The sequence below is a fragment of the Pungitius pungitius genome, chromosome 4, assembly GCF_949316345.1.
Source record: "Pungitius pungitius chromosome 4, fPunPun2.1, whole genome shotgun sequence".
NCBI lineage: Eukaryota > Metazoa > Chordata > Actinopteri > Perciformes > Gasterosteidae > Pungitius > Pungitius pungitius.
The window spans coordinates 11318153-11583626 of NC_084903.1; the positions used below are offsets into that span (position 1 = coordinate 11318153).

Consider the following 265474-nt stretch of genomic DNA (forward strand, 5'->3'; position numbering starts at 1 on the left):
AATTTTGCCGCGTTTCTTCTGCTTCTCACGCGGTTTTTCCTGGAATTCACGCCTGCCAAGACATGAGCCTCAATTTATTTGTGCCTTTGTATGCGCTCAGCGTATTGACTGGATGTTGGAGGCTTTCCCATGGCAGTCTCCAGGAATGTCATGAGGAAGAGGACCTCTGCTAGTTACCATTCTAAGCACCTCACAGTATAAAGGTTGCATGTTACAGTGCCTTTTTTTGGTGTTGAAGTACTGATGGTTTCAGTGGGTAAGAGATACTATAAAGGAGTAAATACAAGTTGGACCTATTTTTCTGCTGTATGTGGGTTTTACATAATGATGGCCAGTGCCTTGAGGAATGTGTTTTCCAGCACTTGGTTTCAAGGCATTATTTTAAAAAGGATCTTTCATAATATTCCATCCTGTTGCAAGTACTGCTTAATGTTTGATTGAGCGCTTCTACACTCCATCAATCCAGCAATGAAAGTTACATTTTTCCAGTTGACCCTGGCAGCCAACTGTACATGTGTGTTATTATTTTCTTAAAAGAGAAATGTGGCGGTAATATATTTAATTTACACAGCTAACAGTCCTCTGTCGCAATGAGTGAATAGAGCAGACACATTGTTCACCCACTCTGCTCCCCTCCCACTTGCCCACACCAGTCTATGATTTTCAGAGAGATGGAGCGAGGAACTAACAAAGGAGCAAAGAGGAGGAAAGAAATAAAGAGGAAAGAGGCCACACTTGGACGTACAAAGAAATATGAACAGGTGATCAAAAGAGAAATTGTGAGTAGGCAGGAAGAGCAAATCAGGAGCGAGGGGGCGAAGGGTCAGTCAGAGTGTCCCAGCGTGTTTCACTCAGCGTGTGCTTATGGACCTGCTACAACGTGAGTCTCATGCATCACAAAGCCTGCTCTGTGATTGGTTGGGGAGGCAGGCGGCAGCTTGAGACCTACCATTAGCTAATTATGTCATACACTGAGCTAGTTGACCAGGAGACGCAGTCAGCCATCTAGAGGACAGACCAGCTGGATGTGCCTCTTTACACAGTTGAACTGTTGGCATAGAACACAATTCACAATTCATTATCATTGCCCCTTATTTGAGCTTGTCAAACAGCTGACAATTATTTTATCATCACTTAATCTGTATATCTTTTTGTTGTCTTTTTATTCATTTTTTGGTATTTAAATGGTATCATATTGACATCACAACAACACAACATCTGAGTTTATGAACCAACAATCCCGAACAGAATTTTTTGTATTTTCTTCAGATTTGCAAAAGCAGCCAGTCGTTTTTGTTTTTGTTTAAAAAAATATGAATGTGAGTTAGAAAATATTTATATTGGTGGTAAATATATTATCATCAAAATGTTTTGCAATACATTTTCTGATTATATCTTTTTTGAGTAATTGATTAATAGACAAATAATCTGCCCATTTTCTCTCATCATAAAAAGCTGATGAAGCAAAGGAGTCGAGTGGAGATAACACAGCCTGGTTCCTGTGTTCCTCGCGTTGTTTGGTTAGGATTGCTAAAGCAATTTGTTGAGGCGATGAAATACGGCTTTGATATTGAAAAGGTCAATTTAAAGGACGTTTTTCAAATATTGAACCAAACAACAATCTTTCATGAAGCGAAACCAAGGGCTTTCAGTTGTCCAAACGTAAGCTAAAAACTTTAATGTTTTCTAGCCTCCATCAGGTCTTAAAGAAGTAAAGAGAAGTAACTAAATATGTTGATAGTGATCAAATTTCACTGTTGGTTCAGACCGTTTTGAGCTTAATTTGTAATAAATATGGCAGGATTAGTTCAGGCAGCGGGGACTTAGCTGGGAGATTGATGGTTCAAGGTCTCTCCCCAGACTAAGTACAGTGTGTGAACTGGGATGGTTCCACTTCACTAAAAAGGGACGGCTGAAATGTCTTTGAGCAAGGCACCGTCCCCCCAACAACCTACCGGGTAGAAATTGATTTTACATCTACAAGGTTTCCCCAAGCAAATTATATTCAACATATATAGATATACATATCTATATACGTAAATCTATGATGTATAAACACATAGATACTCTGTCAAAAAAGGTACGCTTATAAATACATTTCAGCATTTCAATTCATGTTGTGGTGTGTATATTTGCGTAAAAATATACACACTGAGGTTTCTCCCCTCATTTATCCCTCAAGACGCTGACCTTTAAAAGCGAATCGGACGAGAGAAGGAAGGAGAATCGATTGTACATTTCATTCACGCACACGCGTGCACACACATTAATCAAAAGGCAAGTGAGCCCCGTGTGTGCCAAAGTAGCCCTGTGGTGCATACCATCATTCATTTTGTGCACATGCATAATCAAACAGGAAAATTCACATATTTCAGCCTTTACACCTCGTCAGTAGACGCACATGTTGCACACCAACACACACGAGGAAAACACAGCATCGCAAAACGCTCCCTGACATGTGAGGACTTCAGAGAGGAGCTGATTATCCTTTTCTGTTACCAGACATTGATGCTCAGGGTGTCAGAGGTGTGTCCCTCAACAGGCCTTCGTAAACACACACATGATTGCCATCACATTCATAATTGACCCCTGCTGACACGACTCCCGCAAAGCAGGCGATTGTGGCTATTTAAAGCCGGTGTGAGTGCTTTGGCTAATTATGACGGTCTCTTAAGTTTCTAAAGTGGGCACCTGTAATCCTCCACACACAACCTGTGATCTCACATCAGGTTGTCTAATAAACGTGAGGATTGAAATACAAACTGTATTGTTTTAATGGAGATGCATGGAGAACTGATAAAGACGACAAAGGTAATTCCATCATGCGCATGAAGATAGAAGAAAAAGATCCCATGAGAGCCACTACTTTTCTAATTAATGTAGACTATGAGGATCAATTTTACATTAGTGTAGAGAGGATTTAAGTTTTTTGGTAAAAAAAAAAATATTCTCGGAGGTTGTGTGTGAGTGAGTGAGTGAGTGTGTTTTATAATTAATGACAAACATCTGAAGGAACAGGCAACACAAACCTGGGCATTTTGTTATTGGGTTTCCTTTTTTCTTCTTTCTTTCTTCTCTTTCTTTCACACAGACCTGCCTTTCTTGTTTGCGGCCCCTCTCTGTGCCCCACATCCGCGTCCTGCCCCCATTACAGAGAGCCGGGGCCTGGGCATTGGCCTTGAACTCTCACCCCGTCTGTAATCAGTCATATCCCTCGGCCCTTCCCTCCTCTCAGGCCACAGACAGCTCATTGCCCCCCCTTCCCCATCTCTTCCTCCTGTTTACTCTTTGCCCCCCTTTTCCCTCTTGCTGAATATAGAGAGGCCGCGGTGCCTTTCGATGGGGTGCTGCTCAGACACAACAGAGATTACTCTCTGTTGTGTCTCAGCAGCACACGAGTCAACAATAGAGCCAAAAGCCCTCTGTCAACCACTCCCCTGGCCCATGACCTTATCCATCCATCTGCGAAATGATCTCTGACCGATGAATGAATGATGTGTCAAGCCGTCATGACAAGACAGCTTGGCTTTGGAGCAGGCAGACAGACGAAACAAAGCCCAAAGTATTCCCTTTCTCTCACTCAGACTTTATTTCTTCCCCTAAACATTGTGTGGGTGTTTGATGTTCTTGTTTCCAAATCTGAATTTCTGTCTTTCCTTAATTCAACGTAAAACTAAAACCAATTATTTTAAACATTCGGCATCGGTCGGGTCTTGCAAAATATCCCGGTACAGGAAGAAATGTGGTTCACATTTCCTGCTTCCGCAGCAGAGTGGAAACAAGTAACACCTCCTTCAAACAGAAACACTCTGCTCCTTATTTGCCCTATTATTTTCTGAAAAAGGCCCCAAAAACACCAAAGTATCTGCCCACCAAAATGAAACCAAGACACGGAGTCTAATGGAATAGAGTTTTACATTAAAATAAAACACAAACAAATTTAAAAACGTTTCATATATTCCGATATAAAAGTGTAATATATATAAAACTAATAAAGCTTTAAATCCTGGAATACTGACAAGTAGGTTTTGACAGTAGGTGTGGAATTCCACATGATCAGCATGTGTACGTGTGTGTTCATGCATGTGTATGGCATGTATGCGGTTGGATGCCACCGTACCTTCCAACCCACACACCGGGGAGGCTGGTAGTAGTGCGTCCCTGGGGGCCCCTTCGCTGCGTCCGTGGAGTCTGGTCAGGGCTGCCTCTCTGCAAACACTCGATCCATCGCTGATACGAAAGGCTGTCACAAATGTGATGGTTGAGTGGCGAACTGCCGCCGCCTCCGGGGTCGCGGGTAAGATTGGCTCGGAGAGGGCGAAAAACAGAGGGCCTCATTGACCCGGTTATTATCCGGATTGAAGCCACCTGGCAGACCAGAGAGAATAAAACCTCTTCGGTCCATTCTGACCCAGATTACAGAAGTACAGTAATCGTATCCCCGTACATGAATTTTGAAAAGGTAATGGAATGATTCACTTCTCCACCAAGCCTGCTGACCCAGAAAAGCCCCCCTCCTCACCCCCTTAATCTTACACATCCATCCTCACAAACCACGCTGAGGCTGGTAGTTCAGTGCTGTCCATTCAGAGCCAAAAGGCAATTTCCTCATTTTCCATTTCACAGGTCCAGAAGGTTGCGAGTGAAAGGCCACGTGCATTGCAGTCAGCTGACACGTTGTTCTTTCTATGAATGAAATGCTTTTCCTTACGAGATGGTTCCGACATTTTACATTTCCTTTTGATTTAATACACAGATGATGCAGCCTGTCAATCAAATAAAGGTGATCATCCTTGCGACAGGTTCTTCCAAACTACGGCAGTGGCAGATTAGGCGGGATGCTGCAGGATATGTTGAAGTCCTGTGATATTCAATTCTTGTTTCAACTTACAGAAAAGCATGAGAACCAGACGCCAGAAGGGGTCTAAAGATGCCTGTGCTCTGTTAAAGTGGTGTGACCTCGGGCTAGAGGTAGAGAGAGACGACTAAGCCACAACCCCTTCCATATTCCCAAGATATACCTTATATGCGCGTTTTCACTTTTCACCAACAAATTTATCATCATATAAATACCACAACAACGGCCTTGGCATGCACTAGGCATCCAGTAATGTTTCGCACCACAGGGTGTAATTTTCATAACATGTTACATTTTCTTATTTTTCTTTTTGCCTGAGGAAAATAAGAGAAGATGAAGTATTCTCATCTAATAACACTCAACATGCACGCAAAAACACACATAATGCTTAAGTTTATTGTATAACAGAATGTCAAGTAGAAGGATATGAAAAGCACGGATACGGTGCATGATGAAAGTACAACAGTGATGAGCGATGCTTGAAAGAAACTATATAGAGTGGGAGCATTGAGTGGGAGAGATAGCAGGTGTCTGTGTCTGTGTGAGATGAGGTGAGTACAAATGCATAGATGGATAGCAAGGTACAAATGAAAGGTTTCACTGATGTAGGCAATCCATATTATTTTTTTAAATAGATGAGCCAGCGAGTTCCACTGGAAGACAATTTGGTTAGAGAGTGAGCACTCTGCATGAGTGAGACTCTTTTCACATACTGCTGCTGTGTGTTGTGTGGCTCTATCTTTGCTCACTCATGCACACCTCACTCATACCTTTCAAATGCGGCTTATATAACACAACGTGGACACATTAATGGTGAGTGATTCCAGATGGCATTTCCCTTCCATTCATCACGCTATTGTGGTAAATTCAATTCCCTTTCTTTGTTTATTTTGGACAGATATAGATCCAGATGCAGATTAAACACTGTTCTGCACTCTCACATGTTGTTGTTGTTGTTGATGCATGTACAAACCAAAAACAGAAACGACAGTTCCAAACAAAAGTAGCACATAAATTATTCAATTAATAATTTCTATCATGTGCATTTGATTTGTGGTAACTCTGTTGTGTTGTTCATTCTGTACACATCTATTACACTAGTGCCATCCTGTGAGATGGATCCCTCTTCTGTTCCTCTTTATTTTTTCTCCGTTTTTTTAGGTTTATTCCTCTACAGATGTGAAGGTCCTGTGAGAGAGGATGTCATATGTGAATAGATTATGAAGCCCTCTAAGGGAAGATTTGTGTTTTGGCTCATGAAAATGGAATTGAAATGATGTGTATCATACTATATCCAGAATGCAGCAGTACAACCCTATAAGACATGCACTTTGAAAATGAGATGCTGTACTTTGTTGCTGGTAAGTATTAAGCGCCACATTGACAATAGTACTTCATACTGCTACTTTGGTCTTTTCGCAATTGAAGGTAGAGGAGTATGTTTGATACGGAACGATTCTACACAATATTTGACCTTTTGGATTTGCACAACTTCTACTCGCATGGAGTCCTCGACAGTCAACTCTTATTACGCCAGAGAAAGTAAACTTTACAATTTCCATTTCCTTCCTTTCCTTCCTCCCTCCTCCTCCTCTCACAATAATAATTTTGTGTTAATAACATTAACATTACTAAGTTATCTGATCTGATGATCTGATAAAGTTGTTTCACAGAGAATTTAAATTATTGAAAATGAATTGCTTTTATTCATCAATAAAATAATTGGTAATAAGACAAATTAGTTGCACCTCTGAAGTTGTCTATGAGGAACATGCCTAATACAAAATATATCTAATGAATGCTTTGAGCAGCTTGGAACAATCCTTTGTTTACAGTAGAAATATAAATAAAAGAAAGGCAAAGCCTTTTTATTCCAGTTTATAAGCCCTAGCCTTGGGATTTCTTTTCGAAAAAATTGTTTTTCTCAATTTATGTAAATCCATAAAAGCTACTGCAAGCTCTGAAAATGTTTTTCATTATCTGATGGAACAGATATATGTTATCAGCACAGTCTTTGTCTGCACACACACTGTAGGTAGAGGCAGAGACAGAGACAAAGGACTTTAATTTCTCACCCCCCTGTCTTGTACCACTAAGTGCTTATGACAGGACCTGCACTTTTGCCTTTCGTTTTTTTTCTTCTTCATCTGCTCCTCTTGCTCTGTGTTTTTCTTTCCTTCTGAATTGTATGTAAACTAGGTTCTGTGCAGTGGGCAGGGCAGCAGAGCAGCATATGTGTCTACCAAACCAACTGAGGGTCACCGACTGCATATTAGCATGAATTCATCAGGATTATCCAGTTTAGAGAGGCAGGGGGGGGAAGAGCAATATCCCTGGTGGTCCCTACCACACTTAGCTGGCAGCCTGAATGGAGGGAAATACGGAGGGAATAGACACTGAAGGAGAATACCAGAATGGGGGGGGGCAGAGTCTGAGGTTCCAGCTGTCTCAACCTGACGATGTAGTGGTGACAGCGTCTTGACGTCACATCGCAGGCCGATGCCGATTCCCCATGACATCAACGGCTGCTTTGTCATTATTCTAAATGATCCGTGGCCTTAAAGGGCTGCTGTCACTTCAGCGATCCTGGGTCAGGTTTTATTGCACATCCTGTCTCTTTGCTCCATGTCATGCATTTAAGTTGGAGTCTTCAGCAGGCACAACATTTCTATCTCATGCGCATGAGCGTGCATCTGTAATGCTGCTTATCTAGTTTAGCTGGATTTATGTCCCAATAATTTAGCTGATCTTAACAGAATAGAGCACTTCCTGCCTTTATCCTTCATTTTAGCCCAGGCACGGCACAACCTCGCTCTCAACCATGGCAAGACTGTTTACCAAAGCAAACGATTTGGTAATGAAGCACTATTGTGTTTTATGGTGTTTCTCATTCCTTCGTCATCAGTCCACCCTGGTCTTTGTCACACTGCAAGCTCCTCCTTTCCCATGTTGTTTTCCAATTGCCCCCACGCACCTCTGTTTGCCACACACTCGATGGCACTGTGTTGCCCAAGAATGTGATTAATGGCTGCAATTCAGCCTGAAAATTCCCTTGAGTGGATGCCAGTTGGCTTACGCAGAGAAGAAACTCATTACTGCTGTCAGTTGAGCTGACGAAGCAGGGAGGGGTGTGAGTGATTGTGTGTGTGTCTGTGTGTGTGTAAGAGTGAGAGAGAGAAACGCATTTTTTTCATGTCTGTAAGTGCATGTCTTTCCACTTTTGTCATGTATAGGCTATCATGCATGAATAAGTGCATCGTGCACGTGTTTGAAGCTGAGCGTAAAAGTGACTTCTTAGAGATGAGTGAGCCTGGTATCGTCGGAGCCCTGCACGCGCAAACTCTCCAGCTAGAGGTTTTAGATTGATAACCTGTGTGAACCGTGCTGATTTATGACAGCAGCCATTCCGCTCTGAAGCATGACACACACCGTATGCTTTGAGGAAATGTTTTTTTGTGGAAAATATGGTAGAAAGTAAGGATATTAATCCTACCTGTATATCTTATGTTATGAGCTATTTGTTATGTAAATTATTGGAAATTAATAATTTATCAGGCTGAGGATTACTTTGGAACTGAACCTGGGAATCAACGACCGTATTTACATGCGTGATGCGTGACTACAAGGGAAGTTCCGTAGATTGCTTGTACCCACTCAATATGGAGACTTTATTTCAAGTAGACGTGCATTTAGCAGTGGTAAAACCCTGTTTATCAAATGGTAATTCACCATTTTCTTTTATTGTGGAAACGACGCAGGCTGGAGAACAGATAGACAACAAGGATTCTCCTTTTGAAACATATTGTTTTATGTTAAGTCAAGACTCCCGATTACCAGGCGGCGAGTTGTCTCGTGTGGACAGTACAGCGATCTGTCATGTAGCGTACTTGTAGAGTACTTGTCTTCAGTGACAGTTTAGGATCTCTGGTAGCTCTGACAGCTTGCTGGAGTAGCAGAGGGGGAAGAGCCCAGCGAGCAGACAATTGGCGCCACACGTGGTTCAAGCTTTTTCCATGCTGGTCAGTTTCAAATGCTCAGAGATCATATTATTTACACTAGTTAATTCAAATTAATTCTATAATTGACAATTATGAGGCCTCCACACATCGTAGGAATTGGGCCACCATAGAGGAAGGTCCCGTAGCCTGCTGACTTCTTTCTACCTGTGGGTGAAGACAGGAGCACTGGATGCAATATCAGGTTCAAAGAGGTCAGAGAGGTATGGATTGAATATTTACAAGAAAGCTTAAAAGACACCCTGACAACAAAATGTTACAATAGTTAAGTCTGGTTAAATCATAAGTGTGATTTAGAGTTTCTGCCTTGGACAGAAACTACTTCGCTTTGGTTGCTGTTATCAAGCAAATACAGCAGTAAGCTTCCATCAGTAGAGCAGTGAAAACTCTGGAAACAACACATTGATTTTCCTGTTGGTCTTGGAGTGTACAGTGATGTATGGTGTCGAAAGCCATATTGAGATCCAGGACAATAAGTACGTAGGTTGAATTTGAATCAATAAGAAGCAGAAAATAATTTAGCACTTTTTTTGCAGTTTCAGCGGAGTGAGGGACAAGGGCTGACAGATTAAATAGGATACAAATATTATAGTTAAATATGTAAGACAAATGTTGCTGAGACACAACTGAGACCGTGAATCAAGGTGTGGTTTCTTAAGTTGCGGTTTAACACTAGTCTTGAAGCTCAGACGGCGGCAGTCGTAAGTGATAAGTTCATAATATTTCGCCTCGTAGGTCAAGGAGGCAGATCGCTGGTTCAGAAACTACAGCATAGATGTTTTAAAGGAAATAGTCACCAGCCAACAATTTGTGGGAACCCAAACAGTAATCTGGATTCAACTGGAGATTTTGGACATAGAGTTGTTATCACGTTGGTGGGTTTGTTTGTGTACATTTTGACAGGATTACTTTGGATTTGAGCATTGTAAACAGGGACACTGAGACTCAGAGAAATGCCTGATGGGGACCATCAAGCTGAGGCACCGTGGATCTTACAACTCCCACAGGCTCCTCCTGAGCCCTGTGAGGTGGGGGGGAGGGGGGGGGGGGGGGGTTTACAAAGCCGCTCTCAGCCATTAGGGGAGCCCAGTTTTCAGGGTCCTGTGAGATGCACTGGAGCGCATGGGCCGGTCCCGCCCTGCGTCTTTCAGATGTCCCGTGGGAGTGCCAGATGTGGGGTCATCCATCTACCCCAAGTTCAGGCCAACCCCCCCTCAAAATCACTGTCACATGCGTAGTTCCTACACCCACGCTCTCAGATGGCAACACACCCACACATTGTGGGAAATGCATTTTAGAAATAGATTGATATGCTCACCATCAGCAACATATGAGCAAGGACCAGCACAAAGGAAGACTTTTTGGGAGAGATTACTCTTGGCCTCCTCAGAATGGCCTCACTACCCAACAGTTGTCCTCTAATGAGGGGGAAGTAATGAGTGTTAGACTGAGGAGAATTGTGATGCCAAATGTCTGTGCAGGTTGTTATTCAGAGCCTCTGCTGTCTGCGGGCCTCACTTATTTCTTGCTTCACAAAACAGGAGGCGTAGACGAGTTAAAGAAGAATTAAATGACATTTACATTTGAATATAAATGTTACCTTACCCCAGATGTCTATAAAAACCTTTAAAAATATGTCAAACTCTACCAACACTAAGAAGTGAAGACAGGGATAAAGCAGGAGCAGAGCTTTCCTTTTGTGCTGAAGGCATGAGCGTGAGAAAAGACAGCACATAATACATTTGGGTATGATACTGGATGGATGATGGGAGAGGCATCTAATTTGAATTCTAAAGCAGGCAGTGGCATGCTGAGGTATTGGTAATCTTAATTAGATACATTATGTGGTGTGAAAAAGAGGACTGACTATAGAATATTTTTTCAAGAACCATTATTCTTTGTAATAAACGCTTGGAGAGTGATGTTTTTAGTTAACGCATGATTTCACAATTGACAAAGAAAGTAGTTGCGGCACTTGACTTCTGTTGTCCTTTATCGACGTAATGAGGCTGCTGTCCAAAGAATACTATGAGTTTGAGTGAGGGTGTCTACGAGTGCATGTGTAAAGTAGGTGTTGCTTTTGCTTCTTCTACCAATTGATTTTAAGCACACACTCTTAAGGGGAGCTCATGCTCGAGAGAAAATGATTGCATTCACTTCAGAGAGTCATTCTACGCTAACTAGCAACTTGAAGAATGGAGAAAAGTTGGGAAATCAGTGGTCTTTATAGAGGCCAATTCCTGACCCACTTACAAATTGGCTTCTGGTATATTCTCAGTCCTTGTTGTACTAAAGAGAGCCTTTATTTTAGTGCTCTTTCTGAAATATGTTTCTGTCCAGATGAGTCCATGAGCCACAAAGCATACGATCAAAATTCAATTCAAGAGGTCAGAACAACTAAACTCTGGCATCACAAATGCAAGACAAAGTTAATGTCAGGCTGATGGGAGTTTGGAAGCCATCGCACATTAATTGTCCTCAATTAGGTGGTAATTTGACAGAGGGACAGGCTAAGGAGAGGACAAGATGAGAGGAGACTGAATTAATTCCAGGCCGCATTAATGGGAGAGGACAGTCATCCACTGAGCTGTTTGTCGTGAGATCGTCTTTCTCTCTCTGCTCTAACTAAAGCAAGAGCACGATTGTGTCTCCAGTGTGCAGCGCTAGATGGGGATGAGCCTGGATGACCCCGGCCCACCTGCATGAGAGAAAGATTGTGATAAATAATGTGGAGATTAACCATACGAGTTGTGAAGTCTTCTGAGAGTTGAAAAGAAGCCCTTTTGACCCACGTGTCTTATTATCGGGAGTTATACTTTGGAGGTGTTGCAGACAGCAGTTAACGGTTGCGTCGAACCGCTGACGCCTCGTCAGACCTTGGATATGAACAAAAAGACTTTTTTTTTGTTCTCATATCCTTCAAATCTCTTCTTTATTTGTTGTGAATATTGCCAAATTGACAAACACTTTCCGTTTTAAAAAGGAGACAATTCCCACAACGTTGAGAGCAACAAAGAGAAAACCTGGCAGTTTCAAATCAACCAATCAACCAATTTGTCAGTTATTTTAATCCCGCCCTTTTCCGATGTTCTGGCTCTCTCGGTCCATCACTCGCTTCTCATCTCACTCGGGCTGTGACTGGGAATCATTTAAATAATCCTTTAATTTTCAGCATCTGTTGTGCTTTAATGGGTCTCTTTAATTAGGGCCTGCATGTTGAAGTGACTGTAGGAGGCTTAGTGCAATGATTTGGGGCCACAGGGGCAGAGCCTGAGTGCAGGGGCGGGAGGTTTGAGGGGGGGCTGGAGTGGGAGCAGCCGAGGCCTGAGGGTGGACGGGGGGTGTGGAAGGTGGAGGGGGCTTAAGGTGGTGCAGGAGTATGAAGTGTGATGGACGCACAGGAACAGAGCAGGGCTTTGTCCCTGGGGTGCAGGGATTAGGAGGGACGGGACGGGACAACTACTCTCTGTGCCTTCCATCAGACTCTTTGTTTATCTGCAAATGCTGTTGACTTTATCATCAAATATATGAAAACTCTCACAATGTTGCACAATCCAGAACACAGCTGCATCTCTTGATCATTTTTATCATTGATTAATCTTGCACCCATCATAATATCTCAGAAGTCCAATGTAACAACATCATTTTTTGTCTAACCAATTGTCACAAGGGTAAGGGTCGGGCTGGAGCAGGTTGAAGTGAGGACTCAAACGCAGAGTTTTTCAATCAAAAGGTGCTCTTTATTCTCCTAGACCATACGTGCTCCCACGACGAACGACAGTAGACAATGACGCGACAGGGGACAACAGGCACACGGGGCTTAAATACACGAGGGAGGTGCAGGTGATTGGACACAGGTGGAAACACTCAGGCAATCACGGGACAAGGCAGGAAGTGAAGTTAACCCAGGACCACAAGAAACATGAAACTTCAAACTAAAACAGGAAGGGAGACCAAACCGTGACAGAACCCCCCCCTCAAGGACCGAATTCCAGACGGTCCTAAAGGGGAGCAGAACCGGAAAAAATCAGACAAGGGGAGGGAGGGTGGGGACCCGATGATCCTGGGCCGCGCGGGGAACTCCGGGTGATGGCGGCCATGTGTCGGGTCCATCGGGGGGCCTGCCGGGTCGGCGACCGGGCCTCAGGGTCTCGGGGGGCCTGCCGGGTCGGCGACCGGGCCTCAGGGTCTCGGGGGGCCTGCCGGGTCGGCGACCGGGCCTCAGGGTCTCGGGGGGCCTGCCGGGTCGGCGACCGGGCCTCAGGGTCTTGGGGGGCGCCGAGCAGTGCGGTTGCGGCGTCGTCGTGGCGGGGGGCGCCGAGCAGTGCGGCTGCGGCGTCGTCGTGGCAGGGGGCGCCGAGCAGTGCGGCTGCGGCGTCGTCGTGGCGGGGGGCGCCGAGCAGTGCGGCTGCGGCGTCGTCGTGGCGGGGGGCGCCGAGCAGTGCGGCTGGGGCGTCCCAACCCCTGACCCCACCCCCCCCTTAAGGGCCGGATCCCAGACGGCCCCCAGGGGTGGGGGGGAGAGGACCAAGGGATGGGAGGGAGGGGGCACGATCAGGGGCTGTGGGGACGGGGCTGGAGACGGGAGTCTGGGGGCCGGAACGGGCGGAGACTGGAGTCCGGGGGCCGGAACGGGCGGAGACTGGAGTCCGGGGGCAGGAACGGGCGGAGACTGGAGTCCGGGCGCAGGAACGGGCGCTGACGGGCGTCTCGGCGCAGGAACGGGCGCTGACGGGCGTCTCGGCGCCGGAACGGGCGCTGACGGGCGTCTCGGCGCCGGAACGGGCGCTGACGGGCGTCTCGGCGCCGGAACGGGCGCTGACGGGCGTCTCTGCGCCGGAACGGGCGCTGACGGGCGTCTCGGCGCCGGAACGGGCGCTGACGGGCGTCTCGGCGCCGGAACGGGCGCTGACGGGCGTCTCGGCGCCGGAACGGGCGCTGACGGGCGTCTGGGGGCCGGAAAATGCCCGCTGGTGACCTCCCCTGAGGTCAGCGTAGGGCGGCGAGGGCGGCGAGGGCGGTGACCGGAACGCTGCCCGGCGCCTGCTGGCGAGCCGGGGTTGGCGTTGCGCCGGGCAGCCTGCTGAACGCTGCGGGGCCCACCAAAGGCCAGACGGGTTCCCAAAAACAGGTTCACAAAATTGAATCCTGCTGAGTCCTTTTGTGGTCGCGTCATTCTGTCACAAGGGTAAGGGTCGGGCTGGAGCAGGTTGAAGTGAGGACTCAAACGCAGAGTTTTTCAATCAAAAGGTGCTCTTTATTCTCCTAGACCATACGTGCTCCCACGACGAACGACAGTAGACAATGACGCGACAGGGGACAACAGGCACACGGGGCTTAAATACACGAGGGAGGTGCAGGTGATTGGACACAGGTGGAAACACTCAGGCAATCACGGGACAAGGCAGGAAGTGAAGTTAACCCAGGACCACAAGAAACATGAAACTTCAAACTAAAACAGGAAGGGAGACCAAACCGTGACACCAATAGTTCAAACACCAAGAGAGATACAGTTTAACATCCAAGAAGACTATAATAAGAAAGCCTCATGTTATTAATTGATTAACAAAATAGTTGCTGTTTGATTAATTAACAAATTAATATTTGATTGAGTACTTAATTTCGCTCCTATTTTGTACAACCTAATGATTACAACCCCCAAAATTTGCCTGCGGGTTCAATTTTACAACCGAGTTAGCAAAACCGTTTTCAAACAAAAATTACATTGCAGCCTCATTATCAGCATATTGACTTTACTCTTCTAACATGGAATTGTATTTTTGATGTACCATTGCCTGTCATTAACATCCTTGTTTCAACTGAAAAAAAAAGTCAAGTATCATTGTGGGTGGTAACTGTTGAAGCAATGCTGCTCCCTTTTCCTTCTACAGGGAACCTTAATACGGGCCATCAATCTCACAATGTTTAGCTTAATGCACTCAAGCCTCGCAGTATTGATCACCACAATAAACTAAGGACAATATACACCACAGGAGCAGAAAAGGCAATTCAATTCCAGTCAAAATGATTTTGTAATGTGAGAGGTGAAAGTAAGGAAGTCTGTCACCTTCAGCTGTGAGTTTAGGAAATTAAATAGGAGGAATTCACCAAAGATAACTGAAGGAAAGGACACAAAATACTGAAAAGAAAAAGTAGGTTGGTATTTGAAGTGGACATGATAAATGTGTATTTGTTGGTTGACATGTAGCTGACCTGTTTGTTCTGATATGCATTTGATTGCATTGCATGACTTTGGATCACGTTGTGTTGTCAGATTCTATCAACGTCATCTCTCTTTATTTTGATCAAGGACACACCATGCGATATTGATATTTATTTTAATATATCTATGTGATTATGCAGGTATTAGTGCTGTTCCACCAGTCAGGTCCAGAAGGTTATATTTCAACATCTATGGATATAATCAAATTATATCTCAAACAGATATTTGTGTTTGTCCGCAGACATTTCCAAATGTCCTTGACATTCCCTGACCTTTGCTCTAAAACCACCATGACAGGGACCTTTATACTTTTTTAAGTGCTATTGTATGGTTGGCAAACACATTTGGTGTACAGATCCAAAACTGGCTCATCAGAATGTTGAACTAAATTTGATTATCAACTGACTTTCCATCTAGCTTTTAAAATCTTGCTTAAACCATCCGTGTCTACAACATTTAAAGGCAGAGTTTGCATTGAACCGCCACGCGTTGCCAGTTGACTGATTGAATGCCAGATGTTTCAGAAACCCCAAGGTATTTCCTTTAGAAAAAGAACCAATAGAGCTTGGTTGGAACCTGCTGCTTTATAAGATAAGATATAAAACGTTACATGTACACTATATTGGCTAGAGAGCTTTTAATGTAAATTATCAATAGGTCTTGTTCCTGAGTCTTAATGTCCCTCATGTTTATCCTTACAGCTCGGCGGATGCTTTGGCTCATGCATGTACTGACACAAGAAGTTATTGATGAACCAAAGCATTTCAAGAAGAGTAATTAATGTGTGTCAGAGGAATATAATGCACCTGCAGCCCTTCCTATCGTAGGTGAGAAGGGTCACGCACCACCAACCAGCAGATAGATCACACGAGGTGGAGGGGGGCCTAGTGGGGCAGGGAGCCAATAGAATATCACTGCATTAAAATGCCATCTTTAGGTTCCCGGTACAGTGATGCGCTATTTCGGGGATACCTATTTACAGGCTGTAGATGTGTGTCCTCTCCATGCTGGAATAGCACCGTACACCATCTGCATTATTTATGGGCCTCATCTCTATTTTTACTGGTTTACTGGGGGAGGGGAGGGGGAGGGGCGGGTACAGCAGTCATCACCACGGCTTGAACAACATGTGCTTAATGATGTCACCGGCCTGAGACGGCCCCTGGGTGGAAGAAGAGCAGAACAAACGGTTGATATGAACAGTATAAGGGGGAGGGGGGGGGGGGCCCGGAGGCAAGGGGAGATGTGAGGGATGGAAATTACATTATAACATTACTGAAGCTTTACATCATAGCTGCAGGTTTGAACAGTGCGGCAGGATGCAGGTCCCTGGCACCATTGCCTCCGTCGTATCAATGAATCATCCACAGCAACCTCTGGAATGGAAATGGTCATCAGATTTGGTCGCTGCCCCAGGAGTCGTGACAGAAAACAACATTTTGGGCTTTTAATCGCCTTGTTAACTATTATCTTTCTGAGTGTGCATGTCTGTGTGTGTGTGTGTGTGTTTGTGTGTGTGTTTAACTGAGCAATAAAGAAATCGATCATTACTTTACTTATTAGGGACGAAATAAATCACAATTTAGTTTGCATTCCCTTATTACATAGATGTGAGTTGATTTTGGAAAATGCAGAAAATCCCCAATCTTAAATATTTGCTGTATTGATTTTAGTTTATTGCATTCATTTTCAACATGAATACACAAGAAAAGTAATTATTTCATAAATAGTGTCAAACTAAAGCAAATGTGTACGGACTGACATATGGAGGTTGAAGCTCTAACGTTTTACACCTATTTCACTAAAAATATTTTGTACGATTCTCATTAAATGAATACATGAAATATATATGTTATTTATGTAAATTAACTCCTCTCATTGTTTTCTTCTTTTCTGCTTTGCATTTGCTCTGATCTTTGTTTTTGTAAACATGTAAATTCTTCTTAGTGCTCACCTACTCACAATAATAATTTGGGGTCTGGATACAGCCTGACAGCATCTTACGTTTTACATTATACATTTTACATGAGCAGTCGTGTGGAATTGAAAGATTGGAAATCAATATCGTCACCAGTCCCAATGACCAGTACCAGTGGATCAGCACTGGGAGGGCATCCTTTGTGTGTCTTATTGAGTTTACATTACGTAGAACTTTGACTTTTAAACCAAATGATCATTTATGATACCATGTGGAACTGTTTGGTCATAACGTGTGAAAGAAACAATCAGGCAGTGCCGCTCACTTGTTGGCTACTGTTAGTTTTGCCAAGGCCTTATTTACAGCTAAGCTACCCTTCTAAATCACCACGCTTCACATCTCCTGTCTGTGACCTTCTTAAAATTACCTCATCCATTCTGCTTCTACGGTTGTCACAGAGCAACCCTCAGACGTATGTTCAAGGACCTGTGCACTTGTGTGTGGATTTCTTTTTAGCATGCACTCCAAACGTTGCCTGCCATATTGCATTAATTAGACCTGCTCTGATTAAGCCAACGGAGTCAAGCTGGTATTGGGCAGTCTCATTCATGTGTGTGTGTCTGTCAACACTGAAAAGTGAAAAACAATACAGGAACATGTCTGTTAGAGGTGGATGTTGGGATGAGTGGGAGTGGCAGATGTGTCTCTTTTCCAGCGGCATCAAGGGGTAATTTTGAATGCTTGTTTCTGTTGAAGCAGCACTTTGTATATTGTTTGAATATATCTGTGCTGTAGCTGAGCTGCATCACTTTAGCCTTACTCTATAACCTGGCACACAATACAAAGCAAATGTACAATGCAGAATAAGATGGTCTGTTGTGCTTTACATGCAGCGGGCGGTGGAAGAGTTTCTCTGCTTCTGTATGTGTTTATCTACGTGCCCAAGCCTATTGAGATTTCTCTGATTATGTCTGATCCCGACGAGGGTGTCGATTGTCGTGGGGCCTCTCAGAGAAACCATGTTTTATGCATGAGGGCGGAGGGTAGGGCCGGTTATGGGGGTTGAGTAGGCGGACACGCAGAACCGCCAGATCGGCGGACACCATGGCTACTTGGCAAAGATGCACAATAAAGCTCTTATAGGCTTTGGTCCACCTATTAAACTCCTTTGTTCCTCTCCATTCAAGAGCAATGTCGTTTCCCTCTTAATGTCCCCAGTGTTCCCAGTACACATGGACAGTACAAACAGCAGTGTTCCCCAATGTGTGTTTCTTAAATTAATCCAAGCAAGAAATTGTATTTTGATCACACCAGTCACTGAGCCGCTAGTTTTTTCCTGTATTGAGGTCAAGACAGAGAGTATTGTTGATTGAAAGCCCATGAAAATGTTTTTATGAGCCATTAATCTCTCATAATAATATATATATATATAACAGTTGTTATTTAAAGAACATGCAAAGATCTGTAATTGTGGATTGACTGTCACAACTCGGGTGCGAGGGCAAGGAGGGAGGACTCAAACGCAGAGTTGATGAAAAATAAAAGGGCCCTAACAGTCAAAACTCAAAATCAAAATCGCTCCCACCAAAAAGGGGAGGAAGGAGGAGAAAACAAAACCAACAAACAAAACAGGGACCTGGACTTGAAAACACAAACTTGACTTACGTGACACGTGAACGGTCGACATGTAATGACGCCACACCAGACAAGGGACTCACAGGGCTTAAATACACAAGGGAGGTGCAGGTGATTGGACACAGGTGGAAACGATCAGGCACGGCAGACAATTACAGGGGAAGACAGGACAAGGCAGGAAGTGAAGTTACCCAGGATCACAAGAGACATAAAAACTACAAAATAAGACAAGAAGCAGACCCAAACCGTGACATTGACGGTAAAATAATTTTTTAACATTCAAGCCCTCTATGCTTCACCGTGAGGTTGAACTAAACATTTTGATGCTAGAATGTTGGCGAAAGAAATCTGGCGAGTAACAGCCAGATTTGTTTTGTGCTATTTATCCTGAGACAAAGCAATAAAACAACTAACTTGCAGTTCATTATAGAAGGGCATTCATAATCTAGGATGAGTGAGCTGCTACTAGAAGAATACTAAATTAGAAAGTTTAAATTTTCATCAGATCTCCATACATCCATTGAGAGATCAAAGGTCAAGTCGTGTTGGAGAATGCCACACTACTCATTAAGCTGTGAAATGAAATATTCTGAACCACTGACGCAGCCACACTGGTCTAAAGTACCTCCACACATGAAGTGTCCTCCACTCTTTCTCTCCGTCTCTTTTCTTTTAACAAGTGTTTGCTTTATTTTTTGAGATTTTTTAAACTGTCAACCCTTTACAATTAAGAATGGCACGTTGTAAAAGTGAATTAAATGCAGCAATAGTTGATAAGCCTGTAAACGGACGGAAGTCACTATTTGCATTGCAAAATTGAGAGGAGGGCACAGAAACAGGTGGAACAAAATAAAATAGTGGAACAAGCAGACAAGAACTAAGCACGTCATAAATAAGCCTCACAGAGTGGTTGCCGCCCACTTTCTGCTCTTCCTTTCTTAATGTAGGCTACAGGTTATGAAATAATAAGGGGTCCATCCCTCTTGTTATGCTAATGGTCTTCCGATAAGTCCTCCTGCGTCCAAGTTAATTAGGGCTGACATTTAAATGAGTACACTTGTGTTGAGGAAGATGGGAGGACTGTGGAGGAGGAGGGCCCCTCTCTCTCTCTCTCTCTCTCTAATTGAGTTTGCTGCTGGCTCCACCTTCGATGGCGCTTTTGTTTCCTGCCACAGGCGACGTGAATGCAGCTGAGTGAGTCTGCAGGTCATTTATAGTGGCTCTGCTACATGACGGTGTATGTGATGCTTTGTCTGTGTCCACACAATCATCCCTAACCTACATACCAGATATCCACATGTAGCAGAAAATCCATATTTACCTTCATGGTCTGTGCTTCATATGTGTGGAGATAACTCAATGGAGGCCTCAGAGACAGTTGTGTATCTAGTAGCATAAATTGCAGACATGCATAACTTGGTTTCTTTGTGGTGGAAGTTTAAAAAAGGTTTTTGAAGAAATGTAGGTCCTCAGACAACATTTGAATCACAGCAAAATTAATCAAATATTCCAAGTGATAGGAGCTTTGTTGTTTTGTTTTTAATAAACAAACACTACATCTCTTCCCATTGCTTTCTGTCACCAAGTAACCTTCTTAAATATAAAATACTTACGTAATCTTTCAGATCTCAGCCAATGTAGTTCCTGGCTAGATTACTGCACCAGGGACTAGTCATTGAACTCCATAGTCTTTAGATGTTTTCTCTTCATAGAAGTAGAGAGGTCACCTTTACAACTGACGTTTATCCGTCTAATACTGTGATGAGTCCAGAGAGAAGTGTGCACTTAATGTTACGCTATGCTTTAATATGATGCTTGTGTTCTAAATACAGTAATTCCACATTAGTCTTGGTCTTTTTCAGCCACTCAGTATTCACATAAAATGAATCATCGTGTATAATGTATAATAACGTATTCCTTATTAATCTTATTTAAACTGGTTAAGAACAACATGAATATGTCAGAGGGATTCTCAGATGTTGATCTGACAAATAAGTTATTTATTTTAATGAAATCAAAGAGAAGTGAAGATGTATTTCCTTGAAGCAGCTGGGCTGATAGGAGCTCATATCCCCCCTCTCACCTCCTCCCTCCACAGCGATGGCAGACTTCCACGTCCAGCCAGAGTCGGTGCATGCAGAGGAGTCCGGCGTTGCTAGATTCCAGTGCCAGATCCACGGCCTGCCAGAGCCTGTCATCAGCTGGGAAAAGGACAGACGTCCGGTGGACACCGAGGACGAGAGGTTGGTCCAAACCAAATCCGTGGCATGACACCTCTTAGAGTTGGCAGCTCTTCATCAGTCCTTTATCAGGTCCCACTGCATTTGCTTCCGTCTGTCTGATGTTGTTTTTCTTTTCCTATCGCAGGTACACTCTCCTGCCCACAGGCGTTCTGCAGATCACAGGAGTGCGTCCCGGGGACAGCGGCGAGTTCTGCTGTGTAGCCCATAACAGTGCAGGAGTGAAACACAGCACTGAAGCACTTCTCACTGTCTCAGGTTGTAATATTTAATCTCTTTCACGTCTACATACCCGACCACCTAAGATTTTCTAAACCTATTGTTCCTCTTCATGATTCAAGAGAAGCAGGATATTGAGCTGGAGAAATCAAATTAAAGGAAGCCATCCATCATGCTTGTCCCCATCTTATTCTCCCCTCTCCCTGCCCTCCCCAGGCTCTCAGTCATCTGTTTACAAAGAGCCTATGATAGTGGTCGGACCAGAAAACCTTACCCTCACGGTTCACCAAACCGCCATCTTGGAGTGTGTTGCTACTGGATACCCTCGGCCCATTGTGTCTTGGAGCAGACTAGGTGAGAACAAACCCTGTTCTTATCAAAGAAAGGGCCCCAGAAGGGGAAAATATGTATTTGGAATATTTCTTTCTGGGCCCGTATACTTGCATTTCAGCAATTATTTGTCAACTCCAGTGTTTTCCGTCATATGTGTGCTTTGTGTCGTTGTATGCTTGTGTGTTCTCTGCAGCACAGCTTTGATCCTTTCTGCATGGTGTAACGTATGTGTGTGCACAGAATGCATTTGATACAGTAAAGTATCTATTGTGTATACAGGACGCTGTGGGATTCATCACAAGGCCTTTAGGCTGAACATGATGTTTGACTTCATGCTTCTTCTCCCAATTGAAGTTGAATATCCAGGGAAGCATTGGCGAGCCTCTGAATAATTGCTTTGAGGTGCTGAAACAGATACGATTAGTTTCCCCCGTCCCGTCGTGCTTCTGTATTTTTTCTTGACTATCACTCAAAGTCAAAACATTTTTTCAATCTGGTATCTGTTCTCTTTACCTATTATCCAGTGCAATTCGCTGTGCCAAATGTAAATGGCTGCCCCTCCCAAGCACATGGGCATAATTAGATTGGGGGTATTTGCCTCACATAATGCCGGTCGAATGAAATGCTAACACAATGGGATTTGTGTGTATTCGATTACAGCAGGGAGGCTAAAATGCATAATTAATCTGATAGTTTCACATCAGTCACTCCTTAATGCCCTTCTGTATTTACTGCTATTCATTCAACAGTCCCAAAGCCTGCTAGCTGCAGTGCTCTTTCTTTTCTGCCACTAACTTAATTAGTGTCTGATGAAGAGAAACTGATTTGTGGGGGGGGCCAAGAGAGAGAGAACAATATATAGGAGAAAAAGGCACGAAAAGAACAAGACTGCTTTTGTTGAGACAAAAGTTCGCAGTACTCAGCGCATAGTTGACGATAATGGAAAAGTATAGAAAAGCAATAAAGTGCTTCACAATGACAGACACAGACAAAACTGATTGGTGGGAAAATTCATTTGAAAAATTTGTGATGATTAATTGAAAAATATTGACCTCTTCACAGTCCATGACCACAAGATCTGAATACTCGTAATGGATATATTGGGTGGTTTTGTGAATTGTTGACCTCACATTGGAAGCTGTGAAAGAGGTTAAGTATCCAGAAAAACGTTTTTTAAATCATCCGGTTGGAAAAATCTCTGGACTGTGAGTTTGCTGAGCTGATTACCTTTTATAGTGAAGGACAATGAACACACACTCTCTGAAAAGAGTCCACCTAAAAACACAGCAGTATCTCTTTTTTTCACTTGTTTGGTTTAGTTGCATGTTTCATGATTAATCCCTTTATGTTTTTGTGTTACATTTGTATTATTTATTTTATATTTACACATGCAGTGGTACGAGCTGTGTAGTTAACGTAATTAAAGAAATATGAAAGTGCAACTAAGAAAACATTGCTGGCTAGTGACCATGTGGTTTGTAAAACATGTGAGTACGGGGAGAGCAGAGACTAGGCAGCTATGGATTGTGTGAGGAGATAAAAGTTGCTTATAATTTCTGGTCGCTCGATAGCGGCTCGAACATCCCCCGTGTAAAGGTTTGAAAGGCACTCCAAGGCTTTGTCTTAGCATGAACAAAAGAGTTGTTATAGAATAAAGGCTTTAATTAACCGAACATCCATTAGAGAAGCTGCACTTAAAATAAAAAACATTAATAGATAAAAACAGAATGTCCCCTTTAGGATGAATGTCCCCTTTAGGAAGAACCTCTGACAAAAAGCTCCCAGTTAAGACAACTCACTTCAGCGTGAACACCACACCTGTTGTTCTGGCAGCGTGCTCATGAGACATCACACACTTCACTGTGAGAGCTGCATCCTTGACCTCTGGCAGGTCAAATTGTGTCTGTAAATGTGAGATTTCTGTAAATGTTAAATAACGACGTCTAATTAGTTGTTAAAGCCCAGTCTGACCATAAAACATTCACCACATTTACCTCCACTTAACATGAACATATTCTCCACATGGGCACACCTGGTCCTTTCTGGTTCTGCCCTGTGTGAATCCCCTCTCTCTCTCTCTCTCTCTCTCTCTCTCTCTCTCTCTGAGTAGACGGGCGTCCCATCGGTGTTGAGGGTATCCAGGTACTCGGCACAGGGAACCTGATGATCTCAGATGTGGGCGTGCAGCACTCAGGGGTCTACGTGTGTGCTGCTAACAAACCAGGGACCCGTGTTCGTAGGACTGCTCAGGGACGTCTGGTGGTCCAAGGTGAGTTCTGGCAAAATTATACATTTTCATATCTTTAGGAGTTGTGTGAATGGACATCTGTGTCTGTGCACCCTGACTCCCGTTTGATAACTTACCATTAGGAGAAAGATGAGCGGTCCCTCGGCCCTCAATCCTTATGTAAATGATCAAATGTTCCTATTGTTTATTAGTTTTAAATACCACAGAACTAAAACAATCTATAAAATCACATTGGGAAGGATAATATCTGATAAATGCTGTTTTTATCAATATTGTCCGATCCACATGGATAAAGAGCGGTGTACACTATAGTATATCTGTGATTACATCTTTTATGGCAAATTGCTTTTTAGAGATAGAGCCAGTTTGGAATCACTGAGCACAGCGTGCACAGTGACATTTCTTTTTCATTCACACAACTCCAAATAAAATCCAATTCAGCCACAGCGTAACACATCCTACGGCAGGAGAATAGTTGTATCGGCATCTTTAGAATATTTGTGTTTTTTTCCCATATTCATGGCCATGCACATCCAATATAAAAAAGATACATGAAGCGATTACACATACTGTTTTTTATACTTTATTTGGTTCTGTTATATTATTCTCTACAGGGTTGAACCATTAAAGTGTTTGATAGTAGGTCAGATAGATGCGGGCTTCTGACCAATGGGATGCAGCCAGGTCTGTGTGGCCCTCGGTGCATTAATTGTACCGCGGGAACATTGCAGCATTTATTTTCCTCCCTCACGTAACGATCAGATAAAACTTTAGCACATAGCAGTATTGATCCTAATCAATATTTAATTTGATCTGCCTGTCAAGTGCGAGTCCAGCCCCAACTTTTGCAAGAACAAAGAGAAAAAGCCATGAATGTTAATTATGTGTCAATGTCATTGATTTGTACAACTCGTGTACTCAAAATAAATGTTCTTTAGGTCGATTTTACTGTAACTGAACTTAAACTTCTGTATGTCCTAATGAGATGTCTGTGGCTATTAATTCAGAAAAGGAGTACAGAGGTCAGGAATTCATACTCTTAATAAATGCAGCATGCCGCAAATCATCTAGCTTCAGAAGGAGGAGGAGTCAAAGTGTGACAGCCCAAAAGGGAAAACAAGAGCAAGACGGATGGATGGTGCTGATGATCTAACTCACACCCAGGTGCAAATCCATATGTTTCTGAGGTCCCTCTGACCTTCACCTTTAAGAAATCCCTAAAAGAACATATTGAGTGAAAGGAAAGGAAGCAAAAGGGAAAATAGAAACGAAAGGACCTTCACACAATGTCAGCACACTCAGCTTTTCATTCGAGAATGGAAGTGATGACATCAAGAAAAGTGTCTCAATACATTTTGTCCAGGAGAGGAAAGACGAGCGGGAGGGGAAAAAATGTCTGTGCTAAATAAGAAAATAAAGATAAGTATTTGAAGTAATTGAAGAGGAAGGTGTGTGTTTTGATACGCACTAATGCACCAAATACGCAGACCAACAAATGCTCTATTTTGTTCTGATTGAAAAACATCTGCACAACAACTAGAATGCCCAACAAACTGAGGACATTATTGATCAGTTTTGATGCTTAAAGTGCATAGACTATATATTTGGGATGTTTTAAAGATTTTTGTCTTTTCTGGAACGAATGGGCATGAAAGTGAGAATAACTTAAATAATTGCTTTAGGTGCTGGTGAACAATAACCACTGATACAAGTTTATCTATTTCAAAAATCCTTTAAAAAATCCGTAAAGAATCCGCTCTGAACGAATGTAGGAAAGCTTTGGTGTTTTGTGTTTTATTCATTATTAAACGCCCCTTGTTCCAGCTTCTTACCCTCTACCGATGTGATATTTTAATCACCGCAACACTTTCTCTTAGTTAATACAGACATATTAATAATTCAGGTTATGAAATCACTGCTAACCGCTGGAACAATAATGAGTGCAGCAGAGGGGGGGGTCTGTCAGCTCCAAAAAAATTTAAAAATCCCACTTCAGCAGAGTAATTACTTTCTGATATAAAAACTCACTTCTCTGCTGAAAGAACAATTTCAGATGAATACATTATAACCTCTAATTGACCATAGCTGAAAGCATAGGATTAGACGAGTTTTTATAAAACTATAAACTGCAGCACCATTTATATGTAAATGTGTTGGTTATTTTAAAGCACATTTGTCCCACAGAAATGTTTTGCCAATTGAACATAATTCATATATTTTCAATAGTATGTTCACAATACACCTTTAATGCAGTACTACTACAACTACTTGTGACGGCTGACTGTGTACCACTCAGACTCTCCTTGAAACCCCTTTTGATTGTAAACCGAGGCCGTCGTTTCCTCTCTCAGCTCCAGCAAAGTTTGCTCAGGCTCCGCAGTCCATCGCTCGGCCCGTCGGCACCAACGCAGTCTTCACCTGCCAGGCCGAGGGCGAGCCCGAGCCCCAGCTCACCTGGCTGAAGAACGGGCAGATCCTGGAGCCCTGGGGACACGTCAAACTCAGGAACAACAACAGGTGAAAAATTACTTTCTCATGGGAACCTAAAGGAAATTGATTCATATATTCAAGTATAGCCACCGATTGGTCAGGGTGTGGAAATGATAATCCAGCATCACCATAGCACTGCACCAAATATACACACAATAAAGTGATTTTTCAAAATGAGTCAATACTGTCAGAAGTTTAAACTTAACTGCTTTTCTTCCCAAATCCTCTTTTTATTTTTACTCATGAGGTTTCTACATCTGATACCCCAATCTATCAGATATGCATATATTCACACACGCAACAGGATGATTAGTACGACTTTCCAATGAGCCGCACAATATAAAAGCTTTGAAGTCTTTATTAAGGAATAATAGATAGAAGAAAAAGAGAAAGTGAAAAATGCTTGTAACCACCAATAGGAGTAGGTGTTGGTACACTTAATGGGAAACCCACAGTGTTAATTAATGGATTAGCATTAAAAAAAATAGACAAAGCCTGGTAACACGTTTCTCTCATTATTCTTTTACAACTGATTGATATAGCACTTGGAAACCTGCCGTTAAAGCCTTAAGGGTGACCAATCACCACCAAAGATTTCATTATTATTATATCAGCAATATGAAGAGCCATTGTCCATGCCATCCCATAATGCAAACTGTGTTTAACAGCTCATCTCCTGAATGCCGGGCACTCTCTGTGTCCTCACACCACTGGACCCCACTCACAGAAATATGGATTTCAGTAAACACCCCATTCTAATCATTGGCATCATCAAATGTTCAATTTTGCCGCGTTTCTTCTGCTTCTCACGCGGTTTTTCCTGGAATTCACGCCTGCCAAGACATGAGCCTCAATTTATTTGTGCCTTTGTATGCGCTCAGCGTATTGACTGGATGTTGGAGGCTTTCCCATGGCAGTCTCCAGGAATGTCATGAGGAAGAGGACCTCTGCTAGTTACCATTCTAAGCACCTCACAGTATAAAGGTTGCATGTTACAGTGCCTTTTTTTGGTGTTGAAGTACTGATGGTTTCAGTGGGTAAGAGATACTATAAAGGAGTAAATACAAGTTGGACCTATTTTTCTGCTGTATGTGGGTTTTACATAATGATGGCCAGTGCCTTGAGGAATGTGTTTTCCAGCACTTGGTTTCAAGGCATTATTTTAAAAAGGATCTTTCATAATATTCCATCCTGTTGCAAGTACTGCTTAATGTTTGATTGAGCGCTTCTACACTCCATCAATCCAGCAATGAAAGTTACATTTTTCCAGTTGACCCTGGCAGCCAACTGTACATGTGTGTTATTATTTTCTTAAAAGAGAAATGTGGCGGTAATATATTTAATTTACACAGCTAACAGTCCTCTGTCGCAATGAGTGAATAGAGCAGACACATTGTTCACCCACTCTGCTCCCCTCCCACTTGCCCACACCAGTCTATGATTTTCAGAGAGATGGAGCGAGGAACTAACAAAGGAGCAAAGAGGAGGAAAGAAATAAAGAGGAAAGAGGCCACACTTGGACGTACAAAGAAATATGAACAGGTGATCAAAAGAGAAATTGTGAGTAGGCAGGAAGAGCAAATCAGGAGCGAGGGGGCGAAGGGTCAGTCAGAGTGTCCCAGCGTGTTTCACTCAGCGTGTGCTTATGGACCTGCTACAACGTGAGTCTCATGCATCACAAAGCCTGCTCTGTGATTGGTTGGGGAGGCAGGCGGCAGCTTGAGACCTACCATTAGCTAATTATGTCATACACTGAGCTAGTTGACCAGGAGACGCAGTCAGCCATCTAGAGGACAGACCAGCTGGATGTGCCTCTTTACACAGTTGAACTGTTGGCATAGAACACAATTCACAATTCATTATCATTGCCCCTTATTTGAGCTTGTCAAACAGCTGACAATTATTTTATCATCACTTAATCTGTATATCTTTTTGTTGTCTTTTTATTCATTTTTTGGTATTTAAATGGTATCATATTGACATCACAACAACACAACATCTGAGTTTATGAACCAACAATCCCGAACAGAATTTTTTGTATTTTCTTCAGATTTGCAAAAGCAGCCAGTCGTTTTTGTTTTTGTTTAAAAAAATATGAATGTGAGTTAGAAAATATTTATATTGGTGGTAAATATATTATCATCAAAATGTTTTGCAATACATTTTCTGATTATATCTTTTTTGAGTAATTGATTAATAGACAAATAATCTGCCCATTTTCTCTCATCATAAAAAGCTGATGAAGCAAAGGAGTCGAGTGGAGATAACACAGCCTGGTTCCTGTGTTCCTCGCGTTGTTTGGTTAGGATTGCTAAAGCAATTTGTTGAGGCGATGAAATACGGCTTTGATATTGAAAAGGTCAATTTAAAGGACGTTTTTCAAATATTGAACCAAACAACAATCTTTCATGAAGCGAAACCAAGGGCTTTCAGTTGTCCAAACGTAAGCTAAAAACTTTAATGTTTTCTAGCCTCCATCAGGTCTTAAAGAAGTAAAGAGAAGTAACTAAATATGTTGATAGTGATCAAATTTCACTGTTGGTTCAGACCGTTTTGAGCTTAATTTGTAATAAATATGGCAGGATTAGTTCAGGCAGCGGGGACTTAGCTGGGAGATTGATGGTTCAAGGTCTCTCCCCAGACTAAGTACAGTGTGTGAACTGGGATGGTTCCACTTCACTAAAAAGGGACGGCTGAAATGTCTTTGAGCAAGGCACCGTCCCCCCAACAACCTACCGGGTAGAAATTGATTTTACATCTACAAGGTTTCCCCAAGCAAATTATATTCAACATATATAGATATACATATCTATATACGTAAATCTATGATGTATAAACACATAGATACTCTGTCAAAAAAGGTACGCTTATAAATACATTTCAGCATTTCAATTCATGTTGTGGTGTGTATATTTGCGTAAAAATATACACACTGAGGTTTCTCCCCTCATTTATCCCTCAAGACGCTGACCTTTAAAAGCGAATCGGACGAGAGAAGGAAGGAGAATCGATTGTACATTTCATTCACGCACACGCGTGCACACACATTAATCAAAAGGCAAGTGAGCCCCGTGTGTGCCAAAGTAGCCCTGTGGTGCATACCATCATTCATTTTGTGCACATGCATAATCAAACAGGAAAATTCACATATTTCAGCCTTTACACCTCGTCAGTAGACGCACATGTTGCACACCAACACACACGAGGAAAACACAGCATCGCAAAACGCTCCCTGACATGTGAGGACTTCAGAGAGGAGCTGATTATCCTTTTCTGTTACCAGACATTGATGCTCAGGGTGTCAGAGGTGTGTCCCTCAACAGGCCTTCGTAAACACACACATGATTGCCATCACATTCATAATTGACCCCTGCTGACACGACTCCCGCAAAGCAGGCGATTGTGGCTATTTAAAGCCGGTGTGAGTGCTTTGGCTAATTATGACGGTCTCTTAAGTTTCTAAAGTGGGCACCTGTAATCCTCCACACACAACCTGTGATCTCACATCAGGTTGTCTAATAAACGTGAGGATTGAAATACAAACTGTATTGTTTTAATGGAGATGCATGGAGAACTGATAAAGACGACAAAGGTAATTCCATCATGCGCATGAAGATAGAAGAAAAAGATCCCATGAGAGCCACTACTTTTCTAATTAATGTAGACTATGAGGATCAATTTTACATTAGTGTAGAGAGGATTTAAGTTTTTTGGTAAAAAAAAAAATATTCTCGGAGGTTGTGTGTGAGTGAGTGAGTGAGTGTGTTTTATAATTAATGACAAACATCTGAAGGAACAGGCAACACAAACCTGGGCATTTTGTTATTGGGTTTCCTTTTTTCTTCTTTCTTTCTTCTCTTTCTTTCACACAGACCTGCCTTTCTTGTTTGCGGCCCCTCTCTGTGCCCCACATCCGCGTCCTGCCCCCATTACAGAGAGCCGGGGCCTGGGCATTGGCCTTGAACTCTCACCCCGTCTGTAATCAGTCATATCCCTCGGCCCTTCCCTCCTCTCAGGCCACAGACAGCTCATTGCCCCCCCTTCCCCATCTCTTCCTCCTGTTTACTCTTTGCCCCCCTTTTCCCTCTTGCTGAATATAGAGAGGCCGCGGTGCCTTTCGATGGGGTGCTGCTCAGACACAACAGAGATTACTCTCTGTTGTGTCTCAGCAGCACACGAGTCAACAATAGAGCCAAAAGCCCTCTGTCAACCACTCCCCTGGCCCATGACCTTATCCATCCATCTGCGAAATGATCTCTGACCGATGAATGAATGATGTGTCAAGCCGTCATGACAAGACAGCTTGGCTTTGGAGCAGGCAGACAGACGAAACAAAGCCCAAAGTATTCCCTTTCTCTCACTCAGACTTTATTTCTTCCCCTAAACATTGTGTGGGTGTTTGATGTTCTTGTTTCCAAATCTGAATTTCTGTCTTTCCTTAATTCAACGTAAAACTAAAACCAATTATTTTAAACATTCGGCATCGGTCGGGTCTTGCAAAATATCCCGGTACAGGAAGAAATGTGGTTCACATTTCCTGCTTCCGCAGCAGAGTGGAAACAAGTAACACCTCCTTCAAACAGAAACACTCTGCTCCTTATTTGCCCTATTATTTTCTGAAAAAGGCCCCAAAAACACCAAAGTATCTGCCCACCAAAATGAAACCAAGACACGGAGTCTAATGGAATAGAGTTTTACATTAAAATAAAACACAAACAAATTTAAAAACGTTTCATATATTCCGATATAAAAGTGTAATATATATAAAACTAATAAAGCTTTAAATCCTGGAATACTGACAAGTAGGTTTTGACAGTAGGTGTGGAATTCCACATGATCAGCATGTGTACGTGTGTGTTCATGCATGTGTATGGCATGTATGCGGTTGGATGCCACCGTACCTTCCAACCCACACACCGGGGAGGCTGGTAGTAGTGCGTCCCTGGGGGCCCCTTCGCTGCGTCCGTGGAGTCTGGTCAGGGCTGCCTCTCTGCAAACACTCGATCCATCGCTGATACGAAAGGCTGTCACAAATGTGATGGTTGAGTGGCGAACTGCCGCCGCCTCCGGGGTCGCGGGTAAGATTGGCTCGGAGAGGGCGAAAAACAGAGGGCCTCATTGACCCGGTTATTATCCGGATTGAAGCCACCTGGCAGACCAGAGAGAATAAAACCTCTTCGGTCCATTCTGACCCAGATTACAGAAGTACAGTAATCGTATCCCCGTACATGAATTTTGAAAAGGTAATGGAATGATTCACTTCTCCACCAAGCCTGCTGACCCAGAAAAGCCCCCCTCCTCACCCCCTTAATCTTACACATCCATCCTCACAAACCACGCTGAGGCTGGTAGTTCAGTGCTGTCCATTCAGAGCCAAAAGGCAATTTCCTCATTTTCCATTTCACAGGTCCAGAAGGTTGCGAGTGAAAGGCCACGTGCATTGCAGTCAGCTGACACGTTGTTCTTTCTATGAATGAAATGCTTTTCCTTACGAGATGGTTCCGACATTTTACATTTCCTTTTGATTTAATACACAGATGATGCAGCCTGTCAATCAAATAAAGGTGATCATCCTTGCGACAGGTTCTTCCAAACTACGGCAGTGGCAGATTAGGCGGGATGCTGCAGGATATGTTGAAGTCCTGTGATATTCAATTCTTGTTTCAACTTACAGAAAAGCATGAGAACCAGACGCCAGAAGGGGTCTAAAGATGCCTGTGCTCTGTTAAAGTGGTGTGACCTCGGGCTAGAGGTAGAGAGAGACGACTAAGCCACAACCCCTTCCATATTCCCAAGATATACCTTATATGCGCGTTTTCACTTTTCACCAACAAATTTATCATCATATAAATACCACAACAACGGCCTTGGCATGCACTAGGCATCCAGTAATGTTTCGCACCACAGGGTGTAATTTTCATAACATGTTACATTTTCTTATTTTTCTTTTTGCCTGAGGAAAATAAGAGAAGATGAAGTATTCTCATCTAATAACACTCAACATGCACGCAAAAACACACATAATGCTTAAGTTTATTGTATAACAGAATGTCAAGTAGAAGGATATGAAAAGCACGGATACGGTGCATGATGAAAGTACAACAGTGATGAGCGATGCTTGAAAGAAACTATATAGAGTGGGAGCATTGAGTGGGAGAGATAGCAGGTGTCTGTGTCTGTGTGAGATGAGGTGAGTACAAATGCATAGATGGATAGCAAGGTACAAATGAAAGGTTTCACTGATGTAGGCAATCCATATTATTTTTTTAAATAGATGAGCCAGCGAGTTCCACTGGAAGACAATTTGGTTAGAGAGTGAGCACTCTGCATGAGTGAGACTCTTTTCACATACTGCTGCTGTGTGTTGTGTGGCTCTATCTTTGCTCACTCATGCACACCTCACTCATACCTTTCAAATGCGGCTTATATAACACAACGTGGACACATTAATGGTGAGTGATTCCAGATGGCATTTCCCTTCCATTCATCACGCTATTGTGGTAAATTCAATTCCCTTTCTTTGTTTATTTTGGACAGATATAGATCCAGATGCAGATTAAACACTGTTCTGCACTCTCACATGTTGTTGTTGTTGTTGATGCATGTACAAACCAAAAACAGAAACGACAGTTCCAAACAAAAGTAGCACATAAATTATTCAATTAATAATTTCTATCATGTGCATTTGATTTGTGGTAACTCTGTTGTGTTGTTCATTCTGTACACATCTATTACACTAGTGCCATCCTGTGAGATGGATCCCTCTTCTGTTCCTCTTTATTTTTTCTCCGTTTTTTTAGGTTTATTCCTCTACAGATGTGAAGGTCCTGTGAGAGAGGATGTCATATGTGAATAGATTATGAAGCCCTCTAAGGGAAGATTTGTGTTTTGGCTCATGAAAATGGAATTGAAATGATGTGTATCATACTATATCCAGAATGCAGCAGTACAACCCTATAAGACATGCACTTTGAAAATGAGATGCTGTACTTTGTTGCTGGTAAGTATTAAGCGCCACATTGACAATAGTACTTCATACTGCTACTTTGGTCTTTTCGCAATTGAAGGTAGAGGAGTATGTTTGATACGGAACGATTCTACACAATATTTGACCTTTTGGATTTGCACAACTTCTACTCGCATGGAGTCCTCGACAGTCAACTCTTATTACGCCAGAGAAAGTAAACTTTACAATTTCCATTTCCTTCCTTTCCTTCCTCCCTCCTCCTCCTCTCACAGCACACTGACGATATACGGCATTAGCCAGGATGACGAGGCTATCTACCAGTGTATCGCAGAGAACAGCGCTGGTTCCACGCAGGCCAGCGCTCGCCTCACAGTGCTGTGGGCGGACGGACTGCCCGGCGAGCCCACCCACTTGCAGGCCGAGGCCCTCTCACCCACCAACATCCAGGTGTCCTGGAAGGAGCCCGATCAAAACACTAAGGACATCATCGGTTATGTGCTTCACATACGCAGGACGTCAGGTGGGTTGCACTGAATATATGCGTAGTTATAGCCGAGACATTACATAACAATATGTCACAGTGAAATGTCAAAAATCTGTTATTTTCAAGTGATGAAAATAGATGGAATGGACATTGACAGCGAGGGCCCTAATTCACAAACCATTTGCAAGGCCTGCTAACATGCCACGCTCCTCATTATGCTCAGGTGACTCTAATGTGTCAATATGACTCACAAGGAAATTATCTTATTTTGCAAGTAGCAGTTTGCACTTTGCAGATTTTGTACAAAAGGCGACAGACAACGTTACATATACACATATTAACCGTCTCTGTTGCAGATCATGTAAACTGTGACAAATTCTCTGTTATTATTGTTTCCCGTCAAATTTACCAGAATTTTATTTGGAAGATGCTTTTGTCCAAAACTATTACTTGCAGTATTAGGAAAAAGCAGAAGGGAAATGCATCCCTTGGTGAAAACAACTAAAAGTGTGTTCACTGCTACTGTGTAAGTCCTGCACTCCGCTAGATGGATTTAATAAGGACGGAAAAACTTCATTGTACCTTGCAATGTGTATAAAAACGGCACGATGCTCTGGTGTGTGTCCGTATTTTCACCTCTGCATGCTTGTTTACGTGCACACGGTGTGTTTGTTTGCGGCTTGGGGCAAGTGGGTGGGTGGGTTGTGATGTTTTGGTGTGAAGCGAGGGTCTCATACTGCTAGCTGCTGGTCTCCACAGTAGATTCATCAGATGGATAATTAAGGGCCCCGGGGGTCATCCAATACTGCTGTAATCACCCTTCCAAGATGGTCTGGCCCAATGTGTTGAGGGCTGAAGGTGGATATTGGTTATGGTTGGTTGTCTCCCGATTGAGAGCAATATAGATGCTTTAACACGCCCTTTGTAACTGCCCCTTTAACCACCTCTGTCTCCTCACTCCACCTCTGCAATTTAGCCAACCATCACCACTTAATTCAAACTAGATTAGCTCTTACCTTACAGGGCTGCTCTGATAGAGTCAAATGGGCAATAATCATAAAATAATGAGAGAAACCAATCAGATATATTCTTTCCTCTCTTGATCCCATATTCCGTCACCTCAATGCCTGTTCCTGCTTTTCTTTCCCTATTAATTCTGTTCTACATTCTCCTTTACCTCCTCCATGTTTCAGACCCAGCCGAGATGGAGTACGAGGAGGCCGTCAGTAAGGCGACCCTGCAACAAATCATCAGGGACCTGGAGCCCTCCACTAGTTACACCTTCTACGTCAAGGCCTACACATCCCACGGGGCCAGCAAGCCTTCGGAGAGTGTCACCGAGAGCACTCATGGGGAGGGTGAGCTGGAAGCTGAACACACACACACACACACACAAAGCCTATTTTTTACCAATACGTTTGCAGTGCTCGCTGAGGTTAAAAACATGAAACAAGCCTTACTGCACATAAATGCAAAATAAAAGGCTAAAGTGGTGCTTTTATCATATATTTATACAACTTTGGTTAACGCTGTGTATTTTCTGTTGTAGTGCCAGCCCCTCCTTCCCTCTACACCAAGGTGCTGAACAGCAGTGTTATACAAGCAAGGTGGGAACCTTCCTCCAAGGCGGGCCAACTTCAAGGCTTCCGACTGTATTACAGAAGAGCCCACACGCTGCTGTTCACTGGTCCCATCACACTCCTTCGCAACGTCACCCAGTACAACATCACTGAGCTGGGTGAGATGTGGAGCTTCTTAAGACAACAATTTATTGTGTCACAGCAAACACCATCAGCTTCTTTTTAACTGACTGAGCTGTCGTAATCTTCATTAAATGAGTCACATTCATAATGTGCTCGGTGGCTCGCAAACAATCTCTATGTGAATAAAGAACCACTCTGACTTCAGGAGGGTTTGTGCTTTACTTACTATCTTTTCATCTTATCGTCCCCTGTCCAGATCCTTCCATGGTCTATGAGATAAAGCTTCACGCGTTCAATGAACACGGAGATGGCAACGCCACCCTGCGGTTGGTTTCACTTCGGGAGGCGTTGGAGAAATCTGGTGATTGTCCCAAAAAAAACAAACAGAGCCACACACCGCTACGCACGGCCCCACAACACCACCAGTGCAAGTTTAACTGAGTCACATGTGGCATATTTCCAAGCTGACAATCACACACACACACACACACGTGCACAGAACTCGCACTAGCACTATCAAATATATTAAAAATGTTAAGCACACATCTATGAAATGAGCTGTTTGACTCAACGTATTACAACATATCATTTTTAAAATATACCACGTGCACTAAGGAAGAGATCAAGAAGAAAGGAGCTGTCCACCGGCTTACATCTGAGGTTGTCTGTATGTTCCCAGTGTTGGACGCCCCGTGCGACTGTGTGAAAGATGAACAAAACAAAACATCCACTACGGGCATCATAATCGGCATTCACATTGGAGTCACCTGCATCATCTTCTGTGTGCTCTTCCTCGTCTTCAGCTACCGCGGCAGGTCAGTATCACCGTGACGGGTAAAAGGCCCAACAGCAGCAACACGTCCCGACGGAACGACTCCGTTCTTGTTGGCGGTAAATGCCATGAGTTTCACGTGTGTGTGTGTGTGTGTGCGTGTTCATGTAATCCCCAGGTTAAGGATGTGTAAGACGGTCCAGGCCTCCCCCCAGGCGCCGCACAGCGCTGTGTTGGAATCCTCTTCGTCGTCCCAGGGGCCCTCAGGGATGAAGGGGGCTGCCAGGAGGAAGATGGAGGTCAATGGCAGCGCGGCAGGGAAGAAAGTGGCAGAGAGCAACGAGCTGGAGAGACTTTTCACTCAACCCACACAAGATACATGCATGGTGAGTCCTGATAGCACCAAACTGAGGGAGGGGAAACCAGTGTTTGTAGGTATTTTTAGACAAATTGTTATGGACAAAGAAGGTTTATCTTGGGTTATATTTATTGTTGTTATATTACCTTTCTGTATCTGCGGCTGTCTGTGGGGAAATTATAACCCAAACTTTTTGTTTTGAATTTCCAGCATAGCTAATTTCCTGATTTGTTAGTCAACCAAATTAATAAATGTAGTCATGCACAATGTTGCTCATTTCTGACGTCTCAGAGGTTACTTTTGTTATTGCAGTGTTATCATTATTTCTTATAGAATTGATGCCTGCAACTGCAGAATTTCCCAGATTGTAATTAAATTTAACTTTAATTCTCATATGAATATATATTTATAATTTCTGAATTCATTTCAGTCACTTTTTCAGCCAGTAATAACTTTTGTTTTTTTCCTGCCATGCTTCCTTCTAGATTTCTCTCCTCCTTTTATTCAGCATAAAACATAACAGTACAATAGAACATAATAAAACAGGATAAAATATTTTCTACATTATGCAAAGGTGTGAGCTGCAACTAGGCGACTCATCATAGTCTGATAAAAACAATATTGAGGCAAAGCAGGATCTCAGGGGAGGAACAAAAGCCCCAACTGCACTTTTACTGCTCTTCACACAGCAGAGCAGTAGAGCATCCTGATGGAAATTTAAACGCACTCTATGTAACCCTTTATTATGCATGTGCTTTCAGTCCGACTCCTACATGCTGAACGACACCCAGCTGTCTACGATACCGCTGGACAAGTTTTCGTTGGAGCGAGAGACAAAGTTCCTGGAGCCCCCTTCAGCGGCCGCGGGTCTGCAGGAGCAAGGCTAAGCGCGCACCAAGGCCCACACGCTCTCCACAGTGTCCACTCTTCTCTCACTCAGGTTGACAAGTTTTTCCTTTTAAAGCAGGTTTTCTTTTTTTTGTGCAAAGATTTTTTTAATTTTTTTTATTGGTAAGTTAAGAAGTTTGAGAAAATCTGGGACTGTTTATGGCAGGGTTTTTGGATTGAGGTTTGGGAGAGCTCTCTTTGACAGATTAGTTGCATATTTTTTGATTTTGAGCAGCGCTCAGACTGGATTCCCCAGAATGTCCTTCCTATACAATTATGATTTTATTTTTAAGTTTATAGATATATATAAATACATATTTATATATCTTTATCACTGAAAGGTCAAAGTGATTTTAAGTTATTGGTCGCATGTCTGCTGCCGCCTGCTCTCCCCTACTAACGATCCCACCTTCTCGCTCTCAGAGGACCTCGGCCTTCGTCCACGCATTTGATGTGTTCTGTCTCGGGACTTTTTTTCGTTGATATCAACATTTTTTTTTTATGAGTTCTCAGCCTTCATACGGGGACCAAACTCGTCTGTTTGAACCTCTACGATTCAACGAAAAACCTACCTCAACCAGAGTGAATGTCTTGCGGGAAGCTTTTAGAGACTTTTACCTTCCCTTGTGCTCAAAATGACTTTACATGCGGAGGAACTGGTTGGTTCTAAAATTACAAGATCAGGTTCCGCGCTACCTCAGATGTCAGGAACTGTCTCTCTTCTTCTTCTTCTTCTTGTCGAAAAGCAAAATGAACAAAAAAACAGAAAACGAGTATCCAACATAAAGCACTTCCAAATGCTGATGTTAATGTTCTACCTCAAAATAACAATCTTAATGTTGTTGCTGTTGCTGGTGTTTGTCTGTTTATGGCATAATGAAACCCCCTCTGTGAATCCTGCCTTCCCTCTGTTGATGAATATTGTGTTTGTATATACAATGTCAGTACCTCAAGTTGACAGACTACAGAAAACACCTTGTACAGAATGTTAGGACGATAAATTATGCTCTTCCATTGCAAGCCTTTTTTTAACAAACAAACATCATTTTTCTTTTTTTTTCTTTCTGTTGAATGAATAGAGCGTTAGAGATACACTGCATTTTAATTATATTAGCAGGATTATTTACGACTTAATGGCATGTGACACATCAATTGGAAAATTTCAATTGGAAAAGAGGAAATGTGTCTAAAATGAGCTATTAATGAATTTTGTTGGTACAGATGTATTTTTTCAAACTAAAATATTGTCATTCATATGAAAGAAGAAAATCAAGCAGAAATATTTTTCCAAGTTTTAGGACTACTTATTTTTTGGGACGTACTCTTTTGACTAATTAGCTGACTTTCAAATAATACCGCTTGTGTGCTAGCCACATTATTGCTAGTAAACACTGAGCATAGCTTAGCATATTTAGTACAGCACTTAACTACCCCAATAATCTTAAGTTGTCCTTTTCACATTACTGTGTGAGCACAAAGGAAGCAAATGATTTGTTACCTGCATAATTAGAGGGCTGTAGAGGTGAAACACGCTGTTTCTCCCCACAAGCGTTTGACGATTTGATTCGATGAGAGTATCACTCGCATGTCTTTAGAGTTTAATATGAAGCTGCGTTCAGCGGTAAAACAACTAGAAACACTGGTGTTCCTCCTCTCAAAAAAACAAGGCCGCCTGTTTCCCAAAATGTTCAAATATTCCTTTTGATTTGAATCTGCTGCAGTGTATTTCTAACCTCATTCAGGGAGGATGTCTTTTGCTTCAGTGCTCTTAGTGATTTTGATTTCACATCACATTATCTGCCTCCTTTTTAAAACAAAGTAATAGCCTTTGAGACTTACAGTGCCCAGGAGACATTACAGTTGCTGATCATGCTTCGACTATTGTTAGTCTCTCCCCCAAAACCACAACTGCTGCTCAGCCTTCGCCCCTCTGTCGACGCTGACTAGTAATAGTGCTTCAGGAACATGGCTGGATGTTAACGACCACAGACAGGGAGCTGGCTAAGGTCTCTCTCTCTCTCTCTCTCTCTCTCCCTCTCTCTCTCTCCGGCTCTGTGCTCTCACAGACTGTACAGGACTGGCTCGGCTGCATTACGGTTCACTACCTCAACCCAGTTTTTGGCCTTGATCTCAGGTCGTAATGAAGGAAACACGCAGAGTACCAACAATGTGATACTAGCATTCAACCACCTATAAAAATGTATATATTGCAACTGACGCTACATGCAGACAGGCAGAAAGGAACACCACACAGACAATGGACGGAGAACTTTTAGGATCATTATCTTGTGCACTGATTATTAAGAAGGTATGAGTTCATACAGTATATTGTTTCTAGTGAATGTGCAACTTTGCTTATCAGATACATTTTGTTTCATATCAAAAGCTTTTAAATTATTATTTTTTTCACTTTATATCCTCAATTGAAAGTTGAAAGATGCATTAATTAATAAACAGAGAAATGTACAGTGTGGGACAGTAACAACTCTAACAGACACACAATTTATCAATTTGCTTTTCTGGTAACCTCACCTGAGTGTGAGTTGTGTTTACCTGAACTGTGCTAAAACCCTAGTCTAGCCTAGTAACCCTAGGACTTTTAAGTTTAAATTTCTGTCAGGTTTTACATCTTCCACTTCGCAAAAGAAGATAACAAAGTGATCAACAAATCAAAACTTACTTTTTCAGTAAAAAAAGTATTTTACTTTGTTCCCTCTGTTTGCCGTTTTACTTTCCCTTTATATGCAAACAATCCTCCTCAAATCCCCTGTCAGATATTCTGACTCATGGAATGTCATCGGTAGGTATACATCTGCTTTTGGCCACTGGCATCTTCTCTGTCTCTCACTATCTGCGAGGCCAACGTTGCTATCTTAGATTTAAAAAATACAAACAGTATTTTTGCCCCTGTAGGAATATGACAATGTGTGGAGATAATGTGTGCGGGACAATAGGTCGGATAGTTTGCTATGTTTGTTGTGGCACACATCCCAGGTTTCTCCATCTTGTGTTAGCAAATATATAAATGATCTAGTTTACTTAGAGGCAGCACAGCATGTAATGAGTTAGATGGCCATTTTGATTGAAAATCTTTTTTTTTATTTATTAGCTGTACACTACTTGTATGATCTAATTATTTTGCCTCCACAACATTCCATGGGATTGTTGTTTCTGTCCCTGCTGCAATATTCATAGTTTCCATTGAAGTGATCATGTGTAATTTAATGCCCTCGCATTTGTTCTCCTGTCATCCTTTTATTTTATTTACTTGTACGCTTTGGGGTTGATATCATGTTTTAACAATGGTACTTGTTGAAATAGCAGAACAAAGGCTTGAGCCTAAATGTGTCCTGTTTGTATATTTATTAACTATCAGAGGGATGTTTTCACTCCAGGCTGCCGCAACCTTAATCCGTGTTTACTGTTTAGAGTCATTTCACAAGGGAATAATTGGATCACTGGTAACGTGGTGCAGTGGCGATCATGTTTACGTGAAAAGACTTGATGATATGTCAGGTTGTCGTTTTGCTGTACAATATAAGAATCTGTGTGATTTAACGGAGCCCTCAAAGCTCTTCTGATTCTGTAACTCCCATCAGCAGAAGGGACTAGATGATCGCCAAAACACAGGAGGGCATTGTTTGACATATTTTTTGCAGTTGGGGAAGTGTTATAACACCAAATTCCTCCCCTGACAGTGAGCCAGCCTCTTTTTTTTTGTCTTTGTTCAGGAATCTGACCTTTGGGCAGGGAGAGTGTGCGCTCAGGGACTCGCTGATCCTCTTAAATGTGCATCAGCGGGCCGCCCTCGTCCTCCCTTTGAATCCTGCTTTGTGCCCAGTTCACACACATTTGCTGTCAGGGATGACTTCTTTTTTTGCCATTTAAGAGAAAGTGTTGCAACCTTGTGTCCGTTACTCCGCTAGAAACATAATGGTGAAATCTCTCAGCTCAAATCAGACGTAGAGATTATCGTAAGGTTTAAACTTCTGTGGGAAAATATTCTGTGACAACTTCAGGGAAATGACATCACAGCAAACTTGTGGTCTCTCCTCAGGGGAAGATTACTGTTAAAGCCTCAAAGGTATGTCTGGATACATTCAAAGTGTCTTGGAAATGGAGATCTGAAAAACTAAAATTCCTCTGTAGCTCAGTTCCTGCTGATGCTGGAACAATTATTCAATTCATCGGTAGAAAGAGTTCTTTCAAAGTCATTTTTTAAGCACAAATACCAAAAAAAACCCATCCCAATCCTAAACATTCATAAATTCGGAGAATTTGCTGATGTTGTTTTCATATATATTTCTATATTAAATGAAATGGTAAACTGAATATTTGGGGGATTTTAGAGAAATTAAACATTTGAAGCAAGTTATTTAAAGCTTTAGAAAATCACTATGGTTCTTTTTTTCTCACATTTTATAGACCAACCATATATCAAATAACTGAAAATAAAGAAAAATGCTGATTAATGATTAGATTACATTTGTAATCAGTCAATCAAAAGAAGGCATCCTGGACTGGGCATGTTCAGGATTTATTCTACACTGTTTTGACTAAATGTGTCCGTGCAGTTCTCCACTCATTAAATGAACATTGGTGACAATACTGGACAATACAGGACAGGCTAGTTGGACATTGTCTCTCTAAAGAGGGTCTGTTACGGCCATAAGAACAATACTGAAACTCAACAGTAGATCTCAACGGTGAGGATGTTTTTGGAAAATATTCTCACTCTGGTTTCTCCCAAAGTCCTTGTACCCTCTGGCTTAAATATCCTCACATAGTGTGGTGTTGATTGTTGTGGCACGAATGCTCTTTGAATATGATTGTGAATTGATTACATTTCCAATGCATTTATCTCTAGGGTATTCTGCTCTGAGACCCCAGTGACGCCACATGTCAAATAACGCTGAGTTTAAGGATTTTCCAAGTGATTTATACTGTTGTCAAATGGTTATTTGTGATTTAATGTAAATGTACTTTAATGTTTGGGATCAGTATTATATTTTATATACCTGTGTCAAGAAAGCAGACTGAATCTCATGTGTTCAAAGGTAGTAGGCAGAGAGAAACCTACAGTAAAACTGCATGAGAAGCAAAAAGATAACCTGTTATTTAAGATGAAATGAAACGTGTCAGTTAACCCTTAATGGTCTTGTGATGGTACCACTGTGATATTTAGCCAAATTACGGAAAAATAATGTTGTGATCTCAATATGGTGCTACTGATGGTCCCGTCTCACATTGTCGGTCAATATGTTTTGATGGTGTGTATTGATGAAAATAGACTCAGTGACCTTCTTCTATTGACAAATCTGTTTTTACCTTCGCGGATGCCTGATGATCCCCTCCCCCTCCTCACCCTGTTCCCAACCGGTCACCGTCACCAGTGGTCACTTGTGGTGACGACGAAAGGGACAATAGTCTTCATTTTCCTTCAAAAACCATCTTTGCCCGAGGTGAATGTTTGTTGTGAATCGATGTTGCCCATGTGATCTAAAGCCGTTGAGTCGTACCTAGTTTGGCTCCTGCGTAGATTCTACTACGCCAGTGGTCGACTCTCCACACCTGTCATGTGACGTGAGCGTCAAGCAGAAAAACTCAATAACAACTCGTCAGTATAAGCATTGTCATTTAAGCAAACATGCATCGCAAATGTCTTCCTGTGTAGAGCACCACATTTCTGTTTGTGACACACAGTCTAAGCTTCACTTTTGCAGCACTGCAGCCGAGAGTATCGTCTTGAAGGGCAAATGATTCCAATCCAATGTTGCCGTATGAAAGCATGTAGGGATGTGAGTATGTTTGACCTGCTCCTGCCCAGCGTTGCCGGCTTCCATCGGGAATTTTACTAATAAAACAGGAACTGATGTGAGATTAGTTATAATTGTTAAAGTTTAAAGTTAAACCATGTTTAATTGGCCAAGTGAAGGATCTCCAGTTTATAAGAGGTGGTTAGAAATGTTGTACAAGGCTGTGAAAATGTTTGTTACAGCCACAGACTTCAAACCGATAAGGAGAGAAAAAACACAAATGCAAAAGTCTTCAATGTGAAATTGCCAAAACTTTAACTCTAACGGCGGCAGGTAATTGTGTCTTCCTGTAGGACCGTGCTACTTGCAAGTCTTTTCTGTTACCTTGATTGATATATTTAATTAATTTTGTACTAAAAAAAATGACTTCCTACTTTTCGCTTAATCAAATGTGAGCGCAACAAAGGGCAAGGGAAGGGAAAAGCTGCACTCTATTTTATGTTATTTTATCTCAGCAGAGTTGCTTGTACAGTTTATTCATAACACGTAAAGCTTATATTTTATCAATACAGTTTTATTTCATTTTCATATGCTAAAGGGTTCAAATGCGGTGCCAACCTGAAACCAAAAACCATGTGCATTATCAGCTGTGTGGACGAGTTCATGAGAAAACAAGCCTCGTTCATGGTGTTACCTGCGCTCAATTCACTCAGCGACCAGTTGGATTAAACAAAGGTAGCATAAATCTGTGCAGCGATCACACATCCACCCGTCAGTCACTGTGTGTCTGTCTGCTGTCACTGGGTCTCCTGCAGTTTAATTCAGGTCGTATATCTCAGAGTATTATCAGGGATCACTACTGTACGTTTCCACAAAGTTGTGTTTTTATGCTCTCTGGGCCACGGTGATGAAATGATAAGTCTGTATACATTTTTGCATATACAGTGTGTACTGTATGTGTGTATGTGTGTAAAAAGGCAAAATAGACCATTTTAGTGGTTTGTATTGTTTTAGGATTCATTGTGCAAAACTGAATTAAAAAACAATAACAGTGATAATAAACTAGCTCTAGAAACAATATCCGGTGACTGTCTTTATTGTGTGTGTGTGTGTGTGTGTGTGTGTGTGTGTGCGTGCGTATGTTCCCAGGACATTAGCTTGCTAGATAAAGAAAGCCTTATTTACAGTCCAGATGTGTTTTGCTGCTTCCATGCAGCCCGCTGAGATGTAGCAGATCAATCCGATGGCGGCTTCTCTCCCTCCCGACTTCGCTGCCCTGTTCTTCTGTTCAGCACATTAACTCTTGGCCTGCTGAACAGACAATGTGTATATAAAGAGCACAGAGCTCCCGGTCGATGAAAGTTGGTGCCAGACATCTAATCACTGTGAATCCCAATGCATGATTGAACATTGAGACAATGAGGGGGTCCAATGCGGTTCCGCCTCCTCTCTCTGGCTGGTTTTGAGTGAGGCATTTGAGGATAACTCCAGGTAATGTTTGTTGTTTCTTTACTTTGGGTCATGCATCACTGGGAAGAAGTCCAGTGAATCACGAGCATCCGTTTTAAACTCAGGGTTTAAAAGCTAATTTAGAAGAGAAAGGTTAACGATAGAACTATTTGACAAAACAAACTCAGTAGGGATAGGGTTAGGGTTAGGCCCCATTTAGTAGCTTCCCTGGAGCTTAGGATCATATAAAGAGGTCCTTCGGATGTTTCACAGATGTGAAATGGATTTTTTTGTGGCATCAAAATTGAGATTGGAAGATTGTCCAACAGACAAAAAAGTGGTTTACACGATCCGTATGTAGCTGCAGTAACGGATCGCAGATATCAGCTATTAACGTGCTCTGTTGTCATATTTTTAACAGAAAAGATAACAGAAGTTAGGAATCAACTTGAAAGATGCGCACATTTCAAACCTGATCTTTGATTCTCAGTTTAAAACAGTGTTTCTGTTTAGATGAAGCTTTACTGGGTTTTTCTCATCAGACTTTAATGAAAGTATTTTTTGGTTTCCAATGTGGCAACTCAAGCCGCTGTGCACCATTGACCATGTGTGTACATGCTGTGATGTGCATAATGTGAAATGTGCGTGGGATGAGAGGTGTGTGGAAGATTGCAGTGGCAAATGAAAGGTGTTTGTGATCCTTGCACCTCTCTTTATTTGTTCTTTTAATAAATAGACAACAGCAGCCTGACTTTCTTTCCCACTCACAGACACACAAAACAGTCCAGACTGGCCCTGTAAAGCAGTGAAACTCAATGCCTGGCTGGACCACCTCATCTGGGCCCCGGATCCTCCTGACCCCACAGCATTTAAAGTGAGTAGAGAAGGGGGACCTCGGTTTCCCAGAGAGAGCACACAGGAGTAGAAGGGGGGGGGGGGGGGGGGGGCTGCAGCTGTCTTCTGGCCTCTCACACCGCTCGCCTTTTAGCGGCTCTAAGGGAGTAGCTAAGAGGGAGGCCAGAGGTCACACCAGCCAACCTCCATACCGCCTGCCTCTGATGTGCTCTGCTTTTTTTCTCTTCTTTTTTACTGTTTCCAGATTTCTCAGCCGTAACACACTTCCCAGGTGACATCTCGGCTCTCACGTCGCAAATAATCAAAACCGTCTTGTCAGCTCCTGTTTCTTTTTCAAGTCATATCCCGTAGGCGTGTGTCTGTGTGTCTTTACCAAAGTTTCTCCAAATTACTTGATGAAATGTAGCTTTTTTCTGATATGGTTTATGTTTAAGTATTTGCATTCTATAATAAGTAGTTTTTGCTGGTATTCTGCCTACTCTGCTGTGTTTCCATACACAAGATGTTTGCCTCGGTCATCTTTATTCTTCTTTATTGAAACAGCATTGCAGGAGGAGCCCTAAATTCCTCAGAGTATCCACTCAGTGCATATTTACAGTATATGTATATACAAAGGCTCAAATCAAGCTGAGTTGTTCGGTTTTACGTGATTATAACCACGGTGTTGTTGAGTGACGGTGTTACAATAAAAATACAATATAATTCCTGGTACTTCTGTCTTCCCTGTGGTTCTGGTTTAAGATGTTGCATGTGGTGGAGGGTGACTGATGGAGAATATGGGCATTAACATGCTGAGGCCACATGAGATGTGGCACTGAAGGAATTAATGGAGTGACTGTTTCTGAAAAAAAGAGGGCTGATGTGATTGCGATGGTTGCCAGGGGAATCATTCTGGAGGAACCCTCCATGTGTGCTGTAGAGCTGCACTTATAACACATTGATATATATTTCAGGGATAAATCAGTTGGCCCATTCAATGGCAGAGTGCACGGCTTATAGTCACATGCAGGGATATGCAGTCATCATCCTTGACAAAGCCTCCCAACCCATCAGGTTTCTCATCATTTGTCACTCAAACACCATTGGATAACGCGCACAACACACCAACGCACCCGCAAGAAAGAAATGGGGGTGGTGTTGTAGATTATGGGGGAAGGAGGAGCGTCCCCTGCATGCATGGCGGCCGTGGTGTGTGGAGCAGGACAAAGAAAAGGATGGAGGGCGGGACAAAAAGAGAGTGAGGGATGAAGATGTTGAGGTGCTCTTAGGGAAAAAGAGGATTGATGGATACCGGTAAATCAAAAATATTAAAAAGTGGGGAAATGTGCTGCTGCTTTGAAGATACAAAAAACATAAATATACTGTATATATTCTCACCTCTCATGCTATCGAGCCATGTGATTTCTGCTGAGGGGAATTATGTTTGTGGTGCTTGCAATAAGATTATTTGAATATTGACCATTTTGGTGATTGGAGCTCCATTAAGTGCCGGATGCTCCCTCAAATTGCAGTTGGCAGAAATGGCTCAAAGAGGTCATACAAAGTCTTTGTAGAGAGTAGTGCACATGAAAAAGATTCTTTGTTAAATGTTGCATTAGATATGCTGCTATAAAAGGATTTGGTTCAGACCTTCCTGATCTTTGGAGAATCAACTGTAAAATCCATCATCAAGTCAAGATACACCACAACATATTTGGACCATCACCAAATACCTGGACAACCACATTTCTGTTAGCGGTTTGTGTTCAGAGCTGCAGCATTCAGCAAACGTTGCATTCTGGAGGGATGTAAAAATAAAGACCTAACTATGGATACTAAAAAGAGAAAAGATGTTGGAGTGTGACGCAGAGCTTCACACAGAGTACAACACGGGTCCCCTACCACACTCTAACTCATTCTGTAGTAGTTGTAGTAGTAACTTTTTATTCCTTGCCTGCATGGTCTACACTTTATCTTTCTGCTTGTTGCCCCGAGCATGTCCCTCTCCATTACCATCAGCCCCCACCTTTCTCTAATCAATAATCAGGAGGACAACCACTGGGGAATTGTGGTCTGAAAACTGGGCTTTGCTCCGACGTGACGGTCAGGGCTTTGTTACTACACCTGCATCTGGCCTTGACGAAGCATTGTTTCATGGCAAGCGACATAAATAAAAAAGATATTCATTCGCTTTTTGATGGACTCAAACATTGTACGTATTGATTTTTCAGCGTTTAATCAAGCTGGTTTGTGCCAAGGTCCCTTTTTCATTGCCCCCAACAGAGTGCAGTTGTTGCATGCACAGGGAAACAGCTAGTGCTGTAATATATATCCGTATCTATCGATGGGGGAAACATGGTAGAGTGGACCCCGCCTGTACCCCCTCCCCACCCTGTGCTGCTTTCCTCTCCCTCGTTCTCCCCTCCTCTGCTCCCCTCATCTGTTTAATCACACCAGCCATATGGATGCACAGTGTGCTGTATTAATTAGACCCCAGGGCGTGGCCACACACACACCGGGGGGACTGGAGTGAGTTACTGTGATGAGGGCGGAAATGTACCTGCCACCATAAACAGCATAAAGGGGGGGGGGGGGGGGGGGGGGAGTAAATACAGAAGGTGAACTGAAGATGTTTCTCTGGTACAAAGTGCTGCAACAATGGAGACATGTGTTTGTTTGAGAAACAGGTCTCAGATGCGCTGGTTGCCATGCTGGTTGTGGCTGATCACTGGCAGAGCATCGGTAGAGAAAATCTCACAAGGGAGCAATGAAACTTATGCTGAATGTGAGACAATTTGAGGTAGTCATGAGGAATATCATTTGAAGTTGAAGCAACTGAATAGTTAAATTGATTAATAAGGAAAGTGAACCGAATTTAGTTATAATCATTTTGTGTTAATCCTACAGGGTGTTTGCCCACTAAGAGGAATTTATGTCATTCACCTAAACAAATTAATCTCAGTGAAAATATTCTAATTTTATTGTGTTACTGGTCTCTTGGCTACAAGACTGGATCTTTTTAATAGTTGTGAGAACTGGAATAATAGGAGCAAATTGATAATAGCTTTTAATTTGTACTTTCTTGGTATAGCTTTTCTGTATTAGCTATTTAGTCACTGCAAAGAAGGTCGGATGAAAAGAGAAAAACACTTTCCATGCAATTGTCACAGGAAAAAAAGCAGGAGTCTAATGAGAGAGGCTGCACAGACCTGTATGCATCTCCCAGTGCATTGAGGACATTACTGTAAAGCGCAAGGTCATGAGTGTTTGCTAAATCCTATTTAAAGTTGACATGTTTGTGTAAACAAAGCCGGAGCCTGAGAGCTTTTCTTTCTTTCCACCAGCTTGCTCAAATGAACGGATACAACAGGTGTGTTCACCCACGTCCACAACTACATATAAACATATAAAGCACTTTACAATAACGCAGAAAAAGTGTCGAGATTTTTTCATGTACGCGAGAATTCAGTTTGTTCCTCAGAACAAACTTTCCTGATAATATAAACCTTGGAGAGGTTATGGAGTGCACATGAGTCACTGGTTGTGTGTGTGTATGTGTGTGTGTGTGTGTGTGTGTGTGTGTGTGTGTGTGTGTGTGTGTGTGTGTGTGTGTGTGTGTGTTTGTGAGAGGGAAAGAGAGAGAGTGAGAGAGAGACAAGGAGAGCGATAGAGAGAGTATTAAAATAGAAAACAAAAGAAAGAAAAGACGCCCAACTGCACAAAGAAGAAAACAAAGGAATAAAAGTTTACATATTCAGCTGTGTGCAGATGGTAAAGCAAGAAAGAAGGACGTTTTAAAGCACTGTTTAGCTGATCCTGATTCTGAATGGAAGCAACCTTCTGTATTTGCCCAAACTCTTAAGTGTTTTCAATTCCTGAGTCTTGCACGTCTCACCCGCTGAGGGAGGGCAGACCAGGGTGGGCATCAAGTCCAGTTGCTTGGCTAACGAGAGGGGGGGGGGGGATGGGGGGGCATGGCTAGGGAGCTTATATGGTGCTGTTGAGGCTGAGGTCAGCTTAAGGGATCACAGAGATACGGGACAGTGTTTGCCCAGCTGGGTGGAGGAGGGGTGTGACGTAGTTATTGATGAAACATTTTAATTATGTCCAAGGGATATCTGGACACAGCAGGGAAGTGATTTCAATGTGTGATTTCTAGCTCTATCCCCCTCCTGTCTTCACAGCCCCAAAAGCTTGTTTTTGGTCACAACCAACTAATCCACTGAACTTTAATGAATGTTTACCGTCTTTAAGCTTGTTTTAGTTTCAGTCCCTCTGCGACTTGCAGACAAACAAGGTTACAGTTTTCTCCCAAAAAAGATTTCATGAAATATTCCTGCTGACATACACATTTGTCACATAGCTGGTGGACATAGATAGGTGTCTCTTTCCCTCTCGAGTTGGTGTTAAACTTGACATACAGTATATTCATCATGTGGCCTAAAACACAACTTTAAAAGAATATGAATGCAGCTCTCTGGGTGCTGGATGCGCAGATTGGCAAATGATTGCTTGAAATATGCTACCAGGCCTATATCAAACTAGTTTTAGTGTAAACCTATTATTTTACCACTTTAGTTACTTAGCGTATTTGGAATACCAAACCTTTGGTATTGCATTTTTATAGTTTATTAGTTTGAAGGGAAAATTTGAGCAAAGGGGTTAAACTGTTTGTGTATATACATTTGAGTTGACATCCATGTATTGTAGTTGTCTGGATATGAGTGTATCAATATGTTGTGGATATTTTATGTTGTGGTATACAATATGAAGGAGAAAGCGTTGTGCATTTCTTGTCTCAGCAAACAGTATGTCCATTGCTATGATATTCTACTCCTCTGCAGTCGCAATAATCCTCACAAAGTTCCCTCCTTTATTCTCCTGCCCACTCAGGAGTCCCGAGAGAATGGATCTGCTTTATGAAATCCTATGAAAAAATAATCCAATATACAGATTTTGTGTCTGTCAAAGGTGGCCACATACCGTATGTTAGATTTGTTAGAACTATATTTATCAGATGTAGCCCCAGATTTCCAAGGTGAGTGAATTGAGAAAATGGTGAGAGTGTACTCTTAAATATACAATAAATTGTACATGTAAGGTATCTGCTATTGAAGCAAGGTAGTTTCAGAGCTCACATTTTTAACCTTTTTGGGTCGAAGCTCAGCCCGCAAACATACAAATATGAAGCGCTGAGGTTGTTTCATTGACAATAGAAACTTACACATGAGGAATGGGTCCTCTCTAATCCTGTTGTTGGACACTAAAATTGAATCATGTGGAATTATTGCATTAGTCTCAAACTGCATCATCACCTGCAGGATAAAAGATAGCGGGCCTAATGGATGGACCTACCTCTGTGCTGAAACACAGGGCCAATTAAAAATGTCATGTGATGAAGAGTCAAGAGGTCAGGCAGGGCGTGGGTGGTGGGGTCACAGGTGAAGGTCACCATGGTTGTGTTGTTTTTATCAAATCAGTGGATTTCTATGGAGGCAAAGTGAAGGTTAGGGTGGTCACCGCTCTCGCCACAGCTCACTCAATGACCATTACTCTAACCAGACATGAAGTGGGTGGACCCAACTGGGCTGCTAATTGCATGATCAATTGGTGACCATAAAATACCATGAGCTCGCCAGAGGCATCCATTAGTATACAGAGTGTAACACCTCAATCACAGCTCAAATTGATGTTAAAAAGGTATAGAGCACAAGGAGAAAAAAATTCAAGGCTTGGGCTGTATACTTAATGGCAATTCCTTTATGAAAATTGAACAACTTTGTAGTTGTATTTCTACTCATCACCTGACTGCCCTTCGTTGTCTTTGCAGACACTTTCAAAGGACTCTTCATGATGCCCATTTCCTTTGTTGTTTCTAAAGGCCCAGTTCTATTGGTTGGCATGCTTTGTAATGTATGGATGATGAAACACACACACACACACACACACGCACAATGTGAGAACACCAAGATTATTCAGTCCATTTGGAAGAAACGCATTGCCACCTCATGGTCAATTGTAGTCACTGCAGCAAGAAGTTACCTCAAATGTTCCACATGAAGTGACTTACATTTTTTGATATATTCATTAGTTCTACAAAATGTGCATACAAACAATGAATAACAGAGAACACTTGTCACTTTAGTGTGCATAGATTTTTCTTAATTTCAAGATATTTTTAGACATTTAAAGGATGTACTTTGTGAGGCAGATGAAGAAATTCCACCTGCCAAAGAATATGTTGGTGCACACTCCTCCTCCATTGTGTGGTACGCTGCAGCCACTGCCGAGGACGAGCGCAGACTGCAGCATCATTCGCACTGCTGAGAGCGATTGGCTGCAATCTGCCGTCCCTCCAAGACATGTTTGCTTGAGGAGGGGAAGACAACTAGCCGACTCCTCCTGCACTCACCCTGGACACGAACTCTTTGAGTTCTTTCCCTCTGGCAAGAGGCAGCAAAGTTTCTTCCCATCTGAAGTTTGTCAATACAGTCCATGACGCCCATGACTCAGATACTAACATCGCAAGAGCTATTTGTTCTAATAATTGACTTGTTTTAACATACAAAAATAAAATATTTGGTCAATATTAATGTCAATTTAATCTATAACGTTAAAATTATTTGAAAAATGTTTTTTGTTTATTCATAAATAACTATAAGTTGGTGACACTTGTTTTATGTAGAAATGGTCAGAAGAAAAGAAAAAACGTTTTTTTAACATGTTGAGAGCAGCATAAACATGTTGTGACAAACAAAATTGACACACACATCACATATTCTAGGTTTATCAAAAAAATGCTTATTTACAAATACAGCAGCTACAGAGCAACGTTATAAGTCATTTGAATTCAAAGCTAAGTCAAATTATCATTCTCTTTAATGGAAATATCCATCTCATTACTGATTCTGATATAAGTGTGTGTGCAGCCCCAGGAGGAAGTGAGCATGCAAGTTGTCTGAACGGTGATTGACTGTCTGAATGTCTGACGAGGAGACCGTTTCTTTACCTTGTCAATACAAACAGACCTGTATCTCACTTAGCAGAAGGACACACACACACAGACACACAACGCTTGGTTTGAAACCGTAGAATGTTTATGGTCGAAACAACCAAGTACTAAACAGGGCCGACACATTTCTCTTTGCTGTACATACAGTATGTCTTGGTCATAATGCCCCTCCGGCTTTCTTCTTCAGCAGTGTCTCACCGAGCTTTAGGGGATCAATTTGGACGTTTGAGTCCAGATGCTCCTGCACCCAATCAATATCTGGCAATTGGTCAACACTCCTCGGGGAAAAGCCTCGGCGTCCCCCCCAACCCCATTCTTAACCTGTAACCGGTAGACGGCTCTTGAGGGCTGCAACATAAACCGCTCCTGTGTTGATATTGATTTGGTGCTAATGTGGTTTAGAGCGATACGGTAACATGGGTTTGGTCTGCCACAGCAGTGGTTTTGTGAGGATAGTGTGGCTAGAATTTAAGCATCAGAGATTTGGATTTAGAGTTAATGCCCGTGTTGCATGCCCCTATTGCATTTTATGTGAATTGAGCAGTTGCTGATGTTTTACATTCCATCTAAATGTGAAGTGATGTAAACTGAGGAGAAAAAGAAAGGCCGCCCCTTTGTTCTTTTCCTAACAAACAGTTCCTCTGAGGAGAGCAGCAGAGTGCCAACGGGTGGTACTCCGAGCCAAGGTTTCACTTCCATTGCTGCCAGAGTAGTATTATAGTGGTACGGATGGCCTCGGAGCAAAGCTTCCGGTGTTTGCGCCGCTCAAATGATCTTAGTCTTGGAAAATGCGGAAGGTCGTTCAATTGGTTGCAATTTGCCACCACACGAGAAATACATTTATCTCCTTTTATGGTCGTGCCTTGGCCAACTGAAGACAGGTGGGAAATCAGTGTGTGTGGAGAGCCATAAAGATTTGCCTTCTCTCTCTCCATCTCAGTAATGGGGCAACACAAGCACACATGATACCCCCTCAGTGATATGAGTAATTAAATGATGCCGTACACAAATATGTTAGCACAAATGCAATCTATCATACAGACGGTAGCCGGCAGCGTCGGTCTGTGTGTTCAGCAGGGGTCAAGGCTGCACTCCAAAATGTGGATGGATTTTTAATATTATCTTTGTGCTACAAACAGCAATTTTACAATCATACTAAAGTCCTCCACCTTCATTAAAACCAAATAACCTTGAACCATTCATGATGCATTACACAACTGTTCATATGGAAATGGTAATTTAAAGCTTCCTCTTCCTCTACTTCTCGGCGTGCAAAACTGCGTGTGCCAGAGAGCAATGTGTCCCGCATCCACACTCAAACCGCCGAAGCAACTCGATCTTCCACCAAAATGTCAAATGATTAAAGCAATTTGTGTGAAAATAATGTGACAGCGAACTGCGAGGGTAATTCTCATTTAGCACCATGTTAAAGTGTGTTTGTGGATTTGTCTCTAGAGGCCCGCCTGCCCCTTAGATATCACACTCTGCCTTTGAACTCATCCTCTCGATGTTTGCTCACCCTTCCCCTCCGTCCTTCCTGCTTCTTGTTTCTCTGTCCCTCTCTCTCCTTGTCAGCCAATGCAAATGTGGACGTTAGCAGTCTTGTTGAAATTGAATTGGAGGTACTCGAGAGGTAATTTTTTTTATCTTCTGATTTAGATCACATCCCCATTCCTCAGGGCTACCTCACACTGTCCTCAGACACCCATCTTTAAAATGTGAAATATGCTGATCTTTGCCAACCCTGTAGTGTTTTCAAATGAGCTTTTTAATGGCTTAATGTGTCACATGTAGTTTCTGGGAAGATAATGCCTGTCAAGCCCATGGCAATAACGCTGAATGAGGGAGTATTTCCATTCCTGGGTTTTCCCAGAGGTTCGGAATGAGGACACTTAACTGCTAGAGTCAATTCATCCAGAGATTGTCTGCTGCTGCTCAGTATATATGAACAGTCATAATTACCTAGTCATCAATTAGTCTCTATTGCTTCACGTTGGAATTGAGCATTGATTTGAATATTCTTAAGAAATGAAAATAGCGTGCCTCTATCTGTCTATCACGGTGCTTATTTTTAAAGTGTCTTCTTTCAGGTTATTTCAAAAGATTTTGTTTCCACCCCCCAACACCTCCATGACTGTCTTAGAAATGAAGTATCACAACTTTGTTTTACCTTTGGGGAATGCCGCCAGGTTGATGTTCAGTGGCAATGTTTGTCTTGCTACCCCTTCTGCAGGTAGGAGGGTGATCAAAGGTTGTTTGTGGACATGGTGGGTCAAAAAAAACATGACGGTCATGAGTTTGATAAAGATAGTGGTTGTAGAATAACTGAAAATGCCCCAACTTCTACTACAAGTTGTTGGATTGTGAAGCTACTCGTGCAGTTCTCTTTCTGGGTGCAAATGTTCAGCATGCATACCAATGTTGTAATAGGCCAATTTCCTGGCAGCTTATATTACTGCTTGCAGCACTGATGTTGACCTCTTAGTATTGATCATGTAGCTGTTTGGAAAACAAAACCCCTTCGGAGCGGGTTGATTACTTGCCCTTGTTAATCTCGTTACATTTTGTTTCCCTATGTGGAATCTGTAGGCAAAGGGACTTCACGCTTGAATTATTGTCCAAAATGCAATCTTCCACAGGCGCCGGACTGACGATGATTTGGATTGTCATTGCTTTCCAATTTGTTTGTAAACTGACAACTTCAATAACAGCAAGAGTATACTCGTCGTCTCTTTACTCCAACTGCGGTCTCGCAACTGTTAAAGTGGAAGGTTTGAATGAGTTATTGTCATAGTGTTACTGTTTACATTGCAGCTCCAGATTTTACTTACTTAATATATAAGTATATTAATATTATTCATTTAACTTCCCATCATCAAAGAGTGAAAGCTCCAGCTTAAACAGAATGAATCCAATCTATGGAAAGAGAGGCATTATCAGTCTTTCAATCTGTTTGTAGTACTGTTAATAAAATCTGTTTATATATCACATCAAGTTTTAACATGTTTTTATAAGAAGAAGTAAATGTTTTGATCCTAATATGATCCCTTTGTTCCAACCCAGCCATTGATTGTGTCTACTTTGATTGAGGGAAGCGAGTAAGATGTTGGTCAGATTCAGATTCAACTTATTGTTATTGCACATTACATTGAGTACAAGTACTAGGACAAGGAAAAGGACAAATGTCTGCAGCCCTCGAGCACTTTAGAGATGATGTGCACCATCTTTGTCATGGTGCAGCAAGTAAGCAGCTCTGGTCATATGATCATGTAGTAAACATGTTGCTCTCTACTTATTTCCCTTACAGTCATTTATTATTTAAACATCCGCTGAAAATGCATCAATAAATCATCCAGTAAACTTTATAGAGCCGTATATATATTAAACTGAAATGCTGGGTGACAATTGTGGGATAGTCCATTTATTCTAAGAGTCAGATAAAATCACTGTGATGCATGAATCTATAGCAAGCAGCAGATTAATCTAGCTTAGCATAAAGATAGTGGACACAAGGCAACAGCAAGCGCAACTGGGATTTATGTGACCCAACAAATCCCTCAACTCCCATTTTTTTAAGGAACGGTTATAATGTTCATTGATGGGCTTCAGAGTTGCTGATGGTTTGTTTTGATATCACTTGACAGAACCACAGTAACTCTTTTCCCCTTTTTTACAATGTTAAGTTACAACTTAAGTACAAGTACAACTTCACTCATGTTCGCCATAATTAAAAATGTGGCACCAAAGAGCACAGCCTCAGAGGAGGAGAGGGAGGTGTGGCAGTCCCTTTATTGAAGTCTGTAGAAGGTCTCCTGAAAGTCAAAGTATGGCGGCTGGTCCAGAGAGGGCAATGGGGCGTCGCCCCACCATGAGCGACAGAAAACCCCCGAAAAAATATTCATTTTGTGTTGTTTATTATATTAAAAATACATTTTACAAATAGTCAATATTTGTGTTTTTGAAGCGTGAATTACAGTATATACCGCCGCACATACCACGCTTCTGTAGAGACTTCTACATCTGCGATGTTAGTTAGCTAGCTTGTTAGCTACAAGCTAACACCGTATATTTGGCACCGCGCATGAGGTTGCCGTGTTAAAGTTAACATCGGTACCGGGCTGCAACGCACACAGGACTATGGATAGGACACACAACCAGGACGTAGATGAAAACAGGAACTTTTTATCCAAAATAATTCATTGTGTGAAGTTTTGTGGGGCTTTTGAGTTGGTCTTTCCTCAACACTGATCGGGTGCATCTCACTATATACGTATAAATGTTCTAATACATTTTATATATATATATCTATAATGTAATGCATGTATCCTTTAATATAATATATTTATTATGTGATATTTATAATAGTATTTTATAACTATATATTATATTATACTGTATAGTAATATACGATGTTTGATACCCTTTTTTTATATTGAATCATACTGGGATGTATGTCTGAAACCCAGATCGGCTTCTCTTTTTGTCCCCTCTATCCTTCCCCTGCCCCACTTCAGAGTAATGTGGTTCAGTCTCTTGCATCTCTGCCGACGCACTGGCTGTCCCCTCCTGACTTCCATCCAATGTCTGAGGTTGCTGCCTTTCAATCAATTCACCTTCTGCCCTTTATCTGAGCCACTCAAGTGCCAATCAAAAAAGAGGAGGAGCCTGTTCATCAAGCACAGCACACAGTCCGTTGTAATTTCACGTGGCGTTAACATCCCCAAGTGCCATTTATCAAATAAAAACATTGGAAAATCCAATTGGACTTTTCAGAATATAAAACAAATGTATTTCTGTCTCTTTTAATGAGATGTCAGGGATGTCTTTCAATGTATGCTGCTTTAATGTTGCACCAGGGACCAATTACACTGTCACAGCCCATCACTCACTCATCTTTTCGAAAAGATCAAATTCCTTCTTACTCCCAGATGATCCTGATAGAAATGGCAATCAGTGTCAATTTACAGGCTCATTCTTTAAAATAAAAATCCGCCATAAAATAGATGGAACATTTATTCTCCAATATTCAATGAATATTTCTGTATTTAAACATGTGTGCGTGCGAGTGTGTGTGTATAGTTTACAAAATATTGAAAAAGGGTTCTTCAGCAAACTGTGGCCTCCAACAATTGGAAATCTGTCATAGTTAGTTGATTCATACAATCCAGGGAATGTAACCTTCAAGTTGAATTAATTGGACCCAACCACAAACCAACAAGAATTGACTAGACTAATGTTGGCCCCTTCGACTGCTGAGTTGTAAAGTGCTCTTAAAACCAATATGAAAAAATAAAAGTTAACAACTAAAATGCAGAGAATCCTCACTTTCTATACCTGTCTTTAATGGCAGTCAGGTAGTCGCGGAACTTGATTACCTGACACATGCACCTGTTGATGGGCGTGGCAATGGGACCATTTATCTAGTTAACAGATGTGAGGAACCTTCTCTAATGTTTTTCCTGAGGAGGATCCATCTGAGCTGCTCTGCTGATGGATAGACGGAGCCCAGAAAACTGGGCTCCGTCTATCCGTCTAGCCCAGAAAAGATGGGAGGGGAGAAATGAGGAGAAAAAAGATATAATGAAAGGAAAGGAAAGAACAGAGGGGATGGGGAAAAAAGAATAGAAGTAAATGTGAGATAAAAATTAAAATTAAGATTGGACGGGTCCTCGCTACTCCTTGCACGTTGGGGCACTGGCCAGATGGTTAGAAATGCGGTCGAGGACGCCCGTGGCGTTCGCAAGTGATAATTGTTCCACTTTACTTGAATTCAAAGAAAACAGTCGTGACACTGTTATAAAGTCATTTGGCAGTGTAGTTACACTTTACGACATCTTAAAGAAGGAAAAACATTTATGACACAATTGTAAAGGTTTTGTGACAGCGAGTGTCAAAACCATCCATATAGGACGGTTTAATGTCGCTCTAAGATATGAAGCCAAACGTTTTTCTTAAGTTTGACAGGTCTGCTATGACATGTTTATGACTGGTTTTGTTGTCTTGGTCATGTCAGGTTGTCAGCAAAAGTGACATAACTTACCGAATGACACTTAACGACAACTGTCATAAGTATTCATTGACAGCTGTCATGTCATGGTTATGACAATGTTATGTCAGTCTTATGAACACCCATTCAAGTAAAGTGTTACCAATTGTTTTAAGTTGTCATGGAAGAAAAGAAAGAACCTAAAAGATCCACATCATTAGACACACAACAAGGGGTGATTTTTCAGCAAACAGAGTCAAAACATTCCCTGCGGCTCGGCTTACAGTTTGAGGAAGAAAAAATGAACATGGATGGTTAACAATCCTTCAACCATCCTTGCCTCAAAAAATGTGAGGTTGAGGTAGGAAGTAACGACAGTGACTTGTTAATACAGGACAGAATGGAGGTCAGAGGTCAGAGTGAGTGAGAATAAGAGGCTGGTTAAGGTCGATGTCTACGCTGCCTCCCGGTCAGACTTGTGGCTGCATGGCTGCATGGCTGCAGGGCACTTAATCATTCCATACACAGCGCGGCTGATCCACAGGCACAATAACAAAATGAAAAGCTTCGAAAGTAATCTTCAAGATAATAGACTTGCTGTGGCCAGAGGTGGATCGACTGCAGCCTGGGCCGGGCAGGCGAGAAAAGGAGACATTTTCCTTATTCGTCTGCTGGAGATGTATCTTAACCTCGTCCATTATCAAGATGAAAGTAGGGCAGCACAGTCCAGTCCAAAGGCATTCATCTCTGTCTCCATGATATTACAGCCAGCCTTTACTTCTGCCTCCCTCCCCCTTCCTCTACCACACGCTGTGTCTCTCTGTTGCATGGCAAGGATGGATGGAAAGTGTCTAAAAGGGGTTCACTTGTTATGAGAGTTCATTATCTTACACACTGAGGGAGGAAGGCACACAGTGAGATGTTCACATGGGGGAATCCCATGAACTGTAGGGAGTTACTCCAAGCATTGAAAAGGGGGGCAGGAGGGATGCTGGTTCTAAAAAAAACAAAGGTCAAGAGTGTCAAACACAAAACACAACACAGTATTCATAGCAGGCAGACACCACTACAATGCCAGAATGGGAAAAGAAGTGTACTTTATTGTACCAGCAACTGTTCCACTGTTATGGAAATGCTCGTTTAAAAAGGTGAATTGTAGGTTTTGTGTCGCCACTGGTAGAGCTTTGTTGTCCTCCCTGACAGACACTTGAACTAAGCAGGAGCAAAGTTGATCTCTCCCAGTATGTGTGTGTGTGTGTGTGTGTGTGTGTGTGTGTGTGTGTGCAGCGTGTATCTGCTCTGAAATTGTGTGTCAGTGAATGTGCACACACTGCTGTTTGTCCCCTATCGGTATGCTGCCAATTGTCAGACGGGAAGCAGGCTCTTTCAAATCAACAACAAAAGGCTCTCCCCCAAATGTTCGCTCTCTGCAGATAGCCCGCTCTCCTCTTGAATGAAGCAAAGCCAGTGGTGCAAAGACAAAGCGTGAATAAATGGGGGGAGGGGGGGGGGGTGAGCACAAAAAAAGGATTTATCAACTTATGTTAGCATAGTTATCTCAAGAGGTGTGAAGAAAGAGGGAGATCCAGAAAGAGGGGGGGGGGCGTACGGAAAGAAAGAGCGCAACTGTAAGTAGAGAGGGGAAACGTTCCCATGGCCGCTGCCCCTGTTTCTTCCCACCCGGACGGTTGCTATGGTTTGGAGAGGAGTTCTGGCTGCGCCTCGTGTGGTCGCTGATACAGTGTGACCCAGTCCAGATGGCCTCGTCTCTTTCTCTCCAGTGTCTGCAGCTCACTGCGGGGACTGTGACAGACGCACAGCAGAGCTAACGGCCCACAGGGAGGACACACACACACACACACACACAAGCAGAAACCAACACGTTTACATACGAGGGACTCGTGGGATACGAGAAATAAATAAATGTAAATATAACAGGTGTTTTTTGTTCAGTTTGGGAGGTTGAGTTAGTTACATTATGGGCCTGGTTCACAAGGTTTAGTCGGTAGTTATGTTGTACTTGTATTATTGATGTGGAAAATCTAAAAGAAACAAAGGAAACAAAAAAGAATGTATCAACTACTAGGATATGTGAACACCTAAGTGGGCAAAATCCATAATAGATTACTGTCTGGAAATGAGGGGAAGCAAAGTGTGTGTTTGTCCATGGTTTCATGCATGAATAAATCACCTAATAATTACTTAAAACAGCGCTGATCACTTTTACCATTTGATTTTCTTCCACAGCTCCTCAGCTATCTGTCTTGACCCTTGTTTGAAAGAGTGCCCCCTACTTCTTGTCAAGCGTGAAATGTGACATGGAGAGCGTCATCATTAGCTCCTGAGCGTCTGGACATGATCTGTTGTCTGCCAGCTGCTCCTCTCCTCACACTTCTCTCAGCGCCACAGGTGCATCTCTCGATCCAACCCTCGAACACCTCGACCCTGCAGCAGTCCGGCCCTGCAATTCCCATGCTCATCTATTATCACTGACAGACAGGGACCACACTTTGCCTCCAAGCTGGTAACAAGCTGCCAAAACATGTGGGATCTTCCAAGTCCCTCACCTTTGCTCTGTTATTGCCTTTAGAAGCCACGCTTCACCACAATATATATATATATATATTTCTAGATACATTGTTTTCCCTTTCAGATCCTTCAGTTCATTTAGCTGAAGCTCATGCATGTCTTCTCTCAGCTGAAATCACTCCAGTATACGGGGAAATTTCATGGAGAGGATCTAGCTTTAATTGGATAATTAAGAAAAGCCAGAAGAGGCATTAATTGTCCTTGCTGGGAGGAGAATTGTCCATTAGCAGGTGATTTTCTCAAACATGACTATTACTTACAGTATGTGAAGACTTTATGCTTCAGTGACTAGTTAATTACATCCATTACCGGGAGTGGATGGCAAGTTCACACCTGGGAGAACATGCACACACACACACACGCACGGATGAGGATTTAATTTGTCCTCACAAGAACGCACACATTCACAGGTTAACATTCTTCTCATATAGCTCAACAGACAATGACTGTTCCCCATCATTTCGTCTTTCCCGGAGAGGCACAGGCAGATTATTGCAGCGTTTTTTTAGGCAATAATGATGGATTCTATAAACTGACGAGAGTAATTGAATGTTTAACCAATACATCTTCACTGAAAACATTTGCACTCGTGGGTTATGCCAGTTTTGACCTTTAAAGTTGGGCATATTAACCTTTAAAAGCCATCATGTTTTAATGTGGCTCTGTTCCCTTGACTGAACATCTGGCTGGCTGTGTGGATTCAGCGCTACTGGGAGAGATCTTTCTTGACCAATGTGTCTCATATTTGTCATTCAGGAAACCTACTGCCAAACAGGGACACCTACTGGCCAAATTCAAGAATTTTGAATATTTTTGACAGAATTCCCACCCGAAAAAAGTCCTGTCGCAGAAGGATTAGAGTTAAATCCTTCAGTTTTACCAATAAATAAGAAAGACATTAAAACTTTCCTTAGTGCACAAAATGTCAGTTGGTGAGATCAACAATGAAAAAGAGAGCACTACATACCAACCTCACTCTTTCTAGATATTAACAGGAAATAATAACAATGTTTTCATTCTAAACTTGTTATACTAAAATATAAGAACTGTTATTCGGTCCATTCCCTCATAGCCACAAGATACAAAATAATACATCCTGACTCTGGTATGATCTCCGGTGTGTGCAGATCATACCAGATTGCCACTAGAGAGCAGCAGCTGCTATCTGTGACCTCTATGGGACATGGAAGTATATTGATTACATGTAATCATGTGCTCGTCGGAGCGTTTGGGCCTACCGCTTTTCCCAGTCTCAGGGTTCCCCGTTTGCAGAGTATACACTCATGCAAAAGAAAGTGTCTTGGACTTTTTAATGAACCATGGACAGTTTTATTTACAAGCAAAGAGACATGTATAAATGTGTTTGTATTATAACCACAAAGCGGTCACAGATCGATCCTCATCACACGCCGACAATCGGCCAAACAATAGTGAGGCTGTTTTACTGATGTTTTAAAAATGATAAATATAGAATGAATTTGATGAATTGCAAATAATAGATAACTTATGGCTAAATGAACAATTGCAATGGCTCAACTATGTACTCGGATGTTGCCCATATGGGCAACATATGAGCCAGAGCCGGGTCAGACTGAGTTCTCATCAAAGAAATCCTAAATGTGTCTTACCTTTGTTGTTTTTCACAGAAGTTATGGATTAAATCCGCGGTTTCTGCAATGAGCTCTTGTTCGCATTTAGTTAGCATGCACAACTCGTTGCTAGTGAGCCAATCAGAAATCTTGAGTGGCATGTGACGCTCTTGCCATTTTTCAAAGTAAAAGCCTGTGGAAGCACAGGATCACTGGCGCGCCTCTTTAGGCGTATTCAGGCCTTCACAAAAGCCTTCTGTGGAGATGTTTGTCCTTGCTCTATCAACTTGAAAATGTACATGTGTACTGTCCACAAACTTGGCTATTAGGTAGATGTGTTTTCATCCTGCGTTTTATGGGATTTATAGGGCAGGTTTATGACATTTTCAACTTTTTGGGTGTCATATTGATATGTTGTTTTCAACAGTAACATATAGACTCCTTGTCACACATCATAACACTCACAGGGGTTGCCCTTTATCCATATAAAAAATAAATTGTGCAAATAGACCAAGTAATTCCAGAGTTATTAGACTTTTTATCATGAGTGTGCCATTTTCGGAGCAGAGGCCATAAAAGAGGAGAGAGCTTAAAGGGTTAAAGGACGCTTGCATGTTACCTGGCTCTGGATCTTTTTTGTTGGCTCAATCCACAGCTGAATGATAGACTGCGAGAAAAGGAAAGGAAAACAAAGTGAGAATGAGGCCACATCCTCTTGTCTTGTGTCAGAGTTCATTACTCTCTTGCATGGCAAACTACGGTACTGCAACTGATCCTTTTGTTTATCAAACACAAGCAGATGACCGTTAAAAATAGCTTTTACGTCTGCATTTTTCAAAAATGACCTTTCTTGCAAAAGAATTAGACATGAAATGCATAAAATAATAAAACTGTGTTCATTTCCCAGCAGATCGGCTTTCGTTAGAACGCCTTGTCTCCATCCAGTAGCTTACATCGTTTCTCAGATTGGAAGCAGATGTTGATTCAGAGGACAGACAGCAACATGAATCTCTGCAGCCAGCGTGTAACACTCACGCATATCAGCATGCCAATATTATAGCCTAGAATTTTCCAAGACACCCGTAATTCAAAACAGCCTTCACACACTAACATTTCACAGTTGAAGAAATATGTCCTCACTTCCACAGATGAATGCCAAGTACAAGACTTAAATGACCGGGTTTAACACATCTCAAACTACTTTTGGAAAACTCAAGCACTTGAATAACGTTATTGTGTGAGTGAATAATAGTCACTGTCCGATGTGGAGTTTGAGTTTTCCCCCTGTGAGTGTGGCTTGTTTGTAAATTAGTGAGTGATGAGGGAAGGAGCTGCTACAGTGATGTCATTCATCTCAGAAGAACATGCACCAGAAGTTATTGCACAATCTCTTTCCCTCTGAGGTCGCTGAGAGCTTTTTGTACTTTTTTCACCAATGAAGTTTGGTTGCAAAGTGTATTTTGCAATATATTAAGAAAGAAATGGCTTCTTAAGATTAACCATGTGTAATTAATATATCAAAAGATCATCTAGGTCAATCGTTGTATGCCATTTATCTAAATTTTTTGTCTCAACTCATGTTTGATTAAAAAGAAATGTTGCAACAGTGACAATGAACATTTGCATTCAGTTGTAAAACGTATGTACCTTCACACCATGGTAAACAGGCTAGCATGTTAATACTAGCCAATTATTACCAACACAAACCAAATATTTTTTAAAGTAAAATATGGAACCTGGTGGTGTCACTAGAGAAAAGGTCAGCTCAATAGTCACAGGACTTCTTCTCTGTCCATCAATACAAAGCCGGAGGATGATACATCTATTAGATGTGGCTTTTTTCACAAAAGAAGTTGTGTGTTACGACGCTAGATTCAAATTAATAGGATTCGCCGAAAGTCATTTGGATTCAAGACTGGTTCTGTCCACAAACACAAAGATCATATATCAACCCTCCTGAATCACATTTGGTTTTCTTGTTCGTCTTCAAGCACATCCAGTCAGAGCCAGTGGCGGTTTTTTGGCAGACAGAAAAGCATTTTTTTTCCCGAGCAGCACAGAAAGATAATGAAAGAAACAGTAGTACTTGTGTGTAAATAAAAAAGGAGATGACAATCAAGCCATACAGAAGGCCGCTCGGATCAACATACAGCCGCACAGATTGAAAATGCAGGATTTTTTAAAAGTCAAGTTCATATTTTCTCACAGCATTTCTTTTTGTTCAGATCTCACTAACACTTTTTGTCTATGAGTGAGTCATCTGAATGGGGAACAGTTCCTTGTGCAACACTCCCTCCTCTCTTCTCCCGCGATGTTACAGCTGAATCAGGCCAGGTTTTAAACGGCTCAGGAAATTGAGCATTTTTTCCAGCTGTCGAGTTTCCTGTATTTTATCGTGGGACCGAAAAGCGTCAAGAACTGATTACCTCCACATAGATGTTGTCCTCCAGGATCTGGATTAAAGTCTCTCAGTCTTCCTTTTGCTATTCCACATGAGTTTTGTCCTAGTTTTGATCAGCATTATGTAACAACTAAGAAAAACAGGAGCAGTTTTTCATGGTAAATCTGAACGATACTTTATATTATTGTCACTGGCAATAATTACAAAGAAAACACCAAAAACAATTCATACCTTATGACTCAATTTCTTTCCCTGGGTCTCTAGCAGCAGTCTTTAGTCACCTGACTTCTACCTGCCAGCACACCTGGTCCTCACTCCCCATAAGCAGCAAATATACACTCACCGGCCACTTTATTAGGTACCCCATGCTAGTAACGGGTTGGACCCCCTTTTGCCATCAGAACTGCCTCAATTCTTCGTGGCATAGATTCAACAAGGTGCTGGAAGCATTCCTCAGGGAGTTTGGTCCATATTGACATGATGGCATTACACAGTTGCCGCAGATTTGTCGGCTGCACATCCATGATGCGAATCTCCCGTTCCACCACATCCCAAAGATGCTCTATTGGATTGAGATCTGGTGATTGTGGAGGCCATTTGAGTACAGCGAACTCATTGTCATGTTCAAGAAACCAGTCTGAGATGATTCCAGCTTTATGACATGGCGCTTTATCCTGCTGAAAGTAGCCATCAGAAGTTGGGTACATTGTGGTCATAAAGGGATGGACATGGTCAGCAACAATACTCAGGTAGGCTGTGGCGTTGCAACGATGCTCAATTGGTACCAAGGGGCCCAAAGAGTGCCAAGAAAATATTCCCCACACCATGACACCACCACCACCAGCCTGAACCGTTGATACAAGGCAGGATGGATCCATGCTTTCATGTTGTAGACGCCAAATTCTGACCCTACCATCCGAATGTCGCAGCAGAAATCGAGACTCATCAGACCAGGCAACGTTTTTCCAATCTTCTATTGTCCAATTTCGATGAGCTTGTGCAAATTGTAGCCTCAGTTTCCTGTTCTTAGCTGAAAGGAGTGGCACCCGGTGTGGTCTTCTGCTGCTGTAGCCCATCTGCCTCAAAGTTCGACGTACTGTGCGTTCAGAGATGCTCTTATGCCCACCTTGGTTGTAACGGGTGGTTATTTGAGTCACTGTTGCCCTTCTATCAGCTCGAACCAGTCTGGCCATTCTCCTCTGACCTCTGGCATCAACAAGGCATTTCCGCCCACAGAACTGCCGCTCACTGGATGTTTTTTCTTTTTCGGACCATTCTCTGTAAACTCTAGAGATGGTTGTGCGTGAAAATCCCAGTAGATTAGCAGTTTCTGAAATACTCAGACCAGCCCTTCTGGCACCAACAATCATGCCACGTTCAAAGTCACTCAAATCACCTTTCTTCCCCATACTGATGCTCGGTTTGAACTGCAGGAGATTGTCTTGACAATGTCTACATGCCTAAATGCACTGAGTTGCCGCCATGTGATTGGCTGCTTAGAAATTAAGTGTTAACGAGCAGTTGGACAGGTGTACCTAATAAAGTGGCCGGTGAGTGTAAACCTGCCCATCAACTGCCTGTGTCATTCTGTTGTGGGGTCTTTCATGCCCGCATGCTCGGCCACTTGAAGGGTTTGTTTGCATCTGTTAACTGCCTGGAATTTACCTTTAGTCATGAAAACCTTGTTGAAACTTAACGATACAAAAACACTCAAGAGCATAAATACAACATGCTGTGGCAGTGGGATGAAAACAGATTGGTGAAACTTTACAGATTTACAACTGATTTTGCAACAGAGTTGTGATTAAAATATTATACTTTTCCTCCACTAAATCAGACGTCTTCCTCCTCTTCCAGACCTTTAGATCTGACATCTCAAGAGGTCTCCAAACAACTGTCCAAGAGGAGAATAGACGACCTTGTTGAGCACATACCACGTCTTCCAGGTTAGCCCCACATGTTTCTAATCTAGCCCTTAAGTCTTCAGTGAGCCAGGAACATGAAGGAGGTGCTGTAACCGTTACACATGCCATCTTTAGCAGAAGAACACGTTTCCTCTCCGTCTGCTCGTATGTTAACGTACAGCATCTTTAAGGCAGTGAAGTGGGAGTAAGTTGGCACTGCTCAGGTGTGGTATGAAAATAGTGGATTTGGTCTTTTTTTGACTGTAAATCTTCATGTTGATCATCAGAGAGAAGCAGTGTTTATGTTTTACATGTTTGCATGTGTGTGTACGGTAAACCTGATTTAGCCATAACACTAAGCATTGTTATATACATCACGGAGCTCCTTTTGGGCTATAAGAAGGAAAAATGTCTTGTAGTGTCTTGAATAAATAAATAATCATAACATGCTGTACATTGAAAGAGTTTTGGTTTCTGTAATTGTTCCTGCTCTCTGGCACTGAGTTGAATGGCGATACACTACCTTGCTGTACTGCGTGTTCAGCAGAAACGACTCTTGTAGCTGAGATGGGGAGACGGGACAGAGTGGAGACAGAGGTTGTAGGCTCAGAGCACGGGGGGGTTGGTGCTGGTCCCTTTAATGACTCTACCAGTGAAAGTATGCAGAGCAACTTCTGCTACAGTCATTAGGGGCCCGGCCTCACACGGAGGGAGAGAGAGTCCAGTCCACTTCCTCTAGGTCACTTCATTGGGGGAAAACATCCAACAGATTCTAGTATATTGCAAAAGACATTTTAAAGTCTACACGTTCGACTTTAGGGGAAGGACATTATTTTTCATTGTAAGAGAATTGCAATGATGATAAAAAAGGGATTTTATTATCAGGTGAGGTTGTCCCATTGAGGATGAAATTGGTTTTGACCACAGAGTCCCATGAGCCTGTGAAGAGCTGCAGCCCAACGCTTGCAGTTTGAACATTGGGCCGAGATAGCTGACAGAGCTTCATTTGTCATATATTGAACAAAGTCATTTAGATATATATTTTATAATTGTAGATTATTACTGTCATTACTGATTGTGTTATTGTGTGTTAATACTGACTAACACTACTACCTGCCGAACATATGTTGTGTGATGTAAACAAAGATAATGCAATCATTATGTAAATGATAACTAAATTGAGCATTTAGTTTCCCCATCAGTGATTTTTCACGAGCATTGCTTTGATCCTTTGTGGAGTTGCTCTCGATTTAACACACAGACACTTGTTTCCTCACATTTCACCAATAGTAATTTGGGGAAGGTTAGTATGAAGTATGGTTATGTGTGTTAAACAGAATTGTATTTTTTCCCTGGTGAGAATACCGTCCTCACGTGAAGTAGCCGTGTACTACAAGCACAATATACTGTATTCTATAATCAGTCACATGTGTGCGACTGTGGGTCAGTGAGCACGGTAGTCCTCCCATCAGAGGGTTGTGGGTTCAATCCCAGGCCCAGCTGACTCGTATGTTGATGTTTCCTTGAGCAAGACACTTAACCCCAGTATTGCTCTTGTAGCTGCGACTACAGTGTGTGAATGTTAGTGCCACTGTGTATGGCAGGTCCTGTCATGAGTGTATGAATGGGTGAACAATGTCATGTAGTGTTAAAGCACTTTGAGTGATTGGAAGACTAGAAAACCACTTCATTTACCTTTTGTCCCCTCACTGAAACAAGATTAGAAGGACTGAGGTGCAGGACCATGTCATAATGTCCCTTGTTAGCTCTTCTTTGCCTTGGAAATTGATACGATGAGATCATCTAATGAATGAAGTGTAGAAAACAGATACTGGCGACTTTGCCGGATCTCAAAATGACTGAGACATGATTTTTTTCAACAGAATACTATGATTATGGTGATTCATTAGAGTTCAACTATAAGCTTTTGACATGCTGTTATGGCTTTTATGTCATTTGACATTCTAAACCTTGACATTTCTGAGCTTGGCATATTTGGCAATTATAAAACTTTTATTTATATATCTTTTTTTTCCTTCTACAATACTCACAATATTATGACTTTTTTATATACATTTTAGTATGACTATTTTAGACATCTTTTCGATGTGCTATACCATTTAGAAATTGTTTAGCTATTTTAATTTAATTTGGAAAGAAATTGGACGTACTCAAGCATACATGCCTTTTTTTAATTAATTGACAAATAAATCGTTTTCATAAAACATCAGTTTTTCTTAGGGCTGTCAAAAATAGCGCGTTAACGGCGTTAATTAGCTGTTTGTTGTTAATTACGTCAATTTTTTTGACGCATTTCACGCATGCGCAGTGTGACAAATTATTCAGGTCAGTAAAGTGCCTCTTCCTCTAGGGAATGCACTTCATCCTATACAACACATTACTGCCACCTGCAGGCATATGTCAGGCCGTCAGGTTCAGCAAGTCGTTTGCGCCAGAGACCCGCACCCCCGCCCCCCCCCCCCTCGTTCTCGCGCAGCAGAACAGAGAAAAAAAGCTACGCCCAGCAGAGCTTGGCTAAGAGCAGCGCTGAGATAGAGGAAAGACCATCGGAGAGACCCGTAATACTGTTCTGAAACATGCGGAGGAAGAGAAGCCAATGCGATCTAAATCCTCCCAGGTATGGGGATATTTCACACTGAAATGGGGGTGCTAGCGGATTTCTTTGCAGCGCCAGTCGTTCTAATCGCCGCGCTCGACTTCAAGGTGTAACCTTTATTATTGTTCGGTCTGAAACGGCGCGCCCAGTGACGGGTGGTGCAGCAATATTGTTGTTCGGGTGGAAATCGGGAGAAAGGTCGGTCCGGGAGATTTTCGGGAGGGGCTTTGAAACATCGGGAGGGTTGACATGTCTGGTCATGTCTGGTCATCGCAGCCCTGAACCATCAGGAGCACAAACTCACAGCAGAGTGGGATAAACTGCAGAGGCTCGAGACCCTTCTAGAGCCATGCAGGGAAATCAGTCTGTAACTTATCAAATAACATTGATTTGATTATTTTCTGGAATGAATTAAAAAATCAAATATCAATAACATGTATTTATGTAAAAAATAATAATGATGATAATAATGATAATTATGTATCTGTGTCCTGTTATTTATCTTTAGTATGCATTTCAAAAAGAAAAAATGGTTAGGATTCAGGTGTGATTAATCATGATTAATCCACTGAAAATTCTGATTAATTTGATTAAAATTTTTAATCATTTGACAGCCCTAGTTTTTCTACATCTAATTGTTCTACATGGCATTTTTATGACTTATATCATGACCTTTTTTCAGGGGCAGATGAACGATGATGTATTACTCTTGGCATTGCTCAGACCTAATAGCATGTCATTCTTTAATACAAAGCATTATCTAATAGCCATTAGGCGTCAGGCGGTTCAATGACAGCGATTAGTTATAAGGATCACGGTGTAATCAAAACACACTGTGGAACACAATGAAAAGGGGAGGGAGGAGGGCTGCTGGCAGAGAGGTATAAATCAGACAGTGAAGGAGTGAGCTGAACAAGAGCGAAGAGCAGCGGAGCGAGAGAGAGAGAGAGAGAGAGAGAGAGAGAGAGAGAGAGAGAGTGTTAGAGAAATACATAGAGTTAAAAAATAGGGAAAGAGTGAAGGAGGGTGTTTCTATATAAGCCAGGAGTTCAGTGCACTCAGCAAGAAGGTAAGAAAGAAACAGAATACTAAGTAAGTTAATGTGTCCATACAAATTTACTAATTATGCACTTAAAATCATGAAGGCAGATGATATCTTGATCTAGAATGCAACTCATTTGTATGATTTAAAATGTAATCAGATGCAATGTAATTCGTTTGGGATAAAAGTGGTTCCAGTTAAGTGAAGACTAACATTTTAGTAGTTTTGCAATGTTAACAATCATGGGGAATACATTCGATCTTTATTTCAGATTGTTAATTTAAATGTCTAACAGCCTTTGTAGTACTTTACTTCCATTACTTCCATTGCAACTATCCTGGTAGTTCTAATTTCAGCAATGTCCTTTCTGTTTGTTCGATTAAAAGCATAAGGGACAAATAAGTTCTCCATGTTGAGTTCTGACAGGGAATTACTCTTAACATATTTTTCATTTAAAATGTACAAACCTTGTGTGTGTTATACAGCCAGTGTTGTTTCAGTGTTAAGTGACAAATGGTGATTGCTAACACAGATGTGTAGTCTGAGGGTCGGGCGGGGGGGGGGGGGGGGTTGTATTCTACCATGTTGTTTTCAAAATAGAAATAGACGAAGGTGATGGAATCTTTTAAGAGGCATTTCATTTTTGTTAAAGATGTGAACTATTGTTTCATTCACTTTTGTCAGGTTAAACAGTAAAACTAGATGAATGAAAGTCACTTTTTATTACATGCTGTCTTATTTACTCATATACGGTTGAGTACAGTAGGGTCAATTTGAATGCAACATTCAACTTCAATTCAATTCAAATGTTTTGTTGTTATGTTACATCAGTGACGCAATGCCACTGGACTCAATCTCTTTTCCGCTCCCAGTGAAACTCTCTTGAGAGAGGTGCGAGTTCAAGGTTCAGACGTATCAGCGGTGTGTAAGAATGTCAGTGAGGCCGTTTCTTCTTCTCACCGTGGGAATCACCACAGCCATGGTTGTTACCGCTCAAGGTGGGTAAATCACCAGTAATCACACAGCAGCCGTTCCTACAAACGCATACAGCAGATGGGAGCACTTACGAATGTAGACATCAAAACACAAACAAATAGCTGAATAGCAAAAACCAGGATGTGGAAAAATAAAGAGAAGCAGGATGATAAATATTTGACATTATTGTGGTAATGTGTGTGTCACTTTTTTAAAATAAATTATATCCCTACTATATTATTATAGTCAATCCAAGGACTGGTTGACCTTTATCTTCAAAATATAATGCAAGATATAGAAAAATAAATCTGTCACATGTTTGGATTTGCAGAGTCATGGAGAAGCGACACCAGAGATTCATCTCTACCTGTGTACCACTCTGATGGTAACCTTTATCCCCAATCTACTAAATATGTCAGCTCTGATAAGGCATTTCTTTCTGGTTGAGTCACATTCCTAACAAGTTTTCTGTCTAGACAACTTTGAGTGGACCACATGGTTCAATGTCGATCACCCCGGAGGCCGCGGAGACTATGAGCAGCTGGAGGCCATTCGCTTCTATTACCGGGCCCGAGTGTGTGAGACCCCCAGGGCGATCGAAGCCAGAACCACTGACTGGGTGCCAGCCCGTGAAACTGGGGAGACGGTCCATGCGGACCCAACCGTGGGCTTCTGGTGCCTCAACGAGGAGCAGGATCCCGAACGCAACTGTTCCAACTACGCAGTCCGTTTCCTCTGTCCCAAAGGTTCGATATCTAAAAGGGAACATTTTGCTGTTTTTCAAACGTATCATTTTTGTTTTCAGGAAACTTGTTATCTAAAAACTAGGCAACTCATACAAAACACTCTAAATCATATTTTCCTCCTAGATGAATGAGTTCACTCGTCCGCCAATCTAGAATCCACACAGTGTGATGAGTGCAGACAGGCTCAGGTTGACCTCCCCCTAAGAACCAATGCATTGGTCTCAAGCAGTCATTCTTTGTCACATAAATATCTGCAATCCGACAGAAAAAAAAGCAAACCACGTGTTTACACTGTAACATCATTAACAAATTTTGCAACATTGATATGTTGCAAAATATGAGATGAATTTATGGTAACACCAGCTTTCATGATCCATTCATTTTGAAATCACTACTCTGATTGTTTTATTTCATAACTTCTGACTTCTGGTAATACAGGTAGAAATCATCCTTCTTGTCAAGGTATTTTTGCATCTTGGTCATTTGCACTCTTCCAACAGAAAACAGTGTGAATCTTCAGGATAACTGGGGTCCGTGGTCAGACTGGAACGCATGCCCTGCCCTCTGTGGTCAGGTGGGGGTCCAAGTGCGCTCCAGAAACTGCCAGTCCCGCTCTGTGCCTTGCAGTGGACCTAAAGTGGAAGGGGTAGCGTGCAGGGGACCCAAGTGCCCCAAAACAGGTGAGCTGGCCATAGATTAGTCAGACAGACCTTTTTTTCTGCAAATGCAATTCATTCATATTCACATCCGGGAGGCGCAGCATTCATTCAATGGCTAGATTGTTATGTTTCACTCTTTAGATTGCTCCCTGCAGTGTGTGATGGGGAAGGTAAATGCTGAGTGTGACGCATGCATGTGTGAGGAACACATCCTTCTGGGTTCTGTTCGTGGTGCGGGGGGTCTCACTGCTCAAGGTGCTACTATCCTTCGCTCTGGCAAGCTCCTTACGCTTACCGACCACAATGGGCATTTCCGCATCCCTGGTATCTGCCCTGATGGCAACACTAGCCTGTCGGTCCACCTGCAGGGCCACTCCACCCAGAGTGTTGTTGTGCCCCACAGTGCTGAGCGCACCTCTGTCCTCAGTGTCCAGCTGAAAAGAACAGGTACAGCGGATTTCCACCAAAATATTTCAGTGCAGTTTATTCTGAGATTTGTTAAACATGTTAGGAATCCCCAACAATTAATGCTATTTTTACCTCTTAATGTGATTTTTTTAGAGAAGCTTCGCTTGTTGGGCAGCCCTGAGAGCAAAGTCAAGAGGGAAGGACACACCGTGGCCTTCTGCTGCAAAGTGTCGGGAAAACCACAACCAGACACGTACCAATGGTAGGACTTTAAACAGTGAATTTATAGACCAGAAAAGTTCAAGTTAAGACCAACTCCTGCTCAGGACTATATTAGGTGTTAGTGTTTGTTTCAATGCCAACATAGTGTTTAAGGACTTATGGACAGAAATCATTTATATGTCAACAATATTCATGTCTTCGAACATCAAACTAAATGATGCATAGAATGAAGTTTGAGAAACAGATTTCTACAGGTTTGTTATGGAAAAGGCAGGGTCTATTTATTTTTTTCAAACACGTCGGTGAGAAAATTCCAACAACATTCTTAGTCACTGAATGCAGACAATCAGAGAACAACTTCAGCAGATCTCAATAAATGAGCCCTAAACCATGATGAGTACTAGACCTTACTACTACAGCCCTGCATGGATGCATCAAATATCTCAATGTTTCCCCTTTCTTCTGAACCAACAGGTTTCATAACAACAGTCTCCTGGAGAAGCAGTCTGAGAGCACCATGGTCCTAAAAAATCTGCGCCTCGACCAGACTGGGGAGTACTATTGCAAAGCAAGTGGTCCATCTGGTGCGATTAAGACCAAACCAGCAACACTCAAAGTTTTAGGTGTGTTTTCAGTAAATCTATATGACACATACAGAAATATGAATTATAGACTTTGTAAGCATTGTGTTGGGTAACATATAGTACACAGGATTCCCATTTACATTACGGTCAAAAACTGTACGGTAATGTAAATGTAAATCCTATTTTATTGTACATTAGAACGATGGCATTAGGATCCAACTAAATACAACATTTCATCTGTCACACAGGTAAAGACGAGCACTCATGTAACCCCAGGCCTGAATCCCACCTCATCCGTCTTCCACATGACTGTCACCAAAACACCACAGACTCCTTTTACTATGATGTGGGCAAGTGCCCCTCAGGTATATGTGCTGGACAGCTGGACAATGGCATCAGGTGCAAAGACAAAATGGCATACTGCTGTGGTGTCAAAAAGATGGAGAAGAGGCAACTAACATGCCAGGGCTACCAACTGCCCACCATGGTGGTGACTGAGTGCGGCTGCCAGAAATGTGTGGACACCAGGGCCATTGTGCACGGTAGGGCAGTGGCTGCAGACAATGGTGAGCCAATGCGGTTTGGCCATGTCTTTATGAACGGGGTCCGAATCAGCCGAACAGGCTACAAGGGTACATTCTCCATCCAGGTTCCTCCGGACACAGAGAGGCTAGTCCTGACCTTTGTGGATAACATGCAGAAATTTGTCAACACCACAAAGGTACTTCCATTTAACACCAAAGGAGGGGCTATTTACCATGAGATCAAACTTTTGAGAAAGAAACTTCCTGTGACCCTCAGCCCAACAGAAATAAACACCCTGGAGCTCGGGGAGGTAGAGGGCCAGGAGGCAATGATTCAAATCCAGATTCCTCCATATGCCTTCTATACAGAAAAGGGAGAAGTCTTCACTGGTAATGTAAATGCCAGCGTAACGTTCCTGGACCCCAGAGACGTATCCACAGCTGCGGCAGCTCAAAGTGATCTCAACTATGTAGGAGACGAAGGAGATACCTTACCCCTGAGAACATACGGAATGTTCTCAGTTGACTTTAGGGGTGAAGAAAACAACGAGCTGCTGAACGCAGGTGAAGTGAAGGTGTTCCTAGATTCTGCCCAAGTAAAGATGTCGGAGCACCTTGATACTATGAAGCTGTGGTCGCTGAACCCCGATAGCGGCTTGTGGGAGGAGGAAGGAAGTCTGCAGGTGGAGAAGAAAAGAAGAGGAAAAAGGGAGGAGAGAACCTTTCTGATTGGTAACATGGAGATCAGAGAGAGGCGCCTTTTTAACCTGGACGTCCCGGAGAACCGAAGGTGTTATGTGAAAGTCAGGACCTTCCGCAGTGAACGCTTCATGCCCAGTGAGCAGGTGGAGGGAGTTGTGGTAAGTCTTATAAACATGGAGCCCACAGCCGGCTACTCTTCTAACCCACGTGCCTGGGGCCGTTTCGATAGCGTCATAACTGGCTCCAATGGTGCCTGTCTTCCTGCTTTTTGCGATGAACAAAAAGCTGATGCCTACTCGGCGTATGTCATGGCCAACCTTGGAGGAGAGGAGCTGGAGGCCGTTGCTTCTGCTCCCAAACTCAATCCCAGCCTCATTGGAGTGCCCCAGCCTCGCCTGGGAAAGCTGAACTACAGACGGAGTGATCACGAAGACCCTAGAGTGAAGGCGACTGCATTCAGCATCAATGTGGCAAAACCGAGTTCCAACACAGCGGAAGAAGGCAACGGACCAGTGTACACGTTTGAAAACTTGAAGGAGTGTGAAGAGGCGTCATTCAGCGCACCACACTTCCGCTTCTCAAGGGTAGAAGGAGACCGCTACGATTACAACACAGTGCCGTTTAATGAAGACGACCCCATGAGCTGGACAGAGGACTATCTGACCTGGTGGCCAAAGCCCATGGAATACCGGGCCTGTTACATCAAAGTCAAACTCAACAGCCCACATGAGATCAACGTGCGGTCCCGTAACATGGGCGGCACCCACCCAAAGACGGTAGGCCAGCTGTACGGCCTCCGAGATACACGCAGCATCCGCGACATGGACCAGGCAACCGTTTCAGCCGTGTGCCTGGAGTTCAAGTGCAGTGGTATGTTGTATGATCAGGAACGTGTGGATCGCACCCTGGTGAAGGTGATTCCGCAAGGAAGCTGCAAAAGAGAACAGGTCAACACGATCCTTCAGGAGTATCTGGTCAACCATCTGCCCCTCGCCGTCAACAATGACACCAACGAGTTCACCATGCTCGCACCTCTCGACCCCCTGGGCCACAACTACGGAATTTATACAGTGACGGACCAGGATCCCCGCACAGCCAAAGAGATCGCCCTGGGACGCTGTTTCGACGGCAGTTCCGATGGTACATCTCGCGTAATGAAAAGCAATGAGGGCGTGGCGTTGACGTTCACCTGTGGAGACCGTGAAGCGAAAAGCCAGAATCCCTTCCAGGCGGTGCAGAGTTATCAGCGTCAAACTGTAACAAGCGTGGCGAGAGGAGAAGGTAGGCAGAACCGGCGCAGACAGCGGGCCAACGCGCCGCGCAGCAGCAGCCGCCGTAGCACAAGAAACCCAACAGGACGTCGCACAAAGGACAGAAGCTAAATGACAAGAATCGTTGCTCGGTAACAAAGACCTGAAATGACGGGAATGTACGGGATTTTTGATAGAAACATTTTATTTAGTTCTTTCAAATGAAGGGTATATTTAATAAAACAAAGCTAGACCCATTCCTTGCAGTTTTGTTTTACCTTACACTTTCAACTGTGGCAAATATTTACTTGAAATTGTAAATAGAGTATTTATTACACATGCTTCAAAATCAATAATCAGGGTGCTGTGTTATTGCATTCAAGTTTCTTTCATTGATGTAAAGAGAAACATTTTTGACCAGTGATTTATTAAATCGGATGCGTATAAAACACTGCAGATGCGGTTTCTTCCACATTGTATCCATTTGTCGATGTAATAGTGACACTGGGAGCAATACATGTTTCACTTTACTGTAGCCCATATGAAGAAATGGTGGGTGAAGCCCATAAGCCCCTGCTCCTCATCACACTTGATACAAGCCTGCAGAAGCAATGATTGGGAGACCAGTTTAAGCAGACCTAACCTGATCCATACCTTTTCCGCATTAGTAGAAAGTAAATTTAATTTTTAAAGCACAAAAAAAAAAAAAAAAAAAAAAAAAGAAATAAACCTTTTACGTTGAGCTCCATTTTTTCAAGAGTATTCCAGAGATCTATCAAGAGATGCTATGAGGTTTTCGAGTCACATCTATTAGTCTACTTGTCTATCCCTTTAACCTTAGTGTATGGCATGTTCTCTGTAAAATTACAACTAGTACTTAGAAGATGTGTCGGTCTCAAATCACGCACAATGCAACCTTTCCAGAAATAAAGATGAATAGTTGTTCTGAATTTGGCAACCCAAGTTATAGATACTATACTTTGCTGTAAAATAACCATCCACAGGTAAGCAAGAGCTATAATATATTTATGAAATTCTGGATAAATTTGCATAGGCCCTTGTTTTTCTATGTAATTTTACTTAGAACTGCAATACTGTATCTGCTGTTTCAAAAGAAGCAACATTTAATAAAAAATGAGGCCCGCAAAACTTAGCCAACAGCAATTACAACATATTCTCCATTGAAGCTGGGTCACCCAACAGATAATGTATGTGTGTGAGAAGAGGCTGAATGAGACAGAAAAGGCAATTCCATTTGTATTAACATAAAGAGTTGGTGAGACTGGATGCTCCCTGGTGTAGTCCCTCTGGTTGTTAAAGCAAAATGAAGGAGGAAACACATAGTTCAGATTTTCCAGGATGCCACTGGACAGCATGAAAAGGTACAGCTGCATTTCTGAGGGTTAGAAGGAGTAAAGGGCAGTAGTGATGGAGCCAGTGTCACATGAAGTCCTCATAGTCTTGGGCGTAGCCACCATCAAACTCTGCATAGTCAAGGTCATCCCTCAACTGTGCTTTCAATCCGCCTCCAGGTACGACCCCTTTCTTCTTCTTCTTGCCTTTGTTTTGCTGTAAAGGAGGAAATAAGCATTCCATATTATAATTGAATTAACCAATGATAACTTTAAATTGCCATTAAACATTTCATTAATAAATTAACAAACTACATAGCATAGTTAAGTTTTACAGTGAACACAGGTCTACCTTTGTGGGTGAACAGCACCCCCTTCAGCACATCAACCACAGAGCAGAATAAATATGAGAATATAAGCACTCACTTTTTCTTGTTTCTGTTTTTCACTAAGTAGGGCTGCCAGGGAATTACTGACTTTCTTCAAGTCCTCTACTTCCACTGTCAGAGGGAGAAAAAGAAAAGTAGTTTGTTAAGCTGGCTTTGAAATGTAAGGTAAATTATATATACACACACGTTTAGCAAAAATAGCTGTAAAAGATGCTGCTTACATGAAATACAGAGTTCTCGAAACAATGAATCCAAGAAACTTGAATAATGCACCGATTTTTCAAACTGGGATATCTTTTCTTTCAGCAAATTTTCAAACTCTGTGAAGTCTTCTTTAGAAGATGGACACATGGCATCAATTCCTGTGACAGCGATTGAAGTGCTGCCAACACCTGAAAAATACATAGAATATACAGTTAAAAGTCTGCTGAAGCCATAATTAATTCACTATAATGCAGTTACTTATGTGACAAGTCAAAATGTATTCTGTGTAAAAAAACCTGCGCTACAGTTTGTCTACTAGATATGGAAAGTTGATTTTTCAAGTGGAATGTCATGATCAGTGTGTAACTTGGTCACAACGCTTATATTCTTATAAATGTTAGGGATATTTTTGTTAGTGTATAAATAACCGTGTCATATTGCCCAGTAACAAAGATTACCGCACTTTTTTTTTCAAAATAATTTCTTACCAAAAGCATCTTTAGCGAGCTCCAAGTCAGCCTCTTCCTGTAATTTCTTCACCCTCAACTTTTCTGCAAGTTGTTCTTCAGGATCAAGTTCTTCCTTTAATAAAAGATGTTAAAATTAAGGCTTTACAAAAAGTGACATGTTTGTAAATGATATACAACTATCAAGTCTGTATGAATGGGGGGGAAAAAAAACAAACGCTAACTCACTTCCAACTCTTTCTTCTTCTGCTCCTGTTGTATCTTCAACTGGTTCTCTTTCTCTTTGATCTTCTCACTCAGCTTTTTTTTTTCAGAAACCTTTTTTTCCAATGCTTTAAATAAGGAAATAGACATTGCATTTACATTTGCACAATTTGAAAAGGGCAGTCTAATAATAAAACAATAAAAATCAATTATTATGAAACTGGCAAAAAACATTGCAGTACCCTTTTTCTTCATCTCTGCCTTTTTTTCCTTTTCTTCATCATCATCATCCCAATTGTCCTGGGAAAAAAAATAGACATGAAAGTTAACGTTTTAAACATAAAACAAGAGGACAATTAGTAAACCCAAATCAATGGTAAAAAATGGAAAAAGAAATGCTCCTGCTGATTGCGGCATATAATGATGAGGTTAATGGCCTGAATCAATAAAACTATACTGAAGGTATAAAACCAGAAAAGTATGGAAACCAGGAGAGACAGTGTTTTCTTTTGGACCTCAAAGAACTTTCAAAATACCACCAACTCTAAATCCAACTACATTTGGAGATCTTTTAGAAAATTGAAGCGCTATTGTTGGGGTTTTTAAGCAAGTGTCTTGCGCTCCGCCACTATGCTTATCACAGTTTGGGTACCTCAAGCAGGTTCATACCTTTGTCAGACTTTGCGTACATCTTTATTGTGATTGTAAGGGAGTAACAATGTGTGTACTGGTATGGCAGTACAGGGAGTGCAGCTTGGTATGTACCATCCTCGCTGACCCGAACAGCGGATTATTTCACCGGGAGAGATATTCTGGAGCATGAGCTTTACCCAGGAAGAGAAACCACACCAGTTTGCGTCTGGCTGGTTCACACCAGTTCGAAGGGCGAGTCTGCAGGTTCAGACTGCGCCAAAGTAACTTATGCCCAAAGAGTGTCGCTGCGTACATGCGACCCCACAATATGCTCTGTATAAACTACAGCACAGGAATCGTCCACTGGAGATTATTATAATGACAGCAAAGCAGAATGAGAAAAACCTTTAATTTCTTTGAGACATTTGTTAGAAGTCACTTAATTATCTACAATTCTCAATATGCTAGCATTTGCCTTAACTGTTAAAGAAATAGTAAGATTTATAACCAATGGGCAACCGTTTAATGATAATAATTTTAACGGAAAAATATATTTTATTAATTTGATTCTTTTTATAAGAAAAAAAATACAAAAGAATTAAGCAACTTCTGTTCAAAAAGATACACCCATTATTCAATGGACTTTGAAACGCAAAATGTTGTATTACAGTATATTGTAGAAACACTACTCACAACCCACTCCCATTAATGTTTTTTTGAGCAGCTAATTTGCCCATATTTGCTGAATAAGACTAGATTGTACTACGGAGGACATGGAATAGTCAGGGTCTATAGTTGTGGGCACCATATGCGACAAAGCTGAACAATTGAGGCCTGTACCAGCACGTTCCCCAAGTCAACATCAGGAGGTTTCTGGACAGCAAGCATGTCAACATGTCGCTAATAACCACTTGAACCACTGTATCGGCTGAGCACCAGTTTGGTGCCTGTTGGGCCTCTCCATGACTTCAGTCGAGTCATCAACCGGTGTGACGATTTAATCTGAATGGGGCTAAAGTTGGTTAGCAAGCTAAAGCCGCCTCATGTCGCGCGTAACTCTGACACACCGTATCACAAAGCCATGTAACGCAACGAACTTTGATTATTGATGGTAAAAGTGTCTTTATTAAAATCACACAAGCGCTCGACACCACTCTTGGGTCTGTCGTTTGAAACATCCAGTCGCACACCCATGAGATAACGTTAGCGGGTTGGTAGCCAACTTGAGTGGCCCGAAAAAAGATTCAAGCTGCGTTGTCCAAATTTAGACCGGTTGTCTAATAGCTATAGAGGATCGTAAGTATATAGGGAAGGAAACTACACCAGCGTTCAGATGATTTCGTTAGAGTCAACAACCGATAACTGGCAAGCCATCATTCGCTCCGGTAACGGTACGTTACACCGGTTGAAAACGAGTGCTAGCCTAACGTTAGCTAGCTTTCCCGAGGTTACTTAAGGCTTCCAGACGGAGCCGCATGAGTTAGCTTCGTGCTAGCCGACGGCTAACACGGGGGTCGGGATTGACAGCTTGAAACCGTCGCTGAAGCGTGGGACACAGCCGCCGCTAGCTTAACATTACCGTTAACCCGTCACCCGACACGCGGAGGCTGGCTTATGAGGGTTTAAATGTACCTTAACATCGTCCTCGTCGTCTTCGCCTTCCCATTTGTCCATCGATGCCGCCTTTTTAATCGGCTCCTCCGGCTCGAAGGTTTCAGCGTCTGTAAAAACGACAACATGAACACCGTCAGTCTGATCCACATCTAAAGACCCGGTCGGACAGAGACGAAGCCGTTCGCCTCGTACAACAATGTCCGCGTCAGGCTGCCGATCTACAGACAGCCATCCTTCCTAACTAAGTTTCTCACCCCAGTCCGCCATGTTGGCTGTGTTGGTTGTGTTTGACAGGCTCGCAGTGGAGTCTGCATGCAGCCCGTTGGCTACGTTGAGAAACGGCTCCCACCCTCCGGACGTCACGCCGTGCGCTCATCTTGTGACATGGCTTCCCGGAGCTAATGTTACCACTGGCAACGTGACACCGGTGTTGCGACCCGGCTCCTTTTATATCATTAAAACGTCGCTTGAATGAGGATGGACGGGTGTGGGCTGGGTTAGTGAATTCATCCGTACCAAGGATACGGTCTGTACATTATTTCAGCTAATAGACCACCCTCGCCGGGTGCAGTCCACTGTATTTTTATTTTCTATGTCCAGATAGTTTATTATACACCATGCTTATTGTAAATTAAAGGAGTCAATCAGAGGCCGATTCAGTTTAATAACTTAAATCTATCACACCGGAAGGTGTGCACAACACTACAAAACTCACAGCAAAAGATGTCTTACTCAACAAAAATATTATAGATTATCACAAAAATATAGAACTTTGTATATTTGCACAACTTGTATTTATAACTTATAACTATATGCAAATCTCTTAAGTTCTCTTAAAAGATTTACATGTAGTTATTCATTTCTTTTTTGATAAATATATTTATATGTATAAAGCTTATTTATTCATTCATTCACACTCACATGTGACACCATACCTAGAAAAGTATTCCAAACAGCGTATGATTACATGAATGTTGCTTTGACTTGATGTTTTTTATAATTATATTACATACTGTCATTGTTTTTTGTTTTATATTTCGAATTTAACTAAACATTTAGTCACTTCAGTTCTGAATGTGATATGTGTATGTAAGATGAAGAGAATAAATTACTATCTCATTAAATACACTAAAGAAATCCTGATGATTCTTCAAAGAGGTATGGTATGGTATTGCAGGTATAAATAGCATCCTCTTGGGTGTTTCCCGATCCAGGGGAGGTGAGGGGGGTCATGTGCCAGGGCAGGGCAGCAGCAGCAGCATCAGCAGTCCCACTGTGAGACACAGAGGACTGTGGCTCAGTGCCAGCCCCAGTGACTTCCCTGCAGGGATAAAGTGAAACCAATTCAAATGTATTACGGCCACTTTTGTATGTCAGAAAAAACCATTTTGAGCTGATCAGTCGTGATACTCCACTGTTAGCGGTCAATTTCTGTTGTGGCCGTAAATCTGTTTATTGTTATCCTCTCCAACAAACATTAGTACAGCTTATTTCCACTGGCTCTGATGAACTCTCGTTCAGTCATTAAGTTTCAATGAAATAAATCTGATATATGTATGTATACACTTTTTATATATAAAAAAACAGGGGAAAATGTAGTCAAATTCCAGAGCATAGATGTCCAGCAAAGCCACTGTTGTTGTTGTTTTTGATGTTTTGCAATCTTTTCTATGAAACAGATACTTGTAATTACATAATTGAAAATAATTAAGAAATTTGAGCACATATAAACAGCCTGATTGTGGTGACTGTGAGCACAACAGTGGAGCCAGTGACAGCTGAAAAAAATGAGAACAAATTCCAAATAATGGATGAACAACCTCAGGATGATCACAAAAAAGGAATGAAATCTTTCACAAGTAGAGTTTATTTTGGCTATAGTGTTCCACATCTTACTTAAAGTGATCTATTAATATATCCATCATATTATTTTCATTAAGTAGAAATCTTAAGTGCTCTATTTCGTGTTTACAACTATTATATATGGAGTCTTAGTAAAGTATGAGTATGGAATTGGGAGTCAGCATTCATTTTCACAACATAAAAAATAGACAAATAAAAACAACTTCCTCACAATCATTGGTGTACAATCAAGAGTTTCACAGATTTAGGTGCTTTACCTCTGAAGTCAACAGGCCTGTCCTCCCATGGCGTCAGCACCATAGCCAGAGCGGTCCTCTGAATATCTGACAGAGCGGCGAGCTGCTCTTTAGTTACTGCAGCAGCCTGCTCATAGGAGAACATGCTGATCTGTCTCTGGTGAAACACCACCTGTCCCAAAACGGACAGACATAGAGGCCCCAATCGGCAGAGACGAGATGAGAAAACATAAGGAGCCGTTAGATAAAATGCACAAACATAAGAATATTTTGGACTACAAAGAAATAACTTTATATATATATTAAATAGCTCAGAAACCCTCTTCGATCAAAAGAGCTTATGCTGCAAATATTTCATTGCCGTTTCATCAAATGTTGACTTACAGCAAACTTATCAGGTGGTATCATAGAGACAGCCGCAGGTGTGAGTCCTTCTATTTGCTCACTAACCAGAGCGGACATTGCCATGTCTGGGAGACCAGCTGTAAAAAAGTGTTGAAAAGAGAAGGAAGTAGCATAAAGATCACCGGAGTCAAAAACACTGGGGTCCAACATTATGGGGGTGGCGTTAAGATAGTGTCAAGAAAGACTATTTTTATAATTTAAAAACGAAATAATCAAGTCTGGTGATGAGCATGTTACATTTAGCAAAATGAGATATTTGTGCCCTACGTACAATTAGCTTTTGAGAATTTAAACAGCGTATTTAAACACACCTGTATCCATTGCTACAGAAGGAAAATAACAAATTCAAAATTGTGTTTGATTTAAAAGTGAATTTTGAATTTACATTTTGTTTTCTTCTCTAAATGTGTAAAAGCCAAAAAGGAAAGACGGTGAGTGCATGATACCTGCCAGAACGCCAATCTCAATGAAGACAGCAGCTCCCCATGAACTCATGGGTCCAAAAGCAAGCCGGTGGGTCAGAAGTTCGACAAGAGCCAGCAGCTGGTCCTCTGAGCAGGACAGCCTCAGCTGACCCAGCCAGAGCACCGCCTTACTGCCGCCACCAGGGAGCGACACAGCGCAGCAAGTGGAGACGGGAGGGGAATGACTTTAGCCTGATTATTACCATTACTACTCATAGAGGGCCCGTTTAAAAAGCGCCTGCAAAACAGCCTGCTTGTGTCGGCTCACCTGAACTCTAGAGCATTGAAATAACTCATCTCGGTGGTTTTTGCCCCACAGACGATGTGTCCCATCGCCACCAGCGTGCTGGAGTCGAGCTGGCTGGGACTCTGCTGGGTGGAGTTTAACACGGCGGCAAACAGTGCAGACAGCTGGAATGAAAACGAGAGTTAACATCCAGACATCCTCTTTGAACGCTCAATCAAATTCAGCCCTGAAACCAGCAACAAGCCTTACTGTCATGAGGACATTGTTTGGTCAACGTTGAAGCCGTTTCTTGAGGTTCTTGTCATCCACGACCATTGCAGTATATCAGATGTTGGGCTATTTTTATTCTACATATATAACGACCTCTTGCCAGATGTGTTCAAGTATCAATCATTCATTTAATTAAATGACAGATTTTGTTCTGTAATTAAAGACTTCTCTGTAGTCATGAAAAAATGCAGACGTTAAACTTTGCTTAACATTCTAAAAGAAAAATATGTATTGTATGGTAAAACATGTCAAAAGTCAGAATCCGGTCCAAATGACTGTGCATAATTGTTCAGATATAGTTAATGCAGACCGTGTAGTGAATCTGTGTTACGTATCAACTGTTGCGGCCAAAGCAGCGACCTGTTGGTTGCTCCATGCTGTGACTGCACCAAGAGCAGCGACGCTGCTCCGCTCGGCCAATCGGAGGCTGCTCAGCTCCTCTGGGGACAGTCCTATCGCTAAACCCCCCAACTGAGAGATCACGGACTGGGAGAAGGACGAGACGGGGCCGTGGATCTTCACATTCAGCAAAGACAGAGAAGATGCAAAGTGGTGAGACCTGGACGCCGTACAGAGGAATCAAACACACTTGATCGCTGTGGGACTGAACTGCAGCAGCGTCTCACCTGCTTGATTTTCTGGAGCACCTGGCTGCGCTGGTAGAACACAAGAAACGGGTCGTGACCCATCAGCTCCAGACAGTTGGAGAAGGCGGCTGAAGGCATGCTGAGCAGACTGCTGGGGGTCCACGCAGACGGAGATGTTGTACGCAGAATCTCACAAGTAGGAACCATAGGAGTCGCTGGTGAAGGACACGAACGCAGATGTCTGATCAGGCCACGCATGTGACTCATTTCATAAATGTGCGTAGTTGGAATTGAATTGAAATGTATTCATGTATGAATGCCATACATTAAGGGAATAGTTTGACATTGGAGCATAATCGCATGTCAAGACTTCAGGAAGTAAATGTGTTGCAACCAAGACATGTGGATCAAACCGCCTGGTTTATAGACTTTAGATATGACGTGTTACTTGGTGAGCTTTAAAGGGGCTGCAGGCGGATGTTGTTAGCCTTAACAGAAAAATAAGACCTTGCATCAAATGGTCAAACTGATTCCAGTCCATTTGGTTAATATGCTCTTGGTTGGAGAAGCAGACATGGCTTTAATCCTCAAATGATGAACTATTCCATTAGAAAGTACCGCATGTCTTTTTTTTTTTTTAGAGATCGTAGGAACCAACTTGATGCTCACGTGACAATACATTTATTTTCAGGAAGCCCAGGAAAAACTGTAAAACAAACTGCCGCTTCTCGAAAGATCTCTGACGCTCGTTCTCATTGGAACAGTGGATCCCAGTTTCCCCACGTTCCCATCGATGCTGACTCACGAAGAGCTTCTCGATACGCCACAGAGTCATCAACGCCTGTGGAAACACAAACAGCCACGCCTATGGACAGGAACTTCTCCACCTGATCCTGACACCTACTGGAGATGTGATCCCCGAGGGATTCATTTACAGCCTTCGTTAGCTGATCGGCCGGGATCAAGTGACAATCCCAACGCTTCACTGTGGATTTCAGTACATCGAATAAATGCGGTCAATCTCTAGCGCATTTAAGATGTAATACCAAGTGACACACTCACCAGGGGGATCTCCTGCAGCTTGTTGTCAGGCAGGAAGAGGAGAAACCGGCCCACCTGACTGAGTGTTGTGTGGTTCCAGGTTTTGATTGGGCTGTGAGGAAACAGAAGAACACTCGATCACCTTGGTACAGAAAGCTTGTGATGTGTGAAAGCCCTTAGAGGAATGTCTTACTGTACATGTCAAACAATAGGCTCATTTTCTAAGCTTACAGTTTGAGAAACGTAGTATCATGTAATTCAAATTATTTTTGTAATTGAATGTTTAGGGCGTTCTACTGATCAGACATGCATTGAGGATATAGGATGTCACGGTTATGCTGGGGTCTTATTTGTTAAGACAATGTTAAAAAAAAAAAAGATCAAAAAGTAAAATGGTGCCCCAAATAGTTAAAACGTTCAATTCGAGGTGACAACGTTACCCAAATGCTGCAGGTTCCAGCAGGATACCAGCCACGATGTCCATCTTGCTTTTGCTGTAGCAGAGCTCCTGGAGGAAGTCCAGATTGTTCATGAAGAAGCTGCGGTCAAGCTGCATGAAAACTTCATCCACCACAAACGTTGCCATAATGCCCATTGATCGAAACTCCTCCTCAGTAAACACTCCGGTGTACATGCCCTGCAGAGGAAGAGCCCACAAAACATTGATCACACTCCAAATACAACAAACCCTCCACAGCCAATCCCCTGTAAATCTTCTTGATTTCAAACGCAAATTCGGTTTCTTCTTGTTTATTCGCCTTTTATACTTTTTTTTAAAAAGAGGAAAGGGATCGGAATAGCAACGCAGTGTCGCTCCACTCACCATCCTCTGCGCCACTTTGTCTACAAGCAGCTCCTGTTTTATTCTAGACAGCAGGAGAAACTGGTGAGGGTCCTGAACAATAGTCCTCCTCAGGGTGTCCATCAAATCCGTGGGAAACTTCTTAATGGTGCTCACTCTGCAGGCAAAGACACACACAAAATGATAAGCAGATGAATATATTCAATACATAATTGTATATTGAAAAGGAGGGAGTGGACGTTTTTTTAAAATAGTAGTATATTGTGCTATACTTTTTGTTTTTAGATGTTTCCTGCAGACATGGAGGCCTTTTACAGTGAAAGTGAGATCAAATTCCTATCTGCATATGATGAGAAGGCTATTTTCTTGCAGCTAACATCTGAAAAACCCTTGAACGCTTTTAAAACCTACGGCACGGACAGGGCAATCTCAGCTCCAAGGTCCTTGATCAGCTCAAAGAAGAACTCAAACTGATACAGATTCTCAATCAGACACTTTTTCTGTAAAAAAAAAGAAAAAAGATGGAAATATGTCACATGTAATATAGACCCCAAAAAACCATCCAATAGATAGAATGGCGTCAATCAAACGGGCACATGTACCAGTGAGGTGTGGAGAGGACCGGGCTGCTGTCTGAAGAAGGACAGGATTCTTCTCACTGATGAAAGCGAGGAATCAGCCTGAAAAAGTTCCTGTAAAACTTTACAGCTCACGCCCTGCCCCACTGTTCCCAGACTCCTGATTAGAGGAAGACAACCGAGAACCAACACAATTAAAAGAGACTGAATAAGCACCACATGATGCAGAGAAGAAGTGAGCACAGACAAAAATAGCATATTTATACTTTAACCCAGAAATGAATTGTACTTACAGTAAATTTGCTTCATTTAGCTTCGGTTTAGTATTAAGCACCTCTTTGAAAAATGCTTTAGCCTGGGGAAAAAAATGGAAAGAAGTGTTGCAACTTGTTACTGGGGTTGTGAGCTGCTTCCTTTCCATGTTTGCATGATCAGGGACAAAGGTAACTAAATAGTGATTGATAGTTTTTTTTTTGTCTTGTTTGTCTTCACAGGAAAGTCCATTCACAGTGTAGGGTTGATTATATCTTTGCTCTTGGCTCTCCATTTAATAATTTAGCAGTTAGGCAAGATGCTGTCATACACACCTCCTTGTGACAGACAGACAAGGCATATTTAATCGGAGGAAGCAGGAAGAGAACACAAAGTACAGGTCAAAGGCTCGGGATTAGATGCTTTCAAGCATCTAAAAGTGAATTGCCTAAAGACCTGAGCGCCCGTTGCACCATTGTGTGAGACATCTTATTTTGAACTCTGTTAATCCACACTTTTCTTTTTTTCTGGTTCATTATTTTTTAAATGTTGGCCATTAATATTGTATAACTTCATTTCCCTCTTTTCCCCCCATGTGAACAAGATGAATAGCTTTGATGCACAGCTATATTTTCTTTATTGTTAAAATTTCCACACTTTGTAGGTTGTGGTGCCACTGCGCATATGCACCCCGGGACAGGCAACACCTTGATGGAGAGCAGGGCGGGCTGAGTGATACCTGCTGTGTGTTCCAGCGTTTTGTGGACACAGTGGTGATGTTGTTCAGAAGCAGCGGTATCCTGGGCAGGACGCTGACGAGGGGCGTCCAGAAGAGGAAAGGCTCCACGTCGTTCTGCCAACCAATCACGTCTGCGAAGCCCTAGTTAGAAAAGCGTTGACATAACACGAGGAAATGTGTCTCTCGTTGTAACAGACCACATATTGTGTTGTTAGTAGTACTATATAATGACATGAAATATACAGGCCTTAAGTTGATAGAACACGTAAATGATGTCGTTATGTGTGTGTTGTACCCATAGTTTGGTAAATAACGCGTTGACTTGGGTCGGGCTGAGCCCCGGTTTGAGTTGGGCCATGGCGGGCAGGGACGCCAGCAGCCTGTCTGAGGGGAGGGTCAACAATGTCTCCGTCTTCAGTCCCACAAGGAGGGAGCCGAGCCTCTGCAGCTGGCCCGGAGCGCTCAGCTGGGCACCGGGGACAAAGGTGTGAGGCTTACAGCGCAAAAAGGAACTCTTACTCTTACATCTTTTTAAATTGTGTTTACAAAATAACTCACGGGGGTAATCGAAGATATCTTTTCTAAAATTATGGAAGCCTGAAAAACAAACAGAATGACTGAAAACAAATAAAAGAAGAACCACCTCTAACAAATAAATACTTGCTTCAGCTCTGTGTTATTGTTTGTTTTTTACCAAAGTAAAAACCAATGATGGTTTTAAGAGGTTCATTCTCTCAAACTCCTCGTTACAGATACGAGCGAGACAACAGCTGCGAGGCTCAAGTAAAAAGCGGCAGCTCGAATGATCGCAGAGGGGGAAGTACAGCTCAGGTCTTGCCTCAATAGCCTTCTCACGTCGAGGGTCAGTGGGCTGAAGATCGCCTGCATGTCAGCTGTTCCTCGAGTAAAAGCCCCACCAGCTGCCCGGGAACCCAACCATTCACAATAAATAAGCATCTGTGCAGTGAACTGCAGGGACTGATCTAAACCACTGACTTCTTCTTCTTCTTCTTCTCTACACCAGAAGTGTCATTTTAGATGGTCGCTACATTTTCCACTGTGCATCACGGGATTGAGTACGCTCCTCTACCTGCACGGGGCTGAATGAAACGGAGACCAGGGCGGGCAGGGCGGCGAGCAGCTGAGAGGGTGAGACGCCCTGCAGGAAAGTCACACCCAGCGAGGGCAGGAGGTGGCTGATCTCTGCCAGTCGACCGGGACTGAGCAAGGATGGGGTCGTAAATTCTGTGCTGTTCAGCAAAACACTGGAAATCTGCCCGGGCGGTTGAGAAAGGGCACAAAGACAGAGATGTATATTGGAAATTCTAAAAATGCGAGCACACGTAGAAATAGAGAAAGAAAGAATAATTAAATTGATTAGAGGCGTAGTAACTATGTTGTTTCCTACCAGGTAGCCGGACGGACGGAGTCCCTCTCGAGTGCAGTTCATAACGGTGTCCTGGATGACACTGAAGGCCTTAGTTCTTTTGTACACGAGGAGGCCCTGTGGGTCCGCCAGGCATGTGAGATTTCCCAGTCTAAAATTACAGAAACAGTTTTGACAACACACACACCTCAGAGCAGATGATGATTTTCTATTCAGAGATTTAGACATTTTGCAAAAAGGTTTATCATTCATTATCTTCCTTTTTTCTGTGAGAGTTTAAACAGGATTTAAGTTTTACACCTACTGATCTCATGTCTAAACAATGTACATGCATAGAAAGTGAGGTGAGGTGCCTCAAAATATCCTTTTCCAACCTGGTAAAATCCTGAGCTGTCAAGTTCCTGTAGGTGCCAATGAGGCTGTGAGCTATGAATTCCTGCTTTAGAGAAGTGAGGGTGTTTCTCTGCAACACATCCAGCCCGTCCAACAGCTGTGGAGATGCATGGTGACAGAAATGCAGTAATGGAATATGTCTGAATATGGGATGAAATGCTTTTTGCAAATGTGAGAAATAGATATTAGACAAGAACTGACTCCACTATTCACCCTAGACTGAATCACAAATTCAAAGTAATAGTTGTGGAAAGTCCCTTTTGCATGTTGTAAAGCCTGCTGAGTCAAATTTGTGATTGGTGATTTTAGTTTGTACAAAATAATGGAAATAGAATTCAATTCAATTTTGTCCAGGCGACTAGGCACCGATGATCTGATTGACCAAAGGTCCTACAAATTATGACTCGCTTTCTAAAGCTCAAACTAAAAAGTTACATGTTCCTTAACAAAAGTACATTTGTGGTACATTGTGGTCATTTTTTCGCTGAAGGAAGCCAACTGACTGACGACTGTAGCCTCTTATTTAAGATAGCGCGTAAAAATGTCAAACGGTTCCTTTAAAACCTTGCGTGGTCGAGGACTCAAAAGTCAGTTGCCCCTTTATCTTCAGGTCATTCTTAATTAATGTACTCCTGGTTTTGCACATTGGTGTCGACAGAAAGACGAGTCTCTGTTTCCTTCCTTTGACCATTTGCTACCTGTAGCTATTCTGCGCCCAGAGGCTAATCGAGCCGACCGAGTCCCGGCTTCTTTGGTTTCCTGGAAAGGTGTCACAACTCAAAGGGCTGTTACCTGAGCAGGTGAGAGGTGTTGGAAGTTGTTGAAGGGCAGGTGGGCGATCAGGTTTCCCGTGTCCCTGATGAGTGACTGATTACCACGGATGATGAGGGAGGGGGGCAATACTCGGCTGTACCACATGCCAAAGGCGCGCCTCTGGTCCAAAGTCATGGCCTCCAAGTGTCTGTTAATGCTCTCCCTCCTAGGAAGAAAAGTTGAACAAAAAAAGGGTATTGTAACATTGTGTGAAGTTGGGAGCAAAGCCAGTACAACAAAAAACCACAGTTTTACTTTTCCTTTATATATGCCCATCAATTCAGACTATGATCTCCCGTTGTAGTTAAGTAATTAAGTATTCAGTAAATCACGTCACTTAAATTGTTGCAGAAAAACAACTCCGACGCAACGGAGAAGCAACACTGGTATTGTCGCCACATCGCTTACACATTGGTGTTGTCCTGCAGTGAGGGCAACGCTTCGATGTCAGCCGGGCTCGCCGCAGCCATCAGCGGCGCCAGCTCAGGGAAGAGACTAGCCTCTTTAACCAGCTGGGTCTGGAACAGCACTGACAGCATGGTGGGCAGGTACTTATCGGGCAACTGGCAAACAGAGGCATATAGGGATCAGTTCACCGCGTACCCCACGAAGACCAAACAGATGCTACAGCCAACTAGGAACGCCACGGAAGGAACGGGGAAAGCGAGCTTGATGTGGGTCAGCGTGGGGTTCCACCTTCAGCGTATTCTTGTTCCCGCTGTAGTACTGAAGGATCAGTCTGACGGTGGTGATGTGAGCTGCACCGAGCACAGAGCTCAGGCTGCTCAGCGGCAGACGGAAGTACTCCTGCACCCATGAACACACAAGGGAGTTAGTTACCAAAGCGACATGAGAAACACATAATACATTTATACTATAAGGGGTCATTGGAAGAAAAGCACTAGGGCCATGAATGACAACCGATGCACTGACTTTGTCATCTCAAGAGCTATGTGGCAAGCATTGCTAAACACTCATACTACCATTAGGATGGCGTGGCATTAATCACCTTTATGAACCTATCCTCACTGGTCACGTCCCTCGATGTCTGCATCAGGCTAGTTAAGACTCTCTATGGAAGCAAAATACACACACACACACACACACACACAGAGTTTATGTCACAAAATAATCTGCAAATTGGTTTTAACACAATTTTATAATTGTCAAATGGAGTGAAAGTCGGCAGAGATTACAGCCAGAGGAAGGCTGGTTGTGCCCTGTAGGTCAGTGCAGGGCTACTGATATGGATGAATGATTAGATCAACTATAAAGTTTGTGAATCTGATTGAGCATACATACATTAAAGATGGGGGGGAAAATCTCTATTCACACACTGCTAAAATGTGTGTCATTATGTGTCATTAGACACTCGTGCAGTACAAGTACTAATGAATAATATAACAAGCAGCTGTGGAATGAAACAAAGGACGTTTACTCAACTGTTGAATTTAAACTGTTGAACTTTTAGGTACTTTAGTGGTATATTTCAATTTCATTATGCATTTTTCAAAATCATTTCTGATAGTAAAAGTACATTTAGAGAATTTCACAATTCAGATGCAGGGTTGTTAAACCACTTACCCCAAAGCACTGCAGCAACACCCTCTTCTCGTCCCAGTTGTTTTCGGTGTCAAAGTAGCGATCCACAGACGTTAAAACACTCTGTCGTATGTTCTCGGTGACGTGCAGGGAGGTGTTCTGGACCTCCTCCAGGGCCAACAGGATCACCACAGCAGTGCTGACTGCCTCCTCCAACACTTTGGCCACAGGTGGTGTCAGCAGATCCTCCACCCTGGACCTCAGACCCTCCACCCAGCAGCGCACCATCACCTGCAGCGCCATATTCTGGCCGGCCCCGGGCTGGCAGGCCGAGGTGAAGTCAGCCGAGCAGTTCCAGTTGAATTGACTCACCAGGCTTTTGGCCAGGCAAAAATTGGGATTTGCAGTGGTGCTGCTGCTGTTGTTACTGCTATTGTTGGTTGTAGTAGTGTTGTGGTTGGTGTAGGTGGTACACATGTTGCCGACCCACACGCTTGAGGGCTCCAAGGAGAGCAAATGGAGAAGACCAGTGTTCGGGCAGATGGAGGAGACGAAGCTGCTCTGGTCTCGCTCCCAGCAGAGAGTAAGGAGTGCTGCATCTGGAAGGGCGACGCTCCAGCTGGAGTACTGGCACTGATCTGCTGGGTTGAATCCAGGCAGGCCTGCTCCTGGGGTCCCATTTCCACCTGGAAACAGGTCGGGATTTGAATGGTTTTGGCAGTATTTTATTAACCAGGTGTTGTCCTGATTGGCCAACAGGTTCTGGAGGACCGTGTCTTTGGCGCAGACTTGTGCGGTGAAGTTAAGCGGGTCGATCTCAGTGCAGAGAGCCAGCTCAGTCATGTCCACGATGATGGGACGGGTCCACTCAGAGTACCTGCACAACTAAAGTACAGGAGATTGTGAAAATTACATCAGAATAACAATTCTGTACTACTCAGCTGTTTTTAAATCAGTTATAATCATTAAGCCTAATATCACAAATTAGCTTCGGGGGGGGGCAACTGTCCAGCACAGTCTGTCCTTTTCATTCTTCGTTAAAGAAAAAACTCTCCAAACAAACCCCTTTAAAATATATTTAAACGTGTTTTCTGTAACCTTGTCATGTCACACAGTGCTGACGGGTTCATAAATAGCAACCTCTGTTGCTTTTTTTCTCCATTCTTTTCCTCTCATTTTCATCAGATCTTTTCTTACAATTTCAGCTTTTTTTGCATATTAAAAGCCTCTAATTTAGCCGGTGAGTGGACAATTTTAATATGAAATGGCACTTAAAATGTCATTCCTTTCTTTCTCAGCATGCGGGTTGATAAAGGCTTCGGATACAGAAGACCCTTATCATCGGGGGAAAACACTCACCTGTGGTAACACTGATATTGCCTCTATTGCCTTCATGTCCGAGCAGACCGATTTCAGCCACATGTTCAGAGGGTTTCGTAACAGATTCTCGAACACAGACGGCTTGCAGCAAACATTCTCCCGAAAAGCCAGCTGATCGAGCTGCCAACAGAGGCCGACCACCGAGTCGTCCACCTGCCGCTCTCCCCACGTCTGGAAGTCGCACCATCCCATCATGCCCGTGGGCTCCGTCGGCTCGGGAAGCAGAAAGGCAAGAGAGGAGTTGCAGTGACTCTCGAGCCAAGCGTTTTGCGGATTACGGAGCAGACTGTTCAGAAAGGTTTTGTTTGCGCAAACCTCTTTGGTGAAACCACTCTGATCGAAGCCGATGCACTGTGACAAAACGTCAAAGGTGATTTGCGTCACATCGTGCCACTCAGAGTAACGGCAAGACTCCGATAATGACAAATCCACGTTGGGGAACGGCGGTGGCGGGGGCCTGTTTGTGCAGTTAGGCATGAACTGCCCATTGGCAGGGTTGGCGAATACAAGCATGAAGAACGGGATGTGCTCACACATGAGCGCGGTCAACCTGCCACCGTCCAGGCTCATGCAGAACTCCAGCAGAGGAGGCTCCACCGGCACGAAGGGCTGGTCCATCCACTGCTCGTAGACGCAGAACTGGCTCACCATGTAGCCCGGGTCTGCAGAGGAGTTGGCACAGTAGCCGTACAGCCAGCGGTTCAGCGGATCCGGGAGCAGCTTCCTCATGAGCGAAGCATCGCCACACACTCGCTTGGCAAACTCCTCGCGTTGGTTGTCGCTGCACAGCGAGATGAGAACGGCGTCCGCCGCCTCGCCCTGGGCCCAGCTGTTGTAGTCACAGGCCAGCTGCTTGAGGTTAGAGGCTTTTGTGACCCCCGCGTACGATGCAGGACCAGAGGGAGTCGCGTTGGGAGGGGTGGCGGCGGCGGCGGTGGAAGGCCGCGCGTCCCCGACGCCGCAGGCGGACGAGCGGCCGAGGAGCGGCGACACCAGCGTTTGAGCGAGAAAGCACGCGTTGCTCCACACCTGCTCTATCTGCTCGGTGCCGAGGGAGCCCAACGCCTGGCATAAGGTGAGCACGGACGGAGACGCCCCCGCCCTTGACCCCGCGAGGATGTCGGCACACAGCGTGTCGTTGAGCGCGGCCAGGTTCCGCCGGTCGCATCGGAGCAGGACGCCGCGGGCGGTTTCGCCGTCGTCCCTGGCCTCCGAGGCGCTGCGTTGGAAGGCGACACTGGGGGGGTTGAGGCAATCTGACCCCGGGTATGTGCACGCGGTCTGTGCTGCAGGCAGCAGGACGTCCAGGAGGATGTTGGTGATGGAGTTAGAGAAGGACCAGTTCACATTGTGGTTTATTCCCCTAATCCAAAAAGAAATTGAATAATTGTGACAGATTATTGGACAATAGCATAGACTCACTACAGAGTGACCACCAACCTTACATCATGATAAATTAGATTTTTCATACCATGCCCACTACTCCTACATCATCTTAATTCATTTAAAAATCATTAGCATTTCAGGTGGAAGGAAAACACAGTGTCATAGTTGGAGAGGAGATCAAATCATGAATCTTATTTGAATATATTCATGCCTGCTGAAATGTTCCTAATGATTATTCCAATGGCTTTTATGTCGATTCAAGCCATAAAAGGGCTCACATTGTCAAAAGCTCCCCAATGGTGGCTTTCACAAATGACTTACCACATAATGAGCTGCTTGAGATCTCCTGAACAAGTGGAACAACAATAACATTAGTATGAATAAGTAAAAAAACGTATACTATTGCGGCACACAAATATTTATTCTAATGAAGCCCAATGCTTTACCTTGCTCACAGGTCTGCTGCCCATCCAGAGATGGGCTTCCAATCCCAAACTGTAACGCTATTTTGACGTAGTCCATTGGCCCTCCGAGCACCGTTCCCAAGAGGTTCGAGACGTACATCACAGCTGCATCCACAGCGCCGCTCAGCAGGGCCCCGGAGAGAGGCAGACTCCACAGTACGTTGACGAAGCTCTGCAGGATCCCGGCGGGGCCCGACGGGGCGCACGGCCCCCCCCCGCCGGGCCCCAGGGCGGACACGAGCGTCAGCAGCGGCGCGCCCAGCTCCAGAGACACGGCCTTGGTCAGCTCTGCCTCCAGGCCGCAGTCCGGCCTCCCGGAGAGCAGACACACCAAGGTTTTGGGAAGGTCATCTAGGAAGCCTTCCCTCATCAGCGGTCGGAAGGCGGCGTACGAGTTGGCGAACGCGGCGTAGTCCGCGTTGACGTCGGACCCGCCGGAGATGCGCGTGTTCCGGCCCCCAAAGGACAGGGAGTGGATTTGATCAATAGCTTTCTGGATGTCTTCCTGTAATTTGATGGAATCGTCAGTAGCCGGGTCCGATTTCCTTTGTATTGAAATGGACTGTGAATGCACGTGTCTGACATCACACATGATGCCTGTCGGAAAGCAAAGGAAACGGGGCACTGTTTATCGTCGCTGTTAAATCTTTATTTGAAATGTGAAAACATTACTGCATAAATGACTTGCAATTTGTCACACACCTAGGTATTAAGCCCTCAAAGTTAGCACATCTTCATAAGCCCATATTGACAATTTAGCTTTGTATTATCAAATACATTAGATATTGCCATATCAGATGGGAAAATCTATCAAACCATATTCTTTTTGTACTTACCAAACATGATGCACACCGTGGATGCAGCTGGGGATGACCACATTGTGATAAAATCTAAGCAGTCCACCTCTCCAGATACCAACAACAAGAAATGACCTTCCTTCCGTTTTATTTTGCTGATGCAGCAGAGATATTCATCCCGATCCGAACAACAGGCGTCATATTAGTTCACGAGTTCAACAAGCTGTGGCTCCTCCATCCCACTTCCTCCGATGTGATGAACTCTCTCACGGACCCCTCCTGCACCTCCTGGGGGGGGGGGGGGGGGGGGGGGGGAGATTCCGGTCACGGTTGGGGTCATCGGTGGTGAATTATTAATACGGTGTATCGATTAACTCCTGCGGCTGAAAGCCGAGTCCTGTGCGAGGCGCCAGGAGACACCGGACGGCCCGCCGGGGTCATCAGACACTGATGGAGCGCTTTCTGAGGCAGGCCTTCATCACTTCAAATCTTGGCACTATGACAAAGTAATATATTTGAATTTACATGTAATTTACATAAAATTATAACTTAATTATTAGCATCCTTTTCAAGTTGCACATTAAATGCAGCAGCTTTGAGTTGTGCGTGTGTGTGTGTGTGTGTATATCCATCTAAATTAAATGTCTCCCGTAAGTTATTTTGTACAATACTATTCGTTCATTTTTCAAAATACAAAAAGGCGGTAAAAGAAAAAGTTGAGACTTGACAATAAAACGGGCCAACAGTTTGTAACCGTACCACTCAAGCCAAGAAGTATATTCAAGATTCAGTGCTTCAACCATCTCTTTACCATAAACTCCTTTCAACATTAAAACACTCTTTTCTCTCATGAAGCATCTTCAAACAGCCAGGAGAAATAAAAACAAAGGGCATGCAAGAGGTTTTTAACTTTAAAACTTTGTTTCAGAAAGTCAATGCAACTGTATATACACTTTACAATATCATATAGCCTGAACAAAGATGTCTTAACACATTTTTTAAATACATCTTAAGCACAAATAGCAATTCTCGCAACTAAAATGGCTTTATGGATATAGGGGAGAAAAAAATTAAATCATTAAACACATTGCTGTTTTCTGCAGAAGTGCCATGATTGAAATTTAATTCAGGACTTTCCCACAGAGCAAGCGGTACTCTCTACATGCTAAGTTTAACAGTTGGATGACACGGCGCTAAACTAAACATAGATATTTGTAAGAAGAAAAAAAAAAACACTCCATTGGATGTAAAGTTAAATTCGTCATTAATACATTTAAAAAAAGTAGATCTCAGATACCATTTAAAATCAAAAATACAAAAAGACTTCCTTACTTTAAGGATTTTTTTAAAACATGAAGCTGCATGTATTGTACAACACTAAAGTGTACAATTAACTGGTAATGCACATAAAAATGAGCTGGATTAAAAGTGTCAAATGGCTTCCACCGATCCTTAAATTATAGATCATCAGCGAGGGGATAAGTACACCTGGAAGATGCAGTCAGGATGGCAAGTGGTCATTTGAGGGAGGGGAGGGGGTGAAGAGAGGGTTCTTCTTCCTTTCACTTTGTTCTTGCCTCAACAACTGAAATGTTGTCAATTATTTTTGTTCATTTTATATCGAGAAAAAAAAAAGAAAAAAAGTATTTGGAAAGTCACTTAAGACTTCACCCAATGTACAATTTTACATTCATAGTCTGGACATTGTACTCATGAAAGAGAGCGTGAACAATCACCAGTGTGCCCTGTAACAATTTTGGGGGCTACTCACTCAGGTGACACAAAAAAGGCAAAGGCAGGTGGATGCTGGACAGACGGAAACCATCCGAGCAGAGCCTGTGCTCAGTGAGCAGCGGGGATTGTTTGGGACAACAGGATCCACCTGGCAAATTAATAGTGTGTGTGTGTGTGTGTGTGTGTGTGTGTGTGTGTGTGTGTGTGTGTGGGTCCTCATTGGAATCACCGTACACAACAGTTACAGCACACACTGAGGGGGGGGGGGGGCTGTGTGTCTCCAGGGTTCACCACCCGAAGAGCATCACGGTCTGATTGTCTCTTTCCATCAAAGCAATTTGGGGGTGAAATCGCAGGAAAATAAAGGGGGGGAGGCTTTAAAGGTGGGGAAGCATATGGCACTGTACAGGCAACAGACAACTGCAAACAAGCACATTGGCTATAAAAAAATAAAATAAAAACAACTTCCAACTGAACAAGAACAGGAAGAGGTTCAACAACGCATGCCAAATTGTTCCAAAAAAATTCAGCTCACGGGTTTGGCTGTGAACACAAGACAGTCGGGCATGGAGCCTTTTGTCCCAGGGTTAAGCTTCGAAGGATGTCAACAAAACATCTACCTGTCAGCCTACTGTTTGTCTCACTATCAAATAAATTAAGTTGAAACAACAGAGTAAAATGTCAATTTGTCCACTCTCCAGGCTGATGCTTGGGCAAAAACACATTCATGTAGTTACCATTCATAAAACACATTGCATTAAAACCGTAAAAGAAAAAGCTTGGAAATACAAAGTAAAAATGATGAAACAGGGAAGGGAGTGGTCAGAGAAGCTGAGCGCTCCCAACAGTATGTTGCTGGTGCCAGATTTGGCTGGTACAGGGTCTGGCCATAGATGTCTACCATGGGTAGACTCTATGATACACTGGCAGAGAAATGCGCTACATTAGTCATAACGCTACTAATATAGCCGTCAAATTACACATTAGAAAAAAAAAACAGCTCTGACTTTAGCCTGAATACTTGATTAGAAGTTAAAGACAATACTGATTATAGCCAAATACTATTAAAGACAGTTCAATGTTGACACATCACTTTGAAAATGAATGCCCTCAAACCTTTACATTATGTCAATTTACAGGTAAGGAGAGTATCAGGCCATTCACTTGTGTCCAGAGTGATGCCAACACAAGAAATTACATTTAAATGAAACCTTCATTTATTAGAGTGAGAAGAAACTAAGCTTTAAGTCCTGGTACAATTAAATTGTGTTTGACTATGCAGTGGACCGTCATTAATATGCACCCATCTTCTCCCAACAGAAAAAAAAGGCATACAATGATAGAAAAGAGACTAAAAATGAAAACTTAAACAACATATCTTAAAAACATGAGTAAAACATTTTGAAAAGCTCTTTCTCCAAAACAATGAAACACCAGTTTTACCAGAAACAGAAAAAACTGCAACCAACAGAAACATGACCCAGCTATGGAGGAATGCATATGCTTTTAAAAAAGGCTACAGATCGTAGGTTCAAACACCGAATGAGCGCATGTGTTTGCATTGGTAGGAGTCAACATATACGCACATGCACAGATCGATTCACAGGACAGTCGTTCCTGCTGAAAATGGTCTCTGGCCACAGAGTGTGGTTACTTGTCAGTGTCAGCAGTGTGAGCACCAGGGGGTTCGTCCGACGCAGGCGGGGGGGGGAAGAGGGGGTAAGAGGGGAAGTTCCTCTTTACCAGGTTGTATTTTCATACCCAATAAACCAGCACCAAGACGTCAGAATTTAGTGTGGATGAGATATCTGGCTCCACAAAAAAATTCACCCAGATTTAAAAAAAAGTTTACTTTTAAGTTTGTTTGTTTTTAAAGCAACTGTGGGTTTAAAAAAAACAGACAAACGCCTGAAATTTAACAGTAATGGTAATGTTGTGGTTTGTAATCCAAAGAGGGGCTTTTTACATGCATGTTGTTCTCAGTCTTTTCTTGTCGTCCTCTTCCAGGAGACTGGAAAAAGTTCAATCAGGGGGCAACAAGTCGTGAAGCCTGAAACTCTCCCGAACATGTGGCCGCACATCCTCATTCTGAGATCACAAGGAGGAATTAAAGAATGTTAGATTCACAGAAACAGTCAAATATCACACTGATGTAGGGTTGGAAAGTTAGAATTTGAGCAATACCATTTTTTTACCATGATACTCATTAATAGTATTCAGGTGTTTGCTCTGAGTGCAGAAGCCCGATTTTGTATGACAAAAAAAGAACAGCCAATGTTGAGCTATATCAATAATCCAGTCTTTAATCATTTTGCTCTGTAAACACCAAGTGGGTTCGGTGTCCAACCCTACTCTGATGTAGCCATTATAAATATGTCCAACAGCAGTTATGGAACATCTTACCATTTCGACCAGCTTCTCCAGGAAGGGCACCAGCTTCAGCAGCTCATTGTCATTCTTGTCCATGAACCAGCTCTCTATGGGGATCCCATTGGACAACTGTCGGATCCAAAACAGGACAATGAGTAATGTTTATAATTGGTTATACAGTGTCTTTGTTTGCTTGGCGGCACTCAGAGGAATAAATGTTGGGAACAAATACAACGCTTTATTGAAATGAGGAAAATTTGGAGGCAAATGGCTAAGTCAAACTTGGCCTGTGTGAGAAGAAGCTAGTGCGATCATTTATCACTAATTTTATCCAAACAAAATCGGCATCAATTTTTAGAGTTAGCCTTAACTTTGGTTGTGACAATAGAGATATATAATATATATATATATATATATAAATCTATATTGTTTTGCATCAAAGAATGCCTCCGTTTTCATCAAAGGGTTATTAGATCATTTGTCTGGTTGACTATGACTAGAACAAAAAAGACAAAACCCCCAGTGTGATAATGTGTTCACCTGATATGCAAAGGCTTGCGGTGAATTGTCAATAATGATCGTTTTTGACAGGTCTCTACCCAGGATGTTGAGGTCCTTGATGTAGTTTCCCTGGACACAGACACAATGCTCACGAAACAACCTGTGTCTACAGTTACAGTGGGGAATGAAAAGAAGGGAGAGGAAAAAAAAAACAAAAAAAAATCAGTGACTACAGCGATCAATAATTCAGAAAAACCACAACACTGACACCTCAGCGGCAGCACATGCCGACAGTGGTGTATACCACAGAGCTTTAGAGCTCCTCTCATTCAGACTGCCATCAGCTTTTGAGTTTGTTGGGCAATTATAAAACAGACCGATAGAAAACACGTCGTACCTTACTAGCTGCTTTTTAGGATCCAAGATGTTGAGCAGTTTGTCTGCGTAGACCTTTTTAGAAGCTGTAAAAAGGATGATCTAGGAAAGGGAGAAAATGTAAAAAGTTTTATCGTTTCAAAGCGGATGCATTGATAGGATTTATTAACCTGAGTAGGAAGGTTGTATTTACCTCATAGATTTGAGACATGCGTTCCAGAAACTCCCTAAAGAACGGCCTCAAGCGCACATACACCTGCAGGACAATAAACCTTCATGATCAACACAATGTTTACTAAAGGGGTTCATTTGAGTTTTTTCTACTGAATTGGACAGTCCCCTGTTGCATTGCATGCATGTGCATCATTGCCAACAGACCTTCCTTAAGACAAGGCTTTTCACTAACTCTTTTCCCCCCTCTAGTGGTTTTGTAAAATAAAGCAGAGGGAAACATTGCGGCGACAGAGAGCTTACCTGGTAAATAACATCCTGGAAGAGGACAGGAAAGGTAAGTGCTGCGTCCTCTAGCTCGTTTAAACTGCAGTGGACCAATGTTTCATCCTAGTGGACACAAAAGAGAAAATACTAGAAACTCTTTGACAAAAGCTTAAATGAACAAATAAATGATTCGTTATGTATACTTTACTGACCAGGTCAAGGACCAGAGAGAACTCGGGCGTGCTGCGCGTTTTCAGTGGCAAAGCCGGCTTACGCGTGAGCTGCTCTTCTGTCAGTGGAGGCACGTGTTTGATGAAGAAATATCTACAAATCAAAACATCACACACACACACACACACACACACACACACACTTTAGTCAATCAAGATATAAATTGAAACAATCTTTAAACCAAGATGACTTCATCAGGTCAAACTGTTAGTTCTGCTGCTGGTCTTATGCATCGTTGTGGGTTAGGTCATCAGTTTTTATAGAAGTTGCTTTAACTTAAATGTTCTGACTTGGTGGAATCCAGTTTCTCCCCATGCTACATACAACGCTTGCATGTGCAGAGCGTAACTTTAATCACAACCATTGCTTATCCATAATGCTTGGATAAACATTTTCTCATGGCCCTTTTAAAATATCCGTGGTCTGTGGAATAATTCCTGTTATAGGATTATGCGTTTAACGATTGAAGTGTTTTACTCACGGGTCAAAGACTTCCCAGTCTTCCTCATAGGTTGCCTCTGTTGGTGCGGCAGCAGGCAGAGAGTCCACATATGCCATTTCTGGACTGGAACCCGGAGCTTGGACAAAAAGGGGGAACAAAACATTAAAAACAAGATGAGAAAACAGAGCGATAAAAGTGCAAAATATTATAACCTCAACATGAATTAAAACTTTTACAGAACCACATGTTCTTTACGCCGATATGTACCTGTGAGGGGTGGAAGGTCGGCATCAGCATAGTGCTCTCCCTCCCTCACTGCGGGAGAAACCTCAGGGATCGGAGGCTGCATAGGGGGTAGCTGTGATACGCTCGAGTAGAAGTTGGTGGTCGCACACAGCTCCTGTGTGGATGCGTCTGTGCTGGTGGGCGTCTCCACAGCTGGCTCCATGTCCAGCTGCTTGACTATCTCCTCTGCCTCCACGGCTTCGTCTGGAGAGTCTGAGCCAGCAGAGGCTGAATAAAATAAAAAAAGTCAATTTAGCTGTGTACCATCTCGGCATAACTGACACAAAAGACTTGAGTATGTCCTCCATAACTTTAGAGCAATTCATTTTTTCTATTAGGGACTAAAGACACTGTACGTAGTTTAAACAATAAGAACACACATTACTGACTTAAGTGTGAGTATTGACCAAAATAAACTATACACAGCCGTAGCCGCTACATGAGATCAGCTAGCGATGGACCAGTACCCACGTTGGTATCATTGAGCAGGGTGTACTGGTACCAGGACGTGGTGCTGGCATTGTAATTTGTGAAACAATACCCAGCCTTACAAACGCCAACACTATGATAAAAACAGGTTTTGAGTAGATACTGTCGGTTTGAGCATAATGCTTGCTACCAGTCAAACAAGCTACCTCGGGGCTGCATACCATTTTTTGCTGGCGAGAAAAAGTTGAAAACGGGGGAAAAGATGGTCCCAAGAAGGGTGGTTCTTTGAGGGCTTGTGGGCACCTCAACGGCAGTCTCCTCCACACTGCCATTGGGCTTCTCCTTACTTCTGTCATGATTAGTTGCCTCTGAAGACGAGAAGTGACGAGACGTTTAAGAGAGTCAAAGTAAACAAGTGGGTAATAAAACCCGTTTTTGTTGGATTGCAACTCACGTCCATTCAGGGAGCCTCTGCGGCCGGCCCTGCTGATAGTCCTGCGGGGGGTGTTGGTGTTCGGGGTTGTTGAGGTGATGAGGTTATCGTCCACATCGCAGTGGAGGAGCGTCTTCTTTGCCGGGCTCTCTTGCGGCACCTTAACGGGAAAGAAAATCATGCAGGGAATAGTTTCAATTCATGGCCGTTGCCAATAAAAGTGACGGGTGTGATAACTTTGTTCAACGATCCCAAAATGAAGATGGGTTCACAAAATTCAGTGAAGAAAGCTATTTATATATAAATCATTGGTGCCTTCTTCTATGACCTGTGCCTACAACACGACAAATCAGCAGCATTGAATGATGCCGACCACATTGGAGGATTCCCGTGTACACATGAAATTTTCCATCAAATGCCCCCCCCCCCCAAAAAAGAATGATGAATGCTTTATCTTGTTTACTTATTTTACTAATGTTGCTTAGTGTGATGTACAATAAACCTTTCAAAAGCTGATTAATCTGAAAAGAGGTCATTAGATATAATCAAAGTAAAATAGGTCTGAATTCTGTTGGTTAAAGAAATGTACGTCATTTAATTCTGGCAAGAAAAGCAATTTAGGATATATATTTTTAAATAAGGACTTAACAAAATGTCAATAAAATAATGCAAGCGCCGGTCTCTTTCTGAAGGAAGTAAGACGTTTGAGCGGGGTTTACTTGTCCGCTTGTTTCTGCACACCCACTGTATGCCAGGAGCTAAAATTAGAACAGCATCCAAGTACTCAGACAAGCTGCGGCATTCCTCCAGACATTTCTTAGGAAACATGACACTACACCAAGAAACATGGTATTTGACTCAGTTACGAGTGTGCAGTGCTTTTAAATTGGAAAAAATATCAAAAAGCGGGAAAAGATTAAATACATTTATCCATGGTCCTAGGAGCACCACACCCACATTCACTTTAAATGAAAAGCATTACATACATATTATATACATAAATAAAATCAATGAGGTAGTCACCGTAACAGCATTTCCTCTGATGAACTTCTTGATGGTGGAGAACAAGCCCCTCCCTCCACTGGGTGGCGAGTCCTCTTCTACTTCTGAATGCCTGCGCTTGGTACGGGACGGGCGGCTCGCCAGACTGGGGTTCGGCTGCTGAGACGCCTTGCGCATTCTCAGCCTCATTGTTTTAGCAGTCACATGTAAAATTGTTGATTAAAAGAAAATCCTGCAAAAGGAAGGATGGCAGAAACGGGGGAAATCAATACAACTGAACAGTTGTGGAAACAAGTTTAAGCAAAAACTGAAGTGTAAAAGGTGGAGAAACGAATTTTCCTTGAACAGTCTCAACTGTTTAATAATGAGTCTGTTGGCTGTATAGAAGTGTAGTGGGGTAATGGTGCATTTTTTTGCAACATCTGGATGTGTTCAAGATCCCTTTTGGCTTGCATCACAGCAGCCACAGCTGGCTTTACTTCCATTTGTACAGTATAACACACACACACACAAAAAATGGCATTAGCAACATACATCGAGGAGGGAAAGTCAAGACAGAAGGGAGTTTACAAACTGTAAACATGGTAAGCGATGTCATTGCTCACAGTATGCACAAGCACAAACTTTTCAGTGAGGATGAATTGTCTATTAGGCTACATCCACACTTTCTTTAAAAATATATATATAATGTTTTGCTATATATGTTTACACAGGGCCCACACCCGCGTTTGCAACTTGATTGGTTTTTGGCCGTTGTGACGTGACGGTCCCCGATGTGTCACACTTCCATTACTTGACCGCTTCGAGAAAGAAAACAAACAGCCCGAGTTACCAGTGATTCATTTCAACATTGATGAGATTCCCATGTTTAAGAATCTTTGTTATTGGACAAATGTGTTTATACGTTTGCAAAGGTTGCCGTGTGGACGCAGATCATTTAGAAAACCTATATGGACGTAGATAGGATGGTTGGAAATGTGTCTCGACAAATCCATAACCTGCAAGAAACTAAGCCCACAATAGCACCATCTAGACATTCTGTATGTGTCCCACCCTGCATCGGTGCTACATTTACACAGGGGTGTACGCCATCCTTGAACGCACCAGATGTGCTTGATCGTGTGAATCAAACACCAACAGGCACTTTACCAGCTTCACAGTAAACGTTAAAGTAAAAGGCAGGTGTAGCCAGAAATTTAATTTCATTAAATGACGTAATAATTTAAGAAGAATACTTTAGCCCACAGAACGTTTTTCTGATTGGGAGCGCAATTATTTAAAAAAGAATAATAAAAAAAGGCTACACTAAAACCATAACTTACAAGACATTAATTTAATTTAGGGTGGGGGGGAAACATGCTCTTTAAATAATACTTTAACACAAATACTTGAGGTCATCTCTTAAGCCACTGACAGAGACAATCAGTCCAAATACTTTTTTTTGCAAGTTAACTCTTTAATGAATCAAAAGACACAGCTTGGATGTAGACATTAAAGCACTGAAACTGCCCGTAACATATTAATTGTGACTAGAGACGGCATTTCTGGAAAGATCTTATTACAGCGCAGTGCTGTATAACTCGCAGTATTATTCTACAGTACCACGTTACTTTGGACTTCCATGTCCAATTCATACAGAGTACAACAATGATTCACATGTTTTCTTGGGTCGATTACATATTTAAAATCAAAAAGGTGAAAAAAACATTGTGCATTACTATTGTACATCAAGTTAAATGATAAAATGTACAACCCGTGATGTCGGCATGTTTGGGGGGTTATCAAAATAAAATGTGCCCCTTGCGTTTGCAGTTTCAAATCTCGCCACGGTTTGCATGGCAACAGCGCTGTGGCTGCTAGTCATGCACGTCTCCAAGAGCTCAAGCACTAACCAGGGATCACGCATAGCTAGGTAGGAGCAAGTGAGCGGGAAATAAGAACATTCATGCCGATGAGACCGTATGCGCGAGCTAACCACGGAAGCTCGGCGGAGAAACAAGCAGGGCCTGTTCGACAGCCCGTACCCTCAGTAAATATTACTCCGAAACTGCGGTTGGCTAAATTGTTATGGAAGTGGCTAAAGCTTATATACGAAACAAACAAATAAATACGGATGACACACTTTGTCTACTTGTCTCAGCCATTCTCACGTCTACGGTTTTTTTAAAAAGGCACTTCACAATCACAACCAGCTTCACGGCTAATGGAGTGGCTAAGTTAGCTCGATTCAGCTAGCGTTAACGGAACGTATTTGACTTAAAGAGGGCGCCGGGTTTAACGTTTCGAGAGTAAGGCAGGCGTGCAACACATTCCTGTACAAGTCAATGTTTTTTTCAACGTTGTCAGACTCCAAGTGTGTTAACATTCGCGTTAAATATCTACATACAACTTTGCAACGTTAGCATTTCAACATGGCAAGCCCAAATAGGCGTTAGCAAGCGAGCTTGACCCTAAACTAACTGAACGTAACAATAAGTAACGTGAAACAATTAACTAAGATAGTGGATATTAGGCGGCTAATTCACGTAGGGTTGGTTGGGTTGATTGTCCGGAGGCTCTCCTCGAATTCGGTGCAAGGTTAACGTTATTTGGTGGTGAAACTCGTCGGACATCATTAATCAAAACAGCTCAGGCGAACGTTAGGCTAGCCACCGTGGAAGCGTTATCCAAGTTATCCGTTAATTACATCAACGTTACCTTTAGTAAGGAATTCAGTTGACTCAAAATCAAAACGTGACATTACGCGGGCGTGTAGCCCAAATTAACCAGAAGTACATTAAATAAGAACGTGTTAGCTATGATTTGTCCAAGTATAGCAACCGTTAGCAAAGTTCAGTTGTGGAATGTCAATTTGAACAACGTTAGCATCGATGGAAGCTAACTAGCCCCGACGGTCGTTAACATCAATTGATGGGTTCATAGCTTCAACGAGGTGTAAACTTGTACACTTAATAGGCAATATTCCTATGGTTATTTGATTAATGTAGTTATAATGGAGTCAAAAAGAACCGCGTTGCCAAATTGACGGAGAAGTAACCAGGTCCCTCGGAGGCCGCCGTTCAGCTTCCCATCGCTATGTTAGCTACGTTACTTTAGCGTAGCAGCGCTAGCATAGCGTTGACCGTACAGAGCCTTCCTGAAATACTGCTCCGGGCGAACAGATGCACACCGACAGAATAATGAAAACATGTATCCTGTCCTTAGCCAACACTACAGAAACCACGCTACAAATGAGACACAGGAACTAACAAGAGTGGTTAACGTTGACTTACTTGCAGCGTCTAGCGATAACGAGTCGGTGCTGATTAATCATCTCATCTGGCAGGCAGTGCTTGTTTTCGTGTTCTGGTCTGACCGTTTCCTCTGAAGCGACTCAAGGGCCGTCTCTGGAACGACTCATCGTTGTGTTGCCGGGCGCCATTTCCCGCCTCTGCTCAGTCTCTTCAAGCCAGATACCCGTATGGGACACAGACACACCCCCCTACCTCTGAAAAACACCAGTCAGTCTGCAGCGCAGAGGGCCACCTTCCACTTGCACTTTTCGTCCCCCGGCTCCGACTGAGACGGAGGGCTGTGCGTGTATATTGTAGTAAATGTTGAATAAGAAGTCAACAATCGATCGGGGATTCAATGTTCGCAACGTGTTTTATAATCATTGGAGGAGGGGCACACGATGTTGTATTTATTTTTTAAAAAAAAGAAAGAAAAGACTTTCAGATGCTGAACACCCTGTTAACTTCCCTAATAGAAACATGAGAAGCTTTATTCCTTGCGTGTCAACTATAATCTCTCGAGTACTATCACAAATTAACAAATCACATGAAGCATCAGCTTTAATAAAATAAAATTACATTCAATGTGGTTTTCCATGAGAAACCATTTTTCCTTGCTGCACAAACAGAACTGATTCCATGTTCACAGACACAGATTTCTCTAAAAATGTGGGAAATAGGTTTCCTTGGTACAAATGAGCTACATTATTTAAGGACAGACCTCATAACTGGAAGCATGTTTACAGTATGTCAGTTCTACATGTGCTTGGTTAATCATGGCACAATGGAGGATACTAACATTGCTCTAAGTATTGCTTAAGCATTGATATTTTACTCAGTTGATTACTAAAAAGTCTCAAATGCATGCAATGGCATCATTGAAAAAAGACGGAACAACGAGCACTTCCATGTGTTCGTCACAGAGAAACAAAATTGATTTAATAGGCCAGAAGCTAAGTCCATTGCAATCGAAATGCATTCCCTCTTATGTGAACAAAAAAAAAAATGGTATTCCATGTTAAAAAAAAAAAAGTATGTTAGAAATGTCAGAATGCTAGATTAGTCGGTTTGATAAACATCTCCGGTGAAGAGTTTGTTTGTATCAAGCAACAGTAACTGAAGAAAAAAAAAAAAAAAAAAAATCAAAATACAGTTCCACCTTGAAGTTCAGCTGCGAATGAACAGGGCTCTTCATATCCCTGTTGTTTCTGAGTCAATATCCCTCCGCAACCGTCAGTGTACATGATATCATAGCTGACCATTAGCAAATCAACTGCAGCTCACGACGATGCCATTATGTTTTGCCCCTTTGGATTATGGTACGTTATTCAGAATTAATTAATTAGTTTCAATGTCGGATCAAAGTACTCTGTGACACTGAGGATGAACCCTTTCACTTTTTAAACATATTGATGTTCAAACTATTTTCTTCAGAAAAGACCTTGTTTGTAGAGGAAGGTCTTAATATATTTAATTAGTAACGGCTGTACAAGTGTCCACTCAAAGAATGTCAATGGCTTGATGTCTTTTCCCATAATCCACAGCTCGGTCTCCCTGCATGTCTCGATCGTCATCATCTGAAAAAAAGAAGACATTTAATAATCTAGTTATTGTAGTTCTGTAACACTGTTCCAATATTCAAAAACACAATTTAAATAAAAACACATGTCCTCCCTATCCGTCGAGTCACAACTGGTGACAGTACATCCATGAATACTACCAGGCAGTCGAGAATACCTGGAGTCACGTTTGGGTTCTTCTTCAGACACGCTTGAGCTTACTGGATGAAATGAAACCTTGACCTCAGATTTCATTGCTGAGCAGTGTTTGAGGACGTCAGGTCCATCTTAAGCGAACAAGGACTCACAGCCCCAAGTTGAAACAATGTATTCATCTACAAGATATGTATCTGTAGGATACAGAGCATTTTTGGAAGTAATGCTTTTCTAAATGTATCCAGCCCCTAATTAGCTTTCGAATGGACCTGAAAATAAAAACAACATCCTGAATTTTTATTGAAATCAGACTATATACAAACCAAGTTTAACACAGATATAACGCAAATAAATCTCAGACATTACAAAAACCAAAATGGTATTCTCTAAATGTGGTACTGTAACATTAAAAAAAAGGAAATTCCTCAACAGGCAATTAGAAATCAAAAGTTTGATGAAACAATAGGAAATAATAGAAACGTGGTCATGCATTTCAATATTGCAATGAGTACACAGACACATTGGCAAACACAGTGAGCTATATTTATCTACTGGTCTAGATGTGGGTCAGATGTTTGGTGGGCACAGACAGGTGGCACAGCTAAAAGGAAGCACAGGCAGGACACAAAATACTAGATGGACACGTACTCTCACAGAACCGCAAGTTTTTCCCCCACACGTGGGAAAATAGGTTGCTAACGTTGTTACTGTTCAGACAGTAACTAGTTACTCAGGCTGTCCTGCTTTGACCCTGAAGATGCTTCGGTCGTAGTGCATTGTCATCTCTGGTTTATGATGGATTCAAGGACCAAACTCGGGGTGCTGTGAGCTTCTCTAACAGTCGAGACAAATGCGGGGTGGGGAGAAGGGGTGAGGAGGGGCGGGGCAGCAGGACAAGGGTGGAAGGAGGGAGGGAGCAATGGAGGAATGGTGGATAAACATCTGGACAGGCGGTCCAGTCCCCCGGCCTGGCTCACCTTGAACGTCTTCCTCCCCACCATCACCATCCTCTTCCTCATTGTAGGCCAGCTCGGCCTGCTTGTCGGCCTCATACTCACCCACGTTCCCATCGTCCCCATTGTAGTCCGCTAGCTTAGAGCCGTGTTGCGGATCTACTGGGGATTCATTCTCGTCAAAGAACCGGCCTGCAGGAGGCAGAGAAGGGCCTCATCAGGAAGGGAGGGAAGCGGAAGGCAGTTGTAGGAAGGAGTGGGTGAAATACCGCATAGTGAATGCATGAAGAAAGTGATCGCATGGAGGGAATGACGGAAGACGACGAGGTGAAGGAATACAAAGCCGCGGAGTGCAGTTAGAAGACAAGTCTTCTTGAAGAGTGAAGGACTGTCACTCGTGGACTTGAAAGCACAGAGCTGAGAGGGAAAAAATGGGGTTCCTTCTCTCATGAGGGACTGAAGAGTGTGGAGAGCACAGAGGGCTGATCCTCTTCCTGTTCAATCATTACAATCCAATTGATTAAAAATAATGCTATAATCTACCTTATTTAAGTTTTTGTTGGTGGTGTGTCTGTGAGAATTGTTTATTCAACTCAAGGGTCATTTTTAAGCCATTTATTTTAAAGTAGAAATTGTTCCACCTTCATTAATATTTCAAACACCTCGATTCAATGTTTGCCTCTGATGTATAATGATTACCAAATGTACATCCCCCAAGGCTGTTTATGTTACCGTCTGATTTCAGACTGTTGTCGATCAGGTAAGGACTGGAGAATCTATGAGTTGTCTAAGGAGCACCAAACGCCAGAAACCACACATCTGGTAGGTGCCGGGTGTGAAATTGCCATAATAGGTTGTTGGTATAATGAAATTGGAGGCGGAAGATAGAAAATAAAATGAAAATGTGTACTGAATGAAGGCAGTGTTTTCAGGAGCAGAGCTGCAGGCGGTGAAGTGAATGTGTAAGGGAGACAAAGAATAGAACATATGAAAGCAGAAAGAAAGGAGGGAGAAAAGGCAGCAGAAAAGGATCGCCTGGGTGCCAGGTTTGTGTCATTGGTCTCCTCTCCTCTGCAACTGAGCCCTCTCAGTCTCCTCATGACCGGGCTCCTAGCCATGTTCAGACTTGACTTACATTCATTCACCCTCATGAACATCTGTTGTGCAGGAGTGGGGGTGTAACCAGTTAGTTTGAACCAAAATTGCATTTCAGTCTCTGCATTGACACGTGTGACAGAGGCAGCCGCTAATTTGCTGCGATTGAACCGTTTCATATGCAATTATATTTTCCCCTACCTCTTCAAAAGCAATACAAACATTTAAAACACACCCCTCCAACCAACGCTCTCTGCAAATTAAAGTCTATCCTCTTTTCGAGGTTTTGAGGAGGAACTCACTTTGGCGGTGGTGAACTGGCTGTGCTGGAACGGGGTCTTCCGCGTGGTGAGGCTGGATGGGGTTGGCCACCTGGGCAGGGTTGGGGGGCAGAGGAATCATCTTCAAGTGTTGGTCATGGTCCTTCACATTATCAGGAGCTGACAATAAGAAAGAGGTTAGGACAAATGAATGCATCTTCATAAAAGTACAGAGTGCTGAGGGTTCCTAAAGACGATTATAATTAAAGGCACTTTGGGGCACTCTGTACCTTGAAGTTGTCTTTGCTGCTCTCCCAGTTCGTCTGCCTTGATACCGGCCTTGTTGTCTTCTTCGAACACAATGGGTTTGTCGGCCTGTTTGATGATGCCCGGAGCTTCAACCACTGCAGCTCGGTCCTCCACTCGGTCCTGCTGGAGCCCGGGCTGGTCCAGAGCCAGGCCTTGTCCCCCAGGGCCATCTGCTGCCCCGACGACAGGGCCAGCACCACCTCCGACAACCACATCAGGGGCTTCATCGTGCTTCTGAGTTATGGCGGGTTTCTTCAAGGCTGTGGTTAAGTGAAGTGGCACAGAGAGAACTCAGGCTGAGTTTATTATTTTCACTTTTGATTGTTTGTAGTCATTGCAAAGTTACAGATATCCAAATCATTAAAGGCAGACAATGTAAAGCCATTTGTTCATTCCCATTTTTTCTCCCTGTACAGTTTTCACCACTTATTACATCACTGGCTTGAAAGCCTTACTCTTGAAGGTTTGGACCACTGCTTACCAAACTGAACATCGTCAATTTTCCCCACCTCACTGTCTTCAATACCCGGCATGCCAGCATCACTGCCAGGCTTACCCATCTCGTCTGTAACAGAGCAGAATTTAAAATAGATTGACATGTTCACTTTTTCACAGTTACATAGGCAGGATGTGTTATTATGACATAAATTAAATGATTGTCTCGATCACATATTAGATTTAGCGTCTCCATAGCAATAAAGAATTTGGTCGATGCGTTCATTTCCACTGTACCTTTTAAATCTAGACTGTCGTGCTGGCCTGTGGCCACTGTATGGCGCTCTCCAACCAACTCCACCCTGGCGGCTCCCTCTGCATGTCTACCTGCCCCTGCATCCTTTTGGCCATCCACCACAGTCTGAAGAATAAAGAGACAAATCAGACCACAACCTTTGACCAATTACCAAAGAGTTAGGGTGACAACAATCAATACTAACTTGTCTCAGCTTTGAGGCTTCTTCTTCAAGGGTCTTTTTTGTTTCTTCATACTCTTCTTTCAGTTGTGCAATTTGACGGCCACATTGTAAACTGAAAAAAATAGTTTTTATCCATATACTATTTTCAACATATTACAAAACGGATTTGTGCTAAATTAACAGAAACCAGATAAGCCCTCACAAGCCCTAGCAAATTAATAACATATTAAGAAAACAAGCTAAAATCATAGAATTATTGTGAATATTACATTAAATCTCTTTGACAAACAAGAAGTGTGACGATTGAACCTACCTCTCATACTCCAATTTTCTTTCAAAAGTAGTGCTGTTTTTCTTCACTTCTCTTAGTTGCTCCTCCTGTTTAATGAACTCCTGCTTCAGCTCCGTTAGCTGCTCTGTTAACAACAACACAAACACATATATACAATATTTTAGAAGTTTACTTTTCCTAAAGAAATCTACAACTCTTCTGTTGAAGGGTTTTGTGTTGGAGTGCGCCCTCTGCTGGGCAGACGGGGCTCCAATCCTACCTTTAAGTCTCTGGATTTCTGTCATTTGGGATGTGACGTCACCTTGCACCTTCCTCTGTACAAATGAGAGAAACAGAAGAGAATCTCATCATCTGATGTACATCTAAATAAGGTTACTTCTTTCACACCCTTACCAACCGATATCTGGCGAGGCCATACATGACAACTGTGCAACATGTTCTCTAATTGCCCCTTCCACCCGGCAGGAGGCTGAGGTCCATCAGGACTAAGAGCTCCCGCCACACTAACAGTTTCTTCCCTTCGGCAGAAGTGCTCATCAACTGAGCCCGGGGCTCCCCCGGACTGACTCTCACTCCCATGTATATTCACTTTGTCACTTGTCACTTTCTGTTTAGCTGGTGCATTTTATCTTTTTTTTCTTCTGTTTTTTATTTCTCAACTTACTAACCCATAGCATATATTTTCTTATACTTTTATTTTATTTTTATCTTATTGCTGCACTATGTTGTCGTTATTGTACTGTCTTCAGTCATGCACCAACCGCCATGTATGCCTAACATATTATGGCAATAAACGTTTCCTGATTCCCTAATTACAGCTGCACAATCGCAGCGAGGGAAACAAAACAAACAGGTTTGTCTGTAACAAGGCCCCACCATTAAAACAGAAAGCACCCACTGTGAAATTAAACTGTGACTTCAAAATGGCATTACGTTGCTGACTATCCAAGTCAGTATGTGGTTCCTCAGACGTTTTCTAAATGAATGGTGGCTCATCTTATTATTATATGACAGAAGTTGGTAGCTCACAGATACAATGCCAATGAAAAAGGATATGCGCACGCGCGCACACACACACACACACACACACACACACACACACACACACACACACACACACACACACACACACACACACACACACACACACACACACACACACACACACACACACACACACACACACACACACACACACACACACACACACACACACAGAGAGAGAGAGAGAGGTTCCCTTTTTTAGCTATTATCTATTAAATCTAGATCTTTCTGATCATGATTCATTAAAAACAGATAGTAAAGAAGTATTTGCATAAATATTCCCCTGTTAAAGTGACCTTATTCAACAGATGTTGATAGAGTCAAGAAATGGCAAGAAATGGCAAAAAAAGTTTTCCAACTTAGTGGAATCCCACAGCATTGTTAAATCCATCATTAAGAAATTGAAGTAATATAGAATTTAAATCTGCCCCAAACAAGGAGAAGACTGGTAGCGAAGACTGGTAGCGATGGCCACCCAGACACTCTGAAGAACAACTGAAGGGGGTGAATATTTATGCAATAGTTTATTTTTTTACTTCATATATATTTAATGAACTTAGATTATTTTGTAAAATTCTTGTCCGAAAAGCCAAATTATATTGACGATGACTTCCTGTAAAAAAAAAAAAAAGCAATGAAAAAAGTAAACCATCCAAAGTGGGGGTAATTCTTTCTATACTTGTTGCAACCGTTTTTTGATCTTTTCTCTTCATGATCGTTCGCTAATGGCATTTAACTTACGTTGAACAAGCAGGAAAACAGAAGCCTTAGCGTAATCCAATAGAACAGCTCTGTAATAAATAGTACTGGTGAGACTGAAGAGAGGAAGCAAGCTAAGGAAGGAGGCTGAAGTGGGGCAACTTGGACTTTGGACTTTTAAGCAAAACACACAATCTAGTTGTGTGCGCCAGATGAAGACAGGCCCAATCATTGGCAGCGAGGGTGGAAATAGAAAGTGCATTTAAATCATATTATGTCAAAACAATGGCCGTGATGCAAAATAACGAATGAACAGTGGTACTGCAGGAGGGGTTTCAAACGCCACGCTTGTGCGGTGCGTTGGGATTGTAAGAGGGAACAGGAAACACAGCATAAAAAAACCTCATCCTGTCACTGCCTCACATTAAAGCAAACGGCTTTCCTATGCAGGCATTGTTCTGTATAGATAACACAACTAGACAGTTGACTCCATGAAGAACCAAACTGGTCTTGCATAAAAAACCTAATGTGTAAACAACTGTGTTTAAAGTCCTGGATGGAAGCCATTCAGGAAGCAACTGTCCCTCATTTCTCTCCCCTGTAGGTTTCTATGTACAGCATTGTGCGTCTGTTGGGTTGGGCTGTGGACAAAAGAAATGATTGGAACGTAAACCGTCCCTGGTAAACAGCGAGCAGGATGCCGAAGTTGCTATGAAGACATAGAGAAGATTAGCCTTCCCTTTTACCACAGGTCACTATTTCACCATAAAAAAAAACAGAACCTTACATTTATTTATTTTTAAATTGCTTTCACAAACGACGAAACGCTGTCATTAAAGCCGCTGGTCTGAGTGATCATTTGGAATGTAGACGGTTAAACAAGTCTGTTTGCATACGATTAAAAAGTTCCAACCTAAAGGGCGTATTCACAGAATGAAAGCTGCTACAGGTCTATTGTTTGGCCACAAAAAAAACTCTACATATTCGACTGATCGGTGACTCTTTGATTTGTTTCAAAGGCTCTTCATTTCTATTTTTGTTTCATGCTTTGTTTGCTGAGCATGTACAGAAAACACCCATATGAATGTGTATGTGGCCCATTATAAGCAGAACTATCTCCTTGGTCCCAAAGTAAGACTGTGACACCAAACATCCCATAATTTAAACAAATGTATTCATGTCCATGAGTAATAAGCACGTCAGACTGAATGCAAATGAAAGGAAGACCTCCCTCTCCATCTGGTGTCTAATTGTCTCACAGGGCAGCTGGACAGACACTGATGTTCAGACGTTGCTGGGACACAAAACACAGTGAATTGCTGGCTGGGGCTACTGCGCAGTACAAGAGGTGGGAAATGAGTTTACAAACCAGGGACCGGTTGATGTTTCATCAACTTCTACGTACATCTCAAGTAAATCTCCCTCCATTGTGGGTCACCCGAATGTTTATGTACATGTTGCATCTGACCGAGTGGCAACGCAACATAAATATTGTGATGAGAACAGATGTGATGGAAAAATGACCTCCTCCTAATTGCATTACAGTATGTAGTGGTCATCTAAAGTTGCCCAATAGCTTAAATGAAATGAACAATGCACCTGTTTTATTTACATATCACCATTACCGTTTGCTCCTAGAGAACACGCCACCCACCCCATGACCAAATATTGTAACAGGGAATTAGCAGCAATGTGTCAGAAGCTCGCTGTGATCCTTTGCTATTAACACCTGGATTTACCTGGGGGTGGTTAAGTCAAGAGGGCTTTCGCGGAAGGTTGGTCACCTGTTTCTGTGTGTGGCATAACGTGTACCCAAACGATGGCCCCTCCTCCCGTTAGATTCAATGAAAATAAGAAATAACAGTAGCAGTGAAATGAAACATGGCATACTACCTTTTCCTCGGCGCACTTCTTGATAATAGCTTCCCGGGCCTGCAGCTTGCCCTCCAGCACGCTGTAGTCTCCATCCTTCTGGTCGATCTGCTTCCTGTGCGTGTCCACCTGCACCATCAGCTCAGAGTTCCGCTTCTCCAGCCGGCTGCGCGCCGCGTCCGTGCGCTTCACCTGCGTCTGCACCTCCGCCAGCTCGTCCAGCAGGCGGCCGTGCTTGTTGTTCACTGTCCAGTAGTTAAAAGACAGTATGGCGACGATCAACATCAAAAAGATGAGGATAAAGGAGGGGAGGCGGCCGCCCCGTCGGTTTGCGCCGAACCCGACCATTTCAGCCACGACAAAAAAAAGAAAAGAAGAGAAAAGCGCGCCGTTGCTTCAGGTTGTTGCTTCAGCCTACAGAGCTCGTGGATAGAACCCTCGCGCCGTGGAACACATCCGTCTACGTGACATGCCGTTCATATGCGGCAAGGGGGGGGAAAAGGAAAGAAAAGCGAGTACACAGGCGGACGGTCGCGAACGGTCATGACTTTTCACATCGCTGTCGGTCATTCGTCTCCTTCCTCCTTCCGCACGCGAAGCATCTTCTCTGCGGGTTTGTCCAACGAACGGCGGGGTCGGCAAGTCGAGATGAAAGACGAGAGCCGCCCGCGGGGACGTGGCCTAACGTTAGCTCAGCTGGCGACGTTACACGTAGAGGACGAGACGTGGACAGCCTCGGGGCACCGAGGGGTAGAAACACGAAGACGACTCGGGCTTCCGGACCTGTCTTCCACGGGCCCTGGTGACACCCCCCCCTCCCTCCCTCCAGTAGGTCCGCGTAAACGGACGCTCGACACACGGAGGATGTTTCTACTCGGAGCTCACGTTGTTAGCTCGCATTGACGTTGACGCTTCACGCGCTAGCTAGCAACCACGGTTGATGCGGCGACACGATTAACGTGAACGACCGTCAGACGGAGAAGTATCGTCCGTTCTTATGTAGGGCGGATGTACATCCTTGTAGTATTGATAGCCGCATGCAAACACATCTCCACTGACACAAGATTTGTATGACAATGTCGTTCTTTGACTGCCTAATAAACACGGTTTATGCGCCCCTGTGAAGCTAGCTGTGTTCCGTCTGAGCGACTTCCGCTCTCTGCTAAAAGGCTTCACAACATTTCAAAATAAAGGTCGAGAGCGCGTCTTCGGCCTCACAAAGAAGTGCGTGTCACTCGTTTCTTGATTGCGTCACTTTTAACAGTGGTCGGTTTAGATGAGCAGGTTTGTATGCTGTAGTCTTGAGACGTATTTCTTAAAAGGTAAATGGAAATCTTTGCTCATATTGTGAAAATGATGATCCCGTTTGAAATAGTATATTAAAGCTGCGAGCAGCGTTGGACGGGTCCTCGCTACTTCTTGCACGTCGGGGCACTGGCCGACGGTTACAAATGCAGCCGTCGGACGAAGCGTTTGCAAGTCAGTGGTCGTTAACCGCGTGGAGCAACGCCAGGAATGCCGCTTTGCAAACTTTATCTTTGACATTATCATGGTCTTAGGCCTTTATGTCAACATATAACCAGGAGCTTCTGATGTACCATTAATAACTAAAGCCTCTCAGAATACCATACATGAGCCAATTTCCTTCAAATCTCAATCACCAGACTACATTTTGTCATTTTCAGATTAGATTTAAAAGGAAAAAATCAATACTTTCATGACCATTCCACTTCAGGCAGAGAGTACACATCACCAAGGCGTCACTTGGGGATAATCAGGACATTCTGATCCCAAAATAAAAGCCTCTCAAAATACCATACATGACCTAACTTCCATCGAAATCTTTCAAAAGATGTTTTTTTTAATTGCTAGTTACGCACATAGTTTAATGGGAAAGGACTGGCAAAATGCAATTTTTAGAGCCCAAGGTCTCAAGAGCACACTGCGTGGATTTGAAAATAATCGGGTTTAATCCCTGGGAGGAGTTCGGTCTTTTACAACTCTAAGAAATTATGAAAATATGCCAAAAATGCACATCTTTAAGATTAATTGCAGCGCCCCCTAATCTACAAAGATTATGAAAAAATCTATGTTTACACATGTTACAATTTTGGTGAGGGCAGGCCAAGCCATTTGGAAGTTATAAATCTTGCCAGATTAAGCCACACCCCTTTCCGAAGTTAATTAGCCCATATCTCATCAAGACAATGAGTTATCAGCACTAATCTGATATACCAAGGGCACATTAAACAAATAATGATCCACCGAAGGTTTCATGACAATCAAACTCAGTGTTTAGGAGAAGTTGCGAAAAATGTGTTTTTCATAAAATTCAAAATGGCAGAAAATCTAGTTAGGTGCATTTGCATACCATGATTGACTTTTTTGTAGAGCATGTCCAAGAGCACATGTGTGCCAACTTTCAAGTTGATCGGACATCGGGGGGACACTGGCCTAGTGTGTTCTTTTTTAAATTTCTAGAGGGCGCTATAGAGACATCTCTTTATACCCAAAGTGAGACCCAAAAATCAACATATTTTTTAACAGTCCAAATATCCATGCCAAATTTAAAAACTTTTTGAATATGATAAAGGCCCCAAAAAGGCCCTTAGTTTGTGAGAATTATAATAATAATTCCTTAAAATACAATAGGTTCCTCTACGACTAGTCATAGCGAGGACCCTAATAACAAGAAACCATTAGCACACATCGCGAGTCACAGACAAATGCTGGAAGCACATGTCTGTATGAAGAAAATTTCGATGACACGATCTACCCAATTTTACGTCAGTATTTTAAATATATGTATTGCACGCATTCAAACCCGGAGTCTTCTCATTAGCGGTCAACACAGTAGATAAAAAAACAACTCAAACATTTTTCTCTTGAAATCAAAACAAGATTAAATTTATTTTTGCAAGTAATGACTCTGTGATTGTTAATGGGAAAGACATTTTGGAGGCCTGTAATCTAAATCCAAACTATTTCCATGCATTGAATATCTTAAATATGCTAATTTATAAAACAAAAATTACTGATTTTTTAAATTAAATAAAAATAGTCACCTGGAGACCATCTTATGATGGGATCACATCAGGGGCCAATGACCCGTCTCCACTTCCACCCCCTATCTGCACCCTTGTTTAGACTACACCCATCTTCAAACTAATTTTGTTCACGCACCTGTAATGATTCAAAACTGCTTCTTACTATTCCATTAACAAAATATCTCCACAGACGAAAACACCCTCACACACAGTCACTAGTCCACACACGGCCTTGGCTTCCTTGAATAAAAAAATACAATATAGGTTCACCAAATTGATATTTAAGGAAAGGCTGTTGTATTTTCCTGTTTTTATTATTCTGGCCAGTCCTTTTCGATCTGACTGGGTGTTCAATATACTAACACATTAAACTGACACATGATCCAAAAACATTCACTGAAGTGTGAACAAACACCGCAAGATACAAACTGGTATTTTATTGTAACACTGAACACAATGTAACACAATGAGGTAAGTTAAATTATCCACATCTGTGATGTTCTTGAACCAGCGACACCACAAAATATTCACCACCCTATCAGTAACAATGCCAAAAAGTCCGCAAACAATGGATAGTAACGCCCTCTTTTCGCCTCACAGTTTAATACAAACATATTTCTTAGGAATATTGATAGCAATCTCCTTTGTCTTTGAGTTACAAATCCAAATTTACTAACTGTTGTTTTTTTTTTAAGAGATGATACTTGTAAAAAAAGATCCCCTGAGGGAGAAACATTCTTTTGATTTTCTGATGAGAAACAAGCCACCACAGACACCGGCAGGCTCAGTCTGAATTTGCTACCATTTCTGCTGATGACTTGGCACGTTCTCACAGGGCACAAGGAGATATAGCGAGTGGCCATTTCAGTTTGCCTGTGCTGCAGTCACACGTTGAGATTAAATGACCCTTTAATGCCAGGAGAGTTATTCATTACTCCACAGACATCTGCTGCACAGCACAAGGGGGCTTGCAACACCAGCATCCTGAAATAACCTCAGAGTTTTGACTCAAGTCCTCGTTGGGGGAGTGGTCAGAGAATTGTCTCTTTGCACTCGAGGCTTTGTTCAGGGGAGTCCAGTGGATGACTGGAGGTGCTGGTTGTTTGTGGGAGGTGCTTTGGACGGCGCATGGAAGGGGAACTCAAAGCGCCGCAGCTCTGAAGGTGGAGGTCCTCGTGGCCACGCTTCCTGGGACTGCCGATGACGCGCTGGGTCATCACCTGTGCCGCAACACACAAAAGAGAGGCACACGTTATCACCCACTCTCTGTTTGATTTGTTTGTTTTTATAGAACGTTGGTATGATTGAACCATCCATTTTCATCTATCTTAGAGTTTTCTGTTTTCTGGTCTGTAGTCTACATTGCTGCCTAATATCCACCTAATGTCAAGAGAAACAGGCCTACAAGCTGGTGGTTTTGCAATAGACATTATACACCCAGACTGATTCAGTTACCTGATCTATGACATTGGCGCTAAAAATGGCCTCCTCCATGTGTTTCTCATCCGACTTGATGACACACTTGATGTTGTTGACAACCTGCTGGACATCAGGAGGCAGACTGCAGCTTGAATGCTCCAGGAACTTGGCCACCAGTACTTTGGTGTCTTTGTACATCTTGAAGTCAGCCAGGGAGTGTGGGCGTTCGTGGGAGGAGTGTGTGTGCAGGGCGCGGGGTTTGAGGTGGATGTCAACTTTCCTGCCCTCTTTGGGCTGCTTCCTGACACTTATGTGACTGGGTTTAGTTCCAACTACCCCCGAAGTAACGTCTGCCGGCTCTGAACAGAGGAGAAAAATATGTTAAATCATATAGAAAAATCAACAGTAATACCTGTGGATTTAGTGCTTTGGGTATGATGTAACATAGGAACTGGAACGTATTTTAATCAGTATAATGCTTATTTGAATGCAGAGATGAACAACTGCTTCCCACTACAGTTTGTTGTGTTTCAGTGCTTCCATAAAAACTACATCACAAAAACAATTGTTTCTATAATGATACCTTGCTCTGGTGATGTGTGAGTTGAATCTTCAGCAGGCATATTTGCAGAGGGGCAGCCACAATTTTCTCCTGTAGAGGGAGTCAAAAGACTTAGTTTGGACAAAACAAGCTTTTGCAGGTTCTCGATCCATCCATTGCTTTAAGACAACAACAGGCTGCTGGACTCAAACATCTTAATCATAAAGGGGGACTTTGTTGACCAATCATTTGAGCGCTTGTTCCATTGCTCAAGCTGTAGTCTTGTGTAACAATGTTGCACTCACTTCCTGTCGTAGAGGTGCAGGAGATGGGGTCACTGGTAGAACGGACGATGCGGGCCAGTTTGCGGTACCTCCTGGCTGCTCGGAGCGCCCGAGGCTTCTCCGACGGTGAGGGGCCACTTTGGGCTGAGGTAGAGGGGGGCTGCGATGCCGAGGATGGGGACCAGACGCTGAAACACAGCCTGGGGCCTCGTGGCCTGCTGGGAGGGGAAGGGGAAGGAGAAGGAGCCATAGGACTCACGCCGTAAGTTCCACCAGAAGAGGCGACGGAGGTGGGGGAGCACGGCTGAGGCGTCGGGGGCAGAGTAACGGGGAGGGTGAGCTTCCGGCTCATCATCCGCGCCTTAATGAGGGAGTGAGTCGACGCCTTTGGTGGCTCCTCTGGGAAATGTTTGGCCGACGCGAGCTCGTCACATATGTGCATGGCGGGCCTGAGCTCCCCGCACGCATGCGCGCCCTCCGTTGGATCCTCCTGTTCGGGATTGCTGAAGTTTTCAGAGGACCAGTCAGGAGAGCGCTCCAGAGAGTCCTGCGTGTTGTGCGAGGACTCACTGTAACCCGTATGGCTCGGGCGAGCGCCAGTGTGGGGCAGCCCACGATGGTCGCGTGTGCAGAGTTCCAGGCTGTTGCAGCTGCCGTCGATGGGTGCGGTGTGGCGCATGCCATAGGGAGAGGAGTCAGAGCCCTGAACCTCCAGGGAGCACAGGTCCTCCGAAGAGCAAGTCTGGTCCTGATCAGCCACCTCGGACACCATCAGTGACGCGCTGTCCACCGAGGCTGAGAGAAGAGGGGAAAGCACCATCAGCATGACTTCTAGTAGACAATCTTCTGCAATGTTCAACTGTCTTTACCCTGAGTGCTGAATCCTGCAGTGGTGTTTCTCTCACACAGACTGGATTCAGTGGCCTGCTGCTCCATGCTGGTGGCGAACTGTCAAGTGGACAATGTTAGAGGAGTAAATCAACAGAAAAGCACAGTTTGCATTAAATGCATGAAGCAGATTTTAAAAATTGCTCTAGTGCAGCACCTCACCATCAACACATACATTTGGTCTCTAGAGGGCTCTATAACACCACAACACACTAACTGATTAATAGATGTTCCTTACAAAGGAAACTATTCCATCATATTGAGTAAAATACTATGTTCATATAACACAACATATTGACAGATTAAATCATCAGCTGAGTTTCTCCTGTTCAGCGACTGCTCTCTCACACAATCAATCCATCACTGCCCGCTTCAATTATTTATCTACAGCAACTCCTGCTAATCTATCGCAAGTGAAAAAGACTGCCGCTAATGTATTGTGAAGAGATGTATACAAATTGTATTAATTTTGTAATGCTCTTGTTCCTTCTGTGTCTTTTAGTCTATTATATTTTTGTTAATGTTGTTGTTTGCTGCTGCTGGCTGGCTGAGGGCTACCAAACACAATTAAGTTGTACAACCACAATAACAATACAAACCTCTTTTTTTAAACCCTAAAGTGATGCTGTGAGTATAATAGAAGATAAAAGGATTTGCCTAACAATTAGATTGTTATTTTTAGCCGTGAACAATGAGATGCGGCTAAGCCTCAGTCTGCACTTCACATGACTGTCAAGCAACACCAGATAAATAATGAAAGTTGAAATGTATCTTGTCAACTGCAGACGCCAGAGTAAATGCCAAGAATTGAAAGAAGAACAGCCGAGCGTCTGGTCTATAATAACACTTTTCATATTTCAGAATTTAAAGTAACTTAGGCTGAACCTTGAAATCCCCTTGCTTTGATATATTTATTTGAATATATAAATCTTTATCTTAATTATTATTATTTTTTCATACAATTCCAGTATGATTTTTTTTCATAAAACCACACCCAAAACCTCATGTTGGTCCTGATGGAACTATATCTTTACCTATAGTAGAGATATTGCCATGACAGAAATGCATGTTCCCCAGAGGATGAATCCTGGGGATAATCCCATCCCTTTTTGTATACAAAACCAGGTCAAAGTTTTTAACATCTCAACATCTAGGGGATGGACTGTCATAAATGATTATGATGAATCCTACTGGCTTTGGTTTCCTGACTACACCATCATAACGTTTGACATTAAAATGCATTAAACAACTTCTGCATAGACTGTTATTCAATGTGGTGTAGACATGTATGTTACCCCTGGGGAGACTAACACAACTTATATCCAAGACACAATGGCCAATTGTCCATGAATGCCCCTGGAGTCGGTGGTATTTTAAGGGCACAGCGTGTTGAATGTTCTCACCTGGCTGGCTGGAGTCTGTCCCACTACAGACTCATACGGAGGAGGCAGGTCAGTTGGGTACAGTGTCCCTGGACTGTTGATAGGAACCCCGTAGATGGCACTGAACGGAGAATGGGGGAAGTCAAGATGAAGGCCTCTGTCAGGGGCACAACAGCAGAATTTCAATTTTTTTTAAAAGAACAATGAATTCAGAATCATACACCAAATGCCTGAAAGACAAAGAGTGGTAAGTATACTGAGCCAGTTGCCAGAGTATTTAAGGAAATAATCCCATTCGAGTAAAATAACTACAGAATATTGCTCAGTAAAAAGAAAGAAAGGATGAAAAACATTGTCTTGTACCAAACACTTTAAGACCGAAGATATACTGTATATGGGTATATTCATTTTTTATGGGCACCATCAGTATTTTTTGTGGGCACCATCATTATTGTGGTGCAAATTAAGAATAAGCAGTCATGCATGCAGTCATATATTTTAATTACAACCTGCTTCTCCTCTAAAGTGGTGGAGCATGAAATAAAACCTGAGAGTTCCCACCAATCATCTGAGGCATGATGATGTCATGACACATCCCTGGCCCTGAGCACGAACATCATAAATGCTTCTTCTGCCTTGTTTATGTTGCTGGCATAACTGACAAACAGATGTAGCTCCTTGCCAAAGGAGTCGGCAAAACTGAGAACATGAAGGTAGTGATGACAGAGGGCTGGACCGATCTGTCTCACAAGCGCAGAGAACGACGGATGTCGCAGCTGCTCAGCAGAGGGCAAAGCTCTGAGCTAACCATGGATGATAATACGCCACATGTGATGGTCACAGCCTGGGAGCAAACAGACACATGCCACTGCTGCTTAATATGAAGGATCTGGATTTTAATGCATATGTTTGGCCTTTGGCATCTGTATATTCACTATCTCATGGGAGATTTTAGGGTGGTCAACATTAATAAAGCCGTTTTTTACTGACAAAAGGGGTTAAGTGACAAAGCGGCAAGAAACCTCATCTTTTCCTTTCTAATAACATTGAAATCACTACAGGTAGGTAGGAAGTTAAAGTAATATGATCCTGAAGAATCCTAAATCTGCATGTGCAAATGTGTATTAGAAATGCTAGTTCTAAGATCTCCACTCATTCCTCTTCCAGATATGAAGGCAACTCAAGGATGTGCATTAACCTGAGTTACTTATTACACTGATTTCTAGTTTCAATGCATATTGCAGAACATTTTCAGATTTTGAAGTCAAATTATATTTAACAAAACTTACTGCATATCCAAGAAACAGTCAGTAAACCAGTAAACATATTAGCATTGGTTCTGCCTTCCACCAGATTAGAAACATCTTATCAGATGCCATTCATGTGTTTATTTTCACCACTGTGGATAATACAGGAGCTTAAAGGAGCCTTATGTCACCACTGATGGGCAGGATCTTGCCTCTCACCTTTGTCCATCCATTGAGGGGGTGCAGGTGTACTCCGGGGGGTAGTATGGTGGTGGGGGAATGGGAGGTATAAACTCATCAAAGTCCAGTGTTTGGTGGAGGATGGTTCCATGGGGGGTCATGCAGTCGGCATTTAGAGCTCGCGCTCTGTGCGGCATGAACTGAAACACAGCGTAAAAACAACCGTCATCAGACAATTACCACTCACGGGGCTCTTTGTTGTTCATTCATTATTTTAGATCATGATTTCACCAGGGAGACATGACTGAGCTAGCGTCTATTCACGCAGAACCTCTCAGCTGTTCATTTAAGCAGATATTCACATCTGTGCCATTTTGTCACTAAACAAGCTCCACTGTAGCAAATGTGATTCAAGTGCCCGACTCTGGGAAACCTCAACAGCAGCTCTGACAGCGATTTACTTTCCTCACCCAGACGTTTCTAAGTGGGACAACTTTCTGGTCAGAGCCTGTTGGCTTTTCTAATCTTCAAGCTGCCATCGCTGCTATTGACTCGGCTAAATTTAGTGAGCTAAATAAAAGGTTAACTGCTCTTGCGGTAAATGGGAAAGCAAGCCCACTTTAAGAAAGTCTAGCAGACTGTTAAGACACAGCCCTGTATATGTTACTTTCTATAGTTTAATTTAACTATAGCTTTATCTTATTTTCATAGGTCTTTGTTGACCTCTAACATGCATCAAGATTGAAATGTAATATTTCTGCACTCTGAGTTAAACTTCAAGTCTTTTATTAGCTACTATAGAGCTGCCACATCACCCCCTTGTCAAACCAGGCTTTACTTCCAGGCCGGAGCAGCAGTTTAAAAATCCAGAGTCATTTCAGTAAGCACAAAATGAAAAGCATTACTGCAAAGCCGTTTCATATGTGGTATGAGTAGGCACTGTTACTAAACCATTCCAGCAGATAGAGGCATTAAATAACTATCGTTAGTGGGAAATACAAAGGGAGTTGGACCATGCCAATATCCTTGTTGTCCCACTGTAGACGTTGCACCTTTGTTCCAAATCAACATATTTTCGAGATGCTCTCAGAGAGGTCCTGTGACCATTGACCTTCACAGTGTATATTTATATCCACCGCCACTTATCAAGCAGGTTAATTTCACAACATTCCTCTCCAATCTCTTAAAATGGATGAAGGTTGGCAAATCGTCCTTGAAGTGCATGTGTTTATCCAACCTAATGATACCAATCCCGTGACTAAAAAAAAACACACTTTTTTTTTTTAACAACAGGGTGGTCACTGAAAAGAAAATAAGGTTAGAAAGCTATTGACGCTGTCTGCTTTTACACTCACCATCTGGAGCACATCGGTCGAGACCATCTGCATACAGCACATTGCAGTGGCTAGCGCACACACAATGGTGGAGATGACATTAAGGGCACACACACTGAAAAGCAGCTCCTACAGGAGAGGAAGGGAGAGGAGGACACTGTTAGAGGAACACAATTAGAGGAAAATCTGTGTGAAAAATAAGGGAAATGACAAGGGTGCAAGAGACAAGAGGAAGAGAGGAAGAGAAGTCAGTAAAAGCTATGAATATTAAAGATGTGTGAATGTAGAACAACAGGAGAAGACACAGGGTAACACACTTTAAAAAAGGCATGCCCTTCTAAAAATAACTGGATTAGTATGACAACCACACAGAATGAAGAAGAAGCTCATCTGCAAAGTTAGGAGATCTACAATACATTTAAAAGGTTAAAGACTATTACAATGAAAAGCATTATGATGTTGACCTAAATGAAGGCATAGTCTAAAATTCGATATCAGGTAAAACAACCTCATAAACCTTCAAGGTTAAGCACAAGCATAGACACATTCCCACTTTGGCAATGCAGCAAAGGGACAAACTAGTGGTGAATCTATGAGCTGAGACACAGTGAAAACTGAATCAGAGAAAAGCAAAATGCAAATATTTGATAATCTCCTAAAAAGGTAGAAAATGATCAACTTTAGGCAGTTCCCTTTCTTAACCATAATGTTTTTTGCACATTGTAACAGATTACTCTTCAATTACTACAGCGTTTGAATTAATTTGCTGTAGAACAGCACAGGAACAGTAATTCCACCTGCACAGTAATTGGCTCTGGGAATAGCGACGGCGCAGCACAGAGAGCATGTTGAGAGGAGGGAGGATGGTAGCAGCTTGTCCTGGATCTGCAGTGCACTTAAATTTAACTCTATGCTTCTTTATTAAGTTCACGGGGATCATCTGCCTTGATAAACTAATTTTCCCAATACCTATAACTGTATTATCAGGACTTCTATTATTGTTATTGAACTGTGTAAGACTGACAAAATATGAGATGAAGTAGGAAGGAGGAGGAAGAAGGGGTGAATGTTTGGTAGAGAGGAAATTAATCACATTCTCCTGCTCATTCATCTGCAACCAAAATGTGCCGTACTCCCACAAAGGTAAAAAAATATTGAGTTAATATTTGACATGGCTGCCCAAAAATATGTATGAATGTAATAAAATAATTCCCTCAAGGCAATGACAGGAGGGACATTCAGCACAGGAATGAAAACCTTGATTCACCTTTTGTTCTTGGAGTCTCAAGAAGCTTCCCTGTTACCACACAGTTTTATCCAGCCTGTCGCACCGATTATTCACCAGATTACAAAGGCACATAATTAAAAGCGACATTACAAAACCCTGACTTTGTATTAGTCTTCTGACAATCTGTAGAGAGGACAGCCATCTCCCTCGCCAGACAGAGTTGTCGACTCGTTACGCCGTGTTTCCAGGCCACTCAAACTCGGTGGAGGGTGCAGATTCAAACGGTCTGGACCCGAGGAACCGAGTGTCCCTCTCTAGCTCAACAGGGTTTCTCGATGTGTGCAGATACCCCTGATAGCCTTCTTAAACGATGGTCAGGCTCGGTGTCTTTTTGCCAGATCAGATGTGACTCACTTACGCTCTCTTCTGAAGTTTATTTTGCCAGCTCTGCAACTGTTTTTCAAACATGTTTGATATCCAGTAACCTTCTGCCAAATATCCAGTCTGTGTGAAGTTAAAGCGGAGATGATTCAAGTTGGAACAAGCGAGGTTGACGTTGAGCAGTGCCAACTATAAAATGCTACTAGAACATGTTTGCCTGGAGAACAGTTTGGGAACTTTTTTTGCATTGGAGGAAAGTGTGGAGAATGGATAACAAGTCACTCACATTTAAACTCAACCCCAAATTATTAGAGGCCTTAGATGATACAGTTTAAGGTAGTTTAGTTAGCCAAACACAGCATCCAAAACAGTATATACTACGTGAGCAATGTTTTCCCCGTCACAGTGTTTGGGTTTGGATCAACGGCGGGGAGGCGGCGGTGCACTCAGCCGGAGGCCTGTAGCAGCCAGGGGGCAGTCCGGTGTAGTAGCAGTAGTGGGTGAGAAGTCAGCAGGCGGTATAATACAGGCAATGAAAGGTTTCTGAATGAGTGTGATTCACCGCCGCCACGAGAGGTCCTTAAACATGCAGCTGTAACTGGGCACCTCAAACATCTGCAGTTTGCCGCATCACAATGCGACAACAGGCCGTACACAGGCACAGATGTGCACACTCACTTACAGATGCATGCACACAAGTGATCACAGGATTCTCTTCAGAGAATAAATAAATGCGTGTATGATTATTTGATATCAGAACACCTGAATTCAAAATAACTATTATGACCTCCACGCATGACCGGCACCTCGGAAGTGGCACCTGCGGCCTAGCCTGACCACCACCGTATAGTGACAGATTGTACAGCACTCTGAGCCTAACAGGGGACTTAATTAGGTTTTCACTTCACTGATTTTCAACTGTTGTCTCACAAACCATGAACGCCTTGACCAGACACAAACAACACACAAGCCTCCACTAGCTGCTCCCTCTAAAGTAGGACAGGCTTCCAGTAGCATAGTGCAGCAGCACCTTGCTTTTCTCCAAAGACTAGAAGCAGTAGTGGTATTTCTAATTAACTACTACATGCACAGGCTGTGGTAAAGGAAAGGCTTTTCTCTTACCCAGAGTCTTGACCTTCCAACCAAGGTAATCTCTGACCTACAAAGTTTAAATGGTCCAATCATAGAAAATCACCCTTTTTCTTCTTTTGTCGCAGCACGATGAGATTCTGTTCTGCAATCCAGCACGACAGTTCAAACCCCCTCTGTTGTCTATAGATGACTTCATCCAGTCATTCATTTCTGCCTGAACAAGGTTGATGCAGGCTAATTCTCCCTCAACAATTGAGACTGATTCTTTTTCAATCAGATTCAAAGGTCGCTCGGTCTTATAGGGCCCTCGTACACCAACCAACCTCACAGCTAAGGCCAACAAATACTGATTGATTAGGTCTTCAGTAAAAAGCTTTGCTGACACGCCGGCATGTTCAAAAGAAACAAAAGACACCAACAAGACAGTGTGACCACTTGCACTGTAATTCTGATCAGAAATTATCAAAAATATGCATGATAACAAGGCTTTTCTGTGGACGGATGATGTCCGTCTGGGGTCTGACTAGCGAAAGGTGACCAATAGGGAACAACATTTCTGAGGCTTAATAACCAATTGGAAGGTGTTCTCTCACACATTCAACAAAATTCAATTTCTGGTTTGTGTCGGCCAGAGCAAATACACCACAAACATTTCAGTTGTCTGATAGTGAGGCTGTTTGTACGATTGTTGGGTGGCGGTGGATTACAGCAAATGTAGTTTTCCCATCTCAAACTACAAGAATCTACTTATACCCCTAATATTTATGACAGCTTCATTTAATTAAGCTATTTCATTCTGGTAATACATCTGCCGTGCAGATAGGAGCCGGCGCATTTGTGGGATTTCCCTTGTGAGCGCAAATGCATAATGGCATAATAAATCCTGTTAGGCAAAGAAATGTAAGAACACTTCTTAAGAAAGCGTTTAACAGGCCCGCTCGACATATATATTTCACCTCCGGAAGATACCTCGCCTCAAGCCAAAGCGGTTAGTGAGTTACACAGCAATGTTACACCTTTGCCCCCTTACAGGAAATCACAAGTTATCTTAGTATTCCTTGCCATCAAACATGTGCAGCCTCTGGCAGTGGAATGAAAAAAGGATGGAATGGAAATTAAATGTGTCCTCAAAGAGTGAATGATACATTTTGGCAGCAAAATGAATACTGCGGATTAAACAAAAGTATTAAACAGAGATGCCATTGAGAAATGCTTGAAAAATAGTGTGGGTGGTTTAATTGGCTACTCAACCTACCTGCTCATAATAATTAAGTACTCCTGTAATGTAATTTAGTGACACACAAACTATATGGCGACTGCACCACGAGTTTATTAGGATCAGAGATCCATCTGAAATGGCCGAGGACTATTGGGACTCGGGCGTGACAGCCTCCTCTTTGGCATAATTCAACTCATCTGACAACTTTGGCACTTAATAATGACACCAATTCCCATATCTCTTTTAATGAGATATGATCCAAATGACAAATGTGCTTGATCTTTCCTCTTTTTAGAAGCATGCTTCATCCTATGAAGTCTTTTATTTGGTTATCAATGTTTTATAATCAATCAGGGTCATAAAATGAATGGATATGATCGTCGTTATCCAATAAAGACACAGTAGCATGTACTGTATATCATTCCTGCAGATAATGAGTCAAGATAAATCTACAGAGATTGTGCACTCGCAAACTACCGCCAGACCAGGCTGGATGCACACTGCATACTAAGAGGTGAAAGACAAACGCTATTGCCATTCTCCATTTCCTGCCCAATTAATGGGAGACCGGACACATGTCAGTGTTTTGTATTTCACGTCATTCGGCTTTCGACGGCTTTGTGATACAAAGTGAAAGAGGGAACTCGGAGACATCACTTTCGACTTGATGACTTAAGGATCATTATTAATGATTATATAAAAACGAGAGAAGTAGAGTGGTAGAGTTTGTAGCCATGCTAGCGTCTCTGTGTGACTCGATTTAAAAACATTGGTGCTTTGAGCTTAATTATAACGTCAGCATGCTGACATGATCACAATTCTGAGTCTTTTAATTCATTCTATATTCTGTATATTAAGCATTGCTGGACGGAACCTAAGATCTAAGGTTTTCCTTGCAAATCTTCACTCTAAATTCTGTAAATTGTAAATTGTAAACTTATAAACGCAATAAATGCAAAGTACAGCTGAATCTAAAGGGAATGGCATGTTTAGCAGGTATCGTGGCACAGGAAATTGGCTTTATCCTTGAAATGCATCCTAAATCTGAATCAAACCTCATGAAAATCTACCCAGTAGATGTTTTACAAATACACAAATAAGATCATAAATTCAACTCACTGACACTGCCATCCCTAGAGTTTAAGAATAAATCTTAAATCTGGCCACACAAATGGATTTCAAATGCTCACTTGCAATGATGACATCCCTCAGCGTGGTTAAAGGCCGCCATGAGGGCAGAATGACAACAAGGCTACATGAATCAACATCAGAGACTATTGACAAGTTCAACAGAACAGTTTGTTAAGCGAAAAAATATTGTTAAAATGTAAAAAATAAGAAAAATACATCTTCACTGTTTTCTTTTGAATTGTGACTACATATGGTACATTGTCCTGTTACCATAGCTACCAGCAGTTCCAACCGTTATATACTTCTAAGTTTTTCAATTTACGCATGAAAAGACATCATTGTTTCTCACCCTCAGCACAATTAAGCCTCTACTTGCTCACACCCACCTTGAGACGGAGGCGAATGGTGTTGCAGTCCCTCAGCGGATTCAGTTTCAGCGTCTCTCCCAGGTTGTTGCAGCTCGTACTCTGCTGCTGCAGCTCACAGCACACACACACTCCATCGCTGTCAAACTTGAGCTGGGGGGGAGGAGGGGAGAACACACATCCACACTCGTGCATGCACGCCACATACACAAAAACACACACACACACACACAAGCACAAGCACACGCACGCGTACACACACAAAAGCACACCCACAGACACATGCACTGATCAGACCTCAGCTTGGTGTGTCGCAGCTACGTAGTTTATGTTGTGATTACTTCTGAAATAAACACACTGTAAATCTGTCTGAGAGATGAACCAAACACACACACTGTACTGTGAACGGGGGCAGACCGCTGCCCGTGGCCGATCAGAAGTGTACGACAAAAGAAAAGAGGTAGAGCGTACCTCTGCAATGTGTCCCAGATTGAGAAAAAGCAGGACATGAACCCAACAAGCACGGGTTAATTACATTGGGGAGGGGAGATGAGGAACGTTTGCATTTCAGACATAACTAGAGAGGGGGGGGTGGGGGGGTCTCTGGGGAGCCACATGAATCAGTGCAGTTGGTCTAGTCGGCTGGTCCCACTTTAGGAGGCAGAAAAGCTGCTTCTAGTGAGTAAGCGGTTGGGGTTAGTGGGGTTGGGGGCTGGATTAATTAAAAGGGGCTTCTTCAGTTATGAAAAAACATAAGAGATCCTGGTGCTATAAATTCAGCACCAAAAATCATCTTAGCATCTCATTATGGGAACATGGAGACTGCAGTTGTGTTCTGCGGTACAATGACTTGGACACAGAACAAAAAATATCAATAGACTTGTTTCGAAGTGTCTGGTTGTCCATAGCCGGGGTGTAGAGAGCGTGTATCTAACTGCTGTATACCGCTTGTGAAAGACCTTTAAAAAACATACATATGAAACAGGAATTCCCTCAATTTTACACAGTTGAGTCCTATCTAGCTCGTGAAAACAGTTGCATTATGTTGTTTGTGGCTCTGGAGGAGTTTGAGCACATCTGAGATAACAACCCCAACGGGGTCATCTGGGGTTATCTTCACATTGAGCCTTTATTTTGTAACAGAAAGCTTGGTTTTCAAATTGGGGTTATGTAGCTTGCAACGCAGGGGCACGGACATGGAAAGAGACAACGAAAAGAAGCTGTTAATGGCTATAGAGAAGTGAAAAATAAGCTGTTTTTTGAGAATGTAGTAATAGAGTGCCATTGAACCTTAAAAAACACGCTTCTCAAAGATTCAAAGATTGTTCACTGGTTCAACATTGGGAAGGTTACAAAAGGTTCAAGCTAATTTAAAGGTATCTGACAAGTTCTTTGCTTATTTTTAAAACCCTGTGAAACTGAAGCATGAGTTAAATTCAGGTCATCTCGGTGTCTACTTAGATTCCTAACACGTCTCTCATGAGTCTCTCTTGAGTCACTGCGACACCCTTTCAAAGTTGTTTCTCTGCATTTGAGCTATTTTAGCTTCTGGCAAAGATGGATGTGATAATGACCAGCCATTAGTCACTAACAGACAAGTAGATCACTTCACTTGGCAACGTTGACTCAGATCCGCAGCCTGCTCAGAGAAGAAGACTGCCATGTGCCAGCATTCGTGCATTTAAATGTTGACTTACATGCAGACAACAAAGAACACATGCCCATAACAATAAAATACCTAAATCCTTCACATTTATTTTCAGGCTCATGACATGATTACGTGTGTTTATGATTTGAAGATATACATTAGGCTACTAAGATGGTATTGACCTCGTCTTCCCCTTTGCTTCATTTCATAACATTTTGTGAAATCTACCTTATGGAAAGTCAAGATCAGGATACCGGTGACACTCGAAAGAGCATGTTGACCTGATTTCATCTTTCACCTTTCTGTTTCCATTCTTAATATGTAAAAAGGGTTTGATTTTTGGATGCTTGATTCAAGAAAATGTACATACAGTACCAATCCAAAGTTTGGACACACTTTCTCATTCAATTCAATGAGAAAGTGTGTCCAAAAAAGTCCAGTGGGTCTCACCAGCTGACACTCCTCCAGAGAGTTGACCAGCTGAGCGTTCTGGCAGGACAGGATGGAGCCCGCCAGGTTGAGCATGACACACACAGCGGACAGCAGCATGAAGAATGTGATCTGTGACACAGAAAGACAAAAAAAGAACACAATGTGTCAAAACGTTGCTTCTTACACATACATACTCGACATCCATACTCTATCTTGCCAATATTGTTTTTAAAAGTGGCTACAACTCCGCTGACAATCGTCACTCAGGGTGGAAAATTGGCACTGATGTCAAGAGAAATAAAAACAATCACAGACCTCGGGAATCTGAATCAAATGACTTAATTATGCACAAACAGTAGAGATTATATTTCTATGTGCTTCAAGTCCCGATGTACTTTCCAAACACCAAAGCGTTTCACCTCCTTTTCCTCAAGTTAACGCCTTTTATTTATTCCTAGGGATATAAATCCTCTCCTCTTCCAATACCTAAATGTAGCTTATTTTCAAAGCTTGTGTTGGTGGCAGACTTACAGGGCATTAGCAGGAGGAGTTTGATGGCTATAGAGGTTATTGATAGAAGGAGAGGAGGAGAGAGGGACCAGGGGCGGAGGAGGAAGGAACTAGAGACGACATGTAATAAACTGGAGAAGCAATCATTTTAAGTGCTTTTTACCCTGGCAGAAAATGATAGAAAGATGGAGAAATCAGTAAAACACTGTTAGTACATTAGTGTAAAAAGGAACAGTGCAAGTAATAACAGACCGTGAGCGAGAAGAAGAGGAAACAGAAAGAACAAGATTATGTAGTCCAGTGGATCCTTGGTGGTCATGATGTGTAGATGTGATTAATTAGCCTCTCATTTGAATGTCCTTCCCTGGTTGATCAGCTGCACAAGAAAGTAATCATGTCTCTAGGAAGACAACAAAAGGCATGACACCCCCCCTCCGTCACCCCACCCCACCCCACCCATACCCCTATACCCGTATATCAACAAAGCAAGGAGAAGCTCTGATATCAACACACATGGACTTGATTCTCTATCCTAAATTTGAAAATAGCTGTTTTCTATATGAACACTGCGTATTAAATTAGGCATGAGTGCTTTCAGGATATTTTTTATATTGTGCCAGTCAAAAGATTGATCTCATTTAATTCAATAAGAATAAGACTACTTTACTGTATAAATGTATACATGTAACATTCACAGCTTAAGTGAATTAAAAAACACCAGAACAAACCGACAACAAACACTGACAGACGCCAAGCCTCTCGAGTACATTTTGTCTGCATTAGATATTTAAAAACAAAAGGGCTTGTGGGGAACCTTCACATAACTCATTGATTCCTCTGAAAGTATGGTACTCACACTGAGGGATCTACCAGTGGAACAAGCTAACAGAGAAGGGCCCTGTAAATTATGAAGTGTTTCTTTTCAATCATGGGGATGAATGTTTTCAAGCCCTGAGATTTGGGACTGGCAACTGTGATGTTTATTTTGCAGAATACAAGAACCTCTTCAAACTGAACATTGTGGAGAATAAATTGTTGAAAAAATTCCATCATAAGATCCAGACCTGCTCTACATGATTTATTATCAAGTGTGACATTCATAGTTAACCGTTATCAAAATGTGGCTCTGCAGAAAGCTTCCTCTGTAATTCACATGGGAGTTAAGAGCTCTTAACTCAAATAGCGCTATGACAATAACCTTTACAAAGAGGATATTTTAATGCACAAACCAGTGAGAAGCTATCTCTGACACACAGGCCATTATTGTCTTTGAATGAAACCTCTCTGGGTTTGCATTGTCGCCAGCTGGGTCAGTCGGATAAAATGCTGCACCTCAAACAATAACCAGCTGCAATTCCAACTAATGAGAAAACCAACCCACTTCATCAAAGCTCTCGTGATGTTGGGTGTACTCTTGCATAATTTCTTGCCGCTTTAAAATAATATTTAGCTGTTGTTTAGTTTTTGGTTGAATAATTCCAATAGAAATCTGTGTCAGATCTACAACTACCCTGAAAACTTGTGTTTTTATGAAACAATGGGGGAAAAGTCTCCCATGAAAGCCTTTATATATGTAAATAGTCCCATCCAGGCCTGTGTGACCCAGGTGTCACCTGTGCATCCCCCTGTGGTGGCCCTCTGCTGAGCTGATTGTCATGCCCGGCCCCACTCCACTGCCTTCTCATTACAATGTAGGATCACATTGCACCATTTAGCAACAAGTCATTAATTACTGCTGCGCTTCCCTCTGCATGTCAAAGAGGTAAACACACACACACACACACACGCACACACACACAAAGCTACGCACACGAGGCTGGCCGTAACAGCCGAGGCGGATTTAAGCTGCTTGTGATCTCACATCGTTTAGTGCTCGCTGCGGAGGACAATAGTCCACAGTACAATCACCATTCATCTCCATGACACACACTCATAGATTAAGTATTAAGACCCGAGGTCCAGGTGTATTACTGTAATTCTCCATAACTGTCAGTGGGGTGAAAACCATTTGGCTTTAGCTTCGCCTCTACCTATCCTTCATCCAGCTGCAGTTTTTCACACAGCAGAGGTGAGTGATGACGTTCTAGATGGACCATATAAATAGTAAAAAAACAAAAAAGACAGAGGGTTATTATTGTGTACACTGGAGCGGTGTACTTAGGTAGGCTGTGTATAACCTTAAAGGGACTTGGTGGATTTTTGTTGATTTTTTTGTCAATCAGTGGACCACTATGTGGTTTTGGCCACAGTCGACCTAGATCTCTGAACCAATTATTCACATTTAATCTCTCTTTTGTGCTTAGCATAATGCTTTTATGAGCAAATGTTGTCCTTGAGTGGAGTTTCAATGGATTTGGAAACTCTGTAAATCAGGCAGAATCACAATTCAACAATCAACACAAACTGCAAACATCTTGGGTCCTCATCTATCTGCAAAGCCGCCACAACAAAAATCCAGGCCCATTCATCATCACCTCTGTTTATTTGAAGAAGCACAAATCAGAGATAAGATAAGCACCTCAGTGGTGAAGCACGAGCAGAAAACAATACTAATCTTTCATTGATTCATTATAAGGCCAAATATTAAAGGAGTAGAGGAAAGGGGGGCTCATATATAAACTGATCATTTTAGCAGTACTTTAAGCAGCAATGTATGTTTTATTATTCAGATGGGATTTATATAAAATTATCATTTGTGTTAGTGTTTTGTGTTTGTGTTTTGCAGCAGAAATGAGTATTTAGCTTGCAACACAACTTTATTTATTTTAAATGATCCCTGAGACATCAGAGCTGGAGTCTGTGTTTTGTTTTTGCTGCAGCAGCAAATCACAAACCCTCGGATCCCGTTTCCCTGGGACACTGTTTATGAATCCTGAGCCCTGTAGAGCTTAGAAACATGTGGGAACAAAACTATAAGAGAATAAAATGCCATTACTGAATATTGATTAACAGGAAACTGTCATTAGCCTTGGGCTCTTCCAGAGCTTAAAGTAATTTCAAATATGTTAAAATACACCCCTAATTTGGGGTCAAGCCACAATCAGCCCAACAAAAAAATCCCAATGTATTATCCTGGTTTTCCTTCTCCTGAATTCATAAACACACTCGAGAAAGCAAGTAGCAGCTGGTTCTCATTGGCTCCCTCTGTTAACTGAAATGTCTCTGTGGCCTGCGGCTCCCACGAGGGCCGTGGTGAATATCTTTATGTATGTATATATATATATATATATATATATATATATATATATATATGTGTGCATGTGTGAGCTTGGACCACATCACCAGGATTAGTTGTGATAGGAGTTGAGTGACCTTGAGTTCAGCGCCGGTCCAGGTAAACAGTGAAGGTGTTGATACTAAATCTCAGCAGCAGAACCCAGGGGACGTCACACTAAACCAGAGGTAACGATTTCAACAGACACTTAATTCTGCCGCAGGATAGATCACTTTAAACCCCCACTCGTGGAAGTATGCTCTTGACGATACCTGAACAGACATACATCTGCAGAAAGTCCAACTCCAACTCCCAAAACACAGATGGAAATCAGAAGTGAGAATCAGAAATGCCAACCTTAAATATAAACATAGCTGAACTCAGCAGCATACATATTTGCGTTTCCTCACTAAGGCGTTGCTTACTTTGCACAGCAGGAGGATGACTTGGAGATTAACTTCACACCTAACACTTTGTCACAGTAAATGGATGTATTTCCCGTTTAACTGGACACTGGGTTTATGGAGTGCATGACAGAGTAAGATAGTGGAAAATAAGTGTCTGCAAGCAGAGCATTACCAGAGTTACTGTAAAATCATCACGTTCTTTCATGACCACTAAGAACAAAGCTGGTTTACTACTAGATGTTTTTTCTTTATATATTTCTATAGCTATTGACCCCAAAAGTAAAAAAAAAAAAAAATCTTTGCGTCTCAACTTTGCTCTTTGGCTTTGATGTGCAGTCATGTTGACAACACGTCAGACTGCATCTCCACAGGATGTGATGGATTAGTTCCTGGGGTTGCAGACATCGTGTTGAAGTTGCACTCCTTTTACACCTTTTATTGGCAGATGAGGCGTGAAACCTACATTACGCCTGCTGAAGCTCAACTACGTCTCCCACGTTGCGGAACTTTTTGAATCTTTTGAAGCCTTTTTAAGAATGTGAATTCACCAGACCTCAGCGTGCAAACATACATTTGAGCAGAGTGTAGATAATGTATAACTAGACGGCCAGGCACTATTAGGGAAGTAGAGTTGCTCCGCGTGCCAGTGCTCACACTTATTGATTAAAACAGGCCGTGAAAGACAGCATCAGCCCAAGGGTCAGTGGCTGATTAACCTCCACTTTTCAACATTTTAATCAACCACTGACCTCTAAAGAGCTAAAACAAGGAGGCTCTGTCTTCTCGGCTCCCCTTAAGGCTCTTGGTGGGGGGCTGCTGTAATGAGACAGGCCTATAATGAACACCGGCAGACCCTCACACCACACAGAAGTACAGCAGGAACTTTGTAAAAGATGCTGCTTGCTTGAGGGAATTAATTGAAAATGATGTCTCCATAAACAAATAACAGGATGCAAAATGCTGTTTAATATCATTACACAAAATAAGATGTACTTGGAAAAATGTATTCAATAACCACAGCCACTTCCTTCCTAAACAGAGTACGCCAATGTTATATAGATCCACGTAGCTACACAACCACACACATCTAAAAATCTTGTGTCATGAAATAATACATGTTGTTGAAAGCATTTCTAAATCAAGTTAAAAAGGGTTCTGTCTCTTTTCCTCAGCACCAGCAGATTTACATTTGTGATTGGAAGTGAAATGTCTTCATGACTACTGGATGGATTGCCATAGAATGTGGTTTAGGCATTTATATCTCCCTCAGGATGAATTGTATTATTTATATATTAAACTAACGATAATCCCCTCCAGTTTGTATTTTCTTTTACTTAATGTTTTAACATTTTAACACACATATCAAAACTAAGGTACCGCACCTGATCCTTAGATTAATATTTCTAATTATCAATTAAAGGGTTACAGACTTCCTGAGGTCCGCCTATTATTTATGTTTTTTCAAATGAAATGAATGTAATTTGTGGACAAACGTTTACTGCACCACTAACTATTTAAATGATGTAATTTTAGGCTGAAAGTGGTCAGAATGACTGCAGGAGAGCAACGTGACCTGAGGAGAGACTATTTGCTCTAATGCTGCTGCTGCTTGGATCATACTGCACTGACTCCTGTGAGCCATCGGATAAGGCAGTCTAATTCATATTCTAATTAATATGGAGCCACACTTCCTGCTCTTCTCAGGGCCTTGGGGGAGGACATTATTCATCTGACATTATCTTGAGTCAGAAGGTTCCTCTTCACCCAGCCAACCGTTCTCTTTCAAACTCTCCCTGCGTTTCTCTCACAATCTGCTTCTTGCCTTTTTATACAATATAAGATTATCATTACGATAGAAATAAAGTCCAAAAGAAGGAGAATGCAAAAGGAGAGGTACCAAGAGAAAAAAACAGCAGGATTCAAAACTCTTCCTGAATTGCCTCAGGGGACATCTTTTACTTTATGTAGAAAACAGTAGACAATCATTTTTGTTTTACGGTTTGGAGCAACCGCCCCTAATATTGCTTCATTTTATTCATATTCCTCTCAGCAATTGCATATGCAATTGATTGAGACAGCATTCCTCAGATGCAATATAAAATAAACACAAAACAAAGTGAAAGCACAGCGATGAGATGCATTTTCACGACACACATGCAAACACACACATACATGCGCGCACACACAAAAAAAGTGTTAAAAAAAGATTGAAAAGAAACCAATATCTTTGGTAAAAATTACAACCACAAGAAATATAGCACATCTTCTTTTGTGTTTAAATTATCTTCATACAACATGTGATGCTAAACATGTAGTACCACAAAGATTATAAAATGTGAAAACAAAATATACAAACAGTGATGTAATGTGAACAATGATATCTTTACAGTAAAAATGCTGAAAACGTGTCCAAAGTCTTTATCGGTAAATGGACTTGTACTTGAACTGCACCTTTCTTGTCTTTCGACCACTCAAAGCACTTTACATGTCATCATTCAAGCCCTTTCATACACTGATTACAGGAGCAACCATGCAAGGGGCCACCTGCCCATCACCGTTATCTAACCCTTCACACACATTCATAAATCGCATTAACAGCAACCCGTAGGGGCAAATTGGGGTTAAGTGTCTTGCCCGTGGACAAATCGTCATGGGAGAGCCGATTCCCTCACTGAAGGACACCCCATGCTCAGAGTACAGGGGCAATGATCAGAACTGAGATTACAGAGGTATTGTAACGGTGCTGCAAAGTCGCATCGCCTGTAGCCGAGTCACTTAACTGACTTGGAACCATGAAGAAGCTCACTGGCTTCTTCCCTCTTTACCTGTCATGGTGAAGTTGGTTGGTTAGAGAACAGAAGCTCCGCTCTTACTCTCATTTGAATGCCCTCTTGGCTGATACACAGTGTGAGAGGAGAGGAGGTGATGTGAGGAGCAGCAGGGACTCTGAGTGGCAGTGCTAATGCAAACTGACCAGAGGTGACAGGCAAACTGTGACCAGAGAAGAGAGAAAACACTCCTGAAGCACACACACACACACACGCACACAACCTTGCACTCTTTCTTTCAGCTTGCCTGGTGTTCTAACAAACAGCACACATGAACTTTATTCAGGCTGGCAGCGAGGTTGCTTTAGAGAGGCAAGTTTGCAAACATCATTCCTTCTTGAATGTCTCCGAGCAAGACATTGTAGCGGGAAGTACACCATGAGAGCTTATAATTAAAGAATCGTCTCTTTGATTAATTTATACACTTAATTATTTGTCTGCAGATAACATGGGATTGCATCTGAATTTAGATTGTGTGGTAGTTATGACAACTAAATGTGCCTTAAACTTAGAACATTTATGTCACTAGAACCGCGGATGAATCACAGTTGGAGTTTTAGATTTATAGATAATGAGATGTAGATGAACTGGAACACATTCAGTTACACATAATGAACCAGAACATTTAACAATGGTTCCTGCAAAAAAAAAAATGCAAAAGCAAATTGCTTAGGAACGGGAAAACATTTTTTTGTGAAAGAGGACCAAACAAACAAACCAAGTCCAAAAACAGACCCACATTATTTTTGCTTGGTTACTTGGTGGAGACAAGAACCGAGCTGAACAGAGGGGCTATAGAACCACTGTGTCCTAATGTTGGTCTGTCTCTGCAGGGTTTGTTCTCTGTGGTGTTTTTTTTATAGTCAACCTTTTTAAAATGTGAAAAACAGTTCATGAATGGTTAACTATTGGGATATAGACACAAAGTGAGGCCTAAAAATGCTAAGTGTGTTACATTCTTACATTCCACCATTTGAGAATTGACTGCACGTTGCTTTATGAATTACATGAATTACAATTTCCTCTATTTGGGATCTAAATCTGGCAAGGAATAGCTTCTTTCCCACTCTTATGTTTTCAAATCAATTCAGTTGAACTGTGTACCTCAAACCAAAGAAACAAGCTTCTATCTACAGGTGTGTTGGGATTGCAATGAGCTTTCTACATTTGTGTGCTGATTCTTGAGTACAAAAGATTTGATTTCACTTCAGGGCTTCTCCTGCCAGCTCTGTAAAATAACAGAAAATCTATAATAAAATCAAAAAATCCTACAGAGAACATGAGAATAGAAGTTAATCCCCTCCAACAGCTATTTTTGAGGGCTCTCCGTCAGCAACCCGTCCTGCAGATTCTCTCTTTGTAGGCTGCCTCTCCACCACCTTCCTCTCAGTCTTCGTCACCCCCCACATTCACATACGTATGCACTTCTGTTCACCTGTCTGTCTGTCTGTCTGTCTGTCTGACACACACACACACACTTCCTGTCTGTTTGTTTTCTTTTAGCGGCTCCTGACAGGTGGTCCTGCGGGGCCCATCTCCTTTGGCAGTGGGCTCTATCTCCCACAAAAGCCTCTCCATCTGGGTCAAGTCGTAGATTAACAGGCCACTAAGGAAATGAAGAAGCTCACACACACACACAACATGCAAAGCAGTGGCAGAGCTAGTGTGTGCCAGTCATCTGTGCACCAGGGTGTGTGTGTGTGTTTGAGTGCTGGCTTTATATATATGGCTCTATTGCAAGTCTGTATGTGTTGTGCATTTGTGGGTCTACATGCGCGTTTACAGATCTAATAAAAAGTAAGAGCCGGGAGCCAAAACAGTCTCTTAACCACTCAATTACACAAGATGGCAGACAGCAGTGGTTTGAATTAACAGAGCTGTATTGATGCTCCACAGTACACACTGATGAGGAACACTATCAGAAAATCTGTTGCTGGACTGCTGCCAATCACTTCATAAATCATCATCATTGAATAAGAATCAAACGTGTGAGATTAATGCTCAAATGTTTGCTCTTGCGGTTAGCAACCTCAAGTATTTCAAGAGAGCAAATGGAAATATACAAATAGCTTTGTGTCTGATAAATTAAAAAATCAAAAAGGCATTTGTTTTTCAGATTGAATTGCTCACTTTCCTTTGTGGAGAGTTTTTGATCTTGCTCTTGTATGGTCATGTAATCAAAATGGAAAGTTACAGAACAAGGTAGTTTTGGTGGCTTACATTCAGTGGTGGTTGGTGGGAAATGTTAGGGCAATCAATTTCAGCAAACATCCCAGGTTGATTTAATGCAAAACAATTATGGTAAAAATGCATTTACTACTTTGCAGTTCAATATTTTATATTTATTCCAACATGGAAAATGATTTCTGTCACCCTCACAGGCAATTCAGTATTATATATATATATCAAATAATAATCAATATAATATCAAATGTACTGTGTATATGTTACTTGTCTCATCTGTTTGAATGGTGATTCCAGAATGTCGTCCGCCTGTCGATACAGCCGCGTCAACAACGAACAAGCTTGGGGAAAAAAAAACATTGTTGCCCCAGGTGGAGTCTATTTAAGGACACAGATTGGCTAAATTGTATGTCAAACATACACAAAGTGCTTCTTATGCCCACGTTCTGCGAAAAAAATCTATTCACCAGCCACCACTGTTTACATTACATTATTATGGGAGAATGTGCCAAGCGGTGACAACACAAGGAATTAAATTAATGTATGAAAGAAAGGGTTCCTAATGATTTCAATTTTGTGCAAATAACCATTATAGAACACATCAAATACTGTAGCAAAGTAAACTTAGAATCTGAAGGCCTATATCACAGCAGTTGAAAATACCAGCTGCAACAAGGCTACAACAAAAACACGTGTATTGGCCAATATGGATCATCAAATACACAGACAGCCCAGTTTCATGAAAAATGTACATTTCGAGTAGCAAAAGGCTTCTTTAAGTAACTAATTGTAATGATGTAACTTGTATCTTGTATTGTGGGATATGTTCTGATATCATCATTGTCTTCAAGATTGTGTGTATCTTTCCCAGACTATACTCTTATCCGTCTCCCGGGGGTTCTTCCTTTCTTCATCACAAACAATAAATACATTTTCAGCCTTCATTTCCTTCTGTCAATGAGATACAGTCAGTGAAAATCAATGTTGTTAATCATAGCTGCCCCCCCCCCCCCCCCAATAGGGAAGCAATAGTTATTACATTTTCTCACTTTTTCTTTTCTGGCTTTGAGATATCGCTCCGAAGGGTACGGTATGTACGATAGTATGATGAAACCGCAGTGCTGTCAAAACACAGACTCAGTCGTGCAGATAAGAACCCTGCATTCACACATTTATGAACTCATACATGTGCACATACTTCAACCCACATAGAAAACAATGCTATACTATCTGGTCTTCACACCCTGTCCTTTGCAAATAGATAAGGAAAGCAGCATCAGCAACATTAAGAACTACATCGTTCTGTTGCCGCTGTGCTGGTGCACCTGTCTGCTGCTTCTCCAGACAGGAAACATGCCCATTGACATCTACTGCAGGTAAATAACCTGACTCTGGATAAGTACCTTTTATTTAAATCATCCCAACATTGATGTTATTAAAGCGATACTTGCTCCCATGTCCCGGGTGAGGGCTCAGCAGCTACAAGACAGGCCAGCCCGGCTGTGTCATAGTGGCTGTAGTCACGCCGCAGTTTCTACTCACTCAGCTGTGATATGTAGCTGACATGATTTTGTGTGAACCAAAATGACGTCCCTTCTCCCTGACAAGTGAGCACAGAGCACTAGTTGTTCAGTCAGCTGTGGAAAATAAACTGGTGGAACTTGCTTCTGACGCCTCCGTTTGACCATAACACTCTCGCTGCAACGTCACATAGAGTTCAAACTGTTTGCGATAGAAGAGATTGTCACCAATGTGACGGGAGGGAGGAGAGAGCGGAGCCTGTGCTGCTTAACAGAAGCTGACACAGGAGCACACTCAAATATGTGCGCTTGTGGCATTTAAAAAATTGGGTTGGTTATAATAGACTGAGTATAGCAGAAAAAAACCTTTTTCATTCAGCTAAATGAATTCCACATTGTGATTTTGTGCGTGTAAAACCAAGTGGATGTTTTAGGAACCAAAGAAAGATGCTTTCAGAAAGAAGCAGCCACTTGATGTTCATGTGCTCGGGAAGTTTATGTTCTGATAAAAATACAAAGAACTCAACAATGAACATCTTTTATATTAATACCTCCACCCCTCCAGATAATAGAAGTATTGTTCTAAACTAGTCAACACTAGCCTCTGCATGCATGTTTACAGCATACAACAGCAGGGCTAAAAATAGTCCAAGCTATTATGCAAACACTTCTTGAAATTGTGTACACAAAGCAGTATGTACCTTTCTTTAAATTGCATTTCAGGAAGACAGGCATACTTTAATTGAACGGTATGTGCTTTCAAGAAAAATTCAACAGAAGTGTGACAGGAGATTAACGCGATTTAGGATTAAGGAGGAGTCCAATATTGTCTGTCTGGGGACAAAAAAAATAGGGGCCCAAAGCAATAACTTAAACCACTTATAGTTACAAAAAGAATCACACACACATACAGCAATCTGCTGGCCCGAGGCCGCTAATGGGCTACTTTCACTCCTAATTATAGGATTAGTTTGTTCATAGGCTTGTGTGAAAAATGCTCTCCTTTGCTGTCTAAGTAAATCAATGATTTGATCAAGCAATTAATTAGTTAATGTATTGATGAAGTCATTAATTGAATAATCAAATAACTGGCACTGACAAACAGTTGTTTTGATTATGTGTTGTTGTGGTGTCCGGCCATACATCATTATTGCAGCAGCATGGAGGGCTTGGTTTCTTTGTCACAGTCAGCCAGTGTGCATTTCTCTCTATCTTCCTCCCTCTTTCATCACCTGCATTAATATTTATGTCCTGGCAGGTTCACAGGCTGTCACAGAGCGCACCTCATAAAGCCTTCTACCCATGTCCTGTCAGCCCGGCTGTAGTTATGTGATCGTAATGGAAAATCTGTGGTTTTCACGTGTATACGCTCTCAGGGATTTGTGTGCATCCTTAGTGAGATATTCAGAGAAGTGGGGATTGTGTATGCGTGTCTCTGTGTGTGTATGTATATGTGTGCTGTTGTTGTTGGCCATCCGTCACATGGTCCTGTGAAAATCACAAACACTCCCTTTTTGCCTCTGATCAAAGATAAACAGGAACATGCAGGCATTTGTCAAAGGAAGTTGTGGTGAAAGTTCAACCTCATGTCACAGACATGCCAAATATTTCTCCACAGCCAGTCAGTAATTGCCACATTTCTCCAGTGTTTAATCCAGAATCATTAACTTTGTTCATATTTCTATAGATTGTATGCACAAACCCACTAGAAAATTGCAATAGAAACTAGTTTTCTCTATTCATTCGAATCTCTATTCTATTCATAGGAAAAATGCCAGAAATTGTGGGAAAGAAACAGATGATGGAGCTCACACCAAAGGTAACAGATCACAATATAATGCCTTGAAAACAAATCCAACCTCGCATGATCTGCTAGAATTGATTATACTATACAGTACATTAGCAAATGTACAAGCTAACACTTCGCCTTTAGTTTATGCAATGGGATCTCATGGGAAATCGCAGTATGTTAATGTTCTTAAAGGAGGGACGATGCAAAATAATTAATACAAACACTTGAGTTAAATGAACCCAGCAACTTTTCATCTGTAATCCCTGGCACACTGCTGATTTGCATGTCACGTTATGCAGATTATTGGATGCCATATAACGTATTTCTAATTCGTCAATTTTGGATTCAGAGAGGCAAACAACCCAATTGGTTGGATTGGTAGATTGGTAGGAAAGGATTACTGTTGGAAGGACATTGGTTAGCTAAATGCTAAAGGAATCCTTAATGAGTAATATTGTTTGTCATTAATAATTAAGAAGCGTGGATCACTCAATCATATAACTCCCCGTGTTTCCCTCTAAAGATGTGAATTTCACTGTGAGATCCAGGCCCTATTTTGGGAAGCCTTATATTTGAAGCACAATTGTTTGCTTACACAAATAACTCGTTGCCTTGGTGACTATACGAGCTGTTGCTTGACAAATGCTGCAGCAGTGTTAGGGTGGCATTACTAATAACAATACCCCAGTACCCCATACTTATGCTTTATGATATATATTCTTAATAAAAAAATCCTGAATTCTAGCGAATACTTGTAAATGATTGGATTATTATTAGACTTGCAAGACATCTGCAATTGTGTTCCTTATATGTTTATGTATCCAGCACAAGGTAACACTGATAAATGGAGAATTTGGGGGTGAGAGAACATGATGACAGCCTCTAATCGTTGAAGGTTCTACATGGCTGATTGTTTTCAGTGTCCCAGGCGTGTACAAGCATGCAGCAGAGGGGTGAGCATATCCCTCGGCTCAGACAAGAAACATGTTCCAGGTCCAACCTGCCACTCACATCTTCTGATGTGGGTGAATGCTTTGTTTTAGTGTCTCTTGATCTGCAGATCACAGCATCCTTTGAAAGGTCACAGACCATGGGTGTGTGTCTTTGAGATAGCGCAGACCGGTTGTCCCACATCTGTCAGGTTTTTTCGTGTTACTTGGTCCCTACATGTTTAATCTGGGGTTTTCGCTGTGGTGTTCCTCAGGGTTCGGTCTTTGTCCCTTTAACAGGGCTCCAGACTACCACCATTTAGTAGTTTAGACTATTTCTGAATGTGGTGCATCATTTTTACACTCTAATGGAAGCAAAATGTTTTTCCCAAAGAATGTCAAAATGGATAAGATATTGTTGTATATGTAATGATATTGCTATGACTTATGAGTCATCACTAATGAGCACTTGTGCCCTTAGTTGTTTGGAGCTTGGTATATTATTTGATGTGTTTTTGCTTCCCTCACATAATTTTATTGGCACATTTAAAATGTGTCTTATATCACTTTTAAATTAATGATATCCAACTGTATGTCTCTTTTAAGCTTGATAAGACAGAAGTTTTGGCTCATTTGCCTAGTTGTGTGCCCGGGGCTAAATGGCCAACATCTTTAGTTAAAATCATTTAAGTCTTTTTCATTTCCTCAGATAGCTGAGCTTCCCAGGCTGCTCAGTGCATTGTGTTTCTTTCCTCTGCTGTTTTATCTGAGAAATCTCTTTGCTATATTTAATTAGGCAACTCATTTTAGTATATCCAGTAGCAAAAGCGAACTGCACTAAATGAGTTGTGGTCTGTAAAGGCCCGCCCCCATTGCTGCAGAAGCTCATCCTTGCTTTCACAGAAATACACTTGGCAAGTGGGAAGTAAATTGGATGATCGGCTCTTGGGGTATGGAGAAAACCCAAATATAGACTCAGGTCTTCAGTTCCTCTTTCACCTGCAAGTCATCCTTGGACCATCTACAAATGGTGAACCAGGTCCAGCACAATGACTCACATCACAACCACCATTTTGGCTTTGCTTCAAGTTCAGGATTCATTTTAAGGTTCTTTGAAATGGAGTCACATGGTTGTGCATGTGTGTATATCTTTGACCTGCGCCATCCTCACATCACCAGCAGCTCGCTTGGGTCGTGTGGACAAGGCTTACTGCTCGTTTGACGCACTAACTGAAAACAAAAAGGTGATTGTGCCTTTGAAGTGATCCAGCACTGCGGGAAGCTTTTCCTGCCGTCACACAAACTCAATGCCTTTAAAAAGTAGCTCTCTAAACCGGTCTTTGTCCAACCTCCTCAAGTATTATTATTGCTTGAGTTTTAGAGTTTGTTTAAAAATGAATAATGTTAGTCTTATAAAGCTGATGTAACCTTCCTCTATGAAAGATACTACACTCAATAACGTTTCTCGGAGAGTGATGACACATTTGCCCTGTCTAAATGTATTCTGGACCGTTATTGGCCAGCAGTTCTCATTTAGATTTGTGCTGGTAATGGCCATGGCAATAACTAAAGTATTCTCAGGGGGTGCATGGTGTTGTGAGAGCTGGAAACATGCATGTTGAAACACTCGGGAACTTGAAACATTATCTAATTTCCATTCATGATACTGAACAAAGAGTGCAGTCCTGAAAAGAGCAGGGATGAAGCTTTAATATTCTCAGGGCGTACAGTATACAGGAATAAACCTTTGTGGCTCTGCTGATTAACGCATTGTGCTGAAAGGCAAGAGCAGCCATGAACTTGAATTCATTTTCTGACTGTAATGCAAAGCAAAATGAGACACCCTCAGTGGTTATAAAGATAAATATTATGTTAAATATATACTAAAATAAATAATTCCCCTGCTTGTTGCACATACAAGTCTGAGCAGGTAGGTCTTCAGTGACAAATACATTTACACTGTAATCTTCCAAAGATATAGTAAACTGAACAATCCTGTGAAAAGTGACAGGCTGTCATTTATTAATATAATAGACCAGCTAAAACGGGAAACTCAAGACATGTGTTGACACAGATTTGCAAGAAGAGTGTACCCCAGTAACAAATAAATCATGTCCCCATGTTCCATAAACAAGAATATTGTTCCTTGGGCCGTCTTAGCAGTCGCAGCTTATGCCAACAAGTCAGTGCTGCAGAGAAGCCCAATCTGACATTAGGACCACGGTTCAGCTACACGGCCCGGCTCAGAAAGCCCGACAGGACAGCTTGCACTCACATCCCTGTGGAAACACGAATGTGAAGTAGCTGCTCGTCTTGGACCTCCTCTCGGCCTGACACCTCACAAGAGCAGTGACCGTTTCACCTCAAGACGGCTGTAGCTCTCTGTTATTTAAATCTCTCCACACTTCAGACCACACGGTCATTAGGTTGGTCTAGTGTAAACATTGCATTGTTTTTATGAATGAAACAGCCACACAAATACATCCATAAACTAAGAATGTAAATTTCCTATGCATGTGTTGCATTCAAATGAAACAAAAGAGATTTCTGCAGACCCTCTCCGTCTCGTCTCCCTGGCAGGGCAAACCAGGACGTAATGCCCTCTAACTCTCCATGTCTTTCTGTCTCTTTCTAAACACATAATCCTTCACAGTCACAAACAGCAGCATGTAGTCTTGTCTGTCTCCGGCCTCGAGTGATACGGGGTAAACCTGCCACAGCATTAACGCAGCACACTGGACTTGATAGAAAAGTATAAGATAAAGAATAAAGAAGTAGGATTTTCTCCAAACATGGAAACAGCATTTTCTTCTCATTCCACAGAGAATATATGAAATATAAATACATCTTGAAGGTGGAGGTTACAAGGAAAGTTTCAGGGATTTCATATCCGACACATCTTCTCCACCTACCACGGTGCACCATGTTTCTCCAAGATATCCGACCATCCAAACATTGCACTCAATGTCATATGCTGACTACAATGTGTCAAAACCAAAAGCGTAGCTCGCATACTCTATTTATAACTCATATCTGTCCCAAATAGATCGGTACAACAGAAATATCAGAGCGCTGCAAAAACCTTTTAAATTCATAAACACAGACAGACCGTTCAAATTAGAGGAAACTTTATTTTAATATTTCATATTAATATTTCAATTGTTCTAGGACTGCAACTAAAGATTGTTACTCTTATTGGATGTATCAATTAGTCTTTTAAATCTATGATATAGCATAAACATTGCCATCAAAACATACGGAAATACAAAAGAATACTAGAAGAATACTACTCTTACAATTGTCTTTTTGACATGAAGATACAGCATGAAGACAAGATTCTTGTCATCAAAGCCAAGCAACCAGATAAATACACCTTAACCCCCACAATTAGTTGTTTTTAGACTTAGACAATCAAACAAGACCAAACATGTTAATTAGGAATCTTTAGTTGTGCTGGTAGGCCCTTTATACGAATCCAGACATTCTGTTTCCAGTTTTTATGCTAAGCTAATTATCCGGCTCCGAAAGATAAGCAGCATTAATCAGGGGAAGGCTGTCGTGGCCAGCGATCTCTGCTCTCCAAAATCATAAGAATATCAATTTCCTTTTTATACATTTTTTTCCACTAACTTTTATTAAATTATTCCCCATAGTCTATTCTCTTTTGTGTAGCTTTCCTCTTGCTGTACGTCCAGCCTCAGTTTGAGATTTTAGATGGCTGGATATGAGAGAGATATGAGAGCTTTTATCCAATCACATTTGAGCCATCGTGTGTTGCCAGGGTCCAAGAAATCTCCCCTCAGAGCTTCACAATCAACAGTGTAGGTGCTTGTGACTGAAGGTGAACAGAAGTTAACCAGATCAGATTTTGAGTTGACAACATTGTGGCCAAGACATAAAAAGTTGTCTGGATATGCTTTTGATTGGATACAAACTAGTGAGAGGCGGAGCAATGCTGTGCTGCCTACCTGAACAAGTGTAGATCTACATCTACATGTTCATTTCAAACCACAATGGCTGATGGGGGTAAAAAGATTGATTTGGTCGAAGATGTACTAACGTTTTCAAGACATCATTTTCAAAGAAAGCTAGACCCCCGCGGCTAGTAAGCCTGTCACAGGCCCAGAGGTGGATTTTTAGTCCAGGCAGGATTGTGTACGGCATCACTAAAGGCCCAGCTGTGAAATGCAAGCCAGTGTCATTAATATTCCTATCTAACGCTGTGTAAGGAAGCAAATTAACGTAATCTAAAGAAGCAAAACAGTACATTCAATAACCTTCTGTCAACTGACTGGTTGAGTAATTAACGTGTCCTTATATATAGCCCCTGGAATTGTTTTCTCATCAAAAACTTGCGTTTGAAATAAGTCAGCAAAGGAAACCGAGCCCGTAAAGGAGTGATTTGGAAAAACTCCAGCTATTCTGAATCATGGTGCAGAGCGGGGCCAGCCACAGTTGGTTGGTGGGTAGGTGCGCGGTTGCCAGGCCTGAAAGCATCCAGCCGGTGTATTAGTCATCTGCCTGTCAGTGCTGGGTCTACGCCAGATATGGAGAAGCCGTGATGAACATCACATGCTAAGAGTCAACAAAACTACACGGCATCACCTTTTAGACCCCTCTTCAGACCATCGACTGGCATCTCTGTATTCTGGCAGCTTCACAGTGCTCTGACAAATTAGTGATGCTTTTGAAATCAAGAGGTATGAAGATTTAACAATTTTACAGTGCACACTGTGTGACCGATTTCTGCTTACACCAATGATATTTCCTTTGAACCTCAAGAGCAGAAATGATTCAAACCTCTTTCTCTGGTGTAACAGAACAAAAGGCAAAGACTTGAAGGGGAAAGGGGAATGCGAAGTGATGCAGGTACGTGTAGCAGGGAAGCAAGGCGATGAAAGTAAAGCTAGCGAGACAAGAGGGATGCATTGAGAGAGAGGAGGGGTGCAATCATGATGTGGTGAAGCAGTAAATAAAGAGATAGTTTGAGAGAGTTTGTCTTTGTAGTGAAAAAATATGTTTTTTGTTATACAATGTATCACAAATGCATGGGGGGGGGGTTGTGGACTAGAACCCCCTTTTGGAAAAATTGCAGAGAAATCGAGAGAAACTTCATTACTCAAAGCACAATCAATAAGCAATATCCTCATTCCTCAGTTGAAGTGTTTAACATGCAAAAAACATATATATATATATATATATATATATATATATATATATCCACCCATACAAGGTCGCGGGGGGACGGGAGTCAATCCCACCAACTTTGGCCCGCCACACTGAAAACGTTCGACCCTGGAGGATTTTTGCACAAGCTAAACGTGCACCAAAGTAACTGTGTTCACTGATTCTACAGATTTTCTTAAATACATTTTAAGCACTATGTCACATTGTGTCAATAAACCTGGATGAAAACTTGAGATATATTTATAGGCTTAAAATATAATATATATACATATTAAATCATTGATACACAATTAATAGGTAAATAATTAATCATTTTTCTGCATGTGTCTGCTACAATGCAGCAGTTAATAAGGTCTTATATGCGCCGTCACGATTTGCATTCTGGTGCAGTGTGTGAGCCAAGACTTAAGCAGGGACTCTGACAGAAAGTATGGTGTCCAAGTCCGTGCCTTGTACAACATCACACCCCCCTCCTGAGTAGCGTTGCTTTGTTCAGCGTTGTCAGATTAGCAGCTGAGTGTGAGCATTCAGAGGGCACTCACCACAAGAGAGAGCGGCCTCTTCCATGACACCACTCCAATCAGTCCAGAGAGCAGCACCTGTGAGACAAGACCCAAAACAGACAGCGTTCATATCGACACGTATGTGGAAAAACAAAGGTGCCCGCGTCTGAAGAGAAATTGCCATCAATAAAGAAAACATTGCAATCGTGAAGATAATTACTGAGATTTAGTGAATGAGTTTGATGTTGTGAGAAGCACGAGAAGCAGCCTGTAATCATAAAGGCTGCTTAAAGTACGCTTTGGCCTCAGAGGTGTCGTTTGTTTCTCATACACATCAAAGCTCAGGCCAATAGGCTCCTCGAGTACAAGTTTGAACAAGAAGATGAGTTAAGGACTCCCATCCCGTTTGATCGGTCAGTGACAGGAAGCTTTATTCATTTACAAAGTCTCACTGAGATCAATAGTTCGAGATAACAATCTGCGTTTACACACAAGATGCCAGGATGGCCATGACTGATGACAGCAGCCATACATTATAGCAATGTGGGTTTCTTTTGACCATGACAACACTCGCCCCCTAAACCAAGAGGTTGTTGTTTTAGCCACAATGCGACGACAAAGGATCCCTAACAGAGGGAACAAAAACAAATCTGTGATGTTTTTCCAGATACTTTGCAACAGTGATTTGTACGGTTTCTGGAGCCACGGACAAATGATGCTGTCGTGCTGATGGATGAGTCAGATCAAAAAACGCTCACATCAGTCCATTTAAATGGCATAGACAAACGACGTGTTTTGTCCTTTAATTTGGAGGCCTTCTTGTTTTATTGCCATGGCGACTTCATCAGGCTGTCTTGGAGTTGTTGGTGCTCCAGGATTTTCCATTAGCACTGATTTGCTTTTAGATGTTGTGCTTCATCTGAAAACAGTTACCCTTCAGCTTGATGCGTTGGCTGAAATGAAACAAGTCGAGCTATCTGGACTCCTCTTGTTGTGGGTCTGATCTTCCCTCCGACACGTATTACTACCAAGCTGTTATTGAGCTGTCCTTTGGATTTTGACCGTGTGCTTGCCTTTCATAACCTCGTCACACTGGCTGGTTTCATTAAGTGTTGATACGAATTGTAAAAGAACAGGGATTTTCTCAGCACGCTTCACTCTTGCCGTGTTGTGGCACTTTTACAGCGCCTGCTTGTGTAGGTGTGGTTTTCATATCATTGCAGTGTGTGTGTAAGCAAAGGGTGCTTATAGCCTCCAGCCCTCTATTCCTCCATGGTCGCTCTATGTGCCTTTCACCCTTCTTCACCCTCCATTTAACACCAACACGCTCTCCCCATTCCCCACCTTGCTCTCTTCCTTCCCTTCACTGCTCTTGATATTTGCTCTCTCTAGTCCACTTTGGCCATCTTCTCCTCTCCAATTTCTGCCTGTATTACACTCCATCGCTTTATTTTTTCACCTCCTGTTTGGCGCCAACATAATTACAGTGTATTTCTGCACTGAGACTCTCACTATAGACTTCTCACTTCCCTTTCCCTCTCTATTTTGTTCCATACTGCAGTCAATCTTGCACTTCTTCACTCCCCTTGATACCCGAAGGACTGGAATGGGATGTCAATATTTAATCTGAGCAAACACTCAAACAGGCGTTCACTGAGGACATAAACTCACATGCATTCCCTGGTAATTCACGCTAGCCATTACTGTCCTGACCTTAACCCCAAAAGATCAGCAGCTTCCAAGTCGGGAACAAAACTTCTGTCCCGAGTGAAGCAGGCTTTACTCGAACAATAACAGAAGTACAGACTTGAAGGTCAAGGCTGGTGCTTTTTCTTTATCTTTTTACATATATGCTGTATGTACACAGAACCAGTCAAAGGTTTGGACACATTTCCTCATTCAATTCAATGACAAAGTGGTTCCAAACTGCCTCGTAGGTGAGCCATGTAGGTTTGAACATCGTTTGAGTTCATATGGGTGGGGCTGTTGCGAGTCAGGCTGGGGCAAGACCACATCCTGTCTTTGTGTTTCTGTCTCTCTCTCTCTCCTTCCAGACCAGCACGCACAGCTCTCTCTCTCTCTCTTTGTCTTACTCTACTTATATCCATCCTTTTCTGTCCTTCTTTAGTGCGCCAATGTATACATTGTGAAGGCCTGTGTGTACCTGTCTCTGTGCGTCTGTGGTTCGAGGGGGGAGACAATGTGAGAGCTGGAACCATGTGATAACTTTGGCCGTTGCCAGTCACGGGAGGCTTTTCCCCTCGGCTGCTCCCAAAAAAAGGATTAACATGAAATACTTAGCAACATTAGTCAGTGAAACCTGGGAGGCACACAACCAATAACACACTGCGAGAATACTGAGGCATCTTTACCGTATTTCCTGGTGTCCTATCGTAATCTATAAACTTTCACAAGACATTCAAAGACCAATTTAAAAAGCCAAGTCGAAGCAATGAAAAAAAATACAAATCTGGAAGGAAGGAATGTTTGTTTGTATCACTTATTGTAAGTCGCTTTGGATAAAAACGTTAGCTAAATGACATGTAATGTAATGTAATGTATGCAAAGGTACAGAAAGGCATCTTGGTCCCTGACACACAGTTCAATTTGTGGTAAATATTTGTGTTGTTGGTGCACTAATAAAATACAAAAGAATGAATAAACCTCTGCTTGAATTGAAGTTATGTCATGAGACTTTCAAATATTGTCAGGCGATGTCCCTCAGACGTTACTTGTGATGTGCAGTACATGACCAGGATGAGGATTAGCACCTCAAAGTCCCCTCTTAAGAAAAGGTTTAGTTATGTCGATTGATAAAGGATTAAGAGATTGACCGTGCGTTGGTAAGTGGTGATTAGAAGAAAGCTGAGCTGCAATCTGTGTTTTAAGGTTTTGAGTACTGATGCATTTGTGTTTCATGTGATCTTTGGAAAGCATTTTCTCTCTTTCATTTTGTGTTTCATTTGTAGTTTACATAAACAATTGAACAGTTGGATAATTGGCAGTAGTCATTCATACGTGCTGACTTGTCTTAATTCCTTTTTTCTCTTTTCTCATTTAATAAATTACCTGCTGATCTTTTGGATACAATAAAGTGCTGCTTCCTGTGTATCTGGTATTCCAAACACTGCTTTTCTCAATATTAATATGTTTACTACAAGAAACATTTTTTTTCTTTTTTCTCTTCACCAAATGAAGAGACATTTTAATATTATAGGAAGGAAGAGAGACTAAAAGGGCCAGTTATTAGCATTTAGGATCCATTCTGTAACAATATTCCCATCTCATTTTGTGTAGTTTCTTTGAAAAAAATAATTTACATGTGGGTGAATACATTTCCAAAGTGTTGCTTCCCATAATAACCAGACGCCATTGGAAGTTTGTGAATCTACTAATCTAATCTGAACTACTGAATAAAAAAAAGATGCAAGTGCTGAAACCGCTATGAATTCCACCTAAATCCCAGTCTTGACCTATTCTTATTCATTTATGCAGGGCGCCAATCAAAGAAGCCATTACTGGGAGTGAGGGTTTAGAAAGCAGGCCGTTTCTCAAACATCACCATCGCCAAGATGGATGGAGCCAGTGCGGTTGCCCCGGTAACCACAAACTGGCCATTTGCCAGGATCCATAATGATTTCCCATCAGCTGCTGCTCTGAGAGAGGTAGGAACCCTCGCTTGTTCAGACAGGCTGACTGCACACGAATCCTCACACACACACACACACACACACACACACACACTTTGACAGATATGTCGTACCCACTCTGTAGAAACACGGTCATACATGGTAAAACTACACACTGGAGCCAGAAAAGGCAGACCTCCCTGAGACACACAAATGTTGCACATGCTGCCACTGAGCCTCCCGCGGTTCAAAACAATCTTCTTTGTATTTCCTTTCACTTGTACTTGATGTTTGTCAAGAAATAAAAGACCTTTCCGCAGAGTCAACTGTTTCTCTCTCAGATCATCCTTCTCCACAGCCTTTTTGCACAGAGTCAAAATGAGCGTAAGTGCGTGTGAGAGCATTGGAGTGTTTCTGCACACAAGGGACGGCATGTGTTAAATCTGTAGAATGAGGCTGAGCAGAGAAGCTCACCATCTTGGAAAGAGCTGTCTTCTAAGAGGTTGCCTGTTGCAAGTGTACAGCTATGTTTCTTACTTTAAAAAAGAAACTTCTCATTAATAGTCAGCTTATCACCTTCAAACAGCACTAAAGGGGATTTTAAGTAGATTAACATGACTACATTTGTCCAGAATGAAATTTATCACCAACTATTGATGGATTGTCATAGCATTTTTTGTAAAATGATTCAAAGGACTTTAATTTGTCCAATACTTCAACCACCCGTCCGACTCTTTTAACACACAAGTCTCTTCTCATGTCTCCTGCATGTCTGTCCGTTGGGTTCTACTGTCCATTGCAATTGAAGGATTTATGTTATCTCTCTCCTTGCTGAAGGCTGCTTCAATTCATTTAGAGGAATACACGTTTGTAATTGTTTATGCTCTAATTGCTCCTACACACGCATACTTATGTCTCTAATTAAAACAGGAAAAAAATGTATGGTATTGATGAAGAATGACAATCTAGCCGTTCATTTCTTCCCTTTCAGCAAAAAGGGCCATTTGGTTGTCCAGCAAAGTCTTCACTGGTTTTATGAAGTTTCATTTAAGTTAACAAAATTTAAGTCAGTTGAAATTCGGACATGTTTACAGGAAAAAAAATCATATTAACTCATATTTAAAAATCTACTTTTGTTTCACTTTGAAGATATGTGTGTGTGTGTGTGTGTGTGTGTGTGTGTGTGTGTGTGTGTGTGTGTGTGTGTGTGTGTGTGTGTGTGTGTGCAGGTCCCCAAATGAAAGACATATGAAGGTGAAATGTTGCATCAGGGGAACTGAATTCTTAATGGTTGTGTGACGATTTCAGCTTCAAATAACCTTCAGGTAACCTTTGCTGGCAATGAATGAGCATCCAACATGAGTATCCGTAATTGTGTACACATAGACACGCGTGTGTGTGTGTGTGTGTGTGTGTGTGTGTGTGACCAATTCAACCGTTGGCTTCAGAGTGACTCTCAGAGAGCATGTGAACCACACTGCAGAGATGATGCTCCTGTACGGAGCACTGCGGCCTGCTTAACCGGAGCTCGTGCTGACAAAGCTGACACACAGACGTGCACGACGTGCATTTGGCCTCCTCGTGTCCCGCTGCTTCAACAACAGCAGCAGTTTTCTTCCCCCGACATCCGTTTCCTATAGTATTCAGATTTCTCTCCACCCACCCATCTGCTCCTCCTTCCTAACCCCCTCCCCCAATCTTGTATATCACCGCTTCGCTTCGGAGCTCAGCGCCTCACCGACGTTGCCATGGAAACAGCGGAACAACAGCAGGTTGGCTACCGCTGCTGCCTGGGGGCGTGGCCTCTCAGTCACCCTTCGCTGCTCTCCTCTCACTAATGGATGTCTGTAGCACCTCTGCTGAATCCATGAATCAAGACCGTGACGTCCGTCTGAATGAGAGTAACAACTGAACAAAAACATACCAGAGGGGAGAACATAGTTATCAGCAGTGGTGGACCACTAAAAACAAGACCCTGGGTCCAAACGACATCAACTGGAGTATATTTACATGGCTCCAGTGGATTAATGCCAATTCAGCATTTTTGTTTGGCCAGGAAACAACGACTTCCTGGTTGAAATATACAGTACATGATGGCCATCTATGATGGCAGCGTCACCATAAAGGGGAAGACACATTGTAAAGATGCATTGTTGTTATGGTGTACGGTCTCGAAGAACTGCACGGCCAAAGGACATACCATAATGGAAACTAGAAGACCAACTAGTGTATGTTGCATCAACAATATAGTGACCCTCATGTTTATAATTATACTGTGTTTAGCAAAGATTGGTCATTGATGCTCCAGGTACACACACAGGTGCATTGGGGCTGTATTTGAACAGTGCCCCTTGTGTTGCAAAGAGACAGAAGAGGAGAGGCTGTATGTGTGAGCGATCAGGACCACTCAGGCTGGACTGTTGATGACCTGACATGGGTTGAGGGCTTAAGCAAGGGGCAGGAGGGGGGGGGGGTGCTAACTGAATTCAGGTGTGGGGAAAGAACGGCGGGAAACTAAACAAAGACAGGAAGTAAAGCGGCTTTGTGAGGGATAGGTGTGTGGTCGGAAAATAAAACAGGAAGTGACACTAGTTTGAGTTGAGTCCATCAGACTGACCACAAGCCCGTCTCACAGAGCACAACACAGAAACACATTCTCATTTTACAACAAATGCATGTCCAGCTTTCAATTCTCAAAGCCCAACAAGACGTTTAGTTTGCACTGCAGAGAAAAAAACACTAGAAGACAATCTATTTACACAGAGATGGTGTAGATACGAACTACAAAATACCGACAGGCCAGTGACAACATCTAACCCTTCTTTGTGATGGTATGGTATTTAGTGCCATGAGACAATAAAATGTTTTTGATCTATTCCTCCAAACAGTAGCCACTGAGAATACCTGTCAGGGTTTCACATAAAGCTGTGAATGTGTCCCGTGCATGATTATTAGGAGATATTATGCAGAAACTTGCTTTTCTATTTTTTCGAAGACAAGCTGTTGTGACAGTTGCTTATGGAAATGACCCGATGCACTGGAGTCACGCCGGCCTGAACAGCGCCAACACACTCACTTTAGCGTGTATGAGTGCAAGTGAGAAACAACAGCAGAAGAATGTACTGATCCGCCTGGCTGTGACACCTACTTTAACCAAACTTTAACCTTAAAATTAAGCAGCTTAATTTTGTGGAAGGGCACTTTTTGGGGCCTCAATGGTCATCATTCAGGAATAAAGGGCTGCGGCTCTCAGCAGTGTGCAGCAGTGAAGCTGCAGGGACACCAACAGCTGAATCAGGCCTTCAGCTTGGTGCTGACAGGATAATCTGGCCCTGCGGCCGACCAGATTTGAAACAAAGCGTGGCAGAGTGAGAGAGAGAGAGAGAGAGAGTGTGTTGGGTTGTGATTTGGAGGGTGTGTAGATTGTAACTTCTCAACTGCATCAGCCTGGCTCAGAATCAAAACAAAAAATATATACATCTATATTCTATATAGTTTAAACTATTGCTGTCGTCTACTGAGAAGTTTTTTCCTAGTATGCAGCTGCAGCTCTTGTGTTTCTACCGTGTTTCTGCAAATCTTTGTCTAAATCCAAACAAGGACGAACAATTAGTTTTTGTTCATAAGGTTCAACCAAAAAAACATTTTATATAAACAAGGATTGATTAAAACCCTTTTTTCATGTCTCTGCGGCTTTAAGTCACACTGTAGATGTTTTTTTAGATTTCACATCTGCTACAAATGATTTAATGAAGCCGTCTCATCAGACACCTACTCTCAATGCTGGTGGGGAACCTTGATGTCTCTGGAGGCACAAAACTCTGTCTTTTTTTGTTTAAATGACAAAAACTTGCAAACACCCAACTGTCATTCACAGGGAGGCAGCTGGGCGGCACTTTGAATTCAAGAGGCAATTAACGGCAAGAAAGGCCATGAGAATGATAACCACCATGAGACCCATTCTGTGGCTTCTTTGATGACGAAACACGTGACTAAAGATCATTGCACCAGGTCGAGTGTCACTGGCCGTAATTTGAAAACATAATGAATTTCGGTATGACACTTAAATGACAACTGGTTGGTTTTAAATGCTTCCACTTGTGGGTACAAAGTTTCCACTTCAGAGTAAACACATTCAAATAGTGATGACTGTACTGAACTGAGGCAGCTGGCACCCATTGGATTGTTTAACCATGATTAAAGCTACAAGCTGCCACTTTAATCGGTTAATTAGGCCTTCATGAGCACACGTGTTGGTTGCACTACATTATAGAAAAGACAACTAGAAACTAGTAAAGAATGGCCCTTTTAGGTCTCACTATCAAACTCTTGTGCTACACTATATTTAGGCCTGCTGCAATGACTTTTTTTAATCTTTAAGCAGTGATTTTATGGTTGTTTAAATACTTCCCCTGAAGTCTCGTCTCCCCTTACAATCCAGCTGGTAATGTTCTCTCTTACATATCAGCTGGGGCCCCGTGGCTTATGATACGACCTTTCACAACGTTTGAAGAGAGCAGAAAGGACAGGAGGCAGCCTCCACATGGACTTTACCCAACCACCTATTCTCCTCTCCAGGAATACAGAGAGTGATTTAAAGCTGCACAATGAGAACGGTATCAGATGCTCGCTGAAGGCATACAGGGTGTTTGCAGAAATCGTACAGTTTTCTGTTTTCCGGATGACATCCCAGCTGGGGTCAGCTTGAATTCATGTTCATTAAGACCTGTAAATATCCATAGCAAACCTCCACAACTGCCTGAATGTGTAGCTCCCCTTGGAAAGAGGGTTACAGCTCATGGTTAAGCCCAATCCGATTTTCATTTTGCTTTTATAGATGCAATACAAATATAGATATATTTCCAGAAAAGCTTTTTTTCTCAGTGAGTGAACGTAGAAGCCCTAAGCCCGCAAACATATTGGTATACGATTTCTTAGTACCATGTACATTAACCTGCCACATACGTAAACTTGCCCCCTATTTCAATTAGGAGGCTAGAATCCCCTATGGTACGGCCTTTTGTTATCTTTAGAGAGCTCATTAAGCAGCCTCCTTGTTTCTACAGACCTAACGGTGAGATAGATTTTCTTTGCTTCAACTGCTCTGATGAACTGATTAATTTCAAAGTGAAAAGTGAACAAAATTCTTTAAAACAGTTAAAAATGAGGTAAAATATGTACTCTACAGAGGCATGCAGGAATTAATTTGCCAAGACAAAATTTGTATACGCAAAGTGATACGAAATAGAAGCTGATCTAAATGTTGCCAGAGATCTAACAGAGTATTGTGAGATGATTTCTCCAGATCACTACCAGAATAGATGTACGACAACACCCAAAGATAGCACAAAACATTTAGCATTTCATCCAGGAAAGCTCGAACATCTTGAACAACATGCAAACACGAGCAACATGAACAACATGAGCAACGTGTAAAACATTAGCCACATGAGCAACGTGAACAACATGAGAAACATGAACAACATTAACAATATGAGCAACGAGAACAACATGAACATGAGCAACATGAGCAAAATGAACAATGTGAACAACATGAACAATATGAGCAACGTGAACAACATGAACAATATGAGCAACGTGAACAACATGGACAACATGAGAAATGTGAACAACACAAACAATATGAGCAACATGAACAACATGAGCAATGTGAACAACATGAGCAACATGAGAAACGTGAACAACATTAACAATATGAGCAACGTGAAAAACGTGAACATGAGCAACATGAGCAAAATGAACAATGTGAACAACATGAGCTACATGAGCAACGTGAACAACATGAACAATATGAGCAACGTGAACAACATGGACAACATGAGAAATGTGAACAACACAAACAATATGAGCAACGTGAGCAACATGAACAACATGAGCAATGTGAACAACATGAGCAATGTGAACAACATGAACAACATGAGAAACGTGAACAACATTAACAATATGAGCAACGTGAAAAACGTGAACATGAGCAACATGAGCAAAATGAACAATGTGAACAATATGAGCTACATGAGCAACGTGAACAACATGAACAACATGAGCAACGTGAACAACATAAACAATATGAGCAACATGAGCAACATGAACAACATGAGCAACGTGAACAACAAGAACAATATGAGCAACATGAACAACATGAGCAATGTGAACAACGTAAACAATATGAGCAACATGAGCAACATGAGCAACATGAACAACAGTAGTTTGATTGTTATGTTCAAAGGAATCATTGTTTTTGTTAACTATTCACAGCTACTCTTGTAAAAGGAGGATTTGGTTTTCGCCCAGCCCACCTTCCCCCTTTGAAGGGTTAGTTGGATTCAGTAGATTAGCTGTTGTGTTTGTTGTTGACGGAGTGCTGTGCGTTGTGTGGAGTCAGCACTGATGGCTCTGTGCAGTTGTGCCTTGTTTGCTCCCTCAATTTTAAATTTCACGGCTTTGTGATTAACTTTCAAGGGCATTTCTGCACCCATTGATTTCTGTCTGACCACAATGTTCTCAAAACACCCAAATAAAGCATTAATCATTGCATAGGGTGATGTCACCTGACCTGCATACATAATCTACATTTGAGCATATTCTAATATAGTCAACACCTCGCTGCTAATTCAGAGAGAAAGGAACAGTTGGCTGCAGCTGAGCCAACAAAAATACTATATATATAAAATACTAATATATCCCACCTACAAGAACTCTGAACACTGAACCTACAAAGCACAAAGAATCCATGCATTTGTACTCCTGCTGCTGTGAATTACGAAGCAGTAAATACATGCACAAAATGAGCCTGACTCTTTCATAAATATTAATAGAGATTCTACCCACAACAAGCATTAGCATTTGAAATGAATTGATAAACAGTCAAGTATTATTGAAATGAAGACGTCCTCTCCTTTTAGAGCCAAAAGTTTCAAAATACAAAATCTAGAAAAAAAAGCTTGGGTTACAAAGATACTGGTATTGACAATCAGGTCTGATGCTGAGCATGTGTACTCGTGAAAGCACTCCGGTACAACTACAGCCAACAACACTACGGCCACCTGAAGTGAACCTTTAATAAATACCTGATGCACGAAAAAGATTAAATCCATTAAAACAGGCCGTCCTGTAGAAGTCTCCTCTACATGATTTAACATGTAGACATGTTTACTACATGTTATACGTTAACAGTAATGTTACAACTGTGAACATCAGTGCAGTGAAGTTTGTGGTCCTCAAAAACAACATTTTCTCTGTATACCTTTTCAAATTGTATTGAAGGCGTTCTGTATTGTGGGTGATATTCCAGGATCCATTGGCATAATACAGTGGGAACCGAGAACAACACTACAACTAAAACCCCCTCAATTTATCAAAGTGGCCCCACAAATCAATGTGGATTACTTGGGTAGAGCTTTGCTCATGTGCAGTGCACTTCCATTACCATACAACAATATTGGCCTTTTGGGAGGCTGTGGTAATCTTGTCTATTGATCAAATCACAGGCAAAGATCATATTACAGTCTCTTGGTTTAGGCAATAACTCCCAATCGGAGAAAAGGCAAAACCATCATCTCTGTTGAGGGAACCAGCATATGAACAGAGGCACGAACAGACCCTCGGCAAACAATCACATCACTGCAGAGGTCAGACCAGACTCAGGTAACGTATTGTCAAATAATAAAAGGATTATCCCTGTAATCCAAATGGTGAACAGCACCTCCACCACAGCAGTGGGTGTGACCTTGTCTGATGTCAGTGCAGCCGTTGCTCTGCAGAAAACTTTGAGCCCTCTGTGAAATTTAGATAAGGCAAGCAATGTATACGGAACACGCTTTGAAAGGAATAGTCTGACATTTAAAGTGAGTATGGTAATCCGCTTCTAGTAGACAGAGAAGGAGATTGACACTATCGGAGAGTGGGATTCATCTTTTCTTAATTCGCCCTGAACTCTTAAAAAGTCTTCAATCAATTTGTTTCTAATCTAACCTAGGAATCCAGTGTAATCATATTAAACCCAAAAGTCATTTGGATTATGCACTACTGAAATATTCTCCACCTTCATACCTCTAACACAAACATCACCAACTTAAATCATGTGGCTCCTTAGTGCTGATCTCAAATAAAACTGGGTGTTTCTTACGAAGCACAGCCGTGAATGATTCAATGCCACATGAAGAGAATCAATGCATTGAGCAGGCTTATTGGAGACGGCTCTTCATTACCACTCCTCACACTGAGGCTGCCTTGTTGTTCAGTGAAGAGAAAATTCCAAAATGTGCAAAGAAAGAGAAAAAGCGACATGGGAATTTAGCAACGATGGATGTTGCCAATGTGAAAGTCAGATGATGGGCTCAAATCTGCTTTTCCACAAATCATATTTGTGTAAACACAAATGTATTTCTGTTCTGTAACAAAACACAATGTGTGACTGTCTAATTGCTGGAGTGAGAGTAAGAGGAAAGTATACATATATACAAATATTCATTCATAAAGAGTCTCCTGTACTCTGACTGAACAGAGTTTTGGGTAGTTGCCCCACTAGTTGCCTCTGTCAGAGATGCACACACTTGCTCCCGCTGCAAGTATTCTAGAGTAATTTGTCCTGTGAAGTAAACACTGCAGAGTTACTGCTGACAGGAGCCTGATTAAATGCGCATTAGCTCATCCTTCCTTCTGCGTTGTGCAACAGAAGTAGAGGACGGTGAGAAATGCACAGTCGGAGCTCCTAACGCCTCATCGGTGTCACGGCAGTTATAGCGAGCAACCAGATCTGAAATGAAGTGTCAACAAAGCCACAATCACTGGTAGTTACGTCTAAATGAAATCCAATACTAACACAATTACAATCGGTTCATCTTGGTCAAAAGGAGGGATGCAGTTCGTATGTGGCTTCTCTTGTTAAAATGCCTCGCAAATGCAACACGGGAAAAGTAACTCAGGGTTTCCAAAGGGTGGGACTATTACTGAGTGTCTGTACGATGATGTATGCATAGGACCATCATTATTTCAACATGACCATCATTTATTGACTTCAATACTGCTCATTGTGTTTACATGTTTGTTTACATAAGAACATCACAATGCCACAATAAAGGTGTTTTCCAACCATTAGAAGACTTGGACATTTTGAACACATTGCATATTTTATTTAAAGGATCCAGAAGGTTCAGTTTATTTTTATTTTGTTTTTTTAAAAGAGATTCACATCTCAATGCCATTTTATGAGAATATTTTAAAGAATTAAGTTAATGGTTCTTTTAAAAGATTGCCTTTGCATCATTATGCTGGTAGATCATTGTATCAAAATTACAATCATAATGTTTTTTGTACCTCCCCCAAATTAAAAAGTAAGCACCTTGGAAAGATGCATAAGCACCTGGGATGATGGGAGGTCTAACCCATCCTGTGTGAATACAGGATTATTCATCTAAATGTTGGATATTTGAATGAAAATGATCCACAATGCTGTAATCACAACAAGTAGATTTCACCCTAATGTAACATATTCATATATATTCACAATGTGCTCAAACGTACATGTTTTTTATCCACCTGAGAGTTTCGTAATAGGACTGGCCTGAATGAATGAACGATAGCTTGTTGGTTGAAGGCGCGTGAAAACACTGCAGAGTCCAGGCTTCACTGGCAGATGTGCTTCCAGCCTCGTCAAACACAATTCATTGTGTTCACTGGTGAAGCTCGTGCTGCAGCGCCAGCGACCGGTTCTGGTTGGCCAGTCTCGGTTGTGGAGCAACAAGGACTGCAGTGCAGACAGAAGTGATGATCGCCAGTGATGACATCATGATCGTATTTACTGTAATGCTTCTGTAAACAGCACAGTATGCTTCTACACCCAGTAGTTTAACTCTGACAGTAGGAAATTTGGATTAAATCAATTGTCGTGTTTCAAAGCACTGCTGCCCTGCCACGCTTGAAGCGCACAGGTTCACTGTTGTTTTAGAACTCCAGCTGCATCTTCCCCCAAAAATACAGACGCATCAAACACGCTCTGAGGTCTCTTTTTGTGTCGGAACTTCCACCAGCACAATGTGGATGTTTGACAGTTGTGCAAAAACCCTAATGTATCATAGCAATACATCATTCTTCCTATTTTATGTTTGTTCCTCATACCTCTATATTGCAGAAATGGAAAAAATGGAAGTTATTTTTCATACATGAATGAATGAGATCTTTATATAGAGTCAAAAACACAATGTCATCCAATGTCAATGTAATTCATAGAGAAAGTGTTTTTTATTTTGCATCTGTAAGTCGCTTTAGATAAAAGCCTCAGCTAAATCACATGTAATGTAATGCATCTCACTCCTAGAAAATATCTGAACATGTTGCTGGGGGCAACAAGTCCTTCCCTAATGACGGTGGCGTATAAGCTGTACGGGAGGACTGTGAGCAGAAAGAAACTCAAACTCAAAGACTGTGAGAAACGGAGTGAGTCATAAAACGGGAAGCAGCTCCGAGGATGATGCAGAGCACACACACACACACACGGCCTCACACTCATTTTCCTCGCCGTTCTAACTGCTGCCCAGATGCATCAGAGAGAGCAGGAGAAGCCTGTGCGCTGTTGCACACATTTGTCTTCGTCCTCCAGTTGCAGCTAATGAGCATGAGACACGGCCGGACTCATTACCCCACAGAACCACGGCCGTGATCAACAAGAACCAAAACGTTTCACCCTCCCTCCTCGTTCTGCTAATACGAGTAACTCTTCTGAAGCCTTTGTTATTCATGCGCTTTTCATTTTGTTCTTCTCTTTTTCACGGCCCGTCAGTCATCTGACCCATGAAAGCGTTCTTCTCCTCATGTGCTACAGCTCGTTCCCTTTCGTACCCTCGTTTCTTCTTCCCCTTACAGCTGGTTTCATTAGGCGGCAGAGAAAGAGGCTGAGAGAGACACTCCCCCCACCAGCCTCATTCCCTAACCTCCTTCAACCGATGCGGACTGTTAACAAGCTCTCTGGCTGCCATGGTAACCAACCATGACAAGGTCCTAATCAAAGTCGATATTGAATAACAATACTGCTTGTATTGCCACAGTTAGAGATACAGCGACTCTTATCAAGAGGCCTTCATGTACATCCTGGATTGAAAGCTTAATTTGTTTCACAGTGCAACAAGTTGTTTGAGTAGGTGCTTCACCTCTTGTTGGCCTTCATTAGGTGTTGACTGTTGTTTTCTGCAGCAGGAAGAATGATTTTTCATGCTATTGTGATCTTTTGGTAACTAGAATTATTTCGACCTCTATGCTGAAAAGTCTATTTTATTGTGAGATTTTCCTTGATACATGTTGAAACATCTCAGTTTCCCGCAAGCTGGAGCAATACCAGATCCACTATTTTAAACTAAATAAACTCAAAAGTAATGTTTCTTAAATTAATATTGCAGACATCTTTTAAGATGAAATGTTAACGGAAACAACTAATTAATTATGACAAAGTTAGCTGACGACCAGCTCAGCTTTTTCAGTTCTAAAAATACAGTGGACGCAGCTTTTTATGCAGCGGCGCCCCAGTTCTGGCCCTCTCTTACTGAGCAGTTGTCGGGGTTTGATCACCGCAGAAAAAGCTTGTTGCATATTTTTAGAGTTTGCACTGCGGCCTGCACTAAGCAAGTAAAATAATAAAAGTTAAATAAAAAGTTAAGCGGCTTTTTGTGTTTTATTGAATGTAAAGATGAAGAATGGTATCTAGAAGGTGGAGAGAGGGGAAAATGTGTAACAAATACCCAGAGTGCAATAAATAAAAAAAACACATTTCCTGTTTGTATGAAAAATGTGTGCAAACTACGGGAAATGCCCCCAAAAAGTGCAATCCCAGAGACTTTGAGTCACAACTCCAAAATTGGTTCCCACAGAGATGCAACCTCCAGGGACAGAACTGGGTTGCGAATCAAAAAGGGTACAGATGATGTGAGGGTGGATGGGGGGGGGAGGCATGCTAACCAAGCTGAAGGCATGCCAAAAGAAACACTCCGAGCTGGAGAGGAGGAAATGGGAGCTGAAATATCAACCTGAGGGAGGAGCTGATGGCCTGGGGGGCGGTTGGCCTCCTTTTTGCTGAGCAAACACAGATCAAATTCAGCCGCAATGGCCCTCTTACCCTCTTACCCCCCTGCCGTCCCGCATAAAGTCTCTCTTTTTGTTTTGTATATCATTTTTCACAGAGCGTAAGAAAAATCAACTAGTGAATTAAGAGTAAAAACAGAAAGCCCTTAATCCACTACACTACAGGCACAGGACAGTTTGAAAATAAACAAGCTTTTACTGACGTGTTCTAGAGCAAGAAATATTGAGGAAAAGCTGATTTTTTCTCTGTAATATCATTTCACAGCAAAGATTAAAGATGCAACCGGGCCAGTAACGCACCTAATATGGGAAATGATTGTAATGTGATTAGAAAAGACAAACTGCAAGGGAGGCGTGAAAAGACTGTGGAGAGAAAATAAGACCTTAATAATGAGGTCTTTTCTGGAGGTTTGTTGCGCCTATAAAAGTCCCACTGAGGCGCCTTTAAAAAGCAGATGTGTTAGACTGTCAGATCAATCAGTCCTGTACCCGTCCTCTCCTTCTCCATCATCGTTTTGATGTCTCTCACACTCACATACACACACGGAGGGTCCTGCGTATGCATACAAAGTCTTGGATATTGTCCAGGAATTATCTATTTTTTCTGCTTCTCTGTTGCCAGATACACGTGTATCGATGAAACAACAGACAGAGCAGGACACCACGAGGAAATGCATCATTCACGCCATTAACAATGAAAAATGACTTTAAGATGATGCTGCTGCACTCCCCCAGGATATAACAGAGATTACATTACAGCTGACAAATGTGATCACTGCTAGATGCTGAAGGATTGTTTGTGTGTAATGTGCATGTGTTTTCTACTCCTCTAGTGACCAGTTGTCGGCCATTAACTGCTGTAAAAGTTTGACCTCTGACCTGGCTCATTTATCCCAAAAGACATTTCATCCTTGTCGCCCACTTCCATCGGGAAATTGGTGTACTGTGTGGTATCGTCGCTGTACTTCAGATGATCTAGAAGGACGATGAAGGTAACGAGGGGTGGTGGGGGGGGGGGGGGGGTGGTGGGGTCTTGGCTCAGAAAGTGCAGCTATGCCTTTTTATTTAATGCATTAAAATATACCTGAGTGGAAACACCAGGTTTTTAAATGCAAAATCCTTAATACTGCAGAGGGCAGATTAGGGGACTGCCTGAAGTGAAAAAAAACTGCTGTTTTAATGAAACAAAAAACAACAAAGTGCAACGCAGACTAAACCAATGTGAACTCTGCGTAAAGCCTGCGACGTGAAGAGAAATGCAATCCATCTTTGTTAAATATTCACTCAAGGGTTTACCATCCATATTCAAGTATAAATGAGTATTTCAGTTTTAACAATTTGACAAAGTTTATCAAAAATGAATCTGACCACATCTCGAAAACTACAACGTGTATAAAATATAATCCATAATGACCGTTAATGCTCTCAACTCTAACCTCTGCGGTCTACAACTGTCCTCCGTCTCACTTTCACAGCCACTCGCAGTCTACAAAAAGTGGCAATGTGTAACCGTAGCAACGGTTTTGTGCAGAGTTTCATGGACATGTGCTCCTCCCTATCAATAAACAATATGAAAATAACATGAAATGATGAAACGATTCATAATCGCTGTCTGGAGAGCCGCACATCGTCAAGCAATGTTATGCTGCAGGGCTGCATATTTACATTTTTTTATTTACATTTTTTCAATGTCGATGTACTTCTCTTCCTTTTGGAAGTTCATTCACTCAAGCTCCAGTGTCAAAATGAGTTTTTCGGTGCCAAGACTGAAATTTCTTGTCAACAGAGTTCCTGTAAGAGGATTTTTCTTGATTTTGCCTGATTCACCTCTCAGAACAGCTTTCAGCTCAGTGCTCGCCTACATTCTGCTGCACAGGGAGACAAACTCAGAGTAATGTGAAAAACTCAAAGAAGAAGAACTGCTTCTTCCCCCGGCTTTCCGTTATAAAGGAGTTCATCCACCTCAATTCACACAAACAACCGCCACGGTGCTCGGCTGTCGAGGGTATACAATCAACTATTATGTCTGCTCCAGCTCGATGTACACAATTAACTACACACACACACACAGCCCTGACCTGCCCCTCTCGCATGTTTACACACATAAAAGCACCATCCAACACAACACAGCTGCTAATCACAGAACAAAGGGCCGCTCCAGTCAGCGGGCTTCGCCATTGATCGGCTGTAGGAAGCTGCAGGGAGAGACGACAGTCAGCTTTGTTGGATCGGGAAGAAGTTACGACTCAACAGCAGCTACAGGATACAAGTCAAACACGTCAACAAAGGTCCGTTTGTCTGTCTGTGAGCGCCCACATCAGACCGTCGCTCTGATGATGGCCTGTCGCGGCAGGCCACTGAAAAAGCTCTTTATGTAGCTATACCTCCACCATAAAGGAGGAGGAAGTGGATGTTCATCACTTCACATGGAACCCTAAAGACAAATCTCCGTCACAAAGCTTCTCTTTGCTGTCGGATTTGACACGAGCACACAAAGGCAGACTAACTGTGCTCACAGGTGTTGCACAGTCGCAGCACCTGCGTGAGCGCTTTGCTCGGTGCATCTTCAAATGACTAGACCTCATGACAGTCCTCTGCTCCCCCCGGTTCGACCCCGTTGGCCTTTTCTATTCAACAGTCTGCTGGCAGACCTGCTGGCGGCCCGGGCCAGGGCTGTTTGTAAAGAAATGCAGCATCAAGCAATCTGTCAGACCCGTCACGGGCTGCGTGTCGGACCAACACGCAGGCACAACGAGACATGACAGATCTGTGATGTATGCAAATGGAAATATATTGTGCATTTGATACATACTGTATATATAGTATATATATATATAAAACATTTTTTTTAAACTACATATACTTCTAGGGACAGATCAGGTGTAGGAAAAGACCAAATCTACACATACCAGCCAGCGTCCCTGATCACAATGATGCACAATGGAGGCGGCTAGTGTCTTATGTGTGTGCGTGTATGAAGGTGTCTGGATGCCGATGGACGAGTACAAAACCTTTTATCATTGTGGGTTTTTTTAAAAACACGTTTTCAGACATGATAAAGTACTCTGCCTTGAGATTCATGTTTCTACATCACAGTGTATAAGTGCTATAAATAAACACAGGACCATGATTGGCTGGTCACATGACATGTGTTGGACCGATTGAAGGTGAGCACACAGAAATCTACTCTCTTCAACAGGTGAACATAAAAACACCGCCTGGTGTAAGAGACACACGTCATTCTGCACAGAGAAACATCCGAGAGAAGAAACAGAAAACATACTGTCACCCAGAGAAAATACACAGTACTGATGAGTAGTACTGTAACTGTGAAAGTTATCATTCACAATCATCTGAGCCGAGGTGCTATTCTTATGCTTATTTAGGAAACTAAATATGTTGTGTTCTGGACAAGATTCATGATGATGCCACCTCTGGGCTCTAGCTCAACAAGATGGACTATCAAACAAACACAAATAAATCACAAAACAAGCGTGAGTTGAAGTCCCTAATTTCATCCTCCTGGTCTCAAAAGACAGAGAGGAGAAGGTAATGATTCACACAATGTGACTGAAGAGTAAACCCTTGCACTGATGTGACTGTACTCTGGTACAACAGCTATCAATGACCCACGGATTACCCAGAACCCTGATCTTCCGCATAGAAACACTTTTCTTTGGATCTCACCGGTGACTGCTTTGCCAATCCGGCGTACAGCACATTCTCAGATGTGTTGCCCTTTTTGCTTCAATTGGTCATTTGTAGTGAAGAGAGCAAGAAAAAGAGGGGGTGGCATATTACAAAAAGACTTGAATTTTTTAACACGGCACACACTGAAGAAGCTCAGATCATCCTGTACCCGGTGTTGAACAAGGATCATGAAAACTCCCCAAAAATATCAAAGCGCAGCCAGTGGAATGCGATAAGACGGAGAGGCTTTAACAGCACAGCGAGACAGGGAATTAAGTGAAGTTGACAACTTGAAATATTAGAGTCTCTCTCAAACACACTGTGTGTGTGTGTGTGTGTGTGTGTGTGGGGGGGGGGGGGGGGTTGAAGTGGGAGCAAGGACAAATTGTTCTTTCCACCATTATGGTGCTTACTGGTAGCACTGGAGTGTGGGCCGGATGCACCGGAGGGTCCTCGGAGTAATGAGGAGCAGGCGAGTGCCTACTTACTTATTGTGAAAAAGGTGCAGCGGGAAAGTGAAATACGACTGTTCTCCAACACGTGGACACGGACCCACCCTAAAACCACATGATGCCCTCACGACTGCTTTAACCGCCAGTGAGAATACACAGAGTAAGGAAGTCAGTAAACAGCAGTGTGATGATTGATGGAATCCATCTAATCAGTCTGATCGATGCGAGATTCAAGACGGGCCGGTCCGGGCCTGAGTGGTCCGGGCTGAGAGCATTTCTGTGTCGACTGCAACTTCAATTTAATCTAAACCGACAGGATGAGTGAAGCAGCGGAGGAGCCACGGCCTCTATTGACAGCTGGGATTAAAAGGCTGCATCAAAGCAACAAACAGCCCAGCGGCGCTTTGTGTCGAGTCCCGCGATAATAGAATAATGCTTCTATCACAATGTGTACAACTGGACAGTCAAATCAGGAGGTACATTAATAGTTCATTAATATTCTCTAATCGCATCACATCATTACGAGGGATTTTCTAGTTGGTAAGGGGAGAGTTTCCTCTCGGATCAATTCAACTAATTGAAAAGGAAAAAATTAACTTTCTCCACTGGCATCGAGTCGTGCAGGTAGTTTCTCAATAAGTCGTTCTTTCTCGGGCAGAAAATAACCTCCAAAGAAAAGCAAAGCTCCTTGAGGATACCAGAGGAGCACAAATTACTTCATCCAAATAGAAATCAATGTGAGTCCAAGCTCAATAATACACTTATTTACAAAAGCCTTAAAAAAACAAACATTCAATCAAATATGTATTGGGTATTTGTGCGCTACATTATCAGTTTCATTGGATCTGAAACTATCAATCTTTTGAAAAATCTGCCGATTAAAGTCTTCAAACGTTTCACTCTGTGTGATTGATTGTTTGAAGGGTTGATTAATCGAGTGTAACACAACTATCTCATCATTTTTTATTAGTTTGACACCAACCCTCTCACCCAGAAAATAACATGAATACTGTTCCAGTTTCCCTCGCAACATCATCACCCACATTTACTTGATTAATTCTCCACAAATATTAAAGCATGAGTATATTTGTGTTTGCGTGGGTGCATTGGTTTAAAGATCTGTTGCCAGGATACCAGTGAAGCCTAATAAACGTGCCAATTAATGATGATTTGCACTCCCCTGCTGCAGAGGAAGCAGAACCCAGCAACGAAACAATCAATCCAAACATTTCACTTTTTTTAGTCTCTGTTGAAATGCTGCTCCTTATGCATCTCTGAGACCGCTGGAGACAAACGGCAGATTAGATATGCACACATCTAGAGTCGCTCCCTTTTCCCCGTGAGACTGGCCTTCCGATCTCAAGACAGCACAAATCACACAGGCTCAGCGAGAACATCTTGGAAATTCTGTATTCCAAGTCAAGCTTAATGATCTAATGAGTCTGATGCCATATCTACACCAACATAAAAGCATTGGCGGGGAACAATGGACTCGGCAATGCTGGACTTACTGTGCAGGCAGAGGTTTCAAACCCATATTTCTCAGGCTAAATGAAAACTTGTGAAAGCCGACTCGTGGTGATACACAAAAAGTCAGGGGAACACAAAAGACAGTAGTGTTCAAAATGTCATGGTGATCCATTCAATTCTTGTTGAAGACATTTTAGTCTCGATCAAGTCAAGACCCGTCAAACTAAGCGTCATCCCTCAGGAAGAAGCTGTTGAAAACCCTTTGTCCTCTTTCAACAAGCAACAAAAGGCAGAGAGCTTCCCAATATTCCCCCACAACACAGCTCCCTCCACAAAACACTGCGCAGCCTTCTGCTCAAACACAAACACACACTTTGGCAGATTAGTGCTAGAGTTCGCTGAAGGTTGTGCTGGAAATGCGGCAGAGAGATCTGCCTCACAACAAATAGCAAGAATGCGGTCTTAAGCCGTCTTTGTCACAGCATGCATGGTCTGTAGATTTGGGATGTCGGAGTGGTAAAAATTCCACCTTCTTCTACACAACAAGGAGGGAAACGAGGAGTATCCTCCAGGGAGGAGAGGGGATGTGATGGTGCTACACAATGAGATAGGAAGCATCAAAATTGTAAATGTGTAAATCAAGAGCCTGCAGGAACGCCTTCTGATGGATGCACACATTCACACATTTTGTCCACAGGGGTTTTAATTTTCATCAAGGGCAAATAAGAAAGGAGACGGAGGCCGTTTGTATGTTTGGACACATGGATCACTTCACAGCCTTAATTCATGGAGAAGCGAGGTGAACGGTAATTTGTTCTGCCTGTCAGCTGCTGATGGCAGCCGAGGCCCTTTGGCTCGCTCGGCCACATCGACTCATTCATCCACAGACAAGTGGGAGAGCAGCAGGTACAGGTACCACCGACCAAGGAAGCAGGATGAAGGCAACTGTACATCGTTGGAGCTCAGCGCCAAACATATCTACTGGAAGTGACTCTGCGTGTGTGTGTGTGTGTGTGTGTGATATTATGCTTTCAAACATCCAGCTCTTAGCATCAAAGCTGTAAAATATGTTTTTCTCTCCAGAGTGAGGAAAATCAGGATGAAAGAGACTGATCCATTGATATGCAATACACCGAACGGGGTTGTATTTGTTTGTGTGTGTGTGTGTGTGTGTGTGTGTGTGTGTGTGTGTGTGTGTGTGTGTGTGTGTGTGAGCTCTACAGTGATTGCTCTGTGTAGGATGTAACGATTACTCCTTCTCTCCCTGTGACCATGATGAAATCCCACAATGCCATCACACAGAGATCCTTAATGACGTCCCACCGTGGCCACACACACACACAGACACACACACACACACACACACAAAGGCTTCAAGGTTCAATGCTAAACTACATTTACAGGCTAAAAGAATCAAGTTGTCAAGAAGCTGGTTTAGTCCTTGTGATTGAGACCCTTGTCTTCAGGATCTCAGGGGCTGAAAACAACAACCGGAACATGGAGAGACCACATTGAAGCCAGCCACCTTTTTTCATGCTGCACACATGAATCAAGAATAAAAGAACACCTTCCATCTCTAAAATTAGACCAAGATTCGTTCTGCAGTCTTAGAGATACACAAGGAAAGCTTCTCATCTTATGGACTGAATAAGGAGGCAGGGTTGCAAAAAGCATCCCATAAAACCTTATTGAGATGATTTGTCTCATTTACTCTGAGAGAATTCTTGATAGACAACAACTGTATGTTCAATGACATTATCCCATGAAGGCAAACAGACGCTGTATTTCCTTTTCACATAAGTAGACATTAAAGACCAAATTTAATGAGCCAAATTTACAGATTTTAAATGTATATTACAGTGTTTTTGCAGGTTAAAGCTGTCCACTTCACTGCAAAGAGTGACTTCCAGCGTCTGAATAGTGAGCAAATCACCAGAGTTTGGTGCACATAAATCAGCCTGAGGCTCTGATGAAGAATGTGCACTGACCTTTGACCCCTGTGGTTACCAACAATTTGCTGAAACTATACACATGCACACATATGGACACTAACACATGTCCCCTCTCTTTTCTCTATCATAATAGGCCATCTACCCACTGACCCTCTTTTTATTCCCATCAGTGTTGGATGCACACACACACACACACACACACACACACACACACACACACACACACACACACACACACACACACACACACACACACACACACACACACACACACACACACACACACACAAACCCAGACAAAGAAATGCCCCTTGTGCCACAGACCTCCCATCACCCCTGCACTCTGCCCCGCTGCTTCTATAATTGATTGAGAAACCATGCCCTGGGTCTCTAGCAGGAAATCAGGGAGGGATGGGTGCGTTCATAAATATTTACAGAAACCACCATGAAAATTTCACATGAGGGAGAGAAACACATCTAAAACACACGACACGTCCCTCAGTACAAAGAGGAGAGAGCACCCTCTTCTTTGACTTTATCTGCGTGTGCGATACTCAGCACAACAAAGGCTTTGCATCCTCACAACTAATTAACAAACATTTGAACGTCTTCCTTTTTCATGGCAACGGGACAGAAATGAGTTCAGCTCTCTGAGATTAAAGAACAGCCGTCTGTGACCATATCAAACTATGCAATACACCCGGAGATCAATAAAGTGACAGGTGACAAAAACACTATTTCACATCACATTCCTTTTCAATTAGAGCCTCAATAGCATGCTCCTAAATACTAAGACACTACAACATGGTGATTATTATTTAAGAGAAGAAAGAATTGCATAATTGTGGCTCAAATACAACCAGTATTGTGTGATTGTCGGACTCACAGAGAAACCAGCCCAGAAGGGACAGGAATGCCGGACCCTGGGTGATGTGGTGAGAGCCAGAGCCGCGAAGCTCACAGCCAGGATGAGACTCCCGAGGACCATCTGAGAGACCCCCAGAGCCAGCATGATCCTCGTCCGGGTCCGGTACTCCCTGAGCCGGGACAGGCTGCGGGACAGCGACGCGGGGCTCAGGGACCCCGGGCCCCCGATGCCGCCGCCGCGGTGGAGCGCGTTCACCGGCATTGTGACTGAAGGGTACGACACACACACACACACACACACACACCGCAGCGGATAGAGGACAAAACACGTCCAAGAAACAGCAGTCGCCGTGTGTGGTAAACGGTCCAACTCGAGGTCAGTGTCCGGTGCGGATGATCTCCATGAGATTAAAGACGCCTCGGAGTGGCTCCGATTAGAGGCGCGCTGCGGCGGATGGGAGGAGAAAGGTGAGGGAAGAGCGGACCGGACGAGGCACCAGATGAACACACACACACACACAAAAAAAACGTGACGATTTTTTCAAGTCACAATTGAGAAAATAGAGCCCTGGAGTTCTCAGCGACTGTTCCGGATCCAAAGAGCGCCGAGAAAAGGCGAAAACCAAACCAAACCCGCATCATCCCCGTCAGCCAGCTTTGCTCCATTGTTACGCGCTCATGATCTTCTCCGCAACTACTCGAAAGCGAGGGATGGAACGTGGTCGAGACGCGTGTAAAAAATAGAAGGGTGTGTGTGTGTGTGTGTGTGTGTGTGAGATGTCTTCAAAGTCCGCAGTTGTGCGCGAGCTGCGTCTCCTCGGTGTGTGGTAGCCCGGCGGAGGTTTTTCACAGACGACAGCAGGACGGGAGACGCACACTGCGTATTGGAGATGTGCCAGTCTGTTTTACTACGATGGTGAAGGGGGGAGGGGGGGGGGGGGGGGGTTCTACTATCAATGAAAAATAAATCATATCATTTAAAAAAAAAAAACAAGCGTTGGATTTGCTGCTTAAAGTGCTGGATGGAAACGTGGATTATCACGAGCAGGTGACCGAACCAAGGAAGCAGGTGCCTTTGGGTTGGGGGGGAGGGAGGGGGGTTCATGCGTTTTGTGTTGGGTCAGTTGAGGTGGTTTTTACCTTTTTTATGACAAACAAAGCAACCGTATTACCGCCCGCTCCAGCCGCAGTGTCATTGAACGCCGGCTGTGCCTCGTGCGTCCTCCACGCGGGCCGTGACGCTGCAGCGCAGGTACGAAGGAGAGCGACACACCTGGAGAGGCCTTTGGATAAAGAGGTGCTTGAAATCCGGTTGGCTGCTCGTCATTAAACACACACACACACACACACACACACACACATTAGAAAATGTGCTGACGGGCTTCTGGCTGCGGTGCTGGAAAGCAATTTTGTTTTATTTAACTGCAATTTTGATGTAGTTATACTATTTTACGTTGTGTGTTTTTACTTCTACTATTACTTTAGGCAACATTGAAATGTCAACATCATGTAATATTTTAGATTAAGCTGCTTGGCTGTAAGAGTAGTGCCATTATAAACTGGTGATATAATATCTTATTCAGTAATGAGCCCTTTTAATTTTCGGTTTTTGGATGGAAATACTTAGTGTATGTACTCTAACTTAAGTCCATATTTTTAGTAAAGTTGTAACATGATGTACTTGCAGGTAAAATATCCAAGTGCTTCCTCCACCACTGATTATGATCCATTCAAATGAATCAGAGGCTACATGTTGACATGTATTAAGCAGTTTAGTCAACATTTTATTCCAGTTTAATTCGACAGGAATTTAGATTCTTAAGGAACTAGATGTATTTCATAAGGGGAATAAGAGAAAAGAACAAGAAACTATTGGAACAGCTTCTCATCTTTAGAGTACCGACACCCCAGATAATCAAATAACTGTGTAGCCGAAGGTTTTCATCATAATCATTATTATCTACGACCTGGCCCGAGGCGGGAGTTTTCTAACACCTTGTGTATATTAACTTTTTATGGAATCATTTAGGCTAGCTACCATGTCCAGGTGGAAGGGACTAAAACTAAGGGACATATATTTAAATAGATTCAAATCAGATGAAGGACTTTTCCATTCCAGACCTTGTCAAGCCCTCAGCTAGAGCTCAACTGCACCATCTAGCTGCCAAACCTGAGCCATGGTGCTAATGTGTGTGTGTGTGTGTATATGTATATATATATATATATATATATATATAGCGACATAATGAAAGGATATGCAGTCAACTCAACTAATTGATTATTAGCAACAAAGCAATTTTAAGAAACAATAACGTCACAAAACACGCCGACTTAAGCTCCAGAAATAGGATTATATTGGGTTTTCTCTGTATACTGTGATAGTCAACCGAAAAGTGGCAATATCAATAAATATATAAATGTATATATAGAATATATATCACATGGCCGCCAGTTTGATGATGATAGAAAGGAAACAGTAACTCAAATAACCACTTGTAACAACCAAGGAAGGCAGAAGACCATCTCTGAACGCACGTGGAACCTTGAAGACGAGCTGAGGAAGCAGTGAATTAAGGCAGTTGTGAAGGCAAAAGAAGGTCCAACATTTTAGTAGCAAGGTGGACGTAATAAAGTGGGCGGTGAGTTTATTTATATCCGTAGATACAAAAACATTAAGCATTAAATGTATATGAACTACGATAACAAAGATCAGTTTATCAGATGTAAAAGGAAAAAAATGTGCATATGAAAAAACTCCCTTTCACAAAGTGTCTTTACTTTAAAAATGATTTTATTTATTTATTAATACAGTGGTATACTTAAAATTGTGTTGTAGAGGGAAAAAAAAGGTCAGCCACAACTGAAACGCTAATATCCAATTAAAGCTGTGTTATATCTAAAAAAAAAATGGTACTGGTGTGCCATACATCATACATTGTCTATTAGTACAAAAATACATTTAAGGGCACACAATACAGCATCCAGTATCACAAATCAGTGAAGGGGACACTCTGAGAGCACACCCTTTTTTAAAAGAACATGTTTTTAAATGTATTTTAGCCCAAGCACTTTCCTGATCCTCAAAAATGAATAAAAAGAGCTTTTTTGTGACCATAACGTAGTGTGAATATATCGGTAGAAAAGATGTGATGCATTGTTGTTAGGTTACAATTTCCAAGGCTCAGGGTTATATCCGGAATACAAAGAGCGTCTTCCACTTTTTAAAACATGTTTTCTCTAAGTTTTATACAAAAAGGAAAGACATACAAAAAGTTCATTTACAAACAAAAGAAACAAGGCAATATGCTAGCTTTATTTACAGTCACGTCTTTTCCGCTTCTTTTTGGAGTAATGCATAGCAAACAGAAGCGCATACGTTTGTTATCCTTTATAAATTGGTATTGTGTGCTAAACCAGAGTTCATTTATACAGAAGGGTTAACCAAAAGAAAAATGGCAAACCAATGACATACCATAATTTATCATAACTTATTTTGTTTTCTTCATGAGACGTGAATAATCTGCAGATAAGGCATTACTGCTTATTTGTGTGTGTGAGTGCGACCGCGCGCAGAGACGACGAGATGGAGAGAGCGAGAAATAGTTGCAAGGAGGGAACTGAGGGGGCTACTGGACCTGAGTAAGAACATGCATAGATCTCCCTCAGGCTGGAAGGAGACACGGTACTCTGTAAGAAATAAAGCTACAAGATATCACTGAAGGAAAAAGAAGAACATCTCTTAAAAAGTGTGCTGCTTGGGTTCATGTCCAGCTCATGTTTTGCCAACTTCTTCAACCGATACTTGTCGCCACCCTTTGCTTCAATCAACCTCACTTCCGTCCCGAACCTTCATTAGAAATATCCTCAATGTGGAGAAAACCGCAAAGATACAGGTTTGAATTTGGGCACCTGAACTGAAAAATAACAAGATGTTGACTGGAAATTGACTTTACAAGTACAATTTTAGTAATTCTTCTCAATACTACTATATATACTGTACGCATATATAGCATAAATACACCAACACGGACTTGACGCATTTATAGTGCCCCAAAAGCCTCACCTATATTCATGTAATAGTTACATTAAACTTTGCATTATATATAGTCTCAATCCTCAGTGGCATGGCGCATGCATCCATGGTTTTATTTCACTTCAACAACTTCAAAACAGGGAAAAGTTTAAAGAACATCTTGTAACCATCATCAGTGTATCGCCTTCATCCAAGGGTGCAGCAAGCAGCACTGACTGCATCTTCATACTCCATCATATGGTGCCTCTGCGTGTGTGTGTGTGTGTGTGTGTTTATGTGTGTTTGTCTTCTTCACTTTACGCCCCGTGGTTCCACAGTCAGTGACATCACTCCAGCTGGTCCGGCCTTAAAAGTGGTCGATGAGCACAGAAACACAGTTGGCTCCCACCAGGTAGTTGGGGTCTCCGGGGAGAGACTTGTTCTGCCAGCTTTTTGGGTCACCTGCGGACAGACAGATGGCAGCATAGTGAGTGATAACAGCTGCTTGTTAGTGCTGTAATGCATCTCATGAGCACTGTGCATACAGCTCCTCTTCACACCACAACAATCCGTCACAAACGAGTCGCATATAAAAAAACTGCACAGGTCCGTTGTATTTATTGTCTGTAGGCCATGTTATGTAAAATCACAGATTTTGTGGGCCATGAAAGCAGTTCATTATTTTTTTATTGAATTTCCCACCTTAGTCACTATAGGACAGGACTGTATAAATCACATTAGTGGTGGAGCCCCAAAGAATCCCGAGACGATGACCTAAATGTCTTTGGCTTCACACAATCATCTACAGTCTAACACAGCATACACAGAAGAGAGGCAGTCGGATGCGGTGAGTTGTATAGAAGGAACAAAGGGAAGCAAAGGGAGAAAAACCCAGAGAGGGGACAGGAGGAGGCCAGAGAGCAGCCTCGCTTTACAATAAGAGGATTAAGACCCAATAATCCTGCCACAATTCAGCAGGACAACGAAGCGAGCTCACATCTCATTCAGCCCCCCCAAGCTTCATCCTTAAAATGAGGCTAATTAGCAGCTAATCCCGACCACTGGCCAAATGACTACTGTTTTAGAAGATGTAAGAAAGGAAAGAGGAGGAATTAGTTTGTTTAAAAAAAAAAGAAAAAAACTTTCTTACCAAGAGCTCAACTTTTCATTTAGCTCAAGTTATTATACAAAATTATGATGGACTAAACAATGACCTACTAAAAGTAAACTTGTCTTGGTTCTAAAGAGGATTTGGACAACTTCCTCTCTTTCTCATTTGTTTTGTTATATAAAGTATTTCACCGTGTGGTTTTTACAGGATCTTCTCTCATCTGCTGCTTGATTAAAAGCGTCATAAGCAAGTAACCATTTACATACAGGAGTTATAATTATCGGATTCCCCTCCAGCACCTGCTGACAGCTGTGCATCGCTTATCTACTTGATTGCTTCCACTTCCCTGTTTGTCCAGGATCCAATTTGACTAGCAAACTCCTTTGAGCCAGTCTGAACGACAAATTCATTAAGAAAAGGATGGTCACCTGAGAACTATCTTGGATAAGAACAACACTCAGAAGCTAAATTTGGAGAGCTATATTTTGACACGATAACAAGCTTTTTCCCTTTCTTTCTGCAGGACAAAGAGGCATTATTGGTTATGACAGTGTGCCAATTTCTGTCAAGATCTATAAAAGCGGTTCTTCAGGTCAGGATTTGGCTGGCTATGTGAGACAAATTTATCCAAGCACAGCGGCATGCATCATTCTGTTACCTGGTGAAATTAAATGATTAATCAGCCAAGCATCTGATGAATGAATGTTAAATGAAATCAGAGAAACGTGTTAAAAATGACTCAAGGTGAAAAATTCAAAATACTGCAATTTCAGAATGTAAAAACTATGAGGAGGAAGATTGATCTGAACACCAACTAAAGAACCAGTGATCGAGTGATTTACAGATTGATTGGGTGAGTTTACGAGGATAAAGTATGACAGTGAATGAATCAAAGCAATACAGTGTGAACAAGCAGATTTTCCCCCCTAGATTGATTCTCAGACATGTTCAGTGACCAAAATCTTCTGGTTTAGTTTGATTTTTTTCATTGATTTTTGATTAAGAGAACCAAAACTAGGGGTAAAATCTACAAATAATGAATGAAACCTTGACCCACAACCCTCAAATTGTCACAAAGCCAGCCCAAATGACCCCGAAGAACAGAGAGAGCACAGCATACCCGACGAGGAGTCGGAGGATTTTAGAGCAAAAGACCAACCATCAGGGGTCATAGACGCACAGTGAGGTAAACGCAGCTCCACAGGCTTCAAAAACTTGAGGCCATGAGGTCCACACATCACCAGAGGGCTGAGCAGAGTCTCTCCTGTAATCACAGAGTCAGGACCATTAAAAGTAAACACACAAACGGCTAGCCCATGCTAGTATATCGCACCAGTACAACATATTAAGCAACTTAACATATAGTATACAGCAATTCAAATAAGATTAAAAAGAGAACTCCGGGCCTCGTCATGCCTCCCACTTTGAGGAGTTACCTTTCTCCTTGTCGAGTGGCGGAAGGATGCTGTTGTCTCTGCAGACCTTGAAGTAGATCTCCTGCTCCACGCCGTCGGGGATGGCCCCCTGTGGGATGATGATGCTGACGCCTGTCTCGATGGAGCTCAGGACGCCACCATTGGAGTTGAAGACACCTCGAGCCGTGGCAACCACTGTGTGGCCCTCATCTTCATCCTCATCATCATCCAGGGCGCTAGGACTGAGGGAAAAGAAAGTCAGTTTCACACACACCTATTGAACAGAATGCTTTGGGAACGGGATCTGTAGTCAGACGGAGTTTGTTACCTCACTGGGATGGCTTTGGGCACAGCGTGGATGTTGTTGAGCTGGTGCTTGGAGCGGTGCTCCAAAGTGCGTGTGAAGGTGTCCAGGCCACTGTCAGGGTCTGTGTTCTGGGGCTGCAGGGATATCTGAGGCTTCACTGGGCTGGAACTCTGGCCCTGTGCCAAACACACACGGCAACAGTGCAGTGTAAGCAAGAGCTTGCAGCTGAACCTTTTTATGTAACCAGAAACGGCAATCAAAAGAGAATAAATAGCTTCTAAGAGAGATCTCAGCGGATTCAATGTCAACCAGGATGTCAAAAATTAATTGACGGTAGGAGGACGAAAGCACAAGTGCTTTGATTCATGCTTTTCGGCATCACACATTACTATCACGCTGGCGGTTATAAATAACCCTTCCATAACAGCTATTTCAGATCAATATGCGCTTTGTAAAATGAAAAAAAAGTGTGAGAAAAAGATTAAAGTTACAGAAGAGTTCTTATAAAGTGAACTCAAAGTAATGAAATGCCTATAAACAACTGTCAGTCAGTCATCTTTAAAGCTGCTTATCCTTCATGGAGTCAATCCCAGTGAACATCGGGTCAATGGCAGGGCTCACACACAGACAGCGGACCATCCATCCATCTTCAAAGCCACTTATCCTTCATACAGGGTAGCGGGGGGGCACTGGAGTCTATTCCATCTTACATTTGGCGAGAGACGGGGTACAACCTGGATTGGTCAACAGCCAATCACACGGCTGACACAGACAACCATTCACTCACATCCACACACCTACGGGCAATTTAGAGTCACCAATCAACCTAATCTCCAGCGCATGTCTTTGGACTGTGGGAGAGAGCCGGAGTATCCAGGGAGATGCCACACAGACAAGGAGAAAATGCAGACTCCACACAGAAAGGTCATTGGGCCACAAGAAGGACCTTCTGTGAGGCGACACACCAAAGTATAACGATCTGTACAATGAGGTCCGTATGAGATCAAATATACCAAGCTTTAATAAAAATGTAAGTGACCTAATCACCTGTGAATTAATCAAATAAAACCTATTGCCAAGATATGGTACCTTTGGTGTCAAAGTGACAGCTTAAGAAATACAGCAACACAGCTATATTTTTACCACATGAAAGCCCTCCCTCCTTCATCCCAACCTGCTTTTGAACACTGCACTATAACTGCTTAAAAAACGGCTTACCTTTGGAGCAGCGTCCAGCTTTTCATTGGGCAAAAGGTTGTGGTTGAATTTGGGTGTGTCGAACATGCGTGCAAAAGGCTTGGCTGACGTGGTGTAGGGCTTGGGCGTGTAGCGGTTGTAGCTGTTTGCAGGTGGAGCCGTTTTTGGAGGATGCTCGCTAGTGCCGTTAACCGGAGACTTCTCAGGGAAACTCTTGTGAGGCAGGAAGTTGTTGTGGACATTGTCGTCTCGGCCAGGAGGTTTGGCTGTGGAAGAGCCATGAGGGTCACAGCGTGGGTCACTGAGGGCATTTGGCTTTGTTTGAACATTTTAGCAGTACAGTTTAATACAGAAGCATCTTCACACCATTACAATCTGGTAAAATCCACAGTTCATTTTTACCTTCGGGTGTGGGTTTGGGAAGTACAGGTGGCAGCAGAGAAGGCGTCACCTGGGATACAGGCTCATATTTCTTCTCCACTGGAATGGATTTCTCCACTGACTCAGTCCTTAAATCAAAAGTCCAAATCCATCAATTCAAGATCCACAGTAGAAATTACAATATAAAAAACCCTCATGATTGATGTGAAAGATAATTTAGGTGAATACTTTTCTTCAAACACTTAAAATATGTTTTACAAGAGCATCATATGTTTGGGAATGTGGATGAGGACCCTCACCTGGGGTAGTGGTTAGCTGCTGGTGCTTGTGCCTGGAGTTTGTTAGGACCGGCCTGGAGCCTGTCAAAGTAAGACAGCTGTTTCCTGTAGTAGTCCTCGTCCTCATCAGGGTTGTAATGGTTGGAGCGCACAATGTCATCAGCTACCATGGACGGAGGCTGCTGAGGCCCTGGGGCTCTGGGTTGGTGAGATAAAGAAAGTTAACCAAGCCAATAGCAAGGCGAAAAAGGTGAGATCAGAGCGAGAGGAGAGCTTAAGATTTTGTCAATGAATGTGGAAATAGTGACTAAATATCCAATTTAATTCCAATAGTCATGACAAATTGCAATTGCATTGCTTACTTGAAGGCCTTCTCCTGATCCAGGTTGCTCAGAGAATTTGCTTTGGGCATTATTCCGCCTGCTTTCAAAGGTAAATCCGCTGCCTGTAACAGCAAAAACAATTAACCTCGTTAAGAGGATCAACTATTTAGAATAATGAACATCCAACGCACTCATTTCTCATTAAGTTGAAGCGCAAATACAACAGTAAACACTAGCAACAAATATAACTTGAGAAAGTGCATTAGGTGTACCTTGTTCCCAGATGAATCCCCTGCATCTCTGGCTCTGTCCACAGACACAGAGCGTTTGTTCTCAAACATCTTCACCCTGGTCAGAACCGACTGTGGCTGCATGGCGGGGTCCTCATGGTGCTCATCTCTGGCGGGGAAAGACTTGGGAGCCTCCGCGGGAGACGATGACGGGGCGTCTGCTTTGTGAGAGGGTGCCGGGCCTGGGTCAGAGTTCACAGGAACAGTGTCATACTGCCGAGGGTTGTAGCTCTTTTGTTGCGGCGTCTGTCCCTGGTTGTACGAAGGCCGCTGGGCGGCCGGGTCTGGGGAGTGGCCTGCTGAAGGGTACGCGCTCAGGTGAGGATCCTGGTTGTAGTGCATGTCGGGCCCCGGTGCTGGCTGCGGAGGATCATCGTAGCGGACAGGACCCGGACCTGTTGGTTTACCGTAGCGAGGCCGCCCGTCGAATCCCTGCTGAGGCGGAGGCTCGTCGTAGCGGAGGGGAGGGGTGTACTGGGAGTCGGGGCCGTCACTGTACGGTACGGGGGGGTCGTACCCCTGGGAGTTGGCAGTTGAGTGCGGCTGGTTGTAAGGGTTCCACTGTTGCTGGTCGTAATGAGGCACACTGTTCTCGTAGGGCGGGTTGGGGTCATAGTTCCTGTGCTTTGGTTGCGGGTAACCACCTCCGCTGCCGACTCCGCTGCTGCTGACATCATACCGACTGGGCGGGTGGTCGTAATCTCTGTATGGCGGCTGGTCGGGGTGAAATCCCTGCTGAGAGTTGTAGGTCACAGGCTTCATGCTGTGACCGATTCTCCCTATGTTTTCCACGCTGTATGGATCCTTCTGAAACATCTACCGAACAAACAAATAGAGGATAAGATTAAAAGCTGCACGGGATCCACTAACACATTGTACTGACAGAAATCTGTTAAATGAGTAAACATTATTAACAAACTTCCGATATATTATTTTAGAAACTAGAAGAAACAAGAAGGGAAAGACCTGAAATAGAGAAACTGAGAGGGAGGGTTACTGATCAGATGATAGTAGTAGATAGTAGAAATCCCAGCATACACTTATTGCAGCTTCAAAACATCACAATGTACCATTGCAGCTCCAACATTGAAAAGAAAATAAGAAATGTTTGAAGAAATTACAGCAAAACAGTGGGATGCATTTTTCTTGGCCGTGAGAGAATTTGGTTTAGGAGTGTAACATATAATACATTAATAATTTGGTTTTTCTCGCACATAATGTGAGCGCTGCTAATTTCACATTTTTGCAAAATGTCACTCACTGTTTTAGTGCAATTACTAAAGCAAATTAACCATCTACAATAATATTAAAACACAGCATAAACCCATTGTAACTAAATATGTAAAATCCGGATCATCAGGAAGTAACCATTAATCATCCACCATAATCACATTTTTGTTTAGCTGGTCTTTGATACTGGCTGGTTCACGGCTACATTTAAAACGCGGGAAAAAAATAATTAGGAAAGAGAAAATGGTGGGAGGTTAGTGGTTACTTTTACAAAGAAACAATCCTCTTTAATCTGCACTGGTGAATACAGCACAAAGATATCAACCCGGAGTGGTTAACAGAACGAGGCAAACGTGTCGCAGCCATGCAAAGAGGATAAGCAACAGCGAGAGCCGAAAGCCGAGGGGCCGGGTAGTTCCCCTGCTCCTCTGATGGCTCCGGTGAGCGCAGCCATTACCTACAGGCCCACTGTTGTTTACCAGCATTTGCTCACACATGCACACACATATACTCTGGCACGCACAACAATGTCCACAAAACAAGTCTCTGTCTCTTCAGGGCAGCACTGTGGTCAGTAGACATGCAGGGCGGAAAGAGAGGGAGAGAGAGAAGCGTGGCAGCAGGAGGTAGGTAGACAGGCAGCAGCAGCAGCAGCAGCAGCAGCACAGGAGGTCAGCCGGGTCGGACCGGGCTGGGCTGAGTCAGTTCACGAAGCGTCCAGTGACGGTCGGATGGATACCTTTGGTTCTGAACTGGCCAGTCCAGATTGTAGAGGTTCTGGTGTGACGCTCTGAGGAGCTAGCTCAGTGGTGGGCCTCCTAAGAGAGCCAGCCTCTGGGTTGGGGCTTGGCTGGCTGTGAGGAGCTGCAGGAGCCTCGTCAGGGCTCAGACCCCCTACAGTTTTTACAGTAACGTCGACAGCGGGGGGCCCTGTGTCAGCCAGGGGCTCAGGCTGCTTGGGGACGCTAGGGACGGCAGCAGCCTCTGCTTTCTGTGAAGTGGTTCAGAAATGTTTAATAACACGCGCTGACACCGTGGTGCAGTACTAACAGGTGCTACTGCCTACGGTCTGCTCCTTACTTGTGCCTAACAGCCAATCACCCTCCTTCACATTTAACAGTATCTGGCGATCAACCAACGCCACTCGAGAGTTCAGAATAAGCAGCAGCTTTAATACACATCTGCTACAAGTACAAGTTTTTCTTGTTAGAGTATACTAATTTGATTTTAACGCTGCAGTTACAATACAATAATATCTTTTCTTTCCCCTTTCACGACACATCATGAGACAACAAACATTTAGATTTGGGGCCAATTGGGTGTTGATTAGTACATTTCACAGGTACACTGGTTTAATACTGGCATTTCCAACATGCACATAATACTTTCTTGTGTTGTCACAGTCCAAATTGCGTAAAAATAAAACAAAAAAAGGTAAGAAGTGCACATAGGTGAGGACTGGTCCAGACACTTTGACAAACAAGTTTCTTTTCTCAGTGACATCAGCAACGGTCACACCAATAAGACAGCTTGTGGTAATATAGAGAACCAGAGAGTAACAGTAGAACTTAAGAGTTCTTTTCCATTTCAAAAATTAAAAAAACACATTCACAAACAGCAATCCACACACAGATATAGGCAAAGATAAAATAAATAATATAATAAATATATATATATATATTATATAATCTTTATATATGGCGATAGATACCTGACCACAGAAGTTTTCACTTTTGCACTTATATTGTTTGGTAACAGTAGATTGACAGAGTAACTGCAAAAATAAAAAAGTGCCTTCAATAGCGCTTCCAGAAAACCCTTCTAACGCAAACCACGTCCTCCAGACAACAGGGAAGACGCGCGGCTCTCAGAAACGCTACCTGCTGCGGAACTGGTGCCTTGAATCCAGCCGGGTCGATGCGGTTCAGGGGGTCCGGCTGGACTGTGTGCTGGTAGATGGCGTAGCCAGGGGGCTCCTGGATGACAGGCGGGTCCTCGCGAACCGGCTCCGAGGAGCGGGTGATGGCGGGCTCTGCAGGAGGACCCACGTCGTCGTTCAGGGTCTCGTCCAGCTCCTGGTCGGTGTAGGCTCCGCCCTCCGTATCCGTGTCCTCGTAGTCGGAGGTGTGGCGGCTGTCGGTGCTGTACATGGAATACTCGCTGCCCGGCGCCGACAGGTAAGACAGGCGGTCGTCGTGGATGTCCAGGTCGTCCTCGGCTGCCCCGTCAGCCTGTGAAACGAGGGGAAAGGTGAGAGAGGGAGCAGGAGCAGACCACTTCCAGTCCACATGGGCTGTTTGTGTTCACATGTGGGCTCTCGGGCCGTGCGCGTCTCACCTTTCCCTCAGAAACCCACACAAGCTGGTTCTGCTGCTGCTGGATCGATTCCTTCAGTGCGCCAAACCAGCCATCGTTCATGTTGTTTAAGTTAATGGTCGCTGAATACACAGAGGATAGTGCAGTTTGGACGAAAAAAGACTGTCAGCAATATAATGAAAAGTTACTCATAGGCACATGTGATCTGCCACTTTAACATGATTAGCATGATACTCTTTATACCCAACAGCATTCTCACACCACAACCCTCCATAAAGACTTTGTTCTGAATGACGGTTAGTGGTGAACAAGTGATTGTAAAGAGTGACTATTTAACTTAATTGCCAATTGCCTTTGAAATGGGTCTGTGCTGCATATATGTACTATATACTCCCGACTTGACTCACTGGTGAAGAGGTGGTGGTTGTTCTTCCTTAATTTGAGGGCTCGGTCAAAAAGCTTCCTGGCACTCTTTCTAGACTCAGGGCAAAGGCGGGTCCTCATCGTCTTCACACCCTGCTTTGTGTCTGGGTTGAGAAACACCACGATTGGATACCACTGAGCGTAGTTTAGACGGTCAACTGCATTAGGGGTGATGTCCAGCACTGCATGCTTGTCCTTCATACACAGAAACAAAAAAACATAACCGTGTTTATTTCCATACAGTGAGCCTTTCCCCCTTAAAGTGAAGAAAGTGTAAAGATTGAATACAATATATGGCCAACAGTGATGTTTCCATATTATGTGTGCAGCAGATCTTGAACATAGGCGAGGCAACATCTCATCAGTCTGGGTTATTTTTGCAAGTCAACCTGCCACAGTATAATTACCCAATTTGTTGAAGTTCAGGCATTTAGTAGCATCAATGAATGCAGAACACCAGAGGGCAGCAGTGAGCTGCACTTATCACCTCAGGCATTTTATCACTACAATAATAAATCCGTCCTCAGATGTATATCTTGACCCATTGTCCGTACATCTAAACCCGTGTGGATATCTTGCTTCTTACCCGGTCAATGATCTGTTTGATGGTGTGCAGGCGAATGATGCCGGAGCTCTTCTGGTCGGTTCCAGCGTCCCTGGGCTCACTTCCTATAGAAGACAAACAAGTACAGAGTTACTGGATCACATCAACACAAATAGCAATAAAACCTGGCTGTGGCCTAATTAGATATTCTTGTGGCGTGCATTTGTCCACTCCCATAAAAAGCGCTGTTAAATACAGAATAATAATCTCCGTACGGGAGAGGACAAGTGTACGTTAATGACAACTGATAGATAGTAGCAGCCAATTCATGCAATAGTCATTAGTTATTTTGGGTAGGTTTAGGAAAAATTAATTCAGTGTTTAATGAATGTGTGCGTGAAACTGCATGTAACAGTATAAATGATGGTGCAGGAAACGTGTTTTGTGAGAAACACTGACATGAAATATGCGCATACAAGAGCATGAGGGTCATTTTGGGATTAATGAGAATACGGTGTCATTGTAAGCCTCAGGGATTTAAGCAAGGATGTGAGGAGGGGTTTATGATTCACATAAAAGATAAGCGATGTTTCCTGCCCAGACACAAGGTTCAAAAGAGGGCACTCATCTCACCAAATTGCAGTATAATAATGACTTTAACACACAGGGCTTCATTTCTATCATTTCTAATTGCTAATATGATCAATGATCTGAAATACTGCTCTCATCTACGCAAAAACATTTCAGGGAGAGCAGATAGAAATAGCCGTGCAAAGAGTGAAGATTCAAGTGTATGTAGCAATGCTAACACAGATTTAGGTTATGATGCAGTTACGTCAGTGTATTATATTTCATACAAAATTGCACAATGTTTTTGTACAGTAGCATCACAGAGTTGTGGTTTGTTGTACTTGTGAGCCGTATATTGACCCAGATTTTAGACAGATACATTTTTGGCTCAGGACCAGATGAGAAGGTATTAGGAAAGAAGTGTAACATAACCACATAAGAAGATGGCTCATTTTTCAGCTAACCGCTGAGATGACTGGAGACGAGACCATTTCATCTGATAACCTATTTTTGGTGGTATTGTAGGCCTTTGTTTTTAAGAAAATCTTTTCAGATCATTTTCCACAGTCCCATTCTATTAGGAATTATTTGATAATTTCCTAATGTTATTGAATTAAATCTCCACACATCTCAGTTTTCACGGCATAATAACGGCACAGGTCCACATGCTACCTCGTCTTCGTAAGTGATACATTGAGGGGAATACCACTGAATTTAACTACCAAGTATACTATTGTATTCATTCAAGGATACGGTACATTAATCAGCATTTACTATTCTCTAATGCAATATCACAATGCCAAACTGCTCCAAAGATTTAAATATGGGCATTAAGTGTAGAATGGAAAATGTATTCTTAATAAAATAAGTGCAAGTGTGCAAAATGTGATCCATGCTATTGCAGCAGAGCTTATTAAAATCTTAAACAAATATATATTTTCATTGATTACAAATTATATTTTCTTGCGGGCCAAATGTAAACTTCCTTTCATACGAGACAATTACATAGACATATGTAAGAAGTATGCTGCGTGCAAGTATGATTTTGCATTCTTCTGTAATTAGTTTTACAATTATTCTAATACATACTAAAACATCATTGTTGGCCATTGTATTGATCAACATGCCTAAATGAAGTGCTATTCCCCTTTACGCATTGCTGAAACATTCATATACCGGATTGACACTAAACACCAGAATATAAATGATCTGCCATTTACAGAATCAATTAAAAAAATAAAAGTTGATGCACTAAGTGACATACTTTCCCCTCCTTGCTGTTGCTGTGTTTCTGAAAAGAAAATACAGTTACACAAACATCACTGGAGTCACGCAAATAAACATCAAGGAATGGAATCACTTTTGTTGTGGCTGTGTACTAAATATGTGTGCGTGGATGTACTGCCATGTATTGTTGTGCCCTTAAAGTAGTTTCAAAATAAAACGCACACATTAAAGAGGGTTCAAATCTAGAAGCAGTGGATGCAGACTAAAATAGATGACTGATGCAGCTTTGTTGGACTGTAGAAGAGTAAAAGATGAAGAAAGAGAAGCTAAAAATAAACAAAGAAAATAATTTATACAACTTGACTAACCAACCTTCTAAATTGGGAATATCACCGTAGTTTCAGTAGCATTCTGGACTTTAGCAGAACAAACACTTGTATTCAGTAAAAATACTGACTACTGGCTAGACTTAAAACTAAAGAGGCGAAGAGCAGTGAGCCTTTATAAAGAACAAATACTGAAAAAAGCTGAAGCTTATAACTAAATACAAACAAAGGTTGTTGCCTTTATCCACGTACACTATTTAAGTTTCTAATGACTTTGTGTTCTCAGTCTGGTTTAACAACACCTAATAAACAATACAAAAAACAAGTATAGTGTGCGATGTGTAAATGGGGGAGTCGGGTCTAAACGCAAGACCTGCGGTAGGTCACAACACGAGAGAGGGTGATGGGTTCTTTATCACTTACTTGCTAGTTCAAAAACATCTGGCTCCTCCCTGGCCAGTTTCTCTCTGGCCACGTCTGCTATCGGCCCAAAGAGAACCACAGGCCTCAGGAACCCAGCTAGGAGAACATGCAGAGCACCAAAGGTTTGCATTATGTATCACACAAAATACTAAATAAGATGATACATTTGGTAACATATAGGAGTATATTTGTAATGGACAAATGAACAAGCCTTGGAAACTTACTACTACGGACGTTACTTAGCTTCTGCTCACAACTTCTTTTAGCTGCAAAGGTTAAATGTGTCCACTACTTTGTACATTTGTCCTGCATTAAAGTATAAACCCATGTCAGAAATGATTGCTGTCCAGTCTTGCTGATGTGTTCCTACCTTCTCTCAGCACCACCCTCTCGTAAGCAGGGAACTTGGTCTGAACTGGTTGGGCAGACAGGTCTTCCCTGCTCTTACGCAAATTTCTCTTGGAGCTTCGCAATCCTCGGAATCTCCAGAAGTCTGCTCTGTCGCCCCCTGGTGTTTTGGGGAGGGTGTACTGCACGCTGGATAGCTGCTCAGCTCTGGACAAAGAAAAAAGTACTGAGCTGTAAACGCCTTGCAAAGAGATTATTAAGTACTTTATTGCCTGAAAAAATGCAGATAAAATGCAGAGGTCCTTTTATATACAAGCTTATTATTATTTTGTCTTGAAGGCTGAAACAATATAGTTTATACCTCAATAACACTCGCTGACCTATTATTTCCCAGTGTTTTTTCTGTGAACTCTTGAATGCAGAATAACAAGTATTTTGATATACAAACGCATGATGACACAGATTACAGTGATGTACACATTTCAGTGGTTCTCTGATATAGAATATGTATTACAGAAAGTAGGACTTTGTTGTCAAGTGATGAGTCTTCTTTATAAAACAAACACTTTCCACTATTACAGAATTACTTGCCACTACTTTCAGATAAAATGCTGTCTTTAGACGCAACTGTTTTGTACAGCTTAATGCAGGGCAATTCATGTTTTACACATATAAAACCACAGTGGTAAGCAGTACAGGGAGTAAGGCAGCCGGCCAAAGGGACTGATGGCTGTTTTTAAAATAAAATTGTTTATTTCAGTGTGCTTTCAGGGATTTTATGTTTTGAAAGAATGCTCATGGAGGCTTGGTTTATTTTTGGCTACTAAGGTGATATATCTTTCACAGTGAGTAATATGTGGTGTGTAAATGCATGCAGCCTATGGACAGCTATGTCTTTTCTGTCAGCGGAAGGAAGAGAAATCTCTGTGTAAGGCTGCAGAGACAGGCCAAGATAAAATTATGCTGTTGTTTGGATCACCCTCATTTTTGCTACATATCCTCAGACACGCTGACTGAAAGAAATAAGTAAATGGAAAAAGGCTCTGAAATCCTTGCACGCTACTCGCAGATCAACCACAGTTCTTCTAGTCCCTTGTCTCCGCCGTCGTCCATTCATAAAGAGCATCAACAAACTATACATGTATGAAAAAGTGCAGCCTGAATACCTGTTCTTGTTGGGTATGATGCCCCTTTCTACTTCCTGATGGTTCTTGCCGATACGGATAGCGAGCCAGGAGCCTAATTTGCCGTTGTAGAGTGTGTCTACTACACGAAACACTTCGCCCTTGTTAAAGCTCAGCCCGTACGGTGACTCCTTTTCATATTCAAAATGCGTCCGGATGTAGAAGGAGTCACCTACATCTGATTCCACTATCCTCCGATATACTGAAAAAAAGCAGAAATGAGCAAAATGATAACGACACCTTTTAAATCTGCTGGTTCTGACAATTATTGCAATTACACAACAATCACAACACTTCATGCTGCCATGGCACACCATCTTTTTTCTTTTGGGCCAAAATAGTAACTTCTTCTCCTTTTGGGAGATCCAGCAGAAACAGCACAGCCTCCTCCCGGATGATGTTTGCAAAGTCCACATTGTTCACCTATGGATCAGACAGAAGACCAAGTTTACACCACAAATTTTTTAAAATATAAATAACATTTGAAAGTGTGCTCTGTTCCCGCTAGCAGCTGTCGCTTGTTTTCTTAGAAAATAAGTCGAAAAGTGTTCCTAAAGCAGGGCTGTATATTCCCCCCTACAACCGAGCAGTCTCCTCCTTCTCCTGCTGCGGTCCCAAAAACAATAACTAATGTTTATTGACTCTGCTTAAAAGGCTGCAGGGGAACGAGAAACACATGGACGGAATCACTGAACCTCAGAAAGACACCTTTATCCTTTCCAGAAACAGGAGGGCCTGACGTCTTTATCTCCACTAGCACACCATGACCAAAGGGAAACTATCTGAAGATGGAAAACAATGTCCTGGAAGTCTTTGAGGTGTGTTCGTACATTGGAGAGAACACACACACACACACACATCTATGCCATGGAGTGGAAGGAACATAAGACATATTGTATTAAGAGAAGGAGATATGGTAATGGACAGATTGCTTTATAAGATAAATGCAGTCCATGAATGTTTATGACGTGGGGGAGAAAATCTGTGTGGCCAAGTACTCAGCCTCTTCTGTGCAGTGCCATTCCAAACGGATCCACGGCGTTAGCATTTAACAAAGCAGGGGTAATGCTTGGCTGTCGAACAAACACGTCTGAATGGATCCAACACTGACATCAAGAGGGCTTCCATCATCCCATCAACAATGTTACTCTAGTGTTCAGCGGGACAGAAAGTCGACTGTTCTGAGGTCAGAGCATAAGAACGGCAATTGTGTCTTCACATTGCAAACAAGGGGAGTTTTGACACCAGGCAGAGCCCAGAATGACTCATTGACCGACAGATACATTGTACTGTATTCCCAAGATCACTTTTCAGAGAAATAAAACTATTGTGGCCATGGGATCACATAGTTTCACCACAGATTGTCCTAGTCAGAGTGGGCAGCTACTGCTCATCTTGTTTTCACAAAAAACACCAGATGTTCTTCCCACTTTTATACATACTTGCTGAAAACAAAAAACAGAATAAGCTCTGACAGAAAACAATACCATGTAAGATTTTACTAGTTAAGAGTAGTACATTTAAGGAATAACAAATACACTAAATCAATATAAGCACAGAATTAATGAGTTTAAAAAAAGGAAATCAGAACACATTCACACATCCTGAATAATGTAAAACTTTTTACATGCAACAGATTTCTGTACCATCACTTTCCACTCTGTCATAGCTAGGCTGGCAGTTTTGATAAATGGCATTGTGGCCTGAGGAGTTTGTCTTCTTTGTCAGACAGAGCAGTGAAAAGACAGAATTTTATAAATACTCCAGTACTTTCTGTGGAAAAACAACTTGGATCTAAATATTTCATCTTCAGTTGTTTCATCCAGACATTGCCTTAATTTCCTTTGAAGAGCAAAGGAAAGCACAAGAGAAGAGAGCTTTTCTTTTGGAAATATGTGTCATGTAGACAAAGACTGGTGAAGTTTATAGACTACATTGGCAACAATGGAACCATTTCATTTTTACAAACTGGCATGTTTCTTAAATGAGTGAGTATAGCGTACCCTGAGAATCTGGTCTCCCTCCTCCAGCCCTTCCCTGGCTGCAGGACTGTCCTCCAAAACACCTGCCACAAAAATCCCCACGTCGTTCCCTCCTGCTAACCGCAGACCGACACTCTCTCCCTTCTTGAACTTGACCAGCTTCATACTCGGCCTGCAGGAGTACAAAGAAAAATTGATCTAGTAACAATCATTCTGAGTGGACACTGGAAGGATGTGCAACAAACAATACTGTAAGTACTGTAAGGTGAACTGGATGTGAGTATCTAGGACGTCAACCTGAGGATGCTTTCATCATGAACAGCGCTGGGCACAGGGGCGTCTGAGGGGCTGACGGGCAGATCCACGTCGGGCTGACCAGGCTGCGCATAAACAGGCTTTGGTTCTGTATATATAAAAAAAAACACACCACGTATAATAAAACACACAAACACCTAAAGGTAAATCGGTCCACGCTATAGGCTGAACAGCATCAGTTTCATTGTTATGGGATTGATACAAGATGGTTAGCAAAGTGTTTGGTAATACTGAAACCAATTGTAAAGTGCAAGCATGTCAGATCTGGTGATGAATATTTGTTTAAACTTATAAACAAAACTTATAAAAAGGCAGACATGAAACCACACAAATCCACAGAGCAGAGGGCTGATGGGCAGTGTTTTCCGTACCAGGCAGCGGGGGCAACAGTTTGTCATCTCTGGAACTGGCCAGGTCGCTGGCGTGTGACAAGATGACGTCATCAGAGCTTTTAACTGGAGTGGACATGAGCCCTGGTTTGGATGCGCGTTCCTCATCTCGACTTCGATGGCTGGAAGAGACAAACATTGCAAAAGGAAATTTAGTAATCGGGACTGTTGATGCCTTAAAAATAATAATTTTCCATCAATGCATTCCATAAAGAAGTACAACATCTCTGCTGATGTGTGTAACAATTACCCTGTATATTCTGTGAATGTATAAATAGTTTTGTCCTGTGCTGACATCACCAAGAATAAACCCAAAAGGAAATGGCAGGGACCATAGATGACATGGACAGGCAAATGGAGAATGAGAAGACAATACCCTAAAAAAGGATGTGCAGCCTTGGTTGAAAAGACCCTCCAAATGGCTAACGACATTCTCAACCACAAACTGATATCAATTTAAATTGGTGAAGACAGGATTCATAAATGTTTAAATTGCATGATTGATGTAAAGCCCCATTTCACCCATTCCAGTAAAAGCACACAACCAGACCAAGTATCCCAACATAAACTTCTGAGTAACGATACTTTTCAGTCCAAGTTCCTGTTTAACCTGGATAGCATAAACAAGAGGAAACCATGGGTGTGCACGCGTGGGTGCGTGCGTCTTGTAGTCTGTGACTAACAGCGCAGAAAAGACTTTTCTGCTTAAAACAATGGTTGAATTCCAATGAGGTCACATGACTGCCTGCTGGCACAGTACTTGAGCCGCATTCAGAAGCTTTAGTAGAAGAAGGTGCAGGCTTTGCCACCAGCTCACACTAGGCAATTTGTCTTATTTCCCCCCCTTTCTCACTCATACTTAATGTAAATAAACATTGTAGGAAAGGTATACAGTTAACTGTAGTGACCCATGACTGAAAGACAGAAAAAACAAATGTAAAACCAGTAAATGTAAAGCGATGTACAATTATGTACAACCATGTGCATTGCATTGGTGAGTTACGCAAAGGAGTGTTGTGGTGGGAGAATTGGATATCAGAGCTGCAGCCTAAGGATAAATAACAGAATTGTAAGCGAGAGAAAGAAAAAAAGGGAGATCGAGGCAAAGAGAGAGAGAGAGAGAGAGAGAGAGGGGCGAGTAAGAGGTAAATAACAACATTTTAAGAGTTAAGGAGGGAAATAAATAACAGAATTGTAATGGGAGAGTGAGAGCAAGAGTATGTTTGCCTTTGTGTGTATTGGAGGAATGAGAGGGAGAAGAGAGAGACCAACACAACAAGAGCAAGGGACAAGAAGAGAGAAAAGTGAGAAAGTGGTTGAGGCCTCAATCGGGTATTCCTCAGTGCAGAATGGTGCTTAAAAAAGGCGTCACACTAAAACTCCATTAGACAGCAGCCTTTGTTCGATGCCCTCGCGTACACATTCTTACAGTTTGGGGTACACAGTGAGAGACAGAAAAAGTGAAGAAGCGGGAGAGCTGTTGCTGCGGAAGCAAATTAACCGCCAAACCAGAATCTCTACACTGCATAACAATCATTTGATCAACAAGTCCAAATATTACTCAGTATACTGACTTATCTTTGTCAAAATCTGCATCAGCAGAATTCTTGTTAATTAACATGCAGCTTAAACACACTAAATAAAAACTGCTAAAATAATGAATTACTCACACAAATGTATCTTTAAGTTGAACCATGACGAGCACTGCGAGGAGTTTCAGTTTAATTCCGTGGAAGACAACACAGAGTACCCGTGCCCGCTGAGAGACACTTTGAATGAACAGCGTTTTCGAGGATACGCTTTAATTTAAAAACACCCACCGGGCTCGGGCCCCGGGGAATGCCTGTAAGCCCTACAGCCAATCAGGTTAAGCAAACCATCTGGCTTGGGGCAAAGCACTGTGGGAAGTATGTCAAATTCCTTCACCCCCTCCTAAATTGGAGGGAGTGAAGAGATAAAAGTAAAAAAAAAAAAATCCCTGATATTACAGGCGAGGGATTGTTAGACTGTCAATAAGTTCTACAACCACAAACAAACACGAGCAGCAGGTGGAACTCCTTGTATAACTGGCTGAGCGTAACAGATGACCCGGTCCGACAACGGGTGAAACACACACATGACATAACTACTCCATCCATACGTTTTCTAACTTATGGATGGACACAAATCTGGTGCACAAAGATAAGAGAAGGGACCAGGAACAGAGCAACAGAAGTATGACGCGTATGCTAAACAAACTGGTCTGTATCAGAGAGATGGAGTCACTTACATTGGAAGTAATCTGTGCAACAGTGAACTTGCCCTTATCCTGCATTGAAACAAGGAAGGTTACTCCACATGCCGACATGATGAACCATCTAATGGAAGCACTGAGGGACAAGCAACTAAGCTAGAAAAGCCAAACTAGCAGCAGCATCCTGAGCTAGCATCCGGCAGACACAACAGCTGTGAGAGTGTGTGCAAAACAGGTAATGCAAGAAATTGCAAAAAAGCTACGGGTTTTCCAGCTAAATTTGGGTTCACAGAAGGAGTACAAAACAGCACATTCGGTTAGTTTTCTATCTAGTTAAAAGAAATTGTTTGCTGTAACAACAACAGTACAGACAGCCTACTGTGACTCAAGGTCCATATACATATGATGAAATGAAGAACTGGTTAAACTAAACCCCAGTGCTAAAAGGGTCCTAATTCAAGAGCCTCCCCTACTTCAGAGTATCAAACGCAGCCTTTACTAAGAATAGAAACCAGCAACACAGCCTCTGTCTGATCTCCTCTACCAGTGACAGAATGAGCACTGGGCTTTGAATATCAGTGTCTAATTAATAAACTGTAAACCTCTGTGTGAAAGTGACTGGGATTATTCTTTTGCGTGAAAGGCAAAATTAGATTATATATATATATAATGTACTGAATTTTTATTGTTTATCAAAATATTGGTATCCGATTCCAGATTGGCCTAGTAACTCAGATACCTGAGCCTGCAGTTTATGTCGGTATCTAACTAATATCCAATATCAGTATAAGTGCAATCTGTTGTTAGCATAGGTCTTATCCAAGGGGTGGTCCAGTCTACTGGAATCGGGTCATCTTATCCCCTCAGTATCTTGTTCTTACCTTATAAGCATACAATAAGCTCCACACTAACCCAGGGTCACTACAGTCACTAGTATGGTCTAGCTCTCCTTCTCGTCTTGTCAGCTACAAGAGGCTATTAAACCACTAAACTACAACAAGGATAACTTACTGGAAGTTCCAACTGCCAATAAGAAAAGAAAAGGACAAAAGACACATTATCAGCATTCAAATGTAGTGAAAAAAACACATCACGTGTTTAGAAGATGTGCAGAAAATAGCTATGAAATGGAAACACATCATCGACTATACGTTATAAAGATTTAGGTCATGCATGTATAATGGCAACAAGGCAACAATTTGTGTTAAATATTAAATAAATCTTGATTTGCACAATGTAAGAGAGTGATGTAATAAAGTTGAGATAACCGGTTTAAGGAGTTAAAAGTAAATCTTAAATACTTTCAAAACAAGATCTCGGTCCACCAGACGGAGGTGGGTTAATCCCTCCTCAGTCCGCTCCAAGAGTGAGGCTTTATCGGAACGCTTATGCTGTATGCATGTACTGACTTTATCCATTGATCGATGCCTTAGTGGCGCGAGGTACTTACTCTGCACCTAGCAACCCATGGGTTTGAACACCATGTATGAAGTCCGGCTTGGTGGGTGCATATTATTGACTGTGGCATGCCTGACAACTGTGTTCCATCACCAAATTTGCTGTTAGATGTGTGTGTGCACGCGCACTTTGCTTACCTGCCGTTGCTGATCTGTCGAGGTGAGTTACGGAGAAGGTCTGATGGTTCAGGCCTGTCGGGCGAACGCGATCGACTACCTCGCCCGGGGGATCGATTGGAATGGTCCGAAGTGAGAGAATGTATTTCTGAAATGTCTGCGAGATTAAAATGAAAAATGCATTAGCATTCAATGACAGAAATCACTGTTGACTTATTGCAACGGCTTTCACCGTGCTTGAAAAAAACAAACCCTGACATGCTCGGCAATGCCAGCAGCACCAGACGAGGCGCCGCTACATGTCTGCTGACTCACCGTCTCGGTCGGAGTTGTTGGCTGACGGGACGCTGTCGTCGACGTCGGGAATGTTGAGCAGCGTGGCTCGCTCATCTCTCTGCACCACCATCTTTAACTTGCCCTTCGACCTCTCAATCAGTTTCTTGGCATCTATTAGTGATAGGTTCTCCGTGACCGTGCCATTGATCTGCCCGGATGAAGAGGAGAATTGAATACACAACAATTTTCCTGTATGCCCCACAATGTGCTTCTGTAAACTTTGGAATCACCATAAAAAAAGAGTGAATTATTAATTTACACATTTCCAATTGAAAATGCATCTGCCTCACTTCAGATTATGTGATACAGTAAATTGGATTTTGAATGCAGGTCTGTATTCAGAAGGAGTATGCATACTAATCAAGTGTGACGTCCACTTTCTCAACAGCTCAGATTCTCACAGCAGTAAACCTGGGTGATACACAGGTCTCTGACACCCAACTTTATTTCTTCGGCTAATGAAATGATCTAAAGCGGTTTCTTAAAATTTTAACCTTTGGTCAGTACATTTCTCTATTACTGTGTTTGACACACTTTTAAAATCCCTGTCTTATTCGATGGCTTGCTGTCGACACTGCTCTGCTTTCTCTCACCTTAAGTACAACGTCTCCCTCTTGGATGTTTCCATCTCGGTCAGCAAGGCTCTCTGGAGAGATGTCCTTCACAAAGATGTGGCTGGCCAATCGCAGACCGTATTCTACTTTCAAGTTAATAAGAATAACAGATGAATATTAACAGGGCGCATTGATTCAACTCATCTCTGCAAATATATATGAACAGACCAGTCAAGATTCAAGTTTGGATTATTCCTTTTACTTTGGGTAGCAGGAAGCCGACAAACTGCGTACAGAAACGTTCAGGGGGTTGAACTTTGTGTTGCTCACCTTCATTCTTGCGGGACTTGACCAGGGTCACCTTAGCAGGCCTCGGCGCAGCAGAGGATGCTTGTGACCGGCGGTCGGAGCGCGGCGAGATGCTCCTGTCCCGCGAGGCACTACGATCTCTCTTGCCGCTGCTACTGCGCTCGCGGCCCTGACGCCTGCTGGTACCAGTGCCGCCGCCGCTTGCTCCTGCATAGGCACTTTGGCTACCATGGTCATAGCCATCCTCCTCATCAGTTTCCTCCTCCTCGTGCTCGGACATCGTCTCCCTGTCTCCGGGTCGAGAAACAGGGATCTGCACTTTCCTCTTACGCCGAATGGTCTTGGAAGAAGATTTCAATGTTAAAGACAATTATTATGGTTTCCCGCACAGATCAAAGTGACTGCTGGTTCTCTGTGAATTACACAGTATCATACAAGGTCAGGTTTGATGAAGAGTCCAACTTACTATTTTTGCATTTTTGCCACTCTTTCTGAGCTGCTGTACCGCGTAGGCATGCTCTACGTTGTCCATAGAGACGGCATTTACCATCACCACTCGGTCATTTTCTCTGAAACAATAAAAAATATTTACATCTAATAAAAGGCACGAGGAATTTTTTTTACCAAGTTTATGTTATCCAGGTCCTAGGAGGGGGTAAAACTATTGATGACAATAATCAAAGACTTACTGCAACAATCCCTCTGCAGGACCTCCTTTCAGCACATCAGATATGACAATGGAGGTCTCTCCACTCTGGAAATGAGGGTTGTCTCGCCCACCTGAGATGGCAATACCAAACCCAAATCCTGCAGCCTACACACAAGAGAAATACACACCCACTGACTGATACGGCATAAATGGCAGTTCCATAAAAATCCCAGAATATGTCATAAATAATAGCATGCCAATGGGGCCTATAAAGACTATTTATCAGTGAAAATGTTTAAATTTAATTAAAATAATGTGTTGGATTTTAAAAGACTGGGACATTTGCTTGTTTGTAGACAAGGAGTTACTTTGATTATTTACTAAATGTTTCCGTGGAGGTGTTGGGGATGAGCACTAAGGTACAGACCACATGATGTAATCTTACAACTACAAGACTTCAGGTAAACCACGAGGCAGAGAACTGCAGACAATCACGGCCTACTCCTTCAGCCTCAATAAATCCACTGCTAATTAGATTACAGCAAGCCAGCCAGTCTAGACAGGTGCTCTATACCAGTGAATCTCAACTGGTGGGTCGTGACCCACTAGTGGGTCTCGGACCCGTTTTTAATAGGTCCCGGGCCATTGCATGGGAAAATAAAAATTAAAGATAAAAAAATAAAAAATAAAATCACAAAAAAATTCATCCTGTGATTTTATTTTGAAGGGACTTTTTTAATGCAGCGGAGTGTCTGTCCATGTTTTCAGCAGATAATTAAACATCCTGAATATAAAATATAAAATTCAGCTTATGAACTTGATTTTGAATAAATTTGAAAAGTTGAGAATGTTCCTCGATTTGGGTCGCGGCTTGTCATTAAGGGGTGATGGTGGGTCCCAGAGCCAGACCAATTGAGAACCACTGCTCTATACAGTCCCACTTGCACAACAGCATCAACTACTACTGGGTTGTTGTCTCAAAGCAGAGCACATTCTGGAATCCTGCATACGAGACAATGAGTTTATTCATTCCACAGCAATCTCTGAGGGAATATGGCTTTGAATAGTTTGATGGGTTAACCTGATGACGCAGGTTGTCAGTTCTATGCAGCGGTGCAATAATTATCAGTGTGACTTAATACTGGACAAAAAGCACGGCGACTAAAGCCATCATCCCTCTTTCCCTAGAGCCGTGTTAAGGAGAAGACAATGTTGCCAAAAGGAAGGAAGTGAAATAAGGTGGTAAGGATGTGGATGCTGATTTCAGTCTTCCTTAGCCTTGTTTCCTGCCATCTGGGTTCCTTGACTATTGTTTCAGTACCACATATCCTGCGGCTACAGCTGGCCCCTCACAGTACAGAGCGGGTGCAGAGATGGATGGACAGAGAAAGACGGTGAGGGAAAAGTGAAGAAAACAAGTAGACACACAGCATGATTCGGATACCAGGGACGGGCAGAGACAAAAGAGGAGAAAACGGAGACTGGATTTAAGTGTTGTAAACACTTACTCTGTGAAGGGTCACTGTGTGCTGTTCCCATATGACCGTTTCCTCCATCGCTGCACTCTGCAAAGCAAAAAACAGGAGAAAAATATTGTCTTGGGGTACATATATATATCATAATGTAAATTACTCATTTTAAGCAGTAGTGAGTGGTAGTGTATTGGACTCATGCCGGTGTCCCCACTCTGAAAATGAGGGTTGTCTCGCCCACCTGAGATGGCAATACCAAACCCAAATCTTGCAGCACTATGGTACAGACCACATTGGGTTACACTGAAGGGTCTAATGCGACTTTAATGTACATGGGAGGAAGAGACCCTCTATGCCAGGGGTCTTTAACTAAAATGTGAAAAGGTACAGTTAAGAGACAATTTCTAGAAACAAATCAAATGAATTCAGTACAATTTTAAAACTCTTGACAATATTTCTTGTCACGTATCAAAGAACACTATAAATAAATAATAATTGAAACACTTTAATTCAATTGAACAGTTTAAAAGAATGTATATACACTATAGTTTTTCCTGCCAGGATGTTAAACCTGGTCGTGAATGCATCAGGGCCGTTCTCCTCCTCATGTGGAGGAGCTCATTGCGCTTCATGATGACGTTTCAATGGGTTCTGAGCATATGAGACGCTGGCTTAGCGCTGCAGTTGGAAGTATAAATATAAACAAGTCTGTTCATTGAGGATTAAATGCTCTACTTTCGCTTTCCATTTGTTCCTCATTTTTCTCACCTGTCTCGCTTTCTCCGTCTCACTAGTCTTTTTCTCTAACGTCGCTACTTTTTCTTCCTACCGCCTTTTTATTTGTAATTTGCCGCTACCTCTTTCACCTGTCCGCAGTATGGAGATAATATCATTGTCCTGCCTGGAATGCAAAGACTTGATTGGTCGAGTAGTATCACGGGGGATGGTTTAACTCAAATGCAATTGGTCTGTGCTTTAAGCCACTACCGTGAAGACAAGTAAAGCTGCGCCGCACGTTTAGATCACAACAGTCTTTCCTTAGCATTTGGTCCGGGTCCGGATGGGACGGCTTCAGAGTCCGCATCCGGACCGCGGTCCGCCAGTTAGTGGCCTCTGCCCTATGCAGCCCAACACAGAACCAACGTCAGATACTGCCTCAACAATGATCAGGGTTAACTCTAAAGCACCGAATAAACGGAGGCATATTAACCAGACTTTCCTATAAAACCACTCAAAATGTCAATGACTCATAACAATCTGCAGAGATAACATGGTTTTTATGTATTGCTTTCTTGCGCAACTAAGCCCCAAAAGTCAACATGTGAAAAGATTCTGAATGACAGCAGCATGAGTAAACAGCCAGCAGACACTGGCTGAGGTACTCATCTCAGAGAGAACATTAGCATATTATTACATGACTGTGTCACTTGAGAAAGCTGAAATAAGGAAGATATTTAGCCGCTCCTCTGACTGGCCACACTGGATTAAACTGACGCTAGGGATGCATCTATTGCTTCTATTCATTCTCTGATCACATCACACAGGTTTCTCTTGATGCATGATTCATCTTTAGGGATGGGCTTTTTTGTTACATTTACTCAACAGGATGCATGGCAAATGCAAGAAGAGTCCAAATACAAAACTAAAGAATGTGATAAATGTTACTTCTATTAGATCAAATAGATCTAATAATGGGGATAGGGGGGTTTATGTTCCCAGCTTTTAATTACAGTTTTGTTCACTTCCCTCTGGCTTATAAAGCAGCCCTGCTGTCCTCCCTGCGGGGAGTAATGGCACAGCTGTCTGTGGCAGAGTGCTGAGCACAGTCCAACGGGGCAGGGGAAGGGAAAAGACAAAACACCAGCACACGTGGCAGGGTGCTCATTTACTACAACTTCTATTATCAGCTTGGTTTGAATAACGCACCATGTCATCTGCCCACTCTACACCCTACCATTGGGATAATTCCACTGCCTCACCCCTTAATCATCAACTAATCCCCAAACCATCTCCCCAGTCCTCATTATCATAGCCGTCATCACCTTCCCATAACCCTAACTACCAAGTTGACAGCGGGTTCTCACTGATGTGGATGAGTGTGTCTGGGGTCTCACACATCATATTGTAGGTTTGCTGGGAAAAGGACACAAATTAACTCAAAGAAGGAGATGCTGATTTCCTCAGTGCTTTATAGGAATATTACTTGATTGTTTTACCATTTTAAACACTTTGTGCGCAAAATCTTACTGGTTCCTGTTTTTTAAAAGTGATCTGTTTATTCTTTATCTTAAAATGCTTTTGGCAGTTTGGACTGCAATTAGAACTTGTCTTTTAATATTTTATCACAATCTAGAGAAACAAATTGATTGATTTGTCCGAAAATATATAACAGGAACTACCATAAATGATTTATTGTGCATATCCAGATTGAATTTAAGAGTAATTGAAGCTCGTTAACGTGTTCCCAATGACCATGGTTTACACAAGTTTGGGTGTGTGTTTTATAGTGCGAGAATTCATTTTAGCGATACATTGTTATTGGTTGGTTACCGGTTCTTATGGTTAGCTAGCCACTATGGTCAATAAAATGCAATTACTTGCTTTAGCATTTGAGGAGGAGGGTGTTCGTAAACAGCCAAGGTGCCGTTTATGGGTGCATGAAAGATCTACTGATCTGTTCCCAGATGGACTCTTGTACATACACTGTGGGTAACATCTAAGGATGAGGCTTTGGATGTAGGAAGAGTAAGTTGTCAGGCGTTTGACTTCTACGAGGATAAGTGCAAGTCAAGAATCCCATAAATCTAAGCACACATTTGTGATGGATCACTTCGCAACAAACAGTTGCGGGAAAAAATAGTTACAGGTTTGACAGCATGGTGACATATTTGCTGAAACGAACCAAACTGTTCGGTGCTTGTGCTCTTCCATTGACTCTGCTCACTCAGTTTGGCCTGAAACTCAAATACTTAACCCTTTGACCCTAATTTCCATCGCAGCGGTGTGTGGATGTTATTTATGTCCATAATTGGTTCAAAAGGGCTTTGGTGTTCCCCCCTCTCTCTGCGTCCCCCTCAGTTGTCTGTCCCTATGAGTCACACAGTTATGCCACCATTGTGCGAGGGGACATGACCCATTTTACCACGGCTCCCCGACATTCCCAACACATCCATTCCTCTAAAGTGTTTTGTGAAATATTCATCCATCCGTTCATCTAAGATTACAGGCGGACATATGGGGGAGGAGGGGGTTATACCATGAGAAAAAAGACTGTTGGGGTCATGTGACCAGGCAGGCGGCCTTGTCCTTGAACTGTGTATTGCACTGATAGGTAGGGAAATGGAGGAGGAAAAGAGCGAGGCTGAGGGCGGATTATAAAACTTATTCTATATAGAGTAGCAATGAACATCAATCTGACAGAGGATGGCATCTTCAATGACATGTCCCCTTTTATCCTCTGCTCCCATGTCTCTTTACTGTACCTCAAACAACAAACATGAATCCCAACCGTTTAAAGAAAATCCTTATTTAAGCGAATACAATAACAAAGTTGTAAATCTTTTTAACCAAATTGAAAAAACACTGAGGAATCATTAAATTCCTACACGCCCAAAACCCCCTACACACTGACCATAAGGCTATCTTCGGGAGGACTTCCAGCAAGTGCATAGACATGCTTGTTCCAGTAGGTGGTCATAGATCAGGGGGATGAGTAAAGAAAAACAAGAGACCTAAAGAGGAATAGGATTGCACAAGTTAATATCAATTTTACGTTTTAGAAATATCAAGAGTGATTTTTGGATTAAATATACTGCGTATTGTAGTCACACTTCCCATCACATTAAAAAAGGACTAAACCAAATTTAAATTGCTTTCCAATGCTGCCTCTTAAAGTTGATTAATCAAATCATCCTTTGGTGAACCCTGTGTCGACTGGCAGCCCACTGCAATGTGTTGAGCCATGATGAACTTTTGCACTTTACAATTAACTCAAACACAATGGCTGAATAGATATGAATGGGGATAAAACGGTAAAAATTAGCCATTGAAAAAAAGATCGGTTCTTTGTTTGAAATCAGGTTTGGTGGGTTCCTCCCTGCAGTGATCAAGCTCATGGGCAGTGACGAGGCCCGGGTGAGAGGTGCTGTTCAGCTCACCACCAGAAGCCGGGAGCAACCTTAGACCCAGAGACTAAAGCCGGTCACGATGCATGGCCATGTCAGAGAACGCACCTGGTGTTAATGTAGTCAAGATGATCACGGATACTCATGCAAATTCATTTTTGGGTTGCAAGTAAGAGTTTTGGCTCAGTGTTATGTAAACTGTTAAAGCTATACGGTTAAGGGGAGAAAACATGTCTGTGTCTTAGGCTGCTTAGAGGTTTACTTCACTGGGGCTAAGGCTCAGTCTCAGATAAGATTATTACAGTAATTAATCACTGCAATGTGAAGTGGCGATTAACCGGCTGGCTGATTGAGTGTGAGGTGTACGCGGGGTAGAAAGCAGACAGCAACAGGCTCAAGTACTGCATCAGCTCCAGCTGGGCTTTACGGAGACGGGAGACAAAATTGGAACCAACCTGTTTATTGTTATGAATTTCTTTTAGCTGACATTCACCTATTTTTTTTATTTATTCAATGCAGAAATACATCAGTTTTAGACACCTCACTAACTCAAGAATAGCCCAAAATGACAATTACTGACAGAAAACCAGTTTTCGGAACAAAGATTAAAACATGTTTTAAAAAATGAAACATTTGTTTTGAAAAAACGGTAATTACATCAATGAGAACTAGGCAGCCATGATGCGAATAGTGGGTCAATCCTATCCCTGAGAAGACATGTTGCCCAGTCAAGCGGTGTCTTCATAGTAAATTGCTAATTAGTTTGTGAAATACATTGCAGAAAAGTTAATGAACAGCGAACCCAACATTTTACAACTAATGCAACTCTAAAGAAAAAAGAAAAGCTACATCACTCATGATTATGACGCGTTTTCGCCAGCTATACCTTGACGGGAATGTAGCAAATTGAAAACGCCACTGATTCAATCTGCTGTGATGCAATGCTGGAAAAGTAAATAAACAACGTAGCCATATTTTCCTCCCCTGTGGCCAGTAATCAGTTGGGCCCGAGACAAAAATACAATTTACCAAAACAGACAGCTAATTGAACTGTGATGAGAAGGACAAAGGCCAATGATGTATCATCCGTCATCAACAAAACAGATGGAAAAGCTGTGGAGATGGTAATTTGGTTATCTCGTGAATTTTTCTACTGGACCATTTAACATCAAACAAAAGCAAAGATCATAGGGCCATAACAAACATGAACTAATTTATCTGGAGAAAAGTAAAAATAAATACAATTCTAACAAAAACGCCAGGAACAAAGAACACGGTTTATCTCTGAAGTCGCAGAGTTGTGAGAAACAATGGCGTGCTTGATGTAGCACAAACTGACGGCAGCCTAGTGTATTTATACATCCATATTAGTCAGGCTTGAGCTCTGGCCAGCAGGGCCCAGGGGTTGGAAACAAAGAGCAGCCACCAAACATGTGTATTCGTCTGTACAAGCACACACCACCACCAACACCACCACCAACCCCCCCCAACCATGACCTAAGACTAAAGGGCCTCTTTGTTCAAGCTGGAGCCAGCCTGGCTTGGCCCTGCCAGGCCCACTATCAGAGTCTGGTACAGAATATATAACAACTCACTCATGCTCTTCAAACGGCACGGACTAATTCAGTTCTTTGGGCCACAGCATACTGATGAACAGACAGGAACAATTTGTGGAGAAACAGACAATAATAACCTGCTGCAAAAAGCTATGATAAATAGGGCCAAGTCTTCGCACATGCCTTTCATTAATGGCACAGAGAGAGTACACACATTGCCAACACCTTACAGAAGAAAATTCTGCTCTGGAAAGTTTGCAAAAAAAATGCACCCAGCCATAACATGTGGACCCAAGTCACATGGCGCTCAGGAAAAAGCACAGAGAAGCCAGAGAAGACTGACCCATCACTACACCGCCCACCTTTTATTTTGCTCATTCAATAGAATTAACTTTTCCAAATTAAAAAGGAAAAAAAACACTAGGTTTCATCCTTTCAAGATTAATGTCATGAGCACAGAGGAGATTCAGAATAAGCATAATGTGAGCTCTTTTTTGGTGCTTTACCAATGAAAAAAAAGTATCCTTCGCCAATTACTCACCACCTCCATCCATCTAACCTCCCTTCATCTGAGTCAAAGTAGTACTTCACTAAGTAGCAAGAAAAAAATCACTTTGACAAAAACAGACATGAATAAATATAGGAGTGCACAAGAACTGATATTTATGTCAGTTTGAATGACAATTCAATTTGTGAGCTAAAATACTGAGCAATGGTGGTCTGCAAATGTCTCAAGGACGACAAGTATGAGGTAAAATCCCGACAAAAGCTTTGGGTCAGTGTGCCTGCTCGTCTCTGATAGCCAGGGGCAGGATGTAAGAAATAGCAGCCACATGACCCACAGGAAAATACTCACTTCCTGTTTGCAGGAAATCGCTTCAGCTTCCAGAGAATAGAAGCCCTGTGCACATTATTGAAAATTCTGCCGAGCATATTCACCTTATTTTACCACTGGCAATCTAAAGAAAGTCTTACTCCAGATTTAGAGGACAAGTGTCGGTTTAATCTCACTGCCATGTTATTCAAAGACACAAAAGGTCAAACTGTTTAGTGCTCAACTAATACCAGTACCAGTAATACTAGTACCAGCAGCTATCTGGCAGTGAGGCGCTTGAATCCATGGTTACCTCATCTTCTCTCTTACCCAAACCCAAAGAAAAGAGTTGGACAGCAGCACACTGAAAAAACACATAATTAGAGACACACGCACAAGCCCTTCCTGGAGGGCAAGCACTCAACAGAAAACGGATGCAAATGCAACAAAGCCTCTAATGTAAGCTTTTACATTCTGTCCTTCAGGATTACTCTACTATCCTGTGAAGTGCACATGACACAACAAACCCAATCAAATATCCAATGTCACGTTCAGCGTGTAACGTATGAATCCGGCAGTAGTTGTTTTTAGGGCGGTTGTATCGCTGTGATGGCAGGAGAGGGCTGCAAGTGTGTGTGCAAACATATGGGTGTACAGAGGAGGGAGGGTAGCCAATAGGCAGATGAGGATGATGATGATCATGATGCAAAGCCTCGGTCAGCAATGATGTACTGTTGTGCTGACATGCTTAAACATGTTTGAGTTAATTAGTCTCAAAACAGCAGCTGCACTTGCCATACAGCTCCCACAAAAAACACTACTTCACGAAGACTCAACATATTCATTATGCACACACCACTGAAAACTGTCACAGTAACTGCTAGAATAGTGAGGGTAGGAATAAAATACAAAACCTATAATCCAGGCTTTTGGATTAAAAAACCTTAATCTGAGCCATGCTTCGCTCTGAAGTCTACTGCTGCTGTCTCCTGACAAAGTGAAATGGATAGACAGACAATAGCAGGATGTAGAACCGGTTTCTTATAGCACAGCTCTTACACGCGCCTCCATTCTACTGGCCAATATGGCTGTCTATGTTTGAAAGAAGTTATAATAAAGGTGGAATCTGGGCAAAATTTGTCATTGAAAACTTGGGTATTTTCTTGCTTAAACCCCCACCTGTCACGCTTGTGGGGTGTCCAGGGTGAAAGCAACCAGTAACCTCTGTGGTGCAGCGCTCCAGGAGTCCATGTGATGCAAATACTGGATGAGATTTAAAGAGTCAGTTTGCAGGGAAGTTAACGCCAATGCATCCGAAAGGGTTCCATCTATCAAATGATCCAAACATTGGAGGTATTACTGATCCAAATCCATTCTATATACAGATTTTAAGAAAATGTTAAATAGCACTGGTATCGGTTTTGCATCCGTTTACATCTACGAGCTCGGTGTGGGGTATTCCAGGCGATCCCAGGCCAGTGTGGACATGTAATCCCTCCAACTAGTCCTGGCTCTTCCCCTGGGGCCTCTTCCCAGCTGGCCGTGCCTGGAACACCGGCCGCCATCCTTACCAGATCCCCGAACCACCTCAATTGGCTCCTTTTCAAGCAACCTCCTGAGGAAACCCATTTTGGCCGCTTGTACTCAGGACCAGTTCTTTTGGCCATGACACATCTTTCATGACCGTAGGTGAGGGTGGGAACAAAGATTGACCGGTAGATTGAGAGCTTTACCTTACAGCTTATCTCTCTATTTGTAACAATGGAGAACTTAAGCAAATATAATACAGCCCCTGCTGCTCCTATTCTTCAGCCAAACTCACACTCCATCTCCCCTCACTCCTGAACAAAACCCAGAGGTACTTGAACATTCTCACTTGGGGAAAAGACTAGGATTGCAAAATTCTGTGAATATTCAAAGTTGGAAACTTTCAACGGGAATTAACTGGAAATTCTGGGGAAAATTTAACTGTATTTACCTTGTCATAAGCAGACATGCATGCAAACATTTCTAATTCAACTTTTAAAAAATACACTTGATATTTTGTGAGTAAACTTTATTCTTTCATCAAAAAACTAAAACTTTTTTTTTGTACCATTACATTTCTCTAAAGGTTTTCTTCCTGGACCTCATCAACGTCCTCCATACTGTTCACTTCCTCAACATCTGCCTCCCAAACAGTGACCAGTTGCGCTCAGACACTCTAAAAGCCTGCAGTACTCTCGGGGTACATTTGTGGTCAGTTCGCGTGTATCGCGTATTCACGCCCGCAGCGACTGAAAGGGGGCGTGGCTTATCACCCTGAAACAGATCAACTTTTTGCCATTGTTTTTCCCTGGCATCACTCTGTACTTGTCATAGCGACTCTGTACTTGTTGTGGAAGTTCTACTCACGTTGGATCAAACAGTCGTGTTTTTGTTCTAACTAGCATCCGTAGGCACAGACAGCTCGGTGAATTTCACTGACTTGTACAAGAACTGCGTCTGGATGACTGCAGCTTCCAGCGGTAACTAGTGCTAGCCTTCAGCCTGTTTGATAGCTTGTTGGCCCCTTTGTAACCCTAGTAAGGACACATTCTCTAACCGGAGAAGACATCGGTTTCCTGCTAAGAACCAAAGCCTCATCCCAATCGATTCACTCTCCATTGAGAGTTGGCATCCTCTGTCTGTGACCTCCATTAGGTACACATCATCTGCAAAAAGTAACAATGAGATCTCCAGGATCTGCACTGTAAACCCTGCTCCCCCCGACAATGCCTTGATATCCTGTCCACGAATACTACACACAGGATTGGTGACAATGCACAGCCCGGCGAAGGCCACCCCCCTACCTGAAACAACTTCCTGCCAAGCGCCCTAACACAGCTTTCGCTTTGGGTGTACAGGGATCGGAGAACCCCAAGAAGGTACCACCTCACAAATGATCTCTCGGGGGACCCGGTCATACCAATACTCCAGATCCACAAAACACATGTAAACCAGATGAGTATACTCCCAGGCCTCCTCAATGACCCTTGCAAGAGTAAAGAGCTGGTCCGTTGTTCAATCCGTGGATCGACTATTAGGCCGAACCCTCCTTCCCAGTCAATCACAAGATCAATTATCTAAATGTACTTTGAGTGTTATGCTTGCCTGCACATGCCACCAGGCCAGATAGCAGTTGGTGTGGTTGAGCTCTGATGACCTTGCTGCTGGGTGAGCTGCCCACAAGATGCTAGCCCTGCACATGCCACCAGGCCATGTGCAGGCGTTCATTATTTCTACTGATCTCAGAGCAGCTTCACAGAACTGATGTTCAGCGGACGTTTCTCTGTTCCCTGGTATGCGCTGACCCGGACACACAGCAAGGCTAGCATCTTCTGGGCAGCTCACCCAGCAGCAAGGTCATCAGAGCTCAACCACACCAACTGCTATCTGCCTGCAGAGACAGGTGCTATCGAGGTCACAGACTGGGGATTTCTGACTTCCAAAAAAATCATTTTTCCAGTTTTGGATTCCCCACAAACGTCAAAGTTTCAAGTAGCGTTTCTCGGGATTCGATGGCCAGAGCTGTGTGTATTGAAAAGCTGGGAGAAGTTTTTCTTTCTTTTGGGGTCTGCTGAGGGTGAAGCCTCCCAGGCAGGATGTGACACTCAATTACATGGAACCTAACAAATTAATTTGCTCCACTTAGTGATTTTTTTGTAGTAACACTTTTACACACACACCCACACACCTGTTTTTGTGTTTGTGGAAACAAAACAAACAATGAGAAGGATAACCAGATCCAGCACTGGAACTGTCAGCCAATCAATGCACACACAACAATCAGTTCTCACACACACACACACACACACACACACACACACACACACACACACACACACACACACACACACACACACACACACACGAAAGGAATGTGCTGATAAGACAAAGCCCAGCTCTCTCACTCTGCAGGTTTCTTATTCCCAACAGTTCCCCTCATATTTTCCTTCACCTCATAATCTGGATTTATTTTGTCTCCATTTCCCTTTCAATCTTCCACCTTTGTTTGTCTGAGACAGAGAACACTTGATTATGGGGATTAAATGTGATAATATGTTACTATTTAATATCAGACAACCAAAATAAACTAGTAACGGTGAATGCAGAATTCATAGTGTGGCTGTTAATTAGTGATTGCTGGCATATGGCTGATACATTGTCTTTTACACTGATTTAAACTAAGAAAACTAACTGACTAATTGAATAACACAGAATAGTGTTAAGTGACTTTTGACACCTCCCCAGGACGGTCTATTGGCCTGTAGTCCATTACAGTACTGTACAAAATCTACACAGCACAAATGTGACATCCTCTGAACCAAGATCCTCACATCTGTACAAAAAAAGGAAGACACAACTATGGCTGTAACGATAATTCCTATATTTTCATATACTGCATTATAGTCAATATATTGCTCACCACGACCACCCTAGACACACAGTGTTGCAAAGGATGATGTTCTGGAGGTTAGTAAACTATGCTTTCCACCTTGTACTACGGCTGTTTCGGACACTCAGTAGACAGGACACACACATAAGTAAACACAAACATGTTAAACAGAGGGGGATGTAGCAAGGAGTCCTAACTGCCACAAGAACACATGATTATCCCAGTGAGAGCAGCACTTTAGTGGAATATAAAAACATAAACTGGAAGCAGACGGTTGGAATATTTGACACAGAACATTTCCACTTTCAAATTGCATAACATCTCTCAGACTATGCAACTCTGAACCACGACTCAAAGTGTGCATGATCACATGGTGCCATAAAACACGAGGCCAGGCCCACTCAATGACATTCCCAGGCCTTCTGAGGACTTTGCCACAATAGGCATGTTGTGGGGCAGAATCTGTGGTGAATTAATGAGTTACTGTTGGAGCGGCCATTTTCCCAGCAACTCGCTCTCTAACTGGCAACATAATTACCATTCCCCCAGGAGATGAGAGACAGGGAGGGGGTGCATGCATTCTTTGACTGAGGCACCAGCACAGACAAATAATAAACAAATGACTCTTAAGAAAAAAGCACCCCTATTAGAGAGTACACACCCCCAAATATACCCAATGAACTAATTACAATGAGCAAAGAAATATCTAATGAGGCCTTGTTATTTAGGAGCATACATATTGTGAGGGAAAAAAATCACGCTATTTTCAGAAGGCTGGAAACTGAAGGACAGCGAAGTGCGGGGAACACATCCACATCCTTTCCACTATCTGATAGCAAGTCAGAATGCTGTTTGTTATCATTAACAGGAATGGGGCCATACAATAGCGAATGTGCCGCACAGCTCAAAACAGCAGAGTAACCCTGGATTTTCGTACAGTTAAACCATTACTACATGCTCTTCTTATACAAAATAACATTTATGTTTTTACCGACACAGCAAAGCTCTGCAACCACACAAAATCTGAACTCACCTTTGAAATGGTCAGGAATGTAACCCTCCAGCTGACACATATTCTATTTGTTACAAATAAATTGAATAAATAAAACCATATAAATAAGGCATAATGGAAGTCTCTTTGAGAAGCAAACGCCCTTGACAGAAGTCCGACCTCTGAGTAATTTTAACACAGCTACTGATATTAAGCAGCAGACTATGTCTCCCACAGGGTGCTGACTGTTTCCCAGAAGAAAAAAAAACTGCTGTTCTTACAAACACTGCAAAAGATTAGCAAATGAGCACACATCTGTGTGTGTGTGTGTGTGTGTAGGCATGTAGGGAAACAAGCCTTGGGATGAATCTGTTCTAGCCTCTTTCCGTCTTCCCTGACCAGCTGAGCCACGGCTGCCACATGCACCCTCTCTTGTCCCTTCTTGCTCGCTCTCTCACTCTCCTCCACGTAACCGCTTCTCTCTCTCTCACACACGCACACGCACACACACACACACACACACAAATCCCCTATGCCTGCCCTGCAAATGATAAATCCCTCCAGAGAAGAGACCTGCCTTTTCAGAAAGGATGGGTTGGCTAGCCAAAGGTGGTGTAACATTTCACTCCAGCAGCCCCTTGAATCTTGAAACAGAAGACTGGGCACAACGTATAATACAGGGCTGGTGGTAGGCTGGTCTTCCTAAGAGATCCTTTTGATAATATTTAGACTTTGCCAGGTCGGTATCAGAAATAAGCCACTCCACCCAACAGAAACGGGTGTCATGGGCTTCCCGGGCACAGCGGTGCTGGGTCGTTCCAAGTGTTTTTGGGTGACTAGCCGGATGCACACTATATCTGGAAGTTCAGTGAAGATATATACAAGCAGGACATTAAAATGACACAAAACGCTGTGCTTTACCAAGCGCTATAATGCCATGATTACAGGAGAGAGAGGCGGCCTTTTTAAGATCTGCCATGTGATTCAGATTATAGCCCGTGCATCTCTCCCTCCCACTCCTTCCTTTTTGCCCCTCCAATAACCCCTTCTCACATCACCTCCTCCCTCAGAAGACATTTTCTGCTATGCTTCTTTTCTGCTGTATCTGTCCTGGATTTCGCTGCAGGGATGAAAGGATAAGCAGGTCAGATGTCTTTTATAACTGCCACACTCCAGTCTCCTGGCATAGAAACAAGACTAACTGCTGCTTTCTCTCAAGGTTCGTATCCAGACTCACAGGAGGGGATACTTCAACAACAAGTAGCTCATTAAGATCAAAGCAGTCCAATGATTTCTTCCAATGATTTCTCTTTTTCAAAATTGGTCCACAATGATTCAGATCATCTTGAGATAATCATATTGATATGAAGCTTACTCTGCATGTGTAGTAGAAGCTGTAACGTTTATTTTTGACAAAGTAAATTACAATAACCAAATGGGTTACAACAAACTAAAAGATAAATATCCGAGCAACCGACCCCTCGATGATAAGATCGCCTGACAGACTCCTTGTCTTATCCACAGAGACAGCCCACACCCGTTGACTTACTTAAGAATCATTGCTATATTAAAAGAATGGCCAGTTAGTGTCAGCAGGGTTGAGTTAGCCGAGCCCTCCTCATACGGTCGCACAGTAGTTGCAGTCTACAGTGAGCCCAACTTTATTGGCCATCCTTTACCAGGTGCTGTTCTCAAAATGACCTTGAATGGGGCCAAGAGTGTTCCATGAAATTTAAGCTCAATAACACTTTCTTATATTGCCCACTGCACAAAAAATCATCATGGAAGAGGAATTTAAAAGATATTAATTTTACATTTAGTGTGTTAAAGTGTAGGTATTTCTAGGGAGTGTATCAACAGAAGATTGGGAAAATGATCCATGGGTCACATCGCCCCACGATTCACTGATAAAGATGGGGAGCCGAGGACACGGAACAAAAGCACCACAGAGCCTCTATTCCTCCTCTAGCACTTGGCCCTCTAATTACATGTCCCTCCTTCACTGATGAATGGGAGTGTGTAATGATCAAAGCCAACTAGAAGCGGCTCGTGGACACTGTAACTAATTAATACAACCTCCTTCATTCAAAAGCGTTTTCCATTTGTTGCAGTCTGTCTTCTCAAAACTTGTTAACGCTAGAGGGAATGCTGATAAATAAAGCAGTCACAAGTTAAAATTTTAATGAAAGTACCAAATGGTAGAGATGTCACGTCTATCCATTTGGATTACCGGTCAGTTGAAATGAAAATTAAATTAAATCCAAACACTTAGTTATTTGTTACTCCACTGCTGAGGTGTCAGCAAAATAGGGTTGTACAATTAATCAAATAAGAATTTTAATTTCATTTTTGATTTGAATGATTATGAAAACAAACCAAGCCAAAGCATTGAGAAAGATAACCAGAACCAGCACTGGGAGGGGAAATCTCCCTGAACCAAACAGAGCTTCGCCGGCTCATTTCCTCCATGGTGGTGCCCAGGACCGGCTGTAGTGGTGCCTGATATGACCCGGGGTAAAGGTGGCGGCGGTGCTTCACAGAACCTCTCACCCAAACCTTGCCAATGTCTGATCTCAGTGCAGCAATGTAGGCCACCATCCGGACCAGTCTTAAAACACAGAAGCCATCTCCCTTTTCATGGTGTGACTGTTTTTATTTTATACATCTCTACGACTATTTGTTTATCATTAAAATATGTACTACAGCAGAAAAATGTTTACAACTGCACCTCATTAATTCACAAATTGTAACCCACAAGAAGTTATTTCCAGAGGTCTGGATATCAACCATAATATGCACAACTATGACTTGTGCCATGAACAAGCAGGTCCAAAGCACAGCCTGTATATTCCTCCCTCCTTGGTGCCAGGGCAGGAAGTCTCACACCACTCAGACCCATCTTTCCTTTTCAGACTTCCTTACACATCCTCCTCTAAACAGCAATTAACATTAACTGTTGTTTTATAGCGTCGGCCCGCCATGACATGAAAATTAAGGCAGCTTTAAGGTACTTAGGTTTGGTTACACAGTGCCATCTCTGTGGTAAAATGTGTTGCAACTGAGTGAATGCTAAATTCTTACTCATAACGGCTCAATATAAGCAATACTGACCTCTGAGACATGCAGTCACCATACCTCGTTGATACTGTTTCTAAAAAAACAGCCCCGCCACATTTTATTACGGTTAATCATTAACTGTGTTTTTAAGTGATATGTGAGTGCTACAGATGCTATGTCACTTTACCACAACTCGTCATGTGGGAGTTGATATTGGGTCAGTGAGTGACGATTGAAAGCCTAACCCAGTAGAAAGCAGGTTATACTCATTATTTCTGACAATGAATGATGAACCTGTTACTATAATATTTAGCTACAGTAAGGTAGTCTCAGTCAGTAGAGCCACTTTTGAAGCTTAATGAGACTACTGTTTGCACTGTTACCTCATCACTGCAGCGACCCTTGAAAGGAAGTCACTGTTTTGAGTGTTGAAGCTCGACTAGGGTTTTAAGTCTAAACAAGATTTAACAATAATGTAAAAAAAACCTTGAGGACCTTCCTGCGATCATGAATAGAACAATAACCAAATAAGAAGTAAGTATTAAGTAATGATTCCACTGGCAGAAAATATTTTCCAACTCTAATCATACTAGGTAGCTTGGAAGCATACAGTTCATGGTATGATCCTGTTGCCCCAAAGAATGCATTCACAACACTCTAATCCAGTTCTTTTCATTTCAAGCAAACAATGCTCAAAACGTTCAAGCCCTAACATTGGTAATAGATTTTGAGGATAACATGAAATGGTAAGAGGGAAAAATTGGAATTACTACCAAGTAAAACAATGGCTTATTACCAACAGCAAGCATAGTGTAGTTGTAGGTTTTACTAATGTCAAGGTGTGACCAAGGCCAACAGATACAGTACAGCATAACGTCACCAGCTGACATGACGGAGCTGGTTTCGTCTGACTGGAACAACCAACCAAACTTGATTTTCACCACACAGCACATTCCTCACTCGTCAAACAAAAGAAAAAATAGACTAACTTTTGAATACATTATATTTGAAAGTCTAAGTTGTAGATTGACCGTATTAAAAATATATTTATGAAATTTCTCTATTACTTAATTCTATTATTCTCATTTTCTATGTGATTTGTGTATTTATTTAAGTCATTGCAATCGCATAGTGCACGTGTGTAGATGTAGGGGTAGATGTTACATACTGATAAAACAGTTGTGTGTATTTGTATGTTTAAGACTGTTCTGCAGTCAGTCAACACCTCACGTGAAACAGTTTTACTACTTCAGTGGTGAAAGGCACACATATTCATTTAGTTGTTGTTATGAATACACAGCAATACACATAGCGGATACACAAAGCTTAAGGTTGTCAATAATGGGCTTCAGGGACCTCAACTTGTATCTGATAAGTGAGTGAAAGTGTGCCAAAGGATGGTGAATAGATTGAAAGTTATAACTACATAATACAATAATTACATTTATTGTAAGTTAATTTACTTACGGTGAAGTTAAAAGTAGTATGAAAAAAAAAATACTGTTAACAATCCCACTATTGTAACAGGTCACTCTATTATTATTTTAATTAAGGTGTTTACAAAAAAAGGTCGGGACACAAATAATCCTGTTTAAATAACAGATTCAAACTTTATCAAAAAGGTAGCTAATGCTCCACGGTTTCCTGGGATTTCTGGAATGTCAAGTGGATACTTGGCAGAAGTTCTTTCTCAGAAGCTCACTTGGATTAATTAGAGTTCCTGCAACTTTTTAATAATAAACTATTAAAACCAGGACTTCAGATATCAACAGGTAGCATAGCTGAGACCTGACGTGAACACAGCTGGGGGAGACTTTTCAATGCTGGCTAATCAACAGTCCAAGTTAAAGTAACTTAAAAAGTGATTATTTGGGACCTATAACGTACAGTGGAAACAGCATGGCAGGGCTTAATGACGGTGCTAGGTGTAACGTTAGATTTCAGAGTAACCCCTGAGCCAACACACACTCAAATACTACCTCTCTCACTCATACACACACCAACGCGTCCGCGCACACAAACACACACACACCTCTTATAACAAAAGCCTACAAAGTTCAGTATCCCAACTTCAGCGCGGTTGTCTAACGTTACCTTTTAGCCGGTGTTAGCTTTTTCGTCTCTCACACGTTAGCTAACGTTACAAGAGCTAGCGGAGTAACGTTGGAACAAAACACACTAGCTAACACTTGAGCTTTATCCGGCCAGGTTACCCACCTTATTTGAAGGTTTAGAGGACATTTTACACCCTTATTCCGGTGAAAAAGTGGCAGGATGAAAGTTGTTGGTGTCTTTGTTTTGATATTCACTCGGGGTGGAGAGCGGTATTTCCCTTGCAGTTGTTCGCCCAGCTGCCGCCACGCCGGGCTACGGTGTTATTTTATTTTATCCAGGACGACGAGAAACATGTCACGAAAAGCCCTGTGGAAAGTCCAAAGTCCATTATCTTATCTTCTTTGCCTAAAACGTTAGCGTTGGTCCGGTCGGGTATCGAGTCGTGAAAGAAACTCGAGTTAAAAAAGAAAGGGAAATAAAGCCACCTTGCCTTGACGTTTCCTTGCTAACCTCTGGATGAAAAGTTGGGAAGAGAAGGCATCGCTCGGACGGTGTGCAGCAATGGCAGGCTGAGCAAACCTCTCCCTGCTCTCCGCTCTGTGAGCAACGGCCGTGTCGTGTCTGGGCGGAGCGGACCATTACATGCGCGGAGGGGTGGACGACTAGAAAAACGGGAGCACTGTCCATCCATCCCGAAAATTCACCGGTAACCACGATAATGTATCCGTTGTATATAAGCAAGTTCTTATCAATAATAATAATGTGTATTACTTTCCGGTAATTATCTATTTTTATCGCAGCGAAAAAAGTGCCTACCCCTGTAAACCCATGGAATAAACAGTCCGGGATACAATAAGGAGAAGCGACGCCGCTGTCCCTGCTGATGTTGAATGCTCACTTTCACTGTATGGTGATGGCTAACGTTGTGTCGGTTTGAATGTTACACACGTACAACCATAGCAGCCTTTAAAATATCATGTTGGGGGGGAAGAAACACTGTGTTGTAATGGTCATATTCAACTCAAATAGGAAGCCTGTGGTCACAACAAAACAGCAGTGGCTATGTGAGCAGAATTTAAAAAAGGTTGTTTGCCCAAGAAGTGACCTACAGCATTTCTCTTCCTGAGGATTATTAGGGCTGTTTTGGAGATAGAAAAATGAGTCAATAAGTAAACAGAGATTCCGAAAAAATCACAGAAACATTGGCAGTGTTTGGCAGTGTTCCTGGCTTCCTAAACCGGACCCCACCCACAGGATGCAAAAATCTCAGCCTGTATTGTTTCACAATTTACTGTTTTCAGCAAACTATATGTGCAATATTCAAAGTTTTCAGTGTCCATCGTTACAGAAGATATGATCGGTAGAATAACAACACAAGAGACACACCCTTTCTCCTCCAAACAAACTGAGCAATCACATTCCCAAAATCTAGCTCCTCTAATGATTACTTCCTCCGTCTGTGGAGGAGGGCTTTTCGGCAGTGTGGGGGGTTGATTCCCAGCGGACATAATCCTACAAGGCCAAAATACCGCTAGTTGGGAGAAACAGACAGGTCTTGAGGGTTGCAGAGCACAACCCCCAGAAAGGCCGGGTCACAACAAAAAAAACAAAGAGCATCAAGAGCACGCTAACACTTGAGCCATACTTCAGCCAGGGAACTTATTTCTTTTAAGAAGATTTGTAAACACAGTTTTTACCACATGAAGACGGAAAAAACCACATAACAATGTTTAACATGGTCCAAGGATGATACATACTAGTATTGATGCAAGTCGCTCGCTCCTGCTGATGCTCCTCAAACGCCTTTCAGAATCGAACAGTGCAGACAGCAGGATGTTTAACATGATCCTCTCGGGTGTCAACTATCCATGACCCAAAAATGAGCAAATTGGGTCTAAAAAAGCACCAACAAAAACCGTTCCTCTGCTGCCTGCTTTTGGCTCTCGTCCACACCTCTGATGGTACCTCTGATGTTCTAGCAGTGAGGAGCAAGACCTTAGTGACACTCCAATGTGATAAAAGCTATCTTTGACTTCTCTGCTTACATCTCCTCTGTCTGTCTCTCTCTCTTTTTTGCACACGCACAAACGCACAAACTCACACACACAGGCAGAGAGCGAGATACACAGATCCTACGGGGAACAGGACAGCTTCAAAGCTCAGGTGCGCTCATGGAAGAGCAGGCACATGGAAAACAAAGGCGAACATGCAGGCCTAGATTTGGTTGGAGAGCATCGCGAGGTTCACTCGACCCAGCGAAAAAGGCTAATTTAGAGTGAAACCCGACTAATGTAAAGCTGGCTGTTGATGCGCATAGAGACGTTTACATAAGCAAACAAAAAATTACATAACAGCGAATAAAGAAGAATGTGAGAGGTTTGATCATGGGCCATTATTTTGTGAAAGTTCTTAGGCAGATGTTGTTTTCCTAATTTCATCTGTCCTGAATTAGGGGGGTGTGAGACGCTCTCTCGCCCTGTTGACTCAGGGCTGCCCTGCAGCTCCCACAAAGCCTCTTTGTTTCTTCATACTAATAAAAACCTTCTGGAGACCTGCAGTTCTCAATCCATCCTTGCCACATTCGGCAGAAGCAGTTCATATGGAAGAATTGGTAGACATTGTTATTATAACTTTTTGTGTAGATTTTCATTGTGAAAAAAAACATTTTAAAAATCAGGGCTGGTGTTATTCATATTTGTTTGGCAAATATGCTGTATACTTTAATTATACAAAGTTTAATTAATTAAAAAAGTACAAACAGGTTACAGTATTTTTACAAACTTTGATTAATTAAAAAAGTACAAACAGGTTACTGTATTTTTCCTTACCAGCTGTAGGTAGTTATTATTAAAATGTGTGGCTGTTAGTTCTTAGGGAAGGGGATATATCAGACACTTTTTACAAGGATCAATTCATGGGCGGTTTTGATAGTTTAACTAAAAGTGTTTATAATGAGAGGAATACCAAATTTAATCAGACTTAAATTTTGAACCAAATTTTCACCTGGATTTCATTCAGAGAAACCTTCACTTCCAGAGAAGTAATCTGTTCAACACAGGCCTCAAAGGGCTGTGAATTAACCCGATAATGATCAGTATACAAATGTCACAACTCTGCTCAAGAGGCCAACTGTTTCCGACCAGATTAATATCATATGGCAGGATTAGTAGTCATTTCTCAAATTGCTCCCCCATCCATCTTCCTTCCAGGTCAATATTGTTGAGGCTTTTGTGCCGACTAATAAACACAAACCTGGTCATGGTTCAACTTTCACATTATTCATCCATAAAATCAGGGAATTAGTTTCCATCTGAAAAATCCTGATTACAGCGGCAAATCAATATCCATAAAATAAAACCATATATTTCAAACTACAAGGATTTGTAATAATGTTGTATTGAATACAAAATAAAGATTAAATAGGGAGGCTAAAATCAGTCCAACAGTACTTCAAAGTCATAACTTTAAAAACAAACTTCTTTTAAATATTTAGTCATCAGAATCATTTGTCAGAATATACTGAAGTGCTGGTTTTGAAGCACACCTAATTCCACAGGAATTCTCTTTTGATGAAGAAAAAAGCATTTGGTAGTGACTACTTTTAATCCTCTGAAGACATTCGCTCTAAGCGGCGGCCTGGGATCAACCAACACAACACATCGCTCATTTTCCTCTTTCTCTGCCTCTCTTGTTTGTCTTCCCCTCGTCTGAGAGAGATTGCTGAGCCCTTTTTAGCCACAGAAGGGAGACTGTAGTGAACCTGGTTGACTCCGCTCTGCTACTCAGCGCTATCTTAAAGTAGCGTAAAAAGGAATGGCCCACAGAGATAGAGCACTGTAGCAGGTCTACTTCAAATTCACCATTTTCCTACTACTGTGATGACATATAATTTAAGAAAAGAGCGTAAATATTTCCCTTCAACCAACTTGAACACTGAATGGTGAATCTCAAGTTTTTTTGTAAACCTGGTGGGTAAAAAGTACCCCTCACGTCATGCTTTCTATCCACATGACGACACATTGTTTGCTGCAGAATGAGACAGTGAATAAAAAATATCGTAAATCAACACTCCAGGCACACAGCGTAATCTAGTTTGTGTGTGTGTGTGTGTGTGTGTGTTTTTAGCAGTACTTTTTCCCCTCATTGTTATTATAGCAAAGCACAGAGTACAAATAAAGTCAAAAATCATTTTGGCACGGCCCATTCCTACTTGTTTATCAAGATAAATGTATTAGTGCGTCTGTGCTGTGTCAGTACAGATCGTCCCCCAAACTGTCAGATACAACGTGATACAATTTTTGATAATGGTCCACTTTCTTGGACTGATAGAAAATAATTATGATCACGTAATTAAAAAACAAGGAATTCTTAGCTGGAAGGAAAAGGGGAAATCATTGTTGCAGGGATGTGTTAAATAACTTTCACCCAGGCTGCACCTTTGTGTGATTTTTATCACCCAATTACACCAAGGTGCCATTAAGTGACAGGTGGGTGCATGGAAATATTTTGCAAATATGTTTTGGGGATTTCTTTCAACCTTCTGAGTTCCTTTACTTCACATGTAAGCAGCTCTGCAATGTGGGAAAAACAGTGGGAATAAGTTAAGCAGACATGAATTTAAAGGAAAATGTCTCCCTACAGGTTAGGGTTGCACCTCAGACAGTGTAGGACGGTGTGTAATAAAAGCAGTAGTTAAACTGTCTGGCAGTACTTAAAGCCTACATGCACTTATGGCTACATAACAGTGCAAAAACGCTGATGAAACCTTGAAGCATATAGCTTAAATCACCATGAATAATTAATTAAATGTATAGATAAATAAATATAGAGTTTAGTCAGTAAGGAGGACAGGGAGATGATTGGTTATGGTGTTAGCAAATTGAAGATGAAATATAGATTTTTGAGGGGGGGGGGGGAGACTAGCAAGACAAATGTTTGCTCTTCTTTGTACATATTTACACATAAACCAGGTGGGTCTGCCTGGATTCAGATAAAGATGAAGCCTTACTAATAATTAATATCATACCATGTGTGTGAAGCATTAATCTTTTCACCTGATGATGAAAAAACAGCTACATTATCTAAAAACAAGTGGTTTTAGTGGATTTTGTGCTGATGTTGACCTTGTCATCACATGAAAATATACAGAGGATAAAGTTGGAGAAATAACAGACTCTATCATTCACAAGTGACAAATGTTGTTACTACACTGTGGAATCCTGGTTGAGATAACTGAGAAACGGCCTTGAAAAGAACAACAGAGGAAGACAGTGGGGGAGGAAAAGAGCCGAGCAGAGGAAAGAAAGGGAGATGAGGGGTAAAGGGATTACAGGTCCAAAAGGAAAAGAGGGGAAAAAGAGGCGTGAGTTTGGGAGGACAATGACTTATCTTATCTAGAAGTCGATAAGAAGACACAAAATGATCTTATCTAGAAGATGATAAGAAGACACAAAAGGACGACAGAAGGTATCAGGGGAAAGTGAAGCACAAGCTGAAGAAAAGGAAAGGCAAGGCTGAATATGAAAGGGAAAAAGAGCAAAGAGGTGAGCACAGTGTAGAGGCAACAGAAAGAGGAAAGTGTATCACAGAGTTGTTTCAATTCAGTGTTAATACCCCCACCCGGCCCCCACACACACGTCAGTGACTCGTTCCATGGTACCGCCTGTTACCGCTGAATACCAACAGCATGGAGCAGCTCTCCCAGAAACAAGGAGGTTGAACAGCTTAGGCTGACAAAGTGTCAGACTGAAGCAACTGCAACTGTGTAAAAGGCCATTAAATGAACTACAAAAGAAAAAGCAGTAAATGAGCTTTAATGGGTCAGCGATAATGAGGTGAATGTTTCACTGGCAACTGTTGTCGGCAGACAATACCTGCGAGGACTGGTTGTCTTTGGCTGCTTGAGCACCTCTCAGATCTCCCCTCCACTTTCAACCGAACCCTGCCCCGTCCCAAGTGTACGGCATCATACGCCCTTCCCGCCAAAAACACAACCCTTGCAAGCGGAGGGGATGTTGTGTTTTTTTTGGTAGAACGGAGGAAGGCGAAGCGGCGGGAGGACGGGAGCCAGAACCATCCGGCCAGAGAGGCGGAGGGAGACACGGCAGCCACGGGGGCCGCTTCGAGCCTGGTGGTGATGAGATGCGAAGGGACCCGTCCCTGCAGAAGCCCCGGCCTGTGTGTGAGCTGACTAATCCTTTAGCCGTCCAGTGCCAGGATCCAGACTCATCAGCTTTGGTGTTCCCTTGTCTCTCTCCATTTTTTCAACGTCCCACTGGACAATTCGAACCTCTAATGCCCAATATAACGGCGCCTAATGCCAAGTGATTAGGGAGTGCTGTTTTAGCACATTTGTCGCCTGAACAGAAAGAACGAGCCACAAGGCCGTGGGCCCGGCTGCCTGCTCAAAGGACCAGCCTGATGAACTCAGCAGAAAGGGAGCGGACGGGAAAGCCCGTCTAAGCCACCTCTCTCAGTGTGGGCACTGGGGGGCCCTGAGCCGGGTCCGGACTGAGCTGGGCGGTGGGCAGGGATTTGCGGTGCCCTATTCTACGGCCTAGAGACAGTTCCTGTGAGCTCATACGGGAGGAGACACTGAATGTGCACATGCAGACCTTTCCTGCGTGCCGGGCGGCGGGATTCATTCGAAAGATGGTGGGGGCACAAAGTTGTTTGAGGGAGCCTTGAGGAGGCAGGTCCTGGTGGTTTGGTTAGAATTAGTAAACAATGTAGATTTGCTTGCTGCAAGTTGCCACAAAGGATGGTTTGTTGATGTTTGTTGAGAAACAAATGGATGAACATGATTGATTTGACAATTATTTTTTCGATCAATCTAAGATTAAATACTAAATCACAAAATAAAATCACAGTTGCAGTTTATTTTTTTGAATGTTGTTTTTGATAATCAATGTTATAAATCCCACAATAATGCAGTTTATTGTAACATAAAGTTTCATGTTTAATGACATGTTTTACTCATACCATTGCAATATAATGGTGGCATCACAAATGACTGCAAACAGAATGTCCTCACTTAGTTAAGACACAAGCTGTGTTTATACACCAACATAAACAACAATATACGTTATATAACAGCAACAAAACGAGAAATAAATACAAACACAGAGTGGGTATGATATACCAAGCGGGGAACAGAGTGTTGTGTGGAGACGTTATCCGCCTCTGTTTGCCTACAGCTCTCGTCTCTCGGTCTAACCATGTGACGCGTATAGCTAAACAGCATGTGGAAGCAACACTGCTGGGACAACAACACCAGGGAACACGGTACATAAAAACACCTCAGCTGCTCTAACTGTTCTAGGGATGGTTACACCAGTCATTTAGAATATGGGCTGTATGGTCTAATGAGCAAAGCCAAAGTCAACCACACAGGACAAAGCTGAGGAGGCTGGGCCCATTCAGATGTGACTGCAGGTATCGCAGCAATGTTATTCATGTACTGCAGTTCCCTCATTTTGTACATTGTGATTTCTTTAGATGACAGAATTATCACTAATCAGAAAAATAAGCTGTATATGTCGGCTATATGAAGATACATCTTAGTTTCAGTTCATAGTTTAAGAGGGCTTTAGTCTTTGATTTTCTCGCCCAACAACAAATATGAAATATTACCTAATAATGTATTTGGAAACGTTGCTTCCCCTCCCCTGTAAAAAACAAGTGGAACATGAATATCTTTAATTACAGAGTGTATTAGAAGAGAACATTATGCAGAACACAGCTGCAAGGCTGTGATTAGTTCTGTTGTCATGCTGTTAGTCAGTGTGTGATGTGCAAGAGCAGCAGTCCCCAGGGAAGGTCAGGCCATATGACACACTCGGCTAGGACGACAGCGTTTAGACCAGAACGTATGTGAATCACCGCGGTTAACCCTGGACTCAAAGAGGAAAACACACATATAAATCTGACCTTTCTTTATGTGGCCTAGATCATTAATCCGTCCAGCCACCTTTAGCACACTGTGTGGTAACTGACTTTGAAGAAACGGTGCGCTGCCTGCATATATCTCGGATCGACATGTTACACATTATGTTTCATGTTATATCAAATTGATTCATTTTTCTTTAACAAACAAGAAAAAATATTATTATGATTATTATCGGCTAACAATATAACTATTTCATGAGCTCTAATTAATGAAATACTGCTATCAGCAAATGCAACAACGCAGATACAATGTTTTAAGATGATGCAAATTAGTCAGCACACAAAATGATTTAAAGCTCCAATTCACACTGTAGAGATGCAGAACACCGGCAGCCCTTTTGTACAATTTGCTTAGAGCACAGAGTGATCCACCAAAAATAAATATCCTTTGATGTTCCAATAAATATCTACTTGAAAAAAAAAATCACCTTTCATCTTTCTGCAGAGGACCCAACATTCAGACCCTACTAGCATGAATTAAACTTATTACCATCAAACACAATCACATGCTGTAACAAATCAAGCGTGCAGCATAAAACCCACTCTGCTTAACGCCCACCTCCCAAACACTGGCGTTTGATGAGCTCCGTGCTTTTCATTCATTATCAAGCGTCCACTCACCGCACTCGCGTGCATATGCCTGCACACAGTCTGACTCCAGCTACCCTTGACCCAGGGGGGACGCTTTTCCCCGTGTTTGTGTCCCTCCGCATGTGCGAGCAGCACGCAAGTGAGTGAATGTGTGGTGATCCTCAGCGGCGCACACTGTGGACTGAGAGCAGAGCCAACCTGGTGTGACATCTGTGAAGGCTGTGAGATAATCTACGTGACGCCGCCACCGATAGGAGTGGAGATATTGATTTAAAAAGCGCCGGCTCTAAAATTAGATTCCAATGTGTTCCGATTGGGGCCGGGGGCACGCATCTCCGTGGCAGTATCAGCCCCCCCCCCCCGAGCTGTGAGAGGGGATCAAAGCATTGCGGGGGAACCCCCACAACTCCAGAAGTCCTGACGAAAAGTCAGCCTAACAACGCTTGGCCCTGCGGCCTGACCTCCTGTCCCCTACCTCCCTCCATCCTCTCTCCCTGTGATAACACAGACATTCCTGAGCTCCTTCCCTGCCCTGCCGCAGGCCTCTCCCTTAATTCCAGTCGAGTGTGTGGAATGCCGGAGCGGAGAGCTGAGCAGCCAGGCGGCTGAAGGTGAACAGACGAGAGGAAATGAACAACATTAATAAACTCAGGTCTGTTATTGCTGCTGGTGCTTCAAGCACTCGCATACCCCACTGCAGGATGGACTGGCACACACATGCACGCACACACAAACGCACACTCATGCACACAGACAAACAGGGAGAACATCTGCCATACATAATGTGAGAATCTTGAGCAAGCCTATCCGTATGTACCTTAGTAGCTGGATTAACTAAGTAAGTGAAACAGAGGGTTGGATTGCAGATCAGATGAATACAGATTGAGTTTCATGAAAATATATATTTTTAAATAGTTCTTAGGAATGTATTTTCATGATTTTGGTAATGCTGAACAGTGCTCTTACCATGATTCTAGATGCATAAAGTCGGAGGCCAGTCCGATAGAGTAAATGTCCCTCAGACAACTAAAAGGTGTGTGATCAAGGGAGGGGGGGAGAGAGAGCAGGGAGAATAATAAAGCTGCTACAGGCCAGGTGAGCCGAGCATAAGGCGAGATCAAAGGGAAACAGAAAGAGATTTGACAAACTATTGATGTATGAAAGGATGAAAGAGTGCATGCTCTGTTCTGGGGTGTTGCAGTCAGAGGCACAGTGATGGGCCGGGAAAAAAAAGAAGATGAAGGGTAAAACATATCAGAAAAAGAGTGATACGCGGCACTTCAGCAGAGTCCGACTCGCAGCATAAATCTCCAGCCCTCCTCGGCGCATCTGGAAATCAATGCTCTCCATTGGCTGCTGCCTTATTTATGGGTCACCCTTCGGGATAAACCATCAGCTGTTGTGATGACTGAGTTGCTGTCAACAATACATCCAGCCGCCCGCCTCCACGTTCACGGTTACTTGAATTCTCAAACGGCCTCAACCTGGTCGACCAATTTTCTGTCTCGAGCCCTTACATTTGTGACCGGCTTATCGCGGGGAGGTCGAAAGCAAGAGACGTTTTCTCTCTCTCTCTCTCCCTCGTGCAGGTGTGCACGCGGAGACGATCGGGAGCGACAGCGTTACGGACCTGTCACGTTGGCTCTGACCGAGCGGGGGGGGGGGGGAGAGGAGGGGAAGACTGTTGGGGGCGACTTTTCCTTCGACCTTTCCCGGCACCTTGACGCGTCTCTCCCTCTGTGACCGCTTTGTCTCCAGCCCCTTGGCCTGTATACCTGTTATACACAACGGAGGCCAGCCGGGCCTTATTAAAAGAAAACAAGGAGAAAGAACCGGGGATATGAGGACACTTAATCTGCTGGCAACAACGCCGTGGCTCTGAGGGAGCTTCCACTGAAAACAAGCCAGAAGTATACGTGCTGTCCGACGGTACCTCACTCAACATTTTCTAGATCGCTTATCCTGGAGGGCCTCGGGGATTGGGGAGACGGGACCAGCTTGACTTTGGACTGTGGGAGTACGGTGAGAGGGGAGAACGCGCAGGCTCCACACAGGAAATGTGCTGGGCGGTTTTGAACCCAGGACCTCCTTGCTCAGCGCTAACCACCACACCCACGCAGGGAACAAGGCTCCTTTAAAGAGCGGCAATCCTTACCGCGGGAAGGCAGCAGGCGGCGGTACATCAGAGGGGGTTCGATTGAGAATGAACAGAAAGGAGTCTGGGATTGTTCTTGCCTTAGAGGCTTTTATTCAGGCTCCGAGAGGGAAGGCGCTCACCCGTGGATGACAAAATCCCTATCACCTGACTGATCAGTCATCCCCCGCCGCTCTCCCCTCTGCCCCCGCCCCCTCTCTTACCCTCAATGAAACATTTCCAGCCAAGACTCGACACCGCCTTGTGCACACGAGCAGCCGTGGCGGGGAGTTCACGTCTCCCTTTTTTTCTTGTTTCATCAACAGGAACCAAACATCGGAGCACGTAGTACTCGATGTCCTCGCGGCCCTCTGCCGCTCCCTGCACAAATATCTCCAAACGCTTTCATATCAAAGGGCCATGCTGATGTTTTGGCTCCGGCCATGAAGCGAACCACAGCTGTTAACTGTAAAACTAAAAGCAGGCTTCCTAACGCCTCCGTGTCAGCTAGCAGATGTTATAGGACGCTGTTATTGTTCTTTTGTCTTTTATGTAAGAAAACACAAAAGAGTAGATGGCTATTTGCCCATTTTCTCTGTTTTCTCTCACTGATGCCACACCGATCTGCCACTCCGCTCGGCGATGAGATCCCTAGTGAGTCGGTCTGGAATGTCGATTTCAGTTAATTACATTTCCTGGCATCCGTTTTGCCATGGAGTCAAATGTCCATCCAAATGTCCCCCCTGCTTTTAAATGATTTATGGAAGCGCAGTTGACAAAAAGTCTCCATCCCCAACAACCAGTTTTTATCGCTCCCCAAAACATCAACACATCAACTGCGTGCAAAAAGGATTTTAAATGAATGTTGGCCACATGAAACGTGTAGAGATGTGTGTCAAACACAAATATCCACTGACTGAATAAAAAAAGCATACCGACTCATTCAGGTAGTTAAAATGGAGACCAGAGCCGAGGAGGTCAGTGGTCCCCTCATCTTGGGTGTGGAGATGGTTAGTGGTGAAACTCTGCCCTCTGCAGGATGAACGCCCTCATCAACCTGTTTTCATACAGGTCGACTGGAGAGGGGCTTCAGCGCCCTTTTAATACTTTCAGTATGACAAAAGCACTACTAGTAGCCACAGTGGTGTACTCAACAGTTAGGGTGTTAGAGAAGGAATATATAGTTTTAAAATATATATATATATATTACAATACAATATATATATATATTGTAAAAAAAATAAAAAATAACAACAAATAGAGCTCACAGAGTGCAAAACAATTTTCTTATTCAAAAAGTGAATGGGACAATTACAATATTAAGGAGCTAAAATGCACCTCTGTGTTCCACATTTCCAAGTTCTGTGGTCACATGAAAAAAGATCTGGCATTGACTTCAGCCAATCAACAACAGAGGGCCTTTGTGCTCGTGCACAAGCCAGGGGAAAGGCCATAGATGTGTATGTATTAAAAGGAAGGCAGGGGGAATTTGTTTGGGTTTTAAGTCAACTATATTTCTCCATAATCACTCGCTCTAGAGGCATCACATCTTCATCTAATAAATAAAATGCAAGTGTTTATGATGAATGCATTCATCTGCGGTAAGTAGAAACTTAAACAATTCCATGCCTGCTTCAACACAAATAAATCTGCAGCAGATTTAGAGCTAGAGGAGCCCTTTGACCCCGATGGCAACAGAGGTCACCCTGTGTCTCTGTGGAGGTCAATCGGTAAAGAATGCTGACACATTCATCTCTCATTCTCTTTGTCTGTCTGTCTCTCTATCACACACACACACACACACACACACGTACACACACACACACACACACACACCCACGCACGCGTGCACACATTTTTTTTATAATCCCACTTTTATCACTAACATGCAGCTTCACTTTCCGTGATATTTTTATTTCCCTCCCCCATCTACAATACACACAATCCAAGTTTAGTTTTTTTGGGGACATATTGTACCGAAAGCCCATGAGTGTCGTAATGAGACTCTTTGGAGATCACTGATGACATTTAGATATGAGGAGTAAAACTCAATGACTTGTTAAACACAAAAACATGTAGTTATTCATGTTGCAATCGTAAATATCTGAACAGAAAGAAATGGTCAGTTTCTTGAAAACATTTCTCATCCCAGGTGCTCAGCAGCGAAACAGGACATCTCTGCCCTGCTTAATGGACTTGGGCAGGGGGGGGCATCAGAACTGGAAGCAGAGTACATCCCTCAGCAGGTAGCATCCTGAAATAGCAACCTTGATCCTAATGGTGGGCAGCATTGCCCCTGGCTTCATGACAAATCCATTTTGAGAGCCCCCCTGTCCCCGGGGCAAGTCGGCCTCCTGAGGCACGCACACACAAAGACGGACACAGACTGTCACACAGTGGCAGACAGAAAGAAGGAAACACACATATCTCCATGCACCCGTCTGCTCCGATTAACCCATTTCCTCTTGGGTTTTCAGTTTTGTTTTTCTTCCCCCTTTACTCCTCTCCGCAGACCCCACAAAGCCAGATTGCAGGTTGGCGTGGCGGCTTCCCCGGGGGCGTTTCACTTTACCAAGTTTCACATTTCTGGTGGTCAATTTGGTTGAGAGGGAAAATAAAAGTCAAACCTGAAATGGGAGCCCGTGGAGGTGCATGCACAGAGGAAAAGGTCAGAGAGAGAGAGAGAGAGAGAGAGAGATACCAATACACCGGGAGCACCGAGGAGAATGGGATCGATTAACAAGGGTAAGTACAAGGACGGTTGGGACACTTCAGTCTGCACTTAACAAAGACATCAAATGAGTATATTCTATATTCTGTTTGAAATTAGTTCGTGCAAAAGACAGATTTTCTCAACGTACGTTTGGCTCTGAGGGGGAATCAGCAATGCAGCAATGCTCTCATTATAATGAGAATAATATTGGAGACAATAAAAGGTGTTTGCACTTAAAAATGTGTCCTATTTATCAACAGGAGACGCAGAAAACAGTGGAGAAGGCTAAGAACACCTAAAAAAAATACTTGGTCTGTATGTGTATGTATAGAGTTTTATCAATCAATGCAAATATAATTGTCTTGTGTCTGGCTGCTTTTACACCCATTCACTCTGTTGATACGAAAGGAGGACACTAGTCTCTTGAGTGTGTTGAAATAAACCAACAAAATATAGGTTATTAATAACACAACAATAACAAAGTGGCTAAAAACAACCTGTTTCTTTGTGTCTTTTGCGCCCTGCTGTCTTAACATAAACAGGCGAATCACAGCACTTTAACCTATATCAGCCTAACCTCCCAATACCCGGGCAACGTAATTATGTTGCCATGGAAACAGAGGAGAAGACCTAAATTCTGAGCCGCTGAGGATCCATCCCATCTCGTTGGACGAGGCTGCTGGCACCACGTAGTATTGCAATGCTGAGGTCATGAATTAACACCGTGTGCACAACATGAGCCAACGACTGTAATGTTCACACCTGAAACATCAAGGTGGGGCAACCAGATGAATAAAAAACACTCCTCACTACAAGGTGTTGGATTTGCTTTTTTAAGGCATTTCAGCACTGAGAAATGCGGTAGAAATGGAGCTGAGACCAAAAGCAGGGATTGATGTGAAAGCAAAATCAAAATGACATCAAAACACTGGAGCTACTGTAAGTCAGTGAGGAGACACGGCCAGTCAGAGTTGAACCTGTCGACGAAATGTCTAATAGGAGAATTGCGTGCTATGAATAAACCAAAGCGTGTCTAGCTCTACCACCATGAATATTGAACTGATGTGATGCATTCAATTTGTTCTGTATATCACAGGAAATGTGTTACTATCAGCTGGTCTGATTTGATCAATAAAATGAATTCCACTGCTCCATTAAGTAAACATTGCACGGAAAGTGCGATGCTTAAATGTTATTTATACAATATTGACAGCTACCGAGGTGGCGTTAAGCAAAAAGTAGGATCAATAAACAAAAGTAGTATCAATAAACAAAGATGTAAACAAAGAGCATGAGGGCGGGAAGCATAGGTCATCTTGAACCAGCTGTTGCACATTAAATCGATCCTATAGGGCAGCAGATGGGTGGGCTGGGCCTGTGGCCTGCGAGCTAAATAACACCAATACTGCTACTTTCCTTCAATTCGTTTATCTTTCTCCTCTCTTTCCATTTCCCATTCCTTGGTTCTCCGCTGTTTGGGTTGTTTCTCATCCTTCCTGCTCGTGCCCTCCAGTGATTCCTCCTCTCCGCCTCCTTCTTCTGTCCCCATTCCGAGAAATGCTGACCTGCAGACTCCCTGATGCCACCAATCAATAGCGCACCGAGGACAGCAGACCCCCGGACACACTAATTAATATGAAGACACACTCACTGCAAAGTATTCATCCCTGAGGCCAACATCTCTCTCACTCACACACACACACTCTACAAAGCGAGAGGGATTGATTCATTTCATTTAATGTGAACTGTTCCATTTGACCCTGTGTGAAATAAGGCGTCCTCAGTTACATGTGGATGTCATAGATCACTGCTTCATCTATAGAACCAACATTGATCCCGAATGCCCTTCCTGCCTGACATCAGGGATGCGATGAGCTGACGTGAGGGATGAGGGAGCATGTCGCCATGCAGAGGGCTGCGTGTCTTTAAACAGTGAATGAATCACACCACTCAAAACCAAAGCTGTAGGGAACCTGGAAGTTACAGCCTATGGATTTTCGGCTGGTTTATGGTGAATGCGATTAATGATTGGCTTCATCTGCTGTTCCTTGTGGCAGGCATGACCCCGGAGAAGTAATCAATCACTGTAGGATGGAATGAAAGGGAAAAGTACACAACCAGGATCGTGAGCCATGGCCTTGGTAGTTTCTGCCACTCTGTGAATTAGGTTTTTTTAGCTTTTACTATTATGATCAGTTATTATAGTAGACGGATGAAATACACATACACAACCAAAAACATTTTTTAGTGGCCTGTTTCAATATTGCATGTTCAATTCTGTCTCCTGCCTATCCAGTGAAAAAATATATTAATCTAATCGGAACATCCTGCACCCTGCTGTCAAACCATTCTCTCATCTCTCATACAGCCATCCATTTCATAACCTCCACCCCCCCCCCTCCCATTCATCACTCTGTTTAGTAATCTCTCTTTTCTACTCTCTGTCAGCCCTGTTGGGAGGGTTTGCCATCTTTAGTCTGCACCCATCAGCGCAGCACACACCTGAGTGGTCTGCCTCAGCACCATGAAGTGTGTAACACTACATTCACACAGTGTGGACGCTACTCACAATATGCCTCCTGTCTGTTTGCACCAAGATGCAGTTTATTTACAACACAGACATAAAACACAACCATGAAGTAGAGACCATTTTGTTAGGGGTTACCTCAATAAAGATCACACATCTCCATCTCCAATGTGGTTGGATTGGGGAGGGAAGGGTAAGGGTGCAATCGATAAATCCCACCTCAACTACTGCCACTGGGAATGGAGGGAGTGTTTTGCCGACTGAAATTTAGAACGCCCATCGTCTACGATGTTTTTCCGCGAGCTCGTGTGTTTGTAATTGGTGGGTGGGGATAGCCAGTCACCTCATATCACATTCGATTGGCTGAATATGTATCCGCTTCGGAAGGGATGAGTCATGAAAGATTTGTAAGCAGATTACTAGAGATAAATGAAAACCTAGGAGGGCACTTATTGAGAGAAATCTGCTCCAAAATGTAATGGCTTCTTCCTTGGCCCATGCTACCCCCTTCCAGAGTTTGAATAAAAAATCCATAATCCTGCTGCATAATTCATAATCCTGTTGACAAAAGACAAACTAATCAGAGCAAAAACATGACAGTAATTAAAACAGGGACAGATGAGTCTTTGGTAATAGAGGAGTTTTAGTTACATGAGTTTAACCAAACCGTAACCATCTAGCTTGCAGGTTAGTAACATCCTCATTCTTTTATTTCTTTGGAAACAGTCCCTTGGGGGTGCATTTTGCTTTAGAAAATGAGAAATATTTACCTTGCATGGTGAGTTGAATTCTATGTGAATTCTCCATTGCAAAGCCGCGAATATCCATGTTGGTCATTGACTAATCCTCACCCTCCTTTGAAGCCTTTTTGTCTATTCCTCTTGCTTTATTTGGACAGACTAAGTGGGAAATTCAAGCCAACGCGACTGAGCAGTGCCTCATTGATCTCACCAAAACAGTGTGTACTTTCAGCTCAAGGACTAAGAATATCAGGCCACCCTTAAGAGGAATGTAACACATTGGCAGCTACTTTTCATTAGAAGACAAATAGAGGAGCCATCGGTTTGTATTGAAAAAATTAGAGCAAATGATCCCAGGTGAGATCTCCCAGTTTAACCGCAGACCTCTTCTTCACAGCATTTCCAGAATTGTTATTTTCATCACACAAAAATAGCTCCAAGTAAAAGAAAGAAACGATTACAATCTATTATTCATGCTACAGATTTACACTGGTGCACATCTAGTGATGGTCGACAGCACTGCAAGAGAAACGTGCTCCAAGCATCCGATACTGTTGAATGAAGTGAGATGAAATGGATCCCGAGGCCTTTTTATAGTCTGCATCTTCAATATTCTTTATGGGAAAAGAAGGCGCACAGGAGTGCTCGACGGTCAAATACAATCTTTGAACTCAGCTGAATAATGTGTATAGGGCATAAGATGCACTGTACTGCTGGTACATATGGTCACAAAATTGCGGGAATTTTCAAAGTTGGAAACTTTCCATGGGATATAACAGGAATACAGAAAGGTTGAAAAGACTTCAAAAATAATTGAGGTTTGCATCTGAAAGAATAAATAAACCACAATAATAACAGATAAGCATCACTTTGACTCAGCGAAGCCTGAACCTTCTGATGTATTCACATCGCTGTCAGTGTATGTGAGGTTGGTAATCACTTCCTACTTTTACCTTCGTTGTGAACTATTAATTAAATCTTGAATAAAATCATTGTGTAACTGCTGTGATTTGATTTACAACCTAAATAATCGTGGCGGTGACTGTTGATTTCACGCGCCATGATGACAGCTGTTGTGTTGTTGTTGTCTTGGCTGTTTGGGGTTAATGAGCCTGTTTCACTAACGACGGCTCTATTCAAATTTGCATTTTACAATGTTAACTTAAACGTCTGCCTCTCTTTTAATGCCTCTTGTGAAAAAAGCCTTTCGGCATATCTATGTAGCAGATGAGCAAAAATGTAAGAAGAAAACAACACTGTGCACTTGTTTTTGAATAAATTGTGGATTGGCTGTTGGGTTTCATCTGTTCATTTTATAACAGTCCCATAACATCAAGAGAGTTGGCTAATAGGCAGCTCCTTGTTATTTTAATAATATTATCATAACATTGTTTAGAACTTGCAAATCTCCGTAAAAGTGGAGCTGACACTGTCCCCGTACCCGGCATTATTCATTACTAGCGGGGACTGAATGTCATCGCAGTTTGATTTTAAACAATCAAAAGCCTAGTGAATCCGTGTCATTTGATGAGATTGGATCGGCGGTGCTACTAATAAACAAGCCCACTACTGTCATTGTATTTATAATTGAAGAGCTGTTTTAGTAAATATGTTTTACACAGCTAATCTTGGGAATAATTTCATAGAAATAATCTTAACTGAGATAAAAATATTGGCTTAGATACTACAATAGCTCCCGTTTTTTAAAATGTATATGGAAAAAGCCTCTTTTGCAACACAGTTGCAACAAGTTTTTGTTTTTCACGGATGAAATGACAGCAAAGTTGCATCTAACGTTCATTCGCCAGCCGCCTCTAGAGCTGCAGTGCAACCCGCCTCTGCTCTTACTGGATTAATGTCTGCACAGGAGAGCAAAAGTCAGATTTAGGCCAGACAACGTGGTGCCAAGAGCTATACAGCAGAGCACTCAAGGTTGTTCTAAAAATCTATAAGATATTTTTGCCTCTATCTTAAAATAAGAAACTGACAGGAAACTTCATGCCAGGAGTCAATGACAACCGACAAGCCCGGTCAAACAGGTGTGTTTGTGTGTGTGTGTGTGTGTGTGTGTGCGTGCGTGCGTTGCATCATTCAGTTTGCGGATATTATGCTCCGCGGCAGTCAAATTCCGCCCTGTGACCTCCTCTCTCCACCTTGAACCCGCCTACACATCAATAACGGCTTCACCTGTGTGAACTGTAATAAGGAGTCACAGTCCTTCTCCGACGACAGGTGGGCCGCTGAAGAATAACGCCTCCTCACAGGGGACCGCCAGGCTGCTCTCAATTAAGCCCAACTAAAATACCCAACACCCATTGAGAACAAACACACACACACACACACACACATTGCAGACTGTCAACATGGAGAGGAAGGACGACGGCAGATGAGGAAACATCCCCCGTGGACATTTATCAGAGGAGACATCTAGTGAGGGTCAACACACAAGTAGGGGAAGAGAGAGAGACGTTCTCAGTGCGGGAGATTTATCTGTTTCTGTGTGTCCACCATGGTCCAATGCCACAAAGAGAAAACAGCCTCACCAAGCGTGCATTAGTAGTAGGTTGGCATGCTTTTACATCATAAACTGTTGGTTGCTTTCCCAAAAGCCACATCAGTGGTACACACACACACAGGTACGAACACAAGCACACGCGCACAAGTCACTCACGCATGAGTTGACCAGTGGAAAAAGAGGGCCAAGCGCAGTTCTCAGCTCGATGGCAATCCCAGAGTTAGTAAGGGTTTTTAGGTCCAAGCAGCTTAGTCCATTCATTTATCAGATTAATACTTTTCATGAGAATAAACCAGTCATAGAGAGAAACATATGGAATGTGTTAACACTGTGCCCATCTGAAAATCAAAGATATGTTACATAACCAAAGGCCACAGTGTCTACGTTTGTGTTTGTGTGTGTGTGTGTGTGTTTGAGTGTAATGGTGTGAGTATTAGTTGCTGTATCTTGTGTAAAATGTTAAATCTGAAATAAACCATTTAAACATTATGTGTTGGGCACCTAAGACATACATACATCACATCTTATATTTAATGCAGGACAATAAAATATATAAAATGCTTTTATTTTCTGATAATAAATGAATCATTAGTCCTATTTTAAGCCGAATTACTTAATATTGCTCATTATCCTGTGTATACATGTGAGAGGGGGGGGGTGAGTGCGCCTTACGTTGGAGTCGAGCAGATCCATGCTGTCCAGGCTCTTGCTGCGGTGAATGCGGCCTTTGATGCGACGCAGGGAAGGTTTACCCTGGCTCACGGGCAACGAGAGGGTGGAGGTGGCAGGCATCGCCATAGCACCACCGCTAGCACCTGTAGCCCTGTCTGAACACCCGGGATCACCTGAGGGGGATGTGTCTCCATCTTGGGGGGTCACCCTGCAACAAGGCACACAGAGAAACAAAGAGGACATGAAACATGGTGCCGACACACAAATCTACCGCCATCTACTGTCTCAGGGTTAAAAGTTAATGTGGTCGGAATTCCAATGAATGCTGATGCTGCTTTGTATCAGCAGAACCATTTCAGTCACGCATTAATCGATAGTACAAACACATCTGAGATGTCTATGTGTGGTTCTCAACCCCTGAATGTGCCTGATGTGGAACAGCTTGTGGGCTTGGACCACATCCATTAAAGACCACGTGCTTCGCAGTCATCATGCATTATCAAAAGAACAATCCGTACTGCGAGCAGGCCACGCAGCGTGTTTGAGGGAAAGCATAATGTTGCCTCGAGCATCTAAGTGACATAACTTTCCTCTTGCTGTCTTCACTTTTTAAAGGACATCCTCTCCTGTTGGCTGTGGCTGCATCCCAGCATGTGTAAATAATTGGGTTGAATGTCAGCGGGTAGCTTGCAGATGGAGGCTAGCTATAAAGCCTCCACTTGTCTTCTGTTATTAAGCCACAACCAAGCTGTTTTGCTTCTTATATGCACTGCTGCAAAGGGAGGGGATGTCCAGGGTAGCTTCAGGTGAATTACAACAAAAAGAAGAAACAGTAAAGTAATTCTGTCCGTTAGTCATCACTCCTTACAGGTGCAAGATTGGCATTTTCTTCTTATCAGCCATCAACATGGCAACGGATGGCCGGCTGCTCAAAGTGCTGATAGAGATAACCGTGTCATTCTGAGAGGGAAACAGGTGCTATATTAAGGTAAAGATTGTTACCGCTCCCGTCTTTTCTATTTGAGTTGATTTCAAAGTTCCTCAAAAGACAAAATGATTCCCAACCATCTATACACAAGTGGTTTAAAGAAGACTAGGGCTAGCAGACAAAATCATATACTGGATTATTGTGCAACATCACCTTCTACAACACATTCCTTATAGCCAGCTGTCTGAAGTCATCAGTGAATAAAAACATTAGTCATGTGTCTGTAAATGGGTGAGAGTGAGAGTTATCGGCGAGTTCTGGCTAAGAGGCCTACCTCTTGGGGTCGCAGCACCTCTCACTTTCAAACGAAACCCTTCTACTGACGTTTTTCATTTTTTCCCGTTGTCGCCCTGCTTATTCCTCACTGGGTCTCTCTCATCCGGTCGGCGGTTCACGCGTTCCCAAAATACAGCGATGGCCGTGGCAGACACTGAGATCTGCCCTCAGCCGAGTGTTCTAGTTTCATGTTGTTCTCTATGGGCAGTGCTGACATCTCTCGGTTACAGTCCATGAGAACTTAATGGGTCCTAATAAGTCCTCGGTGCCATTCAATCCCTATCCTCTACGTGACCTGTGCACAGTGTCCACACACGTGTCTATTTACCAACAGCTAGCACACAAACTGAATCACCATAATCCCCCTGTGTTGCTTTTGCAAGGAGATTCCACACAGCTTATGAAGCTCTGGGGGTTTGAACTCTGTTTCTAAGAATGAGGAGTGCTGACATGGAGTAGACGTGTGTCACTAAAGGAGGCCGACTTTACAACCCGTAGCCCGATCCCTAATCTTGTTTGAACAGATAACTTCATTAAAAAGCAACAGGACAAAGAAACCTGGGCGAATTGGCTCAAGGGTTATAAACATCAGACAACAACACTGCGTTTTGATGATGTAACGTTTGGTCCACAAGCAGCTTTAACATCAAATTACAAATATTAAAACGATACACAGCACCAGAGGTGTGACTGCTCACGAGCTGCTAGCCTATGAATGATTTATCATTAGTTATGCTGCAGGAATTTAGGGAAGATACAGTAAATTGAGCCATGCTGGCTATTGGATTAGACACAGTCGGTGCAAACTGAAGTTTCATTTTTTACTTGAGAACAGGCAGGAATTCCCCAAAGTGACCCCTTCAGTGCAAACATCGTGCAGCACAAAAAGATATATAATAAGGAGCATTAGCCATTGACTACAGTGAGTTTATGAATATTACATGAGACTTCAGCCCAAAATAGAGAATCTCCCTCCTGCCCTGGATTTAAGAGGTCATTAGCAAAGCTTTACAGCTGATTTCCTCCGAGCAACGTGTAAATGTTACAGCCTGATTGTAGAAAAATCATTCATTGACTAAGTGTCATTCTGTTTGAATTTGAATTCATCAAACCAAAACCACCTCACTGTTGAATATTTTCACCAACCATATCTGTCCAAAATGTCTCTTTTTATCCTACTGGACTTTTGCGTGACAATTGTGTGAACTAGGAATAATAAACATATACATACGGTCCCTCTCTATGTAAAACAGATTGACATCACGCTCTCTATTCACCAGTTTACCTGCTTGCTGCACGTGACAATATCCTTAAAATATTATGAAAGTGCTTTTTAGTCTTCAATGCAGCAAAATACATCAAAACCGATATCCATTTTGTTGTTGTTAAGAACTAACCTTTATGTTCATGCTTCCTATTATACTCGGTAGTGCCTACAATTACATCTAAACAGATTTAAAAGGACAGAATGGCCAGCTATCCTTAACATTTGGCACAAATGCATATTTAAGCCAGCGACCGGCTTTATCTGAGCTGGTTGACAGCAGTTCAGTGAGCCTGCTCAGTGGGTGTAAACAGGGGTGGGGTGGACGTGGAGGGGCCACCGGGGCACATCCTCCTGTTCCCCCCAGAGCTAATATGTTGTGACAGATCATCAGACGGGGAGCACGCTGCAGAACAACTGCCTCCGCTCAGTGAGAATTACAGGGACAAAAGCAGGTGTGTCTCACATCGCCGCGGTGACACTTCCGCCTTAGCAGTGATGCTGTGAGTCACACATACAGAGACATGATCCCATCACAGGTTTACTGTTCTCCTCGGGCCGTACCTCTCTAACAGCTCTGACAACAATGGAGCACTGAGGAGATAACTTTCAATGCTTTGCACAAGTCTCCCAGTTTGTTGAGCAACAGTTGTGCATCAAAAACAGCTCCGCTGATTTCTCCTCTTGAACCTTTTAAAAGAGGGATGTATGGTGCCCATAAAAAATGAATTCAAAATCACTGTGATTTAACTGTATTGCACAGGGGTAAAAAAATAAAGTCAAAGCAAAAAGACAAAGAATAATTGAAGAAAGGACAAAGGTGACCAAAGCATGGGGCTGAGAGGCAGAAAGGCAAGAAAAAGGGCCGAAAGACAAGAAAGACCATGATGCAAAGGGACAAAGGACGGAGGGACACTGTCAGCATATGGCTCAGAGGTCGTTCTGACTGCTTCATAATGTCTGACTGTTCAGCTGGAAGTGATTGCAGCCGATGAACGCATCATTCTGCTCTCAGGTCCCCCCCCCCTTCTACTTCAGGGGACAAGTGGAGATGAGGAGGTGCATGAGACATCCTACTTTATCCAGATAACCTCACTGACCCTCCCTGACAGAAGAGAAATGACCAATGACTAACATGCTGTCCTGCTAATAACATCCTTGAAAAACGTCTAAGAAATCAGAGCGAAAACATAAACTACACTTTTATTTAGCAGTTTGGAGACATTGGAGCTATTGGACAACCACCTGGACAGCGAGGATGCCGCCAAAAAGTCTGCGGCGAGATCAAGAATCTGAGTAGGCCAGACAGGCCTGACAGATGGGCAGACCAGATTAGGCATATACTGTAGACATGTATCAAACAAGGCGGGACGACGCTCGTGTCCGGGGGCTGTCTGACCCCTGTGGAGCGGAGGGTTAGCGGGCAGCTCCACGGCTGGTTGCAGAGAGCAAGACACAGAAATCAATAGAGAAACAAACACCACTTCAATGTGGGAGCAGCAGAGATGTGCCGTGAAGGCCAGTGAGACATGAGTAGCATGTTTTATACATTCTGCCTACGGGTCAGTGTGAGGCACAAGGACTAGCAGGCCCTGCAATATACATGGACACGCACGGGCAGAAGGGGGCTCGTGCAGTGACAATGTATTTCTCGCCGGTACATCAAAGTACTTGAGGAAATGGTGGCAACTTTTTCAATTTACGAAACAAAACATTGGGAAATATTAACGCGAGATAAATCTGCCAGGCACAGGAAAAGTTTGGAAGCGAATAGATTGAGATCTCTGTCGGACCAACGCGGATCCCCTCTGCTGTGTCCTCCGCTGTTTGTGGCAGGGCTGTGATGGGTTCCATCTTGTCAGCTCCCTGCGAGCCATCGTGACAGCCCAGAGTCACCAGAGGCCGGGGTCGTGTGACTCACAGATTCTAGGAGTCCTAGCTGCTCTGACTTGAGACAATGGGTCTCCGATGGGCCTCTGCAACCTTCCCCCGTTTTCTCTTATTTCTTTGTTGATGACACGCTTTTTGCAAATATTATTCAAAATAAAATAGATTGAAACGTGGATAACTTACTTTAGTTAAGGACTGGAGTGGAAATCACGCATGGCGAAAATAAGCAATATATAGAATGCCAGGTGTCAAAAATAGAAATACTTTTTGCCATATTTTGCCTCCAGTATCACTGAAGGCCCAAACTCATAGACCAGACCAAATATACAGACTCACTCGCACTGGCACAAACACCCAAACATCTACACCCCCCCCCACACACACACACACACAAGCTAACATTCACACCAACAAACACATGGACGCACAGCCACAGGATGCTCAGGGAGCGGGTGGGGGTAAGGGGGCGAGCCACGAGTCAATAAACCCTGTGTAATCTGTTCCCTTTAGTGGCATAAACCATCTGAGAGGAGATTACAACCGTTCTGCCAAAGTAAGAACATGCGAGTTCCTAATGGACAGAAACACTGAATACAAAAACACACACAAACTCTTGCATGTGCACCTTCGCACATACTCTGAAAAGAGCTGTGGAAAGTGTGCTGTGTGCAAAGCCCCTCGTGAAGTCAGGACTTTTAACATCACACTTCATGACACTGATACAAAACAGCTTTTTTTTTTTACTTCAGGGAGAGCGGGACGGCGAGATTCCGAGAGTAAAATATTCTATTTTTGCATGTTTTTCCAAAAACTACTGATTCTCATGACAGGCCCATCCTGGACTGAGGCTCCTACTGAGGTAACTAATGCGCGGCATTGTCAGTTTGTGTGAGATCACGCATCATGGCCCCCATGAGTTCAACTCCAGAGTGGAAGGGGTAGGACAGGAGTGGACTGAATGTGTGTGTTCCTCTGAAGAGCTTGAAGGGAGGACGTGTGGACAGGCAAATCGGAGGGCAGAAGGGCTTCTGTTTGTGTGAGTGTGTGTGTGTGTGTGTGTGTGTGTGTGTGTGTGTGTGTGTGTGTGTGAGATGGGGGAAGGACGGACGCTGACTTTATGCATCATTAAGCAGGTGGACTGAGAACTCCAGGCAGAGCTGCCACTGTGGACTGTAACTGGGAGCAGAGCAGACATCTGGCATACAATGCAGGCCCATACGCCCACGTTAGGACCAGCGGCGACCCGTTGAAACACACGTCACCGGGCTAATTTTTATGTATGGGACATCTCAAGCTAATTAGTGTTGTGGTTGTTACGGACCCCTGTGTGTTTTGTATAATAACAATGATGGAGTCATATACTTTCAAGCCTCTGAACTGGTTTTGTATTTCAGTTGCATTGTAAGTATAACGAACTGGATCACGAAGATGCCTCAGGGTGCTGATTTTACTGGAGATTTTACTTGAATTATATATATATATATATAATTCAATTCATATGCATATGTATATATATATATATATATTTGTGTAAAATTGAATCAATATCACTTCATAACTGCATCATTGCACACAGCCAAATTAGGGAACTCCAATAGAAGACAATGCAATCAGATTTTGTTTCACACACTTTCCGTATCAGATTCAGTTAGGAAACATGACTACGGCAAATGGGAATAAGAAGCACTGTGGATCTCTGCTACACAAATGCATTCAGAGCACAATATGAAAGAAGTCACAGCCTGAATGAGCTCCCTAAAATACATAAGATCAACACGTTTTGGAAATGATTTGAATTTCAGTAGAATTGCCTTAAGAAATTTATAGCAATGCAAATGCTAAACACAATTAGATAAAGCTGCTACAGATCTGCAGAAGCACCTTCGTGGTACTTGAGACTAATTACATCTTGAAAGCTGCTGGTCAGGATGAGCACTTACACATTGTATCTATATCACAGGTGGTTGTCAAGTTTATGTATAGAAACCACTAATTGTGGTTGGGCAGGGATCAATACCCATAAATAAAATGTTAAACACTCAAATGCATCCTCATGCAGCAACGTGTTTGTCACACTGTGGATGCAATAAACTCTTCTTTAAGCATGACAGGTTGATGGTAGTAGTCTTTTTGAGATCATTATCCCATTTGGCACGCAACCTCCTCCTCATCTATAATAAGGGACGTTTCCATTCTGTCTCCTTGTTTGGTTAACACAACAACGTTACCCTTTGTCTTTTTGTTGCTATAAAAACATGAGTGTGTCAGAAGAAGTCCTAAATCATCGTACTCCTGCACTTTCTGCTTCGCTATAAGCAGTTATTAATGCATCATCTCCTTCGTCGTGACTCTAGACTCAATGGCCGGAAAGACTAATTCAACAGCTTTTGAGGACAGCCCCCATGTACTAGGGCACTTATTCTACAACCTGTCTTGTAACACTATTTTATTGTATTACGTGGGTCTGCTGATTCAAATAGAGCACCGAAAAGTCCTTCCATTGTTCATCTATGATATCCTGGTTCTTCTGGCTACATTGTTGAGCGTTACCTCAATCTGCATAGTCATCGTAATTGAGTTACTTGGGTGCATGCAAGCCTACTGATTCTAGGCTCTGGCTTCGCCCCGAATAAAGACAGAGATGACATGCGAGCGAATGCATGGGGTGACTCCATGAAACACACACTGCAGGCACACGCCGGCTCAGCTTCCCTTCGTTAAAGTGGCTGTCGGAGGCGATACAGTAATCCCATTTTAATGGTCGTGCCCCTTCCCCCACCGTGATGTGATGGCCCCAGACAAACCACCGCGCCTCTCTTAAGGGAGAAGTGTCAAAACCAAGTCGCCACAGAGTCCTTTTCAACACATTCAACAGCGGTCACGGAGCTAGGAGGAGAACCTGATTTCCACAGTGCGATGACTTGTGACTCCGCCAGGTGTGTGACTGTAGGCGTGTGCCTACAGGTTGAATTCCACAGTAACTACACTGGACTGCCACTGCAATAAACCAGTGTTTGTCTTCTCACTGTACGGTAATGCCAATCCGGAAGGATAATACCCTCGTGCTTACTGTTATCTACGTGGATTACAGAAGAAGAATAAACGAACGTGCCCACTGTGTGAATAATGAGAGCCTTCACTACTCTGCTGTGCGGTGCTTTGTGATTCTATTGTTTTTCTTTTTTACTCATGGATCTTTATTTCTCTCGATGTCTCGACTAGCTGCTAGTCTGTGAAATGTCAATTGAAAAATGTCAATCATGTGTTGTTTTGTTTGACCAAGGGTACAAAAAACGTATTTAGTTTACTGTCATATAAGTCAAATAAAGTTAATTTATTGACAAAAGAATAATAACTAAGGAATAATCAGGTCCATGTCACTGTAACACAAATATTGAAAACATGTCAAATATATAAACGATATGGTTTATGCTAATTAGATGTTTTAGTTAACACTTTATTTTGACCATGTTATGTACTAAGTGATTCAATGATTACCTAAAATAATCAAGTTGATTTAAAATAAATAGTCCTTGGTTTCAGCCTTAAATGAACCAGTGACAATGGGAAACTGGTGGTAACAGATGTTTACAGGAGCTACAGTGAAATAAGGGGAGCAGTCTGTACAGCTGTGACAATGTTACACGTAAATAACAACAACATGTGATATAAAGTACACGTTAACATTTATATGGAAAACAGGGACCCAAACAGGGACCCATGAGCAGCCATTGATGGAGCATCACTCCTCCACACGATGATCTAAATTCAGACGGTACGAAGCTGCTGAATAAGAGATGAGAGAAGAAACCATTTCTTTTCAGCTCACACACAAACAGGGAAAACACCAATCACCCACATTTCCACTTGAAAGCTTCAAACGAACGATGGCCGTGAGCCCCGTGGAAGAAAAACACGCGCAGTGTGCGCGGTGGCCCAACTGGAACCCTCTCAGCGCGCGCCGTGTCGGCTGCGCGCGTGTTGTCCTCAAGACACCTGCTCGGTCCGCCTCTCCGCCCGCTCCATGTGAAACTCACCCGGATCAAAACAAAGGGTCCGCACGCGCACGAGGAATAGACATGGCATCACGCACGGCCGTACACACACACACACACGCACACACTAAAACAAAAAGAAGTGAGGACATTACCGGCGTGAACAGGAGACATGGAGTCAGCCGACTTCCGCAAACAGCTGCTCGGGCTTTGACTTACGGGAGACACACGGGGGGGTGGGGGGGGGGGGGGGTCTCATTTCAGAGCTACGCGTTCTTCACATGAGAGAAGAGACCAGCAAACACACGCACTCACCACAGCTGCCTCTTGGTGGGGAGGCAGTCTTTGTTGGAGGCTGTCACTCCCATGGCCATCTGCATCACCGTGATGTATTTCTGGTACTTCATGTTGTCCTCCTGTGCGACCACCGCCACTACTACTACTACTACTACTACTACTACTACTACTTCTACTTCTACTTCTGCTGCTGCTGCTGCTGCTGCTGCTGCTTCTACTTCGAGGAATCCGCGCGCCACAGAAGCGGCACAGGTGAGCGTGCATTCAAATGTCTGTTACTGTCCCCTGGCACCCGCGGCGCATCTTCAGGATCAAAAACGCCCATTCCCGCGCCCGGAGGACAGTCGACGGGGAAAATGTCCCCCGAGGAGCTCAACGGAAGGAACCACGCCGCCGCGACACATGTCTCTAATCTCATTAGAGCTCAGAATAGATTGGCTAATCCATTCGATTTGAGTCAGGAGCGGGTCATTGTTGTGGCTCGCCCCTTAGTGGACACTCCTCTCCCCCCTCCCCCCCCCCCCCCCCTCTCCTCCCTCTCCCGCCGGGTTTTTGGTCTCTGTAGACCGAAGTGGAATCAAGAGGCGGAGAGATGTGATGCAGCGACGGTGGCACCCAAACGTCTGAGGTGAAGAAGGAGCGAGCGCGCGTGTTCAACGAGGAAGAGAAAAGGCGGGGGGGGGGGGGGGGGGGGAGGCAGAGGCAGCGATGTAATGGCTTAAGAGGGAGAGAGGAGGGGGGGGGGGGGGAGACTACTGCTGACTAACATCTCGCTATTGTTAAATAAAAGGCAAATGTATATTTTCTTCTTATCTGAAGACTGATCCTTGAGAAAAAAAGATCAAAGTTTGGTTTGTTAGAAAAAATGTGCGTAAAAGAACAACAAAAAAACTGGAGTTCAGAGAGGAGCAGAACCGCAGTGAAGGGAAACAACAACCATTCAATACCAAGTCGGGGTTTGCAAAACGTTGAAGATTTGACCATGAATCCTGCGCCTGGAGACACCTGTTCCACAGAATGAATTCACTATTTCGTACGCTTGCTTTCTTCAGTAATCCATTTTTATATATCTAAGTATTTCCTTTTATATTTCCAATTCAAACTGTATATTTTTATATAAGTCTACTGTATGCAATGTGTAACATAACACAAAGGCACTTTTTTAATGACATGGTAATAAAATAACAGAAATCCACCTCTCTGTACAGATGGACTCCATTTCATTAATGTGTTAATATGCGTCTTGATTTTGTCCAGCTTCCTCTGTTCTTCTACTTTGTTCTAGATAGATTTGTAAATTAGCCATTGCATAGTTTTTTAAGAAAGATCACAGTCAAATCCCTTCTTTCGGTCGGTAGAGTTTACTTGTCTGAGTAGACTGATTAGTGGAGGAGATGCATGCTGGGTACATGAGTGTTGGATCCTGACCTGGTCTGACATCATTCACACAGAGAAACCACAACCAGCTAAAAACAAATACACACACATTTCCAGATTTGCCCTGCAAACTACAAGTAACCTACGGAGGGATCTAACAAGACGTCAATATTTATGTGACTGCTTGTATATCCTTTGAATGCTTCTGGAAACTGACCCACTTGATCTGAGGCGAGTATGCCTGTTATTGTTTTTTATTGTGAGTCAAGCATAATGGCACAGCAGTTGCCACTGAGATGGTGTGTGAAATAGTGTGAAACTATTGTGATGTGATGTTTTTTTTAAGATCTCAACGAACACTGGTGTTGGCCTCTCTTTCATCTTTTACAGCCAACCTGGAGCAATGCAAGGTTTCAATTACTCTCCTTTTAGGGGCAGTGTGTGTCCAAGATGTTAATCAATCTACTGATTGATTCAGTGTCAAATTAAATAGCCCAGTAAACCTTAGTCTTTTGTGGGTCCTCAAGGACCTCAGGGACATTCAGAGGAGTCCGTGTGAACAAGATCAAGGTTGTAGTTTCTCTCTGGGTGCAGGCTTGTTTATGTCTACATGTCCTCTGGACATAGGAAAATTGTGTTTTCATCAGGACTGTAGAGTGATTAAAAGATGATGTAACCATTTGGGCAGTTCACACACTCCTTTATAAACCCCTTGGGCAGAAACATTAACCTTTAAACAAGTTGCCAGTGAAGCTGCAGAGTATCACTCGTTTTGACAATGAAACTGCAACATGGGCTGAGATAGCACATCACTGTCCCAGTATTTACATATTTGTTTCGGACTAATAAACAGGGTGACGGAAGGGAGACCTGCGGTGTATAAACCACAGTCCTCTTGAGACGGCCCATGCGCCGGAAAAGTAAATCTAGATATAAACTCCATCAGGAGTAAACAACACCACAGTAGAAAAGGTCGTCAGCAAGTCCATCCAGGCAGGTGACTCCTGTTGGATGGGGCGAGCTGGCGAGCTGCTGAGGGGGGGAAGGTCAGTATGAAACTGCTGTCATCAGCACTGCTGGATTTTGGCAGTTATGGAAAACGAAAGACAATCCACCAAAAAATGTCAACACAGCCGATTCTACTTTCCCCTCCAACTCCTCTGATGTTTGTTTACAGTTCCTGGAGTTGGAAAGAGGATCAAGTAAACACACACAGAGGAGCACACCAGTGGTCTCAAGGAGACTGAGGGGTGTGTGTGTGTAGGGGGGGGGGGTTGATATGGTCTCCAGCCAGAAGTACAGGGGATGTTCTGCTCTTGGTGCTCCTGACTTGGAAATGTAACTCCATCGTGAACGTCGCTGCTGTGTGTCTCCAAAATAACCCGCCATTGTTGTTGATGTGCTCGCTGTTCTTCAATGTTCATTTTCTGGCTGAAAACATACATATTGGAAAAAAAGGCCTTTCAATTAAGCATTCACATATGCACCTTGATGGCCACAGGTGAGTGCATCTGCAAACTTGCTTGATAAAGCTACACCAGGAGTCTAGTTGATCATCCTGAAGTGTCTGACATGCCTCAAACCCTTGCTGTCACGCTTGTGATATGGTGGGAAATATGGTGAAGAATAGTGGATTGGTTTGAGAGTGAGATTTCCCTCAGGAGCAGCAACCGTCCAAATGTGTTGATCCCCCCCCCACCCCACCCTCGCCATAAATTACACTATCCCCTGGCCCCTGGCCACGATTAATCACATGACCACAGCAGCCAGATTAAATCTGTAGCCTTGGACTGTTCTCCTGTCTCTCCCTCTCTGACTCCCTGTCATGCATGAGGCATACAGATAATCAACAAGCGCATCAACCGGGCATATAGTAACACACGCACAACTGGGAGTGTGTCAATGTAGGAATGAGTCACTGTGTGGGCGCTGTGACTCTCCTCATCCACCTGTTATCTGTTACTACTTGTACAGTTGTGATCACGCCGAACACTGTCTGTGGGCTACAGCTCTCCCTCTCCGTGTAACTCAACACCACTGCAGAGCTTTAATTTCTCAATGCCAGACCTGCATCGCCATGGCAACACTGGCTCTGGGGTTGGCTACGGGTGGCCATGACACATGATACTCCTTCATATTAAATAGAAAAATGATGTAAAACATGTTTTAGAACATTTACCAATATTTGATTGATAAAGAACATAATCACTACATAAAGAAAATATAAATCAATAGTAATAGTAGTAATTGTACCTTTCTAATTCTAATGCAAAATATATGGTGTTAATCAGACTTGCATATCATTTAGTCTAATTTGGAAGGTGCAGCAAAGTGTTACTAAAACGGGAGGATGAATTAAATAATAAAAGCAGCGGCAGATTGTCCCAGAATGACATCCTTTTTTAACTTGCATTGTAAATGGTGAGCTATAATTAGATCTTGATGGCACTGGGTCCATTTCCAAACTCATTTGGGATGCATAACTAGCTAATAATAGTATACTGCTATAACGGTCAGCTATGGTTATTTTCATTTATTTTACTTGTTGATTAAACAGAGACCAATATAAAGCAACAGATGTAACATTCTTAGGATAAAAGAAAGGTAAAGACAAGCGGGTGATACCAGAATTAAGTGCAGAGACTTGCCAGAGAGCAGTGATGTGATAAGAAGGCACACGTGGAAGCTGCAGAAGATTCATCAACCATATGACTCCAGCCAAGGCTAATAGGATATGTAAATGAGAGAGCAGTTGTTGAAATGAATGTGCCTCTTTCTGCAAAAAAAATGCATGTGAGTTGCACGAAACCCGCCTCAACAAAAACCCATGCTCACGCCATATTGAAGAAAAGCTGCCCCAGGTCAAAGCCTGCCCCAGGTTTAAGGCTGAAAAAATCCCATGTCTGTTGCTAAGTAACAGGTAGAAACCGACTTTCTAAAGTTAATTCAGGGTCCCGCGGTTTCAGGGTAGTACATGGAGGCGGCAAGGTGTTGGAGGTTGACCGAAGACGAACAGAGGGAGACACTGGAAGTGGATGCCAGGTGCCCCGCATGCCGATGCTTAATGACTGTTGTTGCTGCTCGGACGGTGATTTATGGTAAGGCTCCCCTTGCATAGGGGTGGGGGGTAGGAAAGGAAAACTGTTATGATTCCACAAATACATATTCTGCTTGATAGTTGCAACAACAAAAAAAGAGAAATATTGTATGGTAACATTGTGTGTACCTGTGGACAGTGTTACCTGAGCAGAGTTACCCGTGCCTCCAGTCAGCAGCCTCCACCCTACTCCTCCCCTTCTGCACTCCCACTGTCACCTTTATTAACAGTGTGCCAGGTGGAGGCTTTCTCTCCACAGTGTCCCAGTGTGGCGGCGGATTTGCTGAGGTAAGTGATGAGGCGAGAGGGCACAGCTCTCCCTCCTCTGGAGGAGCAGCAGAGCGATGCTACGTACCTCAGAGTCGGGCCGTCCGCTCTGTCGCTGACTTCTTTAACCATGAGAATACAACATGAAAAAGTAAAGTAAGTACATAATAGGCGAGTTATGGGATAAGCTCCCTGGTCTCAAGTCAAACCCCCCTTGGATTAACCTTCAAATAACACTCCTGCGGTTTTACACATCTTCTGTGTAACTCGGAATAAATCCATGGATGTTGCTTAGTGAAGGTTGACAGACTATACCTGCTGTTTTTAAGTGACTCAATTGCAAACATACACCAGGAGGCTTCTCAGTACAACCTATTTTAAGAATATGTGTTAAATCATAGTAAAAAAAAACAACAATTATTGGGGAAACAGTTCACTTTCCACTAACCTTGTTTGACTCACTTGGTCTTTAATTTGGTGCAGTAATAACGGAATGATACTTCAACATGGATTATGCAGTGTGTTTCTACACAGTACAGTGCTGTAGTGTAGGTGACACCACGCGGCCTTATGTGTGTGGGCTACGAGTTCTGTCGCTGTGCATCTTATCACAACATCGAGTGAAGAGTGAAAATAGAATAACAGACGTAGGGCAACAATCTGTGGCTGTAAATGTGCTGTTGCTATTTGATGTACTTCTATGTTGTATCTTGGGGATTTTAAGAGTAATGCAGACTAGTCATTAAAAGTAATGACGTATATCTTTAAACACCAATATAAGTACCTAAAGCTGACAAACCTTTCAAACAGTTTCATGGTAAAATCACTGTGCATTTGTGCTTCATACTGTCAAAACAATTCAATTTCAGTTTGTATGCACTACTCATTATTTGTTAAAGATTGCTTGGTCTGTAGTGTGTCTATGAAGTGGCGCTTTTAGGGATGAAGGCTACGGAGTTCAGGCATGAATTTTAATGTGACAGTTTAACCTCAGGTCCCAGTTACCGTTTATTTCCTTTGCTTAAAGATTAGCTGTATCATCGTCAAAATAAGGGTTATTTCTTTTTACTGTCTACACCACGCGCCCTCTTCTATCAACCACTGTTGTAACCACTGCTCCCTAAAACCGACGTGTCGGAAAAACACCGCTGGAAGCATTTGTTTTTCTCTTTTAGAACGTAAAAACAAGGTCAGCACAACAAATCTCCAAGTAGCAACAGTCTGTGGTTTGGCAGCCAATTAACGGTGACCCAACAAACCAGACCAAAGTGGGGCCAGTCAGTTTGTATGTCACCAGTGAAACAAGAGAGGGGAGAGATCAGACAGTCCTGTGAAAGTCCACTCGACAGGAGCGTGCATGCCTTAGTGCCTGCATGTGCGTGCCTCGTAGAGTTGTCTTGCCTGTTATTGGCATGGCTGAGCTGTGTGATATGATGCATTTCTGAACATTTCTCAACAAGCCCAGCTAAAACGAGCAGTCTCTTTGAGCCGTGATGTGAAGCGCGCTTAGCAACTCAAGATTTAAGATTCAAGAGATTCAAGATATTTATTGTCATGTGTAAAGTTTACAATAGCGTCCTTATTTTGCTATGCCCTGCCTCCACATAGCTACAGATCTAAAAAGAGAAAAATAAAAATAGAAAGTAAATATATCCACACGCCAGTAAGCGTATTATATTGAGAAGGCAGCACTGAGATGACGGTGGGTAATGATCCATGTGGACTGGTTGTGTGTCAAGTTAGTGACAACCCACATCCACTCAGGCCTTTTATTTGGGTCACCTCCAGTAAAACCTTCTTTAATTTGACACTGTTTATTGTATATTGTGGCCCTTAAGTAAACTCTATTTAAGTCAACTATTTACGCTTGCATTAATGTGGTTCCAACCTGTCGAAATCATTTTTTATAAACTTCTTTTGCACTATGTAGTAACTCTGCATCTCTTAGCGGTTTTTCATTTAACTGTAGCATACAGTTGCCGTTGGCGCGGGGTTAAAAACAAATGCTATTTAACTGCATAATCGTGCTAAAAAGTGCTTATAATATGCAAACCCAATGTGTAGACAGACTACATATGCGTGTAGGAGAGAGAAAGAGAGAGAATGATGGAGATTCTGCTGCTCTGAGCAGATTTGCAGGGCCAAGGTCAAGGTCACAGCAGGCTTACTTCCTGCCAGAGGCAGTGGTAACCTGAACCAACAACTGCAACATAAGAGAGCTCTCACAATCTCCAGCCGGGGTGTGAAATAAAAAAGTGCTTGCCCTTGTGTTGCTGTGAATGGAGATCTGTGAAAACACATTCGGGATGGTAATTTTGAGTAACTAGCAAATGTACACTAAATTCAACCAAAGAACACAGTAGCTTTGACAACTCTTTCCAAGGAAAGTGACAGCATTGGCAGTTCAAAATGATTTCTAAAAACATTGTGATCACTTCTGGTAAGATGGTCATAGAGCAATATGCACACAGGCCGTGAAATGATTGGACGGTGCAATGTTATTGTAAAGAAAATATTTAACCAACTTGGCTTCAGTAGAAATCAGAGTGGTGTATGATGCACATTAAAGTATTAACATACTCTACACTGCTGTGACTAAGATCCTTCATCTGCTTAAACCTTGGGAGATGACAGTGTAGTGATAGAGTGGTTGTGATAACATCCACTCCAGTCCGTCCATCCCGGGAGAGGGATCCTCCTCTGACGTTCTCTCTAAGGTTTCTTCCATTTTTTCTCCCAATCGAAGGGTTTTTCATTTTTTGGGGAGTTATTCCTGTGCCGATGTGAGGGGTTTCCGGACAGGGGATGTCACATGTGTACAGACAGTAAAGCCCTCTGAGGCAAATGTGTGATGTTGGGCTACACACAATTAAGTCATCTCAGTAAAAATAAAAATAATTGAATTGAATAAACATTTCAGTTGAATCAAATGACCTTATTAGGTAACATAACGGAAGTTGGAGATAAATCATTAAAAGCAGTGTCAGCATCAGTTCAGAAATAAATCACTTAAAACTTCCAGATGTCGAAAGCCGGATTTTGATCTGAGTAATCATGCTTGCTGTATGCTTTCTTGATATGACGAGCTTTGAATGTGTTTAAGACAGTCAGAGATCAAAAGGAGATGATCATTTGCTGACTGCAGCACCACATCTATAAAGTACAAAATAGATGTTAAAGTCAAATCAGCTCAAACTAATTTCTTTTTCCAGATTACACAGCTTCATGCTTGCAGCTTGTCCCATTTGGCTCCAAAGGCAATAAAGAGAAGTTATAAAGAAAAATCTAAAAAGCTGGGTCTACTAGACGGCCTGGAAGAAAAGCTTTGATCAACTCGTTTCGTCATGTCCTCGTCCTCGTCCTCCTCTGCCGCAGTGGGTGCAGGACCCTCGCTGCATTCAATCGCCGTGGCTGGTACCACCTCATTTTAACATCAGTTAAAACTAAAAGCAGTCACTGCATGACATGCTTTCCAACCCGACCTGTGTTTTTTTAAACGACAATAGCCAATCCTTTTGTTGCATTACGCATTGTGCGGATATATTCATTATATATTTATTCAGTGGCAATAGTTCTGCTCTACCTGCTTCCTTTTTTAGGTTGAAAACTACTTCCAATGTCTGTTTGGAAAGCAGCTGTACGAACACAAAATGCAGCTCTCCTGGTATCTCAGGGCACCGAGTTCTAGGCTGAGCCACAGCAGCCCGGTTTGGGGTCCGACTCTGACTAACTGAGATGTCACCTCACACAGCACCGTCCCGTCACAACTCTTTTTTTCTCACTCACGAATAAGCTCCTCAGATCCCTCAAAGTCTCTTCTCAGGCTGGCTGCTGGATAAGAAGACTAGTCAAACTTGCAGGGCCTCAGACTTGGAGGTGCCACTTCTCCTGCTGACAGCGTCACTATCGGCCGCAAACACCCCCACTTCATATGGGAGATTACATTAAAGCCAGAACACCATCATCCGCAAATAGCAGCGATGCCACTGAAATGTCACTTGTCTCCAGACGTCGACCGAGCCCCCTCATGTCAAGACTCCCCTGCCTATTTTGGATGTCTTTGACTTTATGCTAAGAAAGCAAACCTCGCTGTCACTCAGTGACTTCAGGGTGCAGAAAGCAGCTTTGAGGAACAGCTAGGAAATTCCTGAAAATATCCCTGAGCCACTCTACCGACACTAGGGAAGGAGACAGATTACATTTAAACTCTCCCTGACCTCAATTCCTACTAAAATGATTAGTTCGTCAGCGAACTCATAGAGAGGTAATTGCAATCATAACAATAACAATCATGGTTATTAATTATTATGATCACACAAAACATTTGCTGGTTCCAGTATCACAAATAGAATGATAAACATGTATTATCTTCTACTCCGGGTGAGTATATATGTGCATAAGAGAGGAGAGAATATACAGCCAATGCTCATCAGCATGCACAACACGTGCTTGCATTAGCTTTTGTGTCAGTTAAACGTATCATTAGGATCAATTGGAAATGACATTAACCAAATTGCTCCTGTATTGACAATTGGTTGAAAGACTACATGGATTTTATTCTCAATGTAACAGGCAGTTCAACCCTCTTTGAATATGACCGTGGAGACGAGCCCTGGATATTTATGAGATCTGGTTTAGCTGGTTTAAGGCAGCATAAACTGGTTAACTTCATATTAATCATACAAACATGAGAGTGGTATCAATCTCGCTGTTAATGAAAATACGTAAATTAGCATATTTTTGCAAAATGTCTATGTGCTCCGTTAATCAAAAAAGGGTTCACAGATAAATGTAAAATGAATAGTTGCAACCAGTCTCTCGGTTGTCAACCAAGAATATCCCCCCCCCCTCCCCCCTCCCTTGAGGGTACCAGCGTCTTTTCTTCCTCATTGAGGTCATCAGCAGAAAGTTTTGGCGCGACTGGTTGCTGCTGAAATGATAGATGACCTGTGGTAAGTCAGCGGGCCTTTCCAGTCAGGGATTGGGACTGCAGAGTGACTCACGCTGTGTGTTCCTGCCCTACGGAGGCAAGCGCAGCAACAGTCAGAAGCGCTTTAACCAAATGGCTCAGTTCTGTGCAAAACTCCAGTCAGCTTGTCCCCTACTCTCGTTGCCTCTAAGCCGAGACCTACAACAGTAACACAAGCTGGCAGATTAGTCTCAACAGTTTAGAATTTGCCACAATAATGAAAGCCTCAGCCTTTCTGTTATTTGGCCTGGGCAAGCAGGAGAGAATTCACTAAATAGTGATACCATGTACAAATCAGAGCGCATTTTTAAACTATTAATATTGGATTTTTGTTAACTTGAGCTTTGTGCATTCCCCTGTATACAACTATCAACCATTGAGTCCTGCTACTGTTTGTTGTTAGCGGCTGATAAACGTTTGTAGTCCGAGAAGGACAACTTAAAAATGGCCTGATAGGAGCTTATTATTGAAGACATACACTTTAGATGCCTTTTTCCTCTTAGCAGGTTACAGAAAACAAGATGTAAGTGTGTGTGAGTGTTATCAGAGGAGGAATGGGTCTAAAAGATGGTTGGTTTGTTCACGACTGCACTTGTGTGGTTCCTGGACAGTGGTGAACATAACTTTGCAGAGTACATTTTTTTTGAATGGGCAGATAAATTGACAGTTATTGTTCTAAATCAAACCACTTAGCAGCATAAATAGTTATAATAATAGATTTAAGTAATAGATTTACCAACCTTCAGACCAGCAACATTAAAGGTTTACACATTATATTACATATTACCATCTTTCAGTAATACCAAAATCATTTATCTTATTTATTAGACAGCTTGGATCTCTGCACACAGCGGAAAGAAATGAGCCATCATAAAAAGCGGCGGGGTTAATGGTTTGCCACTATTCCACTGATCTGCAGGTGGCAGTAATTCAACGAGATATGCACTGCAACGTGCAGCAACAATAGCAGGCAGAGAGGAGACTTGTGAACATGTCTGCAAACATGCAGCTGTAAACCATACGCTCTGTTCTAGTTTGAGGAGGAAGGTCTCATTTAACCACGTTGTTAGACCTCACGGATACACACTATGCACTTAATTCAGAAACACTGATTCTCAATGTTACAAAAGTTATTGTAAAAATATTTTTGTTTATTCACAAGAAAACTCCACAGGGCATCTTTCAATAAAAGATAAATTGTTTTCACAAAATGTTGATTCTGTTGTCCTCTGTTAAAAATACATCCTGCGCTCTGCGTGTTGCCCGACCGACACCTCTGTGCAGCCGTGCGGATGTGTATGAGCATGTGCATGCACGTGCATGTGCTGCATGTATGAGTCTACAGTATGTGCTTGCCAAAGAGTGAGTGTGTTCCCCTGAAGGTGCGCCTGTGGAGCCTGAGACTTCCCTCTGCCTCTACTGTCAGGCGCTGCTCAGCAGTTTCCCTCCATGGCTTCTTAACGGTCTGGGGAGCAATGTACCCTCCCGTCCCTCCTCCGCACGCCAACACAACCCGGTGACCCAACGCGGGGTGAAAGGTCAGCCAAAGGCCTACAGCTAGCACCAGAGCGGTCACTCTAGAAAAGCTTTCCTCGTTTCCTCTGCAACGCTCTCGACTCAGATTCAAGCTTGAATTCACAAAGCTGTGGAAGGACATTTCCCTGTGATATTTATTTCCCCTTGTGTTTTAGATATTTTCCTATTTAATAAGGTTTTAGGTCTTTTGGTGTCTAAGTAGGTCAATGGATGGATGTCATGTTGACAGTTTTCTATGGAGATGTCTCCAGTGAGATGAATAAGAGGCACCAGCACACAGTGGTCAACACACACTGTAATATTTGGGTACCACAGTGGCTGTTCATGTGGACTGTTGACAATAATAATACTGCTAATACATGTGGATTATTATCATTATCTGTTCAGCTCAAAGCTGGCAGTAAAACACAAAAAGGTAAGATGAAAGACACAATTGCTTACCTTGTGATTCTATCAACAGGCACTGATGTTTCCCATGATGCCAAACAGAGTAATGGGTGCCATCAAAGTGAAAAACACAAATCTACTGCAGGTCCCAACTGTGCATGGACGATATGGATTAAATCCCATATATGTCACAGTAAGTAGAATCACACTACGGATTTACTATACAGTGTATCCCTCCAGCCATTTATTTTCTGTAACCTCTCATCCCCTTCAGGGTCGCAGAGGGGTGGGGCTGATCCCAGCTGACATTGGGCAGAGGCAAGGTTTGCCTCGGACGAGTCGCCGGTGTCACAGTCACAGGGCGGAAACAACCACTGACGCTCACATTCATTTTGATTTACGGCCCTCAATAAACCAAGGCTTCCCATCTCTGGACGGTGGGGGAGAACCCACAGAAAGCCACAGTGACACGGGGACAACCAGGCACTCTCCTCCCAGAGTGGCCGTCCATCACGGAACGACTGCCTGTATCACACGTAAAGGCAAGCCATACGATTTCACTATCACTAAGTGCATCTTTACAGCCTCACCCCGGCTGCTACACTCATCAAGACATCTCAGTGTATCCCCAGGAAGCAGAGATGGCATCAATGTTTGATGGAAATTGTAATGAAGATGATTCCGCATGGATCAAAGAGGTACGCTGATCAACTTGGTTGCTATCCATACAACCACTAGCTAGCTAAAAAAAATCCATATTGGATACCCACAATGACCTAATTGCCCCAGAGACATCAAAGGAATAGTTAGCACGCTACATATTATAAGTCAGCAATAGAAATATGTTCATCATCCCGACATCTTTAGATGCTGTCCTCATTTGTGCAGCTTCTGACAATAATCATTTTCAAATTCCTGAAATTAATTACTGAGGCTAGGTGATGATGAAGACACTCTATATTTTCAGATTATAGACACTATATAGGCTACGGATCCATGTTTACCAGTTAGACACACAAGTAAGAGAAAGAGACACTACATCAAAGATGAGGCTGAGAATAAAACCCCATCCTGCGGTGGCCTTAATCCTTCAACACCTGTGATTTGAAGCACACGCCTTTGATGTTGTTGGTTCAGCCGGAGAGAAAGAGACTTGATGGTGAGACAGAAAGAGAAAGAGAGAGACAAATGATGGCTCATTTAACACTGAACTAAAGTTAATGCAAGATACGGTGACGGATTGGTGTGGAAAGCAAATCATCTCTTCTGCAACACTTTAATAATATGTCTCCAGTAGCTCTGGTAAGGTTTACTGCTCGTTCTCACTGACAGAGTACTGTGAGAGAATGCTGACTGAATATCTGATGTCTGGTACCGCAGATGAAATATAAACACAAAGCCAGCAGCAGCTCATGAGGACACACGTTGACATTGAGCTTGTCCAGAGAGCGCTAGACAGTGTTTTATTCACATGTCTCAGTGATGCAGACCTCCCTGTAACAGTTTATCAACATACACATGTCTCCAGTCCACACGTATGTGGGAAATCCTTAAAATGCTGCACCATATTTAGTCCTATTATTTATGTGTAATGTTTAATGAATCAGGCGGCTCATTTTTTTCTGGTGAATGTGTTTCATTAAAGTGGATATATTTGGAGAGGATTCAGCTTGAATTCCCCAGTGAATCCCTCCTGCTGAAACACAGCCACAGCATGAGGTGCAGAAAAAAAACAAAGCAATC

The 265474-nt window shown here is 42.6% G+C and overlaps 8 protein-coding genes across 23 annotated transcripts; 2 read left to right on the plus strand and 6 right to left on the minus strand.

Moving 5' to 3' along the window:
- Window positions 1–20750: 20750 nt before the first annotated feature.
- On the plus strand, window positions 20751–44186 carry LOC119197578 (immunoglobulin superfamily DCC subclass member 3). Its single transcript, XM_037454015.2, has 12 exons — window positions 20751–20893; window positions 21018–21148; window positions 21326–21463; window positions 23553–23711; window positions 26042–26207; window positions 33420–33667; window positions 34825–34989; window positions 35181–35369; window positions 35591–35695; window positions 36014–36149; window positions 36285–36492; window positions 37226–44186. Exons 1-12 carry the CDS (start codon window positions 20751–20753, stop codon window positions 37349–37351), a joined length of 1914 nt encoding a protein of 637 aa, XP_037309912.2. The 3' UTR covers window positions 37352–44186.
- Window positions 44187–70412: 26226 nt separating this feature from the next.
- On the plus strand, window positions 70413–77330 carry cilp (cartilage intermediate layer protein, nucleotide pyrophosphohydrolase). 2 transcript variants are annotated; one of them, XM_037489892.2, is made up of 9 exons: window positions 70413–70558; window positions 71404–71529; window positions 71838–71891; window positions 71983–72252; window positions 72753–72932; window positions 73053–73358; window positions 73473–73581; window positions 74016–74164; window positions 74374–77330. In XM_037489892.2, the coding sequence occupies exons 2-9, from the start codon at window positions 71463–71465 to the stop codon at window positions 76731–76733; spliced, it is 3495 nt and encodes a 1164-aa protein (XP_037345789.2). In that variant the 5' UTR covers window positions 70413–70558; window positions 71404–71462; the 3' UTR covers window positions 76734–77330. The 2 variants fall into 2 exon arrangements, with proteins under 2 accessions (XP_037345789.2, XP_037345798.2); XM_037489901.2 differs by having other exon boundaries at window positions 70420–70581.
- Window positions 77299–81876, minus strand: eif3jb (eukaryotic translation initiation factor 3, subunit Jb). The gene is made up of 8 exons (XM_062561737.1): window positions 81719–81876; window positions 81483–81571; window positions 79460–79517; window positions 79242–79345; window positions 79035–79128; window positions 78564–78734; window positions 78380–78453; window positions 77299–78170 (listed from the first exon to the last, which is right to left on the minus strand). Exons 1-8 carry the CDS (start codon window positions 81729–81731, stop codon window positions 78042–78044), a joined length of 732 nt encoding a protein of 243 aa, XP_062417721.1. The 5' UTR covers window positions 81732–81876; the 3' UTR covers window positions 77299–78041.
- Window positions 81877–82021: 145 nt separating this feature from the next.
- Window positions 82022–97192, minus strand: strc1 (stereocilin 1). Its single transcript, XM_062562016.1, has 29 exons — window positions 97150–97192; window positions 96296–96910; window positions 96171–96181; window positions 94443–95903; window positions 93126–93968; window positions 92551–92613; window positions 92238–92348; window positions 91950–92104; window positions 91521–91707; window positions 90710–90825; window positions 90357–90486; window positions 90039–90221; window positions 89507–89545; window positions 89244–89414; window positions 88949–89089; window positions 88251–88312; window positions 87982–88117; window positions 87791–87879; window positions 87401–87536; window positions 87018–87214; window positions 86599–86689; window positions 86206–86377; window positions 85576–85751; window positions 85310–85465; window positions 84701–84843; window positions 84415–84563; window positions 83948–84045; window positions 83585–83735; window positions 82022–82785 (listed from the first exon to the last, which is right to left on the minus strand). The coding sequence occupies exons 1-29, from the start codon at window positions 97190–97192 to the stop codon at window positions 82694–82696; spliced, it is 6117 nt and encodes a 2038-aa protein (XP_062418000.1). The 3' UTR covers window positions 82022–82693.
- An 818-nt stretch (window positions 97193–98010) lies between these two features.
- On the minus strand, window positions 98011–108936 carry ctdspl2b (CTD (carboxy-terminal domain, RNA polymerase II, polypeptide A) small phosphatase like 2b). The gene is made up of 13 exons (XM_037489937.2): window positions 108623–108936; window positions 105372–105582; window positions 104370–104508; window positions 104137–104283; window positions 103469–103714; window positions 103241–103337; window positions 102741–102852; window positions 102565–102651; window positions 102284–102346; window positions 102113–102192; window positions 101755–101881; window positions 101248–101343; window positions 98011–100932 (listed from the first exon to the last, which is right to left on the minus strand). The coding sequence occupies exons 2-13, from the start codon at window positions 105537–105539 to the stop codon at window positions 100867–100869; spliced, it is 1428 nt and encodes a 475-aa protein (XP_037345834.2). The 5' UTR covers window positions 105540–105582; window positions 108623–108936; the 3' UTR covers window positions 98011–100866.
- A 232-nt stretch (window positions 108937–109168) lies between these two features.
- Window positions 109169–118939, minus strand: golm2 (golgi membrane protein 2). 2 transcript variants are annotated; one of them, XM_037489913.2, is made up of 10 exons: window positions 117797–118939; window positions 114420–114474; window positions 114182–114284; window positions 113890–113980; window positions 113687–113810; window positions 113436–113519; window positions 112936–113214; window positions 112688–112825; window positions 111315–111482; window positions 109169–110199 (listed from the first exon to the last, which is right to left on the minus strand). In XM_037489913.2, the coding sequence occupies exons 1-10, from the start codon at window positions 118121–118123 to the stop codon at window positions 110123–110125; spliced, it is 1446 nt and encodes a 481-aa protein (XP_037345810.2). In that variant the 5' UTR covers window positions 118124–118939; the 3' UTR covers window positions 109169–110122. The 2 variants fall into 2 exon arrangements, with proteins under 2 accessions (XP_037345810.2, XP_037345820.2); XM_037489923.2 differs by lacking the exon at window positions 111315–111482 and having other exon boundaries at window positions 117797–118938.
- Window positions 118940–120666: 1727 nt separating this feature from the next.
- On the minus strand, window positions 120667–179710 carry fam189a1 (family with sequence similarity 189 member A1). 3 transcript variants are annotated; one of them, XM_037450403.2, is made up of 12 exons: window positions 178837–179710; window positions 154707–154763; window positions 135612–135722; window positions 133535–133699; window positions 128119–128226; window positions 126803–126963; window positions 125358–125457; window positions 123936–124014; window positions 123088–123861; window positions 122825–122893; window positions 122278–122600; window positions 120667–122042 (listed from the first exon to the last, which is right to left on the minus strand). In XM_037450403.2, exons 1-12 carry the CDS (start codon window positions 179077–179079, stop codon window positions 121854–121856), a joined length of 2379 nt encoding a protein of 792 aa, XP_037306300.2. In that variant the 5' UTR covers window positions 179080–179710; the 3' UTR covers window positions 120667–121853. The 3 variants fall into 3 exon arrangements, with proteins under 3 accessions (XP_037306300.2, XP_037306294.2, XP_037306288.2); XM_037450397.2 differs by having other exon boundaries at window positions 125358–125493; window positions 133535–133666; window positions 178837–179709; XM_037450391.2 differs by having other exon boundaries at window positions 125358–125493; window positions 178837–179709.
- Window positions 179711–181590: 1880 nt separating this feature from the next.
- tjp1a (tight junction protein 1a) lies at window positions 181591–252605 on the minus strand. 12 transcript variants are annotated; one of them, XM_037456306.2, is made up of 31 exons: window positions 252117–252605; window positions 243389–243596; window positions 206572–206628; window positions 205104–205228; window positions 204881–204983; window positions 204436–204754; window positions 204145–204248; window positions 203531–203699; window positions 203237–203372; window positions 199391–199530; window positions 199002–199107; window positions 198726–198876; window positions 197037–197145; window positions 196705–196924; window positions 195561–195745; window positions 195191–195286; window positions 194479–194505; window positions 192687–192769; window positions 192085–192295; window positions 191699–191799; window positions 191242–191592; window positions 190101–190352; window positions 188114–188947; window positions 187881–187963; window positions 187540–187716; window positions 187262–187368; window positions 186881–187125; window positions 185684–185838; window positions 185377–185597; window positions 185061–185204; window positions 181591–183291 (listed from the first exon to the last, which is right to left on the minus strand). In XM_037456306.2, the coding sequence occupies exons 1-31, from the start codon at window positions 252206–252208 to the stop codon at window positions 183197–183199; spliced, it is 5406 nt and encodes a 1801-aa protein (XP_037312203.2). In that variant the 5' UTR covers window positions 252209–252605; the 3' UTR covers window positions 181591–183196. The 12 variants fall into 12 exon arrangements, with proteins under 12 accessions (XP_037312203.2, XP_037312195.2, XP_037312234.2 ...); XM_037456298.2 differs by having other exon boundaries at window positions 204145–204251; XM_037456337.2 differs by having other exon boundaries at window positions 185121–185204; window positions 204145–204251; window positions 252117–252604.
- Window positions 252606–265474: the final 12869 nt, after the last annotated feature.

Bases quoted from the DNA above. Each gene is read 5' to 3' on its own strand.
- tjp1a (XM_037456298.2), bottom strand. From the start codon at position 252,208: ATGAAGTACCAGAAATACATCACGGTGATGCAGATGGCCATGGGAGTG. The intron at 206,629-243,388 runs GTAAGGCGCACT...TTTGCTTTGCAG, and splicing joins TGGATCTGCTCGACTCCAAC to AGTGCAGCGATGGAGGAAAC. The intron at 188,948-190,100 runs GTATCCATCCGA...TTTGTTCGGTAG, and splicing joins TGGCCAGTTCAGAACCAAAG to ATGTTTCAGAAGGATCCATA.
- LOC119197578 (XM_037454015.2), top strand. From the start codon at position 20,751: ATGGCAGACTTCCACGTCCAGCCAGAGTCGGTGCATGCAGAGGAGTCC. The intron at 20,894-21,017 runs GTTGGTCCAAAC...TTCCTATCGCAG, and splicing joins GTGGACACCGAGGACGAGAG to GTACACTCTCCTGCCCACAG. The intron at 33,668-34,824 runs GTGGGTTGCACT...TCCATGTTTCAG, and splicing joins TCACATACGCAGGACGTCAG to ACCCAGCCGAGATGGAGTAC.
- eif3jb (XM_062561737.1), bottom strand. The intron at 79,346-79,459 runs GTACTGCAATGT...CCTTATTTAAAG, and splicing joins GGCAGAGATGAAGAAAAAGG to CATTGGAAAAAAAGGTTTCT. The intron at 79,129-79,241 runs GTGAGTTAGCGT...CTTTTATTAAAG, and splicing joins AGAAGAAGAAAGAGTTGGAA to GAAGAACTTGATCCTGAAGA.
- fam189a1 (XM_037450391.2), bottom strand. From the start codon at position 179,079: ATGCCGGTGAACGCGCTCCACCGCGGCGGCGGCATCGGGGGCCCGGGG. The intron at 128,227-133,534 runs GTGGGTGTGAGC...CCTCTCCTGTAG, and splicing joins CCATTCGCCTCCGTCTCAAG to GAGCTGCTTTTCAGTGTGTG. The intron at 122,894-123,087 runs GTGAGTGCAACA...CTCCCTCTACAG, and splicing joins CTGCACCTCTACGACAGGAA to GAGAAAATTGTGGCTGCCCC.
- strc1 (XM_062562016.1), bottom strand. From the start codon at position 97,192: ATGTGGTCATCCCCAGCTGCATCCACGGTGTGCATCATGTTTG. The intron at 96,911-97,149 runs GTAAGTACAAAA...GCTTTCCGACAG, and splicing joins CACGGTGTGCATCATGTTTG to GCATCATGTGTGATGTCAGA. The intron at 90,222-90,356 runs GTAGGAAACAAC...CCGCCCGGGCAG, and splicing joins TCCGTCCGTCCGGCTACCTG to ATTTCCAGTGTTTTGCTGAA.
- ctdspl2b (XM_037489937.2), bottom strand. From the start codon at position 105,539: ATGAGGCTGAGAATGCGCAAGGCGTCTCAGCAGCCGAACCCCAGTCTG. The intron at 104,509-105,371 runs GTGACTACCTCA...TTTCCCGTTAAG, and splicing joins TCAGAGGAAATGCTGTTACG to GTGCCGCAAGAGAGCCCGGC. The intron at 100,933-101,247 runs GTAAGATGTTCC...TTGTGATCTCAG, and splicing joins TGGAGAAGCTGGTCGAAATG to AATGAGGATGTGCGGCCACA.
- golm2 (XM_037489913.2), bottom strand. From the start codon at position 118,123: ATGGTCGGGTTCGGCGCAAACCGACGGGGCGGCCGCCTCCCCTCCTTT. The intron at 114,285-114,419 runs GTAGGATTGGAG...TGTTGTTAACAG, and splicing joins AGAAATCCAGAGACTTAAAG to AGCAGCTAACGGAGCTGAAG. The intron at 111,483-112,687 runs GTGAGTTCCTCC...TGCCTCCTGCAG, and splicing joins GCCAGTTCACCACCGCCAAA to GCCGGTTCTTTGACGAGAAT.
- cilp (XM_037489892.2), top strand. From the start codon at position 71,463: ATGTCAGTGAGGCCGTTTCTTCTTCTCACCGTGGGAATCACCACAGCC. The intron at 71,892-71,982 runs GTAACCTTTATC...TTTTCTGTCTAG, and splicing joins ACCTGTGTACCACTCTGATG to ACAACTTTGAGTGGACCACA. The intron at 72,933-73,052 runs GTGAGCTGGCCA...TTCACTCTTTAG, and splicing joins ACCCAAGTGCCCCAAAACAG to ATTGCTCCCTGCAGTGTGTG.